The sequence below is a fragment of the Chionomys nivalis genome, chromosome 14, assembly GCF_950005125.1.
Source record: "Chionomys nivalis chromosome 14, mChiNiv1.1, whole genome shotgun sequence".
Taxonomy (NCBI): domain Eukaryota; kingdom Metazoa; phylum Chordata; class Mammalia; order Rodentia; family Cricetidae; genus Chionomys; species Chionomys nivalis.
Window position 1 is genome coordinate 22,945,208 of NC_080099.1, and position 288,358 is coordinate 23,233,565.

Sequence of the window (288,358 nt, forward strand, 5' to 3'; positions counted from 1 at the left end):
AAAAAAAAGCATAATGTACTTCTATGCAACCAAATGACAAAAAATGTACAGAATAACAATGAATCACTCTACAGTCTGTTAACAAGAACGTTAATGTTTTCTCTTCGAAGTCTTCTTGATGCTTGATAACACAGTGACTTTTGCTTCCGTGTCACATGGAAATAGAACACTTGTAGAGTGACATCATAATAAGGACTGAGGTTCTCCCAGTAGGGCCATCACCACTGGTTTCGTACCAGAACTCAACCTCAAGGGACTTGCTAAAGGAATCCAGGCAGATGAACTGCAGTGATTCCCATGGAAAAGTCAAAAGCCTTCCTCCTGGCTTTCTTGGCTACTAGCTATTTCTCATGTAAGGATCTGTCAAAGAACTTCATGGAAAGAGTGGGCATTTAATATAATATTCCAGATGGGGTGAGAAAATAAATAAGTACTCCTGTTTAGATGTAAAAATGTTTGGAAACCTGAGTATTTTCTCATAGATGAAGAATTTAATATCTTAACCAGAATGAATATGAATGGTTGACTCCATTTTTGTTTTTTGTTTGTTTTGTTTTGTTTTAATATTCCAAGAAATCTACCACAGACAGTTTTAGACTGGATTTTCAGCAGTGATCTATGAGGACTGCAATCCGTAGATGAGAGAGATAATTTGGTCTTTTGTGTTGAGTATCAGTGTTTGTTTCACTCTTCTTCCTCTTTCTAGTTCTTTCCTTCTTGACTCCTACGTGTGTGTGTGTGTGTGTGTCTGATGTGCAAGCACAAAGCATTCTAAACAAAGCAGCACCAGCTTTGGAAATAGCTTACTATTGAAGGACTACAGATGTCAAGTCTCTGGATGGCTCAGCATAACTCTGATAAGAGCAGAAGTAGATGGTGTCATTTGCCAATCAATGGTAGAGTATGGGGGCAGGTGAAGGAATGGCCCTTAAGCAGTGCTTGAAAGAAACCACGGTTGTGAAGTAGAATGTAAAATATAAAGGTAAAAGAAGTACTCACAGTCTGGGCAACCATTGACATATTTTCCATAAAAAGAAGCTTCCTATTTAACAGGTAGACGAGAGAGAGAGAGAGAGAGAGAGAGAGAGAGAGAGAGAGAGAGAGAGAGAATCTATTTGATTAGAGACAGAAATAACCAGTGATGATGGTATCTACAGTGTCTATCAACAAACAGCTAGGATGGTATGAAGAATTAATCCTTTCTCTGAAACAAATCTACTCAATCTGTGGGTTCCAGTAGTGTATGGCATTGCTGAGTCCCTGATGATGAAGCTTGGGGTTATGTCCCTCCTGCCTAAGATCAGCACTAAACGTAGGCATAGGTCAAGGTTGAGTTTTCAGACAAAATAATAAGGCTCTTTTAAAAGGTCTATTATTTTATATGTATGGATGTTTTGCCTGTTTATATCTCTGTATCTGGTGCCCAAGAAGGCCAGAAGAGGGTGTCAGATCCCTTGGAACTGGAGATACAGATGCTGGAAATCGAACCCATGTCCTCTGTGAGAGTAGCAAATGCTCTTACCTGCTGAACCATCTCTCCATCCTGAAAGGGTCTTGAACAAAAGGAAACATATGTGGGGATCAGACATGCTTCAGAACTTTGTTAAGGAGACAACTTTCTTAGTCCTATGGTCAGGTCAATATTTATGTGATTTACTTAATGAGCTACACATTTCAACACCTCATTGTTTTACTGGATATTTTAACATTTTCATTACAGATGTTATTAGTGACTCATCATTTAAGGTAAGTTAACCTCTGTATAAGAGTAATTTTCCACCCTTGTATTTTCTTTTATTTTAAACCATATGAAACAGTTAGCATCTGGCCATTTTCTATTTTATTTATTTTTTATTTTTTATTCATTTTACATACCAACCACAGTTCCTCCTCCCTCCCTTCTTTCCATTTCCTTCACCTCCCCCCACTCCATCCCACCCACTCCTCAGAAAGAGTAATATTTCTGCCATGGGGAGTCAACAGTACCTGGTTCATTCAGATAGGGCATGAACAAGTTCCCTACACAAACACACACACACACACACACACACACACACACACACACATCCATCAAGGCTGAGCAAGGCATCCCACCATATGGAATGTGCTTCAAAGAGCCAGCTCATGCACCAAGAACAGATTCTGGTCCTGCTGCCAAGGGTTTCACAAACAGACAAGGCTATAAAACTGTCGCCCACTTGCAGAAGGCCTTTTGGTCCCATGCAGGTTTCCCAACTGTTGTTTTAGACTCCATGAACTCCCACAAGTTTGGATCTCTGTGGATTTCCCCATCATGATCTTGTCTCTCTCCCTTGCTCATATAAGACTTCCTTCCTCTCTTCAACTGAACTCCTGTAGCTCAGTCTGGTGCTTGGATGTGGATCGCTGCATCTGCTTCCATCAGTTACTGGATAAAGGTTCTATGATGACATAGTCCTCCTATATACAAATGATAAAAGGGTCAAGAAAGAAATTAGAGAAACATCACCTTTTACAATAGCCACAGATAATATAAAATATTTAGGGATAACCAAAGAAGTGAACAAATTGTGTGAAAGAATTTTAAGTCTTTAAAGAAAGAAATTGAAGAAGATATCAGAAAATGGAAAGATCTCCCATGCTCTTGGATAGGTATGAACAACATAATAAAAATAGCAACATGTATGCAAATAGGTCCATATCTATCTCCATGCACAAAACTCAAGTTCAAGAGGATCAAAGACCTCAACATAAATCCAGGTACACCAAACCTGACAGAAGAGAAAGTGGGAAGTAGCCTTGAACATATTGGCACAGGAGACCACTTCCTAATACCAGCAGAACAGACACTGAGAGCAACAATCAATAAATGGGACCTCCTGAAACAGAAAAGCTTCTATGAGACAAAAGACACAGTAAATAAGACTAAACGATCACCTACAGAATGGAAAAACATCTTCACCAATCCCACATCTGATAGAGGGATGATCTCAAAAATATATAAAGAACTCAAGAAACTAGACATCAAAATACCAAATAATTCAATTAAAAAATGGGATACAGATCTAAACAGAGAATTCTCAAATGGTTGAAAGTCATTTAAGGAATTTCTCAATACCCTTAGTCATCAGGGGAATGCAAAACAAATGCAAAACACTGAAATAATCATCTTACACCTGTCAGAATGGTCAAGATCAAAACACTGATGACAGCCTATGTTAGAGAGGATGTGGAATAAGGGGAACGTTCCTCCACTGCTGGTGGGAGTGTAAACTTACCCAATCACTATGGAAATCAGTATGGCAGTTTCTCAGAAAACTGGCAATTGGTCTTCCTCAAGACCCAACAGTACCACTCTTGGGCAAATACCCAAAGAATGCTTGATCATACCACAAGGACACTCACTCAGCTACGTTCATAGCAGCATTATTTGTAATAGCCAGAACCTGGAAACAATCTAGATGGTAGATGGAAGTTTCTGTCCTGCCTGGTCCCATAGCCATTCAGCCCCAAATTTACACATAGTGGCTTATATTAATTATAAACTGTTTGACTTATTAGCTGAGGTGCATTATTAAATAGATCTTATAACTTATATAACCTATAATTCTTGTCTATGCTTAATCATGTGGCTTGGTACCTTTTCTCAGCATTTTCATCTTGCTTCCTCTGAGTCTGACTGGTGACTTCATCTCTGTCTTCCTCTTCCCAGAATTCTCCTCATCTGGTGGCCCCACCTATACTTCCTGTCTGGCTACTGGCCAATCAGCATTTTATTAAACCAATATGAGTGAAAATATTACAGTATATAAATGCATTATCCTACAGCACTAGATGTCCCTCGATGGATGATTGGATAAAGAAAATGTGGTCATTTACATAATGTAGTATAGCTCAGCTGTAAAAAACAATGATGACATGAAATTTGCAGGCAAATGGATGGAACTAGAAAAAAAAATCTGACCATTTTCAATCTTCATGATGTCAGTTTCATATGATTCACACACAATATTGTTGTAAAATTTAATTTTAAGGTGTGTTACTGTTGTTTATGCTGTGGAGAATTTCTTTAGCGATGGAAAGAAGTGTTGCTTTTATTTGTGTTGCATTTGTTTAACTCTGTGAAGCTGTGTTATTGTGTCTGTCTAAATTGCCTGATGGTCTAATAAAGAGCTGAATGACCAATAGCAAGGCAGGAAAAAGGACAGGCAGGGATGCCAGGCAGAATAAATAGAAGGAGAAATCTGGAAAAAAAAAAAAGGAGCAAGAGAAGGAAGACTCCAGGGGCCAGTCATCAAGCTACCCAGTCAACCAACCAGTCCACCAGTCACCCAGCCAGCCCACCAGCTACCCAACCACCCCACCAGCCAGCTGTGGAGTAAGAGTAAAAGTAAAATTACAGAAGTGAGACCGTATCACTGTCAAAATCAATCCTGGGGAATGAACACTCTCATACCCTTTTTACCCCTGGCAAAGAAAGTTCAGAATTGTTCCCTCTCTAAAGTCTCATTTACTCTGTCTCTCTCCACCGACTCCCTACGGTTAACCTGCTTCAATCACTGGCACACCACGCTCACCTGTTTTAGAAAACACTTTTCTTGGAACCAAAGTGTGCTCTTTCCTACTTCTCCCTCTGTAGCTGTGGTTCTTTTCCGTTCACTAAAAGTTGTATTTGTACCAGAATCCAAATGGCAGAAAAATCATGAGCTATTTATTTACCACTTAGCTCTGAAGAGAAATTATATGCCAACCTCCACTTTAATCATGAAAATGGAATCTATGCAATATAAACCTAAGTGAAGTGTCTTTCTACTTAAAGCAGTGGCTCCTAGTGTTGCTAAGATGAAGTTCTTCAGGCTTCACCTGCCTTTTCTTCTCCCTAAAAGACACCCTAGATATTTTTTCCCTAAATTCTAGTAGTTAATAGTATTTGGAATCACATACTATTTCAGTTTGTGTTACTAAGTATATAGCTTTATCTGATTTTTAAATTTTGGGGAAATTGCACACATAAGTAATGTATTCAAATCATTCCCCCTCCCCCAAAGATACAAGTAAACATTGTTTACTCAAAAATATATATACTTCTCTATAACATGAACTCAATTGGTCTTAATAAATAAAATCCTGAAGTCAGATATTAGGGGGTGAAAGCTGAAAGGCCAGAGTAGCAGAGCACTCAGCCACTAGAGTTCTTAGCTCTCTGAAAGCTCAGACCAAACAGGCAAGATCCTGTTTCTATGACAATGTAACATCAATTCTAACTGGTCTCTACTGAATCGTCAGACCGAATGGGCGATCCTTTCTCTACCAAACCTCAGACTGAATCCTGAGCTCCTGTCTCCTCCCACCTTATATCCTTCTCTCTGCCCAGATATATCATTTCCCTTCTTCACCTCCCTAGTGCTGGGATTAAAGGTGTGTGCCATCACTACTTGGCTCCATTTCTCTTTTAGACTGATTTAATCTCCTGTAGCCCAGGGTGGCCTTGAACTCACAGAGATCTGTCTGCCTCTGTCTCCCAAGTGCTGGGATTAGAGGTGTGTGCCACCACTGCCTGGCCTCTCTGGCTAACTAGTGTGGCTAGCTCTGCACTCTGTTTTTCAGGGAAGCTTTATTTGTTAAAGCACAAACAAAATGTCACCACACTCCTCTTTAATTAAACATTCTTGTGGAGGCTGAAGAGATGCTCAGTAGTTAAGAGCACTGGCTGCTCTTTTAGAGGACCAGGTTCAGTTCGCAGCACCCATATGATGGCTCACAACCATTCTTAACTCCAGTTTGGGGGGGCTTGACCACACTTTTCTGGCCACCAAGGGTATTATGCTCACAATGCACATATATACATGTAAGCAAAACACTCGTATGCATAGGATAAAAATAAACCTTTAAAAATAATTTTTCTTACGTCCATACCCAACATTAGATAGATGTCACTTTTGCATGTTTGAATATCCCGCTAAAGCATCAATTTTTGGTAGACTCTATCAAACATACCATTCTGTCTTAATCACTGAGAAAGAAGATAGTAATAGTATTTCCCTCAGAGAAGCTGAGTAGTGTCATTATTTTACTTAACATGATAATAGATCTATCATTTCAAAAATTCCTGCCATTCTTTAATGTTTTAGAAAATGTAGCTATAACTTTAAGTTCATTATTGGCAATCACGCTTGAGACAAATGTATAGTTGTTTGCAAAGTTCAAAAGTTGTTACTTTAAAGAAAAATATTTTAAAGAACGTATCACAAAACTTGGGAGTAATCATAAACAAAGTGACTGAAGCTTTGGAAACAGCTCTGTAATGGGAGGTCCCTAGACTTCCAGGGCAATGAAAAGCCTAGTGTTCTGTGCTACATGTGTTGACTGTGTGATCTGGACATCCACTGGAAAGAGATGGACAGTGTGGTAGCACCTGCCTGATCAGTGTGCTGCACAATATTCTGACTTCCCAGCCTCCCTTCTTCCTGTAGATATTCTAATAGTCACAATACCCCAGGGAAGGCTTTCTGCTGCTAAGAAAAACAAAATAATAGATAAACATGAGAATGATTTGACCATCGCAACTCCTTCCCTTTCTAGTCCAGAATCCTAATTCCCAGAAGCCTGAACTATAGCCAGCATCTGGGGGAAGAACAAATACTCTATTCTGTTCCAGACATCACAGCTAAAATATGGTTCCTAAGAAATAAAACAATTGCCACAACAACTATAAGATGCTCAGTCCTTCTTATCATTTTTCCCAAACGCTTCTCTTCCCTTTTATAAAATTTCCAGTATAGTCAAGGGTCTGGGCTTCGAAGCCTCAGTTACACTGTAAAATGTTACCACAAAGGCACTGCTTGCTGAGTTTATCAAAGTATAATTTTGACAGTTGAGATTTAAAAGGGAGACACTTTACCATTGCTCCAATACTTTGTTAGAAGCCATTAACACATCATTGGAGGACATATGTTTAACCTGTGAGTTTTGTTTTAGGTCATTTCGTGTGGTCACTATCAGAAGAAGCTTGTGCAGAAGAAACACATATGCACCATAAGGGTCAGCCCACTATGCGCATCTAATAATGTTACATATCCTAATTCCTGCGTGTACTGCTTCGCCAGGATGTAAGTTAAAATGACACCCAACTCAGAACCCCTTGGAGAGCCTACTGTGTACCTAATACATAACAGCTCACCGGGACTTGCTATTTTGAACAATGTGTGTCAATTACTTTCACTATGATTCTATATACTAAACATTGTTAAGCCACTGGCTGAACTTGAGAGTTGTGGGTGATGCAGGGAAGAGAAGTAGGTCCCTGAGCTCCACCTCCATATTTATAAGAGAAGCTTTTCTGAATACGCTTTGAACATTGGCTTTACTAGGAAAATGGATGCCAAAACTTATCTTAGAAAATGTTTGAAAAAATAATCACCCTTGACAAGATCAGATCAAAGCAGGAAGCCTCAGTATTCAAGGCCAGAAGACTCAAGGTTGAGTCCTGTCCCCGTGTCTCATGATTATTCCAACCTCAGGTTCTAACCTGTGTGTCTAGCACTCATTTGTTTTTATACCACCTACTCCGTGGGCTCCAGTTACTTTCAAATGCATAGAACCTGTTTCTGCTTCTAAAACCTTGGACAAAGTTTCCTCCTCTCCAAGAATATTTCCCCAGACTTTTCCCAGGGCCATTGCTTCTTTATCATTTGTGCGTCAACCTAAATTGATCTCATTTTTAGTGGTAAATCTACCTTCTCAGAGGAGAAGAGTCTTCCCTGAACCTAGGTACACTTCACCTCTGGTGTTTTCCATATTAAATCTTGCCTTTCTTTCATAATGTATGTAGTACCCAATTATTTTAACTTTCTGTTTGTATTTCTAATCTGTTGTCATATATACATTTCATAAAGTAAAAAAATCTATCATTAGGTTTTTATACAGTGACTTATAGATTATGCCACTAATAAGTGCTTGTTTAACAAACTAAGAATATATGAGTGATTATAACAATGGGTATAAAGTTCGCTTCAAAATTTAAAGCACCCTTTCCAGCATTTAAAAACAAAATGTTATCGCTTGATATTTTGCTTCAGTGTCTCAAGACACATTTTTAGAAGTAAAGACTCTAATATGAGAAACATGGGTTGTGATCTCAATGCATGTTTAACAATGTGGTTTAGGATAGCTTAATCACATAATTATCCTCCAAAGATTAGCTATTTTAATTGAAAAGATACCTAAAGAAGGCTTAGGGTGATGGGTCTTAGTAAATAATAGCCTATGTGACTAGCGGTTGCTACCAACTGGAGACACAGCCATCCTGATTTTCCTGGGACTAGGGGTTTTCCTGGGATATGATGCTCTGACAAGGACAGTGATCAAAAATACATCATGGTTGATCCCTTACCCTCAGCTTGTCTTCACAGTCAGGACTGCTATTACTCTTCCCGCCTTAGCTGACTCGTTCAGGCCAGTTAGCATGTTCTACAATTTTCCCCAACAGTACAATGGTGTCTTTGAGACGATCACAAGGCTTCATTTCCTAGGTTTTCAGGATAATCCCATGACATGTATAGGAATTCCTTTGAAGAAACTAACTTCATGACTATTCTTTCCCCAAACTTAGTATTGGACCCCCACTTTCATCCTATGTTCAGGATGAAACATAAGATAAAAGTGTCTAACTCCCTCTCCTGAAGTTTGCTGTCTCAGACCTACTCTGGCCTAGGTTGCTGGCTCAGACCCGTTTTGGTAAAGGTCCCTGTTCTGAGTATGCTCCTGTGGAGGTCCCTATTTTGGGGTTGTTCCTGTAAAGGTCTCTGGCTCTGATCTACTTCCTGGGAGGTCCCAGACTCAAGTGTGCCCAGACCCACAGAGGACCTGGCTCAGGCCTAGTTCCTTGGAGGTCCCACACTCACGGTTGAACCCGTAGGCTTCCTGGCTCAGGTTTACTTTCTCAAAGGTCCCAGATTCTTATCCTGACCACAGAGGACTCTGGTTCTGGCCCACTCACTCAGCATCTGCTCCCCTGTATCTGCTCCTGTGGAGTTCGGGTCTAATCTAGCTCTCCGGCCAAGGTCATTGGCTCAGTCCTGCCTCCACAACTGTTCCTGATCTGGATTTGTCCTGCTCCCATGGAGTTCTCTGCCTCAGGCCTGCTCTGGCCTATGACGCTGGCTCAGTCCTTCTCCTGTGAAGTTCGCTGTGTCGGGCCTCACCTTTTTATCCTATTTTTATATACCCCTTTTTATCTTCAGAGTACATTTATTAATTGTGGAGGCCCATAAATGTGAGCCTATTTCTACCTCTCTGAAGGTCAAAGAGTTTCATTTTGCTCTAAATTGTTCTACCCAGAATAAAAGTAGGAGAGTTGTAACTCACTTCTATTTCTTCAAGGTTATTGTCTATTTCTACCTCAAAGAAAGGTCCCATCTCTGTTTTTGCTATTCTTATAGTTATGAGGATTGAATATGCTAGGCATTATGAGATTTGAACTTTTAAATGTTCTTAAAGCTTTGCGCACACACACATATTTATTAAATATTGAGCCTATTCTTCATCACTCTCTCCACTTCCCTTTTCTGGACCTTTGTCCCCTAGATGTTTCACTTTTATTTCCATGCCATGTATGTTTAGATAAATATGCACATGTTAATATATACATGACTTGATGTGCATATGTAAGACTACAAACAATACCTTAGAAAAAACATATAGTGTTTGTCTGAGATTGACTTCATTTTCTTAATATAAATTGTTCAGTTGCATTTATTCTCCTGCCACAATGCCATTTTTTCTATGCAGTTTATTTGGGTTTCGTGTGATGTTGATAGTAAGTTAATTCAGCTTCATTGTTTTGTACATAGACATCCAGTTGTCCCAAAAACATTGTGGAAAAAAAACAATTCTTTCCCTCATTGAATTGTCCTAGCAGTTTTATTCAAAATTGTTTGACTATAACTATTCCATTTCTGAACTGTCAGTTCTACCAGTGTATATGCCCTTTACCTCAATACTTCACTGCCTTGATTAATATAGTTTCTTTCCTGTGTTTGGAATTGGGAAGAATGGTTCTTTATGTTGCTGTTTTCAGTAATTAGGTTATTTTGCATCCTGTGCTTAGGAAGCAGTAGAGATGTTTTCAGAGAATAATTCACAGATGTCAGTACCATAACTCTAAAAGTAAATACTAGGAAAAATTAAATATCATTACAGTGCGTAGCTTTTATAATTTATTATACATTTATAATTAATAATCCCTGTGAAACACTTGGTTATTTTAATGCAGCCGTGTTGGTACACATGAAAAGGGTTTGAATATCAGTGCTCCAAGGCACTGATTTTCTAGCAAATTTTGATATTTACTAGCAAATATATCCCAAGCTGTTTTTCAAAGAGTTCTTAGCATTTCTTAATACAATAATGAGACTGCAAAGTGTGGTTTTTCTCAAATAAAATGTTCATCTTCGGCCATGCTGGTGGTGCTACCACTTAAGAACCTTTGCGCATGGTGTGCCTTGGTATATATAGTACACCTTTGTTCTCCTGCTCTTCTCTTGCTCTCCCAGGCCAGTTTAAAATCCATTCTATGTCTCCTGCACCATTTCAGAGGAGTTCCTACATAACAATTGTCTGACTCACACTCTCAAAGTTAGCTCCTTTAAACCTTTGGTTTTTCTCTTCTCAGATTTTGTAGGAATTAAAAAACGTAAGCCCAGGTCATATTTGTGATAAAGTGAGAGGACAGAGATACTTTTATCCTCACCACATGTGTGCCTCCCTCCTTGTTCAAGCCCCAGCAATGCTTCTCCTCAACACTGTGCCCAAAGTCTTTGACATTATGTTTTGCTTAAAGATTCATTACTTGTTTGTATTTACTTAATTTTATTTTTAGTGTTTGGGATTGAACCCACCATTTACACATGCTGGCAATAACTCTATCAATGAGTTATACTCAGAGCCCCACATATATCAACATAATTTTTAAAATCTTATTATGTATTTAACATCATGCTTTCTAAAAAACCAATTATGGCATAATATTAACTATCAAAGGAAACTACTATATGATACATATATAGTGACTTTAAAAATATATGAATTGCATAGAAGCAAATATAAAGTATTAAAAGAATACATGATTGTAATCTATTTAAGACTTATTAACATATACAACTTTAACTTAGAATGTATTACATACCAGATACTGTGCTTGCCTCCACTTAGGAATTGGGAATTATCTTCTTTACTATTCAAAACAGTCTTACAAAGTAGACATAAAAAATACCTATTTCTCATTTTACATATAATAAAACAAACTTAATGAGACTTGTGGCTTGTCTGACCTAGAAATAGACCAGCAAATTTTATCCATACAAGAAGCAGGCTTAACTTCCCATTTTGTTTTCTCAAGATTGGAATTTCATATCTGTACAGAAGTCTAGAATTTTACAAAAACAGTTTCTTGGACTGGAGCTGTAGCACAAGGACTTATAAATCCCTAAGTCTTACCCAGAGCACTTGTAACTGTCATTTGTGTGTGAGTATTTAACAAGTATTTAGTGAATTCCAGAGACTGGGGCTAGGTGTAGAGAAAGAAAAGTGGACATCCAACAAGATGTTATTACCCTCAGACTATTGTGTCAAATAGTATGAACACAAACCTACTATTATGAACAAACAATTTCCCAAAGCAGGGCCCTTATAATACTCATAACATTAATATGTGGTAGGATAGGTAGATATGGGGGAATCATTCCCTTTCATATATAAAAACGGACTCCAAAGTTAGTATTCTTGCCCAAGTTTATACTGAGTGTATTTATAAAAGATGGATGTTTTCATCATTTCAAGAGGGTTTTATGTGGGTATTTTTAGCTTTCAAAAGGCTAGGGCACTTTTATATAAAATATGTATGTAAAACCCACAGACAGAAATTTAGTCTAAGATGTAGTAATTGGGTTTCCCTTATAATGATGATTCTGTCAACAAACATTTTCACTGATTTTTCCCATGCTTCTTTGCTTTATTTCTTGACCATTATGTTATTTTTCTCATGATAGGTAATATTGTTGTTTACCATTTACTCAGCATTTTCACACTGAGTCCCCCCCCCACAAATCTTTGTCAGTAAGTTGCCATAACTGTCATAATTTTAAAGATCTGATCATTATAATTCAGAGAAGTGAAAATATTTTCCCAGGATACATCAACTTATCGATTCCCCCTCCTTCTACCTCTTAGGGCACAGGTTTCTATCTTTGCTAAAATCTCTTATAACTATTCACTATGGTTATAAAACAAAGGGATTGGCATGGCAGAAGGGTGTGGTACAAATGTTTAGTGAGAGGAGAAGCAAATCTCTGTAGCTCAGGTCCATGTGTACCTCAGGAACTTACAAATCAAGGCTCCAGTCCCTTATAATTATTATACAATTAGACTAAGAAGAAGAAAGGTTATATTTCATATAAATTGTATATAAATATTTATATTACTTTTCCTTAGAGCTCTGAATTTCACTCTTCGAATCCAATACAGTGGAAAATGCATGAAGCCTACTTCCTGATTATTCTACATTAAGTGAGAGTTTAAGTGAGACATCTGAATCAACCATCATCTTTCCTTCATAAGGCAAAATTCATAATTATTACCTTTAAAAATCAATAAATTTGATCTTATGGAAATCTCCTCTTTGGCTTGAGATATAATTAATGAGACAAGTTGGAATTATGTTTGATTCTAGAAATAAAACGTGAAATTGAAAGTTGTCCCTGACTAAAAAATTTATAGTTTAATGAATTAATTGAACAACTATTCATTTTCCAAGCATATATTTTTCATGTGAATCAGAAATTTGGATAGGTTCTTGGTTGTCAATAATAAAGAAATGCATGCACTTCTGAAGCTCACTCTCCAGGAAGAAACAAGAAAATACATAATTATTTAACAATGCTATGCAATATGAGAAAGAAGAAAGCAACACAGGTTAACCTCCTATTTATACCCAAGTCTTGTTATATGATGAATAGTTCACAGATCATTCATGTCTGACAAAGTCGTTTTGCACCTATGATGAATCACAACAAAGGCTGGATAACTGGTTAATCATATCTGAATACTGGCAAAACAGGCACATTATCTAAGCCACAGAATATTAGATACACCCCTATATTAAGACTAGTAAAATGACTGGTTTCACCAATTATGACTTTTTTCTTAGACTCAGTCATCCTTCTTTATAATTAAGGTTTCTGAGGACATCCAGTTGAAAAATTGTGTCTACATTAGGAGAGTACCTAGTCCAAGGCAAAGCCTCCTTTCTTTAAAACTTCCTCAGAATGAGTTCAACAATACAAATTCCTACAGTAGGTCCTTTCTAATGCCTTCTTATAGGCATGTTCTCCAAGTTGTGCCATCTCCAAGACACAAACTTGTCCAACTGTTACTGTGTTTCTGGTGGCCTTTAGATTAGGCCATTTCAAATGTAGCACTTGATCTCTGTTGGACAAGAAATCTTCTTCTTCTTCTTCTTCTTCTTCTTCTTCTTCTTCTTCTTCTTCTTCTTCTTCTTCTTCTTCTTCTTCTTCTCCTTCTCCTTCTCCTTCTCCTCCTTCTCCTTCTCCTTCTCCTTCTTCTTCTTCTTCCTCTTCCTCTTCCCCTCTTCCTCTTCCCCCTCCTCCTCCTCCTTCTCCTCTTCTTTCTCTTCTTATCTCTTCTCCCCCTTCTTCCTTCCCTTCTTCATAATTCTTTTTTCTTCCTCTTCTCCTCTCTTCCTTCTCCCCTTAACTTTCTACTCTTCTGCAAGGACATCTATAGAGTCACAAAGAAAATAGATTATCCCAAATTTGATGAAAAAGGAATATTTATTTGTCATTTTATTAACTTATAAACTATCTTGCTCTCCAAAACCTACGTGGTCAGTATTGTTAATGCAGTTGGGGCATCAAAGAAAACTGCTTAGTACTGCTAATAAAGACAGCATCCTGGCCAAAGAATATGTGTGACAGTGGAAAACTGAGGTGGGGTGACGGAGCCCAAGTAGCACTGATGTTTAAGCAACATTGCTTTCCACGCAGTGGGGGTCTCCACTTCCCTTTTGTTAATATGATTGACTTATCAACTCACGCTGTCAGATTCTACCTAACTTTGTCACCATGAGCATCTTCTCTGCTGGTCTCTTCATTCTCATCTCCATTGTCATCCATCTTCTGACTACAAAGCTCAGCCTAGTCCTAGAATCTAGAGATTCCTCATTTTCTTTCTTAGTCTTGAAGACTTTGAGACTCAAATTAAAACCTCACATAAATCTATATTAAGTCATTCTTTGTCTACCACAATAATGTTAGAGTAAAATACTGGCTTCATAACAGGCTTTTAAAGTACACGGGATCTTGATTTTATTGAAAAAAATTCATACAATACATTCTAATGTTTTCACCCTCCTTTAGCCCTCCTCCCCCAACTCCTCCCAGATTCTTACCACTTTATCACTCTCCCAATTCCATGCCTTTTCCTCTTTCTCACTCTCTCCCTTAATTGTTCTTTCTCTTTGTCAAGAGATGCTGCTCGCATTTAGAATCACTACTAGCATTTAGTGTCTATAGCCCTGCAATGTCCTGTCCTGACTGAAAAAAAAAAGACCCTCCAAAGTGCCAACCATGTTCCTATGAGAAACAACTAACCCCCTAGATGACAACTGTCAATCATATTCACCACTTCCACTTCTCGTGCCCACATATGTTGCAGATAATCAATGACAGCACACTCTGCTGAGCTGGGGGTGGCTCAAAATCTCCCTCAACAGAGCAACTAGGCATGCTTTGCCATCATACTCCAAGGAAGGGAAACATTTACCATCTAGTTCTTACCCTTTTCTTTTTAAAACTAAGTGGCTATCCTGGGCCTTTGAGACCCTACTGTACTTTTTCATTTCTATACCTTTAGCCATGTGAGTCCTTCCAAGGTATGGGCTCTTAGGGAAGAGCTCTGCTGTTGAGCAGTTGTACTTTATTGGTTACACCTTCACAATTGGCTTTTTCTTTTTAATTGACATTCAAAGGTAATATAGAAAGTAATGCATTTTATTATGCAGCCAGGACGTGCTTTTGTCAATAGCCATATAAGAGCGTTTACTGCCATAGCTTGCCTCCAGTTCAATAAATGAACTACACCATCTAGTGGAAGAACCCAGAGGTAGGTAGTATCTTCAACTCATTTGATGAGAAATGTTTTCATATTATGAGAACCCATTTGTCAACTGTTGGCCTGAATTTTTGGACAAATGGAATTTTATTCAGAAATTTCTTCCCACAATCTATTTTTCCATATAATATATTTTATCATGTTACCATTTCCTCACCTCCTCCTAGATCCTTTCTGTTATGTAGATGATATTCCTGATGACACTCCATTGGACAAAATTGATTTTCCCTTTGCCAGTGCATATCAATTTTTAGACAGCTTCTTGGTTAGAGACAGGACCCCATGCCCTATCTGTAACCCCCTCTCAGGGATGGGACACCATCTGACTTGCCTCTGTGTGTGCTGCCACAGTCTCTATGAGTTCATGTGTACACGGGTACCGTTGTGTTTGGCCAACACTGTTTCCTTGGAGTTACCCCTCAACTCTAGCACTTTCTTTTTTTTCTTTTTTAGATTTTTTATTGATTTTTATTGAGCTCTACATTTTTCTCTGCTCCCCGCCCTGCCTCTTCCCTCCCCTTCAACCCTCCCCCAAGGTCCCCAAGCTCCCAATTTACTCAGGAGATCTTGTCTTTTTCTACTTTCCACGTAGATTAGATCTATGTATGTCTCTCTTAGTGTCCTCATTGTCTAAGTTGTCTGGGATTGTGATTTGTATGCTGGTTTTCTTTGCTTTATGTTTAAAAACCACCTATGAGTGAGTACATGTGATAATTGTCTTTCTGTGTCAGGGTTACCTCATTCAAAATAATGTTTTCTAGCTCCATTTATTTTCCTGCAAAATTCAAGATGTCGTTATTTTTTTCTGCTGTGTAGTACTTCATTGTGTAAATGTACCACATTTTCCTTACCCATTCTTCAGTTGAGGGGCATTTAGGTTGTTTCCTGGTTCTGGCTATAACAAACAAAGCTGCTATGAACAGCTCGTTCCTGGCATTGAGAGATTTTCATTTAACAACTTTATGGCTTTGGGAGCCAATCAGGGTCCTACCTGGCCACAAGCAGAAACTGTTCTTGCTATTTTCAGTCAGAAAGACCCGACACAGCAGGCAAACTTTTGACACCACAACCACAGTTGCTGACAAGCTGTCATGAGCCAATCATAAAATGATGCCTGTATCAGTAAGGGTCTATACTCAATCACTTCAAAGTATCCTTAATCACAGCTGGAATTCCCCTAAGTAGGCTTAAAAGGGGCTGCCTTACCCTCCCCCAGGGTCAAAGCCATTTTGGGTGGACCCCAGCATGTTCGCCTTTTCTCAAGAATAAAGCTGCTTCCTAGAATGGCATATTGACTCTTTTCTGGACATTTGGAGTGATCAAAAGACCCTACAGTTATCAGACTTGGAGTCAAGTGCCTTTTCCTATTGAGCCATCTTGACAGCCCTTGTCATAGTATTTTATCTCAATAATAAGAAAAGTAACTATGACATAATTTGAGTGTCTACTTTTTTTTCTTAAAAACCCCAGCTTCATATAAATCCTGCCAATTTGCTTTCAAGTAATCCAGAAAGATCCGATGGCCCTCCTGCCTATTTTCCCCCCTTGTCCTTTTGTGATTGCTTTAGCATTTTATTTACTTGATTTGCATGCGAGTCTAAATCATTCAGATCTGCCAGAACCTCTCCTACCTTATAATTACTATGTCCAAATGGCAGGACTCATTAAACCATGAAAGCACCATACCAGCCCTACTCTTCGGTGAAAATGGTCTTATCTGGCCTGGTGAACTGGTCCACATGGCTGAGGTCCAGACAAATATCAGAGACTTGTGGAGGAGAGTAAAGGAGGGGCAGGTGTTGCTGGGACCTCAGCCAGTGACAACCAAGTGTAGCTAATGACTCACTTCAGTCAGTCCTTTGGGGAATAACTTTCCTCATGATGACTCAGGTTACGCAACTTTTGTCTCAAGGGGTTTGGGGTACTTAGTTTCTCTGCTTCCACAGTACTCAGACTGAACTCAGCTGCCTTTACGTACTATAGCCTCATAAGTCAAGCTGTGAGAAGCTTTTGCATTTCTTTCTTTCTTTTTCTTTTTTGTTTTGTTTATCAAGACAAGGTTTCTCTGTAGCTTTGAAGCCTGTCCTAGAACTACCTCGTGTAGACCAGGCTGGCCTCGAACTCACAGAGATCTACCTGCCTCTGTCTCCCAAGTGCTGGGATTAAAGATGTGTGCCACCACCGCCCGGATCACTGTTGCATTTCTTATTTAAGTGTTTTCCTACTCAAAAGCACAATTCAAAGGCAGAGTACTCTCTTGACCATCATAGTTTCCTGTACTGGGCCATTATTAAGGTCTCAATCTGCATTCTGTACCATGGGTTTTCCCTTCTTTTTAAAATTAAACTTAAGACCCGAGGGTTTCTATCATTTGAACCTCCTGATCTTTCCTTCTTGCAGCCTTGGTCTTCCCATGGGTTCCAAGTTTGGGATCCCAGGAAGGGTTATTTAACTAATCATACTTTCTTTCTCTTCTGCTGCCTCCCCATGCTCATCATAAGAAATGGCAAAACAAAATTTGAGTGCACCACAGGTCACTCTAGGGACCCAATGAGTTTATTAGGCTGAGATACTCATCATGGGTCAGGGAATATGGGGAGAAGCATGAGTGACCTTCAAGCAATGAAAGTCAGCATCCAGCAGAGATGATCACTCCTCCATGGTTACAGAAAGCCCTTTTTCCCCAGCCTACATACTCTAGCATCTCCAAGCGCCTGTGACCAGGCACAAGAATGGCTGAAAGGAGTGTCTGGACAGCCAGGTGAGGGTTCAGCGTCCTTTCCCACACCCTTCACCATAAAGGACAATTGGTAGTAAAGAAGCCTGCGTGTGATGACTGTTTGCAGGCTGGTCTTACAAGGGTGGCATCTGTTTGGCTAGGAGGAGAAAGTACAGTACAACACCAGACCAGAGGATAGCTTCCACATGCTTTTCTTGTAATCCTTTCTGCCTCTCCATTGACTCTGTGAACAAGAGTTCCTGGGAGCAAGCTATGTCTGCAAAGGCTGATGGACAGATTGGACTTAAGTGATGTGGAGAAGCTGGAATGCTGCAGACCTTGATCCTAGTTACCTCTGGCTATCTTTGTGCTACTAAATAGGTATTTCTTGCTCCCTTCTGTGTTAGGCCTAACATGTGAACGGACAAAGAACCTTTTGGAACATATTAACTTTACAAAACCCTAGCTTTCCACCAATCAAAGGGCTGAAAGTGTCCGATACCATTGAAGACGTACAGCAGAGTCTCTCCTGTTTTGCTTAGCTGGCCAACTTGGTGTACTCATCAATGTATTTGAAAGGTGCCTTGAGTTATGACTTTCCTTTTTCCTGTTACCATAAAAAAAAGTTCACAAAATGAGAGCATTTGTGGCAACCAAAATCTATGTTCTCTGGGCCAACCATAGCCACTCATATTTGGCCCCAGAATTATTCTGAGCTGGTTATTTAAAGAACTTGTTTGGTAGATACCTTTTTATTTGTGCCAAAAGTATTTGGTTTAAGATATATATTTTGCTTTGAAAGAAATTTGACTCAACACTCAGTTTTTGTTTGTTTTCTTTCGGCTCTCTGAAGGTATTTGGTTAATTAGTGAAACTGGATAATATCTCCTCCTTCTTGTCCCCCTCCTCTTCTTCCTTTTTCCAGTTTTCCTGAACTCTTCTCCCTTGTCTAACCTAAGGGATGGGGACATGTTGGGTTGATTATGAGTTTCATTAGTGCGCTAATTTAACTTACAATTTTTTAAAAATAGAAAACTATAGTTAAAAAAGATTCCTCTCAATGAAAAATATTTACTGCCTCCAAATTGGTTTCTTTGTACACTTAATTAAAAGTCCTAGGCTGTATTATTTTTCACCAACAAACATGTAGCCTCCTTTAATTGGAATGTACAATGATCTCTAAAAGAAATGATATAATTACTAATTCATCATAATAGCATTAAAAACAAGTGTAAAGGAGATACTAAAAATAAATTAAAAATTTTAGAGATTAAAACTATATATGAACACAAATATATACACATACACATATGTAAGTTATGAAATAATGTCCAACTCTCATCTTCTCTGACTTTGCTTCTCCATTCTCCATCTTCTAACAGAAAAATTATATACCAAAGAAAAAGACTGTGACCCATTTTATGATGCAAAAAAGTCTCATTTGTAAAGGTCACACTACTTTGGGAAGCTATACTCACACTTAGAGCTGTCATATATCTTTATTATCTCATTGCTATTTATTTTTCAGAACCTGGGAAATGGGGGCAAAGGGAGCTTATTCTTATTTACTGAAGTCCAAATAAATTGAAAAGAAATAAGCAACAGGAGTACACATATTTCTTCACTTACAGGAAGCATGCAGTATGAAAGTTACCATGAACATATATGAAGTTTCGTTTTTCCCACCAGAGCTCCAAATTGGGATACATGGTTGATAAATGGAGCCCTGGGTGTGGAAGAAAAAGCTAGTTTAGGGTGCTAATTCTTAACAAGGGAAGATCTACTAAAGTCTGGTATAAATTAAAAATTACAATATGGTGCAGGGTGTTCCCATATGCCATATTTAATTCTGTAACAGCACAGTTACCGTATCCAACCCCCCCTACCGCCCAGTCCCCGTTTCTTAACAAATTGTCTTAAAATGGTCCTGTGTACACGAACTCTGTCCCTATTGGGTGCTTACAGAAAACTAGGTGCCAATCATGTTAGTTACAGGCCTGTAAGCGCATTGACAAGGGAGCTGTACGTTAAAAATCAATTTCAGTCCAGTTTTGTGACATTGTCACAGCTATCCTCTCTGAAGACAATTTGGCTGTAAAACAAAACAAAACTGATCAAGCTCACTTCTCATAAGTCAAAGGCTTATTTATTAATGAAACACTGATAAGAAAACTTCGACGTTTAAAAGATTATAAACCACATACAAAGGAAATGTTCGAAATGACGCAATAATTTAATAGTACCTTCGCGCCCTTCCACTTTGCCACATCCCTCGAAAACAAGGTCCTATTTTTAGTTAAAAATATTCTGGCGGAAAATATCTTTCGTGAACTTATTAATTTTGCAAACGATAATGATGAGAAGAGCAAAAGCATGACCAGGATCACAGACTACAAGCGCCACAAAAGCGATGTCAAAAGATTCCTGGCATTTCTGGCGGGGAACTTTTACGTCACCGGAAAAAGGGCCGGTTGAAACGCTTCAGGAAATGCCACGTTGAACATGGCTGCCTCGCTGGGACGCAGCCACACTCAATATGGACACAGCGGGGACCCTCCCACGCCCAACCTCCGATGACACTATTTCCGAAGGCTCTTGAGCCGGCGGAAGCGGAAGCGCCGCAGAGGTGGGGGCGGCAGGAAGAGTCTGTCGCGTTTCTCGGTCCCTCTCAACCACAAAAACAGACGGAGGGCCGGCGTAAGTGTGCCGCGGCCTGGGAGGCTGTCGCGAAGGTGGAGGTGCGCGGTTGTGGGCAAGTGGAGGGGTCCGGGGCTCCCACCGCCCAGACCTTCCCTCTCGGGCTCTGGAACTCCTGGGGGCCTAGCGCGACCGAGAAAGGAGTGTCTGAATATGTGGTTCTGGCCTTGCGGGCCTTACTTGTAAGGCATCCAACCTTCTATTCCGCCATACAGAGCCTTCCCTGGGTCTCGGTTTCATCGATGAAGTGGGAGGTTTGCCCGGACTTTGGGCCCCTCCCCCAACACATACCCTGAGCGTCACAAATTCAACGATGTTAGTGTTGAGTCGTTTAGGCCAGTAAATTGAGGAACGCCTGCCCTCATCCTGCAGAAGAAGTAGCTCTAGTATAATGCGGTTTATTCATCTTGGGAAAGATGAGAGACCCTAATTTTTGTCCCATTGTTGCTGGTTACTTGGTGCTTTCTTTCCTTCCTTTCCTTCTTTTCTTTTTTTTTTCTTTCTTTTTGAGCCGATCCCTTCATTGTTTTGAACCTGGAGTTTCTCATCTGTCAGAGCAAATGGCTTAATCTCCTCTCACACCCCCAAGCCCGTCACAAATAGTATAAAAGAAGGTTTCTGTAAAGCTAAGATTTTTCTGGAGGTGGAGAAATTGGAACATGGAGAGCACATACCATGTAGTACAGACTGAGGACTATCTATTCTTGTAATTTTAACGTTTAATTGAGAATTCCATTTTTAGATGTCTGGAAAGACTCCATCCTTCTCATCAGAATTTGTGCTGTTGGAGTTGTACTGGGTTTGGGAGAAGGCTGTTGTAGAACATATATATTGTAGAGTGAGCACCATCCTCCAAGTTTAGCAGCCTTCAGCCCTTGTCAGAGCATCTGTGACTTCCTGCAAAAGACCCTGCAATTGGGCCTACTGTTGTTGGCATTCCTTCATAGAAGGTGGTGGGGGATGGGTCATTGGCCCTCATCTGAGATTCAGGACTCCTTGAACCATCTGGCCTTTTGTATGTAATTCTGCCCCAGTTGCACATGGCCTCTTGGTAGGGAGGCACTAAAGTATTTAGTCTGGAAAGGTTAACTCTGTGGGTACAACTCTGAGGAAGCTGTCATCCATACCGGGTGAAGACTTGACAGTCTCGCTGCTTTTGAGTACACCAGGCTCCTGTAAGTAGCCCCTCAGTCATGCTCTGTAGTAAGCCTAGCTAGTAAACAAACACATTAGTTCCCCAGGGTAAACTTTGGTGGAATTGTACCTTGGTTTGTTATTGGGGCCTCAGAAGGGAGATGGTATGTCTCCCCAGAGACTGAATTCAGACAATACTGTGTATTTAAATGGTTGTGTGCCTGAAGTACACATTTTATCTCTAGACAAAAGGATATAATAGAAAGGGGAAACTAGTTTTCACTAAAGTTAGGTGATACAAAAATTGGTCTTGAGTTGGAATTGAAGGCCTTGATTTCCTTCAGAATGGTATGTTCTGTGTTCTGCCTCAGTGGCAGGCACTATGTCATTCTGGTACTCATTTTCATTATTTGTAAAATAAAGGGTTGAGCTAGAGTCCTTGCTCTTTTCATTAGTATAGGTTTGGCTCCCATTCCCCCTTTAAATCAGAAGTGTGATGGCTGGATGACCCTTTTGAGGCAGAGAGTATATCCTAGATAGTAGATACATAAAATGTCCTGTGAATATTAATTAGCTGATTTGCAAGGTTACTGTGACATAAATTGAAGCCAACAGAAAATAAAGAGGCATTAGAAACCTCACAGGCAGGAAAGACATTGGCATTGTAAAACGATTGGTATGTTTGAAAGAGATCTTTGTTCTGTGTTTATGTTTGTTTTTAGGGCGATGAGCTGTCATTTGCTCTTAGTAAATGGGAATGATTGAAGTGAGAATTATCTCTAAGGATAAACCGCGTGGGAAGGCTTTGCTGCCACCTTTAGTTATCAAACAGTAAATAAATGAGTGAGGGGGGATGGAAGGATGGGGAGATGCTAGGAATCAGGAGAAAGGAGCCTTTTCAAGGGGATTGCCATTGATTAGACACAGATGGAGATGTTGATTCTGAATTGGGGGTTGGTTACTAGATCCTGCATTTTCGGCTAGTTTCATGAGAAGTTAGTTTAGCTCTTCTCTGTGAAGTACCCGTATGAAACGAATGTGTGTTCCAGAGTGCCTGTGTGAGATGAGGAAAGGAGTAATTACTCCCGTGTAATTAGTAGGCCCTGCTAGAGACGCTGACAGGATAGATTGGGCTGTCGGTTGAAAGGGGTTTAAGGACTCCAGGACGTAAGCTGTTTGTAGGCAGAGCTGATTTCAGAAGTATGCACTGTAGTTTTCAGTAAAATCTTTGATGGAAACACACAATCAAACGAACTTAATTCCAGGCAAGAGAATGTTGGAGCATTAAAGCTTGAGACAGGCACAATTTGGGGAGTAACCCAAATGAATCTGTCAGCTATATTATAGTGTCCTTTTAGCTGAGGACATGGCTGAAGATGAAGAGGGACTTTAAAGAAAGTGTATTTTAGAAAGCCCTAGTTTTAAGGGCACTGGCAAAGAACTCAGGCTGAAGAGTGCTTGGGGGTGCCCAGACAAAATTGAAGCTCGCAGTGCTTAAGCTCTGGTAAACAGGCTTCTGTGGCAGGATATTGGACCGTGCAGGTGGCTGAAGCCTAGCTTTGTGAGGAAGGGTATGGTTAGGATTCTCATAGGAGCATCCTGAAGCCCATCTCTAGGCACTGGGGAGTAGCTCTGGAATGTGGAGAGACAGCTGTGGTGGCTAAGGCCTGACAGTCGTCAGGTATGTTATGTAGGCCAGGAGTCAGAGTCTTCTGAGCTCTGACACTTTGTATTTGACCCAAGGCAGGTGGCTTCCCGATTTACCCTCTCTGGCTCTTTGTTCATCTGAAAGAGCCTCTGAAAGTTTATTTGTGATTCCCTTGGCATGGGAGTAGGAGAGAAGCACCACTGTGGTGTTCTCAGACGAGTTTGTAACCCACAAACTGTCAGCGGTGTCACTGTGTGGTCTCTGAGGGCCCTTGCAGCATGTAATATTCAGGGATTCCTTATCATTCCTGTCAGAGTAACATTTCCTACAGGTTCAGTTCAGAGCCAGCCAGAGTCTCCAAAAGCTGTTAACCTTAGAAATAATGCTTGATGTTTTAAAATACCATCTTCACATACTTCCGTTTGCATTGTTGATTGTCGCCTGCCCCTCACTCACATGACTCAGACAGGTCCACCTCATCTCTGCTGCTGCTGGTAACTAGACCCTCTCCTTTTACTTGCTACTCCTTAATCCGTCTTGACATTTCTTCAGGGAAGCAGAGTGCTTAGTGGTATGGGATGCATAAGGTGGGAAGAAAGGGAAATAAAGGCTAGCTGTGGCGGTTTCCTTCCGGTTTTTACTTGCCCTTTAATCCCTCTCGTGACAAAGGAAAAGCATGATAGTCTCCTTCCTAGAGAGATCCCTTCTTACCTGGGAGTTTGCTTCACATGCAGGAGATGCTCAGCATAGCTCAGCTTGGTATTTGATGTAAATGAGATGATGCCCAGTGGAGTTGAACAATTCTGTTGTTTTTTGTCAGTGTGCACTGGGCTAAGGAAATCAGCAGAGTCCTTGAGTGAGGGAGATTTTCTCACACATGTTTCCAGAGGTCTACTTGTGTTGGAGAGGGCTTCCCCTTGTCTGTAGGCCCTCTGCTTGTCAACCTCCTGATGGAAAGATCTGCCCCTTGTCCTAGAGCCATTTCACGTCCCCCCTTCACTGAAGGCTTAGCCTTCCTTACCTGACAGCTATGGTAGAGAGCACATGTTTAATTATAGGCCTAATAGAGCTCTCAATGCCCTGGCAATCCTGGTCATTTGGATTTTTTTTTTTTTTGTCGTTGGTTTTTGGTTTTAGATAAAGATTATAGGCTAAGTAGACTTCATAGGCTTCTTGAACTATCATTTCTATGTGATTTATCTCTGTAGTTTTGAGTTCTAAACAAATTTTGTAAAGTTAATGATGTTAATGCTAATTAATTTAGAATTTGAAGCGTACATGGGACAAATAAATGGGGCACTGAGGGTTACTAAATATGTCTCAGGAAGAGCACTGCAAAATAATAATGCATAGTTAGAGATCCAGTCATAAAAGGAAGGTGCTTTAAGAGTAGTGGCCTCATGGGGGAAAAGGAAGAAGGGCTCAGGAAATGCCAGGAGCGTGTCACCTGAAGGGCTGTCAAAACTCTTAAGTCTGAAGCATGTCTTCAGCACCTGGAGGATTGTTCTGAACATCTGCGCAGCCCCTGGGTAAATTGGGCTCTACAAGTTAAGTGTGTTTTAGAGCTTTTGCATGCTAGAGGTAAGTGTGATGTGTGTTTTTATTGGGCTAAACTCTGATAGTATTTACTGCTGAGATTACTGAATGTTGTAGCAGCAAACTGCTCATAGGAGTGTGAAATGATTACTGGATGCATATGGAATAATGGATTTATTATGAGAAAAGACTTGTTGCCTGGAGGTGAGATTGAAACCCTTTCCTGCCTCCCCCCAAAAGTGATCATTAGACCAATACACAATTGCCGTAGAATTTTTATGTTATGTTCCATAGAGTACAGATGAAAGGAGAAGTTTTCATAAAACACTTAAACTTTAAATTGGATGTTGGAGGCTAATTAATGGTTTCCTAGACTAGGGAGCAGGGGAAATGGGAGGGGGTGGTGTAAGGAAAGATCCATGTTTAGAGAGATGAATGGATGGGAGTCACAGGTGAGATCAGAAAAGACCTGTACTGGATTAGAAGGATCTCACTCTTTAAGAGCCAAGGTTCCTTGGACCATGATTTTCTTTCCTTTTTTAATTTTTAATGAAATCCCATATGCAGGTCAATCTGAAAATCTCAAATGATTGAGGTGAATATGACATAAAAAGTAAGTTCCTTTTTTATGTTCAGATCAGATCTCATTTCCTAGAAGTAACCACCGCTAATATTTTTTCACAACCAGGCGTATGTGTCATTTACTCTTATCTAGAGAAAATCATACCTGAGACTGAGACTTAGTCTACACCTTGTTTTGATTATACTTTTTTTTGTAACCATAGTAGAAATCAGAGGAATGTGTTGAAAAGATAGCCATAGCTGCAGTGTAAAATGGTATGGTAAGCATTTAGTTAACAAATTGCCTTCTGAAAGCCTGAGTAATGGTTGGCTTTTGCTGTAGGCTTTGACAGTGCAGTGCTGTGTCCCTCATAGAAAGCCATGAGCTGCAATAGCATAGATGAGGGTTGATGGAGTTTCAGAAGCCAATTGGAATGCATATAAGAACAATATTGTGGGAAAATAGGTGATAGCTTGTTGAGTAGTTATGGAACATGAAGATACCTGGATGTGTTTACGATGGTCAAGGTTTATAATTTAGGAATTTAGTGACCCATAATAGAGGACAATATGTTATATGTTGTGTTTGCATTTGTAGTAGTGAAACCTTAGGAACGAGCACAGTTGTCAGTGAGAAGCTGGCTTCCAGGGGAACTGGCAAAGAGGACCAAAGAGTGGTCACAGAGAAGAGGATCACAAGGATGAGAAAGAAGCAGGTTCAGGAGTTACTGGAACATGAGGAGTTTCAGTTGGTGAGAAGGGACAATGAGCAGGAAAATGTGGGTGTGATATAATCAGAAACTGGGTTGTATAATTTTTAAATAGTTTCATAGGTTCTGTCACTAGCGGTCTAAAAGCCATAATAAGGTGGATAACATAACTCAGCCACCAAGAAGCCAATGTCGGTGTCACAAACTCACTGTACTCTAGCTTTGTCTCCTCTAGCAACCCACTAGTTGCAGAATGTTTTAGGTCCTTTTCATAAGAACTCACACAGTTACATAAGTAACTGGGTTGTGACTGGGAAGAAGCAACCGATCAGGGAGTATGCTTATGGTTAATGGAACACAAGCAGTGGCAAGCATGCTGATACCAACAAGAACCTTTTTCAGTGAGGAAAGAGGAGGTCAGAGCTCAAAGACAAGCACATGGATGTAAGGATCCATTTAGTTTGCTCCCGCTTATTGCTGAAGCAGAGGCTCCCTGGGAACTACACATATTTCAGCTGTGTCCTATTTTGAGGTGCTCACTTTGATGGTTCTTTACTGGCTTTTCATCATGTTGAGGATGAAGAACTCTGCTAATAGTTCAGCCGCATCTTCCATTTCACCCTCTTTATCCTAACGTCATCATTGGTTTTGGTTTTAGTTCTGTAAAACTGATTCCCTCCAGAGTTTAGCACATCCGGGGAGGGGAGGGAACTCTGAGAATGTAAAGTCCTGAATGAATGTATGTTGTTAACATGGGTGCCGTCTCATGAAGACTCTAGCATCAGACCCAGAGGGAAATGGCAAAACCTTCCCTTTTGGTCCTCGCATGGATGCTGATAGTGTATGCAAAAAATGTCCACCATAGACCCCCCCCCCCCCCAGGATGTATACAGCCTGAAAACCATTCCTCTACAGAGACTTTGTGCCTCTTGAGATTAGTCTACTTGTATACCATAAGCCCCGCCTCCCTGTCTAACTCTGGGTAATACACTGACTGTTTGGGGTGCTGTAGTTTCTTTACCTGAGATCCCAGTCCATCTAACTCTTAGCATTTCATTCTGCCCCAGTGAGGTCCAACTCTCTGGGAGCCATTTGAGGACATGCAGTTGCATGCTACTGGGATCTCCTAAAATACTTTTTTTAAAAACTCTCTTACTCCCTTTTTGCCCTATTTTCAGATCACCCCTTAGGTATCATTTTAATTGCCCTGTCCTTCAAAGAACCAGCAGTGAATGAGGCTGGTGTGTGTTACTTGTGCTACTTTGAAACTGAGTTTGCTTTCTTCACACCACTTATCTTGACTTGAAGGTCTAAGCTCCTTTGCGGGTTCCTTATCTCCTCACTGGCTTCCCCAAGGTCTTTTGTTTACTCTAGACGCTGCTAGGCTTACTGCAGGCACTGAAAGTATGTGAAGGCTTGTCTGAATTGAGGAATACTCAAATCTTATGTCTACAGAGCCCCATTCCTACTGAGGAGATCTATATTTCATAACTATTCTATATCTGGACCACCATCGTTCACATAGTTATTCCCAGACAGTCTGACAATCTGGGTGTTACTCCCACATACCAATAAACAGAACAAAACAAAATATGTTGCTGCTTCTCATTTTCCTTCCCTTTTCCCTTAGTAAGGCTTTATTTTAAAAGCAAAGTGTATATACTTTATAAAAGTGAATTTTCCCTCCAGAATTGTAAGCTTTGTATGGTTTTTAAGGAGAGTGTCTATAGTTTGATTTTACTCTGTTCACACAGAGTATGGTTTCATTCCCTCAATTTGTAGATAGGAGAATGAAGAATTAGAAAGGTTGATTCCTGTCTTGGAAGTAATCCTTTTTGACAGATCACAGCTGAGAGTCTAAGAGTCTGCTGTGGTGGGGTAGCTTCTATGAAGAGCTGGAGATGAGGGGCCAACTTCAGTTCATAGCTGAGAGGTTCACTCCTCTGAGTTCAGACATCCCTTTACAAACTAATTTTGGTTGCATGTTTAGAATCATAAGCTCTCAGCCAGAAGCAGTTTTGCTACCTAGTTTAGTGAAAAAATTGATGCCTGGAGAAACTGAGAGAACCAGCTGGGTAGGAAGCTCCAGAATACAAATGAAAAAAATGGGACTTAATTCTTGGGGTTTTGTTCTTGCTAAATATGTTTATAATCTCAACTGTTCTCCAGGAAAAGGTACTCTGTCTTGAGAATAGGACAAATGAATAATTTCTAAGTGTGAATATGGTGTACTGTGGTAATAACATCAGTATTTTAGGCTTTTGGCCGTTGGCAATTCCAAATGAACATTATTGTAACTCACTTGTAATAGGGACAGTCTGGGGTTTAAGTTTGGTGTGCTGCTTTTAGACTCCTCTTACTCTGTTCTTCTTGCAGGTGTTTTGAACTAAAATCAGAGGCCGGATTTGTTCTTTGGAACTAACAGCAGCACAACAATGGGGCCACGAAAGAAAAGTGTGAAAATGTGTCTGATGGACGATGAGATCCCAGAGGAAACGATAGCAGAGGAAACGAAGGACTACATGAATCAGCTGTCACATGAAGTGCTTTGTCATATTTTTAGGTGAGACTTTATTCAGTTCACTTTTATGTACCTGAAATGTAAAGCTAAGAGCAAACTTGTTTTATAAAGCTTTTGTTTTTCCTTTAGATTTACTTATTTTGCTCTATATGCATTGATGTTTTGCTGACATGTTTGTCTGTGTGCCGTGTGGCATGTATGTCTGTGTACCACGTGTGTGCCTGGTGCCCATGAAGTCCGAAGAGGGTGTTGGATCTCCTAAGTCTGGAGTTGCAGATGATGTGTGCTATTCGGAGGGCATCAAACCTGAGTCTTGTAAAAACAGCAAGTGCTCTTAACTGTTGAGTCATTCATTTCCCAGCCTCCAAACAATTTTAAAATTACTATTTTTTACTTAACTTCGTTGTTATAGCCATTAATTAAAGCAAGAAGAAAAATGTTTTATTTCTTTTCACTCTTTTTCTTTTCAAGTTTTATTTGTAGGCTCCTAAAATGTTGACTCTTGTTGTGACGGTGTAATGATTACTTAACATGTTTCTGAGACAAAAAAATTGTTTCCCTTAAAAGAAACCTTTTCTTTGTTGACTCAAAATGCACTTACATACTTTTATAATATGGTTTTTTATTAACTTATGAAGAATTAGGTCTCATCATGCTATTTTTCAAATAAAATATTATTGGTGTTCACCCATCCCCTGCCTCTCCCCACCCCACTTTCTATGTGCCCTTTCAACTATAGATTTTAATCACATCTACCATAGAAAAACATACATTTCTCTCTAGGAAAAGTTTTATATAAAACAATCCTGATTTATTTTTTTTAAAGTTGGTCAGGGCTTATAAAACTAACACGGGCAAATATTTTTGGATAACAGTAAAAGTGTTGGAAAGCTGGGTGATGGTGGTGCACACCTTTAATCCCAGCACTTGGGAGGCAGAGGCAGGTGGATCTCTGTGAGTTCGAGACCAGCCTGGTCTACAAGTGCTAGTTCCAGGACAGGAACCAAAGGCTACGGAGAAACCCTGTCTTGAAAATCAAAAAAAAAAAAAAAAAAAATGGCATATATATATTAATATATATATATACATACATATATATGATAGAAAACTTGATTTGAAAAGCAAGCAGTATTTTATTGCATACATAATGTGTAGTCTTGTATTTTCTGAAAATTGTTTAAGTTCTAGAGAGCTAGTTAGGCTGTAGCTAGCGATAATGGTTTTTTTTTGGCGAAAATTTAATTTGACTTTAATCTCTTTATTTAAATAGCTTTGAAGAAGGGCCAGTGGTAAGAAAACAATGCAGTAGAAAAATACTGAGCATCCACACATAGACTTTTCTCTAGAATTAGCATGCTTCTTAGGGATTAGAATCAGCGCAGTGATTGTCATTGCTGCTCTTCCCACTTGGCCAGCTGTAGGAACTTTTTAGGCTTAGCTTTTCTGAGGCAGTTCCTCTGCTTTTAAAATGGCATAATAATAGCACCTACCTGCTGAGTGAGGATTCCAGCAGACAATGGACTTTGAGGATAAAGGAACAGTCAAGTGTGTTGAAGATTCATCTAGGAGACTGGTGGCAGCAGGAAGCAGCCCTGCAGCTGGTGTCTCCTTGCCACAGTAGCTGTTAGCTAGAGGACCAGGGACAGGATGACACAGAGGAGAAAAAAGAAACTGGGCAAAGGTTGTGTGGCAAGAAGGAGCAGCCGGCTGCATACCTTGTAATGCAGTTGTAACCCAGTCCCCACTGAGTAAAACATGGCTTCCACTCGACAGTTAGGTGAGTGTGGAGGACTCCGAAGAGACAAAGATGAGGTTTCCTGCTATTTAAAGGTACATGTTGTTACTAGAAACAAGCCAGAAACAGGTTAGTTGTGACTTTCAGGAAGGAGATGAGAAGATTGGGAAGAGAGATGCATCACAGGGAAGACTTGAGCCACACTGCTGTAACCTCGTGCTTCTATGCTTATTGATAGAGAAACAAAGGCGTTTGAGGGAGCAGCAGGGACCGTGCTGTGACACCGACACATGTCGGCTGTGTTCCAATCTCTGCTCTTCCGCTGCCATCTTCCTTCTCTTGTCAGTGTACCTAAAAATGTGCTGAGGTTTTTTGTTTGTTATCTTCTTTGCGTCATTTTTGCTTTTTGGTATGATTATTTTTAAATGTTTTTTGTCCATGAAAACTTATGGGAAGCATAGCAGGTTTTATCAGCTATCACATGGAAAGAGCTCAGCACTCTATTTGGTACTTGAGTTTTTGCTGACTTACCTATATTTACTCAAAAGCCAGAACGGGGCTGGAGAGTTGGTTCAGTCAGTGGTTAAGAGCACTTGTTGCTCTTGCTGGGGGTACAGATTCGATTCCTAGTGTCTACATGATATCTCACAAGCACCCTTAATTCTAGTCTCAAAGGATCCAGTACCCTCTTCTGACCTCCAAGTTCACCAGGGTGCATACTGTTTTCATATATACATGCAGGCAAAACATTTATACGCATAAAATAAAAAATCTAAAAGCGATAAGCTGAATGACCTTACACCTTAAGGTGCTGCTGATGTTCCTAAGACCTCACATCATTTAAAAGGTGGGGGCATGGTAGAGGGACGGGAACTGCATGCATCCTTGATTAATATTTCTTTCCATTACAAAGGTACCTCCCCCTGCAGGATATCATGTGCATGGAATGTCTCTCTCGGAAGCTAAAGGAAGCAGTTACTCTGTATTTGAGAGTTGTCAGAGTGGTGGATCTCTGTGCAGGCCGGTGGTGGGAATATATGCCGAGTGGTAAGTAGACAGATCTTCAAAGTACATTTGTATCCTGTCAGAACCAATAAAAATGGCTCCGCAGAATGTGACACCTTTTTAAAAAGTGTTTGCTTGTTTGTTTATTTTGGTGACCCAATTTATGACAAGAAAATTGAAAACAGGAGGGACTGTATGAAGGGGAGGGAGAAAGTAGGTCTAGCAGGAGAAAGGGGAACAAAAGATGCTGGGGAAATCCATGATAGGCGTGTATGACGCAAAAGAAGCCCTAGTTTGTGTCCTTGTTAAAATAACAATAAAAAGGACTGCCTTTCTTTTAACAGTAGTCTGTTAATTACTGTGCTCTACTGTTGCTTTTTAATTAGTCTTTTAAAATCATACTTTTAAAAAATAATATTCAGAATGTAAGACTTTGAACATGGATTGAAGCTGAGGCAAACTCCTTAGCAGCATCAAAACATCAGCAAAGTCCTTACCAGAAGCACAGAGGTGGAAGGCTGAAGAGCTGCCTTGTTGCGCTCTCCTGAACAGACAGACAGACTACCTCTAGAGTGCTGTAGTGTGCAGCTTGTGGTGCTGTCCTTTCAGGATTCCCGCGGAACTCTCGCCGTTCATACACAGCAGTTAGCAGCATATGCAGTCTTGAAAAGACCATTGCAATGCCAGGCTAGCATTTAGCTTCAAGGAAACAAACACAGTTACCATAGTTACTTAGGAAGCAGTATGAAGGGAAAGTGTTTATCTAATTGTAGACAGTTATGGTTTGTAGTGGGCAAGAAATCAGTCAAGGCAGCATGAGAATAGTGATGTCATGCTGTGTTAGATTTGCTTTACCGGGGCCTGAAAGCAGGATTCTGAAAGATAGCATAGCTCCTGTGTGCGCCAAGCTTAGCATTAACACTGTGGCACTTACCACATTAGGGAAGAATCTGTGTGTGCATGGCCAATTTTCAGACTGCAATAAAACTTTTCATTTCTCCAGCGAATTTAAGAAAATGGAAGCTTGCAGACTGTAGCCTAGGTGAAGAGTCCATTAAGTGTGTGCAATGATCCACTGGCCTATTCTGCAGTTTAAGCCCTGAATCATTTTTTTAAGACCAGGTCTCACTGTGTAGCCTTGGCTATGGAACTCACTATGTAGACGACTGACCTTAAATTCAGAGATTCAGCTATATCTGCCCCAGGTGTTGAGATTAAAAGCACGCGCCACCATACCCAACCAAAGCCCTAAATCTTGATAGACATACCTGATGACTCATACCCATGATCTCTTTGGAGTCACATCCTATCTCAATTAACTTTCCCTATTTATGATGGTTATAGTTTGTGTAAAAAGAAGCCGACATTCATGGTGCTAACATTAGGTTTTGAATTCTGGCATTGCTGATTGGTTCTTCATTTTTTTCATTTGTATATGAGATGCTAATCTACCTTATCTGTTATGTTGTTAGAAATGAGGAACATATAAAATAGTTAATTTTTAATGGTTCAGCCAGTCAGCCCTACAAGAGAATAATGGTCACTTACTGTTCACTTTGTTGTTGAAACCAACTTGCTTGTAGGCCAGGCTGGTTTTAAACTTAATATGGAAGTGGACTGAAGTTGACGTTGAATTTTTGGCCCTTCCTACCTCTACCTCCCGTTGCTGGGGTTATAGGCTGTACGCCTGGCTCACTATTTACCTTTGTGATTCTGTAGTTAGCAACTCTGGACTAGCCCTGTACAGGTATAACAGATAACTTCAGTACTTTGGTTTAGTTGGAAAGTTAATATTTATTATCAGCTAGCAGACTGTTGGCTTTCACACACCTCCCAGGGCCTCAGTAATAGAAAGTATGTCCTGCCTGTCTCCATGTGTATTCAGCCAGTAGCTCCTGCTGTGAAAGTTTGCATCTTGTCAATTCCTGCTACAGAGCACATGTGGCCTCCCAGATACATAGTTTCTTACCATCTCAGCATCTCCCCACATTCAGTTGTTCTTGTTTCCTTAGCCAGGTTCCTGCTGTCTTTGGGGTTTTGTTTGTTTGTTTTGTTTTGTTTTTGAACTGTCAGAAGTAATGGGGAGTAACAGTTAAACACAGAAGAGATCAATTGCCAGGAAATGGTTAGAATAGGATGAACTCAGTTTGGGATGGCATTTAGATGAAACGTTGAATTTCTTAAAGGTGAGGATTGTATCCTATTTTTACTTTTAGTGTTCTGCAGAACTCTGGAGGTTTTCTAGAATAGCAGCTATGGAGGAGGTGAAGAGACTGGGCGGTAATGTGATGAGTAGTCCCTTACCACCCTCCCATCCAGAAGTCCATGTTATCTAGGTTAAATATGTGTTGTTAGGACACAGATGAAAAACCTTAGTTGTAAAGTATGCCAAACATGCAGTGGATACTTGAGCAAGTTGGACGTGTGCCTCCCTTTCCGTGTAGAGACTAGCATACATGTCATCTTCTGTTGTAAAGTTTACTCAGCTGTAGCATTAGCTTCATAGAACTTTCAAAGGACCCTTTTCTGTTTGAATGTTTGTTGGATCTTATAAGTAAACATTGATGGACAAATGATGTCCCTGTTCTAAATGCCTCTGACCTTCTCAGGCTTCACAGATTCCAGTTTCCTCACTCTTTTGAAGAAGATGCCAGATGTTGAACAGCTGTATGGCCTTCACCCTAGATACCTCGAGAGGCGTAGAGTGAGGGGCCATGAGGCTTTCAGCATTCCAGGAGTCCTAGAAGCTTTGCAAGCATGCCCAAACTTGGTGGTAAGTGTACCTGGTGGAACATTTTAACTGGCTGGTTGATGAAACGGTGGCTCAGAGGACTGTGGAACCTGTTCACTCACATGCAGACTGCACGCTTAACAGACTTTGTCTTAAGTTGCATTACATATTCAGTATCTTGTTCAGAAAGAGACACTTTGGATGTGAAATGAAAGCCTTCCTTATGCTTGCCGTGGTGCTATTTTCTAGGGTGTAGAAACATCTCATTTGGAGTTGGTAGAATCCATTTGGACATATATGCCGCATGTTCATATATTGGGGAAATTTCGTAATCGTAATGGAGCATTTCCAATTCCTCCTGAAAATAAACTGAAAATCCCCATAGGAGCCAAAATCCAAACTTTGCATTTAGTCGGTGAGTACCTGCTTTCTGGTTCACTTGTCATGCCTTATAACACCATATAAATGAGTAGTCACTGAAACAGTTATGACATTTTAAAGATTGTGTTATTGATTGGCTGTAGAAAAAGAAGTGCTTGTGAGATTTGTTTGAAAACTCAGATTTTCCATTAGATAAAGATCTCTTTCAAGGGAAAATGTTCGTTTGCTTTTCAAGCAATCTATTGCCATGTTGAAGACAGTTGTGAAGGTTTTATCTTTTTGTGTTTTCCCATTGAACTAGAATCCTGCCCTTACTCTGATTTTAGAGGTGGGATCTTTATACAACTTTTGGGAGGAGGAATTTTATTTAATTTGCTGTGTTAACATGTATGATGTGTGTGCGCCATGGTGCACATGTGGAGATTAAAGCAAAAGTGTATATAGTTAGTTCTCTCTTTCCTTTTTTTTTTTTTTTTTTTGAGACAGGGTTTCTCTAGTTTCAGAGCCTGTCCTAGAATTAGCTGGCCTCAAACTCAGAGAGACCCATCCTGCCTCTGACTCCCGAGTGTTGGGATTAAAGGCATGTACCGCCGCCACTGTCCAGCTTCCCTTTCCACTTTTAAGTGGGCTCCATGGGTGGAATTTGGGTCACCAAGCTTGCATGGCAAGTGCCTTTACTGCAAGACAAGTGCTTTTCAACAATAAGCCATGGACAGTGTTTTACTGTGCTGTGTGGCACTCATTCTAGCTACTGAAACTAAGGAACTACACTTTTAAAATCTATTTAAATTCCTTTTTATTAAACAAAGAGACGACGAGTCAGGATCTTCTGTGTAGCTCAGACTGACCATGAGTTGTCTGTCCATCTTTGTTTTCCCAGCTCCTGAGTATTGGCATTACAGGTGCACCCCACCATGCCCAATTAATTTACTTAAATTTAAACAGGCAGACATAGCTAGTGCCTATTAAACCTCCGTCTAGAACATATGACCCTCAGTAATTGTTAGTTTTTTTCTTTAAGTAAAACAATTACCATGTTCTTCAATGAAATGAACATTCTGCCTCTTACCATTTTTCTCTAAAAAGATGGTGATGGAGTGGTCTTTTCCAGAAATTCTTTTATTTCCATCATTACATTGTACTTTGTCCGTGTGTATGCTCTTTAAAATTACGTCACCGTAATTTCAAAAAGGGCAGATATTTTATCAAATTTAGCTTTTCATCTTTGCCTTAGTCTGCTAAGACACTTTTGAGGGACCCTTATTATACAGCCTGACACTTTATTTATTTACTTATTTTCTTATTTATTTATTTTGAGGCAAAGTGTTACGTAGCTTGGTGGCCTCAAATTCACTAAATAGCTAAGGATAGCTCTGAATTTTTTTATCCTTGTGCCTTTACCTCCCAAGTGCTTGGATTATGAATACACTAAATGCTCAGTTTTATGTGGTGTCAGACAAAGATGAAATCCAGGTAGGTCTTAGTGCATGCTAGGCAAGTACTCTTGTCTATATCCTCAACCAAAATATTTTCAGTTTTATACTTTATTAATATTTTAAGATTTATGTTTTACTTTTAAGTTTATTTTGTATTTTTCTATTAATGTTTATAATAAATATATGCTATATTCCAATAATTACTCTAGATATTGGGGATAGTCTAAGGATATAGAAGTTTCTAAAATAGGTTAGATAGTCATAGAATGACTTGAGGATAATATGGGACAGGACTTAAGTCCATGCGCATGACTATGGAAGGACAGTAAAGATCCTCTTGTCTGTAAGACTGTAGAATAAGTCTGAGCAAGGATTTGGACATTTGGATTTTTAGTTTGTAAAGAGGTTCTACCTCTGTAATATCTGAAATTTATAATGTAACCTTAAGGTAGAAGATTTTTATATCTTCACATTTTCTGTAGTTCCTGCACCAGTTAATTGCAAATATAAGTATTTGCTAAGTTTCACTGAAATGAGTTAGTTATGGCTCATAGCTTTGTACTGACTATATGGTGGTAATGGGAAGAAAATATACATTATCCTTTGTTTATAGGCTACGTTTGGCAAAAAATAGGATTGAGGATCAGATAACTGTCTTTGGATCTTTCTGACCCTCATGGCAGCCAGCAGTACCACCTTCATGGTAGACATTAAGTTTAATTTGTAAAATCTTTGCTTTTTGGTCTGATTTTCTTCCTTGGTTTTATCCCCATTTTATTTCCCGTTTGTTGCCGTATGGTGTGTTTACATAGTAAAACTGAAGTACACTACAGTTTGGAGAAGACGGGTTAAGGAATAATCCATGTAAGTGATAGTAGGGTGTTCTTCAGTTTATCTTCCAAAGAACCAACCAGTTTTAAGTTCTGTGGCTTTGCTTTCTTTAACTATTCTTGTTAGGAGTCTAGAGAATACAGTGGTATTGTGTTAATTTTTTCAGATACTGTCTGTTAAGTGCCATCACCCTCAACCATTAGATTTTTCTCAGAGGCTTTTGGATTGTTAGAGCACATTTCTGAAGCTGCTTCCTTCCGTTTAGGATTTACAAGTTAGCAGTCTTTTTCTTCTTCCACATCTGCTGACATCTCCTTAGTACATCCCCTTCCCCTTTCCAGATTGAGTTCTGTGTGGATATGAGTCACCAGAGGCATAAAATATCCTTAACATTTTGAGGCATTGAAATAAATCGCTGTCAGATTCTGTTCTCAAGGCTCTGCTAGCTTATACTACATATTTACAAATGCTTAAGATCTATTGTAGAAATGACTTCAAGGTGTATTTTGAATGTGTTGTCACCAGCCATAATACAAAATCTTAGCTTTAGCTGAGAGATTTGTCTTTCTTACTGATAGGGCAGTCGTGGCCATTGGCAGCCATACAGTATTTAGATAACTCACCTCCATCATCACAACTGTGCTTTCAGAAATTTACTTTTAACTTTGCAACCTATAAGATATGGCTGTTAGTTGTATGTTTTAAATACAGAAATAGATTTTAAGTCTCCCATTCTTTATAATACAGTTTCCGTCTTTACTACCTGTTAACATAAACCAAATTTGATGGACTTTAGTTATGTTATAGATAAGCTCGAAGGATAGTTTATCAATTGAAAACTGGATTCTTGAACATGCTGTACAGAGAGTGCTGATTGTTTTTGTCGTGTTCTTGTTCTTTTGTGTGTGTGCTCAGGGGTCAATGTTCCTGAAATCCCCTGCATCCCGATGCTAAGGCACCTATACATGAAGTGGGTGAGACTCACTAAGCCACAGCCGTTCAAAGATTTTCTTTGCATCAGCTTGAGAACCTTTGTCATGAGGAACTGCGCAGGTAATGCTATACAGTTACGCTTGAATTAACCATCTGCTTTTCTAAAAATGTCCTGGCAGACTTGACGTCTGACTGAAAGTATGTTATTACTGTCTACATTTCGTGACTTACACATCTTGGGAATGCATCTCTTTTGTTTTGTGGACAGTAGAAACACAATCAACCTTAGTGAAAAACAAAGACTATGACTATCTTGTGTTTTATATAAGCTCAGGTTTCAGTCCATCGAATTCAATAGATTTCGTCTTTTTAGCCTCTGATTTCCTAAGCATTGTGAACAGTTATTCCACCTTAAGCTTTGTTTTTATGATGTTATGCAACTGAACAGAGCCCTTAGTACCCAGTCTGCTGATGGCATTGTTAAAGGGTGTTTACCCTTCCCGTGGCTCCTTTCTGACCGTCTTCCTGGTCACATCCACCTCTTTACTGCCCACGCAAATATGCAGCTTCCCCTGAGGTTGCCTTCAGTTACTCTTTCTTACCCTGAGATGCATGCGTCTTTTCAGCTTATGCATGTTCTTCAGGGTCTGTTTTTCCTGACACCTCTCTCTCTTTCTTTTCTCTTTTTTCCTTTTTATTGGGTATGTATTATTTTGGTACTTTATATATTTGGCCTTTTTGTCCTTTTGGAATTAGTTATGCTGCTTCTCCTTTGGTGGAAGCCTTTCCGAGTATCTAACACACTACTGGACATAGATGCTGAAATGATAGAGCAACTCATTTGAGTGAAGGAACAAATTTTCCTCGAGATTTTTTTCCGATTTATTATTTTGAAATTAAAATTATTGAAACTTAAGTGTATTTTAAAAACATTGACTATCTCAACATGGTTTTTGAAAGATTCTTGTGCTGAATAAGTGTATGGTTAGCAGACTAGCCCTTTGACCTACTAAAGCACAGGACACTGACAGTCACCAATAGTCTGTCTATCTTTTCAACACAGGAGGTTTATAGGAAAGTTTATCTTTGAAATAATTTATTAAATTAAGATTTATTGTTATTTACTTTTTCTAGGACCTACAAATTCCTTGAAATATGTGCCCTTGGTAACCGGTCTGGCATCTGCCCGGAACTTAGAACACTTGGAAATGGTCCGAGTCCCTTTCCTGGGAGGTCTCATCCAACATGTGGTTGAAGACAGCTGGAGATCAGGTATTGGATTCTCTTAGTTACAAAGCAGATTTTAAAATTAGCTTTTATTTATTTTAAGCTTTGTTTAGATGCCATTATCCTCTTAATTTTTAAAAAACAATGTTTATGTAGTTGGTTGTCTTTGCTTTCTTTATGGTGTATTCGAGAATGACTCACATCCGTGAGCACAGGCTAATATCCTTTGCCTTTTTATGCATGTTAAACCTCAGGAGAAACAGAAGAGGGATAAGGCTGGTTTTCTGTTTTGTTACTTGCTACTTGGTAAATAGGTAATCCCTTTTGTTATATTTGAGCTCTTTCTTAGAACAGCTGACCCAGTTTCATTGCCCTTTGAAAAAGAGGTCCTATGACTTGGACATCTTAGGTCTCTAGACGAACTCAGGCTTTAATATTGCTGATGTGTCTGGTATTTTCTATTATAGAGTATAGATGTTCGTCATGCCCGATAACCTTGACATTAGATTCATCTGCCACATGATATCTCTTGATAGAAAAAGTACTTACTCATAACATCCCTTAGATGCAGGGATGCAGAATGCTAATCATTTCGTTGGTAAAGAAAAAATTAACCGAGATGATTAGTAATTAAAACTAGAAACATAGTTAACATAAATTATTAATAAAGCAAGTTGGAAAAGAAAGTAAAATGAAAAATAATAAAATGGAAAATCCTCCAGTAACATCAATAACATATAGATGTGGCTAATACTGCTAAATCATGTTGAAGACTCTTTGTCACCTAATTAAGTCAGTGATGAGTTCCTTGCATTGCATTAAATCTTAGATGGGAACAGGCTCCCTCCAGACCACCATCAGTACTTTCATTTTATTTTAATGAACAAGATAAAAGTCAAGAATCAAGAAGATCACAGTATCTGTTAGATAGAAGGCCTGAAGAGAGTGGCCAGGGATGATCTCAAAGGCATGATTAAGAGTGAAAAGGCAGTCTGTATGCAGAGTAGGAAGAACTCTTGAGTGCAGATCTCTAACAGTTTGCTTGCTTAAGAATGTGTAAGGAATTCTTGAAATTAAGAAACAAAAGCAGGCATCGTAGTTGGAAAAATGGGAAAGGACTAGTAACAAAAGCCTTCACATAGGTAGGAATTTTATCCATATGACTGATAAACATAAAAAGAAATGATAAAATTTGGCAGAACTTGGAAGTACAAATTAAAGTTATAGTGTGCCACACAAGCACTGACCTGACCAATGTGAAAAACAGTAGTGTTGGCCAGGTTGTACACCAGCAAGACAATGCTGAGGATGTAAGTTGATAAAAGTCCTTGGAAATGTTGGTAGACATTATCTGTTAACATTGATCGTTCGTATAAGCTTTAAATCCAACAGAAAAGAATGCATGTTTATTTAGAAATACATGGGAGATTGTTTATAGGAGCATTGTTGCTAACAGTCCCCCAAATGGGACACTCAAACCTCAATAATCCATAGAATAGATAATTAAAATGTGGCATATTCACATACTGTTCTGCACAGTGCAAAGGAACAGACTGAGAGCCACCAACAGCAATGTATAAATCACACGACAGTGTTTAGTCAAAGAGGCCAGACGCAAAAGTGTATATACTTGGTAATTTGTGTTCAAGCAGAATTCATTGATCTATACATTAATGATTTTTGTCTGCTGCTCTTCCCTTTTGGTACGTAGTTATGCCTTTCAAAAAAAAAAAATAAAGGAGAAATGTCTCTGTGGGTAAAGTACTTAGCATACAGACAAGCTGGACCTGACTCAACAGTCAGGCTTACGGCACACAGGCAACATGTATCACCCGCGGTGCTTGGTGATGGAGGCAGGCAGGTGGGTGGCCAGCCAATGTAGCCAGATGGCACATTCTAGTTTCCGTGAGAGATTTGTCTTAACACATATAAGATTTAAAAGGAAATAAACATCTGGCTACCACATGGGCATGTATATCAATACACACACACACACAATAAAGTTTGAAAAATTTAAACATGAAAATGAATTGAAGTAGTACTGTCTTATTCATGATACTCTGAAGGTTCAGGATTTGGCCAGGAAACATCAATCCTTCTGCACTTCCCTCATGAGTTTCCAGCATTTTCTCTGTCTTAAGGCTTGAAGTGTTCCGATGCTCCAAGTGTGTTTCCAGAGTGAGTATCTGTTTGGGGGAAATAACTACTAGGAATAATTCACCTGGTAATTTGGTTGCAAAAACAAAGCATTTCCTTTTAAACAAGTAATTATTTCCTTTGCCAGAAGTTCCGAGGTCAGAGAAATGATTGTTTTTATTCCCTTTGTCTCTACCCAGGAGGTTTTAGAAATCTGCACACTATTGTTTTAGGAGCTTGCAAGAATGCCCTGGAAGTAGACCTTGGTTACCTCATCATCACTGCTGCCCGTAGGTATGTTTTGTCTTCACCTTATGGTTTTTCTTCAATTAGAAGTTTTAGAAAACCTTGGGGTTAATGTAACTATAAATATTTGTGTATAATGACCATGTCTCATTTGGATTTAAAATCTAAATTAAGTAGCAGGTGACTCATCTTCTTCATGTTTTGCTTAAATGAAGAACTGGAGCCATTTGAGCTGCATTCTGGGTAGGTCAGCCCTAGAAGGGTGTATGGTATCACTGCACAGGAAATCAGTACGTGAGTGTAGCATGAATAGAAGTTGGTGGCCCTCTCTGGAAGCATTTTCCATCTGTACTTCGTTTCCTGAATTGTTTTAGCTGATAAACTTTAGAACATGTCTTGAATTGGTTTTTGCAATGTTGGACCTCCATATCTTTTAATGTGTCTTCATATCACTTTATACTACATTCGCTGTTTCCCACCTCTCAGAGGTCTACCTCTACTTACTTTTTTTCCCTTATGTTGAATTTTTCTATCAGCTTATTAAAAGTTTTTACCAGTAGAATGTTAATTATGAATAAAACAAAGGTGCTTAACTTAGTATTTTTACATACCACAGAAGTATATCTTTATTAAAGTGAAGCATTAATGCTAACATAAGAAAAATGTCAGATATTCTTCTTTGATACCAGATATACTCTTATCACACTTTTGTTTTTATTACTCCACATGTGTGTATGCATGTGCACACCACAACATGCATATGAAAGTAAGAGGACAAAACATTGAGTAGGCAATTCCCACCTTCCATTGTGGGTTCTTCAAATTGAACTCAGGTAACCAAGGTTGTCATTGTCAGACCTGCATAGCAAGTGCTTTCCCGTTCACCTGCTCTACACTCTTGCCCTGATCATGCTTAATGTAGTGCTTAGGGAAGAAAGAAAAGGTCCTCTGGGTCATTGTTGCTGATTACATAGCTGTAGGGCACTGCTAATGCAAGGCTGCACTTGAGAAGATAACCTGGGGCCAGGGGTTGTTTGGTTGATTTCTTGGTTTTGTTATTGCTGTTTGGTCTTTAATGGAAAGGGGAAAGTTGTTGATCCCTGTGATAACTTTAGTAAAAGTATAAACTGTTATTGAGCTCTGTTATCAGGAAGAATCTAATTCAGTGTTTTAACAAATTTTTCTGTTTGTAGGTTACATGAAGTTCGCATCCAGCCTTCTTTAACCAAAGATGGTGTCTTTTCTGCCCTAAAGATGGCAGAATTGGAGTTTCCACAGTTTGAAACACTGCACCTGGGATACGTAGATGAGTTCTTGTTGCAGAGTAAGACATGATGTTTCATTCCATGGATTTGCAGAGGGAAACATGCTTGATAGACTGAAATCTGGATATTGTGTGCCTTTATTTTCCTGAGCGTAAGCTGACCTAATGTCTTAAGTGTTTGCATGTCTCGGAGAAGAATTGTTGTATTTAGACTCAGACGTATGAACTTCCTCTGGGTCTGTTAACATGCTGTTAGGAGTGTAGTGATGAACACCATGCCAAGAAGATCAGTATCTAGGTTTGCAGTTGTTTCCTCTTCACTGTCCACGTTTCTTTCCGATTCTGCTTCATTTTTCCACAGAATGTCACTCATAGTTCCATTTGTTGAATTTGATCTGTCACATTTCTTGAAGCTCATATTTTGCATTTCCATAATAAGCCTGCTGGGATTCTGAACTTTGCAGATACTGTAGCACACAGTGGTTAGTATTCATTTTATGATAATTGCTGCTGGCTTGATAATGTTTGGGGTATGCATTTACAATTAGGAACTCATGCCTTGGGGTTGAATTTAAGCCAGTCAAATTCATTATTCAAACTGTTTTCCCATGAGGCATTTGTAAGATAGGGAAGAAAATTTTCACCAATGTGTTTTCATTCTATCAAGAATTAATTTGTTTCTCAGATAATTTATAAAAGTTTTTGAACATCCACTGTCATACTAGATAGTTTTTGTGTTTCCTTTGGCTCTAATTTGCATTACAGAACATAGAAAGTTATAAATACTATTGACTGAGACAAGCATAGGACAGTCCTGTGCAAAAAAAAAAAAAAAAGATTACCTTCCTCGTTCATTTCAGGATATGTCACAGCATGTGCATGTGCTTTTATTTCTTTTTCTTCTTCATCATTGAGGTTATCGTTTGTATAAGTGCAGGATTCTTTAAAAGAATAATAAATCAAAACACACATTTTTAGACAACACTGGAATAATCTGTGTAGCTTGGAAACTCTCAGGTTTTATCAGCATAGCATTAGGAGGCTGAGATGGTTTCATAGAAAATTAACTCTTCCCTTGTCTTGGTCTTTTGGTTATGAAAGAGACTCTGCTATTCTCTTTTTTTGTAGCATCTGTGTTCAGAAGTTCTCATGTCAGAATCTGGTCTTTCTAAAAGCCCATAATGTAGCAACTTCCCTACCTTCACAGTGTCCACCTTTAGCTCTGCTCAAGGGTTGGGCTAAAATCTCCCTTTCCAGGGATAAGCGGGTGTTTCTGTGTCTGTACCAGTTACTCTTCTGTATATTTCTTCCCCCTCACCACACATTCTCAGTAGGATATAAATGCTACTTGGCTACCATTAGTTCATACTTTGAAAGCAGTTTGTTTCAGTTTCTTTCATATTTAGTAGGTTCTTGGTGTTGGCTTTTTTATAATGTACTCCCTTCTAGACTGTTCAACCTGTTCATATATGGACTCTGCTTCTCTAAAGATTGCTAGGGATTCTGTTTTAGGATCGGCTATGCATCCTTAAGAGACTACCTTAAGTGGGATAAACACTAGGGCACTACCTCAGTGGGTGCAGTGTTCACCAGGCTAGCATGAGGACCTGAGTTCAGATCCCCAGAGCCCACATGAAGCTGGATGTACTAACTCACATCTAAGAATCCCATCTCTAATGCCAGCTTTCCTTTGACAATGTAGGAAGGAGGTGGAGACAGGAGATTCCCTGGATGTTCTTAGGACAGCGAGCCTGGCATTACATGGGTGAACAAGAGATCCTATCTTAAGTAATGTGGAAGGCAAGGATCTACAGCAGGGATTGCCCTCTGACCTCCACATGAGAGCACACTGGCACACAAGAGTCACTGCTCACTCGTGTCCTTTGTCTCAGTCTACCTTCTTAGTACACATCTTAAAGCAGGAAGGTGAAGGGCTGGTAAAATTGGAGTCACTTTTCTTTTGTCTGGCAGAACAGATGAATAGAAACATCACCTTTGTCCTCTAGCACTTAAGATTGTCAGGGCCAGATTGGGTGATGAATGTTCTGAAAAGCGGATGCTGTATATTAGGAATAAAGGTTGCTAGGATTCAGTGACCTAAGGATATTTGGAGAAGGATTTTTCATCTCAAAGCTTTATGTGAAGGTGATCATGATGTAAAACTCAGCAATATCGACTTTAAGTTTTAGAACTCTAGAGAGAGATGGAATTGAGAGTTGCCTGTTGTTAGTCATGAGTTTGTATACGATACTTAAGTACTTCCCTACTTTTCTCTTGATTGGCTCTGAGGAGATATTGGAAAAATGATAAATTTTTCTCTAGCCCAGTTTGGGCTAGAGGAAGGAGAATCAGAAGGTCAAGGTCATCCTTTGCTACGTAACAAAATGGACACCATCCTAGGCAATGTGAGACTATCTCAAAAAAAGATAAATTCATTTATAGCAATTTCTAACCCTTGAGGTATTTATTTAGTAAATAGTAGTAGTTTTTACCATTAGCTGACCTGTAAGCTTAAAACAAAGAAAAGGAATGGAAATGAATTTTTGATGACATCATTGGGATTTTAAAATTTTGGGCCAGTAGAAAAACTTAGGAGCAGTAATGGGTTGCCCTCAAGCCTGGTCATAGGACATGCATTTGTCATTTTACAGTGGAGCGTTTATGTGGACAGCACCTAATAAATAGGGTCAGTTCAAGATTTTGCTCATTGTAAGAGAATAAGTAATCTTAAAGTCCAAAGAGCAGCAAAGAGGTTTAAGTTTAGGATGCAAGAAATGCCTGCAATTACCAATACTGGACAATAATAGAAAGCACAAACTATATAGAGAATAAAATTGGCAGAACTTGGGGTAGATTGATTGGTTAACGCATATTCCAAGCAAAAAATGTACATTGCTCTGTTGTTCAAAAACAGTTCCACCAAGAGCAATTGAGTTTTTGTTTGTTTTTAGGGTTGTTGCATTAATTTAAAGGACTATAAGGTTTAAGTATGTGTATCTGTGTATGTTTCTCTTAGATTGCTAGTACTATCTAACACACGGAGGATGATACAACTTAACTAACATCCTTCAGAGAGCTCTTATGTTTAAGTTAACTGTCCTGAAGTGTGAGGACCCGCCATTCGGAGGAGAGAATGATGATATGTAAGAGTTGAAGTATGGTTGCCAGTGGCATGATTAGGATAACCTAACACCCTCAACCTCCATTCCACATTGTGACCTGGCCAGTGGCATGTGTCTGAGTTAGAATCAATTCAGGGTAGACACCTATTCACCTGTATTATGGGTTCTGATCCTAGTTTTCCATGGCCACACTATACTTTAAAAACTCACTCCTTATACCATGAGAGAGTTCCATTTTATGGTTTTGTTTTCCTTTTTAAAAGATAAATTAAAGCATTATAGTTGTACAAACCAATACATCTCTAAGTTAGCCTTTTTCTTCTTTCTAAACAGTTTAATATTACTTGTTTCTTATTATTTATCCTTTGACTTTTAACATAAATTCTGTTGGTATGAGAATGCTACCATATATTCAGAACAGGCTTTAAACCTGAAGTCAGCCTGATGATGGCTGAAACAGAACAGGTTAATCACATGGAATGATAAGATACAGAATTGGCAACACTCCATGGCACTGAGGCTTTAAAATTGATTTCTTTCTAGGCAGAATGGCTAATGCAGATTTGGTGAAGTATGGTTTGGCAGATGTGGTAGAAAATCCTGGTATCATCACTGATATAGGAATGAAGGCAGTCAATGAAGTTTTTTCCTGTATCAAATATCTGGCAATTTATAACTGTCCTCATCTACACAACCCATACAATTGGATCTCAGGTACAGTAAACTTGACAATAACACTGTGTTTTCTGGTAGTGAAATATGTCTTTTTATGTGATATGATTGTATTCCTAATGTAGATTTTATATACATATACTTGATGTGGATTGTTCATACAAGTTTTGAGGACCATTATTCAGTGAGTTGGAAATATGATCAGTATCTTTTTCAATTTTTAAAGCTCTTAGCTTAGAAGTTTGCAGTGCCCCAGTTATAGATTTAAGTACCCTGATCTTTGCGAGCACTTTGCACATGCGATTAAAACTAAGAGTCTCTACCCAGAACCTAGGATATTGTTGTTGATTCCTTTGAATTACCTTTAAAGTGGCACATTATCTGAAAGCAAAAAGTAGGGGCATATTTCTAAAAACCTTACTTACATGACTTGTTAAACACTAACCTGAAATTAAAGCTTTGATCGACCAGAAGTCCTATTCTTTTTAACCTGTCCTGTCTGTCCCATCTCAAATATAGAAGTGATTTTGTGCTTGATATTTTTCCTTATGGCACAAGCTCATTTTCTCCTATGAAAAAAATTAATGCTATTTATTTTAAAAGCCTTTAACTGTATGTATTCACAAAACTTAAGTAGATTACCAGTGAGAGGATAAGATTTTTGTGATACCTACTTTAACCAAACACCCTCGCAAATACATACTGAACCCTTGACCTCTTGCCAAGAATCTGCACCTCCTTGCAGAGCTGCCCTCAGGACTGTTCAGAGCCTTTGAGCCTCTTCTGAGATTGCTTGCCAGAATGTCCATACCTTACCTATCTGTGGCCCAGATGAACCAACATGTTACTGGAATTTAGGAATTTTAGGATATAGCAGGTATAGATCACTTTTAAAAAATAACATTTATTGGGTTTTTGGTTTGTTTTTCTTAAATACAGAAGAGTTTAAAGAAGAAAACAAAAAATGGCTTATAATCCCATCACTCAGAACTCCTGTTAACACTTAAATTAAAGTAATACATGCACTTGATAAATTTCAGACAGTACAGAAAGGTACAAAATGAAAAGTCTCCTCTTCTCAAGGTAACCATCATCAACAGTTTCTTATATATTCTTCTGGACAAATTATTTTGTGCATATTACATCCTATACCTATATAGCATTTAAAGTGAATTTTTATTCAAAGGCTCTTCCTGTGTTTACACTGTCCTGTGCCTTAGTTTGCATACTATGTTCAGGAGAGCGGTCCATTTCAGCAAGCCTGTAGCTCTCCTCATTCTGTCAGAGTAGGTGCATCTGTTCAGCTAAGTGAATGTGCCATGCTTGCTTTCCCCAGTGTCCTGTTGCTGAAAGGATATAGGCTGATAGAGAGTGACATTTCAGTCAGGGCCACCTTAGCTTCATGTTAGTGTTTCCTGGGCCATGTATTTCTCACAGTGAAATTAGCCATGGAGCTTCATAATAGGTAGTCATCAAGTCTTAAAGACTACGAAATAAGGGAAAAATTACTCAAAAAGAGAGGATTGGAAAGACTTTTGTGATCTGTAGCAAAAATTTATGAGTTGCCTGGGGACAAGTGCCGAGTAAACACTTGTATTGTTTTCAACAGATCACTCTAGATGGACACGGCTGGTTGATATCAACCTTGTGCGGTGCCATGCTTTGAAGCTGGATTCTTTCGGTCAGTTTATTGAGTTATTGCCCAGCCTGGAGTTTATTTCCCTGGACCAGATGTTTCGTGAGCCACCCAAGGTGAATCTCAGTTGAGAGAAGTTTTTGGGTTTTTTTGTTTGTTTTGTTGTGTTTCAGTCTGGATACAGGGAAGAAAGCAAAACAACCTGTCATGTTTATTTCTTAATAAATATGCATTTCTGCTGTTATAGTTGTATTTTTAAATTCTATCTTCAGTGAAGGTGTGGCATTTATAGCATTGGATCGCTTCTTATTTTCAGTGTGTGTTAAGGGGTCTTCAGAGAAGGGAAAGTAAAAGTTAGGCTGCTGCTTATTTTGTAAATTTGTAAAGATGTTAGGACACAGTGCTTTCCCAGAGCACTTAGAAATTAGTCCGCAGAAGCTCAAGTCTAAGGATAGGAATTTATTTTGGAAATGTTTTACTTTGCTGCCATCTCCTAATAAGTTATATCTTGAACAATTCAATGTTGTTCCGTTGTACAAAATGTTATTTTTAAACTGCCTCACCAATAGAACAGTATTCATGGTAATCTGTGCTGCTGTGTTTTTTCCTCACTGCTGAAACAGTTCCTTATAGTGGGGAAAACATAGAATCTGCTTTTGGTTCCCAGCTAAGCCGCTTATCAGTCATGTGCTGTCACACATCTTTCCCCAGTGTGCACTGATATTTGCAAATCAGGCTAATGATGCTTTGTCTTGCTTGAAGTGTGGTGAGCTTTGAATGAGATCTTTTCTACATATTTGAAAGCATTTCTTAAGTTGTACTTTTAAATACTCGTCTTTATGTAAAGATGAAACGAAGAGTTGTTAATGAAGTGTTCCAACCCAAATTAATAAGCACATGGTTTGTTTTTGCCTAGGGCTGTGCTCGAGTTGGTCTGAGTGCAGGCACTGGAATTGGGGTTTCCTCAGCACTTGTTAGCAACCAGAATTCCAACAATGATAATGATAATAATGCTCAGAATAATAATGCCAACATCCATGACAACAATCACCATCACCCAGATGATTCGGATGAGGAGAATGACTTTCGTCAAGACCTACAGCCGGGAGAGCAGCAGTTTGCAGCTGATGGTAACTCAGATCTTTCATGAGCTCCAGATGCAAATGAGCTTTGCTTTAGTTTCTTTGTTTCTATCCTGTTGGTTTTTTTCTTACTTGAGCTTGTCACTCGTGGTCCACACACAGAGAATTCAGAGTGGAAGGACTGGTAGATACTAGGACTCAGAGTACGCTGAAAGCATGAGACTTGATTTAACTGAGCTTTAACTCTGAGGATTATAGCAAAGTAGCCTTTAAACTACTTAGGTTAAAAAGGAAATGAGTACCCACTACATGCATGGGCAAGCTACACATGCTTTCAATCTGCAGATCTTTACAGCTGCCCAGCAGACAAAGTGCATGATCTAATTCTAGCCTATGAAATGTCAGCTCTGTAATTGCCTGCCCAGTTCTTTCCTAGCTACTAAACAGCTGCTGTCTGCTAGCCCGTGTACTAATAGGCTCCATCTCCATGCCCTATGCCAGTGAGTACGAATGAGCCGAGGTAGTTTTCTGGTTTCTCAGTTGATCCCTCAAAGCTAGGAAAATAATTCCTCTAGCCATCTTCCTGTCATTCTTTTGTCTACCCCATAGACGTTGTAACTGATAAGAAATGGGGTGTCCTGATCCTGTGTAACTACAGGCATGCTGTGAACATAGATGTCCTGAACAGAGTTACCTATAAACTTTTTTTTTTCTTTGGTCTCAGCAAAATCACCAAAGATTCTCAATCCTGGTGGTTATCTTACTGGACAGATGAACTGTATCTGAGAGTTCTGTCTACTTCTACCTTCTTCTCTTGGTGACTGCATTTGGCATTCCTCCTCAGTTTCTTCCTCTCCCCTGTCCTCCCCTCCCTTCCCCCCTGTCTCTCTGTATTCATTGTCACTTAGAATAATAGCATTAGTGCCAACTATATATTGAGCTCTAGATCTTTTTCTAGCCTTGAACTTCACACGTTTTATAGTAAATGAGGCCATATACGGCTCTAAACTTTTTTATTGCCTCTAAACTCCTAGACATTGCAAGCTTAGAGTCAAATCCATCTCCTGATCTGAACCCCAAGAGATATAGAACCAGCAGGTAGTAAAGATGAAAGAAGGAAGTGTGAAGTTGAATATTGTCGCTTTGACGTGGCCAGAGAGGAGTCATACATGTACAGGTCACAGGCATAAAAATACAGACTGGAGCAGCATAAATCATCTCTGGGAAGTTGTTACAACTGCTATAACATAAAACACTACAAATCCTATAAGCCTAGTTGTGATGGATTGCAATGGAAAATTATGTACCCGCAGCTCAGTACAGGGAAGAAAATACCTTTTGTTGCAAAATCTCATTAGAATACATTCAATACTGGTCTTGTTCTGACTCAAACTAAGATCAGTTAACGAGTTTTGGGAAATAGGATGTTGCTATAGAAATCTTGAATATTGCTTTGAGGAATTTTGCACTTAATTTTGTAAACATCTGATAAAGTTAGCTATTAGTAGTAGTAAGTTGAAGCTGTTTGGTCTTAAGGCTTTCGTGGACCTTATCCTTTGGAATAATGTGAGAATCAAACCACATGTTCTCATTAATTGATAGGCACTTGATATAGTAGACACTGAAAAACATCAGGCATTTAAATGCCATTATGATAGGCACTTGATATAGTAGACACTGAAAAAAATCAGGCATTTAAATGCCATTAAAGAGTTATAAACTGTATGTAGTTTATTAATGGTCCTTGCCATATATCAGCCAAAGGTAGAATTTGAGTTTGTATGCTCAATATAGCCTGGTTAAGACAGCAGGTGCCGCAAGGCTCATTGTTCATAAAATGATCATCATCTTCAATTGTGACCTTTCTCCTGCCTTTGTCTTACATTGATTTATGAAATAATCCTTTCCCATCTGTGATTTACTTCTCTTGGATTAGCTGGGCCCTTCTTTGTCTCTATTGAAGCAGTTACAAGCTACTCTTTTAAGAGTAGGTCTCATAATGACTGGGTGTGCTGTCCTGGCCAGAACTGCCAGTTTTACATGCATTGTGGATTTTTGGGTTTCTTTAGTTTTCACTTTATTTTTATTTAAGCATTAAATGAGATGGAAGACATGGTGCAGGAGGATGGAGAGGTGGGAGCTGAGAGTGGAAGTGACGTGCCAGCTCCCAATCAGGGACTCCTTCCTATGGATGCTGATGAGGAACAAGCAGGTAATCATGACACTCTTCCCACATCCATCATCCAGGAAATTAGAATCGGAGTATAATGGCGAATAGGAAGTACTGAGAACAAGCACTGATGTGTTATCTGCTATTCCCTACTGAGACTTGTTATAAATCATTGATATTCTCCTTGCCTCATACATCTGTATCTTAAGAGTTATTAGTTTTGTTTGTAGCTTCAGCCAACAACTGCTTTTTCATTTCACTGTGTGTCTTGTGTGTGGATGTAGAAAAAGAAAGCACTCAGACTTTGATGGAAAATAACTTGATTAAATACTCTTGTGTTTGTATGAGCTATGTTCAATGGACACAGCAAGCTGTGTGTGTGTGTGTGTGTGTGTGTGTAAAACAATCATTAAGAGGTCATCCATGTGAGAGGTCAGGAGAGAGGAATGTAAATGAAGCAAATACAGTGCTTATTTATGTGAGTCTCAAAGCTAATTTTTCATTTAAATTTAAAAAATATGTTTTTACTCTGATCTCACTTTGGAGGGGAGGAGGAGCAAGGCAGAGGCTGTTCTGGATTAGTGATAGACTAAAAAATCCCAGTCTCTGGCCCTAGTGGCAGGCTAGTGTCAAAGTCTTTTAAGTGGCCTTGATTGGCTCTTCGCTTTCTATGGGAAACAGATTTTCAGAGGTGAGTGGTGTGCTCAGCACAGCGACAGGGAGCAGCCTGAGATTAGAACTGTCTTTCCTGGCTCACCTTGTTCTGAGTGTCTGACGAATGCAATCACTTATCCCGCAGACTTACTGCCAGCTTTGCCAGTCAGTGTGACAGGCAAGGGCAGACAAGGTTCCTTGCAGCTTGTGTTTTGTCAGGATCGTCCGGATTGGAAGAGCTGGAGGTCTGAAGCGGTGCTTTACTTAAGTGCCCATTCTCTACCAAAGTATAGCGAGTGGTCCTTCAGAGAGACTGTACTCACCACTCCATACATTCTGAGGGTTATCTTCTTTGCATTCTTATACTTTTGGGAAATTGTGTAGCTTAGTTTTTAAAATATTGCAACTGTTACTTTGATTATTTTAGGATGAATTCTTGTGCTTTGTGAAATATTGAAATTGGGACAGATGTTTTAATTTGCCTCTAGAAATGTATAATACCAGTTGTCATTCTAGTCAGCTTCATGTTGTCATAATGGCTGTAGCTTGCTGAAATGCTTTCACAGAATCTCACACAGGGACTTGTTTCACTAAAGTAAGTGATAGAAGGCTGCTTGCCAAAAGCATCTTTCTGACCCTAGGTCTCAGAAACAGTACTTTCTGTGAGAGTTTTTCTTGAACAAGTATTCTTAGTCTTTGTTTTTGTTTTTGTTTTTTGCTTTAGGACCTAGTGGTCTACAACGCGTAGTAAAACCACCCCCAATTACAGTTCACGATTCAGAGAGTGATGACGAAGAAGACAGTCTAGAACTCCAAGAAGTCTGGATTCCTAAGAATGGCGCCCGGCGTTATTCGGAACGGGAAGAGAAAAACAGAGATTCGGTCCAGTCTAAGGAGCTGGCAGGTGAGCAGCGCCCAGCTCTGGCTTGGCAGTGGGAGGTGTCCGAGCTGCTTCACACATCTTCATATGTGTCTTTACTGCAGCTCACGGTGCAGCTTGCATGTTAGGATGTGTGCTAGAAAGCAAGGAGGGCAAAAGTCTGATCAGGAGAGGGCACCACTGTGTGGGTGAGTAGCACAGCAGAGACGGCCGTGAGGAATCCTTCAGTACGGCTTTAGGTCGCTGTGCTATCAGGTTGTCAGTGGTCAGCAGAAGGCCTTGGTTTCTGGAAGGATGGGTGGAGAGCTAATGAGGGAGGCACTAGAGATGGGTGCCGAGTTTTGTAGTGGTGAGGTACACAACTAGGAAAGATGGTGCACTTTGTCTCCTGGTCCAGATTTACTCTTGTCTTTTGTCCAGAGTTTGCACTGAAGTCTTTTCTTTCCCTCGGGCCATTCTTCTTTTTCTGTAAGCAGTAAGTGGAAAAGGCAAGACTCCACTTCGGAAGCGGCACGGCCCCCATCAGACGGGCCCGTCGAGGCAGTTCCCCCTGGAGGAGGGCAGCTGCGAGAAAGGCTGTCAGGTCAGCAGCGAGCAGATCAAAGCCGACATGAAGGCAGCGAGGGATATTCCTGAAAAGAAAAAAAGCAAGGATGTTCATCCCAGCTGCAGCAGCACCAGCGCCAGCGCAGTGGGAAACGCCAGCTCACCCGGCACTGCTTCTCAGAGCCCCGACTTTGTAAGGACGGTCACCAGCGGGGGCTCTTCTGAGCCTAGCCCTGCAGAAGGGGATGTGTCCAGGCAGTGTGTCTGCTCCCCTGCTGGGTCAGAGGACTCTGAGGCCATGGAGGAGGGAGACGCAGAGAGTTCTGTCTGCCCCAGATGCTGCTGTCACAGGCCCCAGGAGTCCCAAAGGAGAACTAGCAGGTGTTCTGATGAGGAACGTCCTTCAACCAGCCGAGCCTGTGTTGTGAATGGCCCGGATGGTACGAGATCCGCCTTTTCCTTTAGGACTCTGCCACAAGGGGGGTCTTCAGGCCCAGCAGATGATGAGAGGACTAATGGGAGTGGCTGTGGGGCTACAGGTGAGGACAGGAGGGGGAGCTCCCAGCCTGAGAGTTGTGACGTGCAGTCTAATGAAGACTACCCTCGGAGGCCCCTTACCAGGGCCAGGAGCAGACTGTCCCATGTACCGCTGATATCTGAGTCAGGTATGACAATGCTCCCAGGGTTAGCAACTGCAGGGCAGGGCTAGACAATGGCCCGAGCTTGTGTCATGAGTCTTCGTATAAAAAGCTAATTTATGATAAATAGTACTCTATTTGGGAGTTCTATGGATCATAGAAACTTTTAAATAATTTTTAAGAATGTTTTGGTGGAAGGGGGTATAAAACAGATTCGATCCAGAAAACCCAGAATCATTTCAGCTTTAAGAAAAGAGAAACCATGTGTGTTTGCCCAGAATGAGTCCTGATTCTGATGCCCCCATAGATGCACAGTGTTCCCACCCCACACTCAGGGTACCTTGGAAAGTGCTCAGGGGACGGCAGGAGCGTGAGGTGGCTGGGCTGGTACAGTTCCTTGTGCGCTCCTTGTTTTACTTTTATGGGATTTAGTGATTGCTTTTTGTTTTGTGTGTGTGTTACTGTTTTGTTTTTCCTGAAATTTATTTTGCTCCCAACTAGGTTTGGCACGAAACAAGCAGGTAAGTAATTAGTTTTCCTCAGATTCTTTGGGTGAAAGTACACACACACACACACACACACACACACTTAATTTCATTGCTATTTGTAGTGTATCTGGTTGGCATTGAGTTGAACTGAACATGTTTTTAATCTTAATTCTATTTCTTTTCTAAGGTGATCCCTCTTACCTTTATTAAATTACTAGTATTTATCAGTAGATAGTAATGGATTTTAATTTTCTCTAAGCATCTCGGCCTTAAAACAAGTCCCACAACAGAGGCAGGGTCCTCTTTTTCATCTACTAAAAAAGTGAATTCATGAGGCACTGAGTTCACAAAAGTGAGCTGCTTTTTTTTTTTTTTTGGTTTTTCGAGACAGGGTTTCTCTAGCTTTGGAGCCTGTCCTGGAACTAGCTCTTAATAGACCAGGCTGGCCTCAAACTCACAGATATCCTCCTGCCTCTGCCTCCCGGGTGCTGGGATTAAAAGCATGCACCACCACCGCCTGGCAAAGTGAGCTTTTTTAAGTACAAGACTTAGCTGTGCAGATAGTCGTGGTAACATAAGTTGTGTAAGCTGTATTTGAACATACACTGTATTTTGTAAACTCTAGTTCTCTTACATGGCAGAAATATTCTTCCTGGCTTGAATTCTAGAGGTGTTTTGAATGTAAAAACTTGTGAGAAAGTACAGATAACGTAGGGTGCTATCATTTTGATGTATGCTGCGTGGTAACATTAAGAATGATCACACTGCGCCTGTCACCAGCATTCACCTTCTTTATGGTGCTGCCCTGGGACTGCTGTGAGACCTGAAGTAGGTGAACAGTTTCCTTACCTGTAAAAGGCCTGCCTCCGTGCTTCAGAGAAACGTTCTCATCATTTCATTTTGTTAAACGCCGGTTTATTTCTTCTTTAGTTCTGTCAGAGTTTGGAATAGCTTGGAGTTGACTGACAAAAACAATATCTTTCCACTCTGAGTCCTATTTAAGAACTATTATATATGTCCAGGTATTTGGCTCTCTCTTGGTGAGATTTTACAAGTTGATTTTGGATGACTTGTTTTTTAAACACGAGCCATTCATGTTAACCGCTGTCCTTTGAGGTTCTTAATTTTCGCTTTGAATTCTCCTTATCCTGTTAACTGTTTCATTCTTGTCTATCTCATGCCTGATTTTTTTTCCATAGGTTAAGTAATTTCCTGGAGTAAAAAACAAGAAAAATCTCACTAAACTGTCCACTGTAAGACTCATTGCCCCCCGCCCCCCGTTTTTCAGTCTGAGATAACTTTATCTTTTAGTACATAAATTAATTCCCAATAGTTTTAAAACATCATGTAAGTGTCCATTTACTTTTAATAAGTTTTTCTGGGGAAAATGCTAAAATATTAATTTCAGTGTTATCTAGGTGTCTTGGGAAGAACAAATTCTTTGAGTGGTTTGCAGATTATTTTAAAGCTAACATTTTTTTATGTCTATTAGAGCCATTCTATTTTAACAGTATTAAAGAAATATGCCTAATACAGAAATAAATATGGCTTTTAGGGGATTTTTTTTTTTTTTATCAGTGTGGGATGAGCTGGTTCAGGTAGGAGGGGTGATCATGACTTGGAGCAGTCTTGGAAACATGCCTAATAATTTCAACAACCAAGTTGAATTTTGGAGTTATGATGGAGCTTTCGTATGTAACTGAACTTGCTCTGGGAGGAAATAAAGAAGGATAAAATTTGAGGGTTTGTTTTTCCTTTTATAGAAGTTGCCAAAACAAAGCCATGTCATGCCATGAAGCGGAAGCGAACTGCAGATAAGTCTACCAGTACCAGTGATCCTGTGATTGAGGATGACCATGTACAGGTGAAAAAGAACTAACTGCCCAGCCCAGTTTTCATGCAACAATACTGAAGTTTCTGTCTTTATCTACTTTCTGTATTCTAAAGAGAAAATTTTGTTAGCAGCTTCTAGGTTCTAATGTTGAAAAATTTACCCTTTAAGAAAACAAAGCCCAGGGGAAGATATACTCACTTGTAAATTTTAAACATTTATCATTGTAGGTTCTTGTATTAAAATCTAAAAATCTTGTTGGAGTCACAATGACCAATTGTGGAATCACAGATCTTGTGCTGAAAGACTGCCCCAAGATGATGTTCATCCATGGTATGTATTCGGGGTTATATTGTATAAGAGCATCATGCATCCTAAAGCCAGACCAGCTGGTGCAGGCTGTAACCCCAGCTACACAGACTGAGGCTGGAGGATTCTCCAGTCCCACTGCACATGCCCTCTCTTTTTCATTTATTTTATATACTCCTATATATCTTTCATGACTTTCCTCACATGACTGTCTCAAATCTAGGCTGGTCTCTGTAAGGTTTTAAAGTTTTAAATGTATATTATACCCATTTATAGTGGTTTTGTTAACCTATTTATGTTTTGTTTCCTATTTATATTTTTTTCCTTTTATATTTCTATTTAAAAGAAAAAATATAATCTAGGCTGGGTGTGGTGGCATACACCTTCAATCCAAAACACTTAGGAGGAAAAGGTAGGCAGTACTCAGAGTTTGAGGCTAGCCAAGGCTACACAGTGAGACCCTGTATATAAAAAAAAAACCAAATTCAATATCTGCCTCGTTCCTGCCTTGAGTGATTTACATGTTGTATGTTCATTTTCTTCTATGTGTAAAGTGTATATAATTTTGCTTAAGTCACATGGCCTTTGACCTTTGTTGTAGTTAAATGCAGTGGGGTGTGTACGTGTGTTGTGTGTGTACATTCATATATACATACATGTAGGTACACAGTACAGAGTATGACTACTACAAGATACCTTATACAACTGGGCATGACTCACATTTGTAGTCTTAGTACTTAAGAGGCTGAAACAGTATTGCCGGGAACCCAGTGCCAGCTTGGGCCACAGAGCAAGAATCTGTCTTGAAGGAAACATCTAGCAGATGTTATATTAGTATTTCAGAAAAATTGTTAAAACAGTTTAGTTATATTTTCTGTTTCCTGTGGTACTGGAGATTATAGTGATATTTTATTATGTTTTAATAAATAAAGCTTGCCTAAAGAGCAGAAGGACCAAGCTAAGCCACTAGAGGTCAGGCAGTAGTGGCACACACCTTCAATCCCAGGATTTGGGAGACAGAGACAGATGGGTCTCTGTGAATTCAAGGCCACCCTGGGCTACACAAGATCAATGCAAAATCAAATCCAGGTGGTGGTGGTGCACATCTTTAATCTCAGTACTAGGGAGTCATGCCTTTAATCCCAGTACTAGAGGGAGTATAAAATGGGAGGAGAGAGGCTCTGTCTGCTTAGTCTACAGGCACCCAGCCTTAGTAGAGCTAACACTTCTAGTGGCTTGGCTGCCTTGCTTTTCTGAGTTTTAGGTTGAACCCAATAGCTGACTCTGAGTTTTTATTATTTGTGCTACATATGATAAACAAAGAAATCCCATTAATTCCATTAAAAGGCACCTTCCAAATATATCATCAAAGTAGGAGAATATAAAAAGGACAGATATGACTCTCTCCCCTGATTTCTATAAGATGTCAGACTCTATTCATGCTGCAGAAATTTGAATATTTTTCTATTTCAACCAACAAGGTTTGTGCCATAGAATATCTGATCAAGTCACTACCTTCATTTGGAGTTTCTTCCTGAAACAGAAAGCTCTGAATGCACACAATAGGCTTGCCCTTCCTAACTTGCTCAGCAGTCCACCCTCTGCCTCTGGGCATCTAAAACAACTTCCAGACACTCCTCTTTTCTATATCAACCTCTCAAAGTAATGAAGCGCTTCTTAGAGAGTGCCACTGGTTTTAGTGCTGTGCTTTGCCCCATGATTCTCCTGCATCGTCCTCAGCCTGCTGATGTAGATCATAGGGTCCACGTTCTGCCCTTGAAAGCACGGTGTGTGGTTCAGTGTGTCTGAGACACAGGGTCTTAGAAAAGTAGCTCCACCTCTAGACAGCAGCTAAGTTAATGGCAAATGGGATGCCTACATGAGATTAGATCTAAGCTTTGTCTGGTTTTACAGCAGAGAGCCATCAGGTCTGTATCACCATCTGGTTCACTCTTTTTTTATTTCTAATTCTTCCTTTTTCTATGTAACAGAGGATGCAGTGAGCCTGAAGGCAGAATGCTGGCAGTAGTTAAACATGGAAGTTAGCTATAGGGCAGAGTGCTGTGGAAGATGAAGGTGTTTGTGTTGAAGATCTTGTAGACCTTTATGAAAGTTTAATCAGGCAAATCAGCTTTGTGGTTGTACAGTTGCATCCATTTAATCCTCTCTCCAGATGAACTACATGATTTAAGCAGGGAAGGAGAAGGGACGGCTGTAGTTAGTCTATCAGCGTAGTGACGTTTGTGAGGTGAGGAGCAGACACTTCTCCCTCTGACTTGATGTTTGCTGTGCTGAACAAGAAGTTGTTTTAGGTAATGTTTCCAGTAGATCTTTGCACAGTGCTGGAATCCCTGGCCGAAGACTTGAGAGTTCACATAGTGCTGTGCCTTTTCTCAATATCTGTTTCTGTATTTGTGACAGGAGTTAAAATTAACTGTGTTCATTAAATACAAGGTAATATTTGTGAATTGTTCTAGGTATGACCTTTAACTATGTAGTTATGCCATTCAGTAGTTTTTCAGCATTAAATGTCTCCTGGGCAGGTCAGCTGCTAGGACTTCATTTCTTTAATAGACAGTATTAGAAGGAAGAGGGGCCTTACTGTCTCTCTGACATGAGGATAGCCAGCTTCTGAATTGAGTCACGGTGTCATCTCTTAGCTGTTGTTTGTATTTGACCAGCATAGTACCTGTGTTCACAAACACAGTGCCTGGGCCAGGGTTTCCCAGAGAAGCTTCTAGGACTTTATGCTTTGCACTCTTGTGTGAATTATTTATAGCACTTATTGCTTTATTTTATAGCTACCAGGTGCAGGGTACTGAAACATTTAAAAGTAGAAAATGCACCGATTGTAAACCGATTTGACTATGCACAGTGCAAGAAACTAAATATGGATCAGGTCCTAGATCAAATACTGAAGATGCCGCCAGAGAGGAACCGCATCATCTACCTGCGTCCAATGCAGCAGGTAATGAGCTCTGCTTTTTTATGATAAAGTACATCTTGTACTAATATTTGTTTATGAAATCCGTTTTGTTTAATCTTCAATAATGATTCTTTAAAATCTGTTGAGCTTTTATAAGCAAACCAGATTTCCTTGCCAATATTGCGTGTTAATGCTTTGCTGCTAACTCTTTAGGGACTCCTAGCAGCTACATGGCCTCCTTCGGCAGATTGGAAGTGGCCTGTTGACTAAGAGCATGCACTCAGATCACAGACTTCCTGGTTCAGATTCTCCTTTGCCATGGAACAAGTTCTTTAACATCTGTCTCTTAATTTGTTATGTGTAAAATTAGAACCATACTTAAGTTTTTGTGGTGTTTTAGCTTATATATATGATATACCAGGACAGTTGCTGGTGTACCTTAAGCAGTAGTGTGATAGCTGTAATTTTTATTGGAAGTGTATGTAGGATGATGCTTGTTGCCAGAATGAAATATTAAACAACTCTTGGACTCTTGAGATTTAGGCTTCTAAAATTAGTTAATCAAATTCATAAGTGTATTAATACTCAAAACTGGCTACATGATTAAAACTGGATGATGTTTGTCTTCCTTAAACAAGTTTTCTTTTTTGTGAAGGAGTTAAATTCATGTTTCCCTGAAAGCTCAAGATGCAGAGGGCATCCACGAGAATGCACTGTCAGCACAGAGTCTGTGATGAAAAAAGAAACGCACTGTCCCTCAAACTTAGCGATTCTTCTAAATAGGACAGTTGTGTACACTCTCGGTTCTGTAAAGCAGCCTGGAGCGACACCTGTGAAGGACAGCCTCTGGAGATGTGGACTTGATGTTCATCACCCGAGTCAGCTCTCTGACTTACCGGGTTCTTACACAGTAGTTAGGGGGAAATTGCTGAGTCCGCTGTGCAGAGAATTCGCTAAGTCTTAATCCAAACATGGCAAGCTGTGCTTTGAGACAGAGCTATTATTTGATTTCCAAATCAGCCACGTATTTCAAAACTGAAGCTTTTCAAGGTCTTCAGAAGTCTCAGACGTATTATGAGTCCGAAATCCTTTTTCTGGTGTCTTCCACAGGTGGATACACTAACTTTGGAGCAGAAGCTGTTTAGTGGCCCCTACCCCTATCACATTTGTATCATCCACGAGTTCAGTAATCCTCCCAACGTGCGGAACAAGGTGCGCATTCGCAACTGGATGGACACCATAGCCAATATCAATCAGTAAGTGACTCTGTGGCACTTTTTCATAGTTCTCCCGTTGGTTGCTTTTAGGAGCAAATTCTAATTTATTTTAAATGATTCCAATTGGTCTTTTTAAGTAGACTTGGCATGACATAAATGTGTAAAAAAGCTTCAAAGAAAATTTCAAACTTAAAATCATGCATGTATTTATGTAACATTTTATTCAAACTTAGAGAAAAAATCCTAAGAAACCACATACACGTTATTTCTCCAGACATGGAGGATGCCAAAAATTCAAGTTAACGACAGTCTTGAGACTTTACAGAAAATTGTTTTTAATCTTATAAACAGTGTACTAAGTACCCTTTATATACAAGGTATTTGCCCAGAGACTTTGTGAATGTAGGTTAGACTTGCTCTCTGTGTGGAGTCATTGGTGATGACAGAGAGTTGTCGTTCGACCTGAAGTTGTTGGTAGAATCTAAGCTTGAATGGACCAGACAGTTGCTTTCTCTCCAGCATTCTTTTTCAGTTGGTTATTTACCTGATTTTTTCTCCTATTGCCTCCAGAGAACTCATTAAATACGAATTTTTCCTGGAAGCCACTCGGACTGAAGAAGATTTAAAGAAGTACCCTAAGTACCCCTGGGGGAGAGAAATTTACACTTTAGAGGGTAAGAATTTACCTAGATTGGAATTAAATTTCAAGCTGTGAACTAGATGGGAGGGGCATGCCTTAGGGGAGACATGGAGCACCTTAGAATTAATTCATCAGATTGGGTTTGAATCTCTGCAAGAAGCAGAGGCTGGATAAATAAATATTCGTCTGTCTATGTCTTTACCACCCCTAGAATAACCAGAATCTGTTGACACACAAAAGGTAGATCAAAATTAAGAATTGTAGTGGTTAGAAACGCCTTTGAAGGCAACTGTTTCAGTCTCTATACCCAGCTGTAACTGCTTAGGTCTAGTTTGCTGCTATCACCGTTTCTATGCCAACGGGACTTTGATAGCTGTCTGCTTATTTCAGGTGTTGTGGATGGAGCGCCATATTCCATGATTTCTGACTTCCCTTGGCTGAGGTCACTGCGGGCAGCAGAGCCCAACAGCTTCGCCAGATACGATTTTGAAGATGACGAAGAGAGTAATTATGACCTGATCTAACTTGTGTTCTCTAGCTTGAGTCTGTCTTAGTGTGTTAAATAGTTAATAGCAACAGATGCACAGTGGGTCTGCTGTGTCCACACGATGGGAATCTCGAATACCTTCAGTTTCCTATGCATTTAGTTGTTTTGTTTTATGGTACATTGGATATACGCTAGAAATTTAACTCAGAACCTAATGAAAAATACAGCAGCCTTACAAAACCACTTCGAAGTTTGCTTCTTGAGAAAGATTCTCATGTAGCCCAAGCTTGCCTCCAGTTACCTGTGTAGTGAGTCTGGCCTTGGATGCCTAGTCCAAGTTGCTGGGATTATGTTCAGCACCTGCACCTGACAAGCTCACTGATGTTTACTGAAGAATTTACAAACGCAGTCGTTCAGATTGCTCAGTTACACTAATTAGTCGTCTGCTCATGGAAGCGTTGTGTCCCTGCAGCTTATTGTGATTTAAGTGTGGAAATTTCAGGGGAAGCTTTTAATAATTTTTTTCTAAGTTTTAACATATTTGTATATTTACCTATAGGCAAAACTTTGAAATAAATATGTATAAAGAAGTGAGTTTTTCAGTTGTACTTAGCATAATTTACTCCTTGGTGCATTATTTTTACCTGGGGACTTTGGTCATGTCTGCTGTCTTAGACATCAGCTCTGTTATAACTGAAGTAGCGAGGACTAATGCTATGAGCTGTCCTTGCGTCAGCTACATTGTGGTGCAGGAAATGGACCCTGTGATTCACTCTAAGTCTTTTCTCATCTCTTTGCTGTTCCCCAGGTACCATCTATGCTCCTCGAAGGAAAGGACAGCTGTCTGCAGACATTTGTATGGAGACAATAGGAGAGGAGATCTCAGAGATGCGCCAGATGAAAAGGGGCGTATTTCAGCGAGTGGTGGCGATTTTTATCCACTACTGTGATGTCAATGGAGAGCCAGTTGAAGACGACTACATTTAAAGAGACCTTCCCTGGCTCTTCTGCCTCAGAACTGTCAAGAAGACTACACAGGAACTTCGGGCTTGGAATTGGGAGGCCCTGGCTCAGTTTGTTATATAGGAGATATATAAGGAACATGGAAATTGTATACAAAGATTTATATATAGAAGAAATATACAAAGATACTTCCAAAAGTAACATCTTTATATCCTATGTTTATACATCTTAATTTAAAGAAGTCATTTGAATGAAGGCAGATAATTGACAATTGATTCTGTTCGCTTTTCCTGACTTAGCTCTCCGTGCCATGTGACTGAGCCCATTTTCTCTGCTACTCGCCATTGTCCCTTCTGTCTGTGCCTTTTCTCCTTCAGCAGGGCGTCTGCGTCAGTGCTAGAGTGCTGTGTCCTGTGTGTTTCGTTATTCAAATGCCAAGTAACCCTCAGTCAGAGAAGGCTGTCTCTGTACTATGGTGGGCTTCTGTTTTTCTTAGTGTTTATATTTGGCATATTTCTTTAAATGAAAAGATCCACAAACTTAAAAAGTGGATTTGGAGGGCAAATAGAAAGTTTTCAGAGCATTTCTAGTTATTTATTTCCGCATTCAATTGTGTATATGCTTTATCTTGAACATAAAAATAAACATTTAGTAAAAACTTTATTGTTGCCATGGACTTGAAACCGTATTTTACGGTAGCAGTACTACACAGAGAAGCAGTGTGTAGTTGTGTCTGACTCAGCAGCGGTGTCCACTTTCTGATCCTATTTCAAAGTGTTGCCATGAGCAGCAGCACACAAAAGCTGCGGGCTGCAGAGCTGCGACAGAATGCTGGGGAAATGGGCCACAGGGCTAGTTCAGAGGAACCGCCTTTCTCTCGCGGCTGGAGGCTGCCTCCTACAGCAGTGGTGATGCTGTTCACTCAGGGGCATCGCCAAATGGCTTTGCCATTCGATAAATAAGTGACAGGCTTCAGAAGCCAAAGGCTAAAGTCAAAGGAATTATGGTCTCTAAATGTTCAGGTCTTTCAGAATTTGTTCAGCCCCTTTCTTTTCCCGGGGTTTAATTGAGGCCAAGAAAGGAAAATATCAGTCATCCATGATCAGGACTTGGTGTTTGCTGGATAGGACATGAATTTGGTTTATGATCCCAACTGTATAGATAGACAGGCAAGGGTGCTGCTGAGCTTACCTAACACTGGACTCCAAATGACAGGTGCCGTGCCTTTACTTCAAAACTTTTAAAATTCTTGACACGCAAGGTTTTTAAACATCTTAAATATGATTGGCTAGTTCATCTTTTGGTTGCATTTATTTTTTTTAGCACTTTTTTATTTAAATTTCGCATACTAGCCCAGTTACCCTTTCCTTCCCTTCTCCCACCCCCTCACCTCATCCCATCTCAGCTCCATTCAGTCAGTAGAGGTGGTAAGGCCTCCTTGGAGAGTCAACAAAGTCTGGTGTACCATTCTCCCCACAGATCGAGGTACGTAACTGTCACCCAAATTCAGGGGTCATCGCATTGTTTTTTAACTGTTTAGTTGACTGCTCAGGTTATAACTGCTCAGTAAGAGGCAGGATACAGATGCAGAATAATAACCTATAGTTCTCAGCAAGAACCAACCCCTCTAGTTCCCCCCCACCCCGCCCTAGCAAGGACCTCAGATACACAATGCTTACATTGGCCACAAGAGGTCGCTGCTCTTTAACTTTACTCAGTTGCCAGTCATCACAGACTCCTTGAATACAAATGGGCCCTAAGATCATTAATAAAGTTGCTGAAGGTAGACAACCGAAAACACAAGAGTGGGAGCCACCCACTCTCAGACACTTGGTAAATATGAACAAATAGCTAGGAGTGACTGTCTTATAGCAAGGTCAGCAAGTGTGTGGGCTAGAGAGTTAATAATTTATGTTCAGTGAGCCATAGACCTTCTCTGATGTAAGCCATGAACAGCACACAAAGATGTCATATTATGACAAAACTTTATTTATACACAGAAAATTGAATTCCACATAATATTCACATCACAAAATAGTACTCTTGGATTTCAACCGAGACATACTAAAAAGTAAAAACCATTCTGAAGGTTTGCAGACTACATCATGGCCAGTTTACCAACACCTGATGGACAGCTGAGTTTTCAATCCATTCAGTCATGTCACCAGCTTTGTGGTACAAAGGTCTGCTTTTAAAAGGCCTTAAATAGTTCACAGATGACCTCTGACTGAGCGTCAGTATCAAAAAAACCGTGTGTCTCATGCTGCCAGGCCCAGTATATGGATCTAACACTTTAAACAATAGCTGACACTATGAGTCTTAAGGTGACTTAGTACGTGCAGTCAGAAGTCCTGGATTCAGATTCCGACTTCCTCAGACAACAGCTCTCACCAGGAGACAGTGCTCTGTCGTGGAGGGCCCAGAGCTGGAGCCTCTCTTTTGATCATTTGTAATTTGGTCGTCTGTAAAGTGATAATAGTTACCCACCCCCACCAGGCAGGGGTGAAGGTTCAGCGGGAACGTCCAGTATAATACCAGGTTTATTATAAAAGTCAGGTTTGCTTGGTTTTCTGGTTTGTTTGTGTGTGTGTGTGTGTGTGGTTTTTGTCAGTTTATTTTCATGGTCTTTTTTCCTTAATATTTCCTTAATGTCCCTTAGACCATATCCTAGGATAGTGATCTTTGAGAACTAGACAGGCCTTAGAGAGGAGGCCACACTTGACACTAGCATCTTGAGTTGGTTACCATGCCTCCTAAGCTTGTTCACATCCAATTTAGCAGTATAGATAGATACCTTGGTCAAAAGCAGGTGCTTAGGATTACTGGAAGCGGGTGTTTATCAGTCTGACTCCAAAGAATCCCTCCAAGGGGAAGGAAGTCAGGTGAGCCCCGTTGTGAGGCTGGCTCCTGCCCACAAGACAACGGCTTTGTCTCAGCTGCCACTTCATCCTGAAACCAGTCCAGCTGACCTTGTGGAAGACACTGGATGCACTCGGGTACTGACTCTCCCACTCTGCAAGACTGGCAGCATGAAACACATGTGTATTGGTGTGAAGGGATGTGCAGCGCTGACTGTTGAGAGGCAAATAGCGGATCACATACAGCGTCACCTTAGTCGTAAACAACAGCACACAACCACAAATTACTGAACTACATACGCCAAGTGCTAAGTCCCCACCCCCACACACCTTGGGAATGGAGTGGCACTGAACTGGGGTCAAGAGTATTTATCAATGTTATGGGGCTTTTTTTTTTATAGTGGGAATAGACTACATAAATGCATCATTTATATAAACTATAATTTACGCAGGAGGGAAAAGAATCACTGTGCCAGGACAGGAGGACCTATGTGTTTCCATCCATTTGTCTCATTTCCTTGGGCAAGTCACTTGCTGTGACCAAGTCTTGTCTATAAAAATGAACCAGTAATCACACCACACGCTGTTGTGGGGTTCTGAGAACTTGTGAAAGGGCAGATAAACTGTAAAGTGCCCATAGTGGCGAGCAGATACTAAGAAAATCAGGCTTGCATCCAAATAGTTTAAGTTTAACCAAGAAGTATGGAGAATTCAGATTGCCTTCTGCAGGGGGCCTTGATGAAGGTTTGTAATATTCAGAGTTCAACCATTTGCCTCAGTCTGCTGCTGGCTGCTCCAGTAACCTCAGGCTCCGAGTACTAGAGAGCCTTCCTGCTGCTCATCACTGGACCGGAATACCTCCATCATTTGATTTAATTATGGAAACAATGTCCAGGGAAGAAAACAATAGAGCAAGTGAATGGCAGAGCTCAGACCAGAACAGGCACAGCTCTGGGTCCCAAGGTGATATGGGAGGGACATGGGCCACGTGAACAAAGAGCTTGTCCCCTGCTCTCTCCTAGCACAGCCCAGTACTTCAATGCATCCTCCCATTGAAGGCCACTGGGAGTGTTGAAGATGGTGGACTACGGAATCTGGAGGCCTGGACCACCATTCCACATCCATACTCGTCAGGTCCATCACCAGATGTTTTCTCTGCTGAGGTTCGCTCATTTTTAGTGGGATGTAATTTTGGTACTTGCAGTAAAGGTGTTTATGAGAAAATCCATGAAAAGCACTTAACCAAATGCCCAGTGGAAAGGAGTTTGTTAGTTAGCTTCTCTTGCTGTTGTCTTACTAGTCATTAAGTTCAGAGGAGCTAGAGTAAAGGAGATGCAACCTGGATTAAGTATAACGCTAATAAAAATAGTAAGCAATTTGTTTCCCTTCTATCTTTGTTTCCAAAAACATGGAATGTAATTTGTACTAAGTGGATGAATTTCTATAGCTTGGGATTCAGTTTAAATTCTTTCGTTATTTCCAACTCCCAGAGAGGAGATAGGGAGACTCTACCGGCATGTGTTTGTCTTCCTGGGACATGAAGAAGCAGGGGACATGCTCTGAGTATTGACATCTGGTTAGAATGTAACAGCTTGGTGTTATTTTTATTTATCTCTATGGCTGCTTTCTATTTACAACAAATAAAGCTGATTTTCTATTTTGGGTCTGATAAAGCGTTTCCTTCTAAACTAAATTTCTGTAAGTGAAATGAAGGTATTACGTAATTAACAGTACAGGCAAAGCATGTCTTCAGCAAAACTTGTAACAGTGGCTTTTGGTGACCCATGTCGGGGCGTTCACGCAGATCCAGCCAGCTCAGAGACCGTCTGCATTTCACAGAATAGAGCAAAGCAAGTTCTGCTCAGAGTAGAGCAACAGTATGCCTGAACCCAGATCTTAAGTCAGTCCCTGTGCTGCCTACGTTCAAATCCAATTCTTAGTCTTGGTTTCCTGGGTTGTGTGCAATGAGTCCACTTTTGGCCAAAAGGGGCAAAAAACGTTTTCCTCCTAGGGGCAGCTTTTGAGCACAGCCAATTGCAGGAAAGAGGGAAAGAAAAGCACCTTCCATCTCTCACCTAAGAGAGCCACAATGCCACAGAGAAATAGCTAGACAGCACGGCACCGAGATAACATTTTGTTCTCACTTGAAGACTGTATCAAAGGTAATTTGGTTGCTGCCACTCTCTGGTCTCTCACTGAGTCCCCTCCCTCACCTACCCACAATGCCCCTGCCCTACCCCATTTCCCAGATAGTTGTTTCAGGGCAGAGCAAGCAAGAAGTGGAAATGTTACTGAGAGGCAAAGCTGAAATCTGAAAGTTGGTTTTGTTCGTTTGTTTTTAACCAATACATTGTAGGTTTTATTGTTTTATTTCTTTTACTTTCTAGTTGCTAATGGAGAGAGGGCTGGTGACCTGGACCAGCAGGTTGTTCTTCAGTGACAGCCTTCTAAGAGGGATGGCTAGAAGAGAATCTAGGAAAACCAGGACTGAGAGGATTTGCACAAGCTGTGTCTTATGCCAAGCAAGCTTATTTAAGAAGTAAAGCATCTTTTGTATCCTATTTTTTGAGGGAGAATGGCCAAGGTCGACAGAAAGCTAAATAAGTCAATGTTGATGAGAAAACACGGGCTATCGCAGCTGCAGCTGCCTTAGGACTGATAACCACAGCCCTTCAGAGGGGAAACTGGTTTCCCAGGAACTGAATGAAGCCTTAACTCCTTCGAGGCCCAGGCCTCAGACGGGGCCTTGCCAAGTTGCTCCTGGGCAAGGAAAAGAACTAACATGCCCTTTTTCCTTTCATCGGGATCTCTGAGCCTTGGATCATTCTGGCCCCCAGCAAGATGGGCTGGGGTCTTCAGAACTGGGCATTTCTATGGACTGCAAAGTCAAATGGAGAGAAGCACAGTGAATCCCTTTATCCCTGGCATGGAGACAGACTTCATTAAACATTCAAGCGGTGGCCAGTAACTGAACCACAGCCACCTCTTTGCTATCTCATCTTAACAGCAGGCTTCCAGAAAGAGGACTTTTTAGGAAGAGGACAGGTTTAGGTCTCCATGAAGCCTGGACTGCTGTATGTCTTCTGTGTCTTCCACGCTTAAGCTGTCTGGATTGTCTGGATTCCTGGAAGCCATGGATGAAACTAATGCTGTAATAGCAGCTCTCCAGATAGAATGAATCCAGTCTTGTCTCATGGATTCGCATTTGGTCTATCACCAGGCCATCTTGTCCCTAGTTCCTTTCTTCAGTTTTTTTTTTTTTTTTTTTTTTTTTTAATGAAAAGAAAGGGACTCAGATCTCTATCTAAAGGGTTTTCTGGTTTTCAGTATAGAAAGGTGTCATAAGTATGGTGACTATCCTTAATTTGCCAAGGGCTCTGGAATGTCTTGAGATATGCAACTTTCAATGTTAAACCCAGATGGTTTTACTTCATTGCTTTGTGGGGGGTGACCATCCTTCTCAGAGACAAGGATGCCATTGTGACCTGTCATCACGGGCGAAGAAGGAACGGCACAGGAAATAGAAAGACAAGAAAAACTTGGTATGATGACTAAAACCTGTGGCCCCCACACTTGGAAGATGGAGGTAGGGGGAGCCCGAGTTCAGTTCAGCCTCAGCTACACAGTGAGTTTGAAGCTAGCCTGAGCAATGCCAAACCTGTCTCAAAAAATATAAGGGGAGAAAGAAGTGAGAAGGGGAAAGAGTAGGAGAAAGAAGAGGGAGAAAGAATGAGGGGTTAGAACAGGGAAAGGAGAACTTTTGGTTGAAGCTCTGGATACATCCTGATCTTACAGTGTGCCGCCTAAGGATGCCAGGCCATGCCCACCTTCCCCATTCCCCGAATTTCACCAGCAGTAAATCAAATTGTTCCTTGTCAGCAGAAAAAAAAATATAAGAAAAACTCTTCTGAGTTTCAAATCTTCTTTCTCTCTCAAAGTCATAACTTACCCAAGACAAAGAAGGTGATGACAGCTTTAGCATGGGAGAGAAAATACCTCTTGGGTTCAGAACAAGCATTCTGCAAAATGTTTGTAAGATGGAAGCATAGTAGCTTCAAAGCTAGGGTTCAATGACAGAAAGATGGGTTTGTTCTTTGCTCAAAGTGGAAAGTGGCCTAGGACTAGACTATTGGGTTGTTCAACACAGGACCGTGACCATCCTTAAAAGATAGTCTCCATGGGACCAAGTCACTTTCCTTCCTTAACGTTTTGTTGTTGTTGTTGTTGTTTTGGTTTTTTTTTTTTTTTTTTTTTTTTAGTTTGTCGTAGAGTGTGTGAGTGTGTTGGGGCGAGGGGGGGCTGAATTGCTTGAGTGTATGTCTGTGCACCGTGTGTGTGCAGGAGCCTGTGGCAGTCAGGAGTGGTGTCAGATTTCCTGGAACTGGAGTAACAGATGGTTGTGAGCCACTATGCAGATGCTGGAAGCTAAACTTGGGTCTTCTGCCAGAGTGTCAAGTGTTGTCCTCCTAAACACTGAGCCATCTTTCCAGTCCCCTGCTCCCACCCCTCAGTTTTTGAGTTGTGACTGTCCCTTGTTAGCATCCATAGCCATAAGGGTCCAGGTTCAATGTCATGGAAGGGAAGCAAATAAAGATTCATTCCAGATGAACCCAGTGGGAAAATGACAAGTTTACACACATGTGCATGCATGGGCACGCACGCGCACACAAACACACACACACACACACACAAGCTCTATAGAGGTCCTTTGGTAATGGATCCAAAGGCAAACCGTAAGCAGTCTTTAAAATCTGTCCTGAAGGGGGAACTATTATCTCAAGTAGTATGATATGATAAGAAATAAAGAAGGGAGGGAGGGAGGGAGGGAGGGAGGGAGGGAGGGAGGGAGGGAGGAAGGAAGGAAGGAAGGAAGGAAGGAAGGAAGGAAGGAAGGAAGGAAAAGAAAGCTGTTTGTAGCTGTAAACCAAACTTCCTGACGCCCTTCATGTCAGTACTTCAGTGCTTCTGGACAGACATCTGGACCCAGCAAAGCGGTCCAGAAGACTGCTGGGAAGAAGAGGGAACTGGAGGTGTTCCACTGAGAGAGAAGACTGAGGGGTGGGTGTGTGTGAGGGGAGCAGGTCATTTCCTTCCAATATCTAAGGCTTTCTGACTGGAAGAGGAGACCAAACTGCTCTGCCCTGACAGAAGCTAGAGCACAACAGACTCGTGTGCCAATGAACAACAGAGCTTCCACGTGATTAGAGCGTTCCCACCACAGAAGGGGCTGCATTAGGAGGTAGTGAGCTCCTGTCCCTGGAGAGGTGCGAGCAGAGACTGACCTCATGTCAGTATACAATGAGAGGTGCCCCTCGGGCTCTGGTACAATGCTGGGTCTGATGATGCCTGAAGTCCCCACACAATTCTGAAATCCTTGATGTGCTGGATCTAGGTTCCACTCAACACCACCTTCCATGTATCTTCACTGGGCCCTGGTACCCCATACTTCATGCGTCACTGGTGATGACCAGGGTCAAGAGTGGTCCAGGGTGTCCTGTTCATGCAGACATGAATGGGAATGGCTAGCCCGATGGCAAGCCATGACGTCAATCAAAAGCATGACTCCAGGGACTCTGGGTCATTGTGAATGGGCAGTTTCTCCAGTTCCTGGTGATGTCTACTGTGCAAAACGGTGTACCTAAGGAGGAAGGCGAGAAAGCAGAAGAGTTTCAGCAGGCATCCTTCAAAGGGATAAGAGGCACCCTGTCACCTCTCCACACCCCTTTTTTGAATGTATTTGAGGAATAGAGAGGTGGGGATGGAATGGGATGAATCTACACAGAGAGGGAAAACCAAAGCACCCACCTAGATTGTCTAAGTTAAAGGTGGGGAAATGACATCCTAGGGGAATGGCACCTTAGGGGAATGGCATCCTAGGAAAATGGCATCCTAGGGGAATGGCACCCTAGGGGAATGGCATCCTAGGGGAATGACACCCTAGGGGAATGGCATCCTAGGGGAATGGCACCCTAGGGAAATGGCATCCTAGGGGAAGGAGCCCTAAGTTCCACAGAGAGCAAATGATAGAGCTGGGGCAAAAACCCAGATTCCTTTTTCCAAAGCAGTTCCTGTGCCACTTGTCAGAACAAACCCGCCAACAGTTGCTAACTAGACCTGAATAAGTTTTTACAGTAGCTCTCTGGTGCCCGTGCTAAAATGTTACTCAACTATCTGCTGTGGTTTCTGATGCCATTGATTGAGGAGGGAAGATGCACACAACTCATGTTCTGAGGGACTGTCCTTCAAACCACGCAGCTGCCATCTTGGGGCATTCATCTGTACGCTCCGTTACCCACCCAAGTGATTGGGGAAAGTTTCCAATAGCCTATGCCAGTAAATGATAAATAGAATACAAAAGCTGTAAACAGATGCTTCTAAAAGCCATGAGGTTGGGGATCCCAGTGCTAGGAGTAGGTTACCCCCTTCGGAGTTGTTAGCCACAGAGTCCTAGGAGTCCTAAAACAATAGGCTGTGACCACAGTTGTTCGCCGCCTTCCAGAACTGAACTGACTGTTACTAATTGCTAAAGAGGTTGCATGCTTTCTTTGCCTGCCAGACTTAGAAGGCCCAAACCCCAGATGCCTGCAGGCATACCTGTGAACATCCATACCTCCTCAGATTTAACAAGTATTGAGAGAAAAATCAAACTCTCCATCTCCTAGTTGTATAAACTGACCAAGCAAGCTATTCCTGTGTACCTGACACCTTTGAGGTAAGGGTCAAATTAACATCTGTCAAGCAGCTGGGCACATAGTGGATGGCAGAATCTTCACACATAAACAAAATCAAGCTTAGAAGATGTGACTATCCTAAGGTTGAAGTGGGGTATGGGATAGTTAAGAATAAGAAGTATATGTCGGGGTAGTTAAGAATTCTTGAGGCAGAATGTTTGGGTCCAAACCCTAACTCTGCCTCTCATTTGTTGTGTGAATTGTTCTGAGGTTTCTGGAAAGTTGTACCCATTAAATAAGAAAATTACTATCAAACTCTTGTTAATGACAGGCAGATTCTGAATAATAAGTAACAGCGATAACCTGGTTATAAGATGTCTAAGGGCAGGACTTGAACCAGTTGAACCCAGCACTTAATTCCTGGTTTAGTACAGACTCCCATTCCTGAGGAATTGATGCGTGTGTTGCCTGCTGCTAACTGATCGCAGGGATGAAAGAAACTTTCGAGATGGCACAACAGATGAGATGGCACACCTAGGGAGGGGTCGTCATCCCTCAGAATGCCCAAGGCCTCCAAGCTCTGGTGTGAGATCTAACTGCCAGGCTGACCTGGGAGGCACCAACCCCTGTGAGGGAGTGGTTGCATCTGCTGAGATTCATGACCTGGGAAAAGTCACTGCTGCTTCTCAAGCAGCCTAGAAGTAGCTGTCTGCTTTGTATTAATTTATTCAAACATGACAGGAGCCACATTAGGTTTGGTGATTACCTGAATCTGCAATTTGTTCACTGAGCAATTAGTATCAAACTTGGAGCAGCCTGTATAGAGCAATAATTAATAGCATCACAGTGCCGCTTCTCCCTGCCTAGCTTGACACCACCGGGAAATGCTTAGACTTTAGTACATAGGGCCTCAGGCCTCTTCTGGGCAACAGCCCTTGCAAACTCTCCCTGAAGATGCTTGCAAAATAAGAGCAGCTCCATTTAAATAGATCAAACCCTCAAGCAGATCGGAGCCCTGTTGCTTGGAATCCCAGATACTTCGGGGGCAGGTGGGTTATTTTTTTCCCCAATGCTTATGAACAAATGAGATTTTTGCTGCATGGTGGTGGCACATGCCTTTAATCCCAGCACTTGGGAGGCAGGGGCTGGCAGATCTCTATGAGTTTGAGGCCAACCTGGTCTACAAGAGCTAGTTCCAGGACAGGCTCCAAAACAGAGAAACCCTGTCTCAAAGAAGAAGAAAAAAAAGAGAGAAAAAAGAAAGAAAGAAGATTTTCAAATGCTGGGCATGTATTTACCCAACTACTCATTTTAAAATGCATCCTGTGGACCTACTGTGGCTCGGGCCCTCTGCCAGGCCTGGAGAAGCTGAGGTGGGGAACTGACCTAGCTGTTGCTCATAGAGTTCCCAGTACTCAGTGAGCCCCACAGTCAGGGGGACATCTGCAAACATGTGACGTCCTTGGTGGTGCAGAGGGCATATGAGGAGGACACGAACCCAGTGAGGGCGTCAGGGCAGAGATGAGAACAACAAAAAGTGGAAAAACCCAGTGGAGCAGAGCAGAGGAGGGGCATTCATTGGCCCAAAGTGTGCTGTTGGCAGAGCCCCACGGTGCTAGGGGTCATTGCCCTCGTCCTAAGAGCAATCAGGAGACAGACCGGGGTGTAAGTAGAGAGAGGACCTCATGTTCTGTGGGAAAATTAGGCCGTGGTATAGGCGAGACTGTACTGGGACACCACAGCACGTTGGAAGCAATATTAGCTTTCTGTTGCTACTGTAAGAAATTACGCCAAACACAGAAGCTTGAAATAATATAAAATTCAAGTTCTACAGTTCTAGAGCCTATCAATCCAAAATGAGTCTCACGGGGCTAAAAAGAAGGTGTTGGCAGATCTGCCTTCTTTCAAAAGGACAATTCATTCCTTGCCATTTCTATCTTCCAGGGTTCCTACCCAACATTCCTAGACTTATGATGTCAATTTGTTTTCTACTTTTACTTTTATATGCTCCTTCTCTGACTTGGTCCTCTTGCTCGTTCCTTATAAGAAAACTTGTGACTACTGAGATCATCCAGACAGTCTTGAGAATCCTGCCCACATCAAGACAACACAGAGTTCAACCATATCATAATCAACCTCTTATCGCACGGTATACCATATTTCAAAGGTCCTGGAGAACAGGACCTAACTGAGTGGGCATCATTTCACCCAGCACAGGTGATTTTAAACAATCCCCAGACCAGTCTGTGATTCAAGAGCTGTAGAGCGGCTGTGGTCAGGGGTTTGGAAGAAGTCTCATTCTAGATATGCAGTGAGGAACAAAACTATGGGGTCCTGTTAACACTTCATTGATGAAACAGTGGGGGCACTCTGGACCCAGGAGCAGCCTGAGAAACACATGGAAGCAAGGGCTATCATAGAGCACAGACTTCAGGTAAGGAGGCAGGAACATCCCAAGAGCATCCTTATACAGTGAGGCTGGGAGTACTGATGTGTACGGGCTATAAACTTAGACTCACGCTAGATACTCAAGTCAGCCCATTCATGGACCAGTGATGACATCTGGCCCCATTATTCTGGGCAAAGTTCTCCTCTCTGCTACCACCTTTGATGCTCTTAATTCTCACGTCCTTCTCTTTTCCAGAGACTGGTCTGAGCTTTAGATGTCACCTCCCTACCCAAGGCAGTCATTGCTCTGCTCACTGGTCATCAAGTAAGCATTCCACCCAGCTGCAGTCCAGCTTTGAAGGCTCTCAGTGTTGTTGCTGGATGTTAGCTTCACATCTCAGTCAGTGTTTCTCACCAATTCTTGTCTGCTTTATCTGCCACTGTTGGATGTTTGCTCTAGCCTATGTATGCCTCCGTAGGTTCTTGAGGGATACAGTGCACATCTCATCGTGGCCTAAGAGATAACACACTTCCACTCCCCACCTGACCCTATTAAATGTTCTGTAAGTATTGTAGTTCGTGTATTGACCATGACGCCAGTGCTATTTTAAAAGTCCACATTTCAGAGGTGGGAAGATGGAAACTCAGGGAGGAAAAGATTTGCTAAAGGTCACTGAGTTGCTCAATCAATGATTCACAGAGCCTAGATTTAGACATCCACCTGCTGGAATCCAGAGCACTTTGCAGCAGTAGTGTGCTCCAACCTCATTCTTAACATTAAATCTATGGTTCTTCATACCTCATGAACATGAGAACTCTTACGGTCTATGGAAATACTTACTAAATGCATAGCTTTGCCTGGCATTTGAACTGGTTACAAACGGTAGTGGCAACCCTCCCTGCAGTTCTGCATCTGGAGCATCTGCATCAATTGCTCTGTTGGCAACACTGTGTGGTTCTGGACTGGAGCTGGGTAGAGCAATCTACTCCAAATATCTCTCTCTCAGAAATACTTTGGATGTCGCTATTTCTGGGTTTGGGCTTTTCTCTGAAAAGGTGACTGGAAAATTTTAACATCAAAAACTAACTTATTCCATGTCCACAGGAAATGCCTATGGAAACCTTCTAGAAGAAATTATGGAGAGTGTGTTTTGTAGATTTCTACCCATCATTTACTCCCTGTGCTTTCTGTAAGCAAAGGTGAGGTATTGGGGGTGTAGCTCAGTGGTAGAGTCTTGCCTAGCACACAGAAGGCTCTAGTTTCAACCCCCATTCCTGAAAAACAACAGCAAAAACCAACAGTTACTCAGTGATTTCTGCTATCCAGAAACCTAAACCAAGTTGACAACCACGGTAGTTCTCAAAAAGTTGTAGAATTTTCTTTCCTCCCTCTGCCTTCTCACTCTGGCAATGTGCAGGCTTTGTGCATACCTCTATAGAAATCCTTAACATATAATAACAGAGACTGGAGACTCTTCTCAGGAAGGGAGCTTGAGGTGGTAGTCACTGAACTAACTGCACGAGATGACTGCTGCTGTAACATAAATGTACTTTGAAGAAAGTGAACAGCAAACTAACATTTTAGAAAAAATATTTTGAATAAGTCCCTAGGCCGTTATTTTAGAATATGATAATTTAATTGAATGTAAAATGACAACTTAGAATAAAGTTGTTTTCAAACTAACTTTCTATTAGGTAAATAAAAATACAGTTCCATTGAAAGTACTGGTCAAACTGGGCAGTGGTGGTGAACATCTTTATTCCCAGCACTTGGGAGGCAGAGGCAGGTAGATCTCTGTGAGTTCAAGGCCAGCCTGGTCTACAGAGTGAGTTCCAGGACAGCCAGAGATGCACAGAGAAACCAAACCAAAAGAAGAGAGATGGGGGGGGGGGTAATGGTCGATGGTAATTATCTAGTTTTGATAAATATACCAAGTTTATATGAAATATTAACTTTAGGAGGCAATGGACCAACGTAAGACAGTTCTCTAAGCTATTTCTATTCTCTATGGACGTAATGCTGTTTAAATTTTTTTTTTTAAAAAAATCATTGTTTATAAAACTGGTGAGGGGGAATGTTCTCCCTGGCTTCTGTGTTGTGGTTTTATTCTAACAAGTGAAAACTTCACAAACTTAAATAAATAAATAATAAATCCCTCAACTCTTCCTAGACACGTAACCGAACTGAGGTCCCTGGGCCAAACTCCAAATGCACAAAGCAGAGGTATGGAATGTACTGGAAAGTTCAAGGACCCATCATGGGTGGGAAGGCCTGGCTGCAGTCAGCAGATTGATGGGGGCTCAGAGCATCATCATGGAGGAAAAAAAAACAAAAAACAAAAAACAAAAAACAACAAAAATAAAACAGGAGATCCAACAGTTTCAGACAGGGAGGGAGAGAGAGAGCTCAAACATGTTTTGTTTTGTTGTTTGTTGTTGCTGTTATTGTTGTTTGAACAAGGTTGGCTGATGTGGGAGTCCCCTCTGTGTGCTGTGATTACCATTAATGAATAAAGAAACTGCTTTGGACCTATAGCAAGGCAGAACTTAGGTAGGCAGGAAATGCTAGGCTGAATGCTGGGCAATAAAACAGCAGAGTCAGAGAGAAGCCATGGAGCCGCCACCGGAGACAGATGTGCTGAAACTTTGCTGGTAGGCCATGACCTCGTAGTGATGCACAGATTAATGAAGATGGATTAAATTAATATGTAAGAGTTAGCCAATAAGAAGCTAGAGCTAATGGGCCAAGCAGTGATTTAAATAATACAGATTCTGTGTGGTTATTTTGGTTCTGGGCAGCTGGGAGAACAAGCAGCCTCCTCCTACAGTTGGCCATGAGGAAAAGCCAAGTGCCTAACTGAGTGATAGGGAGGGGATGAACAACTTCTGTTAGTTCCACTCATTAGTTCCAGAAAATAGCTAGGGAGCGTTGAGAAATACTTGAGGCATTCACTTTCCAGAAGGACAGTCTCCCTAAATGATAGGCTGTAGACAAAAACTTTCTGTCTCTAGTAGCACAAGAAATAATAACAATAATAAAAGCTGAAAAATTGGGTTACATGAAATTATGATGCTTCAGCATAGCAAAGGAAACAATTCTAGGAGTCAAGAGACAGACTATAAAATGGAAAAAAATATTACTGGCTACACATTAAGCAAGATGTTACTATAAGGAATCACAACAATTATATAGCAATACCCCCAAATCATCCGGCCAGCAAATGGGCTGGTTTGTCTGTAGGCATCTCTTAAAAGAAGAAGCACATGTGATTGATAAGTATTCAGAAATGTGTTTAAAATCTTTAGCTACCAGGGAAATAGAAACAAAAAGAACTTTGAGATTTCATATCACAATCAGCGCGGTGACTATCAAGTAAGCAAGTGGCAGCACATGCTAGTGAAGATGGGGGAGGGAGAAGCTACCACTCAAAACTGCTGGGAGTGTAAAACTGTGCAGCCACTATGGAATTCATTATAGAGTTTCTTAGAAACAGCAAGAAAAATAGAATTACCATATGGTCCAGCTATCCCATTCCTGGGTATATACACAAAGAAAACACAAGAAATCTAAGTCAGCATATGGTGAAGATACTGGAATAGCCATGTTTACTGCTGCATATTTGCAACAGCTAAGGACTGGAACCTGCTTAGATGTTTAATCAACAGAGGAATAAAATCACACACACATATACACATGTACACACCCTGAAATTTTAGACAGTCAGAAAAATGAAATTTGCAGGAAAACAGAGACAGTTAGAAATCATTATGTTAATCTAAACAAATCAGTATCAAAAAGGCAGATACCACATGTCTTGTATATGGAGAACACAAATTTAAGTTACATATATGTAAAAAAACTAAATTCAATGTAAGAATAGCAAAGTGTCAAAGCATAATTCAATGGAACTGAGACCAAAAGATCAATAAAGAAGAAATAATAAAACCAAAGTTCATGTTCTGAAAAAGTGAATAGAAGGTGATAAACTAACAGCTAGTCTAAGACACAAACAACTACATCAAACATTGAAGAGAGATGCTGGTGACTCCAGACCCCATAGACATTGGAAGGGTAATCAAGTACTCAATGCCCACGAACTTGATAATCTACATTAAAAAGACTATTTGAAATACATAATATACCAAAACTCACGGAGAAGAAATTGACATGGGACGTCAATTTACTAGACTAGGCGTATCTATTCATGAAGTCTCCTAACTAATAATCTGCAACAGTAGTCCAAGCTCAGAAGTGTTGATTCTATTAAAAAGTGGAGGAAGGAAATCATATTATTTATCTACAGTATCCTTTCAAAGACAGAAACAGAAAGACTGTCTCCTAAATGAGTCTTCATGAAACCAGCATGACTTTACAGCTAGAACCAGACACTGCCGAAAGAAAATGCCTTAACCCACTGTGTATTGCTCTAACAAAATATTTGAGAATGGGTTAAACTATAAAATTATGTAATTGTCTTATGGTACAAGGGACTGAAAAGTCCCAATTCCATGCCTCTGGCATTGAGTAAGCCCCTGCCAACCCTAGGCCTCCATCATTACAAGGTAAGGACTGCATAGGAAATAGCTACGTGACAAAGACGGCAGAGGAGGAAGAGCCCTGAAAGCTGAAACCGCTTTATAGCAATCTGTTCTCTTGGGAATTAAGCAGTCCCATGGGATCTGACACATTCTCTAGAAATAATAGTTAACTTTTTCTGAGGATGGTGCCTTACTTAATCCCCCCAATTTAAGCCCCACCTCTCTACCCATCACCTTCCAATACTGTTATATTGAGGACCAAGATCCTAGAACGTGGACTTTTAGGGTACAAACCTTATTGAGACTGTAGCCATCATTCATGAATATATATGCAACAATCCTCAAGAAAGTCTTAACAAATAAAACCAAATAATGTACAAAAAGAACTGTGAATGAATGTATGAAATTTATGCCTTGGCAATGCTGAAGCATGCATGGGCAGCCCGTATATGTTGGTTCTGTTGAACTTGTCCATATTGGGTTTCATAGTAAGTTGATGAACATGACTGACCAGGTTCCCAAATTTATTTATTTATAGTGTGCAAGGGAAATTTAGCTTGAAAATTCAATGAGGCTGGGACATGTATCAGGAGGAGAGTGCTTTGCCTGGAATGAATAAGACCAGAGTCCAACCTTCAGGATGAAAAGAATGGTAAGTAAAGTCGGTATAATCTATCACATCAACAGACCAAATCGGAAAAAAACTAGACAAAGCAAAAATGGATGATCTTGTTAGTAAAGCCACAAAGGGCATTTGACAAAATTCAATAGCCATTCTAAGTAAATGTTTTCAGTAAGCAGGCAATAAAGGGAACCTCCTCAATTTGATGAAGAACACCCACAAACACATGCAACCAGCATTATGCTTAATGGGAGAAACCACAAGTTCCTGCTAAGACCAGAACAGATGCGAGCATCCACTCTGAGTGCTACTTTGCAGCGCCATGCTGGAAGTTTTAGGGAATGCAATACAACCAAAAAGTTATACAGCTAGAAAAAGGATAAAAAAATAACTGACCTTGCAGATGGCAAGATAATGACATGCATGGAAAAATATGAAAAACTCTGACGCTAGCAAGTTATTATGTTAAAATTGCAGAAGTCTCTATGCATTTGCAAGAATATATAGGTGTTTATAGCAGCTTTGTTCAAAATTGTTAAAGCTTTGAGGTAACTGAGCTATCAAAACGGTAATGCATCTGGCAATGGAATATGATTATCCAGAGGTAGAGGAATAAGCTATTTCCATAAAAATATATGAAAATAATTTAAATATAAATTACTAAGTTAAGGAAATCCATCTATGGGTGCTAGATAGTGGGTTTTTCCAGTCAAATGAAATTCTGGAAAAATAAAAAAGTATGGACATAGAAAGATCTGTGTCTTCCAGGTGTAAAGCTGTAAGAACTGAAAGAGCACAGGGATTTTAGTTTGTGATGAAATAATTCTATAAAATGCCACAATGGTAAATATGCATCATTACACACTTGTCCAAACATAGGCTGTACACCACCAAGAGTGAAAACTAACGTCTTCTATGGACCCTTGCAGAAAATGAGAAATCAGTGCAGGCTTGTTTCTAATCAATGGACCACTCTGTTGAGGGATGTTGACAATGGGGGAAGCTGCAACAGCAGATGGCGTATGTGAAATATCTGTATCTTTCAATATTTTATATGAAAAAAAGAAAGTTCCATATAGCCAAAGTATACCTAAAACATCTGAAAACATTACCTTGATTTAGTCATAATGATTTGTTGAGGTACATGAGGGAAGGCCCCATTACAGTCAAGGTGATTAAAAAAAAAAAGAGTTGGGCAAGGGAGGTAATCTAGATAAGAAAACATTTTATATGGGTATAAAAACTTTGGTTATATTAGTGCTCAGCTCCACCACAGTGTATATTTCCCATAAGATTTGCAAAGTCAAGAAACAAAAAACTCCACTGAGAAGTTAACAGGTAGAAAACAAACCTTTCATTCCACATGAACCTTGGCCTTCAGGTCAATAGCCATCAAGGTGCAGAAGGCATCTTGGGCTTAGCAGGCCTCCCCCTGTACACTCTCAGCCTGCTTGAGAGATGCCAGAGGATGAACATGGATTATGTTTTACATGAAGCAATGGATGGACAGATCCGGACAGACTCACACAGCCTTGCAGGACACGCTCAGGGTTTAGACGGGAACAGGTCTACTGCAGAAGAGCAGGGGGAAACTTGACACAGATGAACAGCCACAGATGAGAAAGAGTCAAGCATAAATTGGGAGAAAAAAAGAAAGAAAACAGAAAGGTTAGTAGATGCTTGGTTTAACCTACATAAACATCCAGTTGTTCCCAATGGAGAGTAGAGAGTGGAGCATGATCATTGCACAGCGTGGTTATTCCGTGTAGTGTGTTTAAAGCATTGCTTTATAGACGTTGGCATTGGATTTAAAATATGAAGATGTAGGATAAGTATATTTACTATCCTTTCAATATCTAATCACACCACTTAGAGCTTAGGTGGTAAGATATGTATGCATATTAGCTGCCCAGCCTAAATAATTACAATTTTTAAATATTGGGCACTAAACTGCTATGCTTTCCTAATAAAAACAGTGAAACTTTCTTTTTTTTTTCTACCAGAAATTTGAAAATAGAGAATCACAGAACAAGTGTCTCTGTAGAAGGACATAGAGTCCTTTGGGGATGCGCTCATGTGGGAGACCTATTTTCAGTTTTTTTAAAATTATTTTTTTAGGAAAATTCATACTGATAGTCATAGTGGTTCCACCAGTTTGAAATCCCATGAACAGTGAATATGTTTTCTTCTTTTCTACATCCGTGCCATAATTTACTGTCTTGATGTGGGATTCCCCTCTGTATGCTGTGAATACCATTGGTTAACAAAGAAACTGGCTTAGCCTGATAGGATAGAACAGAGCTATGTGGGGAAAACTAAACTGAATTCTGGGGAAAAGAAGGGAAGAGTCAGAGAGAAGCCCATGGAGCTCCAGCCACAGTCAGACATGCTGAAACTTTGCCAGGAAACCACAGCCATGTGGCGATACACAGATTAATAGAAATGGGTTAAATTAGCATGTAAGAGTTAGCCAATAAGAATCTAGAGCTAATGAGCCAAGCAGTGATTTAATTAATACAGTTTCTGTGTGGTTATTTCGGGAGTCTGGGCAGCTGGGAAACAAACAAGTGGCTTCCTACAACATTGTCTTTTTAATAAAATCTTCTCAAAGTAGTTTTAATTTACATTTCCCTAATGGCTGAGGATGCTGAGCAAAAAACAATTGCTTTAACATTTTTGTTTCCTCTTTTGAGAAATCTCTGATTATTTCCATGACCCATTTTTTTAATTGAATGATTTGTTTTCTTGATGTTTGTTTTTTTTTTGCTTGTTTTGTTTTGCTTTGTTTTGTTCATTTTATATTCTAGACATTGTTCCTCTCTCTAGACGGTAATTTTTTTTCTATTTGCCTCTTCACTTGATTGATGGTGTCCTTTACTGTAAAAAGCTTTTACGTTTTATGAGATCCCATTTGTCAATTGCCAGTTGGAATTCTTGTTTCATTGGAGTTCTATTCAGCAAGTCTTTTCCTGTGTCTATAAATTAACACATATTCCCAACTTCCTAATTTAATCAATCCAGAGTGCTTGATCTTCTGTTGAGGTTCTTGATCTACTCATAGTCAAATCTTGTGCAGGGTGAGAGATAAGGATCTAGTTTCATTTACACAGAGCTATCCAGTTTTCCATCACTATTCGTGAAGATGCTGCTTTTCTTCAATGCATATTTGGTGGCTGTTTGTTAAAAATCAGATGGTTGTAGAAGCCTGGGTTTATATCTAGATATTTGGTTCTGTTTCCATGATCATTATGTCTAATTTTCATGACAATATCATGCTGTTCTGATTGTTACTTGAAGTCAAGGATGGTGATACCTTCAGCAGCGATTTTAATGATCAGGAGTGTTTTGGATATCTGGAGAGCTTTTGAGTTTTTTTTTTAAGTCTCTGGGAAGTTGAGACATTGAATGTTCAAGGTTATTACTGAAAGATGCATGTTGATGAATCAACACATGTCATTTTATTGGTGTTATGACCTTTGTTTTCTTGATTTTCCTTTTTTTAATCACTGACCCAACATCGATATCACTTTCCCACTCAGTTCTTGGTGGGAACATTCCTTTAGCCTGCCTTTATCGTGAAAATTTTTTTTTATCCTTTGCTCATCACTGATAGTTTTGATATATATAAATTCTGTAGTCTTCCAGAACTTGTAGACCGTCAGTCTAAATCTTTCTTTCTTTAAAAGTCTCTCTAGACTTAAAATCTCAGTTGTTATTCTGATGGACCTGATGCTCTGTGTAACTTGGTTTTTATATTTTTACTTTTTGGTATCTTTCATTTGTTCTATACATTTAGTGTTTTGACTATTATATACCATGAGGAGTTTCTTTGTTGATCCTGTCTATGCAGGATAGACATATGCTTGGGGATTTTCTTCTATTATCTTGTTGAAAATATTTCCTGACCTTCCTTGTCTATAGTTATGATTCCCTGGAGGAAATGCATGATTCTCCACATGATCCACAAGCTACAGGACTGGAGTTTCTATGAGGATGAGGGTCACTACATCTGCATATTTTCTCGGAAATTCACCTAATAATTTCTTTTGTAGATGTAACATTAATCAGTCATATGACTGAGAAAATTTGAGAGCAATATGTCTGAAAGTATTAGGGAAAATAATATTTCTTTGTGAAAAGAAAACTCGGAAGATGATAGAATGTTCATAAATACTTTTTTAAACTACACACCAAAATGGGCTTTATTTGCCACTATATGTCAAAGAAATGTTAAGATGAGACTTAAATGCCGGTATAACAAAAGCTCAGATTTTCAAAAATTATACAATTTTTAGTACATGGCTTTTCTATATTCCATGTAAACCTTCCTAAGTTAGCAGTGTAGTTTTCCTGATATCTTCACGTGTTTGAGATTTTGGTGAAAAGATAGTCATGTTAAAAACATCAAGCTGAAGCTTCAGTTTACCAGCCGAAATTGTCATTCATATTTGTATTTTAAAATAATATGCTATAAACTCTTGCATATCCAACATCTTATTTTCTCTATACCGCAAACCCAGATTTTAGTGTTTGAGCAGGAAAGAGTCACAAATCCTAGGCCTTTCCCTGCCCAGACAGCATAGAAAACTTTGAATGACCACAGAAGCAGATGCTAACTGGTCAGTGTTACCTTTTGTGTGCTGAAATATGTTTATTACAGGCAGGTGTAAGGCTATCAATCTGAGACATAACTATGGCGGATCCCAGACAAACATGATGGTAACAGCTGTCTTGGACATTGATGATGTGAAATGGCTAAAGATTGTGTTCAAGGTTTAGAGAGTAGCCAGTTATAGGGAGGAAGTCCTAGACAATCAGTTCATAGTACGTCAAATGTCACACTCTTTTTGGAGGCATTCACAGAAACACAAAAGTGTCTTATTCAAGGGGAGGAGGCGGAAAATTTTTTTTTTCAATAAAAAAAATATTAATACTTTAAATTGGCTTGCCTCAGAAGAGAAGACCACGTTGGCAACTTGGCCACTAGGCTTAGGCTACCTGCATTGGTTTCTTCCTTGACAGGGAGACTATCATCTTCTTTCTCACACTGAGAACTCCATGTCCCCTGGGCAAATGTTGGAGTACAAATCACAGTGCTGGTCCTAAGCAAAATTCATCACCATCTTCAATAGCAGATGCTGGTCGCTTAGCCTAGCACAGTGAAGCCCTAACCACAGAGTATACGTCATCTATTTTGTCCTGTACATCAGATATGCTTCTAAAGATTCATATGGGTAATTTTAATGATAGGCTCAGCGTCCTCATTGATGCAGGAGCTGGCTGTCTCTAGGTAGTAAGGGAAGAAGTTCCATGGTGAAAACTGTAAGTTGATCACATATGTTGCAATGAGAGCAGATCCCGAGATTAAAAGGGAGATTAAGGGCCCGAAAGGCAGCACAGAGCACAGGGAAGGCTAATAAAAGGGCTTGCAGTTGGGGATGGGATAATCAAGCTAATCAGATAAGAGATGGGAATTACAACCCTAGAGGGTTAAAAGTGACACTTTCAATCTCTCCTGCTCCGTGTTCCCCTCACCCTGTTCCTGGTCTCTCTCTTTCCTGCAAGATTAATGAACTGTTGGCACCATGACACTAGTGAGTGCTGGCTCCATTTATAGAAAACCTTTCTTTCTCTAACTAGCATTCCCTCCCAAATGGTATCTTCTCATTTGGATCCAGCTTATTCTCCCGTGTAGCCCCAAGCAGAAGGGTCCGTGCATCCCAGTGACTGTAAGACTAACATATTACAATAAATAAATAAAACATATTACACTGAGTGGGAACTCTTCCTGCTCCTGTGCTCTTTAACACCTTCAAACAGGGCTGATTGTTAACCTCCCTATGATGGTGGGCATCACCTGGAATTCTCTGTAATCAGCTCTTGGTGGACCTAATAACAGCAACCAAGAGTTCAGCGAGGAGTCTCCGAATGCTACAGGAACACCTCTCTTCTCTGGCTAAAGATGACCTTCCAAATCAGTGAGCCTTAGACCTCTTGACAGTAGAAAAGGGAAAAGCCTGTCTCTTCCTCAATGAAGAATTCTGCCATTATATCAACCAATCAGACAGGTAGAAATGAAAACTGGAGAGGTGGCTCAGTGGTTAAGAGCACTGGCTGCTCTTCCAAAGGTCCTGAGTTCAAGTCCCAGCAATCACATGATAGCTCACACCTACCTGTAATGAGATCTGGTGCCCTCTTCTAGCATGTTTAGCAGACAAACATGCAGGCACAACACTGTATTCATAATTAAAAAAAAATCATGAATCAGAATAAAGTGGCGCACGCCTTTAATCCCAGCACTCGGGAGGCAGAGGCAGGCGAATCTCTGTGAGTTCGAGACCAGCCTGGTCTACAAGAGCTAGTTCCAGGACAGACTCCAAAACCACAGAGAAACCCTGTCTCGAAAAACAAAACAAAAAATAAATAAAAAAAAAAAAGAAAACTAAAAAACGCCAAACCAAAGCCAGCCATCTACAGCTCAATGGGGCTCATAGCCTTCTGGGCCATGAAATATCTTCAGTAGCTAGGTAGCATCTGGCCATGGCTCCTGCTTTCTCTAGGACCCCTTACTTGGCTCCTCCTTCTCCTAGCTCATGCCTCCTCAAATGTATGCAAAACCAGGTAAACAAATCACCCACCATCCTTCTAACCACTCCTCCTAGCCTGTCTGTCTTCTTTCCGTATCTGCCCTTAGGTCTCCTGAAGCAGAGGCCACTTTTCTGCCCCCACCTTTCTGCCCCTAGATTCATTTCCCCTGCCCAGCAGAAAGTAGCTAGAGGACACACCCTCTACCATCAATAAAAGGCTGGAATGTTAGGCTGGCCCAAGTCCCTGGCCAAGACAGAGCCACCTAAGCCACCAAGATGGACGACCCGTGAGGGAACCTGCCCCTTTGTGGAAGTGAAAACTGCGTGTTCCACATACGTCAGGAATCTGACCCTTATCTCAGCATGAGCATGCTGAGCACAGAATCCCATTGTCTTAACAACCAAAGGTCCTCTTGAGATATTTCTACTTACGACAGCTCCTTCGTTCCCAGCAGCCCCTCCCCCCCCAAGGGGTCTTCCACCACTCTCTGGGCCAACTTAGATCATCCTATCAAAACCCAAACTCCCTTTTATTAGGACCGCTCTTCCTTCTCTTGGCAACAGCCTGACAGTTAGTACTTCAATACAGCTTTGTTCATTGGCCTCAGCCTGGCTCCAGGGGTCTCACTCATAAACCTTATACCCCCCCACACACACACACTTTTATAATCAAGAGTTTGCTCCAAAGCTATATCAATATCACTTGTTCTTAATTGTTTTGTTTAAGCACCAATCTGAGAGTGCTTCACTCAAACAGTCTTTGGTCCAAATCAAGTCAAAAAACAGTTCACATCTGACTGCAGCAGCTACGCTGTCCAATACTCCCTGGCTTCTCATTGAACACTCCAGGCACCCATTTACTCCTGGTGGTGGCTTGGGACCTGGCAGGTTCTGAAGCCAGTCATCTCTTGGGCAGGAACCATTAGAAAGCGGTTGGCTATTGTTAATGGACCACTCACTGCAGCGTAAACAATGAGCCTCTGAATAATGCTCCTGTTTGTGTGGCCAGGGCTTTTTCCACAGGCTTGGCCATCAGTGTTAGTTAGTTACAAATGCAGTCCCAAGGCCAAATTACTGGAATGCAATTATCCCAGCTTCCTGTGTGTAGAGCCCTGCCAAGGAGGAATACTCATGTTTGTCTACCTCATCAAGCTCCCAGGATTCAACAGCTAACGCTGGAAGAAAACGGGCAATCAATAGATCATCAGTCATTTTGGTGAAGAGGTAGCGCAGCGTAGGAAGGGACTTACTAACACAGAATGCAAAGGTCATGCTGTGAGCCCTGTTCTGCCTCTTTAAGCTTCAGCATCTACCTCTATCACTCTTAAGTGTCAATCTCTTGCTCCTTGGACTGAGATCGTAACGCCAGTAGAGACGGCTTGTGTGAAAGCTCTGAAAATGGTGAGAGTGACATTGATGGTGACAGAATCAATGATAAATGATCTCAGTTGACTAAATGCCATGTCAGAGCACCATACCAAGCACTAGATGTGGGATAGGAACAGCATCATTTAATTCAAATTCCTTCTGAAGAAGAAGAAAAATGTGCTGATGAGCTAGAGGAGGAGAGGAAAGGCTCACAAGGCATAGTAGCACAAGCTTATAATCTTGACAATTGGAAGAAAAGAGCAGGAGGATTGCCATGATATTGAGACCATTTAGAGCTACATACCAAGACCCAGTCACACAGCATAAAGGGCAACCCTGCATTTCATGAATGCTTTCTTATACACCAAGCTCCATGCATCTTAGCATAGGTATTATGATCTACTTGGCACATGAAGGAAACTGAGTATCTAATTTAATTACTCAAGACCACTGGAAGAAGTCACATGGGTTCATACACAGGCATTCTATCCTAGGACAGAGTTTGCCGAACTCTCTAGCGTCTGTAAAGCTTTCCAGCAAGTCTGGGCATCTGTATTCAGTAGCCTTTTGTATGTCTTTGTAAATTTGGTTTAATTTTGTCATTATTACTCTCTGGTTTTGTCTTGCAAACATAATAACCATTTTTAACTCAAGGTTATGACCAAACAGGCTGATTTAGTTTAGCAACTACAAATATGTGTGTATACATTTGTAACATATATATATATATATATAGTATGCATATGCTCTAAAATAATATATGTATGTGTGTATATGTGTGTGCTCTAGAAATATTTCAGTTTTATAGATAAGGAAAGTAAAGATCAAGGACTCAAGTTACTAGCCTAAGATCATTTAGTAAGTGCTGAAATCAAGATTTTAATCTAATTTATCTGCTTTTAGAAAAAAATATCAACCCCTGTAACATATGCTAAAATATAAGAACATCACAGAGAGGAAATTTTGTACTTTCCCCAGTCAATTTCCAAATAAAGTATGCTTTTTATCCCTGGAATTGGCTTGCATAGAAAACAGAAGGCTGGGTTCACAGTCCTAATGATAGATACAATGCCCAACATTGGAGTCAAATAATAAATATACTTCTGTTGGGCAAAATAATTGATTATTTACTTTGAGGCAGGGTTTTACTAAATAGCCCCTGGATGGCCTGGAAATTATTCTGTAGACCAAGTTGGCCTCAAATTCACACAGATCTTCCTACTCTGCCTCCTGAGTACTGAGCTCAAACGTGTGCACCATATGCCCAGCTGAAATAGTTGATGGTTGATTTAGTGTTTGAGTGTGAGCTAAAATAATAATAATATTTCCCTAATATTTCCAAGTTGAGATCATATGTACTTGGTTGCAAATAATGGTATAGTTTCCATAGAGATATCTTGAGGAAAAGAAAATTTTATGCTAAAAATATTTTACATTAAAATATTTTTTTTCTGAAATGAATCATTCTTTTGACAAAAATGGCACCAGGAATGTATAGTATGACTCCTAAATCGATGTCATAAACTGGGAGGCACAGCAACAAGAAAGGTTTTAGAAATTTCATCTCAAATGAATGTTATACAATCTTGTATTAAGGTGGGGATTTTTAAAGTTTTGTTTACTTTGGAGTTTTGTCTTATAAATTAAATTCTCAGAAGCATATTAAAATATTTGTGGAGATATACAGAATTTTAAAGAAAAAGGTAATATATTTTCCATGAGACCCTCAAGGGGTTTCATAATAATTTGACTGTAGGCTATGTTGTAAAATCATTCCTGGGTAGTTTATATCTGCCTAGAAAGGGCAGAGGTGGGGGGTCACAGGGTGTAGTAGTGAGTTCTGGGGTTTCCAGATGTCCTGGTAGCGTGATGCTTTTGTTAATCCCCAGGACACCCACATAGAGTCTCACAGTCTCTCACCAGGTCCTGGCTGATTAAGAAAGCACATTCATCTACACGAAAGATCACCACTGGCTGCAATTACTACTTAGGGGCCTCCATGGGGAAGGCAGACACACAACGCATCAATGGAGAGTCTGAAGCATTGGCATCTAATTTCATGCCCAACACACAGTGGGTGCTAAATAAAAGTTTGTTTACATGGGTATAAGCACAAATATCCCTTACATTCTTGAAGTTATTACATTCTTAGTAACAATACTCCACTCCCATTATCTCTGACCTCACGTGACAAGTCACTTTTACCTCATGCTATTATTGGTAGTGATTGGTTCATGTTGAGATAGCGCAATAATTTGAACACTTCTCTTCAGTACGAATCGTAAGTATAGGTATCTAGGAAGATTATGGCTGATGTCCTCAGAGAACTAGATCATGTGGAAAATATATTAAAGGGCTCAGAATAGCCTGGATTAACTCTTACAGATGAGGCAGTCGGTGAAATAGGCCATGGTGTTGAGTAGGAAGTAACAGGAGAAGGGAGAAGGTACAGCTAGTGGGCTGCAACGGAGCAGAAAGAAGGCCCAGAAGGCCCAGCGAGCCGGGAAAGGAAGTGGGAATTGGTACAGCAGCCTTTATTCTAGTCTGAACTGGGCACTGTGCTGTTGATACAGACCACTCAGCAATGAGTTCTTGGGTATGTATCACTTAAACGCTTTGCTCTAACATCATTGAAAGTGGGAAGTGTTAGAGGGGAATACTACTCTATTTCTGTTGTTCTGTATAAATGGGTGATTTAAAAAGTTTACTCAGCGTGTGCAGATGTAGGTAGAAAAGAGGTAGATGGTAGAGGAAGTTGTCATGGTAGGAGCCATGGGGAGTGAACTCAGAGAGGTGGCTGTGAAACCAGAGAGCCTGGACCAGATAAACTAAGGGAATCTGGAGAATAAATAGAAGATTGGACAGCACAAACGTCAGAAATGACTTCACACCTGAAACATTAAAAAAGCAGTATGGATAGTCGTCATAGCTTAAACTTGTTGGCCACTCCTCTATACTTCAAAATTTATATATATATTGGTTTTTGAAACAAGGTTTCTCTGTAGCTTTGGTGCCTATTCTGGAACTGGCTCTTGTAGACCAGGCTGGCCTCAAACTCACAGAGATCCATCTCCCTCTGCCTTCCATGCCTTCCAAGTACTGGGATTAAAGGCATGTGCCACCACCGCCTGGCCAAAAATTATATTTTAATTAATCTATTATGTTCTAATTAAACTTACTGTGGTTACTACTTTCTCTCTGGATTCCCCCCCTTTCTTTCTTTGTGACTGTATCTTTCCCCCGCCGTTAGCATATCTGTACACATCAAAGCCCACTGAACAAAGCTCATCCATGTATCTATCCAGTGAACTTGAGTGGATGAGTAGACTTGGTAATTTATCATGAAAAACGGAAGAGGAGTGTAACCGCTGTCAAGGCTCACCTGGCTACTAAGTGGCAGAAGACAAGGTGAAGTCAGAATCCATGTGTTCCCATCGTTCATTCTACCACAGGGAAAACATCAGCCTCAATAGCAACACGTGAACAGCGATAAAATGCCAGGGTGGTAGAAAGCAAACAGACTGACTGCTCTCTACCAAGAGGGAAGCCATTAGACAAAGCTGAATTCGAGAATCAGTTTGATCTTTGTGTTTTCCCAGCTTAGCGTTACCAGAGGCTGTGCTCAGCTAAAGGCAGGTGCTGAAAAGGGGTGACGTTGGTAAGATTGCCAGCTCCTGGCTACCGACACTGACTCACACTGCTTAGGCCCACTCTCTCCGGCTGCTTGGGATAGGAGGTTGCAGAAGTGGTGCCTTAGCTGACCCACGCAGGAGCTTTTCACTTGACATTAGGAAACCCTGCCTCCAATTCCCTTTCACGGAGTCTCAGCAACTGATGACTCAGTGCCCTCGGCACACTGGCAAATAAATGCCTGACGGTGATGGAGAGAGATTGCTATAAGGCCTCGGAGAAAGAGTGTGGGTGAAAGGGGGAGGGCCTGTGTTCTGGCCAAGAACTGGATCATTAAGCACTGGCATATGGGCCCTATTTGCTGGAATGAAATGGCATAATCACTGAAAAAATGAACTGAAATTAAATCATTTGATTTTAACCAAGTTTTGAGAAATCACACATCGTATCTGCCTTTTTTTTTTTTTTGAAAGGTCTAGACCAATTTAAATGACTGTCTACCCAAGGTACTAGAATATCCATACATACTAAAAAGTGTCTTCTAATTTGGGAAGGAGTGCTTCTTCAATACTTGATGCAATTCAATCTATCTATAACCTATATTCTTTTTTCCCCACTTTTTAAATTATTTTTTAAAAAAGAAAACAAACTCTTTTTTCATTTTACACATCAATCCCAGCTCCCACTCCCTCTTCTCCTCCCATTCCTTCCACTATTTCCTCTACCCCCCTCCACTCCTCAAAGAAGGTAAGGCACATTGCTTTGGGGAAGGTCCAAGGCCCTCTCTACTATATCCAGACTGAGCAAAGTATCCATCCAAAGAGAATAGGCTCTCAATAGGTCAGTACCAGCAGTAGGGATACATCCTGGTGTCACTGCCAGTGGCCCCACAGTCCGCCCCAGTCACACAGCTGTCACCCACATTCACAGGGACGAGCTTGGACCTACACTGTTCCCTTCCCTGTCCGACTGGAGCTTGAGAGCTCCCATTAGCTCAGAGAAGTTGTCTCAGTGGGTGTCGCTATCATGGTCTGGACCCACTGCTTATATTCTCACTCCTCCCACTCTTCAATTGGGATCTGGGAACTCAGTCCAATGCTCTGATTCAGGTCTCTGCCTCTGTTTCCATCAGTTGCTGGATGAAGGTTCTATGGTGATATTTAAGATAGTCAGTACGTGTTTTTGATCTTAGCCATTCCAACTGGTATAAGATGGTATCTCAGAGTTGTTTTGATTTTCATTTCTCTGATGGCTAAGGATATTGAGCATTTCCTTAAGTGTCTTTTGGCCATTTGAGATTCTTCTGTTGAGAAATCTCTGTTTAGTTCTGTACCCTATTTTTTTTAATTGGGTTATCTGGAATTTTGATGTCTAATTTCTTGAGTTCTTTATATATTTTGGAGAACAGTCCTATGTCTGATGTAGGATTAATGAAGATCTTTTCCTTTTCAGTAGGTTGCCTTTTTGTCTTACTGACTGTGTCCTTTCCTTTACAAAAGCTTCTCAGTTTCAGGAGGTCCCATTTATTTATTGTTGTTCTCAGTGTCTGTGCTACTGGTGTTATATTTAAGAAGTGGTCTCCTGTGCCCATGCATTGAAGGCTACTTCTCACTTTCTCTTCTACCATATAACCTATATTCTTAATATAGGCAAAGCTGCTCCTGTCCTGGTCTTGCCTGTTATTTGTTGGCATTGAGTCACAAACTTAATCATCTTTACTTTTATATTCAATAACCCTTCCCCTCCTTTTTGGTTTTTGAGAGAGTTCTCTGTGTGACAGTTTTGACTATTCTGGAACTCACTCTGTAGACCAGGTTGGGCTCGAACTCAGACATCCTCCTGCTTCTGCCTTCAGAGTACTGGGATTAAATGTGTGTGCCACCACTGCCTGGTCTAATATCCTTATTTTTATCTTATTACATTTTGTTTATTTTGTGTAGATGACAGTGGGAAGGCACCAAGGAGTGCCCGTGGAAGAAAAGGACAACTTGAAGAGTCTGTTCTCTCTTTCCACAGAGTGGGCTCCAGGAATTGAATTCAGGTCATCAGACTAGGTAGCAGACACCTGTACCTACTAACCCACTAAAGCATCTCAGCAGCGCTTCTCTCTCTCTCTCTCTCTCTCTCTCTCTCTCTCTCTCTCTCTCTCTCTCTCTCTCTCTTTCTCTCTCTCTCTCTCCCTGTTTGTGTGTGTGTGTGTGTGTGTGTGTGTGTATTAGTGTCAGAGGACAATGCTCAGGAGTTGTCTTCTGGACACATGGTTTCTTTCTAGCTTGGAATTTGTCAAGCAGGCTAAGCTCACTGGCCAGTGAACCCTAGGAACCTGACTGACTTGGCCATTCCAGCAATGCCACCATGCCTTACTTTTGTAAATTAAATGTAATTTTTTTGTGTGTGTGGTTTTTCGAGACAGGGTTTCTCTGTGCATCTTTGGCTGTCCTGGAACTCGCTCTGTAGTTCAGGCTGGCCTCAAATTCACGGAGATCCTTCTGCCTCTGCCTCCCGAATGAATGCTAGGATTAAAGGCGTGTACCACCACACCCTGCTGAAAGTAATTTTTTAAACATGGGTTCTAGGGCTTGAAATCAAGTCTTCAGCCGAGCAGTGGTGGCACACGCCTTTAATCCCAGCACTCGGGAGGCAGAGGCAGGTGGACCTCTGTGAGTTCGAGACCAGCCTGGTCTACAAGAGCTAGTTCCAGGACAGGCTCCAAAATCACAGAGAAACCCTGTCTCGAAAAACCAAAAAAAAGAAGAAGAAAAAGAAGAAGAAGAAGAAGAAGAAGAAGAAGAAGAAGAAGAAGAAGAAGAAGAAGAAGAAGAAGAAGAAATCAAGTCTTCATACTTAAAAGGCAAACACTCTGCTGACTGAGCCATTTTCCTAGCCTCTGAAAAATGTAGCCTCCTTGGTCCTTTTCCTTATTTATAATGTGGGAGTTAAATGAAGGAATAATGAAAATGAGAATAGGAACTACCAGTGACCTATCTGGCATTGTCCTAATAGTTGTGAACACATCCTTTTATTTAAACGATAAAATCTCACAAACTAACTAGCAATAACAGTTCTCTCTTTATCATTGAAAAAAAATGAAGCACAAAGAAATTGCCTAAAAAAATACAAATTGGGAGGCTGGGATTCAATTCACTTAAACCTTTTGAGAACAAGATCGAGGCAATACCAACATACCATAGATGCTTACTTTTATTCCTTTTCAAAGAGGGAATGATGAGTGCTGTTTCTGAGACATCAACTGGAGAACATCATAGACATTATATCGTTTCAGATCTGTAACGAGACACTGATGCCAGCTGTAATCCATTTTCCATCCACATCCTTTTCTGATTCCACAATCGAATCCTTTGCTATCTCCATGTTTTCCTGAATACTAACTACCCTTGTCCTATTACACACCCAGCATAGAAAATCAACAACAACAACAACAAACCAGCACTTGTGACTTCCACTGTGTTCCAGCTCATGGTTTCTCGACACTAGTTCCATATGATTCTACATGCTGTCTTCAAACTTTAAATGTCTGGAATCCAACATAACTGTAACAGATGTAGGGAGTAGAGGAAGCCCTGAGTGAGTGACTTATTGCATATATGTGCATTGTTCATATGGACACAGTCATGGCTAAGACCAAGGCTTTGAACTATGGGAAAATGGAAAGGCCATTCCCCACAAGAGCCAAGTGGGATAGCAAACTCTTCCTTGGGGATCCAAGTGCAAGTGAGTGACTGATGTATGAAAAACTAGCAACTTCCTCCTGCCTAGTGTTACAGCCCCAGACGGCTTATGGAAACCTGCCAATCCCACCTGCTGTGTGTACCTAACACACTGAGTTTCTCTGTTGCCAAGAGTAGTAGGTGCCACTTTATCAGAGTGAACACACACCTACCTGCTCCCAGGCTTCCTGTTTCTTCTGTCTGTCTGTCTATATGTCTGTCTGTCTGTCTGTATTTTCTTCCTTCTTTTGCTGCCCCTATTCAGAGTACCAGGGCCTATGCTCCATGGGACAAGGTGAACTGCTACAGTTCCGTATATCAGATACTGGCCCTGTCTACTCCCTGAATTCTCATAAGAACATTGGGAGGACATGCTGTCAGAATCTCTATTACTTTTGCTTCAAAGAAGAAACTGGAACTATGAGCATTAAACAATTTGCCTACAAGCCCATATTCAGTATGTAGCCGAGTCTAGAGCTCAACCCAAGTCCAAATAACATTGAAGTTCAGGCTTGTAAAGACTGTCTCTTAATTTGTAGATGATAAAACTTAAGCCAGAATGGGGCAATATGTGTCCAGTTGTGGCAGTAATTTACTTGAGATTCTAGGCTGGAAGCATCGAGAAGCCAACACCATCTGAACAAGTTCAGTCCTTGTCTAAGAAGTTCCTGTGTTCACCATCATTCCACCATCACAACCCACCCATTCTTCATGCCATGTTGTGTCAATAAATACTGTTGTTGGTAAAACATTGTCTGATGTCATCCAGGCCATTGTATAAGGTCAAGTAACTTACATAAGTTCCATCTGATTCATTACTGTTTCCAAGATGTATAAAACGTCAAGATTAAGTTCCTTGAACCCAAAAGAAAAGAAGCCTGTAGCAGACCAGAGAAGCAATGGTATTTTAAACGTTAATCTTTTAGCTACTTACAAAAATATGATAAGCATCTTGATTATACTGTCACAGAAGGTAAAACTCCTTTTATCGGGAGGCTGTAGCTTTTGCAGTGGGTGGTGGATTAACCATGAGAGCCACACTGAAGGTTAGGGCAAAGGAATAGAGATGGATGTCGTTATGCGAATACCACACTGAATGGTCCTGAATTATTTTAGCCAGCAAATTTAGTTCAGTTGCTGAGTAACCTCAGGGCACAAGAACCTTCTCTGGGCACTAGAAACACATCTAATTAGGGGATCCCAGAAATGGAGTCAATAATTACCACACAGGAAAGCATTTAAAGTGTCACAGGAGAAGAATAAAAAAAAGTTAGATATTGGGTAGAAAAGGTTAAAAAAAAAATCTGACATGAGTGTTGGAAAATATGGCTAGGAAAACATGCCTAAGGGAAGGTGCAGCTATAACAGTGGCCTGGCTGCAGAACTTGAAGGAGAGAGTACATAGCCCAGAGCATCTTGTTGGCTTTGGCAGGATAAAGAGGAATAACTGTAAGTGAAATCATACATGTTAGTGTCAGGAAAGCAGTAGGAGACCTCGGCTTATATGCAATCAGGAATGCTCTAAGGGTTCAGGTGAGGTGATGGCAGCACAGCAGTGGATGTCAGGGTCTAATGTCCCAGTCTGGATAAAGGTGATGCCAAGTTGTGGAAGGACAGTGTCAGTCAGGATGTAGGCAAGGAAGCGCTATGAAAAATATCTATTGATTACACACGGGATGGAGTTCACTTATTTCTGAAGACAGGAATTGTTTTCATTGGAAACCTCTTTCTGGTTGGTTATGAATTTTTTTTTCTTAAGAAGGCTCCTATTTGGAAGCAGGCAACTTAAAGTCATGGAAGAGCCACAGTAAGTGTCTGAATTAGCATATAATGTTTACATATAATATTTACATAGCTCTCTGAGTGCACCTTCTGCAACATCCCACACTCCTCGAACTCCAGTGGCCCATGTCATGCTCACTCCAACCCCAGGGAATTGGTATCTGCTGTTCCCTTTGTCCCACGCAATGTGTCCACCCACCCAGGGTCTCTGATCAGAGAACTCTCTTCTCCTCTAAACCTTCTCCAAACAAGCCAGGTAGTAGTGGTACACCATCCCATGTGGACTACGCTTTTTATCTATGTTCTCTCCAGCACACACCGATATCTAAACATGTCTAATTCACATATATATGTTCTTCCTGCTTATTTTCTATTTGACAGAACAGAGAGCTTCTCAACACTCATTGGCAGAACTCTGGAGAACACAGTGTGCTCAAAAAATGTTTCTTTGAACTCTGTAGTGCCGTTGGGAGGATTAAATTACAAAATGGACAGGAACAACCGGGTCAGTTCCTCCTGCAGGATATTTCTAGGGCCTAGAACTTCATCCGAATGTAGCATAGACTCCATATTTGGTACTGGCTTAAATTTTTATCCCAGGAAGTTGTAGGTGGTAGAATATGCAGGGAGAGGTCTTGTAAAGTCTTGTGTTCATCAATGTCTAGGACTGGCAACTGGAAAAAATAGTTTTCCTGGGTTCTATGGGCACTGTTTTAGAAAAACTAAGAATGATGGGAAAATGGATACCACTCCCAGACCCACAAACCCAGTTGTTTAGGCTTTAGCTCCCAAGCAGGGCCCTTCTAGTATGTGGGTTGAAATGAACAGATATGGGAAATTCAGAATTACCAAACTCCTTGAATCCTTTATGCAATGGGACTCTGAAAACTTCCGTATGAAAGGATTCTGACCTGAAAACCTGATTATTGTCCCATTCTCTACATTCTATGTCAGAAGGTCCTGAGAGTTGAGGAGTTGGAACTAGTCACCTCTCACTCTGCCCCAGTTTATGGGAGTCTTTCTGCTGCCATGTACTCAGAAAAGATGGGACTGAGATTTTTTTTTTAAGACATAATCTGTCCTGAAGGGAGGTGGACAGGCTCCAAGGTAGTTTATTACATCAAAAATTTATATTATTATATAAGAAAGGAGGTACGTGCTTAATAATTTCAACCCAGGACATGAGCATATGTCACGCTCGTACTGCTGTGAAAGGCTCCCTGTGGTTCATATCTTTAGTGTCTCTGAACTGTATTCTCACACTATGGCCACGGGTTGACCATGTCAGAGAGATCTGTCCCCATGCTTGAGGCCTTAAGAAAGATGACAGGCAGGAGGGCAGGTAGAGTCAAACTACTTAGGAGCCCTGGACTTTGGGATTTATTTTAAAGAGAACTGATATTGAAGAGAGAACATTTCCAGATCCAGTTGACAGGAGCTCTTAGGGAATGGCCTGTCTCTGAGGGATAAACAGAAGCCCCACAGCACTGGCAGACACGGGTTGACTGGCATTTTATTGCATAATCAAAACTCAGTTATTTCTTTCAGGACTTACAATTTGCTTTAATGCATACTTTATTTAAACATGTACAGATGAAGTCATATAAACATGTGTAACGTGTCAGGATCTTATCAATAAATATAATTAATCAGTTAAAAAAAAAACCTGGGCAAATCCCTGTGTTTTCCAAGAGCATATTCTCGGAAACTGCATCAAAAAGAATCTAACATAAAACCAAGGATGCTTCCCATGGAAACAAGGTTATAGTCAGGGCTCTTGATATCTTAAAAACAGTAGCTTCAAATAAATCACAGGTATAACCAGCAAGCTCATGAAACCAAAGGTAACACCGTCATTGGAACTTGCCCCCTCTAACACTGTAAGAGCTGAGCTTCGGATTCTCTACTACAGTACTTGCTGGACTTGGTACATGAAGGGCCTCAGTGCAACTATAAACTGTAAAAGTAGCCCCATTCATAACTACACTTGGAAAAATGTAAACAAAATTAAAATAATCAGATTAAAAATGGAATTATGCTGTAATCAACAGCTGCTTACACAGACTAGCATGTCAGGAAATGGAAAAGTTTATCCTGGTTCAGTAACTTAGTGATCCTTTTTGTAACATTCTTGTCAGCTGGTCATTCATAGATTGGATTACGTTTAATCTTTCATATGTATATATATAATTTATATGTATTATATAATTTATAAAGTGGGAATTAATTTTATGAATGGGGAATTTTTTTCTTCAGAGATTTTTATATGAAAAACAGATATATGAACTTAGCTCATGAGACTATGAAGTTACATATAAAATTGGAGTCATTCTTACCAAAATTTTCCCATAGTCTTCCTCTCTATTCACCTCTTTGAGAATAAGGAAGTCCCTTTAAATGGAGTGTGTTATATAAATGTGTGTGCTGGGCAGCGTGCAGTGACTGAATGAGGAGGGGTAGATTGGGGCATGTTGGTAGCCAAAGGTTGTTCTTGGGTTTTGTTTCCAACACAGTTCATTCTAAACTGATCTCATTTCTTAGTGAAAAAACATGCTTAGCTCATGAGACCTCAAGAACATCTATAATAATTCAAATTACCCATAATAATAACAAGCATACAGGTTATTGTTTCATGGTTTTTACAGAATGTTTCCATACATATCATTTATCTCCAAATCAACTGTTATGAAGTAAACAAAAGATACTCTGAGGTCCAAATCATCCACCTTCCAGTCCCATATACTCAGAATGTCAGTCATTAACTGTGTGCCACTTTCTCACCTCTATGGTCAGGGAAGGGGTGGGTATACAGCCAGCCAAAATAAGTTGTTTGCATCTCATACATGGTATTAGAAACAAATAAACCTCAAAATGATGCTTGCCTCCAAATGAATGTTGAGCCTAGTGATGGCAGGGAAGCAAGGACCCACAAATACAAAGCAGACTGGTCCAGTTACAAAGTCAACGTGTGAATTAAAGCGTCAACTCTCTTTATGATTGACAAGAAGGGGCCTCCAGTCAGAACTGCTCCATTGGATCAATCTTGACATGAACCATCTCAGCATGCAATATTTCTTACCACAGAACATTTTTTTTTTCTCAGCAGCATTTAGGAGTTCTCTCTCAGGGTCTACCTCCTTTAATAAGGCATGGTTTGTGCTCAAGAAAACTAAGTCTTCACGTAACAGAGAATCTTTTTGGCATTTGAATGTTTTTTGTTTTTTTTTTTTTTTTTTTTTTTTTGGCAATCTTCTCTTCCTCATTCCAAAGTCTCATTCCTGCCAAATTCAGTTCCAGAACTAAAGTAATCACTGACAGGAATAGTAAATGATCCTTCATGAGCAGCTCCGAAGAAGAGTTCAGCAAACAGTCCTGAGATGGAATCAAACCACAGCCAAGGCGAAAGCTAAAGAAAGCATCACTTGGCTCTGGGAAGGGGCACTTTCCTCACTGAGACCTTTGCTCTGGGGTAGTTGGGACAAACTGTGGACTCTGTTGTGAGTAAAAGACACTGGGTTAACTGTAAGTGTATGGTTGACCAAGTCAGAAGTCTAAAAGAGCCAAATCAGGAGGGCGGTTGAAACAAAGTCAAAAGGTAGGCAGGCCATTTGAGGTAGTAGATGACTGGCTATAGCAGCATCCTGTTGTCCTAGAAATTGAAAGAAATCTTCAGGATGCCTCTACTCCAAGCTTCATTTGGCAATGTAGAAAGTTAGTGTTATAGAGGAAAAGACGATAGTTCATGGTCTCTCAGAATTTTAGAAGCAGAGCCGAGGCTGGCATCTGGGTTCTGTGACTTGGAGTCAGGTATCGTTTTCTCATTCCTAACACTTCTGGACTCTGAACTTCTCTGTCTAACAGATAGCAAGGGTAACAAGGTCCCACAGTGTGAACTTCCATCAGTTCTGTCCACTGTAAACAATGAAGCCATACTCAGAAGTTCCAAGTTGTTGCTGTGGGCTTTGCCACAAACTCATAGAAAAGATGCCAGCATCTCTTAATAGACACCCATAATGCCACCAGCCCTACCTAAGACTCTTTACGTGTTCTATTCTAGCTGACATGAAAGGGAATTTCTCAGATGGGTTAGATCTGGTCCTGGTACTGGGGAAAATCATCTTTGACTTCCCTCCAGGGTTCATTCAGAGACCATTGTCCACTGACAGATCTCGATTCTGTGTCTCCAGTGGCAAATGAATGAAGACTGTCCTAAACGGAACATTGACACTGAACACAGAAAAAAAGAAAACAGAGCTCAGTGTGCCTACACCTAAATACGAGGAAGAAAGTGTACAAGTGCCCAGCACAAAGGAAGGCAAAGAAAGGACAGTGGAGAGTTTGAACACAGCTATGATAGATGTGACCAGGCAAGAGATGTGGCCTAGACAGGTACATATTTTGACAGTATCTGTGAGAAGACACCTCAAAGAAGGTTTATTTAGAAACTGAAAAGCAAACACAGTGAATGCTTATGAGACAGACTGGAAACAGCAAGGGGACTAGGCCATGGACTTCAGCGACCATCAAACAAGAGGGCAGATTCCAGGAAGAGAACACGTTGAGAAGTGAAAAACGAACAAGGAAGCCCTTCTCTCCCCTGACTCCCTCACACACCACCTGCTGCAATCCTGGCGGAAAAGTCCAGGGCGCGTTGCTGCATGCTGATGGAAAGGCTTGGAGAACAGAGTGCCAGGAACAGCCACATACACATGGGTAGCAGCTTAGGACTGGCCTCTTTTCGAGCCACAGCTGTCTTCTAGGTCACTGTCCCAGGGGCCTAAGTATCACTGGACTGAGCAGCCACCAAAGGAGAAGTTGCTGTCAGGTGGCACCGACTCTCCCACTGGCCACCACCTTCCACTGCATCCCTGGAGGGGGAGAAGATTACAAAGGCTCAAGCACTGGAATGTGTCAAGGGACTGTGAATAAACTCACCAAGCAGGTGCCCTTCACGGGCCATGCACATGGCTTCTAACTTAGCCTCTAAGCTGAGAATCCCCAGTAGCAAAACAGCCCATAATTATTTCTGAACAGCTTTGCCTGTTTAGAAGGAGTTCATTAATGTTTGACCCAAATTTTACCCTCCCCAAATTTCTTCCCAGAGGGATTATTCTACATTCCAGGCCCACCCAAACTCCCTAATCTCCCCTGATGGGATATCTCAAGTTTTTTCTTCCCCAAGCCAATAGATTATTGTATGTTACATCTTCCATATCATACCACGTAATGAGCACTGTCCTATGAAAAATAAATATTGTGATGATCTCTCTCAAAGTAAGGTACTTGAAAAGAGCCCAGCTCTTCATACACAGCAAACGTGACATAGGCTGTGCCCTTTACTTAAGTGGAGACATTCAATCAGTCTCTTTCCTGGCAATGCTAACGTGTTGTTGATTGATAATGAATTTGTTATCAACATAAAAACTCATATGTTTCCTGTTCTTATCCCTTTAATTTCTTTCTCTTCCCTTATTGCTCTAGCTAGGGCTTCAAGTGCTGTGTTGAAAAGAGGTGGGGACAGCAAAAGCCCTCTCTTGTTCCTGTCTTCAATGAGTTTTTTGCCCATTAGGCTCACATTGGCTATGTGTTTGTCATATACATATTTTATTATGTTGAGGTATATTTTCTCCAGTCTAACACTCTCTAGGACTTTTATCATGGAGACATGTTAGATTTTTGTCAAAGTTCTTTTCTGTGTCTAAGGAGATGATTGAGTGATTTTTGTCTTTAAGTCCATGTATAGGATTGCATTTATTTAATTTATGTATAGTGAATCATAGCTGCATCTTTAGGATGAATCCACCTTGATTATGGTGAAAATCTTTTTGATATATGCCAGCATTTGGTTTGCAAATATTTTTATTGAGAGTTTTTGCATCCATGTTTATCAGGAATATTGGTTTATATATTTTGAAATTATAGCAGTAACTGAAAACATTTGGAAATATTTTCTTTGTTTCTATTTTACTTTTAATTTGAGAGCTATTAGTTGTAGTTCTTTACTGAAAGTCTGGCAGAATTCTGCCTTGAATATGTCAGGATCCGCTCTTTTTAAGGTGAAAGTTTACATTACTGATTGTTAATCTCCTTATTTGTTATGATACTGTTTAAATTGTTGCGGATTTCTTGATTTAACTTCTGTAGTGGGTAAATATAGACATTTATCCATTTCTTTTATGATTTCTAACTTAATGGAATGCAAGCTTCCAAAATATTACCTTATAATGTCCTAAATTTCTTTGGCATCTACTGTAATGTCTATCTCTATTCCTGCTAATTTGGGTCATGTCATCTCTTCTTTCTTTTGGTTAATTGTCAATTTGGCTTATCTTTTCAGAGAACCAGGTCTTAGATTTGTTAGTTCCTCATATTGGTCTGTTTGCTTCTATTATATTAATTTCTGTCCTGTTTTTAATTTTTCTTCCCATTTAGGGTATTTGGGTTTGGTCTATTCTTATTTTTCCAGATTTTTGCATTGCATTAGTTCTCTTTCTGCCTTTATAATGAGGGCATTCGGAGCTTGTATGGCCCTTTTAGGGCTGCTTTTCATGTGTCTCATGTGTTTTGTTGTACTTTGATTTCACTTTTATTTGTTCCCAAGAATTTTTAAATTTCCATCTCATTTTTTTCTTTGTCCCCTTCATCATTCAGTGGTATGTTATTTAATCTCCACAAGTTTATGCAATTTCTAGAGATTTTTTTCTTTGAATTTTAGCTTTATTGCATTGTGGTCATATAGGTTACATAGTGTTACTTCAATTTTTCTATATTTGTTGAGATTTGTTTTGTGTTTCAATTAATTTGTACTTTTCTCTGTTAATTTTTGTCCATTTCCTCTAGAAAAAATGGCTTATAGAAATAACTCATCATTACTGTGTTGTGGTTAATTTTTGCCTTGACAGTAGAATGCTTTTTATGAAATTGAGTGTGTCAGAGTTTGCTGTATATATGTGTAATATTTTAATGTCTTCTTGGTTTATATAGTTTGTCTCTTCTGATTAATTTTGTATTATTAGATTGTAATACATTATTGTGAATTTGAGGCAAAACAGAAAATTTGTCTCAGTCAAACTTCATATTATGGGCTTATTAACCATTTTGCCACTTGAGTGCATGCTATACAAATTTTAGTGTTTCAAACGATTTTGGATATCTACCTACTAAGCCATGTTTCAGATGTTTTCTAAGAGCATAGATGACCTGTAGTGGTCACTACCTAGATATTTCAGTTCTGCCTTTTTGGTTTTCAGTCAAGGGAAAAACACGCAGCAGGGCAGAACGAAATATACTAGCTCACCATGCTACAAACACATAAGGCTCAACGTGCTTAAGCATGGGCTCATCCTATATGGCTTTGCCTGATGAAGCAACTCTTCTGTCCCATGAGAAGATGATCTCATCTTTCATGAGTTACTTTTAGTCATTTGTATAATGAAGTTGATAAAATTTCAGTAAAGCCTATTTTTAAGGCGCAACTTTGCAATTTCTAGGGTTTGGCTTTAGTTTTTCTTGAAGAACTGGGGTACTGTCTAAGCTTCCCTATTTCACCTGGGCTGCAGAAGAGCCATTTGGAGCTAGCCTTCGGTCGATGAGAGTTTGTATACTTTGCTCAGAGACAGTTCAGGCTTTTCAGTAACTCCAGACAGCAACTTGTCCCAAAATGTTTGCTTCTTTTCCGTGAGAGTTTACTCTTATTGTAGCAGAATATGCAATATTTCTTCCCTAAATAGCGAGATAAAAGTGTTTCTGGGATTTCCACTTTCTCTGAACATACTTTGGATTCAGATTTGTTCTTGGTTTTATGTTCTTTCTTCTAAAATTTTCAAATGCCATTAATTCTCTAGATAACTCAACATGTACCCTCACATCATCACACTATCAGATATCTTCATTTATCTCATATGTTGAAGTAGCTATGAAGAGTTAGAGAAAGGTTTGAATAGAACGGAGAAGAGAAAGAAGGAAGGACTGCTAATATGCCATTGCTTAAGTCTTCATAATGGCCAAGCCTCTAACTCCATGGAAGATGTGACAGTCCCCCCTCAGTAAAGGCAGTTCAGGACTTTAGAATAAAAGGGTGATGTGGTGACGTCATTGGCCTGGAATAGCCTCAGCATATATTATTATATCAGTACAATTAACAGTTAATACTTTAGTGTGATTGGCCTGAAAGTTTTGATTCAAGATAAAAGTTTATGAGAGATTCTACTACACTAGAAGAGACCGACCTTCGGTGAAAAAGGCAACATTGAATGTGCATGGCTTTACCATCCCAGGAGCCCCTGCCAGCTCACTGTTCTACCCCAGCAGGCGCAGCAGGAGAGTGCAATAAGAAGAACAATAAACAGAAGACAGGGAGTTCTAGCATGGTGTTAGTCTACAGGAGTGTGTACCCAACTGCACAGTTCTATTCCTGCACCTCATCCCCTCCCCCCATTTGTTAAGTGAGTGGGAGGAGAATAATCCATAAGATCCTTTGTCGTTCTGACATTCTGATTCCGTGAGTAGCAGGGATGGTGGGTGACAGACACAGGCCTTTTGATTGGGTGGCAGTTGTGTGTGGGACTGTTCTGCAAAGCTGTGGGTAATTGCTTCAAATTTGGCTTTTAATATCCTATTGTTAGTATCTGAGACTTTATATTCCACGTAGAAAGAAGAGGTTTTGCTGGGAACACAGAGAGGGCAATTTCTGCATTTGTGTCAAAGAATGGAAAAGCCCTGTTTCTGAGCTGTGAAATAACACTCTAAAGCTGTTAAGTAGAACAGTGTGGGGCAGGGTTCAAAATGTAGTGAGACCATAAATGACTCTCTTCGACCACAGATTTGACTGGAAAAAATACTGACCGAGCTATGCAAAATCCTTGACACAAAACATCATTAAAAATGACATTTTCTCCAACAATCTAGCAGGCATGTTTAAAAATGCAAGGTTTTGCTTTATAACTTTTGTGAAATACTTTTAAATTGATGGCACATTTCTCCTCATTCAATCTCCAGCACAAATCTATGAGGACGGAATGAAGAGAATACCATTCTCTTTGATAGGAAGAGGGAAATGTAATGTAGATACGGATTGATTATTGATTGATTGATGGTGTGGCGGTTGGATGAGACATTCCCTAAAGGCTCACGTGTTTGAATGCTTGCTCTCCAGCTGGTGGCTGTTTGTGGAGGATGATGAGGTGCACAGATGTTGAGGAAGTACATCACTGGACATAGCTTTGAGATTTCAAAAGACTCAACGCCATGTCAAGTTACCTCTCTATACTTCCCCTCTGTGGATCAGGATGTGAGCTGTCAGCCGCTGCTCCAGTGCCAGGCCTGCCTCCTGTTACCATGTTCCCTGCCTTGGTGGTGAGGGAGCCTTATCCCAGTAGAGGACGGTTTGAATAAAATGGTTCCAACAAACTAATATGTTTGAATAACAGTTTTCCAGTTGGTGGCTGTTCAGAGAGGATTAGAAGGTGTGTTCTTGATGGAGAAGTTTGCCACTGGGGGTGGACTTTGAAGTTACAAAAGACACCGGTTTTTTTTAGACCTACATTTAGGGATCAGACAGGAAGATCTGGGGAGGGCGCAGAAGAGAGCTGGTGGAAGGCTAAGGACTGTGCACATCTGCCACCTCAGAAATCAGAAGCAATGGAGCCCACAGGCACCTGCTTGGGCAACGTGAGATGACCCCCCCTCCCCACCAAATAGACACAACACAAGCTAAAGCTAGATATATAAATAAGGGACAGCTAATTAGTGAGTCCTTAAATGGTCTAGAGGGTTCCAGACCAACCAGGCTGCTGCAGTTCTGTGTCCTAATGGGTTTTTCTTTTTTCTTTTTGAGTTTTTGAGACAGTGTTTTTGCCTGTGTAGTCCTGGCTGTCCTGGAACTCACTCTGTAAATCAGGCTGGAAAAGACACGGTTCTTAATTAGCTCTTTCAGCTGCTTTTGGATGAAGAAGTGAACTTTCTTTCAGCTGTTGTTCCAGCACCATGCCTGCTTGCCTGCTGCCTGCTTCCTGCCATGATGGTGAAGGAATCTTTCTGTCTCTTCCTGGATCCAGAAACCCTTCCTTTTATAGCTTGTCTTGGTCATGGTGTTTCTTTACATGAACATAAAATTAACTAAAGCGGTCGTTAACAGTGGCTCCCATGCCATAAATTGAGACTTCTTCCCAGTTCTGCCTCTCAAGCTCCTCCCCAAGATAGAGTTCTCTCTATTGGGAAACACGGGGTCATTTTGGGGAGGAAACAGTTTTGCAGTGAAGTTTGAAATCAACAGTTAATCAACAGACTTATAGTATGCATGCCTTGTAAAAGAGGAGAAGAAGGAGAGTAAAGGAGAAACGCAACGCCAGTTTAGCAATCTTTCCCAGAGGCCTCCAGACTATCTGTATGATGATTGTACATCATGTACCTGCCATAAAGAGAGTCCAAGCTTTCACACAAGTCCTCCCTTAGTAGAGGGCAGGGTTTAGGTGAGAAGAGAAGAACTCTGCACTTAAAAAAATTCTTTGCAGCTGATGTCTATGCACACAGGAGTATGAGGGTCTTTGGACAAGTGAGTACCAACCTTTTCCATTAATACCCGAGAGGAAACACAAGAGTGTCACAGTGACTGAGCTGAAGGTATGAGGTGACCAGCAGTGCTGTCAAGCTGAGCAGAATGGGAGCAATGACGTGAGATACAACATATCCCTCTAGAACAAGATGAAAGAGGGCATTTCATCATTCCTTGACAAGAATGACGGAAAGGTTTGGTGACCAAATCATGCAAAGGGGAAAGCAAAACATTGTAAGGAAATGTACAAAAGCAATAATAATGAAAACCCACCTAATTTCCCATTGTCTCCCTCTATGTGACCCTCCCCCACAAAGGGTCCCTTTCTATTTTCCTGGCTTCTTTGTATATGCCAGCTATATGATCAAATCTAAAAATTCGGAGCTTGGATTTACAAATAAGAAAGAACATGGAGCACCTGAATTTCAGGGTCTGGGTTACCTCACTCGGTAACCCAGTTTCATCCATTTACATTCAAATTTCGTCATTTCATTTCTCTTTACAGCTGAACAGAATTTCATTGTGCATATTGTGCCACATTTAGGTTGTTTCCATTTCCTATCTATTGCGAATAGAGAGCCAATGGACATGGCGCAGCAAGTATCTACAGGATGACATTGGTTCCTTTGGGCGTACAGCAAGGAGTGGTATTTCCAGGTGATACGGGAGATCCACAAGAAGCTTTTTGAGAATTCTCCATAATGATTTCCATAGTGGCTGTGCCAGTGTGTGAACCCACAAAGCAGTAAACAAGGGCTCTCTCCTTTCTCTGTAGGCTCATCAGCATTTGTTGTAAATTGATGTTTTAAAAAGTTTGGTCTTACTAAAGGGGTAATAGGAACAATGGGGAACTTCAGCTGGAGAGTTTGGGGTAAGCAAAGTATTAGGAGAGTGGGAAGAAGCAGAAATAAATAGCATTAAATATTTTTGAAAAAAGTATAGAGAAACATTCTTTTATAAACTTACATATATAGTATGTGTGTGTGTGCACATGTGTGTGCATGCACACGTGTGTGTTTGCTTGAGTGAATGGGATGATAATGCTCCTCTCAAGAGTCACACACCATCTCACAAAAACATGCCTAGTGCCAGGCATGGGAACATGGTGTCTGGTTGGGACAGAGCGATACACCTGCAGGGCAGATGCCTTCCAATCTTAGACCAGAGCTCTCTCTACTGCAGCTACAGTAGATTTTGGGTTGCTTTTAGAAAGGACTCTAGAGATCTGTTTGTATGGCTCTGAATACCTACCCCTGTGGTCTCTGAACAAAATATATTCCAAGGGGCTCTGTAGTACTCCACCAAGCATAGACCTATATCAGAGCTCTGACATGACAAGCATGAGACCATGTCAAGCATGGTTGGTTTTGACTTCAGTCTATGTCTTTCCCTTCTCAATGTGAAAAGGTAGCTGAAGAAAATCCAGTTGTCTCGCAAGATTTTTTTTTTCCATTGTCCACCAAGATTTATAGATAGCAAAGGAATTAGAAATCTGAGTCTTTGGGCAGGTCAGATATGCCTGTTCGTGTTGGTTTTGTTTTGTTTTGCTGAACCATTTCAAATAGAAAATCTAAATGTATCAAGAAGAGCATACCCTTTAAAGAGATTTGTAGTAAAAAGATCCCTTATTTGCTGTCTTTATTATTGTATTAGATAAATTGTGGATGCCTCACAGAATCATCAAGGAGCTATATCACACTGACCTTCTTCTTCTTTCTTTTTTTTTTTTTTGGCAAAGGAATGTGGCCTACTAACTAGGCCCAGATAGAACTGGAGAGCCTCATCAAGCCAGCATCTCGAAGTGTTTTCTGTCAACCAAGGGACTCCCTAAACCCCTATACAGTGTTCATGAGAAGCAATACAGGTGGGTGAAGATGTAAAAGGAGCACAAAGAACACTTAGGATCCTGGGATAAGCTGAGCTTCCATGAGAAAAGAGAAGAATAGGGAAGAGAGACCACAGGAAAAAGCAATTGATTATTGCTCAGAGATCAGGGACTGGGATCAGGGAAGTATAGAGAGCTAACTGTAGTATAAAGGGGCGCTTGTTGGTTCCCAGATGCTCAGTCCCAAAATAGTTTTCTTTATTCATTAACCAATAAAAGCAACACATAGACAAAAGGTCCTCCCACACCAGCTAATATTGGAACGGTCCCTAGAGGAGAGATGAATGTTATGCCAGGGAAGAAATTGAGACAACATTCAAGGTAACCCGAGGGGTCCAGTGGCAGGAACATTCATTGCTTATCTAGAGAAAGCCCATCCATCTTGACCATCACCACATGAAGAACATGACTGCAGAGGGGGAAATGAGCAAGAAAACGAGACTGGGTCAGGTCCAGGTGGATATACTCTTCACCATCAGCTCACTGCCAGTCATGTTACACTGTTTAAGCTTATTCTAGCACAACCCAATCCAATTGGCATTTGCAGCTTAAATCTCACTTGTCTGAGTGACCATTCCATCCTCACAGATGATAGTATGTGAAACGGAGCTCTTTTCAGGCTATTATACAGTGGTCCAAAAGAAAAACTAGAAACAGAAAACACATGGTTTACTGTGTTATCAAGGGAAAATATCCTAAAATCACTTAAACATGTGACGAGCTAGTTCAAGCATTTTGGAAAGTTGTGGAAACACTAGACTGACTACAGGGGCTGCCCATGATAGTATGAATAATTTGTGTGCAGTTCTGTGTCGTAGGAAGAAAGTGGGGGGTCTGAGACCCTCTCACGCAATCTCCCATACTTCCTCCGAAACTCTGACCAATGACCAGGTGACGTTCCAATGACTTAACCCTCGACTGACGTTGCTAAGTGGTGATCCAATTGACTCCTCCTGTTTCGTGGGAGCCCTCTAAGCAAGGCCAACCATCCCACTCGGTGCTGAAACATATATTCCTAAGACCCCAAACCACAGAGAACAAACCAGCTGCTCGCTTTCCCCAGAGCAGTCCTTTAAATATACTTTTAAAAACTTGTGATCTGAATCATTTGCTCTGCACACAGCATCCTGTTCATCCCACCGTTCTTCATGCACAAAGAAAAATCATGGTAGCTGCCCTCTTTTGAGCACACCCAGTTTGCCAGTTTCCTACATATGAGGAAGCTTCTACCGATTCAATGGACCAGAGACCTACACCATTCTACTGTGGGTTAAACACCCATTTACACAAGAATATAGTTTTTCAGTGGGTTTCATGGTGTGCTTTGGAGGCAATTCCTTCCTGAACAGCTGCGCTGACTAAATCGAGAGGGCTGCGTCCGTGCCAAGTACATGCTGTAAGGGAACAAGTGCATAGAGCCTCCCTGGTAGAAAGCTTATCTGCAAGGTGGCTGCCAACACCTAACCATGGAAATTTAGGCGTCTTCCCAGCACAAATATCAGCTGCCTTCTGCAGGGCTTCTTTTTCTTTGTCTTGAGACTGCATGCATTGAGAAATGTCAATAAATACAGGTGTTACCTCTAGAGACTATTCAAGAAATCTCCAATTGTCTCCTGGCAAGGACAAGCAGTTTCTCTGTTGTGAATTCCAGATGACTAGTTTAATAAAGAACTTTCCATTGCAGGACATGTAGCACTTTTAGGGCCGTGCAGTTCTTTCTGTAGGGGGCTTCCTTGAGTACTGTGAGAAGTTTAGCATCATTGCTAGCCTCTGCTCATGAACAGTCAGTAGCAACCCCAGCTCTAACAACAAACATATTGTCAATCCCCTAGTAGGTAGAATTATAGCACCGAGACGTGAAGGTTTAAATGCATATTATCTCAGTATCTAGAAAACTGGATCTAGGCCTGATCTTAGGGTATCATCTAATTCCAGCTCCTCATTTTACTGGTATGAAGTAAGGATAACTGATGGGTGACCCATAAAGGATAAAAAGGCCTCTTGACATCTCTAGTACACAAATGGTTTTTCACCCTACTGCATGTGAGACCACTTAAACTCTTTGGCTTTTTGGCCCCCACAGGTCAGTTGGGCTAGTTTCTTGCCCATGTGGCTCCCATTCTCAGGTAGTGCTTAAAAGTTCCCAGGTATCTCTCATATGCACTCAGAATTCAAAGCCATGGCACCATACCACACGGTGCCCATTTTTGACCTTGAATACTTCACGTGGATACATCAAGATGCCCAAGATGATGATAGCCATGAGTTTGCCCTGCACACAAGTACCATGGTGATGCGGTTGTTTTTGAGTCATTTATGTTCCTGTAAGCAAGCAACCCCAGTAAAACTCATTGGTTCACCATGTGGACCTTTGGTGGGATCTGTTCTTTGGTTGCCATGGATTTGCTATCTAGGGTGGGTAGATGTGCATATTGTCTTTCTCTAGGAAAAGTTGTCATACAACAGCTATGTGAGATTCTGTCTCAAATGGGGTACATTTTTAGGATATTAATTATTAATTATTCTATATAAAGTTGACAATGGATAAATGAATAAAAATCAGAACAAAAATTAATGAAATAGAAACAAATAAAAACAATACAAAGGATCTAGGAGCTGCCACTTTGAGAAGAAACACAAGATGGAAGACTCTTGGCTCTGTTAAGGAAAAGAAAAAGATGACCCAAATAAATAGGATCAGGATGATAAGAAAACATTACAAGATATTGTAAGGGACTACTTTAAAAATTATGCTCTATTACTTTAAAAATCTAAAGGAAAAGGGCAAATTTCTAGATTCATATAAACCACCAAAGTTCAGCGTGGGGAAAAAGAGCAATATTGATGGAATGGCCATACCAGATTTCCGGTTATACTGTGGAGCAAAGGTAATGAAACAGCATGGTGCTACACAGAAACAGACACGGAGCAATGGACAAAATAGAAAATACAAATATAAGCGCCCTTAATTACAACCCAAAAATATCCACTGCAGAAAAGACAGAGTTTTCACCAAACAGCCAAGAAAACTGGATGGCCACATGTAGAAGGATAAAATTAGACCCACATCTATTGCCTTTCCTGTAAGTCATCTCCATATGGATCAAAGACCTCAGGGTGGAGCCTGAAACCCTGAAATCGCTAAGAGAAATCCTAGGCAGCACCTTGCACAATGCAGATGCAGGAAGGGACTTTCTGACTTGGGCTCTACTCCGGGAGGAAGGCCAACAACTGACAAGTGAGACCCCATGAAATACTTCTGGACAGCAAAGGAAGCAAGGAAGCAAGCAGTCATGTGAAGAGAACCCCACAGGGAAGGATAACGCATTTGCTTGTCTGTATCTGATAGAGGATTAGTATCTAGAATATGGAAAGAACACAAAGAGCCAAAGACACAAATTGCCAACTAAACATGGCTATGAAGCTGAATTGTGAGTTTTCCGAAGAAAAAAATAAAAATGGCTAAAATGTTTAGAAGGGAAAAATGAGGAAATTACTATAATTTCAAAAACAACAAAAAAAGAATAATCTTAAAAGTCTTCAACATCCTTAGGAATCATGGAAATGCAAATTAAAATCACTCCGATATTTTTATCTTCAATCAGAATGGTTAAGGTAAAAAAACAATGGAGGACAAATTCTGGTGACAAAGTTGAGGAGGAAAAACCTTCATGCACAGTTGATGGCTTTGCAAGCTGGTTCAGAAGCTGTAGAAATCAGTGTGAAGACATCTCAAACACAGAGAAATAGATCGGCCAAATGATGTAACGGTACCAGGCCTTGGCATACGCACAAAGGATGGGGCGTCCTACCCTACAGATACTTGGAAGCCATGTTCATTTTTGCTCTACTCATAAGAGTCAGGGGGTAGAAACAACCTACACACCAATCAACTGATGAATGGATAACTAGAATGTGATATGTATGCATAATGGGAATATTCCTCAGCTGGAAAAATTGAAAGCACACAATTTTCAGGTAAATGGTAGAGACTAGAAAATGTTATGCTGAGTGAGATCACCTAGATCCAGAAAGACAAGCACCACATATTCTCTATCATTCGTGGTTCCTTGTTCTGAATCTCTCTCTGGATGTGAGAATATAGCCTGGAGAAGTAAAGAAATAAAGAAAGTAGAAAGGGACCATGGGTGGGGGCATAGAGAGATCTTTAGAGAGGGGGTAGTAGGACACAGCAGCTCTAAATGGGGAAATGAGAAAATTCAGGACAGACTTGAAAGGGCAGGAAAGAGGAAAAGTAATACAAAGGACGCAGGTGGGGGAGAAATAAAGAATCCCAAAGATGGTTGAAAATGTCAAAGGGACACATTTTATTTTGGTGGTTTGAATGATAATGTCTCCCAAAGGCTTAAGTGTCTGAATACTTGGGTCTTAATTTCTGGAATTGTTTGGGAAGAATTAGGAGGTGTGGCCTTGTTGGAGGAGGTTTATCACTGGACTAGACTTTCAAAATTGCTTACAGTTTCTCCAACTTCTTAGGAACTGAGAATTGGGTAATTGTTCTAGATTTGAGTATCTGAACTTGGGGATCTAAGAGATCTAAGCCAGATGGGACAGAAGATTTTGAGGTTTGACAGGATATTGTAAGGGAATACTTTAAAATCCCTTTCCCAATGTGTTCTCTCTATGCCTTCACTATGAAATCATGGATTCTACCCCCTGAAATCATAAGCTAAATTCATAGTTTTCTTTTATAAGTTGCCTTGGTCATGGTGCTTTATTACAGCAATAAAAAATAATTAATGCATCGCTGTTTATTTAAGTATATATCTCAAGATATTTACACATGTGTGCATGCACACACACACATATATATTATACACACATAATTTTAGGTCCCTTGGGGTGATAATGCTACCCCTGAGAGCCATAGACTAGCTAACAAAGTACCTCAGCACCAGATATAAAAATTTCCTCTCAAGTTGTTGATCAAGAGCGTCCAAAAAGACTTGCAAATCTAGCCATTACCATTGCTCTTGGTTGCCTTCCAGAGCTTGAAGGTAAGATACGGTAGAGGAAGACACCACACACTTCAGGCAAAGGGTGTGAAGGCATACAGCTGGAGCTGATCTAGAAGACTCCTCCCTGACAGCTACTCTCACAGTATCTGAAGGTGTTATGGAAGCTGCCATGAGAGAAAAGGAATGAGCAGCCTCACCGAGGTGTAAAGCCTATGAACCACAATAGCTATCATGGTAAGATATTCTCAGGGGCACAATCCTGACACTTAATATCTTAAAGTTAAACAACAGCCATGTAGCTGGACTTATGGCCTGCTAGGCAGAAAGGAATTCATGCCTACTACTGTAAACCTAGCCGACACTCATGACTGGTGTGGTCATGTACGCTAGAGAAGATTTGCTGCCATTTTCTGAAACCAGCAAAATTCCCAACTGCATTCTAAATGCCCATCTTTATATTCATAGATAACTGTAGCTCCCATTTCTCCTCAAAGAAGCCACTTTTTGCAGCAGCTGAAGACCATCACTGGAAGCCATAACTGGTCAAAATGAAAACGAGCAGCAGAGGAATGGCCAATTCCAGTTGATACATCTACAACTCCTACTCCAAAGGTTTGGAAAATATCACAGAATGGGGCACAGAAAGATAGTAAGAGTCAGGGGACCAGAATATCCGCTGTGAGATTGTGTCTTGGGTATAGGACAGGGAAGCTGTACCCATGAAATCTGAAGTGCGTAATGACAATACTAGTTCATGTTTCAACATATAGGGTAGAAATTTCACAAGACTCTGCCCCACAATAAAGAGCTATAGGTAATTTGTGGCTGCTAAGAGAGGGAAAATCAGTCTTCTCCAGAGACAAACCCCTGATAGGTTAGCCAACTCAAGTGGTCAAACCTAAACTACATATAAGCAGTACTAAATAGACTAGCAGGTAGTATTCATGTGCATTTGTGTGATTTAACAACAATAATTAAAAAGAAGAGGTCACAAATTTGAGAGAGAGTTATGAGGGAGACATGAAGAGTTTGAAAGCGGGAAGGAAAGAAAGAAAATTATGGAAATTTCCATTGGAAATTCATGTACTCATACATGAAATTCTCAAAAATATAAACTTTATGATAATAATTAATTTTTTTCTATATAAAGGCACACAATGAGCAACAACAATAAACTACCAGATAACAAAGGTAGATGGAAGGAAAAGGCCATGTTTCAGTACCTTTAGTAGCATTTTTCCCTGCCCTCTGAACAAGTAACCCAATATATTCCTTTTGTATTGAGCTATAAATTACACCAACCCTGAAGAAGATTAAAGGAGATGAGCAAGGGCATCCACATCCATCCTCAATTTAACACAGATCAAATTTGCTTTGGGTAAATTCAATGAGTAAATGTTGACTTCAGTTCTAACCTCCAAAGGTAAGACCATAAAAATGTCATTTAAATGTCAAACAACCTTCCAACATTAGTAAAAATCTCTCAGGATCCCAAAGAAACCAAATCTAAATTATTTGCTCATATGGTGGAGTAGTAAAATCTTCTAATTCACATTGTGAAATTTTATTTTTCAAAAAAAAGGAATGCCAGGAATTCTGTAGAGTTGAAGTCAAATGATGGTAAGTAGATAAATGGTGAAAAAAAATAATGATTTTTTAGTAGTCACTTGTATGTATGTGTGTGTGTGTGTGTGTGTGTGTGAAAAAATTTTTCTAACACACAATCCATCTACACCATGGAATAATCTATTTATTCAGTAAACATACAGAGAAATGTCTAAATCCTGGGGAAACCTTAGGAAATTAAAGAGACAATTATCTTTCCTCCAGTATTGACTAGTCTAGTGGGGGAAGGACAATCAACTAGCAGAAAACACAATGCATGTTCTGATAATTGGTTGTAAGGGAAACAAAAAGAAGCAAAAATCTCTAAGGAATCATTTTTTTCTACTTTGTGTAGGGGGAAGATGGAGTCCTTATACTCTTTGCCCCTATATTTTTACTTTTTTTCTGGCCTCACGTTTTCCTCTTCTGATACCCTACAAACCCCATACTTAAAAACATAAAAGATTGGTATGCATTATACACAACTGCTTTATTGAAGATTGAGCTCTGGCTGGTATCATGAGTTGTTAAGGCTGAGAGAAAGGTATATTGTGTCTCCTTCAAGAGAAAATATTTGACTGTCTCTAAAATACGTTAAATTACATTATCTAATAGAGCTTTACTACTCATACATTTTTGCATTGTTCAATGCAGAAGTTACTCATGTGGCTGAACTGGAGCCATTATCACTAGCAAAGTAGATTTTTGTTTTCTTTCATTTTATGTTTACTAAAATGTTAATAGTCACACGTGACACATATTTACACCAATACAATATTTTAGAGGTAGCTAGACAATGGAAACCTGTCTATCAGGAGTGTTGGAGCCAGGATGGAGGAAGTAAAGAATCAAGATAGATAGCAATTCTATGGAAAAGATTCCCCACCTTTCTAGGAACTGAGAACTAAGTAAGTATCCTAGGTTTGAGTACCTGAAGTTGGAATCCAAGAAAGATATCTAAGCTTGATGGGACACGTGACTCATCTCTAAATCTAAACTGTAGATAGTTCTGCTATTATGTCTAACTCTGTCTATCCCACGTAGACGTGCATTATATTAGCAAAATATAATTGCTGAGGAAACTCAGATCAAATCAATGTGACTTGTCTACCACCTGTCACCTAATTATTGTAGTCACAAAGCAAAGGTATGTGGTCATATCATGTCTCTCAAAAGTAGAGGTGCTGGCTTGAATCATGACTACACGAAAGCAAATTTTCAAAAATAGTTTTCTAGTACATTTTTGTTAGTTAAAGTACAATTAATATTTACCCTTACACAGACTTTATCAGATTGCAAGAACTGAAATGTATATCCCAACTGGAAGCCCTGAAATACAAGCAATGCCATCAAGCACTGAGCATCCTAATCAATACAAATTACTTAGAAATGGTGGATCTTACAGTTCATGAGGCAGAAAATTAGTCTTGGTAAAAATATCGTATTATTGATCTGGTTTTGATTTGCTGAGTAGGGCCCAAGAATCTGATTTATTAAGTAATTAGATGATTCTAATGCAAGTGAACTGATGATCCTACTTTAATTGGGTCTTCTTTTTAAAATATGTAACTCTGATCTCCAATACAGAAGTTCTTCCTGAGTCACAGAAAGCACCTTTGAGTTATGAGAAGCTGAGTCCATAGTAGAGATAGGGAAGGCCCAAGGGATGTGGCTGGAAGCAGGGAAACACGGAACTGAGGATTCTGTTTGTCTCATTTCAACTTAAGATTTTGAAAAAATGTCTATATGGAGTTATCCAGCAAGCACACTTTATCTTCTTGTCTATATCTCAGAGGGAGCTATGGCTAAAAATAAAAGAATATAGTAGGTGGCATTTATTTGACAATAAAAGTCTTGGGTGGGGCAATCACATGTGTATGGAGGAAAACTTCCTGAGAACTGGTGAGGCCAGGGAGAAAAGGATGAGTGCGTGGAGAAACAAATGACAAATTGGGAAGTAAACTGGGGAATTAGAGTGCTTAGGAAAATGAATGGGGAAGTATTTGAAAAAGGAAGCTGAAATGATGATAAGAGGTCAAGTAATAATATTGTTTTCAAAACTTGAGACTTCTATTATTTTGTTAACTAAGGTCAAAAACCAAGCAGAATAAGGGAAGCTGCATTTGAAAAATATAGAATGAAGGATTAGTATCCAAAACATGACTAATGCCCAGACATCAATAAAGAGAACACATATACTTGAATGGCAGGACAAGGAGAAATCAGTCTTGAATTGACCAGGATACAGTCCCTGCTGGCTAGCTTTAACAGTGATAGAAGGGACTGAGAAGGTTGCCAGGAGAGAAATGAATGTTTAGCCATCAGGGAATGGGGCTACTTGACAAGGATTAGGAGGTGTGGAGGAAGTCTGTCACTGGAGGTGGGCTTTGGAGTTTCAGAAACCTGAGCCAGGCTTAGTGGCTTTCTCTCTTCCTGCTGCCTGTGAATTCATATACAGAACTTTTAGCCACCTCTCCTGGACCATGTCTGCTTGCATGTCACCATATTTCCTGCCATGCTGATAATGGACTAAACCTCTGAACTTTAAGTTAGCCCCAATTAAATGTTTTCTTTTCATAAGAGTTGCCATGGTCATGGTGTCTCTTCACAGTAATAGAACACAGACTAAGACGTGGTATACATATGTAAAATTTTCAAAGATTAAATAAAAGTAATATAAAAAGAAAAGCACATAGAATTTGTCATAGAAAGGACCAGACTTAGAGGGGTATATGGTTCACATAAATATAAATAAAAGTAATTAAGAACCAAAGAACTTTACATCCTACAATAAAGATACCTTTTCAACCATGTTCATTGCTACTCTATTCAAAATAGCCAGAAATTAGAAATAGCCTAGATGTCCATCAATGGAAGAATGGATAAAGGAAATGTGGTACATTTGCATAATGGAATATTACTCAGCTGTTAAAAATGAAATTATGCATTTCATAAGTAAATAGATGGAGCTAGAAAAAAATTAACCCTAGTAAGGTAACCCAGACCCTGACAGAGAAATATGGCATGTATTCTCTTATATGTGGATGTTAGCTTTTAAGTCTTTGGTAAGCAGGATATAATCCACATATCCACAGAGGTTAGGTATAGAGTAAGGGAGGAGAGAAATGGGTCTCACAAGGAATAGGAAATAGAATAGATCACTATGAATGGAAGAGGTGGGGAGGGACAGAAGGATCTAATGAGGGGGGAGAAGAGTGCGTAAGGGAGAGACAAATAAAACTAAGGACCACTAGAGGGATTAAATGGAAACCCAATTCAGTGGAAACTTCTTAAAATATACACATATATGAAAGAAATAAAAATGGAATAACCAAATATCAGAGGAGACAAAGTCCTAACTAGACATCTCTTATCGCCAAAACCTACAGTTCCATGAGTGGGTTACATCTAATTAAATTGTTGACCGGAGACTCCATGGACACCCTCAAAACCCTAGGTTATTGCCAAAGCTATTGGTTACTCTCTACAAAGTGATGCCAAAGAAAACACCTACGTAACTTAATGAATGTGGAGAAGTTGAGCTGGTGCTTGCCTAGAGCCTTCACTCCTCCTGAACAGTATTGCTGGTACTAGAAGGCTCTCTGCACATTATCTGGGGAGAAAGGTAAACAACCCAACTACAAACCTTTCCATCTACATTGGTGACTTGCCTACAAGATAAACTGGTGTGACGAAGACACAAACTTGTGGGACTAACCAAGCAATATCTGATTGGATTTAAGGCCCACTCCATGAGGTGGAACTCACACCTGACACTTCTCAGATGGTCAAGAACCCGAGACTAGATAGACCAGAGTCCTGGGAAAAACCAAACACTATTGTTCTGCTGAAGGAACATGGCAGTAAAATATCTCTCCATAACATTCTGCTATGCTCCTAGATCAGGGTCTTGCTCCACCATCATCAGAGAAGCTTCTTCCTGGGGCATACGGGAACAAACACAGACCAACAATGGAATAAAGTACAGAGAGTAGGAGACCTTGGAATGTTCATTCCTAGTGGGACATCTCCATCAAATCCCTCACCTCGGAGTTCAGGGAACCCTGCAGAAGCAGAGGTGGAAAGACTCTAAGAGTCAGTGGGGATCGAAGACACTGAGGAAACAAGGTCTTCCGTGCACAACAGGATTGACACACATGTGAACTCACAGAGGCTGTGGTAACATGCACAGGTCCTACACATGTCTAAGCCAGGTGGAGTCCCATGCTGAGAGGGGGAGCAGACCCAAGACCCCATCCCTAACCCAGAAACTATCTCCAATTTATAACTGCTCACAAATGAAAACTTAGCATTTCCTGATGGAGTCTTCACTGGGCAGAAAAACAACTCTTAGGGACAGATTCCATGCCGAGCACAACACAAAGGGAACTCAACACCATTTTTGGAGACTCCTCATCTCTTGGGGTTTTGTCTAGGTATGATTTTGATTTTCTTTCTTTTTTTTCCCCCTTTAGGTCTTTTTTATATATATGATGGTTTCCATGTTGTGTTTTTATGAGATATCTGTATGTGTTCCTTATGCTTTTATCTTTGGGTCTTTTCCTCCCAGCTGTTTGTTTCATTTTATTTCAGTTTGTTTGTTTTTATTTTATCTTATTTATTGTTATTATTATTATTTTTAAGATACCTTTTTGTAGCCTTGAGAGATAGTGAGAGTGAGAAAGTGAATGTGTGTGTGTGTGTGTGTAAGAGAGAGAGAGAGAGAGAGAGGATTTGTCTGGTGGGGAGTAGGGACGATCTGGGAGGAGTTAGGAGAAGGGAAATCATAGTCAGAATATATTGTATTAAAAACAATCTCTTTTCAATTTTACCAAAGGGAAAGTGGTGTTAAGTGATGTCATCATTATAGGAGGATCAGCCCTAAAGACAGCACTCAGTTTAACAAACAGCAGCCCTCTCGAAGAGGCACTAGACTGTTGCTCTTTTCTGAAATGCTTCTTTGGAAAAGCACCATTAGCCAAATTCGGTCAGATCATAGCCATAGATTTTCCTGGGTGAGGGTGACCTGGCTGTCCTTGCATTCAAATATATTCTGTTTTAACATGGTTGCTATTTGTGGACATCAGGATTTTCAATTTCCCTTTTATTAACAAATATGTGATTAGATTATTTCAAACAAGAGCCATGTAATGATCCATCAAGAAAATTCAAGCCCTTCTGAGTACTGCAAGAGCTAGAGGATGGCTGTTTTCCTGCTAATGGCAGCTATCCTCTAATCTCTGGGTTAGGATACTCCTTAAGAGTGTTTACTCCATGCTCAGCCGCAAACAGGACATCTATACCATACCTCCTCTCCAGTGGTTCAGGCTCCATTGTGGAGAAGGGCCAGAAAGGCTGTATGAGAGAGCATCCTCTGGACACAGTAAGATTGCTGCTCTCATAAACTCACAAGGTTGTGGTTGCTTGCACAAGATCAATATAGTCAGTGTTCAGCTTCTAGATGGAAAGGGTTCACTAGTGCCCACCTCTTGCAGAGGAGCCATCAACAGTCGATGGATTCCGAGAGAAATGGAATGTCAATTTTCTTTAAGGGCGTGGTTCCCAGTAGGTGGAACACACTCCAGTAGATGGTCCTGCACACATGAGTATATGAGCAGCACAAATTGTATCAGCGAATTGTTAAGGCAAATAAAGAGGACCCAGACTGGAAGGGCATGAGGGTTAAAAGAGGTTATTGAAGGAGGTACAAAGAAGAATGGGGGGAAGACAGTGCATGGCTTGCATGAGTGAGATGATTAAAGAATTAATAAGAATAATATATAGCATCTTTTTGAATTTTAAAATATATTTAACTCAAACTTTTACTTAAATAATCATAGGTAGCTGATGGATATCAAGTCACTCAGTGAGAACTTCATTTATTCCTCTCGTCTTGCATGAGTAAAGAGTGACTCAGAGAATCTATCTATATAGTTTCTAAGCGAGGAAATCAAGACTAAAATTCAGACCTTGTGATTGCTAAAAGCAATGCTGTCAATATGGTGTTCAGTGGCATTTCTGTGCATCCATGTGCACACTTAAAAGGAAAATTAACTGTTTTAAAATGCGTTGTACATTTTTAAAAGTACTAATTTTTTAAAAGGTTCAATATGATAACTCATCTGGGAAAGACAAATTAAATGGATGTTTTTAATTAACAAAATGATAATGTTTGTTATTGGTGAGTGAGATAAATACTCTTTTTACAACCATTTATAAAAATGATAATCATTAATACAGTGTTGTAGGAGATCCATTTTGCAGCAAACATGTTATTAACATCCATATTAATAAAACATTTCAGCTTTGTTGTTATCTAAAATTCCAGCGTATACATAAAGAAATATGTTCGGGGCATTAGAATCATAAAGTTTTCTGAAATCCTAGAAACACCTACAGATCTAGTAGTAGAAAATGAATAAAACAGATACAGAAAAAAATGAATGAGTTCTGTTTCCACATTTTCCAGTGATGTTCAAATACATTGTTGTTAAAAAAATAAAATTCAAGATCCAGAAAACAGGAAAGTGCGTGTGCAATAGTGCCATTTATATAAGACAATGGGGAAAAGTGATGACTTCATATAGTTTTAAGAATGTGTGTAAAGATACTGAAAAAAAAGTTATCTGGAGATGGGGTGGCCACTACAAGTTGAATTCTTTTTTGTTATTTTGGCCTTATATTTGTTGGATTTGTCTCAAGTCACTGACATTCTACATGTGAGATCCTTAAGGCAATGTTGATTATTGAACATTACATTTAAGTTAAAACACTTGGTCTGAAGAACTAAATTTTTGTATGCAGTCATCAACAGCTTAATTTCCTAGGTGCCTTAGACATTGGGTCCTTGGTATGGAGCCGTGAATCAACTAGGTATATTCCTGCACCTGAAAGACTTTCCCTACAGTTTAGAAATAGATGTGTTTTCTCTGCAGACCATCTGACTTCCTTTTCTTTTGGAGGGCATAAGAGGTTCTAGACAGGGTTTTGCTGTGTAGCTTTAGCTGTCTTAAAACTTGCTCTGTAGACCGGGCTAACCTCGAACTCATGGAGATTCGCCTGCCTCTGCCTCCCAGGTGCTGGGTTTAAAGGTGTGAGCCACCACCATCTGGCCCACTCTGACTTTTATACGTTTCTCTTCCCCACAACTCTAATCCACCTCCTGCTCCTCCTGCCTCCATTAAGAAGTGTACAGAGGACTGTACAGAGGATACAGTCACAGCCATCCAAACCCATCTCTTTGTTTTATAGCCATCCACAGGTGACCAAAGGATCTGGGCAAAACAGTACATCGTCAGCAAAACAGACCCAGAAGTGTCCAGATCTCATCTATGACAGCACCTGAGCTAGAAAGCCGCCAACTTCAGAAATGACCGACTTGCCGGGCGTGGTGGCGCACGCCTTTAATCCCAGCACTTGGGAGGCAGAGGCAGGCGGATCTCTGTGAGTTCGAGACCAGCCTGGTCTACAAGAGCTAGTTCCAGGACAGGCTCCAAAACCACAGAGAAACCCTGTCTCGAAAAACCAAAAAAAAAAAAAAAAAGAAATGACCGACTTAGGAAATGTGTTGCTGAAAGCATACATTGATGGAAGTTGCTGACAGCCTGCACCTGGGCAACTGCTAGCTTAAATAGCTGAAGCTCCTAGCACCCACACACAAGTTCTACACACACTCTGTAGTTGGATTTTTTTTTTTTCGAGACAGGGTTTCTCTGTAGCTTTGGTGCCTGTCCTGGAACTAGCTCTTGTAGACCAGGCTGGCCTAGAACTCCCAGAGATCCACCTGCCTCTGCCTCCCGAGTGCTGGGATTAAAGGCGTGCGCCACCACCGCCTGGCTGTAGTTGGATTTTTTTTTTTCCAGTGGCGCTCCCTCCATAGTAATGAGGAGAATGCCAGGCTGTCAGAGTTTCCTTCGAGGCCCTTCCACCAGCTGCAACTTCAACATTGTGTGAGGCTTGCCCACACTGGTGGCCATAGACAGAACTCGTGCTTCTGGGCCTCCTCTGAGAACCACTGTTCATATTTCATAGCAATTTAAGTCTGCTCCTTGTCTCTTAAGCTTGCAAATGGGAATCCCTCCATTTCATAGTCTCAGCTGCTAGAACTTCATACTGTCATCATCAAAAAAGACACATGCTTAACCCCAGGTAGAAAATAGTCTTCAAAGTTCCTGATGTGTCTTAGAGCAAAGAACAGCGTATTAAAGATTCTACACCTGTAACTTCTCAGTTGAGAACAATTCAAGCTCGCACCTAAAGGCTCTCTGTGTGTGGAACAATGCACCATGGCATTAAACTCCTGTATCACCTCCACCAGCCTGTGTGACCTAGGTAAATACGGTAGACAGGCACATTTAACTCCAATGTCATCCCCACCTCCACCAGCTGGTGTGGCCTTCATAAGCCCCTATTTTTCTCTTTCTTTCCAATTCTGCTCTATCTTCCTTATCTCAGCTTCTTACAAATTGCTGTTCTGGGAAGTCTTCCCTGAGTTACAAATCAGTGTCCTTCCTGCTCATATCACTAACGTCAATCCCCCATACTCTGCTGTCTAACTTGTTACACAGCATTATGTAAACATATTCCTCAAATTATCTTAGCTTTATCATCTCATTTATGTTGCCAGCCAATACACAATTACTACCAGTTTAACAAATACTAAAACAATTGCTAATGCTAGGAACATACTACATGTAAAGCTGTATAAACACATTCTCTCCGATTGCCACAAAACCCTATTAGAAAGTTAGTAGTGTTATTGATGTGTTTGTTGTTGATGAAAGTAAATGCAAGAAAGATGGCAGAGATGGTTAGTAGGGCATCAGGGGAGTTAACAATCAAGCCCTTGCTGCTTTAAGGACCATGCTTTTAGCTGCTACCCTGTGAATAGGAGCTTACAACACCAGCTCTGCGTACTTAGTGAACTTAGGCTCCGTATTAGAACTCTCGGGGCTGGAGAGATGGCTCAGAGGTTAAGAGCACTGATTGCTCTTCCAGAGGTCCTGAATTCAATTCCCATCAACCACATGGTGGCTCACAACCATCTGTAATGAAATCTGGTGCCCTCTTCTGACCTGTGGGCACACAGGCAGACAGAACACTGTAAAAATAAATAAATCTTAGAACTGTCATACACGTTAAGCTCCCTCAAAGCCTGGGATCTATATACAGTGGTCATAATACCAATTTTTAATGTACAGTTAAGGTTTGGAGCTGTTAGTGATCTCGCCAAGGTCAAAGAACTAGGACTATGAATGCAAGTGAATCTCCCTACAGAGCCCAAGTCCTAACCGACTAACTGGTTTCACGATGAGATGGTAGAATGGACTTGAATCTTTGAAAACACTATACATGTTTTCAAGAATAACTACCTAGAACAAAACTGGATCCTAACCCCTTCTGAGCAATGCAAACCAACCAAACTGATCTACCACCCCGCCTCCCTCCAGCACTCACCTTAGCACATGTGTGGATCCATTAATGGTTGTGGTTGAACAGGGGACAGTCTGGCCCAGAATGGAGGGTCTTCTGTAGCGTTCATCATCACAGCAGAGAATGATGAGGAAGGCACGTCTGAAAGACTTATTCAAGAAGGCATAGAGAAAGGGGTTCAACCCTGAATTGATGTAGCCAAGCCAGAGGAAGGCAGTCCACACCTGCTCGGGGACAGTGTAGTCTATGAATGGGTCCACAACATTGGTGACAAAGAAGGGGGCCCAGCAGAAACAGAAGCAGCCCATGATGACGCATAAAGTCTTGGCTGCCTTGGTCTCTGTCCGCATACGATGTGTGCTGTGCTGGTCGGCTGGCTGGGGCCTGCTTTCCGGGGTGGCTCCTGCTCGTTGCAACATCTGGATCTGCTGGGCATGCTCCTTAGCAGTGACATAGATACGGTAATAGGCCAGCACCATGAGGAGAAACGGGGTGTAGAAGGCTACAACGGAGCAGGTGATGGCGTAGGGCTTGTTGACCATGAAGACACAGCATGTCGAGTTAGAGTTGTGGTTGAGTTTCCTTTTCTCTATCTGAGAGTGAGGGGTGGGGAGAAAAAATGAGGGTGGGAAGGCGAGTGAGGAGCAAACAATGAAAAAATGGCAAAAGTGAAAAAACGTGGGAAAAATGGAAAGAGAAGAGAAGAATAGGAAGAAGATAAAGAAGAGCGCAAGAGAGAAAGATGGGGAAAGAGAAAAGAAAAAAATAAAATTTATTTTTAAAATTTTATTTTTCTTACAATTCTATAGCACGTAAGACTTTGACGGTAGAAAAAAACATAGCCCAGAGTTCAATGAGCTTGTCTGTGTGAGGTCTCAGGAAGAAAAGGAAGATATAACCAGTAATCTGATTCTCAATTCCATCTACACATTTTCTTCCTTGTCTGACTGTCAATAACATATGAATATCTCTTAACAGGATGTCTTAGATCACTACCATCAAATATGTTTATGATATGTGCAGATTTTGACCCCTCATATAGATCAGTTGCTCAATTTCTTCATTTTAGCTACCACATTTTTAAATAATAACTTTGTTAATATTTAAAACTTCACCCTGTATCATTGTAAACCCAGATCTTTGAAGGATACTGAGCCCTTTCCTAGATTTGTTTCTTTGCTTTCTAGATATACTGATGAACTTTTTACCATTTAGAAAGTATAGTACTGGAAACATTAACATAGAGAAATGAGCAAAAGAAGCATGGGACTTGGGAGAAAGGAAAGGTAGATATTTCACAATCACAAAAGATAAAGCACAGTAGTTGCCCGATTGTTTATAGTTTTACCTCTCATGGCTTTTGTTAACACAGGTCAATCAGTTCAAACAATGGATAAATAAACAATCCCTAATTTTTAAATTGTATGTTATCCTGAGTAACATTAAGAAATTCTACGTACTCTATTCTCTTCTGTCTCACACAAGAAGTGAGTCATCCCTCTCTCCAGCATGTCTACATTATATATGCCACATAATCATTAACTACTTGGTCATATTCTCAATCATCAGAATGACTGTTGAGATACTTGCCTTCAGGTAGCCTTATTTTCTATCACAATGGCCCAAAGCACAAGATTCATGCAATTTGATAGCAGCATGTAGTTGTAATGGTTCTACTTTATTATACTCATTGTTATTGATCTCTTTCAGTGCCTAAATTATAAGATGAATTTTCTCATACATGTGTATAGAGAAAATACTATATGTATGTGTAATATATATGTAGTGGTCCCAGGAATCCTCAGGGGTCTTGGAAAGTAACACCTAGTAGATCATGGGATATTCATTCTTGTCTCCTATCTTCTACTGAATCCGCTCCACTCAAAATTTATTTCCAGTCCTTCCATCCAGGCTGCCATGGTCAAAGTTGTCAAAGACCTCCACAAATATAAGTCTTATTTTAAGCCAGCTAATGTATTGATGCATTAATGTATTGATGCATCTGAACCTCAAAGCCTCCCTTACGATATATATTTTATTGAAGTAAAGCTCAGCGTACAAAATCATAAATGTGTATGGTGAATGAATTAATACATATGTAGCCATACTTGTACAAATCAAAGTATAGAATATTAGTGGCATCTCTAATTCCTCCCAAATGCCCCTCTCAGTTATAACCATATAGTTTGTTATTATAGTCATGTAGTTCCCAATGGACTGTATCAATGAACATTTCTACCACTAGGCTAGGAGCACACTAGTTACTCCACATCCTAGGTATCACTTGTCACAATAGTCTATACATGGATGTTCCTCATTGTGGGCTTGTTTAAAACTTTTTAAAAGTAATATCCATTTCTCTCTTACTCCCTCTTCCCTCCTCTTTGTCTGTCTGTCTGTCTGTCTGTCTCTCTCTCTCTCTCTCTCTCTCTCTCTCTCTCTCTCTCTCTCTCTCTCGTGTGAATGTGTGTGTGTTAGTTCTTTGAGAATTTTAAACAGTGTGCTTTGATAATATTCACCCTTCCTGATGAGTGTTTTAGTTCCTCCTCTAAGACTGGATTATAACACTGAGCTACTTCACAGCTTCTCAGGCCATAATCTTGCAATTGTGTATTTAAACTCAATTCATGTTAGTCTTCTTAGGCTCAGTGTACCCTGTCCTCTGTACTCTGTTTCATGTTTATCCCACCTCACCTGAGGAACTAGATTTTTTAATCAAATACAGTAACATAGAATAATGTCTAAATTAATCAGGGCTGCTCACATTGGGAATATGGTTTTACCAGACTCCTAGATGTCAATTACCACTTTTTCATTTGTCTTGGGAAGTCATTATTCAGGAAATTTCTCCTTAATAAAGGTCTATATAGGTCTTTTTTGTTTCAATAGTTTGATATTTTGAACATGTTCATTATCAAATCTATATATTACAGATTCTTGGTTTATTTATTTTATTGTTTTCTTACTAGTATTAGGTGATGGAAATTTTAATTTTAAGAATCTTTAGCTTCAGTTAGTGCCTTTGTGGCCTGTTAAGAAATCTTTATCCCTCATGATAAAAATATTCTCATATCTACCACTTGAAGACATTTTCTCATATATTGGTACACATTTGATGTATGAATTTTTACATTGTGAATTCTTCAGTTCATTTGGTATATACTTTTCCTATAAGTCTTTTTTGTTGTGGTTTCTATTGCTATAAAAACCACCATAATCGAAAGGAACTTGAAAGGAAAGCATTTATTTTATCTTAAAACTCTCAGATCACACTCTATCCCCGAGGAAAGTTAAGGCAGGAACTCAAGGTGGGAGCCTAGAACCTGAAACTGAAGCAGAAGTCATGGAAGAGTGCTGCTTACTGACTTGCTCCCCATGGCTTGCTTAGCTGCTTCCTTATTTATGCAGGCCAGGACCCCCAGCTCAGGAGTGGCACTGACCACAGTGATCTGGTTCCTCTTACATCAAGCATTAATCAAGGCAGTACCCCCATAGACTTGCCTAAAAGCCAATCAATATTATGGAGGCATTTTCCCAGTTAGGATTCCCTCTTCGCAGATATGTCGAGTTTTTGTCACACTGACAAAAACAAGCAGCACAGGTATGGAGTAGGAGAAAGATTTTTGTTACTAGACAATCCAAATTTAATAAAATTTTAAAAATTAAAATGGAATGGTAGGAAAATCTTGAGAGCAATAGAGAAAATCCTGACACACAGCCATGTGCAAATATATCTTCCTATTTAAGTTTTTTTTATTTTATCAGCATAAGACATCTTTATCTGAATTAATACTATGTGTGTTAAATATGCTTCATCACATGTAGTAGTAAAGCTATACGAGCTTTTTAAAAACTCAGTACTTCTTCTCCCCTTCCTTCTACCCCCTGTCCCCATGCTCCCAGTTTTGTCAGGCGATCTTGTCTGTTTCCAATTTCCAGGTGGGTCTGTATATGTTTTTCTTTGGATCCACCTTATTGCTTAGCTTCTCTAGTATCATGAACTATAGGCTCAATGTCCTTTGTTTATAGCTAGTAGAAGGGGAAGAAGAGGGGAGAAGGGGAGTCAGGAGGAGAACTTGAGGGAATGGGATAGTCGAGATGGAGGAAGGACAGATACGAGAGCAAGAAAAGAGATAACTTGATTGAAAGAACCATTATGGGGTTAGGAAGAAACCTGGCTCTAGAAAAATTCCCAGGAATTAACAAGGATGACCCCAGCTAAAACCCGAAGCAATAGAGGAGAGGGTGTCTGAACTGACTTTACCCTGTAGTCAGACTGATGATTATCTTAAATATTACCACAGAACCTTTGTCCAACAACAGATGGAAACAGAGACAGAGACCCACATCGGAGCACTGGACTGAGCTCCCAAGGTCCAGTTGAAGAGTGGAAGGAATGAGAATATGAACAAAGAGGTCAAGACCATGAGGGTTCATCCACTGAAACAGTTTACCTGAGCTAATGGGAGCTCACCAACTCCAGCTGGACTGGGAAGGAACAATCATAGGACCAAACTAGACCCTCTGAATATGATTGACAGTTGTATGGCTGGGGCAGACTGCGGGGCCACTGACAGTTGCACTGGGATTTATCTCTACTGCATGTACTGGCTTTTTGGATCCTATTCTCTTTGAATGGATATCTTGTTCAGCCTGGATGTAGAAGGGAGGGCCTTGGACCTTCCACAAAGCAAAATGCCTTACCCTCTCTTAGGATTAGATGGAGGTGGGGTGGGAGGGTGTGTGGAGGGAATGGGAGGAGAGCAGGGAGGGAGAATTTGGATTGGTTTTTTTTTTTTTTAATAATAAAAAAATCAGTACTCACAAGGTACTGTGATTTTTCCATTTTATAAATTTTTTAACCTTTTTACTGTATTCTGCACAATGGGCTGCTCTTTAAACAGCATGTATTTGCAATTTTTCTAGATTCAGTATAACCGCATTTATCTTTTAGCAAATTTTCTTCACAGAATTTAGTCATTTGACATTTACTATAATCACAGGTTGAGTCTATCCATCTTAAGACACTGTCACTATTCTATTTCTGTGAAGAGACGTCATGACCTCAGCAACTCTTATAAAAGAAAACATCTAATTCAGGTCTTGCTCACAGTTTCAGAGATTTAGTTCATTATCATTATAGTGGGGAGCATGGTGGTAGACAGGACAGGCATGGTGCTGGAGAAGCTATACCCTGATCCACTGGCAGAAAGAGGCTGGGCTTGGTATGGGCTCTGGAAACTTCAAAGCCCCCTCCCAGTAACACACTTCCTCCAACAAGGACACACCTCCTAATCCTTCTAGCCCTTTCAAATAGTACCACTCCCTGGTGACTAAGCATTCAAATATATGATTCTGGGGGAGAATTCTTATTCAAACCTCTTCCTTGGGTTTTGGCCTCTTTCCTCCATTTTCTTTTACTTATATGTTCTCATCTTTTCCATGAAGACCATGCCCATCTATGAAATATAATTACCACATTATGCTTTTTGATGATACAAACATCTTAAACACTGAATCTTCATTTTCTCATCTCGTTCTTTCCTGGTATGTTGATTTTTAAGCATCTTAATTCTATATGTATTAAAAACAATCCAGGAAGAATTAATTGTAGTATCTCAGTAGTCAATATTAATTTTGGTTTTGTTGTTGTTGCTTTCCTGCTCATATACTCATCATTCAGAGTGTTCTGTATTTTTCCTGCTGTCTGATATTTTTATCTGGGATTTTTTTTTAACTGTAGAGAATGGGACTTAAAAAATTATTCTTTAAATAATATTTAGGATAAAAATTTTGCAGAATTTTTTCCTTGTGTAAAAACATCTTTAATTAAAACATTCATTAAAAATGTGATGATTTCTTTACCATTTTATCAGTTATTGAAAGTTTCTAGTTATATGCAGCATGTTTCGACCACATTTACCTATTCATGATCCATGTTCTTCCTACATCTACCCCCTTCTCTATCCACTCCTCTTCCCATTCAAAGAAGCCTTCCAGACCAATTTGTGCAGTATAAAATATTCTTGGATGTATAGTCTTCCACCGGAGCATGATCAGCTTGCCAGGAGGTACACCCCCAAGAGACTCTGATCCTTCCTTTCCCAGCATCTAACAGTGACCAATGCCTTCAATGCTAGGGATGGGATTGTCTGTCCAACTTCTCACTCCAAGCTGGGATTTGTTCTGGATTAGGCTTGCACCGGATTTTTACTGCGTAGTTTAAGTTGGCTTCGACCATAAATTCTCCTGCATCTGCTTGTTAAAAGCTATGGCTATAGGCATGAACTACAATTCCCAATACTGGTTTTTGAATATAATACATTTTACTCATCCTTATAGTCATAGCTAGGGCAGTTGTTGTCATATCCAGAAACAGCATTCTCCAGTCTTACCTTGATGTGTTTTTAAATTGATTTTCTAGAATTTTCCCTCTTTTTTATGCTTCCTTCTTACTTGTACCTTCCAACCCTCCATTAGTGGCTTTTGCAGTTCTTAGACATCTACTTGTATGGGTTTAAACAGCATCTAGCTCTGAGAATGCTACAAACGTGCTGTTTGTTTCTCGTAGAGAATTCCCATAAATATCATGATTTGATAATAAGCTGGATTGCTTTACTGTTGCACTAAAATATCACTATTTTTTAACAGGTATTTAACACTTATGTTGTACTTTCTGTATCCCATAGAACCTATCCTACAGTATTTCCAATCTGGAATTTCCAGCTGAAATCAATAGCCATTCTCTCCATTTTTCCAGTTGTTCTGACCAAAATCTTGGCTGTATTAACTAAAGGTTTTCTTTACCATTTCTCTTGCAACCATACGGACGATCCTGCTTATATTAAAAACCTACCTATATTCTCAATCACAATCTCCATCGCTCCCACTGAAAGTACCGCACCATTATCTCTTACCCATGACATTACTTTAGCAGACTTTTTAACAGAAAAAAATGAAGATTCTTTCAAAATATTGTAAATCATATTAATAACATGCTCAGACCCTACAGCAATCCATATCTCTCAAAGTTGAATCTGTTGCCTTTAATGTCCTGCAGAACAACACATTATTTTCCTATTTATTGTATTTTATCATCGCTTAAACTCCTCTCCTGCTTTCTTACCTCCACATTAACTTTGTATCGGTCTATGACAGGGTCATCTTGCCTCTGGACCTTTGTATCAACTGTTTTATGCCCACAGCATGCTTCTCAAAGATACCTACAAGTATAATTCCCCCATCTCCTTAAAGTTTTTATTCAAATGTCACCTTCTCAATAGAGCCTACTCGATCTCCCTATTTAGACTTTCAATCTGCTATCAACCCACCTTATAAAGATTTAATATTTGAAAATTGTGTGTGTGGGTGTGTGCACCCACATGTGGGTGTGTGCACGTGTGAACAGGTTGCCAGGGAGGCCAGGGGTGTTGCATTCCCTGGAACTGGAGTTACAAGCAGTTGGGAGTGGTGTGTGTGGCTGCCGTCCACATTCTTACTTCGGAGCCATCTCTTCAGCCCCAAACTGAAGTAAAATATAGTCATTATTGCCTAACACGCTAGATATTTGCTTATGTTCACTGTATCACTTGCTGCTTGCATCTCCCTGGTTGGACATAAAGTTACAAGGATTTGAACCATCACCAGCTCTGCTCAGTGATGCAACCCCATCACCTAGAAAAGCGGGTGCCCAATCAACACAGAGTGGGAGAACATCCAAACTCTCCAATAGTCTCAGGTGATTGCCACCCTACTTGTTACCCTCACCACTCAGCAGGACTAAGTCTCTCCTCAGGGTTTTCCCAGTTCCCTACAGCCCTATCACTATTTTCTGCAGGTTGGCTGTTATGATTCTTCTGAATCCTCCAATTTCAAAGTTGAAAAAAACCCTACCATTGTTCAAAGGAAAACCAAACAAACAAATGAAACATTATCTGGCCCAAGACCACCTCTCCAACTTCTGTTGGAGACCCAAGAATGTCCTTAATGAGCCTCACTGGAGTGATTAATGTGGGGCTTGATACACAGTAAGTACAAAACATTTGTTGACCATTATTATAACTGGTATTTGAATAATAGCATTTGGAAGCTGGTATTTCATTTTCCCTCCAAGTGAAAAAACAAACAACAAAACAAAACCTAACATTCTGAAAGAAAAGGTGTGGGGTTGAAGAAATTTCCCACAGGCTCTCCAGGATGGAGTCCCTACCTCTCTACTCCCTGCCTCTAGTTCGTTTTCAGGGGTTCCAGCACTTGTTCTGAAATGTAAGTCCTGCCATGGGATTTGATTGAATGCCGTTTCCTATTCAAAGAGGAAGCTAAAATCATTCTGTGTAGAAAGGAAGGGGCATTCTCCCTTTTCTGGTCCTTCTGGGCCAGCACCCATTCTTAGTCTCTTCCTTCTATTCTCTTCCCCACATCCTTGGAGGACAGACTTTAAGTGACTGCATGTCATTTTCCATAGCCATGCCAATGGGCCCAGATTGTCAGTTTTAATCATCATTATAATTCTTGTATGATTTAAAAGATGATTTTAAAGTGAGATGGTTAATATAATGTGTCAACTTAACTAAGCCACGGGGTACTCAGAAGTTTGGTAAAGCCCTATTCTGAGTATGATAATATTTTTAGTTGAGATGAAACTCTGAACTGATAGACTGTATACACCAGTTTTCTCTTCTAATTTAACACTGAAGCTAACCTATTAAAGGCTTGAACAGAAGAGGAAAGCGGATTGCTCTATCACTGTCTTAATTATAGGCTATCAGTTTTTTTTTATCTTTGGCCCTGGACTGAAATATTGGCTCTCCCGAGTCTCTAGTGTGCTGAGACTTGTCAACTTCCACAACCATGTGGATCAGTTATAATTTGTCTATTTAGCTGTCTCTGTTACTTTTTTTTTAATAAAAGTATATAAGTAGATAGATGGACAGATACACGACAAGGAAAAGATATATAGATGATAGATAGATGATAGAGATAGATGATAGATAATATATACATACATATATGCATATATATATATATATATATATACACATACAAAAATCCTATTGGTTCTATTTCTCTGGAAAACCAATACCCAGGGTTTGGGCAATGCATGGCATATGTAACACAAGTGCCCTTAACACTCATATTAGACACCATTTTCACTCAGTACAAGCTTCCTCCTTAATACAATCCTTAGGAAGTTGGACATTAACAGAGCTGGGTTCACTGGTTAGCTCTCTGACTTCTGGCCCAGGACTCGTTTCATTCCCTGGCAAACCACATTTACCTGGCATGTCTTTCCCCAGGCAGTACAAACCTTAAAGACTCTGAACATGAAATAGGATGAATGTTTCTCAGGACACAGGATATATCCCAAGTTCCAGGAACTGCTTATTAAATGGTGAGTCCCTGTTCACCTACAGGAAAGCTATGTGGCATGAGAAATGCAACTTAATCCGCTCATCATTAAAGTGGATAGATTTAAACTTTTCCAAAAAGGGATTCTCTGGGGGTTACATGTAAAGTGCTTATTGTACTTTTCAATATCCAGTAATGTTAAAAAAAATGATTTGAAACACTTGCTAAAGCAGCCTTTACATTATTGTCATAAATACAAGAAGCTACTGTGAGTTTTGCAGAAAGAGATGAACTCCAACTCTGAACACAACAACAAAAAAAGTGGGGACTTATAGCCAAGGAGTTGGTTGATGAGGATCAGTGGACAGAAAATTAAGAAGAGGAAAGGAGAGGAGCAAGTGGGATTCGAGCTGAGTCAACTTAGCAGGATTCTTGCAGAAAACAAGCCAGGGCAATCAGACACAACCTGGGGAAGGTGAAGGAGAATGTGCCCAATTCTTTACTGAGGGTAGGGATGCCAGTTAAACCAGCTTATCAGCATGCCTGCTGACACTGAGCAATGCACAATTGGGCAATGTGTTGCTCAGAATTAGCTGTTAACCTGACCGAATTTGGAATCACCAGCAAGAAAGCCCTCTGGGCATATCTGTGGAGGGTTATCTTTAGTACTTTAACTGATGTGGGGAGATCCATCCTAGCTGTGGGCAGGAGTTCTGGAATGTGGAAGCCAGCAGAGATGATTGAGTGGTAGTGTGCGTTCATTGCTCTCCTTTGACTATGGGCATTGTGGGATTTGCTGCTTCAAGTTCCTACTGCCTTAGCTTCTCTGCCATGATGGTATCTTAAACTGTGAGCTAAAATAAGCTATTTCTCCCTTAAGTTGCTTCTTTTGAGGTATTTTATTCACAGATGATATGATACTCTACATAAGTGACCCCAAAAACTCTACCAAGGAACTCCCACAGCTGATAAATACCTTTAGTCAAGTGGTTGGATACAAGATTAACTTAAAAAATGTCAGTAGTCTTCCTAGATAAAATGAGAAAAGGACTAAGAAGGAAATCAGAAAATAACACCCTTTACAAAAACCTCAAATAATATATCTTGGTATAACTCTAACCAAGATATATTTTAACTTTCATCAAGCAAGTGAAAGATCTATATACCTTTGAAGGTATTTTATCATAGCACAGCAAAGAAATTAAGATAGACATGGAAATCCAAACTTTGGTGCCTAGGGGTTCCTGTGATCTAAATACATTGTGCTAGCCGGGCGGTGGTGGCGCACGCCTTTAATCCCAGCACTTGGGAGGCAGAGGCAGGTGGATCTCTGTGAGTTCGAGACCAGCCTGGTCTACAAGAGCTAGTTCCAGGACAGGCTCCAAAACCACAGAGAAACCCTGTCTCGAAAAACCAAAAAAAATAAATAAATAAATAAATAAATAAATAAATAAATAAATAAATAAATACCTTGTGCTCATGCATGAAATTTCCAGAGAATAAATAAACTTTAAAAACACATGGTCCAGTGGGAAGATAATTCAGAGGACCCTGACTAACATTTGGCCAAGGTGAGACTCTGTCAGTAGACATTTAGAAACATGACTCAGACCACTGTTGGAATGTTTATTACAATAGCTACCCAGCTTAAGATTGTTTATCTAGCATGCCCAGTAAAGTTGACGGACTGATAATCCCATGGCTTCTGTGTAGATACTCACCACATCAGCTATGCCGATGCTGTTCCAGCCTTGCATTATGGGGAGAAAAGATATAAGCATGGGAATGGCCCAGCAGCCTCCCAACATCAATGCAATGCGGACAGGGGTCATCTTGCTTCTGTAAACCAAGGGTTGGCAGCAGATGGCATAATACCTGGAGAGACAGTGAAGGGCGGGTCATGGGTAAGGAAAAATGAGGGGGAGAGGGGAAAGATAATAATAGATGGAGACAAGGAAGAAAGGAGCAAAGAAGGATGGAAAGAAGGGGAGTATTGAGAAAAGGAGGATTGGAAGGAGAGGAGAGTGAAATAGGAAAGAGAAGAGAAAATTGAGAATAAATGGAGGAGCAGGTGGTAAAGGAGTAGAAAGAAAGGGAGGGGTAGGAGGGGAACAAAAGAAAGATAAAAGGCAATTAAACAATGAAAATAATAACACCTGACATATACTTCTGTTAATATATAAATATGCTTTAGATGAAGGTCATTGCCTTGAGTTGGCTCTACATCCCTCTTCATCTCCCAATGTCTTAATCAGCTTGACTTCATGAAGGTCTACTCTACCTCAGACACAGATCCACTTTCTGAGAACTGAAAACCTCCTCAAGCCTTCCAGGCCCCTGTACACAGGTACCTTTAGCCTCTGTGACTATGATTTGACCTATCTTACCCTTGCTCTCTTTCTCTTGATGGCTGTGCTGAGATGTACCTGTATGTTCCCTAAATTGGTGTCCAGGATTACCCTTCCCCCCTTCCCCTGCAACAGATTTAGCTGAAAAGGTCAGTGCAGACCCCAAGGGTCTCCTGAATCACAGCTTGCTGGGAAGCCACCTGGAGTGTACATTTTCACCAGTGAGTCAATGCTACCTTCAGGTAAGTATCCCTTACTTCCCCCTTAGAGGTGCATGCACTTCCAGGTTTCCCTGTTAGCATGAGACCAAGTGATGGGCTCAAGACAAGGAGATACAAGTAGAATTCACATGAGTTCTTTCTGACAGTGACCATTTCATTGTTATTCTAAAGCTAGGAATATAAAGTTGCAAACACGTCACTGTTAATTATTGCCTACTTGTTGAAACTGCCCTCCCTCTATTTATCAGGTCTGACCCTTTCTTGGACTCACTGCTCACTCTCTTTGTGTTTTCATTGTGCCTAAGGTTTTAGATTTCTTCTGCTTTCACAAATGGCATCCTCTCTAACTCCCAAACTTGCAATCCTGCATGTATGTCATTCCAGCCTGTTCAAAGGTTCTGTGCCTTGATTAGCATTGTTCTAAAATAGTATGGGTTGCCGCTACAAAGAAACAAATGGAAGTTTCAAATTCCCTTTAAAATGTAACTGTGAGGGTGATGCTATAGAGCCAGCACACAGTTTTCAGAACCCTCGTACAATTCACAGACACAGTCAGTCCTGGAAAACGGATACCTGAAATACAGCTGTTGGGACAGTTCCATCCTCAGGGGCTACGGTGGGATGCAGGGATGTCCCCTGCACAGACAGCTATGGACACGCGCTCTTGCATAGACTTGGATTGTTGAGAAAGGTGGTAAAAATTCTTCTTCTCTCTCTTTAAAATATTAGCAATAGTAAAGAGGGGGAAATGATTTTATTTTGCTTAATTTAAAACTATGTTAGTGAAATTCTGAGTGCTAGGTTAGTATATACAGATAAAAAACGTGTGGTCACGCCTAGATTTATATTGACTTAAATTTTGTCTCTATCCTACAATAGGCATTATGTAATTTTTAGAAACTGGTAGCACAAAGCAAAGCTTATGAAATATGAGATTCTTAGCTAAAACTCACAACACTGACATAAATACTGAAGATTCTTCCTAGCAGAACCCTCAAAAAACCACCTGATATATTTTGAATATCTTTCCTCATAGCATAAAATCTTTTCTTTCAAGTAAAGAATTAAGAAAAGTTAAAAAAGAAGGAAACTTCCCTATCGTTACTTCCTCTACAATATGCCTAATAGTACCACTAGTAAGAGGTTGCTCATCAAACTGGCAAGTGTTCTGAGATCATTTATAAAGCGCATTGGATGCATTAATCATAACAGTTATCATTGATTTCCTTACCAAAGGCCATATTTATATAATATTTTACAGCACTCATAACTAGTGTGTGTGTGTCTGTATCTGTGTCTGTGTAGGTACACCTGTGTTCATGTGTCTGTGGAGGCTAGAGGTGAATCTTGGTTGCCATTCATTTGTTCCTTTGGAAAAGGGTCTTTTGTTGGTGTGGAGCTCACCAAGCATTCTCAGCTGACTGCCTAGCAAGCCCTAGAGGTCTGCTTGTATCTCCCTCCCCGACCCTGAGATTACAAGCATGTGCCACCACACCCAGCCTTTTCGTGTGGACTCTGGGGATTGAACTCGAGTCCTTGTGCTTGTACAGTGTGCACTTACACCAACTACGATACCTTTCCAGCCCCGTATGGATTTTTAAAATGAGGACATACACCAATGTATCCAATGAAGAAATAAAAAGGGTGTGTGTGCTTGCATGTGTGTGTGTGTGTGAGTGTGCGTGTGTGTGTCAGGATCTTGGTCAACACTCTGCATTGGGAAGAGTTGCTGGCACTGGGCATAGACAGACCACTGAAAAGCCAGCTGGACCACCACTGCTATCATTTCACTCCGATATCTCTTCAGAATCCCCAAGAGATTTCTTTTTAATTCCTTTAATACCCACCTTATAAATAAATGAAAAATAAAAATATTCAGGATTTGAAAGATGTTTTATGTCCTGGTTAGTTTATTGTCAACTTAACCCAAACTAGAGTCATCTGGGAAGAACTTCAATTGAGAAAAATGCCTCCATTAGATCGCTTGTAAGCACATCTGTGTGCACTTTTGGGATTGATGCTTGATCTGGGAAGAGGAGGCTGGGAGCCTACTACGGGTGATGCCACCCTTAGGCTGGTGGTCCTAGGTGATGTTAGAAAACAGACTAATCAAGTCACAAGGTGCAAGCCAGGATACCCTTGTGGCTTCTGCTTCAGTTCCTGCATCCAGGTGTCTGTCTGTAGTTCCTGCCTTGGTTTCCCTCAGTGGATTCTGACCTGAAATATTTAAGTCAAATACCCTTTCTTCCCTGCACTGCTTTTGGTCATGGGATTTATCACAGCAACAGAGAGAAAACGAAGAAACTCAGAAATGCAAAATGTTTAAATTCTACTAAAGAGGGGTATGTATCCAAGTCTCCTTGAATTACTAGGACCTGAAGAGTTTGTAGGTTCTACCAGAGTATGTTATAAAACTAAGAGTATCCTGAAGCTAATAAATTTTTCTCTAAAAATGATTTTCTGTTTCTTCTGATATTAACCCTCTGGCCCAATTAAAATGTTTTATGTTTAAAGGCTTTTCCTGCATGGCTGTCACATGGTCATTAGAAAAGCATTGTTATAACCTGTTGAAGTCACAGTTTAGCAAAAAAAAAAAAAAAAAATTCTCAGTTGCTTTCAGCCAGGAGTGACTTTGCTTACCAGGTGACTTTTGGCAATCTAGAGACAAGTTTCTGTAGTCACAACCTTGAAAGCAGATCCTACTGGAATCCTGCTGGTTGAGGTATGCCACCAACAATGTGCAGGGCAGCCTCCAACAGTAACTAAGCATCTGATCTACAATGTCAGTGTGCTGCTATTGAAAACCTCTGGTTAAAGTGATGTCATTTTCATCAGTAGTAGGGGCTCCATAGCCCTGATATGTTCCATATGTGTCGTTATAAGAGTGGGGTGCCATAAATGAACACAACACCCTGTTGTCTATTGCTGTCCACCATGTCTATCATAGCTCACTATGGCCAGGCTTAAGCCCACTGAAGCGCAGGCCCCTGTGCATCCTCAAAGCACAACCTAGGACAAAGGTAAGAAAGTCTACTTTACTGGATTGTGAGCTTCATGAGGACAGAAATGGTTCAGAAGCAGCTTTGTAACCTCCCAGGGTAGAAAAACAGTTAATCATCCTACCTGGATGTAAAGCCTATGAACCACAATGGTCAACGTGGAAAGATATTCTAAGAAGTGCAATAGGTAACCAACCTCCATCTAATTGTACTCAGGGACCCCTCAAACAAGAGAGAATTCATGTCTGGAACTGTAACAATAACCGACTAGTTGAGATCATGGGGCATAGAAAAAACCTAGTATTGCCTCTTTCTCACAGCAGTATAGTCTCTAACTGCATTCTAAATACTTAGCCTCTACACAGGCAAGTGTAGCTTCACCCTTCATTAAAGAAGCTCCTTTTTTCAGTAGATAGAGACCAGCACGGAAAACCACAACTGTTCAAAATGGAGGGAACAGTTGACCGTGGGTGTCGTCCCCAGCAGATAAATCTACCCACAGCTCCTGCATCTAAGGCTCAGGGAACAGCGAAAGAGACAACAGAAAGATGGTAAGAGCCAGGGGATCAGGACATCTGTTTCGAGATAATCTCTTCTTAAAAATTAAAAAGACACAAAATTGAAGGGGGCAGGAAAAGAAGGAGAGAGTGGATCCGGGAGAGTTTGGGGAAAATAAATTAATATTACAAAAATATGCCGTATGTAATTCTTAAAGAATTGACAAAATATACTACTTTTAAAAATAGTTTTTGGATGCTAACCTATAAGAGGTCACAAAACTTGGAACTGTTCATCCAGATCAATTCTGAAGCATGTTCTTCTAAGAGAGAATTACAGCAAAGGGAAGGGCTGTTGATTCTCAGGCTGAATGGATGTTATTTACCAAACAGAATTGCGGTTCATCTTGGGAGCAGATTAATATACAAAGTTTGCTCTTTAGCCTTTCATAGGACATTTTCTATTTAACCAAAAATACTTTAATAAAGTGATTTAATAAATGTTCTAAATGACAAATTAGGTTCCAGATGGGCAGGATTAACTTGAATGTAGCAAAGGTATTCATGAAGTTCTTATGCAAAATACTTCCAAGTTTGCTCATAAAACTCCACTAAAATCCCCTTTGGTAGACAACCTGCAGCTTCTCCAACCACAACCACATGCAAATGTAGGATCTAATTGCTTTTCAGTGTCTCTAGAGACACAGTCTACTTAGTCTTAGCTGACAGCAGTATATTTTAAGCTCCATGCTAATCCCCTTCACCACTCCTGCAACTGGGGAGAACTCTTCCACCTTGTTCCTTGCACTCCAACCACACGAAAGGGAGAAGGTACTCAGAACAAGCAGGGATCCTGAGCTTTCAGAATTAGCAGAGACCTTAGCAGCCAGCTTCATGTCTCCTCACAGAGGGGCACTGACTTCCACTACCTTAACCTCTTACTTTCTCTGGTCTCCGAGCTGCTGACCTCTAAGACAGTTTCCTTACGGGTAAAGTGGGATAACCACGCTACACCATCCGCTCACTGTGAGAAGTGATGAAATAACATGTTGAAAACATAAGAAGTTCCCAGCACGTACACATACATAAACGCGTGTGTATGTGTGAATTTTAAATGGATTCAGTTACATTTTGGAACCTGGGCTCTAAGCTATTTGCCAGACCATATGAAAACACCTGGGTCAGCATCTCCTCCTGTAGTGAAGCCTAAGACAAACACTAAACAAGTTGTTCCCTACAGGTAAATGGTGTGAATGATGGAATTTATCGCATATAATATCTTGTCAGTAACACTATATACATATATATATATATACACTCTCTCTATATATATGTATGTATATATATATATATATATATATATATATATATATATATATATGCTTACAAGTTTATGCTTACAAGTTCAGGGGACAATGTTCTATACTCATATCCAATCACAACAGGATAAACAGAAATATCATCTCTATATCTATCTATCTATCTATCTATCTATCTATCTATCTATCTATATCTATATCTATATCTATATATATCTATATCTATATCTAAATACTTTTATACTGTCTGGAGTTAATTGCTGAGTAGTAGCCTTTCCTCCATGTAATGGTCCAGATCTCTGAATGTGTCCTTTTCTTCAGATCAGAGATTGGCTCCCCATTTCTGCATCATTTTCGCCATTGCTATTTTCACATAGTGTTTCCTTAACTGCATTGCCATTGCTACTCTCTCCTCTGATACCTCATTTATCTGCAACACATGCTACGCACTAATTGAAGTGCATTATGTAGCAAGAACTGGGTCCTGTTTTGTCTCCAATGTCTGTAATTGCAAGGCAATACTTTGCATCCTTTGATGTACTAAGTAGAAAGAGTATTAAGATGTGATAGAAATTTTTACTTTGAGCCTACTAGGTTTGAGAGAAACAGAAAGATGCCTAAGGTACTGTTTTTAACTCACATTTGTTCAAGCTGGGATGCATCTAGGCAATCTAACACTCCAGGCCACAGTCTTACCCATTTTTTCTCATTCCAATTTCTTCAGAAGAAAAGAAATAACACAAAAAGTAGCAACAATAAAAAACCCAAGGCACATCTCAAAGCATGCTATGTTCATCCAAGCATGTGTAGAAAAGATGCTCTATATACCTGTAGCAAGAATATAGAGTTGATGAGACAGATCTGGTTCTTTTGGCATTCACAATTAGGGAGAGACTGACAAAAAAACAGACCAAGATGAGCTGCCACGCTTATATGTGATGGTTCCTGCGAATGCTAAGGATATACGAGGAAAATCAAAGGCTAAGATGTACATCTAGCCCACAGTTAATGAGGAGTCAGGGTTTGGCTTCAACCTAACCTCCTGAAGGACATTGCATGCCATGGAGGATGGCACAGCACAACAGATTTTGGAATTTACCCATATTGCTCTTCCACTATCAGTAATTTTACGCTAATATCCCATTTTCTACCACTATGTTCCCTCGCTGCACTAAAAGCCCTGTGAGTCAGCCTTTCTGCCATTTGGCACCTAATCCCAATGTCCAGAAGTGCTCCCATCATCCATAGCACTCCAGAAATATGTGATGAAATGGATACAAAAATTAAAGTTCATAACCACCACCAGGAGATCCAAATGTGAAGGTTAGGTATAATGTGTAGACTTGGAAAAAGAATTTTTTTTTGAGTGCAGGGGTGGGGTTGCTATTTGGCTTACACTTTCACAGCACTGTTCTTTGTAGAAAGAAGTTTGGACAGGAGATCAAACAGGGCAGAAACCTGGAGGTAGAAACTGATACAGAGGCCATGGAGGGGAGCTGCTTACTGGTTTGCTTTCCATGGGCATGCTCAGTTTGCTTTTTTATAGAACCCAGGACCACCAGTCCAGGGATGGGACTACCCACAATGAGCTGGGCTCTCCCACATAAATCACTAGTTAAGAAAATGCAAAAAGAAGAAACTCTTATTCTCTATCCTTGCAAAAATCCCTCTGCTATATTGGGAAAACAAATAGAACTGTGTGACACGCGTTCCCAATGACTGACACATTTGATTTATACATTGCACAATTTAGTTATGCTCCAGGGACATCATTAAGTGACATAGACAACTTATCTCTTGCACGCGATTAAATATGCAGCCCTGGAGTCAGGAGAACATGTTTTTACAAGGAAATAAATGTGTTTCAAAGAAAACCTGGGACTCGAGAACTGGGAGGGTTTTGCAGACAGAACGTGTCAAGTTTCTGGATGGCAGAAGGAGGTCACGATAAAGAGCAAGGAGCCATCCTTACAGGCAATGACCTCTTCAATAAAGTAAAGTAGACTTTTCGATGTAATTGCATTTAAGGCCAAATACAGGATAATTTTCAAACATGTTAAAAACAAAACAAAAAACAGAGGTAGAACAGCAAAGTCTAAGAAAGTGTGGCTTAAGAACCAGAGGAAGAATGAAGACGTCGTCAATACAGAGGGAACCAGCGGATGACACTTTCCCACTGATTGCCACTACCCCAAAAGCTCCCATTAAGCCTTCAGCTATCCTGAAAGAAGTTGGAATCTGATCCCACACAGTGTCCCAGTTCTGGGGGAACACTACCAAGCTTTGCTACTACATGCTTTTAGTGAAGATGGAGGGTCATAGAGCTTCAGCTTTGCCCAGGAAAAACCATGTGTCATCCCCACGCCATGGTGAGCAGGTGTTGGGGAATGTGTGGTTCCAACATTTAGACACAGCACATAGAGCTCTTTTCCTGTGGATTTCTGTGATTTAGACTTATGTTGTCAATGCTTCCGCCCCCCAGGAAGAACCTGCCTTGAGAATAAATTCAACAAGAGTTCGGAGCTGAGAGATGGAATAAGAACAACAAGGAACAGGCATAAGTAGAGACAAAGGTCTAGAAAATAGGAAAATGCAGATGGGCACCAAGAAGGGAGTAGAGTAGGAGAAAGGAAGACAGGATGAAGCAGCTCAAATCCTTGTAGAAAGCCATGTCTAGTGCCAGATTTTTCAGTTAACTGGTCCATCACTTTAGTTTCTGCCAGAAATGGTGTTTACTAATGGGTTGTCCAATAAGCAAATTGGGAAGAAAAAATTCCAACATTGACTGGCATCTTTACAGACAAAGCCTTCAAAAACTACTAAAAAACAAAAACTACTAAAGCTACAAAAGCAAATACACTTATTGCACATGACATCACTTTACAGATAGCTGTGTTCACAGTGGTTACATCAACGTGGTAGGCAGGCTGTGTGGGACCATCTCTATGTCATGCTTCTGTATTGAAGGCATTTTTTTTTTTTTACAAAGCTCAGGTATTACTGTGCTTTTGATTTAGTATTAAGAAAAGGATACGGCAGGATGGAGCCACTGGCAAACCCATGAGGGGCTAAGCAAGATGAGAGTGAAGAAAATCTGCTCACGGATGTTCAATCGATCTCTCCCCTGCTCCCCTCCTTCAATTTTTTAACGTATGTTCAGGTATATCATATTTGCATTTATTTTATGAGTGGAATTGTGACAAGCATTTAAGTCTGAAACTTGATTTTCCTCAAATAACAGTTACACCTCTCAGCACATACGATCTGCCAGGAGTTTCAATGGCTTCATTGTATTTCACTTTCAAAAGTAGCATATTTTTATAGCTACTTGATTGTTTTTCATTCACCATAGAACCTCAGACAATATAGTGTTTGACCTTCCATGATTCCTACTATACTGAATATAGCATTTATAGTTTTGAAATTATTTTAAGTTTTCAGTAATATGTCATTTGTCAAAGTACCAAAGAAGTACAAGAATTTTAGGCATGGAAATGGGTCTTTTAATATTCTAGGAGTTGTACATTTTTACTGGACCCAGGAGTCAACAATCTAGGCAACAATTAATAATAAAAGTGAGATGTCTTTCTCTAACAGTGCTACCCTTTCCTAGAACACTCACAGCAGCTGGAGGTGGGAGAGCTATGTGTCTTGTCAGGGCTCACCCAGACGAAAAGAACATCCACCCCACCCCTTCTGTCTATCTCTGTCTCGGCCCAGCTCAAGTGCAAGACCAGGAGAGACAGTGCAAAAAGCAGAAGCTATATGATAAATAAAACCATGCCGTTAATGGCAAGGAAGGCGTTGTCTGTAACGTTCGGGAAGGGTCCTCTGGCTCAGTGAGGGCATCACCTGGGATAGGATCATGCTGGAGATAAAGAAAAGCAAAATGAGACAAACGTTGTCTAGTTCCATCTTCCTTGCGTGTTCAAGTTTCTGATGTCTACTAGGGGAAGAAAATGAAAATTTGCCACATACCCAAATAAATATTTATATGCATCTACGGTTTAATTGCCAAAATTGCCGTTAAATGCAAATTCCACAGATTCAAACATCCTCTTGGCCTTGTTCATAATGCACAGCTTCCTCCCACATGGGAGAAAAAAAAGGACTTTGTGGGAGAAATTACAGAACTGCATTTAATAAAAAATGCAATGAGTTCTACAAAGAACATGTCTGAGGAGAATAGAGATGACTTCTGCAGCAGGGGTATATTGCTAAGCTAAACCTGAAAGTCACACAGAGGGCAAAGGAGCTTTCCAGGGACAGAGAGGAGCCAATGCCTGGAAAGCAACAGGAGAAAGAAAAGATCAAGGTAGTCAGAGCCAAGAAACAGGGCTAGGGAAGAGTCTGAAGGGAAACTTGCTACAGAGACCGGAAATAGTTAAAACTGTATATAGTTATCAATCATTGCCACTCTCAGACTTCATCGGAAAAGTTTCTTTGTGCAGTGGATGGTGATTAACACACAAAATTATTGGTCTATGCCGGGCGATGGTGGCGCACGCCTTTAATCCCAGCACTTAGGAGGCAGAGGCAGGCGGATCTCTGTGAGTTCGAGACCATCCTGGTCTACAGAGCTAGTTCCAGGACAGGCTCCAAAGCCACAGAGAAACCCTGTCTCGAAAAAACAAAAAAAAAAAAATTATTGGTCTGTGTGCAGAGACTGTCAGTGGGGTGCTCAGCCACATATGAAACATCTAGATTGCTCTCTCTCTCTCTCTCTCTCTCTCTCTCTCTCTCTCTCTCTCTCTCTCTCTCACACACACACACACACACACACACACACACACACACACACAGAAACACAGGGGTTCAGAAAACACTCAAGTAAAGAGGAAGCAGAGAGTTCAAAAGAACCAGAGATTAGAGAAAACTGGAGAAAAGTGGTGTCTTTGGAACATGACAGGACCCCTGTATTGCTGAACTCACATTAGCTTTGTCTGCCTGCATAGGATATGCACAACACCAAGCCAATTCCAGCACTGAGGGAGAAGAAGATGAGCTTTCACACTTACCTGAGGAGCTATGGACAGTTGATGCCTTCTCAGGTAGGGGAGCCAGTTTGCTCTAAGGGCATGGCCCCCAGTAGATCGACTGTGCTCCAGTGCTTGGCCCCACACTTAGAGGTAACTGAGCAGCACAATTGGAGGCGATAGGCTATTTTAAAGAGGGGCGTTAAGTTTCGGAGGTAGGGTAGAACTAGGAGGAGTTTGGGGGAAGAGTTGGGTGAATAAAATCAAAATGCATTATATGAAATTCTTGAAGATTTGATAAAAATATTTCTCACAGAGGGATAGTAAGATGCAGGTGCAATAAGGGGGAAATAGAAAAAATCAGGGGAAATTTTAATCGTAGAGAGGGGAGGGATAAATAATGCAAAAATATTTGAAAAAGCTACAGGGAAGTATCATTTTATGCTTACTTAAAATCACATGTAATACAGGGTAAGTTCATTTAAGTGAATAATTTGTAGTAATAATGTTCTCCCCAAGAGCTATAGATAGCTAACATACCCAAGTGCTGGGCACGGGAAACTTCCCTTCAATCTGTTGGTCAAGGTAGACAAGAAGCTACCAAACCAACACAGGTTATGGCCATTGCCCTTGATTTCCTCCAAAAACTTGAAGGTAAAACCCTGTTGCTGAAAACACTGTACACTTCAAACACAGGGATCAACATGGATATGACACAGATGTTTCCTAAGCATCTGTAAAGGCAGAACAGCACTCCTACGCAACTGTAAAGTCACCACAAAGGCCAAAGGCTCAAGAGTGACACATCTCAGGGGTAAACAATAGCCATCTAATTGGACCTACAGCCCACTCAATGAGAGAGAATCTATGCTGGTATTGTAAACCCATTCAATTACGCATGACTGGTCGAGTATTGGACTCTAAAAGAAACCTACTACCGCTATCTTCCTAAAGCCTGAAAAATCTCTAACCACATTCTAAATACCTACCCTTATATCCACAGATAAATGGAGATATCCCTTCATCAGAGAAGCTTCATTTTGTAGCAGATGGGGACAATTAATAAATCAACAATTGATTAAGATGTAACAGGTCACTGGGATGCAACCCCAGTTGGTATATGTAAAATGTAACCTCTACACTTAAGGCTTGGGAAACATTGTAGAAGAAGGGGTGGAGAGACTGTAAGAGCCGGACAACCAGGACATCTGCCGCAAGATAGTGTTTTCTATATAGGACAAGGCAGCTACTACACCCGTGAAATCTCAATCTCATTGGCTGAAGAAGACCTGCATAATGATAGCATCAATTGGCAGGCCAACACAGATGGAGACATCTCAGGGCTCCACCCTCAGAAGAAGAGTTGCAGGCAGGCAGTGAGTGACACTAATGGAATCAGCGGGGGGGGGGGAGGGTTGGGTGGAAGCAGGACATGGGAGGGTGTAGGGAGACAGTGGGGTAGAAACACCATAAATCCAATACTTATGTATAAACTAAATAAATTAAATTGAATTCAAAATAAATTGAATTAAACATTAAGATTCCCCACATCAAGAAATGTGGTCATATCTCAAAGCGAGTAACGGTTGAAAAGTCCCAGACAAGCAGTAATGCTCAGAGTTGCCGTCTGGAAGGCTGGCATTTGTTTGATCTTGTGAGAGTAGATGATAAACCAACGCGAGGAAAACGACCAGAGGATGCCCTGGTGTTGTAAGGGAAGTCAAACCTTGCTAAGACAGATGATGATTAGCTCGGTAGCACCTTCCACTCATCACAGTACTGAGTCACAGTGGACAATGCGCTCCCTCAGGCAGCCTAGCTCATTTCTTTCTCCCTGCAGTCAGTCCTGCAACATCAGTTCTTTAGCCTCCTTTTTTTTTTTTTTTTTTTTTTTTTACAAAGAAAACTGAGACTCAGAAAGGCTTATTAACTTACTGCCAATCTCAGAGGCAAAATCTGACAGAGCCAAAATTTAAAGTTAAATCCCTCAAATTTGAAAACAGATGGCTTTTAATGTTCAATTCTTAACTGCTTCCCTACAATGTGAGCCTTCATGAAGAAATGTTCATGAGGGAGTATAAGCTTAAATCTGTAAATCTGAAGCCAAACCCCATGGGAGACCTTCGACTCTTGTCTTGGGGCTGTCTGCTCTACAGCAGAAAGATGAATTTTCTCCCTTTTTTATTCCCTGCATGGCTCATTTTCTTCTCCTGGCTTTTGCCAAAATCTCACTGAATATTTTAGACATATAACATTATCTAACTTTTGCGGACTATTTTTCTAAGTTCTTGATTAAAGAAACGCATCTTTCCCAAGCCAGGGAAATCGGTCCCAGGGCAGCTGGAGAGAAAGAGAGATGCTGTCCCCAACAATCTAAGCTCATGAAACTTTTGCCTCACATTTTCTTCTGTTCTCACCCCTACGCCACATACATTCTCAGAGTTGTCTGACTTTTAAAGAATATTCTTTCATTTGTTAGTCCATGAGAATGAACAGAAAGTGGAGAATGGAAAGGGCTGATAACCATACCTTCCCAACAAATGGGGCAAAGGTTGGAATTATTAGGCAACCTAAAGTATAAATAAACAAACAAACAAACAAAAAACAGAACAAAACATGAAACAATAAAGCCCACAGTTAACAGATATGATACGATAGATATCATGTTCATAGATATGAACAGATAGATATGATAAGCTGAATTTCTAAAACAATAATTACTAGAAATTTTATTATCAACTTTCACTTTCTAGGGAAAAAAATCCCCATGATTACAGGCACTTTCCTAGACTTTAGTTATCATGTGGCATATTTTAGGAGACAGTCATGCTCAAACACGGTGACATCACTCTGAATTGGCCCATACCCTCCTGGGCAGAGACACTTAAATCTTACTACCTATCTCCCTTAGCATTTCATTCCTTGCAATAATATAAAGCTAGAAGTAAATGTAGATAAGGATACCTATCCACAAGCAATTGCCAGACCGTGCAACCTTTGGATCTTCAACATCCCTAAGAGTGCCTGACTGGGAAGAGTCCTTCATGAGGAAGAAGTCCTCCACGAGGAAGAAGTCCTCCACGAGGAAGAAGTCCTCCACGAGGACTACCCTGGTGCAGGAATCACCGACCTTCCACCTCTGACTCTGGAACTAATTTCGTGAGATGGGTTAGGAAGGAAAGACACTGGCTAGTATCTGCTAGGTCACTGGTGTCAACTGGCTTCCATTCTGCGTATTGTTCTGCTCTTACCTATCCAGTGAAATGCAGCATAGGTGAAAAATCGATGCTGTGGTGAGCAGGACATCCAGAGAGGTCCGGACCAGGCAAAACATCTCCCCATAAATCCAGACGTCTTGGACCAGCTCAATGGCACCAAAAGGCATTACCAGCACCGACACCAGCAGATCGGCAAAGGCAAGAGACACAATGAAATAATTGGTTTTTATTTTCCTGTGAGTGAAAAAGTATGAGCAAGGTGGCAGGGGAAGGATTTGGAGAAGAAAGTGGGAAGAAAGAGCAAGAGAAGAGTTGGGGGAAATGGAAGGAAGGAAAGAAGGGAGGCAGACAAGGAAAGAAAAGGCACACATTAAACATAATTCCCAAGACTCAGTTTTCCCTTCTGTACCACGGCCAAAAAGACACCCTGTGGTTCAGCCTCTTCTGACTTCTCCAGACCCATTTCGAGCCCAAAGACCCCTTTCCCTCTCTTTTCTGGCTTGACCAGAGGCCACCAGTGTATTGAGAAGGGTTCTGAGGCTCCACACAATCGCTCTCTTCCCCACCTGCACTTCTAGTCACTGCCCACCCTGGCTCTGGCCCTGGCTGAAGTTCTCCCACAGAGCCCTCTCAAGATGCTGCTCTTACAGACAGTGTCAAGTGTACTACTTGCAGCTACTATGGTGCCTTCTTGTGTACCCTCTACGTGTGTGACCCCAGCCAAATCTCTGCATTGCCCTTTCTCCCCCTCTTCACTTGTTCAGGAGCAGGTCCTGCTTAGAAGGGAGCTACCTTTAGCTCATCTCTTCCTTCACGGCTCAACATTCCTTATACCAGACCACACACTAGAAATATTTTGTGGATTTTAGCAAATATCAGTGCCCAGGGTTCAACGTAGGATCAATTAGACAGAAAGTCTTGTGGGTAACGTCCTCCTCCACTGAAGATTGCTACATAAGATACAGGATGACTATTTGACTTTTAACAGTGAATTACTTTTTTGAACATAAATATTTCCACAATATTGCATAGGACATACCAATATCATACAAGTAGCATTTTGAAAAATATCTCAGGTGATTATAAATGTAACCACAGTTCACACTGATAATGGAGAAAATGTGATAGATACAATGTTTATTCCCTAGATTAATCATTAGTTATTTACTCTGCCTGAATCATTGGTAGCAGAAGGGTGTATATTGACCACAGCTATTTAAACAAATGCAACACAGCATAGATAAACAGACAGGATGGATTTAGCTCAGGGTGCACTTGTGGTTATGTTAGTGTCGGGGTTGTAGGATTATGTATGATCCCTTTTCTGTCTTTCAAAACCTGTTCTCATGAACGTGACAAGTTAAAATGGAAATTATTCAGAGCCGGTTTTCCAGGGCGATCCCTCTGACACCGTGTTTCCACAGAGGTTCCCTTGTAGTGCTCACCTGAGCTGCCTGTCCCTGCATACAGCCACCATCACCAGCAGGTTGCCCAGGATGGCCATCAGGATAACCACCGAGAGGAATGTTAGCAGCACGACCTTCTCCACGGACCCAAAACCTTCGTTGGAACTGTAGGGCATGTGAAAACAAAACACAAAGATGTAAGGGAGCCTCAATGACACCAGAAAGGAATTCATTTGCTTCCGTTCAATCTCCAGGAAGTTCACTTCACCATCAATCAGCAGTAGTAACAGCTAAACTTGCCAGAGTCTCGTTGGGCTTTCCTGGATGCCTGGAGAATATGAGCGGAGGTCTGAGGAGGGGAATCTCTAGCCTTGACTGCATGGTGCTATTTTGTTTCGTTCTTCCCTTCAGAGATTCACCTTGTATAATACTCAGGTATGTACTTGGTCGATTGGTTTTGCACACCTGTCTCATCTACAGTGCAAGCACCATAACACAAGGACCCCAGTTGTTTTACTCACTGATGTGTGTTCAATGCATCATCCTCACTTATCAGATGGAGGAGATGATGGTTGATCAATGAATGATAGGAACTGAAACCAAGAGCTGCATGAATGCAAGGGCTACTCTTTCTAAGTTACAGTGTGGCTTAAGTAAAAGCTGTGGTTTATAGGTGGGCTGTCTGGGAAGGGATAGCCATGCTCAAAAGTTGTTCTTGTGGAATTCACAAATGACCTCGGGTTCTGGGAAGCATATGGGACAAGAAGCTCAGTGACATCTTCTAATTCATGACTGTGTTTCTTTGCTCTCACCTTATGTCATGTTGATACCTCAAATTCATATTCTTGCCAATTTCAGCACCTGATTAGACCCTACAAATTCTCTCCTACAAGCATAAGCTCAGAATTTTGTTTTATTAACTTGAAGTGAGTGCTTCTTCTCAAGGAAAGCAAAATATTTTCTGGTTTCTTGGAAACTGTAAGAAACAATCATGTTCCTAATGTCACACAAAGCTCTTTTTAAGAAGTTTGAACCAAACAGTGGTGGCACACACCTTTAATCCCAGCACTCAGGAGCAAGAGGCAGGTGGATCTCAGTGACTTCAAGGCCAGCCTGGTCTACAGAATGAATTCCAGGACAGTCAAGTCTCCAGAGAGAAACACTTTCTCAAAAAACAAAACAAACAAAAAAGTTTGAAAATGGTTTTAAACTTCTGGACATGAACTGTCCATGTCAGCACAGAAAACTGAAGGAAGAAAGTCGAAGTTGTTGGGATAGTTGAGTGTCTGGTTTGTAAGAGGACATTTTTCACTTCAACACAACACACAGAACACAAGATCCCAAGAACCAAGAATCTCCTGTCTATACCGCACTTCTTTGACCAAAAAATTAAAATGAGCATTGACCTCTAATATCCAGAGTTGGCTCAGTTCTAAATTTCACAACTTCTTCCTGTCAGCAAGTCCAGAAGAAAGCATGCCAATGGGGATAAGAAATGATCCTTAGCCAGTGGGAGACTGTGGAAAACCCTTCACTATGTCTTTCCTTACATTGACTGAAATGCTTAGGGCTGGAGTTCACACAGAAAGGATTGTTTACCTAAATCACCCTTCTGTACTTAAGCTCCAGTCTTCAAACACTGGAGAGGGAAGATCTAATCCAATAAAAACACAGTGATTTGCTCACCAAAACCTAATTTTAACTTAAGCCATATTGATTGAGATAAAGAGCCTAATAAAGAAGGTGATAATGGTTTGTTTTCGGTGTGCTCTTTTGAGGCTCTAACTCAAAGACTCAGAGAACCTCTGAATCATCTTCCTCCTCATGGCTTTGTATTTTATGCTCATCCTTTTCTATAATTAAAAAAACTTAGTTTATGTGTATGAGTAATTTGCCTGCATGTGTATATATGCATCACATGTGGGCCCACAGAGGTCAAAAGAGAGTGTCAAATCCCCTGGAACTGAAGTTACCAATGATTTATGAGCTATTGTGTAGGTACTGGGAATCAAACCTGGGTCCTCTGGAAGAGCAACTGTGCTCTGATCCACTGTGCCATCTCTCCAGTGTTAATACCCATTCTTTATAAAATGTGCTTTCAGCATTTGGCTGTTTTTTGTCATTCTTGTCTGATCAACCCTAAGGCCATGTCCAGTAGCCAACACACATTTCTCATCTTCAAGGTGTTGACTACCTGAAATAACTTTTAAGATTATTTTGTAAGTCGATGTACCTTAAAGACATCACACCAGGTGAAATGCACCAAAAGAATGAAAGGACAAATACATGATTCTGCCTACATTAGAATCATAAAATAGATATATTCACAAGGAAAGAGAGTGGAATAATGACTCCCTAAGTTTTGGGGTACAGGGGAGTGGGAAATTATTTCTTAATAGGTGCAGAATGATCCTTCGGAGTACAGGGGAAGTTCTGGAAACAGTATTGATGATAATAGTTCCACACCATTATGCACATACTTATTACTGAAGTATGCAATTATAATCATTATGAAGTACATTACCAGTAAAAAGGTCTATTTGTGATTTATTATAATAAAAAACATATGGATGAGTATGCATCAGGATGTTAGTGCACAAGACTTCTGTGCTAGTGGACAGCTGGGCTGAGTAATTTAGGTCCCTTTCTTCCCTACAAGGGCTAATACTAATATACCCTTAGCAGGTAGATTCCTTCCTCATCAGAACCTTCCCCATCAGAACCACTTTCCTTGAGTTGATTTTCTCCTTTTACGAAAAGAAAACAAACATGTTCAGAGTGTCTGTAACTAGCACCTCTGGCTGCAAAGAATCTGTATTTAAAGAATGTGGGTCAGAGGTTCAATGCCATGGTTCATCTGTTACACGCCAATTCGCAGTTGGAAGATGTTAGCCATTAAATTGTGAGTGATAAGCACAACGTATCCACAGAGAGAACTTTTATAATTAGGCAAAAGTAAGTATAAATGCCAGTTGCAACAATTAAAATAAATCAGAAGCCACTTTTTCAAAACCTACGTTAGATCCCTGGGTGGCCTCTGACACCCTCCAAGAATATTGTCAAGAACAATTAGACAGTTCTCACCACAGAGCTGCCATCTACACTAAATGGGTTCTTTGACAGCTCTTCCTGTGAGAGATTTTCTTACATTTTTTTTTCAGAGATCTTTTGACCCATTAATAAAGAGATTCTACAAAATTGTAGGCTGTGTTTAACATTTTCTCTGTTCTTAGTCAAAGAAAAAGGAAAGACTAAACCTGGGTATTCTATGTAAGTTAGTTTATATAAAGCCAATGTCAAAGGACAGCGTTGATAACAAATAATTGTTATAAATTTCAGAAGCCTATACACACAATAGGATAAGGTGCATATTATGCTACAAATGTGCTCCATTCTATCCAGGCTTTATTAATAATAAGCTATGTGACTTTAAAACATTCACTTATTTTCTCTGAGCCTCAGTTTCTTTATGGATTAACTTTATGGAAGTTAGAGCAGATGTCTCAACACCCATCAAATACACACTGAGAGGCAACTATATGCCGAGTGCTGTGCTGGACACAGAAAAAGCCCACTGTGGTGGAAGCAGAGAAGGTAGACAGACACAGCCAAAGAACAAATGCAGGTGTGGTCAGAGCTTCAAAGTAGTTCTCTCGCTTTCATCTTGGTGATTCACTGAGTATCCTTTTCAGTTATAGATTCCGGTGTTGAGTATCTCAGGTGAAGCATGGGATTCTAGCTTGTTCGGCCTCTGTGTCACTGGGGTTCTTCCTGAACCACATCTTTTATTTTGTGCAGGGAGGATGCGGTATATGTGGTTGTGCACGCACACAGAAGCCGGAGGCTGACCTCAGATGTCTTCCTCAGTCACCGCTCCACCTTGTGCGTTGAAACAGGTTCTTTCACTACACCTGGAGCTTATCAATTTGGCTATACTAGTGTTCTACAAAGTCCAGGTGTCCTCTTGTGTCTGCTTCACCCATGTTGGGATTTCAGGGACAACACTACTCTGCCTTACATTCAACTGCAGATGTTGTAGAATGGATTCAGATCTTTATAATTCATCTCTCCAGTCTTCTAATTCATTAGACCTCAATTATAAAATTCTAAAGGCATAAGCATGAAGGTGTGATACAGAGCAATTAAACAAGAGGGAAATGTTAGGTAGTCCAGGAACACAGCAGATGATATTCCGGTGACCTTTGGAGAGGGCGCAAACATCGAGGAAATAGAGTAAAACTCAAGAGGAAATGCCTTGGGACAGGAACTCCTTTCTGTGTTCTCTCTTGGGGAGGAAAGCACCTGAAATGAGTTCACAAAAGTAATGAGAAGTAGCCTCTGAGGGCTGTTCCTCCCTGGTGAGATGCTGATGTTGGCAGAATGAGAACTATGAGGAGGCAGGAGAGGTGGCCCTCCCCACAGAAGAGCACACCAACTGTTTGTCCAGTGCCAAAATGGTCAGCCCAAAAAGCATAATACAAACAACATTATATGAACTGAGAAGATTATGCTTAGGAATATATGTATATATGTATATGTATATATGTTTGCACACAATAACAATGAAAGAAGAGGCCATGAATTTGAAAGAGAATGGGAGGGTATATAGGAAGTTTTGGAGCAAGGAAAGGGAAGGAAGAAATGCTGTAACTATATTATAATCTCAATCATAAAAATGTTTAAAAATTTATAGGTGCAAAGAAGACAGTGCTTACCACAAAAGGGGCAACATTCGTATATATGTTATTTAATATCCAATACTCAAAAAGTAATCACATGGGTAGTGGTATGAAGCAAAAGTGAATCCATATGTCTAATTTGCATACATAGATACATGATATAGTTTTATTCAATGGAAAAATAAGATGTGAAATACCTTTAAGAGCTTCGAGTATACATCTTAAATAGACAGTCAGGTACCTATATCTACAACTGAGAAGGGTTATTCAGGCAGGAAATACACATGGTATTTGCCTTGGGGAAGAAAGTAAACATCCAAGAAGCGGGTCAGAGTCTTGACTTCAACATACTGAAGAGAAGGTAGCAGCTGAAAATACTGACAAAGTCCAAAACAACTTCAGAGCACCAGATAAATGTGGCATCATAGAAGAATGAACAAAAGAAAGTTTCTTGAGAGGATCCTGTGTTAGTGTGGGTACCACACTTTTTCTTGTATGAGTGCACTGAGATTGTAGGTGGGGATGGGTACAGAAAGAGCTGCATAGCAGCATTTGAGTGGCCCAGGATCCTCTGTGAATTCACACTGTGTCTTTTCAGAGATGTTTCCCCTGTATATGGGAATACTAACACAAGGAATGGTAGGCCTTTCCTCTGACAAAGATCTTGGTCCAATGATGAAGTTCTCTTTTCAACATAGTTTTATTGTGATGGTCAATTTGTAAGTATATAAAAGAATTACTCAGTTATCTCATCTGAGCCCGTCTCAATTATACCCCAGTGATATTGTGCTCTAGTTTTCTCTATTTCTTTCCATAAATTCTATTGAAAAGTTTTTTCTTTTAAACACACACACACACGGCAGCATTGTTTTCAGAGTTTAAGTGTATCAGCCTGCAGAGATCCAGGACTCTGTTAGAATATTTTATTGCTTTACTTTACCCATCTTTTCATCTAGTATTAGACAAAACTGTCTCATCTCTGACCCTTGTCCCCACTGCCCCACCTTTCTATTTACTTTTCCCTCCATCAACCCAATAACAGTCACATCTTACTCCACTGCTTCCCTATCCACCAATAACCACGGTAACAAATACACAAGCACACACCATACTATCAGTATTCCTGTGACTGTGTGTTTTCTGACCATTGTTGTATGCTCATAGTGGGCCTATACTTCAATAGTGGTGGCTTTTTCAGAGAGTGTTCTCTTTTCAGGAGACTTCTGGGTACTGAACCTTGTGCCCCAAGACATATTCTAACAGAAAAAAAGGACAAATCAATCCCCTAAAACTTAGTCTCTCTTTGACATTGAAAACTAAAAGAATTAGGATGAGTTGGCAAAATGACTCCATGGGTAGGCACTTTCTGCCAAGCCTGAAAATCTGAGTAATATCTCAGACCCTTAGGATCCTCATGTGAAAGAAGTGAAGTCCACACGTGGTCTACTGACTTCCATATCTGTAGCCTGGCAAGCACATGCACCTCTCTCAACAACACAAAATAAATGAATACAAGATTTTTTAAGTTGAAAGAGGAAGAATAAGGGTGATTTTTATAAAAGACCCAATCAGTGATTTAACCCTATATATCCAAGTCTCACGGCAAAAACTTAAGAAACGTGAGAATTTTAGGCAACATAACTTCTCCTAAAATTATTAATCATATAGTAATATCCTCCATTTAGAATGAATTAGATGAACTCTCACAGAAAGAATTCAAAAGACTGATTATAAGTGTATTTAAAGAAATCACAAAGGAAATACACTCCTAAATACATTCTTAGAAAACAAAAACTGAGTCAAATGAGAAAGTCAATACAGAGATAAAAACATAGAAATACTGGGGACAAAATCTGAAATACTAGAAAAGAAACTTTCAATAAACCAAATACAGAGCTAACTCCATAGAAAGTTTCACTAATACAGTGGAGGAAATAATATCAGGGTTTATAGACAAAGTGATAGGATTGGAACATTCAAAAAATGACAAAGACAAATTGATAAGGTATCGATAGAATGGTCAAGACCTACGAACAACTAAAAGACTCAATTCATGAATATTGGGCATAGAAAGCTAAAATTTAATTTTTAAATCATAAAATTATTTTTAACAAGATCATAGTGAAATTTTCAAATCTAGAAAAGAATATGAGAATACAAGGACAAGATATTTAGAACACCAAATGAACAAAACATCATGTCAGTTTATAATAAAAAAATAAATCTACAGAGCAAAGAGAACATACTAAAAGCTGTAAGTGAGAAACAAATCATATATAAAGGCAGGCCCATCAGAATAACAGCTGAATCTTCAAACTTTAGAAGTGAGGCAGGCTTGTCATATTACATTTCAAGTTTTGGGATAACAACTGTCAACAAAGACAACAATAGTCAACAAAATTGTCAGCATTGTCCACAATAAAAACACACTAAAGAACTAATTAAATCAGCTTTACAGAAAACGACTCCTTCAGACAAAGAAAGATAAATATATACATAAGGCAACTGATACCAATAAACCACATAAAGAGTCTGGCTTTGGTAGAAAGATACATTTCCTGGAGGCAATAAATATCAAGACCCCAATTTTAAATCAAAGCTGCTAGGCTGTGTTTTATGGCTGAGAAACTAAGATCATTAATATTGGGAATTAGTATTGAAAGGTGTGCATTAGTTCCTGTCATTTTGTGGTCTTTGATGTTTTCCAGTTTCTCACTTGTTTAATCTCAAATAAATAACTTAATGATGTACCTTAGGGCCTTGAAAAACAAAACAAAGCAATAAAAATAAAGCAAGCCAAATCTTCAATCAGCACATAGAAGGAAATAATGGGTAGAGAGGACTTAATGAAATATAAAACAATATAGAGAAATCAAGAGTCAGTTATTTAAAAGACAAATAGTAAAAACAAACCTAGCGAGACAAATATAAGATCACTCTTGGTACACACTCACTGTCCCATAGCTCCTTTACTCTGGTTTCTCCAGACTTATTCTTAATTTTTTAGGAGCCTTCCTCCCAACCCATATCTATTCCCTGGGGATTCCTCCTCTTGATGCTGTGCTAGGTTATACTTAGCTCTTTCTCATTGGCCATCTCGGTCTTTCCTCTTAGCCTACCTACTCCTTTATGTCACCAGCAAAAACACCCATGATCCCACACAGCCACAAATTCTAAGAATTCATTAAGAAACCACAGATGTCAGCATTGATCACTATTCCCAGCAAAACTATCACTCACATTTGGTAGAGAAAGAAAAACAGTAATAATAAAATCAAATTAAAGCAATTTCTATCAATCAAGTCAGCTCTATAGAAAGCACTAAAAGGAAAGCTTCAGTATGAAGAGGCTAACTACACCCAAGAAGTCACAAATAAATAATCCCAGAACAATAAATCAAAAGGGAGAAACTTCTATACCAATACAACAAAATAGCAGGAATCAATAATTACTGATCACCAACAAGGAAGAGAAGACCCAAATTAATAAATTATAGATGAAAAGAGGCATTGTATCATACTAATGACTTTCATAAGATCTTTAGAACATATTTTAAAGACATATATTCTACTAAATTGAAAAATCTAAAAGAAATGTATGAATGCCTGATGTATATAACGTGTCAGAAGATTTGGAAAGATATCACATGCTCATGGATTGTTATGATCAATATTGGGGAAATATCCATCTTATTCAAAACAATCTACAGATTCAGTGCAATCTCTATCAAAATTCAAACACAATTCCTCACAGAAAATTTAAAAATAATCTTAAATTTCATATAGAAACTCTAAAGATCTAAAATAGCTCAAACCAACCCTGAACAACAACAGCAAAAACCTGTGGGCAGTATCACCATTTCAAGTTACTTTGCATGGTACTAGCATTAACTCTCTCTCTCTCTCTCTCTCTCTCTCTCTCTCTCTCACACACACACACACACACACACACACACACACATACACACACACAAACACATAAACACACACAAACACACATACACACATTGATCAACGGAATTTTGCCACCTGACTTTTGATAAAGAGTGCAAAAATATACATTGGGGGAGACAGAAAATGATGCTGATAAGACCAGATAGCTATGTGTGGAAGATTGAAACACAATCCTTATCTCAAATCCTGTATAAAACTCAACTCAACATCAAATGGATCAGGGAACATAAGACCTAATTTCCTGAATCTGATAGAGAATAGAGTAGGAAACCAATCTGAACTCACTAGCAAAAGAAAGACTTTCTGAACAGGACCTTGAAGTTATAGACATTAAAAACAACAATTAATAAATGAGATCTTAGTAAACTAAAATGTTTCTGTACAGAAAGGCACCTTCACTTGAGTGAAGAGCCAACCCATATAATGGGAAAAGTCTTTACTAGATACACATTTTACAGAAGGTTAGTACTTAGAATATACACATAACTCAAAATATATATCATCAAAGAAACAAAACAAATAAAAAAATTTAAGTAGGGAATGGACCTAAACAGAATTCTCAGAAGATCAAATTTAAACATCTGAAAAACAGTTTTTAAATATTCAACAATTTTACTCACCAGAGAAATGCAAATCAAAACTACCTTGAAATTTCATCTTAGCCAAGTCAGACTGGCTAAGGTTTTGAACCCAGAAAACAAAACAAACATGACAATACATACTTGCATGAACACAGAGGGAAAAGGGAACACTTCTTCACTGATGGTGGCACTGCAAACTGGCACTTCCACTACAGAAATCAGTGTGGAGATACCTAAAATATCTAAAAAAAGCTACATCACTCTTGAGTATATACCCAAAGGATTTTCTATCTTAAAATGGAGATACCTGCTCATCCACGTTCATTGCCACTCTATTCATAATAGCTAGAAAATGAAAACAGCTTTAATGTCAATTAACTGATGAAATGTATAATAAAAATATGCCATATTTGTACAACAAAATATTATTCCGATATTAAGAAAAATAAAATTATGAAATCGGCAAGTAAATCATTCTGAACGAAGTAACCCAGAACCAGAAAGACAAACGTTGCATATTTTCTCTCATTTGGGATGGTTAGCTTTGAACTTTCAGATGTGAATTTTATTTAGAATACACATGGAGGCTAGTAAATTATTAAGGAGCCATGGGGAAGGGGCTTTTAAGGCAGAGGAGACAGAATGGAATGAAATAAAGGGCTAAAGGAGTTAAATAGGAAGGATTACATTGGTTTTGGTGAGGGAAGGGCATGATAGAGGTGGGAGAACAAGAAGGGATAAATAATACAAGACCTTACAAAAAAGACAAATAGAAAGTTAGAACTATAGGAGCTTCCATAAACACACACACACACACACACACACACAGAGTGTTACCCTGTAACAGAGCAACAATGTCCCTTCTAGACATCAGAGGCTAACAAAAATGTTTGGTGTCAGGACTAGGATACTCATTGTGGAGTTGTTAGTAATAAGGTCTCAAAGACCCTCAGTCAGTATAGGGCAATGCTAATGTTCTTGGTTACTGTCTTAGGGTTTCTATTGCTGTAAAGAGAGACACCATGACCATGGAAACTCTTATAAAGGAAAACATTTATTGGGGCTGGCTTACAGTCCAGATGTTTCGTCATCACGATGGGAAACATGATAGCATGCAGACAGACATGGTGCTGACATAGGAGTCGAGAGTTCTATATCTGGATCTGCAGACAGCAGGAAGAGACAATGAGGCACTAGGCCTGGTTTGAGCTTCTGAAACCTCAAAGCCCACTCCCAGTGACACACTTCCTCCAACAACACCACACCACCTCCAACAAGGCCACAATACCAATAATGGCAGTCCCTGTGAAACTATGGGGCCGTTTTCATTAAAACTATCACAGTTACCTTCTAGAATGTGATGGAAAGACCCTACTGATGAAGACACTATATACTTGAATCATAGAACATGGAAAAATCAAGCTGGGATTGACCTGGACTTTCATCCCTACTGGCTATCTTTGATAGAGCTGGAAATAATATGTATACTACTGAAAAAGAAAAGTAATAATCAATCTTTACCAGCTGTGAAACCAACAAGCTACAATAATGACTGGTCCAGCAAGATATGCTCTCTGGTACAATAGTAGCATGACCATCAAGGAAGTAACTCATGACTTTCTTATTAGATCTGAGTCCTACTTCCCAATATGAAAACAATACCTAGCACCATTATCTAGCCAAGCACCTGTAGGTAGACAGGTCATAGGTGCTAGCAGATAACCTATTACTATTATTTTGCTATATAGACATAATATTAAACCAAACCCCAATGCCTCATCATTATACCCATGGATTAATACATTTCTTATCAACATCAGAAAAGATTTTATTTGCAGTATATAGCTCATAGAGACCCACAAATGGCCAGAGTGAAGAAAATAAGAGACTAAAGAATGTCTAGCCCTAGATGAAACATATGAACCATTCCCCCACCTTCCAAGGCTTAGCAATAATTGTGGAAGATAGGTGTTCTGGAAAGTTTAATGTCAACTTGACACAAGCTTTAGTCATCTGAGAGAAAATAACCTCAATTAGGAAAATGCCTCCAGAAGATCAGACTGTAGGCAAACCTGTAGGGCGTTTTCTTAATTAGAGATTGATGTGGGAGGGCCAAGCCTCTTGTAAGTGGTGCCATCCCCAGGCTGGTGGTCCTGGTTCTATAAGAAAGCAGTTTGAGCAAGCCATGATGAGCAAAGCTACTCATCAGCACTCCCCCATGACTTCCGCATCAGCTCTTGCCTTCAGGTTCCTGCTCAGTAGGTTGCCTTTTTGTCTTAATGACAGTGTCCTTTGCTTTACAGAAGCTTCTCGGTTTTAGGAGGTCCCATTTATTCAATGTTGCCCTTATTGTCTGTGCTACAGGAGTTATACGTAAGAAGAAGTGGTCTCCTGTGCCCATATGTTGTAGACTATTTCCCACTTTCTCTTCTATCAGGTTCAGTGTGTTCAGATTGATATTGAGATCTTTAATTCATTTGGACTTGAGTTTCGTACATGGTGATAGATATGGATCTAGACATTGTTGATGTATTTAATGCCTGTATATATCGTATATAGTCATTGTGCTTATTGTATATAATTTTCTTATATTAGTTATAGCCTTCTTTTTATTTTAGACAAAAAGGGGAAATGTAGTAGCATTTCAATTATATTTTAATAAATAAAGACTGCCTGAAGATCTGAGAGTAAAGGAGTCCCACTGGTTCTCCTTACAGACCAGATTATGGTAGTGTACACCTTTAATTTCAGTAGCCACAATGACATTCACCTTTAATCCCAGTAGCCACACTTGTTACCATAGAAACTGGGTGGTGCGTGCCTTTAATCCCAGCCCTAGAAAGTAGTATAAGATGGGGAAAGATAGCTCTCAAACACACAATCTCATTCTGAGATTCCTGCAGGCAGGATCCCATTTCAGACTGAAATGGAGGTAAGAGCCAGTGGCTGGCTGTTTTGCTTTTCAGATCTTCAGGTTGAACCTCAGTTTCTGAACCTGAGATTTTATTAACCGTGCTTCACTTAATTATACTTCAGGGAAGGTTTTTTTTTTTAAATTGTTGTTGTTGTTGTTGTTATTGTACTGGCTTATTCATCTTCACAGTTATGCCATCTGACATTGCTATACTGCCACATGGTCCAGAGACAGTATTCTACATCTGTTAAATGGTGGAGCCGGGATTTAAGCCCATGTATTCTGGTTGCAAGTTCGGTGTTCTTCCATTAACTCGGAAGCATGCTAATTTGAAACTGAGTAAATTTTCTTTAGAGAAAAGACATGCTGAAGTTTAACTTTTTGTCTAAGAGCTTAAGAAAAATAGGCTGACGGTGACAGCTTAATATTCTTAATAGCCAGAAAAAAAAAAACATGCTGGCTATATGAAATGGTATAAACAAAGAGTAAGTCCTATGGGATAGAAATTATATATAATGGAATTTCTTTATAGTATTAAAATAGCTCACACCAATTTCGAAGAGAAGTAAGTAGTTGGTACACGTGTGCTGATGGTTAGGTAATTTGGAACTGAAACCGCACGGACTGACATTCTCCTGGGACCTCCTAATAGCACATTTGAAACCACAGATCCTACATAGCAGGCATGAGAAAAGCTTCAAAGTTCAAAGAGGTTTGTCTATACAGTGCACTACAGCATGTGAAAAGCTTCAAAGTTCAAAGAGGTTTCGTTTATACAGAGCATTACAGAGTTAAGTTACAAAAGAGAGTACAAAGGACATCAAAATCAAAGACACCGTTCTCTGTGCCATGTGTGAGTTTTGTAAACCAAATCCAGAACCAATCTGACAAAGTACCAACTATGTTAGGGAAGAGCCTCTCCACTTCAGCGCGTCAATTACTGTGGGTCCATTCTTTTGGGACATGACATGATTAATGATAGTGTTTATAAATTAGACCATAAAAGAGGTTCCATCATTTTTAGAAATTTCATTCTAACGGAATAGAAAGGGAGCAGATAGAGACGTGTTCATGTTTATTTGTGGATTCCATATAGCATCTTGGACTTACTTTGCCAATATCTCTTTACCCACAACTGTTTGGGAAAATGCCTACTGAGTATAGAAATATCTTCCTCTGTGCTAAAATGTACAATAATATCTTCTCAGTGTTTGGATGGTGATTTCTTTGAAAGGATTACCTAGATTGAAAGAATGTCAGTGTAGGAGGGTGGGGGAAGAATGGGAACTGTATGTGGCCTCTCCGTTGTGGTCAATCATTCACCTCATGAAGGGCTCAAGTGAGAGCAGATTCTCACAGTCTGCTAATGACCTGCCCCAAGTCCATTTAAATGAGAGGGAAACAAAACAAAATAAACCCCTGTTTAATGTTACTCTGCTGCTGGGATAGCCAAACAACGGTCGGTGGCCAAGGTCATCCCACTGCATTTTTGTAAATATGGTTTTCACTGGAACACAAACATCTTCCTTCATGGGCTTCTGCATTTTAATGGTGACTTTCACGCCACATAGACAGAGCCCAGGGATTATTGTGAAAGCTTTATGGCCAGCTAACAACCTACTCCATGGCCTTTTATGAAAAAAAGTTTGATGGCCCTCAATCTTTAGGAACCAGAGACAAAAGTGATTTAAAGACATTGAGATGCCAGCTGTGGTGGTACATGGGTATAATCTAAGAAGTTGGGAGGCTGAGACATGAACTTTGAGGCCAGCCTAGGCTACGGAGGGAGTTCTAGGCTAGCCAGGGCTATATAAGAAAGACCAAGACTAAAAATATTAAAATATAAATAAAAATTTCAAAGAACATAGTGTAGAAACAGTAAAACCAAGGGAGCCACTAAAAAGACCTTGTTTAATTTGGGCTTTCATTTACCTGGGTTTCCTCCATCAGTGAAAATAATGCCTTCCTATTGGTTGAGCCATTGACAAAGCACCACACCTCTGTCTTCCTTCTTTATTCTTTACTATTTTCTCAGTCTCTCACTTCTCCCGGATTTCCAACCAATCCCCAAGAGGGGTCTTTTGTCTTTGTCTAGACATTCCTAAGCATCCATCCTCCTACCCATTTGGGGGGGGGCAGTTCATCAGGCAGCTTAAATCTATGTGGCCTCAATTCAACTCTTGCTTTTCTTATCTCAGCCTGCTTTCCATCCTACTACAGGGCAAACCCACTGTTCCAGTTGATCAGGCAGCAATCTGAAATCATTTTTTTTTATGTCTCCTTCTCTACTATTCACATCTGTCAGCAAATCCTCCCAGCTCTGCCTTCTGGATGTCACCTTATATCCGGCTCTTCATCAGCTCCTGTTCTGGTTCCTGTTCAGTGGCATCCAGCCGTATAGCTGCATGACTTTTCCCCCTACCCCCCCCCCCCCAAATAAAACGTGTGACCCGGCTTCCACTGCTTTCCACACACACTGCAGTCATCTGTAAGGCTGGATAAACTTTGCAAATATCTTGCCTGTAATGTACCACTCTACTTACTGTCCTCGACATGCCTCGTCACTCCCTGGATAGCAGCACCCAAAGCCTTAATCGTGACCTAAATTGTGATCTTAGAGAGCTAGATTCCTATTTCCTCTACTGATCCAGATAGAGGGGCTCCCAGGCTTCCTTAGAGTTCCCAGGATGAGCCAAGCACACTCTCACCCCCAGCTTTCTCATCAGATGCTGCCCACCCCCTACATCTTTCTGTCTACCTGGACCTCTCTGTCTAGGATCTGATGAGCTCCCTTCTTGCTTCATTCCAGTTGAGAAACCTACATACTGATTTCCACACAGACTAGACAAGTTTATATTCCCACCAGCAGTATGTAAAACTTCCCCTTTCCACAATGTCATCAGTATTTGCTGCGTTTGTTTTCTTGGTGATTGCCACTCTGACTGGTGTAATTCACATTTCCCTGATGGCTAACAACATCGAGCACTTTTAAAAATATTTATCTGCATTTATATTCTTCTTTCAGGAATATCTATTTGATTCTCCAGTCCACTTAGTAATTGAAAGCTATTTTGATGTTTATTTTTTGCAATTCTTCATTCAAATTAGGCATATTTACAAAGACAACTGCATACAATACAAAATTCCAGATTGACAACCACAACACAAGGGTCATGCATCACTTTTAAAATAGGAATTTCCTGAAATGAAGAAAATATTATGCCATTAGGCATAGTGGCTACAGCAGCGTTAGTTCCTTTGACAATGAGATGCCTGTGTTTTGGCTACTGATAATATATACTTTTTTGATGAAAAACCAACTGATTTTTTTATTATAGCAAGAAAAAAGAAAATGAACATTTTATGAATGAAATTTTTGTATTCTTCTGTGATAATTCATTTGAAAACTTGAGTAAATCCTATTCTTGAAGTTATGTAAGCAATTTTTACAGTTCTTTACATGTTGTAGATACAGATCCTCTACCCGATCTATAGCTGATAAAGACTTGTTTTTTCATAGATTCTTTATGCTTATTTTTATGCTACGCAGAAGCTTTTTAATCTCTTCTAATTTTGCCAATTCTTTGGACAACTTCTTGTGATGCTGAAGTCTTTTGCACAAAGTCCTTACCTATGCCCAGATTGCAAAGTGTTTTCCTTCGGTTCCTTCAAGGTTTCAGGTCTAATATTAAGGTCTTTAATTCATTTTGAATTAGCTTAGTGCTGAATGAGAGATACCATCTACTTGGATTCTTTTACATGGAAAGATCCCAGTTTCCCAGCACCATTTGTTTAAAGGGATTTTCTCCAGTGCACCCTTGACAAACTTTTCTTACTGTTGTGACAAAATATTTGACCAAAACAACTTAAGTAAGAGTTTGCTTTGGATTACAGTTTGAGGTTACATTCACAATGATGGCAGTGCCATGACGACAGGATGAGGGAGCTGGTCACACTGTATCCCAGTCAGGAGTCAGAGAGAAATGGATGCTGGTACTCAGTACCGTTTCTCCTTCTATTCAAAATCTCAGCCCATGGGGCAGTGTCACCCACATTCAGGGTGGGTTTTCCCTCCACGATTTAACCTTTCTGTAAACATTCTTACAGACACATCTAGAGTTGCGTTTCCATGATGACTATAAATCCAGTCATGTTGACAGTGAAGATTAGTCATCACAACACTTTTGTCCAAACTATGTGGCAACAGCTGTGTGAGTTTATTTATGGATCCTCCTTTCTACTCTGTTGAACCTACATTTCTATTTTTGTTTAGATAAAATGCTATCTTTGCTAGTACAGACTTACAATTTGAGATCTATCATTGTTGTGTCTTTCTTCCTGTCTAAGTTTCCAAGTCTATCTAGGGTTCCAGGATTGCTTTTTTCCAGTGCTTTGAGGAATGCTGTTGTAGTCTTTTGGAGATTATATTGCATCTATAGACTCTTTTGGTAATGTTGACATTTTCACATTAATTTTGCCAACCCATGACCATGAGAGATCTTTTTGTCTTCTGGAATCTTGCTCAATTTCACTGTGCAAGTCTTCCATGTCCTTGGTTAGACTTCTTCATTAGTGTTGTTGGTTGAAGCAATTGTGAATGGAATATTTTTTTCTGATTTTTTTCTTAATACATTCGTTATTAGTATATAGAAAAACGACTGACTTTTGTATGTTGATTTTGTATGATATTATGCTGAAAGTGTTTATCAAAGCTTTGAGTTTTTAAGTGGAATCTTTAGAATTGTTTAAATATAGGTTCATAAAATTTTTAAATAATAATTTGATTTATTTCCTGGTTTTCCTTTCTCTCTCTCTCTCTCTCTCTCTCTCTCTCTCTCTCTCTCTCTCTTTCTCTCTCTCTCTCTCCTTGTCTCTCTTTGAGAAAATTGGGGAAGCAGTGGTGCATGCCTTTAATCCCAGAACTCAGGAGGCAGAGGCAGGCAGATCTCTGTGAGTTAAAGGCTAGCCTGGTCTACAGAACAAATTCTAGGGTAGGTTCCAAAGCTACACAGAGAAGCCCTGTTTCAAAAAGAAGAAGAAGAAGAAGAAGAAGAAGAAGAAGAAGAGGAAGAGGAAGAGGAAGAGGAAGAGGAAGAGGAAGAGGAAGAGGAAGAGGAAGAGGAAGAGGAAGAAGAAGAAGAAGAAGAAGAAGAAGAAGAAGAAGAAGAAGAAGAAGAAGAAGAAGAAGAAGAAGAAGAAAGAGAGAGAGAGGGTCGGTGGGGGGGGAGGGAAAAAGGGAAGGGTAGAGAAGATGGAGATCTTGTTTTGCTGAAGATTATAGAGAAAACACTTTCAGGTTTTCTCCAGTTGCTTTAGTATTGGCAATAAGCTTATCATGTACAATGTTTACTATGTTATGATATCTTCCTTCTATGACTAGCTTCTTCAGAACTTTTATAATGAAGGTATGCTAAGCCTTTTCAAATGCTTTTCTATATCCATTAAGATGGTTATACAATTTCTGTCTTTATATCTTTACATATATTGTAATAGGTTTATTCATTTGCGTATGTTCAATTAGCCTTGTACCAATGGCAGGAAATCAACTTGGTGAGTTTACATAAATTTTTTCACATGTTCTTGAATTTGGCTTACAAATATTTTATTAAAAAATTTTGCAACAGTGTTCATCAGGCAAATCTGTCCATAGCTTTGGGTTTTAACTGTGTTTTTATTTAGTTTGAGTATTAAGGTAATTCTGACATTGTAGAATGAGTTTGGTAGGTTCCACCCCCCCCATTTCTACTTTTTAGAAGAGTTTAAGAAATGCTCATGTGACTATTTTCCTGAAGATTTGATAGAATTCATCAGTCAGTCCTCACAATCCTGGACTTTTCTTTGTGGAGAAATTTTTATTACTGCTTAAATCTTGTTGCTTGCTATTATATCTTGATTTAATTTTGGTAGGTAATGCATGTCTAGAAATTTTCTTTTCTTTTTTAATGTAAGTTTTTCAAAGAATTCCCTAACAAATCTCTGGATTTCATTGTAGTTTGTTGTAACATTCCCCATTTTCATCACTTATTTTAATAATTTGAGCCCTTTAATTTTCCCTTCGTTATATAGATGACCATCGTGTTTATTTTTCAAATGAATAACCATTTTTATGATTGATTTTTTGTTTTATCATTTTAGTGTCTATTTCACTGACCTCTGCCCTGACCTTTACTGTATCTTGCTCTCTGCCATTTAGGTTTGACTGGCCTGTTCTTCTTCTCTAAGCCCCCTGGGATGCATACTTGTTTAGTTTAGATATGCCTGATTTTTTTTACTCAAAGTATTAATAACTATATAATTTTCTGTTAGAACTGTCTTGGCTCCATAAAATTTGATAAGTTATATTGTTATTTTCTTTGGAGTCTATTTTAAAATGACTTTCCTGCTTTCTCAATGACTTACTATTTGTTTTGTTTTTTAAAAACGTGCATTGCTACATATCCAAGTATTTGTGGAGTCTCTGTGTTTTCTCCTACTGTTAGTTTCTAGTTTTCCTACACAATGATCTAATATAAAGTGGTATTTTGATTTTGTCATGTATGTGAAGGTTTGGTTTGTAGTCTGTAATAGGATAGATTTTACAAAATGTTTCATGGGTTGGAAAGAGGAATGTGTATGCTGCCTATATTAGATCAAGTATTCTGTAGATGCTTATTTAATCCAGTTCATCTGTGATTTAGTCTAACACTGAAGTTTATTTGTTGATTTGTAACAAGACAGTTGGGTTAACTATTCCTGAGTTAGGTGCATTAGGGCCACCAATTATCTCTTCGAGGTATAGCTTTTGGTTGTTGACATCATACACACTGGGGAGATACCTAATTTTTGTATTTCACCCTGGTACTTTTATGAAAATATTGACCAAATATAGAAGTTTTATCTTGAAATTTTTTGTATTTATTACGTATAATAATATCATATCATCTAAATAGGGAAAATTTTGACTTATTTTTTTACTTGTATCCCTCTAGTTTCCTTCTCTTATGGATTGAGCTACTACTTCAAACACTATGTTACAAATAAGTGGGGATATTGAGCGCCCATCTGTTTCCTGAATTTAATGGCGTTTCTTCACCTTTATCTCCATTTTGGATGATGTGCGCTGTGGGTTTGTCACATGGAGATTTTATCATGTTGAGGTATATTCCTCTAGCCCTACTCTCAGTAGAATATTTATCCTGAATGCATGTTCGATTTTGCCAAAGGTTTTTCCTGCATCTATTGAGATAATCATATGATTTTTGTCATTAAGTTCATTTTGTGGTTTATTACTTTTATTGACTTATGTATGTTGAGTGATCCATACAGCAGAGTTGTAAAGTCTATTCGGGTATGATGGATGATGTCTTTGATGTATATCTGGTTTCTGTTTACAAGTATTTTATTGAGCATTTTTGCATCTATGTTCATCAGAAATATTGAGCAGTAGTTTTCTGCTGTGTCTTTATCTAGTTTTGGTATCAGACTGGTACTGGCTTCATAGAAGGACTTTCTAATGGTTTTATTAGTTTAAGAATTATCAGAAGGCCGGGCGGTGGTGGCGCACGCCTTTAATCCCAGCACTTGGGAGGCAGAGGCAGGCGGATCTCTGTGAGTTCGAGACCAGCCTGGTCTACAAGAGCTAGTTCCAGGACAGGCTCCAAAACCACAGAGAAACCCTGTCTCGAAAAACCAAAAAAAAGAATTATCAGAAGTAGAACTTCTTTGAAAGACAGTAAGTATTCTGCTGTGAATCTAGTTAGGCTTGTTTGGTTTTTGTTTGTTGTTGTTGTTTTATTTTTTAAGTTGGCAGACATTTATTATTGTTTAAATTTCCTGACTTATTATGCTCCAAGTTGCTACGTTGTTCTCTTCTTGGTTTAATTTTGGTGGTTTGGATTAACTTGGAAAATTGTCTGTTTCTTTCAGATTTTATAAATTAATGAAGCAAAGGTTTATAAAGCACTTCTTTGTGACATTCTTTCTTTTTTGTCTCTTGTAAAATTTGCCTGCTCACATCTGATTCCATTCATTTGGGTTGCCTCATTCTTTCTGCTCTGATCTTTGTTATTCATTACCATCTACTTGATTCATGTTTGATTTGTTCTTGTTTCTTCAAATTCTTTTTTTTTTATGTTTTTTTTTGTTTTTTTGTTTTTGTTTGTTTGTTTTTTTGAGACAGGGTTTCTCTGTGGCTTTGGAGCCTGTCCTGGAACTAGCTCTTGTAGACCAGGCTGGTCTCGAACTCACAGAGATCCGCCTGCCTCTGCCTCCCAAGTGCTGGGATTAAAGGCGTGCGCCACCACCGCCCGGCGTTTCTTCAAATTCTTAAGTTGCATCATTATGTATTTGCAATTTCTAACTTTTTCAATGAAGACACTTGTAGCTATAAATTTCCCTTTGGGACTGCTTTTTATAGGTCCCGGAGGTGTTTTTGTGTTGTGTTCCCATTTTTATTTCATTCCAAGACTTAAAATTTTTCTTTCTCAATTTCTTCTTCAATACACTGATCATTCAGTAATTGTATTGTTTAATTTCTGTGAGTTTGTGTATTTACTATAGAATTCTTTGTCATTGATTTTAAGTTTTCTTATACTGTGGTCAGATAGGCTACAAAGAGGTACTACAGCTTTTCTTAGTTTGTTAATATTTGTTTTGTATTTCAATATATAATCTATTCTAGAGTCTCTACATGGGCCACTAAGTAGAATGCATATTAATATTAAATGATATTATTAAAATGACCATCCCACCCAAAACAATTGATAGATTCAGTAAAATCTCAATTACAATTTATATGGCATATCTTCAAAGAAATAGGAAAATTCCTAGGTAAAACCCTAGATAGCAAAACAATTCTGAGCAAAAAGAACAATATTGCAAGGATTGCAATAGCAGATTGCAAACTATATTACATATCTATAGTAATAAAACCAGCAATGACACTGCCACAAAAACAGTCATTCAGATCAATGGAGCAAAACAGAAGATCTAAACATGAATGTACACCCATCTTGTAATTGACTTCAAACATGGATCTTAAAAGAATCAAGCTGGAATCAACCCAGAAGCCCCTTCTCAGAGGACTAGCTTTCATAGTATTTGACGTTTCTGCATGAGAGAAACTTCAAGGGAGAAAAGCGATCACTAGCCTACCCAGTTGTAAAGCCTAAGAATCACAACAATTACCAGCAATCCAAGACATCCCCACTGGTGTGATAATAATGGCATGTGTATCTTGGAAGTAACCAACAGCTGTCATTTTCATCTGTGCACAAATAAGTTAACTTGATCATGGACTTAGTTCACTTAAGTATGATAAAGAGATGTTTTAAGTAATCATGAAAATGGAGGTTAGTGATTGATTTGAAAGGACTTAAGGCCCACTACAGGAGGGAAATCATGCCTGGTACTGTAAAACTACCCATGTAAATACTGGCCGTGCTGATAAGGACATAGACCAACACATTTTTTTTTTTTTTTTTGATTTTTCGAGACAGGGTTTCTCCGTAGCTTTTTTGGTTCCCGTCCTGGAACTAGCTCTTGTAGACCAGGCTGGCCTCGAACTGACAGAGATCTGCCTGCCTCCGCCTCCCGAGTGCTGGGATTAAAGGCGTGTGCCACCACCGCCCGACTTAGACCAACACATTCTAAATATCTATCCTTCTACCCACTCCTAAGTGTGACTGTCACTCCTCATCCAAGGAGCTTCTTTCAGCAGCAGAGAGACCATCACTAAAACCCAGGGTTGATGGAAATAAGCAGAAGAAATGAGCACACAGTATCCATCCCCAAATGATACGTGTGTATAAAGCAATCGCTCAGAGAATGTCATGGACAAGAAGGCGGGAAGTTTGTAAGGACAAGCAGAACGGGGCATCTGCAGCAGAACTGTGTCTTCTAAATAGGATGTGGAACAACACTCACGAATGTGTAACAATGTGATTATCTCAACAAGACAGCACAATGGCAAAACGAGCCAAAATGCCAGTGTGAATGGGGAACTAGGGTAGGGCTTCACTCCTAGACAAATAACCGCATGCAATTCATGACTGCCAGGAGAGGGGAGACATCAGATTTCTCCAGGAATATATCTCCTAACACGTTATCTAATCCTAAATAGCCAACCCTAAGGACATATGCAGACAAGCAAGCATTTATATTGGCATATGTGTGTTTAATTAACAACAGTGAAGAAGAAGGCATGAATTAAAAGGATGGAGGGTCACAGGAGATGGGAATGATGTAAATACTGTATATCATACAGCCGGGCGGTGGTGCACGCCTTTAATCCCAGCACTCGGGAGGCAGAGGCAGGCGGATCTCTGGGAGTTCGAGGCCAGCCTGGTCTACAAGAGCTAGTTCCAGGACAGGAACCAAAAAGCTACGGAGAAACCCTGTCTCGAAAATCAAAAAAAAAAAAAAAAGTATATCATACATAAAATTTTCAAAAACGTATTTTAAAGCCCTACAAAGGTGATCTACAGTTTTGCATATCTGTTTCCTTTGTTCTATTGTCCTTTAATAAAAAGACTCAAGACATTTAAAAATGACTGTGGCACAAAACAATGACAGGAGATCCCCCCCCCCCTTTTTGAGATAGAATCTCACTGTGCAACCCCTAGCTGATCTGGAACTCACTGTAGACCAGGCTAGCCTCAAAGATGACAAGAGAAGTTTTTTGTTTTGTTTATTTGCTTTTTGTTGTTCTGTTTTTGTGCAGATGGGTGCTCTGTTTGCATGCATGCCTGTATATTATATGGGTGCCTTGAATTAAGAAAGCAAGAAGAGGGCATTGGATCACCTGGGACTGGAATTAAAGACCATTGACAGCTGCCATGCAGGTGCTGAGAATTGAACCCAGGTCCTCTGGAAGAGCAGCTCGTCTCTTAACCACTGAGCTACCTCTCTAGCCCGACAGGACAACTTATAATATGAGTTGCTGTAGCTTAAGGAACATGTATCTTTGGGAATGGGTATGTCTATGCACTGCTTGTTCCAGTGGAGATAAAGGAGAGCCTCGCTCTCTTGTGAAACCCAGCCACTCTTACATTTGTGGCACACTCACAAGTTGTCGCTTTCCCTTTCTTTAATCCATCAAACTAGAAGGTTAATATATTGTCCTTGCCAAATAGGTCAAACATAAAGTCATTAATCTCTCCAGGTAGCTGGCGTGTAAGCTCTGCTGCAAAGCAGAAAACAAACAAACTCACTGACTCAAAAAAAGATTTGGCCAAGGAATGTCAGGTTAGTCACAGGCATGTTTGGTCATGTGTTCATCTGATCATCTCTTGTCCACTCAGGCATGTGTGCATGCACCCAAAAAAGTATTTGGAAATGTAGACTCATGGGCACTAAGAAAAGAAAACAGATACAGGTCTTCCCACACAGAACTCAGAAGCCGCTAAGGCAGACAAAAACTTGTAACTGTATCTATGGAAAAGGGGATGCTGGGAGGGAAGCATTGGCCCTAGCGGGAGCTGCACTGTAAAAAACCAGACAATGTTTTTCCAAGAAGTGATCATTGAAGTGAGACTGGAGGGAGAAGAGGAGTTACTGAAAAGCAGTAAGCAGGAGCGACACTGCTGGTGCAGCAGTGACAACCACTTTTTTCTTGGCTGTTTTTTGAGTTCTTTTTATATTCTTAAATATTCTATACATATTCTTTTCATATTGATATTAATTTCCTGTCATATGGGAGAATGGAGCCAATAAATGGAGCTATGACTTCTGCAAAAGCCAGCTCTCAGGATCTTTCAGCTGCAGCCACTAGAACCATTCCCCTGCCATCAGGGTCTCGTGCTCAGAGGAGCTTCAGGCTGCTCAGAGCAGAGGAAAACAAGTTGTTTACAGGAAATTCGGAATCTGGTGGTCCGCAGCCCTCAACAGACAGCAGTGCAATGAGTTACTGAGTCAGTCAGTTGGGTTTCGAGGTCTGACCTTGGTAAGTTCAGAGACTCCCGTTATGTGTATCCCCATCTGAATCACGGTTTTTAGTGGATGTAGTATAATCTCCAGGGGGCTGTTTGTGATGACTAATGGAGACATTTGGGCATGGTTATGATTTAGAGAACACAGCAGGTCCTAATGGGGAGGGCAGGTGACATACTGCGATACACCGGAGAATTGCTCATGCAGAAAATACAGCCCATAGTCTCTATGAGGCTAACATGCATTCCCAGGCATTTATGTAAATACAGTAATCTAGAATTCAGTTTCTTCTACTTGTAAACATGAAGAATTTTCCACGGTTCCTTATTTATATTAGCTAGATGGAAAGACGACTATGAGTTCATTCCAATCAAGCATTTGTTACGTGTTGCCTGCAGCCAATCAAGATATTGGAGCTGTTAGTCCAGCCCACACTCTTTAGGCTGTGAGAAATTGTCACATCCACTGGCCCTCAACACGTAACACACATACGCCAGGGCCTTTATTGTTTCTACTTTAGACAAACCTAGGCATTTATAGTCCATGTATAATTTTATTATAAATTACTCAAACTTTTTAAATATTCTAGTTCATGAACGATGTTGAGATTTTTTTATTTGTGCATAAATAAATTTTTTTCACTGAAAGACTTATTTCACTTTGGTATCATAAAGAGATATTTAAAATATTGCTTGATAAAAGAGGAAGTTAGTAGTTGATCTGAAATGAGAAGTACGAAAATAAAAAAGTGTGAATTTTAAAATCCTGGTACGTTTTATTTCTTGAAGAGTGGGTGTATTGTTTTACAGCCTTGGTTGTAAGCTGCAAATGAAGACCGGGGGATACAAAGTGTTGTAAAGACTGGAAATGGAGGCAAATGCTGCTCACTGATTCACTGCCAGCCAAATTAGGATGATCTGTGCTAGCTTCGAGATTTCCTCCCAGTCTTCAAGATCTTTGACAGCTGTGATAAACCTCTTCCGTAAAAGGTTGTATTTCATTATCATCTGCTTGCTACTTGCAAGCTGCTTTGTGCAATCCTTGGATGTTTGCATGGGTGATTGTTTCCGTTACTAGAATATCCTATGGGGTAGAAAGGCTTCCCTGTGTGAGTTGTTGCTGAGATAGAATACTGTGTGAGAGCTTGACAGTAAGTGCTCAGCTGCAGTCTGCAGTACGCCCTGCTATATAATTTAGTCAGAGCATCCCGTCGGGGTGCTGTGGGTTCTTTCCAATCCCTCCTTAGCTTCCATATGTTCATGAGGATGAAGTAAGGAAAAGTTACTTTGATCATTGAAAGCTACTATGTGTTAGGGATAATGCTGTTAATACCGTCAGAATTCTTACTGTCACAACAAGCCTGGAGAGACAGGCGCTAGTACTATATCTGACTTACAGTAGAAGAAGCAGGATTAGAGTCGAACTACCATGCCAAAGCCACAGAACAGGAAAGGAAAGTTCAGGACACAGGTTCTCCTAAGAGGCTGAGTTCTTTATTTTTATGATGTCCTAACATGTTCTAACCTAATATTCACTATTAGTTAAAAGAGATAGATTTATATAGGAAAAAAAATCCGTCATATTAAGTGAAAGTATGTATATTATCATCACATAAGACACACATGTGCTTGAATCCCTCCCTCCATTGCCCCCCCCGTGTGTGTGTGTGTGTGTGTGTGTGAGAGAGAGAGAGAGAGAGAGAGAGAGAGAGAGAGAGAGTTTGTGTGTATCTAATAACCAATAACAATAGATACCAAGCCTGGAATCAGGTGTTGGATGGTGGTCAAGGTGAAGTTTATCCCTGAAATGCTTGCATTATTTTCATAGATGATTTGCAGTTACATCTAAAGTAGGTCACATCATCCGGTTTGGAAAATAAGTTTTCTCCTTTCTGTTTACATCCTCCTCCCACTTGCTCAACAGAGGTAACGGCGCCCCACACATGGAAGCTATCTTATTCCTGTGCTTTTTTATTTGAGTACATTAAGCAAGTTCATTAAGTATTCCAGAATGATGCAATATTTTTATATTGAATTCTATTCTATATTTTTATATTGAATTTTATTCTATATTTTTAGTATTTTTAATTTTATGTAAGCAAAATGCTACACATTGTGTTGGAACAATATTCAAAATATATTCATTTTTAACTTCGATAGTATATATGTATAATATATCAATATTCATATGTTTCTCACTTAACTGTGAGAGTTTTCTCTATGACAATGATTTTTTTATTCTCCTGTTCATGAGCATACAGATAGATTCTAGTGTTTTGCAATTACAGAAACATCTCCATGATCATATCACATTGGATCCATGTGTGAATTTTCTTATGTTTCTCTGCCTAGCTTATTTCCTCTTTGTATTTGCCTTTATTTAGTCGTAACAAGATCCTCTCCAATGTCATGTCACACTTTGTGGTTTGCAGAAGTGTTGTAGATGTATCAGCCAGGGATGGGTACCTGTGTGGGTGGTTCTGGACAGAGTCACTAACTGCGGTTTTCTTAGATGGTCACTTTCTGCTGCAAAAAGGAGCTTCTTAGACTGGGCAGGGGCAAGAGCTGTACTTATCGTTAGATATAAGGATGGGTACTTAGAAAGTAGCTGGGAATTATGCTCGCTTAGAAAAGCGATAGTAGTATGCTGAGACACAGTCCAAGAATGGAGTCATATGAGGAGATTTCTGAGTGCTTGAGATAAAACCCAAAGAAAGCAAGATGAGAGCCTTGTAACCCTGAGTCAGTTTCTTCAACAACACGGAACTTTTCTTGGATTATGCTTTCATGCCCCTTGTAGGTACAGCAGATAGGAGAGAGTTCACTTCAGGTTAGCCACTACAACTGGCTATTGTTATTTATTTATATGCCTCTACGGAAAACCATGTTTTCGCAGCAGGTGGATTGTCCACCCTGTGCTGCTTGCCCTTGTGAGTGGACACTTTAATTATAGGACACCTCTTCACCCTCAGAGTATAAATTGTCTGATGCTTGCTCGGAAGAAAGCTGGCTTTTGCAGGAGTCATTAGCTCCCTTCATTTATTGGCTCCATTCTCCCATCTGACAGGAAATTAATATCAATATGAAAAGAATATATATAGAATATATTAGGAATATAAAAAGAACTCAAAAAACAGCCAAGAAAAAAGTGAACCAATTTAAAAAAAAAATAGGCTATGGATCTAAACAGAGAGTTCTCAAAAGAATAAATGAAATGGCTAATAAATTTTTCAAAGAGTGTTTAAAATAAAACCATTAAAAGTTGGGGAATGTAAATCAAAACCACTTTGAGATTTTACCTTAACCCCAATCAGAATGGGATTAAGAACAAGACAGCAGTTGTTAATAGGTGCTGGCCAAGAGTCGGGAAAGGGAAATCCTCATTCTCTGTTGGTAGGATTGCAAAAACAAATCTATGCTATGGCCCAGCTATGCTGCTCCTTGGCATAAGCTGGAAGGACTCAGCATCCTATTCTACAGGTGCTTACTCAGCCATTTTCGCTCTTGCTCTATTCCCAGTAGCTGGGAAATGGAAACCGTCTAAATGTCATTCAGCTGACAAATGGGTGATGGATGATGAAAATGCAGGACATATACACTATGAATGCTATTCAGCTGTAAAAAACAAAGAAATGTACAGGTAATGGATGGAACTAGAAACTATTCTAATGAATGATACAATTCAGACCCCGAAGACAAACAATACGTACTTTCTCTTAGCTGTAGATCCTAGCTCTGAACTTTTAGATGTGAGAGTGTAGTCTGGTGTAACAGTAGATTCCAGGAAATTAAAAAGAGACCATGGTGGGGACAGGGGTATTCTAGAGAGAAGGACAGTCAAACACAGCTGATATAAATGGGGAAGTGGGGAAGACAGACAGGTTTACTTGCATACTTTGAGAGGGAAAGCAACAGAGCACAAGTAAAGATGTATAAATAACACTAAAGGTGTTTTTAAAGACCACAGAGGATCAAATTATTTTATGTTTATTTACCAGTGTGTGATTGTGTGTGTGGATTGTGTGTGTGATTGTGTGTGTGTGTGTGTGTAGTAATATATAAACAGGTGTCAGCCATGGGAAATACCCTTTCAAGCTGTTGATCAGGGGGAGTTCAAGAGACCCACTCCCAATATAGGCTGTTAACATGGCCCTGGGCTGCCTACCAGAAAATGACGATAAGATCCTATGGCTGAAGACAATACACTTTTTGAATAGAGTATTTGAATAAATTGAGCAGGAACCAATCTGGAAGGTTGTTACCTGAGTATATCTCACAGTACCAGAAAGAGCTATGCAGACTGCCAAGAGAGAAAAGCAGTCAATAACACTACCTGGTATAAGGCACACAAACCAGAATGGTGAGATATTCTCAAAGGTGCAATAGGTGGTACTTACAGCCTGGCAGTAACCAACAGGTGTCTAATAAGGCTGGCTCGATAGGCGGGAATTCATGCCTGAGGTGTTATTAAAATACAATGCATCATTTCCCCTTCCCTTCCAGTTCTCAAAAGTCTATATACTCTTCTTTGTTCTCCTTCATATCCATGGCTTCATTTTCATTGTTTTTAATATACATACATACATACATACCTACATACATACATACATACATAGTTTTTGCATATAAATGTTTGTTCCTAGATACAACCTGCTCAGTCTGTATAGTGTTACCTGTGTTTATGTTCTTAGGGCTGACCATTGGGTATTGAATAACCAATTGATGGGCTCTTCCCTGCCTAAAGGAGGATTTTCAAACCATCCATAGCTATCAGTTGCTGCCAACTTGATTTGACAACTAGGGAAATACATTTAGTATTTGTACATCCTCATCCTTTCTTTAAATTAAACCTAAGGGACACAGCCAGCCTTCTCTCCTTTCTAGCTCTCCACTTCATTCTAATGTTACAAGTGATATTCTGAGCTGGGTTTTACACAGAATATGTAGCTTGCGGGAAATTGCTTTTCCTTAGAGTTCTCAGCTAAATGGTGACCTTGTTTTACTTCAGTTATTATCTGTTTATCTATCTATCTATCTATCTATCTATCTATCATCTAATCTAAGACTTGGAAAGGGAAGAGGTATTATTTTGAAGTAGGAAGGGATAAGGCAGAACTGGAAATGAGAGGTAACAGGGGTTGTGAAAAAGAATAAAATATAATGATAAATGCATATAAAATGACATAATGGCACCCACTATTGTATATTCTTAAAGTGAATTAAATTTTTTTTTGTTTTGTTTTTCGAGACAGGGTTTCTCTGTAGCTTTGGAGCCTGTCCTGGAACTCCCTTTGTAGACCAGGCTGGCCTCGAACTCACAGAGATCTGCCTGCCTCTGCCTCCCGAGTGCTGGGATTAAAGGCGTGCGCCACCACCGCCCGGCATGAATTAAAATTTTTAAAACTTATTTTGCATAATATAAAAATTGTCATATGCTTAATTCTTCAATATGAGAGTTTTTTAAGCTTTCGAGTTGCCGAAAACTGAGCCCAAGCTACAAGCAAACTACATGCCCAAGGGAAGTGTGTTCATTTCTTATATTTAAATTATAAATTTCAGAAATTTGGTGACCTAAGATAGCACCCATTGCTTAGTCCAGGTGTGTGCTGAAGCCTGGGCATGGTAAGCAGGTTCTCTGCTCAGGAATGAACTCAAATTTCAGACAAAACTCCTTGCTAACTGCATGTGGAGTTTCAGTTCTTGTGTAGTTCGCATTATCATTATTTCCTGCAGCTGTAACATGAAGTCCCTCTTTCTTTTTTATCTTTTATAAACTGTTTTTATTATTGAAATTATAATTATATCATTTCCCTTCTTTTTCCTCACACCTGCTCCCCCAATATCCATGACCATTCTCTCTCTCAAATTTGGCTCATCTTTTTCATATAATAGTTACAACATTTCTCCCTTCCCTTTCCTTCCTCCAAACCTTCCCACATATCCCTCCCCACTCTCCTTCAAATCTCACCTCTTTTTTCACTTATTATTCTTGTATGCATATATATTTATATATGCACATATTTTTAAATGTGACCTGCTCATTCCAGTATAATGTTACCCATCTATTTGTTTCCAGAGGTGAGAGTTTCAAATTTCATACAATGTGTTTGGATCCTATCTACCTTCCCAACTCTTTCCAAATCCACCCTTCTTCCGTAATCACAAGACTTTGTGTTCTTAGAAAAACAAACAAACTTCACGACCAGTTTGTGCTACATGAAATATTCCTAGGCTATACTCTTAGAAAAGACTAAACCCATTCTTTCGCTGCAGCTAAACTGTAGTTCTCATCCTGCCTACGGGTAAGAGAGTTTGCCCCATTCCAAGTCCTGCCCCTGTGCTCAGTTCATTTCTTGATCCCCTCTGTAACCCAATGTTTGCCTAGAGAGTGTGACCCTGATTTTATTTCCTCAAGCTGAACACTCTCATTCCTGGCTACAGAGTTTTACACTAGACAATTCTGATTGCTCTTCTTTATTTTTCTGTTACTTCTCTGCTACCCACGTCTTTCTTAGTTCACACAAGCCACTAGATCATGCTTTATATTCACACATACCTATTGCTGCTCTGCAGGAGGACAAGGAACGTCCCTGCCTTATTTATTGCTGTGTTCCAGAGGTCACAACAATGCCTGGAGCCAGAGTTGGCACCTAATATTTGTCAACTAAATGTTATGTAATTCTATTTGTTCTAGAATTCTAGGCTCCTAAGACAATATTTAATGAATATTTATGAGCTATACTTGGCAGATTTTTATTTTTGCTTTTGAGAATAAATGAATGAAATGAATGAATCCTGAAACCACTCTATCTTTAGTTTCATAGAGTATAAAATGTAGAAGGTATGTCAAAATCAAGCTACAAGGAGCTTACATTTAGGAGAGAGAAAAGTGGTGTTACAGCCTGGTCTCTAGACACAAATAATTAAATCCCACCAATGTATTTGGGGCTGGGGACAGCAGCGAGATCTATCGTGGGCTGCATCTCTAAAAAGCCAATGAATACTGTGAGAGCTACCAGATGAGGTAATGAATGTCCCTACTTTCATCACCCTGCAGTCCCTGCTATTCCCTGTCCTCTTAAGTCTACTCTGATGGCTGCAGAAACTCATAGACATGTTCATTTCTTGTATAAGGTGGACACTGGCAGCCCAGCATTGCAGAAACATTCTGATGCCTCTGCTGCTAGGGAACGCATGCACTGTGGAACTCAGCTATGCCGCCATTGCTGGCTACTGTGTCACATTTGACTGCTCCTGTGGGAACTTATGTCGCTGCCTTGGTACTTGGCAGCTAGCTTTGTATCAGGGTGAAAAGTAGGAAGACTTGAGGTGCTACCAGTGCCAGCAGTAGATTACTATAACTGACCATGAGTAAATAAACCAAAGTTATTATCCCGTAGCATTGAATAAGGGCCTTGGAGATTCTTAACTGCACAGCTCATCAGAAGTAGAAGAAATATGAGATAGTTTGTGCCCATCACCTTCCCTTGAGGCTGGAAAAACTGACACATGAGGGACGGTGTTTAAGGTCACAGAGTAAGCTAATAGTACATCTGGGATTTAATATATACTCGAGCATCCAATACCAGAGTGAATTGGTGCAAATCAGAGATTTTTTTGAAATCCTGAGGTTTGGAGGAAGCTGGGGTGATGGGCTCTGCCTAAGCTGAACCCATCTTTCTCATACATTTTCTTCCATCAGAACCCGAAGAGGTGGGAGGCCTGCTCCTCCCACATGAGGACACATCTGCACCTCTATTCTCCTTCACTAATTTGTACCTGTGTCTTTCTTTCCTGTCACTATATAACTAATTATTGTTTATTCTTCAAGGTAGGGTGACTGGGGATCCAAGCTAAGACTGACAACACTGTTCCTTTAAAGAAGCCTTAAAAGAAGTGTGATGACCTGCAACAAAGGGAGATTTAGCCTGTGTCTTTTTATTTTTTTCCATTCTTGGAACTTACATCTTCCCACCTGAAATCCTGGGGAAGTTCAGTTCAGAAGGATCAGTCAGCAACCCAGACTCAACCTCTCAACCCATATCAAGGCTGCATTCTAAAGGTTCCTCGGCACAGTTCCTCCCCTCCCATGCTTCCTTTCAGGAACTTGCTGGCCTCAGTCAGGGGATGATCAGCTTCATCTTAACTTTATTAGTAAGATTTTGGGCACACCTATGAGGGTTTATTTTTTTTATCCAGATCTTTTGAGGCAGGAAGATTCTCCTTTAAGCTGGGCCACACCAAGAAGGAGGAGGAGTGAAGAGGAGGAGGAAGAGGAGGAGGAGGAAGAAGAGAGGAAGAGGAGGAGGAGGAGGAAGAGTAGGAGGAGGAGAAGGAGAAGGAGAAGGAGAAGGAGAAGGAGAAGGAGAAGGAGAAGGAGAAGAAGAAGAAGAAGAAGAAGAAGAAGAAGAAGAAGAAGAAGAAGAAGAAGAAGAAGAAGAAGAAGAAGAAGTTGCTCTCTTCATCTGTTTGCTTTCATTCACACTGGCAAGACAATCTCTTCACTGACATTAGAGCCTACTTCTTTAGGATTCCAGAATATACTGAAGACCAGCTGATACATCCAGACTCTAACCACTGTTCAACTGATCAAAGAAAGCAGGCTAAATAAGCCAGTGAGCAGCACTCCTCGCAGACTCTGCACCAGCTTCTGCCTCTAGGTTCTTGCTTTGTTTGAGTTCCTGCCACGACCTCTTTCAACAAGGGGCTATGATGTAGAAGTGCAAGCAAAATAACCCCTTCCCCCCGGCTTGCTTTTGCTCATGTAGTTTTATCACAGCAATGGTAACCCTGAGTAAGACACACAGTCAGGGACAAAGCTGACCTAAATCCTGATCTTGAAAGTTTCCATGAAGTATGACAGCTACAACGGTAGCTTTTTGCAATCATTGCAAGGCAATTCCAAAATGGCTATGTGAGCTTTCATTTCCCATGTTTCATAAATGGACTAAAGCCATAAGAGAACAAGCTTTCTCATATATTTATTTTCTACTGCTTTTAAAAACCAATTGCGTATGATAGAAAAAAATTGAAAGCAAATACATAAAAGATAGAGATCTTCAGAAATCCTACCTGGCATAACAGAACGATATTCTGCTTTTCTTTAATACAAATAATTTAAAGATAGGAAAACAGATGTGACCACGCAGGGGGATCAGACAGCATTTGCAACTTCAAATGTATTTTGAGCTACCTTGATAGAGAAGGCTCTCCCTGAAGGAAGCTGGGAAGCTCTGGACTCTTTGGAAAGGTTAAAGAGCCATGGATGCTAGGCACCTAACTGCAAAACAGTGGAACAGCACTAAGCATCAACTCATAGGATATTCCAGTCCCATGGACGCCAGTGGCAGAGGTGACAGAGCTCACACTGTGGTGTCTGAGGAAGGCGCTAGGGCACTAAAGCTGATATTTACCTTTGTTTCTCCAAACCCCAGACCCACCAATAACTAGTCTGCTAGGAAACAGGTTTCTCAAGGCATGTGCACCACCATAGCTTTTTCTTCCAAGTGTATGTCTCTCAGGGGTGGATCTGACATATGGACTCCAGGACACAGGATGCTCTCCATCCACAGGGAGTGAAAGCACCCCAGACATGGAAATGGGATTGACAAATCCCTCAATGCAATGATATAGTGCTTTTAACAGGAGACTTCAACTATTTTTGTAGCTTTAATGTATTCGGCAGTTATTATCTCATTGATCTGACAAGATTTATAGTCCCTTGGCTGTGTAGTTAAGACTGGTATAGATGGGTCATGTGGTAGTTCTGGTTTTACTTTTTGACAATCCTCCAAATAGATTTCCACAGTGACTGCACAAGTTTACATTCCCGCAGAAGTGACTCACATGCATAAGAATGAAGATATGCCCATCTCTCTCACCTGCACCCCAAAAAATAAATAAAAGTTTTATACGGACCAAAAACCTGAATATAAAAAATGAAACGCTGGAACACGAAGTAGGATCAGAACCCCGTGCCATTGTCCTTGGCCTCTCATCAGCTCTCATTGTCCACCATGTTCAGAGAGTCCGGTTTTATCCCATGCTTTTCAGTCACAGTCCAGCTGGCCTTGGTGAGCTCCCAATAGATTGGCCCCACTGTCTCAGTGGGTGGGTGCACCCCTCGTGGTCCTGACTTCGTTGTTCATGTTCTCCCTCCTTCTGCTCCTCATTAGGACCTTGGGAGCTCAGTCTGGTGCTCCAGTGTGGGTCTCTGTCTCTATCTCCTTCCATCGCTAGATGAAGGTTCTATGGTGATATGCAAGATAGTCATCAGTATGGCTATAGGATAGGTTCATTTCACTTCATGTTCTGGCTTTGTGGGAGCCTAGATAGTTTGGATGTTCACCTTCCTAGACCTGGATGGAGGGGGGAGGACCTTGGACTTTCCACAGGGCAGGGAACCCTGACTACTCTTGGGACTGGAGAGGGAGGAGAAGAGGAGTGGGGGGAGGGGGAGAGGGGCAGGAGGAGGGGGAGGGAAATGGGAGACGGGGAGGAAGCGGAAAATTTTTTTTTCAATAAAAAAATAAAAGATGATCTACTTAGGAAAAAAAAATGAAACGCTGAAGCTTCTCAAAGAAAACCAAGGGGGAAACCTTCAAAACACATGAGAGTTTTCTGGAAAGAACTCCAATAGCATGGGAAATAATAACCAGAACTGACCAATAGGATCACATGAAATTAAAAGACTGCTGAACAAAAAAGAAGAAAGAAAGAAAGAAAGAAAGAAAGAAAGAAAGAAAGAAAGAAAGAAAGGAAAGAGACTCAAACAATGGGAGGAAATCTCTGGAAGTTATAATTCAGACAAGGAGTTAATATCTAGAATGTAAAATAAACTGAAAAAATTGAGTTGGCTTCTTAAAACATGGCTGAATTTTTATTAGTTCACAATAGTTCCCACTGTAGACTGCCCAGGGTCCACAGTATTTACCATATTTACCCATATTTACCAACCCAGAACCATTTCCGCACTCATCCCATTGTCCTTGTCTCCAGCCCAAGGTTGCTCAACCTCACTAAAAGTAACTCAGCATTTCTAACAGGTAAGACAGAAAATATGCTTTTTTTTACTAGTACAAAGGCTGTTTCACAGAAAAACTGACAGCAGGCCATTGGATGACAAGAGTACCAGAAGCTTCTTTCAGTATCATAACTAAAAACATTACTAGATAATGTCAAATATTCCCTGATAGTAAAACGTGGAGTCTCCAATTGAGAAACACTGCTATAAAGGAAATCTTTGACACTATGAAAGGACCAAACCTATGAATAATAGTTATATATGAAGAAGAAAAAACAGATCAAAGGATGATGGTCAATAGGTCATAAATAAATGAGAAAGAAAAAATTGTCACAATAAAAACAGACTTAAGGAATTTATGTACTCAAAACCAGCTCTACAGAGAAACATGTATTTTGATCTGAAGAGACTATTAAACACACTCAAGAGGTTACGGGGAATATATAGTAACAAAACAGTTAACTAAAGAGGTCTAAGAAAATAATACAACCACAAAAAAAATAGCAGGAACTAATAAATATTATTCAATAAGAACTCTCAATATTAATAGTCTCCATTTACATAACAAAAAGACAGACTAACAGAATGGAATAATAAAATCTTAGAGTAAAGGGATGGAAAATGGTACTATGGTACTCCAAGAAAATGGAGCAAAGACACAGCCGGCACAGCTAGTCTGATACCATGCAAAAGTGATTACAAACCAAAAGTAGTCAGAAGAGATAGAGACATTCCATATTCATTAAATGAAAAATTCTCTGAATGGATGCTATAATTCTAAACATTTATGCAGCAAAAACAAGGCATCTAGTTTCATAAAAATAAACATTATATCTAAAAATCACAAAATGTCCCTAACATAGCAATAGTGGGTGACTTCAATACCATGTTCTCACTAATAGACTGCTCATACAGACAAAATCTCAACAGTAAAATCTGGGTGCTAAATGATATCACAATGTCATTTTAAAAAGAAAAGGATCTAACAGGCAACGACAGCCCAAACACTAAAGAGCAGCCCATGGGATTTTCTCTAAAGCTAATCACCTATTAGGACACAAAGCAAGTCTCAACAAATTTAGGACAAAAAGAAAAAAAAACGGATGTTGACAGCAATGCTGATGACAGGAAGTACACAGACTCACAGAACAAACTCGAGAAAAACTCAATGAACAACTGAATAAAAAATGGATTCAAAGAAAAATCAAGACGAAAAATTTAAAATTCTTAGAATTGACTGAAAATGAATACATGACATATTAAAATTATGGAACACAATTGAAGCAGTCCTAAGAGGGATGTTTATAACACCAAGTGCCTACACTAAAACTGGAGAGACCTCATTTTGGTAACTTAAAGCTACTCCTGAAGGCCTTGGAAACATTAGAACAAACTTTACCTTAAAGAGATTAATTAATGTCAGTATATTGCTTGATTTCTTAACTAGAAGAAGTGAAGGAAAAAGAGGGAGCGCAGATAGGGAAGGAAGTCAGTGTCACGGTCTTGACTCCTTTGCTAATAATATTGTTCCTCCCTCTCTCGAGCTGCTCTTAGGTAGCTCAGCCCAGTGCTTCGCTGTAGATCTCTGTTCCTGCTTCCATCTGTTGCTGGTCAAAGGTTCTATGATGACAATTAAAGTAGTCATCAATCTGATTACAGGGGAAGGCCAATTTAAACGTCCTCTCCACCGATGGTGATACATATAGAAACAGCTGACCAGAGCTAGTGGGAGCTCACTGACTCCGGACTGATAGTGGGGAAACCTGCATAGGACCAAACTAGGCCCTCTGAATGTGGGGGACAGTTGTGAGGCTGGGGCAGTCTGTGGGGCCACCGACAGTTGTGCTTGAGCTGGTGTCTAGGAGCACTTTCTTTTTGGAGTCAGACCTTGCTCTCAGCCTAGATACAGGGGGAGGTCTTGGTCTTGCCTCTAAGTGAAGTTTCAAACTTTGTTGACACCCCATGGGAAGTTTTACCCTTTCTGAGGAGTGGATGGTGGGGTGAGGTAGGGGGACGCAGGAGGAGGGAAGGAAATGGGAACGGGAATAGCTATGTAAAATGAGAAAAGATTATATTAAAAAATTAAAAAATTCTTAATAAAAAAGTCAGAATCTTCTTAGGTGCAGATAATTTATTAAAAGACTCTTAAAGAACCCACCAAAGCTCCCACATCCTACATCTCATAAATGCATTCAACAAAGTCACAGGATATAAAATAAACACACAAAAAACAACAGCCTTCCTATAAACCAATGACAAACAGAAAATGAAAGAAATCAGGGAAGCGATCTCACTCACCATGGCCTCATGACATATTGTGGAGTAACTCTAAGCAAAAAAAAAGTGAAAGGCTTACACAGCGAAAACTTTTAGACACTGAAGAAAAGCGCTGAAGAGAACACCGGATGGAAAGACCTTCCACGCTCACAGATTAGCAGGATTAATATGTGAAAATGAATTGCTTGTCTACCACAAGCAATCTACAGATTCAACAAAATTCCCACTCAATTCTTCACAGAAATGAAAAGAAATGGTAACACAAAGGACCCAGGATAGCCAAAATAATTTTAAATAAATAAATAAATAACCTCCTGGAGATGTCACTATCTCCAATTTCACGTTATACTACAGAGGTAGAACAAGAACACTACTACTGGCATCCAAAGACACACGGATCAGTGAGAAAGAGCTGAGGGCTGAGATACAGATCCATGCACCTGCTGCCATCTGACATTTTTATGAAGAGGTTAAATAACACACGCTGGAGAAAAGACAGCAGCTTCAACAAACAGTGTATATAAGGCCACTTTAGAAGCAACAGTGAAAGTCGGCTTTACATCCACATCCCTGAATTAATATTGGCTGAGCACTACCACAGGAAGAAGCTGGGTAAAGAAAGACAGTGTTTATCTTTAAGCATCATAAAACCTTGCAGGCAAACCTGACCATAAAAATCTCATAAGTACTAAAATGAGAAACCAACAAAATATGTAAGCCGTATGTTGAAGTATAGACAGTTAATTCAGGCTTTTCCCTAGAAAATGACATCTAATCTAGGACTCGGTAAAGATGATGCAATGGCATGTGAAGAGATGGGGAAGGTTGCTCTCAGTTGCAAGAAAATAGAATTTATGAGAAAATGAAGGAGCACACAAGACCTGGAATATATGTAGAAAATGGTGCGATATAGTTAATCAAAACACACATTCTGTGATGGAGTAATATGTCATGGAGGATTCAATTCAAGCCTTTTGTGTTCTAGTTCTGGGCTGCAGACGTAGAATAACAATGTGTAATCATCTATTGACTGGTTTATTGAATGGTAAGGGTGGGGTGCTCCTGGCCTTAAAAAGATCAAAGACTGAAGGAAGCAGGCGGGGATTCCTATCATAGACTCAAATGACTCCAAGAGAGGAGGCTGTTACGCTGCAGGCGATTCTGCTCGCTATACACAGAGGAATTACATGGAGGAATCTCAGGTTCCCAGAAAAGCAGGAGACAAAGGCTGGCATCTATCGTGTTCTCCTCCAGTTCAGCTCCCCACGGTCATCACTGGGTACAGACACTGGGACTCTGCTTGCAAATCAAAAATCTATGTATTGAAAATTCAAGCAACACATATCCTCCAAGCTAGCCAGTTGTTGCAGACAGCTCACGAGGAAGGAAAAAGGATTTGTCCCGACGCTTGAAAACCGAGGTGTGGACTCATCGAGGAAAAGTCACCTTAGTTTGCATTTGCACTCACTATCGTGATTTTTGACTACCTGATAATCCACTTAGGTGTTGCTCTTAGGGATCTTTCTGTATGATTCTGGTCTAAACAACAGTGACAGAATTCAACATCCTACAAATTATAGAATCTAAATACAGATTATGAGGTGCATGAGGATGCAAAGGGAAGACACAGGGTTAAGGATCAACCTTAATAAGACAGTCTTCAAACAAGAGAGGACTCGCTTTCCTTGTGAGCATGTAAGCAGACACTTCCTAAATACATGATTAAGTTCCTGGGGCGGCCGGGGGTAGGGGGGGTAACCACACATTCTTCCAGACTGCTCAATCAAACGCTGATTTGGAAACTTTCACTTGTCAATCAATTCCTCACTGGGACAAAAACAAAATTTTTACCAAAATTGTTCACCTACTTAAGCTTAGACATACACTATGTTTTGCATATGGAAGGCCAAATAGATCTTTTTTTCCACTTTTTTTCCCGTGGTCTTTCCTCCGTCTTTCTTCTGTTTATTTTTTTAAATAGAAAATAAAGAACAGGACTCTATGGCTATTGAGAAGCACACATAGCAATTCCATCCCTGTTGCTAAGCAACAAGGGCCATGTACCAGCACAATGAATGGATTCTGGGCAGCTATATTATACAAGCAGCTATCAAGAGTCGTCTTCATAACCACAGGGGTGAATACTCTTGGACACAGATGAGGAAAGGAAAACGTACACTTATTTCAAATCTTTCTGGTACTCAACGTTTTTCCAAAATGTTTTCTAAATTCTCCTTGATGAAAAGTTGACACAAACTGTCATAACAATAATCATCTCAAGAGATGAAAATAGGCGAGAAGGCCCTCAATTTCTCTGGTTGAGCCCGTATTTCACAGCCTGGGTGCTTCATAGCCTCCTTCCTGGTCCCAGAGGGCAGGCTTTCTTCCTACTCCCCTACTGTGCTGTCCACCCAGGCTATTAATTCCAGGAGAATTTTGTCTCCTATCGCGATCAGTACTTGCTCTCTTCAGTTGCTAGGAAGAAAAAAATACAATGTTCTTGACTGTGCTATGTCTGTATTACTTTATTTTATTACAAAATAATATATGGCCACTAAATTAAAGTAGTGCAATACAGACAGATGTATGAACAGCTTCCATGATCTCTCTTATCTGTGGCAGGCAGTGTAAATACCTATGCACATAAGATTTCAGATTATTTTATGTATATACCCAAGCATACCCTTTCCTTATATTACCCATAAATATATTTGTTGCTTGCTTTATATATTTAATAATAGTCAATGCAATTTAATGACTCCTATATCATGTCATAATTATCTATTACTATAAAACTTGGAAGAATGGACAACAGGTAAGTCATCTATGGCAAGACAGCTCTACTAATCTTACTACGTCTTCCTTCGAATCCAACCATAGCTAGCTAGCACTATTTGTTTCCCAGTCCAAATAGTTCATTTTCTTTTTATTTCTACTAAAACTACCTTTGTTTGAGTCTTTTGCCTGGCTTTTAGCTTTAACAACTCTAGTAGACTATAGTTTTAAATGTTACAAACCCAAATTCAAAGGGGTTTTAAAAAATTAATTTCTGGCTACATCAATAAAATTTCCAGTAGAAATGGATACATCAATTATAGGGTCAGATAAGTCCAGTGGTATCCAGCATCTTTCTCTCCATCTAACAATAATCCTAACCTGTCCCTACCATTAGCCTGTGGGCTCCAGGTCTTCCTTGAACCCATTTCTTCTCCATCTGGGCTTGGCATATGGACCTTATCAATTAGCTTTCTTTCCCTCTGGCCAGTACCAGCAAGAGGCATGTGAGCAAGTGCATAGCAAGAGCATTTCTCCAACTCTCTTCCATGGGTCTCAGGTGGACAGTAGTAGCCATATCCCTGTACTAAAGTTCATAAACTCTGTGGATTTCCACAAGCTGAAAATAACTCTCACAGTATAAGAGACTGGCACTTAGGGTCCTCGAGATGCTAACAGTTCACAGCTACTGCTGGTCCAAAGTGCTACTTCATCCTCCACTGCTCGCTAGAGACCTCTAGCCCTCTGCATTCTCCTTCACTTTCCTTGGGGATGTGCACAGCCGCAGCCCCCTCCGAAGCTGTCCTGGGGGATGTGGACAGCCGCAGCCCCCTCCGAAGCTGCTTGGTTGACGAGAACCCCTGCACACCAGCAATGAACCTGAGCTTTTTAACCAGCTGCATCGTCATTCAAGGAATAGATGAGCATCTTTGAAGTTCAAGATTAGGAGATCTTGTTGATTCGATATGAAATTCAAGTCACTATTACTTCCGCATTACTAATCGCATAAAAAAAAGTCTCTCCTGACTAAGGAAGCAAATTGTGTCTAAATGCTCTGCAACTGTCAAGTTAATATTAAAACCTAAAGCTAGAACACTAGCCTCAATTCAGACTTTCACTGTAGACCAAATGTTAAAACAGATAGTATAATGCAGTCTGCAGTGAGACCCAAGGAAAGAGTCACCAGGATCTCACACAGCCCCATCCCCAACCAGAAACAAGACAATTACAAGGGAGGGAGTCCCCACACTTCTTTGTGTGATTTATCTGGTCCAGCCATGATTGTGAAGCTGTAGGAGAATTTTTTTTTTTTTAAAAAAAAAAGGCCAACAGCAAGAAATGAGTTATAATTTGACAGAATCACAAAAAGAAAACAGAAAAACATGAGCCATATCAGGTCCAAAAAAGGAATTTGGAAAATATAGCCTGATTAGTCTGCAGTGAAGTAACTGATAATATTTAAAAGGATACAGAAGACAAAAAGAATTTAGTATTTCATGCTAACAATACCTACTAGAAACAGCCAGTGTGGAAGGACAGGCAACAGATAAAATGAATTTAATAAGCTAAGTATGCCAGGAGGTGGTCTCTGTCCTGTGGGCTAATGGCCATTTGGGGCAAGTTAAGGTCTTGTACCCAGCTCAGAGACAGCTCAGCAGGTACAGACAGTGGGGGACTATTGGGGATTTTTCAGAGGTCAAACTCTGCTGGCAAGATGGCTGGAAGTTACTCATCAAGTGATTGTGCAGTTGGTAGACGCTGTGTCAGATACTCTGAAGTGTGGCGAGGGTCGGAGCAATAGACACAGCTCAGAGGGTATAAAAACGCTTTCTGTGCCTGCTTGACAATGTGCATTCTGTCCTTGGGCTCCGCAGTATTGTCCCCTGACCTCCACAGCTATTAAAGCATGCATGCTCCCACTCCCACATACACATCATATACACGATAACAATAAAGAAAATATTTTGTTAAAGATGATGAAGACACAATAGGACCCCCCAAAAAGAATTAAAAAGGAAAAGTAGATTGGCAGCGTTCACAGTAATGGTGGAATCTGGGTGAGGCTTTAGAAGGCCAGAGGTGGTCTTCTTGGCAGTTTTCTGGCTCTGGGACCTAGGTTCTGCCACTGCACTCTGTTGGGGCCCGTATGGGTCCAACACAGATAATTATTTTCCCTAACTGGGACTGGTACGGAGTCGCGAGGAATAATCAGACACAACTTACACGGTCATCAAGGAAGGGCATCTCAGGGTCTTTTCTCCTGACGATCTCCTGAAGATCTCTTTCGTTTATTATCCAAATAGCTTATATATCATCACATAAATTGAGCGGGGGAAAACACATTAGGCTGTCTCCTAGGCAACCAGGTGAATGGGCTTTAGTCACATCCGCATTCTACCTGTATGCTAGCTGTCACTTAGGCCTGAATTAGCATCTCTATAAGATATCCTCCAAATTACAAAGAAAGAAGCACCAAACATCCTGACTTTTGTTAGGCAGAGACAGCTTGTCTGCAGAGCTATGAGACCATCTCAGATGGGGCCTATGGCTTTGTCGCCTGGCTGCCACACCATACAGAAATATGGGCCTACAGCACTCCAATATGGTTTTTCTTAGCCACTTGCAATGATTGGACATTTAAATGAGGTTAGTCTGAAATTTTGAAAACTAAGTAACCAAAACTGTTAACGGCCTCAATAAATATACTGATATATGATATCACATGCATAAATAATATTCTGGATGTATTGAGTTATAAATTTTAAATCATTAAAATTAATTTCAACTGTCTTTTACTTATCTTTCAGTATAGTTACTAGACCACTTGTAATCACATTTGTGGTTTGCATCTGTGTGGTCTGACGATACTTCTACTGAGCAGAGCTATTCCACACAGGCCTGTTTGCTCTCTCTGGGCTCTGGTGATATTACGGCATCCAGGAAAACCTGACCTAACCCTCCATCTTTCTCTTCTCACACACAGCCTGGCTTTTGACTAACAGGATGAAAACTGCATCAAGACTCAACAGCTGCCGTGTCCACACAATTCACACCCACGCAGGCAAATACACTCACTTAGAAAAATGGTCACCACCGCCTCTTCACACGAATATCCACTTACCATATATGCGCACAGCCGTATCTGCATGTGTCAGAAGAATAGCTATAAATAGAGGAGTAATTCTCAGAATGTCTTCTTACAGCGGAATTTACATTTCTGATGTCAACTCCAATAACCATGCGTTTAAATCAGGAATAGTAATTAGTGTTTGTTAATAAGTTCTTTGAAAGTCAAACAAATATTTAAACTTTGTGGTTGCCATATAATAACAAAAAATCAGTCAGCTGGGGGGGGGGATGACTGTGGCGTAAGCTTCCCACCCACAGTCGAGATTTCTGCCTGAACACAATTGAAGGACGGAAGCAAAAGGTCCATGAGTTTGCTTTGGGATGAAGCCCTCTCTTGCCACCTAAGGAGTGATACAACTGTATTCCAGTCGCTCAGCTCTTGTCTTCGGACATCTGCTCTTTTGAAGTCATAAGCTCGCCCGGTCCTCCCAGCACCAGTCCCACGGGACGCTACCACCCTAGCTCACCCTGCCAGCACCTGCTTTCTGTGTCACAAGGCTGCTTTGGGCTTTTACTTCAGTCGATAAAACCTCAATTGTTCGGAAGGATGCAATGCAGGTCCTACTTAAGAGAGAAAAGGACTTCCTTCAAACCTGAACTTCAAAGAAGTTGAAAAGCACATTAATGGTTTAAGCTAGTAATGGAAGGTTGTGGGGCCTGGTATTGGATCCACACTTTAGACCAGTGGATCTCAAACTTCCTAATGCTGTGACCTTTAATACAGTTCCTTATGTTGTAGTAACCTCCAACTGTAAAATTATTTTCATTGAGGTTTCATAAGTGTGATCTTGCTACTTATATCAATCCTAATGTGTTTTCCAAATGTCTTAGGCACCCCCTGTGATCCCTTGCAGCCCACAAGTTGAGAATCACTGTTTTAGACTATGGAGTATTTGTGTTCCCTCTTAACTTGGTAAAACAATTTTCCTTAGATGAATTGGGTTTGCCCCTATTTTTAGTCCACATGATCCGAATTGAATTCATTCTTCCCATTTCATCTCCAACGGTGATTGTCTTGGCTGGCTACCACCTTTCATATGCCTGGATATTCCAAAGGGACATGTCATACGAATTGCGTGAGTTTAGAGGTGAGTGGATGCGTGCAAATCTCTTTCCATGAGTTTAATTCTGGGGCTTATTAGAAATATTGGAAAGGTGTGTGTTTTCTCTGTAATAGAAAGTAGTTAGGATAGAAGCTGAGAACTTCAAGGTGTTATTACATGGGCAACCCAGCCCTACAAGCACGGCAGCGTAAAAAAGGAAAGATTAATTCCAATGCCCTTGTTTAGATCCCATGAAGTGAGCTAGTGAACTCCTGCGTTGTTTAACCTCCACAGAACTCAGTTCTCTTAGGAGAATCCTAACTAACAGAACTCTAAACACTTAGGGACCCCATGTGTAGATAGCCTATACTTCCTATGCCTTGGAGAGCAGTGTCTTACAGAGCCTCCCCGATGATGTGTGTTCACTCTGAAACTCCCCACTTCCTTGTCCATAGGGCATGATTATCCTCATTAGAACTTCCTTGGAGGTCTGGTCCATCTATAATAAGGAAATTCAAAGGTCAATTGAATACTTCATGCTCAATTGTTGGCAACTTTCACCATCAAGTCATCCTTGCAGCGTCCTTGGAGTATAGCCCAACTCCAGGCTCTTAGCTTCTGTGTGGGTCCTAAGACCTAGATACCAACTTGCATTCCAGCTTCAACTAACATCCAAATGTATGCTAGATTTTATACTGCCTGTTATAACGCTTTCTCCCAGCCTACCGGCTTCAGGAATCATTCCTCCCAATCTATACGAACTATGAGAAGTTTGAGGTTCTCAGGAAGTCCTTTATAAAAAAACTAGAAAATAAGCCTATAATTTAAAACTTTCACCATGCAAATTGCCCTTTAACATAGTGGATATTATTATTTACTGACCTGGCAAACAGTAACTGCATATTATAATGGTATTTATTATGCTGTAGCCTTTCTCCTAACCAACCAGGTCCTAAGAGATAAATTAAACTGCAGATCCCAGCAACTTCTTACCAAGCTGCAGGTAGGCTTTGCATAGATCCCTACTTAGAATAAGTACTGTCAACTAGGATATCTCCCTAACTAGAGTGCACATCTCAAGATATCTCCGTCATCACGCTGACACTGATGACACCCTATGTTCATTTATTGACACATGCATAGTAAGAAAACACTGGACCGAGAATCAGAATGTCTGTATTCTAATCGTGGTTTTGTGTGGCTTTTCAAAACAAACAGAATACAGGAGTAAAAGAAAGGAACACTTGTTCTATTTCACGGAATGTTGTAGAATTAGAAAGCAATACATTCGCAAGAACATTGTAAACTTTGAGCTACTAAAGGCATAAACTATTAACATAGGAGTTTATTACTCACCAAACTGTTAGTTTATGCTTCTTTTAAGCCAAAGTCTGAAGTTTTGTACGCTGTTAGAGAATACTTATAGTTTTAACTATCCCTAAAAATGTGTTTGCAAAGCACAATAGCATGTTTGCCAGTAAGTTGGGGCTAGGAGATAAATAAGTTCAAGAAGAAGAAAAATGGGGGTCACAAATGTGACAGAAAGTGTTGGGCAGAGAAGGAAATTAAGTCAGCAAACCATGGGGAGATGGGCAAGTGGGATACAAAGTGGCAGAAACACAATGCAGGATGCAGAAGAGAAAGACAGCGGGGAACAAGAAAGAGCCACGGAGCAAGAGGCATCAGTCATTCCTAAGCTTTTTCTTGTTCCCTGTTGTCTTTCTCCTCTCCATCCTGCATTGGGTTTTTGCCATCTTGTATTCCACTTGCCCCAGCTTACTGAAGGTTGTGCAAGAACACAAACAGTGCCTAGTCTGTGGGAAGAAACAGAAACAGCTGCAGGACAAACAGAACCTAGGGCGTTTTCCATTGTTGTTGTTTTGAGCGGGGTGTGTAGCCCTGGCTGGCCTGGAACTCACTATGCAGACCAGGCTGGTTTCCTAGAGATCTGCCTGCCTCGGCTTTCTGAGTTCTGGGGATTAAGGTGTGTACCACCACACCTAAACTAAGCCTAGGATGTTTAAGAACATCACAGAAAAAGAGCAGAAGGGTAAGGGAATCAGGGATCTTAATCTACAAAATAAAGCCTGGCAGTAAGACATTGCATAACTTGACACAATCTCATTATTGTTGCGTTGCTTCACTAAGATGTCGATTAATCTGGATTTAGTTGATTATTAAATCTAATTCAACCAATTATCTGGGAATACTAAAACAATTTAAAAACAAACAAATAAACTGAGATTCTCAAGTCTGAGCAGGGTAGCTACTTTGAATGATAATGCAGTTGGAATTTTAATACATGGAGGGGATTGGCCTCTTAAGAGTATTGCTGTGCTAACATTCTAGATCCCTGACTGAGCACAGGCATCTCTGAAGACACCAAAAGAAGACAGAAGGAATAGCAACTAATGAACTTCAGTGAAAGAAAAAAGAAATAAAAGGAAGACATAACTGTTCCTAAGTATTATAGAGGAAAGGGTTTATTGTAGATAAAAGGGAGACTATATAAAGGGGCAAAGACCGAGACATCGGAGAATCCAGAGTGTATGTGGCCAGACTGAGCCAGGCTATGTGAGGAGAGATGGGGACAGGGAGCAAGAGAGGAGCCACCAGCCAAGAAGGGTGGCCTAGGCCAAGAGACTAGTCAAGAGACCAAAAAGGCCAAAAAGGACCATGTAACCAAAATGTCTGGAATACATAGGGAAGAGCAGCTAGGGGAAAGGGAAGACTAGACCCTAGGCTTGAGAGTTCTGGGTAGGGAGTGGGGTATGCCGGTCAGGAGGACCCTATGACAGGTAGGGATGCTGGAAGAAACCAGCACCCAGCATCAGATTTGATGTGTTAGTTGGCACCTCAGTTAGTCATTTGTGCCAGGTTTAAGACCTCACAGAACTTCTGATCAAAACTGAGGGAGAGTTTCTTGAGTATGAATCAGTCAAAGAGAAACAAGCTATTTAAGGAGCTAGTCGCCTCATGAGATCTTGAGTCACAGAGGACACTGCCTCTCCTACCGGAGATGTGTCAGATTCAAAGGAAACTCCATTTCCCCAAATTTCAAGAAGCATTGGGGCTTATAACTACCTGCGGTGCCTGTTAGCATACTAAACTGGACGCGGGCCTCCGGGCTTTCTCAGCATCACTAGTAACTCTTACACACTTCAATATCCACACCAGTTCTCACCTCCTTCCTTACCCTGACCTCCTTCCAGCTCGTGGGCTTCTTTCCCACAAGTACTCGTTTTCCTTATAATCCCGCTAAATTTTGCTACAGTCACTTCCTTTGTCTTCTCCGTTTCCCTCTGCTCACCCTCTCTATGGTTAGTCCTTCTCTCTATGGTTAGTCCCTCTCTCTCTCTCTCTCTCTCTCTCTCTCTCTCTCTCTCTCTCTCTCTCTCTCTCTCTCTCTCTCTCTCTCTCTCTGTCTCTCTGCGGTGCGCTTGCTGCTCATGACTGGATCCAGTAAACTGGTATTCAGTTGCTAATTTCTCTCTCTGCTCTGAACTCTTCCAGACGCCTCTGGCTGTTCTCTCTTTCACAGCTGCAATAAGAATCTTCCCTCTAACCACACCACATTGTATCCGTGTTGTCAGTCCATATGCCATAGGCATTCTTTCTCAAGGTACGCTCTTTGCATCTAGCCCAGGGAAGCCGAACACTGCCTGTGCAGGTCTTACTTAGTACAATGTCGAGAACAAGGAAAGTTTTAGCAACTCACGGTCATGATACTGGAGAACAAGGCATAATATGATAAATAGTTATAGTAGTAGTAACAACTGTTGAAGCAAAATGAGTAATGGTGGTTTCAGGGCTTGGTGGTATAACTCCAGTATTCATAAATACAATAGTAGCTGTGCTGTAGCACAGTATTTAGAGGTTCGAGCTCTGTATGCAGACCTAGTAATTTTACATGGCTCCATAACATGCAAATAAGTGAGAGTATCTCTCTTTATAAAGCTGTTATGGAATAAACAAAAAAACACTTATAGCCCAAATAATGATCTATCATGTACTCCAGTTCTGTTAGCAAAGGGGGAAGCAGGAGTCAGGTGACAGCCCCAGCAAAGGAATCAGTCCCACAAGTGGCTAAAAACAAAGGGCACAGTTAACTTATCCCTAGAGATCCCATTTCACAGAAGAGAAATTCCAGTTTCAACCAGAGAACTCATGTGCTGTTCATCTTTCCATCTCGTCAGTTTCAGAATCTATGATTGCACTTGAGATTCAGTGGTGTGTGTGTTTGTGTGTGTGTGTGTGTACATGTGCATGTGAGCATGTGTGCGTGCGTATGTGTGTGTGTGTGCCCATGGTGGTGGTAGTCTTGTCATTAATAGTCCTGAGGCACAAACTTTTCTTTTTATGGGGCTTTTGATAATACAATATTGCCCAAAGTGTTGAGAAGTGAAATAAAAGCCTTTCAAACCTAGCTAAGTTCCTCCAACATTCTAACATGCCAGGCAGTGTGCATGCTACTGGACACATGATGTACACACGTTAAATGAATAATTACAAACAACTTTGACAATTACAACTGATAGCGGGAGCTTTCACAGAGCTCTGAGGAGTCAGCTGGTGACAAATGAGTTCATATTGAGTATGAGTAGGAGGTCAGCCCTAGAAGGAAGATGGTCAGTCATGGGAAACGTTAAAGGGCCTGTGGGTAGGAAGGAATATAGTCAGCATAGTCAAAATTTCTTTCAGAAGCAAGATGATGAAGCATAACGACAAAGTAGGTTGGAAGAGTAGGAAGCCCATGGCAGAGTTAAAGTTATGTAGTCTTGGGGAAAAAACACAGCTAAATTAAGCTGTCTAAAAAGGTTACTACTTTTCCCTCCACAGAGTAAAATCTCATCAGTTCATCATAATTGGATAGAAGCATGTCAAAATTAATCAAATATGAATTACAGGTTTTTAAAAAATATGACTATGTGCTTGGGATTTTTTTTTGACTAGATGAAGTATTTTCAATAACTTTTAACTTCCCTACTTTACTTAGTTAGCATCATCAGTGCCCCTGCAACAGTTAAAGTAAGAGTCTTTTTCTTAAATGCTTCTGTGTTTTCATGAGATAATATAATCACATTTCCCCCTCCCTCCAAATCCTTCCAGTTATCCGCCCTCTCACATTACTCTCTTTCAAATTCATGGCCATTTTTTTTTCAATTTGTGTGTGTGTGTGTGTTTGGGGATTATTGCAAAAGAGGGGATAGGAAGATGTACGAGCACAAGAAATAGAAAGTTTACTATGAGATTGTGTCTCCTAGAAATATCAGAGCCTACACTCTTGAAGTCTTACCAATATTTCAGCCTAAGCAGGACCTGAATAAGAATGACAACAATAGAAATGTTGATGTGTAGGGGAGTGGCCTGCAAGGCTTCAGCCCTAGACAAAAAGCTACAGGCAATTAAGGAACACTGAGAGGGGAAGACATGATCTTCCCCAGGAAGGGGAATACAGATTGGTTATCCAATACCAAATGATCTGCCCTAGAAACATGCAAATAAATAGAGCTTCTTTAAAGTTTTTCTTTTTTCTAAAGAGGATTAACCTTTGTGGTTTTTTTCTACTTTTACTCATACCTATGTGCTTAGGATAAGAAGCCATTTCTATGGCTTCAGGCTAACTATCCAACCTATAAAACCTTTCAGTTAAGGAGAACTGACTAGCTGCTGTTCTTCTTTCTCAAACTAAGTGATGGAATCCACCTGCAATAGCAACACAGAAAGAAATATATCTTGTGCCAAAAAGTGGCTGAAGCGGAAAGACTGCTACCACTCTGAGGCTAGCCTGTGCTGCAGTGGTAAGTCCTATCTCAAAAGCAAGCAAACAGACGAAAACACAAGATAAAATGAAATAAAAATAGGAAGGCAATATGCTTAAGGTTATAAACAGTAATCAGCCACACTTCTCCTGATTCTCAAGATCCCTGGAGTGACTTTATTGTTTTGTAAAACTTCTGTCAATACTGCAATGATAAATTTTAGTTCAGTCTCAGAGCAAACTATCAAAACATTCCCTTTGGGAAAGGAATGCTCTCTACTAAGTATTAAGTTGGCTTGAGCTCTTAGCTACCATAGCTTGTCTAAAACTCACAGGAACTCACTGCATTATTTATTTTCCAAATATTTGGGCATTTTTACATGACAGTCTTCACAGGTCACGAAAAAATTATTTACTCTGCAAAGAACTAAATCACCATCAAAGAGTATAGAAAGTGGAAGGATTTCCATAATTCTGATATCACCTATAGACTTGCTGTAGGTGGTTTGCTCCCATAAGTGTTCATCAAAGGCTAGCAGCTATCAGAAGGGTCAGGATCCTAATGTTTATATACTCCCCAATTATACAAAACATCCAGAGGCTTTGCAAGTTAGAGCAAGAGCAAGCCCTGAAACCTCAGGAAGGAAATGGCTCCGTGAAAGGACCGTCTCCTTGCTCTCAGAACCTAAGGAGCCTCCTTCGTCTTCCAGGAGTCAGAACAATCATTGGTCCTTTTAGGAATCAATTCCTATCCTATTCAGTTCATTATAAAGCAAATCTCTTAAGGTAGTGTCCACTCACCAGGAATCTCCCTAAATCTGCCCCAAACGTCAACTACCCTGGGCAGGGACAACTAGCTCCCTAGTTCTCCAGCAATCCAAACAGACTGTATCAGCTCTTTGTGCTGACATAAACTCTGCTTGCTCCTCCCCCCCCTTGTGTTCTTCCCTCTCCCAGGTCACTGGGGGGAGGGAAAAGAAGTTGCCTTGGCAGTTTGGTCCTCAATAAACCTTTCTTTCTACCCATGGAGTGATCTGGTTAGGTAGTTTCACTGTACCCTCACTTAGAGCTATGTAAGAGGACCCCCAAGTTGTCCTCTGACCTCCACGTGTGGCCTTGTAACTGCACACACAACACACACACACACAAATAAATAAATAAATACATGCAACAAAAAATCACTATAACTTTATACATCTCTTTACACACATTTCCTGGAAGTTATTATAAAAATGAGCAATCGTGGCACTTGAGACAAAGAGACTGGAAAATGTGAGTCTCGCTTCTCACAGCGAGAGTTGAGGATGCTTACAATAAGTATGCACCTTTATCTATTATGCTAGCACTGAGCAATCAGAGATGAGTAGTTGTATAAAAGTTTTCACCAGCACTGAAGTAGATAAAGCCATTGTAAGCTGAGGAGCAAGAGAGTGAGCAGATGAGAGAGGGAAAGGTTATTCCTTCAGTTCTTTAGAAATGCAAACAGAATGTGGCTCAAACGCTGGCTGATAAAATGGTAATCACTTACCAGGTATTTATTCAGAAACCTGTTCTGATTCCTTACTTGAAAAAAAAATGTCTTAAATTGAACAAATCCCATTTGCTAAAGGACAATAAATTAAATATCAACGTGAAAGCATATGTCATAATATAGATCTGTAACTTTAGAGATAATTCTAACTACTTTTTTCCCAAATTAAGTGCTCAAATAAACAGACCATGGGACCAGACCAGCAGATCACAGACCCTCCGGCCACTGACATGCTGTGGGGTGCCTTAGGTAACAGAACAGTTCAATTTCGTTCAAGTAAGAAGGAAGCACAGCCACTCAGGAAAATTGTCTCTCCTTCCCCCCACCGAGGGTTTTAATCACTTTGTAAAACCCCATAACCAAACCAAATCTGCTAAACCTTTGGTTTTGGAATCAAGACTAAACCATCACATGGTAGACCTTCCCTGAAACATAACGTCTAAAGAGCCAACTGTAAACCTGGAGTGAGGTCAATCTCTGGAACCCATGTGCTGGAACTGACTCCTACAAGTTGTCCTCTAACTTTCAGAAATGTGACTTTGGTGAAAATGAAGATCCCTTTTGGACTCAGCTGATTCATGTATAGTACTGCAATTCCTATTAATAAAGACCGTCCAGTATTTTCAGAAGTGAGATTATTCAAGTCACCTGCTTCACAGCATGACTACATCATGGCAAGCTGTTCTTATCAAATGCTCAAAGCATCGAGGATAGACCGTTTTATATTTTACTGTTATTCTCTGGGACCCTTTTTTCAGATTTAGTTGTGGTTATATAACATTTTAATCTAAATTTATACACACATTAGGAAATAGTTTGTCTTTGAACAGTTGGAGAGAGATAATTTGAAATAAGCAGTGGTTTGGGCAACAAAGACTTGTATTTTAGTCTTGGGTAAATCACTATATATACATACGTGCGTGTGTGTGTGTGTGTGTGTGTGTGTGTGTGTGTAAACTGAGATATCAGAAAGAGTCCCTCACTCTTCTGAAACCCTCTTTATTTCTTTGGTGTTCTTTTGTGGAACTGCAAAGAGCTATTAGACATAAGTAGAACCCTAATAATTCAAATAATTCTGAGCATCAATTATGTGCTTCACAGATATGGACGTGTTTGTGTGTGTGTGTAGGTTTGTGTGTTTGTACATGTGTGTGCATGCATATGTGTGTAAAGGTTAAATCTTTATTTTAACTATAACACATCACAGATTGGTAATGTGGACAGTATGAAACGACTAAATAAGTTTAGTTAGCATTTCTTTTCATTATTTTTTCATATTTTATTATCATATAATAAATATGCATCTATGCCTATTATGTACAAAGGTATAATAGCCTTGAAGATTGACACTTTTTGAGACACAGTGCAACACTTTAAGTTTTATGTTTCTTGAATCTCACATCACATTCTTACAAAGAAGACAAAAAAAAAATATGACCTAATCTGTCTGTAATACAGATGACCCTTTAATACAGACTACACTGTAATCCTATTAAGTACCAAGGTGAGTTTTACTGGGTGGAAGGTGAGGATAATTTAGATACTGTACATTTTTTGACAAAATTAGGCATTACCTCTACCTCCCCAAGCCATTGATTTATGTAAGGCCATAAGAAACTATCTATATGCATGCTACTAGAATAGGAGATTTCAATTAAAGATTGACAAGAGCTAGCAGGACTCCAGAAGAATCCACAAAGGGACAACAGGACATCAAGAGACTAGATCCAAATATGAGTGAGTACATCCCACGTTCCTCTTTTTGGGTCTGGCTCACCTCATTCAGGATAGTGTTTTCTATTTCCATCCATTTGCCTGCAAAATTCAGGAAGTCATTGTTTTTTACTGCTGAGTAGTACTCTAATATGTATATATTTCATACTTTCTTCATCCATTCTTCCATTGAAGGGCATCTAGGTTGTTTCCAGGTTCTGGCTATTACAAACAATGCTGTTATGAACATAGTTGAGCATATACTTTTGTTGTATGATAGGGCATTTCTTGGGTATATTCCCAAGAGTGGTATTGCTGGGTCCAGGGGTAGGTGGATCCCGAATTTCCTGAGAAACCGCCACACTGTTTCCCTAAGTGGTTGCACAAGTTTGCGTTACCACCAGCAATGGATGAGTGTACCCCTTTCTCCACAACCTCTCCAGCAAAGGCTATCATTGGTGTTTTTTATTTTAGCTCACTCATATTTGGTTTCTAGCCATGAATAGGGGACGTTGAGCCTATTATGCGTGATCCTAGAGAAGCTAATTAAGAAGGTGAACCCAAAGAAAAAACATTTAGGCAATGAAAGGAGACAGAGACAAAGACCCACATCGGAGCACCGGACTGAAATCTCAAGGTCCAAATCAAGAGCAGGAGACAGAGCACAAGCAAGGAACTCAGGACCGCGAGGGGTGCACCCACACACTGAGACAATGGGGATGTTCTATCGGGAACTCACCAAGGCCAGCTGGCCTGGGTCTGAAAAAGCATGGGATAAAACCGGACTTGCTGAACATAATGGACAATGAGGACTACTGAGATCTCAAGAACAATGGCAATGGGTTTTTGATCCTACTGCACGTACTGGCTTTGTGGGAGCCTAGGCAGTTTGGATGCTCACCTTACTAGACCTGGATGGAGGTGGGTGGTCCTTGGACTTCCCACAGGGCAGGGAACCCGGATTACTCTTAGGGATGATGAGGGAGGGGGACTTGATGGGGGAGGGGGAGGGAAATGGGAGGTGGTGGCGGGGAGAAGGCAGAAATCTTTAATAAATAAATAATAATAATAAAAAAAAGAGACTAGATCCAGCTCTGCAGGTGGCATGAAAGGCAGGCAGGAGGATGACTTGAGTGGTGATTTGAAGGAATGTGGATTTTTTTGTCTACAACACAAGTCCCATGCCTAGGCCTCGGGAAACATCACAGGAGAGGAGGTGAAAATATTTTAAGAGGAAGAAGACCGGGATGTCTGCTGTGAGACACTGTCTTTTACATGTGACAGGAAAACTGCACCCGTGAAATCTTCCAACAACATGGTTGCCTATCAAGACCTGGATAATGACACCAGTTGACATGCCAACATGGATGGAGAAAATCTCACAAGGTCCCACTCCTAGATGCAGAGCCATAGACAATCAATAACTGTTGAGAGAGGTAAAATGGGTCTTCCCAAGGCATAAGCCCCCACTTGGTTACTTGGGTACCTAGTGGTCAGCCTTAAAAATATATACATATAAATATATAAATATATATATATACATATGAAGAATACTATATGAACTCAGTAGGATATATTTATTTATTCATTTATTTATTTATATACATATATATCAATGACAATTAAAGAAAAGAAGTCATAAAGTTGAGATGGAGTTGAAGACATGGGGGGGAGGCTAGAGGAAGGAGAAGGAAGGGAGGAAGTGAAAATACAGTACACATATAGAAAATATAAAATAAGTTTTTGTTCTGTCTGCGTCAAGGTACAGTCTTATAGGCAGAAGGCAGCTGGCCATTCATCGGCGACAGTCAAAGCTTGCCTTGGTGAGACACAAAGCACAGGAGGCTACAAGAACTCAGCTGGCAAATCAGACAAAATTCAAGATACTTCCAAGTGCCACCTGTTAGGAAAAATCCAGTTCCCTACCACAAGTCACAAAATAAGTGGGGCCAGAGACTTTCTATGGTCAAACAGTCAGCTTTAGATGGTGATGTCACTATCATCCCAGTCAACCTCAAACCCTGCAGCTACACAGTCTAGAAGGAACTCAGGTCACATGATGAGGAGCTCTGCATGTTCTTTGCCCATCTTTCATGCCCTTATCGCAACCAGAGAGAGCTGGAATATCGAAAACTGTATTTGTCAAAACTTCCTTGTCTGTTGGTTTGTGGTTCTGCTTTCTAAACAAGAAGTTTAAAAATGGGAGACGAGACGGTTTAAAAAAAAATAAAGATTTCCCCCCTGTATCAGAAAATGTCTTCTGCAGAAAAAGAAAATGCTTTCAGAAGCAAGAACTACAGCAGCAACACTTCTAGACCCATGGCATTGGGTGACAGCACCTGCAGGAGACCCATGGCGCTGGGTGGTAGCACCTGCAGGAGACCCATGGCGCTGGGTGACAGCACCTGCAGGAGACCCATGGCGCTGGGTGGTAGCACCTGCAGGAGACCCATGGCGCTGGGTGACAGCACCTGCAGGAGACCCATGGCGCTGGGTGGTAGCACCTGCAGGAGACCCATGGCATTGGGTGACAGCACCTGCAGGAGACCCATGGCGCTGGGTGGTAGCACCTGCAGGAGACCCATGGCGCTGTAGAGACAATAAAGTTTTCCAGTTCCTGGCTCACATCATCGTCTTCCTACTTTTCCAGACAGCCTTGTGATCAAGTTCCTGAATGAAAGCTCCAGTCTTAAAATATATATACCAGTTTCCATTATATTGATAACATATAAATGAGAGATGGCCATATTGAATATGGTATAAGACCAGGAGACAAAAGTACATGGGATTTCATTCTAGGTTCTCTAATTCCTGGACAAGAGTGTACCCAGGTTCTTGTATACCTCACAATAAAGTAGAAGGGGTGCTGGATAGTGCACCAAAGCCCAGTGCTTTCTTTCCTAATAAGTCAGTAATTATTGCAATATTGAAGATTTTCTGTCCTCTTTGGAAGCCTTAGTTTCCATACCAGATAATAAATGTAATCAGAGGCAAATATTCAAAAATGTCAACAAATTATTAGTAAGGTCATTCAGTTAAGTAGAAAGTGAATTTAAGCAATCAAGAAATTATCAGTCCCAGGAGTTACAAACACCCACTTTTCATGATCTCTATGGTGAGCCTGGACAAAACTCACACCATTTATTCCAAGTAGTCCATGTCCAAGATGCAAGAAACGTGAAGGTTCTTTAACTTTGACAAAAGCTGCAAACTGAAGGCTTAGAGACTAAATAAGCCTATTCAGGGCCATGTATCCATTCGCGGGGAAAGGCAAGACCCAAACCCACATGTGGATTGTTTCCATAAAACACGTGACCCCAGCTGCTGCAGTGATGTACTGGGTGAGGAGCAGAAGCGCTGTGGAACTCTGGAAAGTCCTCTGTCTACGGAGGAGGAGGTATGTTAGTTGAGATCCACAGTCAGGAAATGCACACACACCCCTTGCTGCCCTGCTGGTAATCTGTGATGTATGCGTTGCTTCAGGTTCCCTGGGCCCCTATTAAGCACAGAGATATTCAATACAGAGTGAGTTTCAACTCAAATTCACTGTGTCCCTCATCTAATCAAAAGAATTAATGGAAAACTCACCACTTTGTCAGCCGGGCTGTAAAGCTGAGTATTGTCCCCATTTACAGCAATATAAAAATAACTCCTTTGAAACCATACCCACTCAGTTTCTCCTTATATGCTAATGAATGTCACAATTTCAGAGCCTGAGGAGAGATTTCTTGTACAACATTTTCCTGCCTTAACATTGCACCTGTTCCCAGCTCCAATTGCCAGGTTACAAACATGAATTAACCCTAGTTCCAAATTGATTCCATTCCATATTGCTAAGTTCCTGGGGAGGACAATTTACATCTGTGAATTGCTTCAAGACTTTGAAACAGCATTAAAAATTCTAACTTCATCACCAGATGTTTGTCAAACTTAAGATATGTATTGTCACCACTACTAATAATCAGACCCCAAACCAACCTTTCTATTGACACAATTGTTACCCTTTCTTCATTTATAAAACTGTATAATTTCAATACATTTTGTAGTCACACTGATACCTAATACAATGTCTTGAAGTAACGAACTGTAACTAAGCACACCGCGACATTACGGCAACTGGTTGGTTAATAAACCCAAACCCAACCACTTACCTTTGTTATGGTTTTTAATTAATGTCATATGTTGTATGAAGCAAGGCACTGTTTTTGTGTCGAGACTGTTTGGAATACTCAACTTTTGGCCTATGTTTCTCTGTTTAAATCAGCCTACGACGATGCAGGTGTGCTATGATGAATGCAAATGAAGCCAAAGAGACCAAAAGGAGTTGGGAGAAAAAAAATGAATGCAGGCGAGAGTCCCAACACCTACGCACCCTTGCTTTTTACCAACTGTAGGCTTGGCTCTCAGTGTTTTAGAACCCAAGCAAAAGGAGATTGCCACCATTTATGATTCTTCACTGCATAAGATGCTTTGTTGCTTGCTAATAAGAAACATTAATAAGAAAACACAGAAGCATTTTGAAGAGAAGAAACAGAATCCCAGATGAGGATGCTCTTATTGAAGACGGAAGAAGCTCCGGAGACTGCAGGGGCAGCAAAGAGAGAAGTTTAGAGATCTCAGCAGGTAAAGAGGTAAATTCAGGATGGCAAGAAGCTACCAATACAAGAAAGCTAAATAGAAAAGAAAACTGCTTTTACTCAACGCCTGGGGTCATTGCTTCAAGACACGCCAAAGCTTTCTTCTATTTACACAATGCTTCCCTGAACCCTGTGCTTTCTAGAACTAAGCATTCAGAGAATAAAGTCATGGAAAGCAGACACCTTTGACCTGTAATAAGCAATAGGAAGAAAAGAACGGAGACCTGGTTTGCTTTCAGGGGTCACACCTGAGTCAATGATAGGTGATCAGTGGAAACGTATGCAGTTATACAAACATTGAGTTCGAGCTGTCTCTGAAGTGAAACAGCAACCCTTTAGAGACACATTGAATGTCTTCCCAGGCTTGCAGAGAAGGGAGAACCAATGAGTTACCACTTCCTAACTCTAAGGAGAGCTAGGAAGAACAGCTGCTGTAAATTAGATATACTGCTTTCTTTTTCTCCAGCCCTCCCCTGGAAAGAAGACAGCTGTCTACCCTAAAGCCCCCAAAAGAGACACAGGGGCCAAAACTCCTTGAATTCTGTGTCAAATTGTTTAGAAAAAGCTGTCATCTGACTGTGAAACTTGCGAGACACTAGTTATCAAAGGAAGAAAGGGTCAGAACTCGCTCTCCAGTCCTGACTCACTGCGGTGCTTCATCGTGACTCAGGCCACCCTACAATCCTGCTCTTGTTGGAGAGCCTTCAGGATATCTCCTGCTCTTCAGGATTTCGAAAGCATCTGCACTGCAATTTATGCCTCCACAAACAAGATCTAGTGTTTATCTTCTTCTTCTTCTTATAACGCACAAAGAACGTGTCTCACTGCTTATCTCACTATAGGGCTTCTTCCACATTCCTCGGGTCTTTGCCCATTTTTAAACATGGCCTCCTAACATTTTGGCCTTAACTTTTTAACCTTCATGATACGTGGTCCCAAATTACCTCTGATTATGTTTACCAGGGTTAGTACCCGATGCTGCTAGCCAAGAACTCTGGCAGATAGATAATAGCAAAGACCAAGCCATAGAAGCAAATTCAGTTTGATGAAGATAAATGAACAAAAGGGGAAATGGTCAATATGGTTTGACAAACTGTAAGACTTTATATTTAGTTCTAAATTCAACCAATGAGTTCTCTCTCCCTTCATGTTTTGTGAGAGTTGATTAGAGTTCCTCAATCTTAACCATCCATGAACGTGAGAATTATTTCTGAAGTTTCTCTCAAGATGTTTGCAGTGTCACCCCACTCTGATTCTTTGGGGTGTTCATTATTGATTATTCATTCACTTTTCCAAACTATATTTCCATATTTACCCAGGCAGAAATATAACCGCAGATCTCTCTTTAGCTTACACACACACACACATACACACACACACACACGCACATGCATACACACCATAAACTCCTTGACAAAACCATTATAGGATGAAAGAAGACAATAGTTCATGACCCTGATCATAAATAACCTTTGTTTGTTAATTACAATACATTGTAAAGTAGATAATAATGATGTATATGATAATAATAATATGTAGCCCCTAGGATTGTTTAAGTATTAGATGGAGTGACACAAATCAACATTCTAACTCACAATGATCTCACAATCCAACAATACAAACATTCAACACCCAATTTTATGCAAGTTAATGTTGTTGAAAGATTGAGTCCTAGGAGACTTCAATACACATACCACTGTGAAGTGTGTTGTGTCTGTGTGTGTGTGAGAGAGAGACAGAGAGACAGAGAGAGAGAGAAATCAGTGAGGGCATACATATCCACTAATATGTATATCTAATCTCAATGTCTGTTATAGCTGCAAGACCATCGGTTGTTAAGCTACTTCCCATCTGAGCACAGACGTTCTTTTTCTTCTATTTTTCTCTCCCCCTCACTGGTTTTCCTCTGTCAGAACAAGTAAAAGAATTCCTGTCTTGGGCCAGAACCTAGAGTTTTCAGCACTCACCTCATTATGTATTTGCTTTCCATGTGAAGACAACAATTGAAAAGGGGTAAAATTTCCTCTATCTGGTTACATCTAGAACATTCTAGAATATCATCATTTATACTGAACCATTGTGATTATTTATGTTACTTTATTAACAATAATTTTCTTTACATAAAATCACTTTTAAATTTAAATATATTTATATGAAAGAAAATTCATTTTACTCTCTGTAATAATAAAAATCACCTAATTTCATTGTAAATTACTAATGACGTATGTATCACAATTTGGCAAGTGTGAGCCAAAATGTCCTTTTTTTTATGGACATTCAGAGGCTGTACTGAGCAGGAAATGAATAGAAAGTCCATGACATTTGCCTGTTACTAATATTGCGGGCAGAGGGGGAGTGTGTAAGGACGAACATATGTTGATCGGATCCGGTTAGAAAACGGACTGAGAGAACAGTCCACAGACAACATTCTGGGGTGTGAGATCATTTTGAATCCCACACCATTGTTCCACAATAGCCCAGGAGAACAGCTAATGTTCGCTTAATAGAATCATATTTTGCCATCCACAGCTAACACTGCTACAAATAAATGTCTAAAAGCTAGCAACGTAAGAGATCACGGTGTCTCAATTATCACCCCCAGTGGTGTGTTTTAACCAACTGACACCGTTTGATCCAAAGTTAAGAACTTAAAGCTGTTTTTTAATGTTTCACCATCAGTACTGCCTACTCTGAATTTTGGTTAACAACTGAAAACCAAGGTCCTCTGTATCCTACCATGTTTTCCCTGCATAAGTAACCTCACAAGCTTTGAGAGGGAAGTAAAACACACGCCAGTAGGTTTAAAAATCCATGTGGAGTCTTAGAATGACACCAAACTACTTACTATTGGGTAAATAACAAAGTCCACCATATTTTCTACTGAGAGCATAAATACAGTGCTGCTAAATCATTCCTTTTTATAACTAGGTGGACTGGAACACAAGGCTATTTGAAATACGTATTCTACACTGATAACTGGCTGATCAACGGCTCTTTGGTCAATACTCAGCAGGTGCCAGGGATGCTGTGCTCTATTGCGAGACACCCTTTCTGCCCTTCAGGGATCCCCTCATGAAATGACAGGGCAACTTTGGCAGAGAGTGCACTCAAGTCAGAGAAAGCCAGAGGTCTTGTCAAGTCAGCTGTCAGAGTTTCTGCCACAGCAAACCAGAAGGCAGACCCCTGATTGACACCTGGAACATACTTCCCCATTGGTCTCATATGACAGAGAAAAAGTAATGGTTCCTGGGATTTCACAAGGGATGTGACCTTAGGATGCCTTCCAACTCTCAAGATTATCCCTGTGGGTAATCTTCACCCTTGAGTACTGTAACAGCAGACCGCGTAAGCGGCCTTAAGTGCAACTTTCTTCGCACTGTTTGGTAATGCCAAATAAATCATAATACACCTCTAGGAAGAACATCCTATCCCCCAAGGCTTACAGAAAATTACAAGGACAACACCAGCAAAACCATTTAGGTTAACATAACTCCACACAGAACACTACAACTGGTATCAGATAACCACCATCTGATGCTCTGGGCTGAAAATGGAAGTGGGCCAACCAAGTCATGCAAGACAAAGCTACTTGAATTAACATCTAAAGTTTAGCTACAGATAGACCATCTTTAGCGCATTCCTTCCACTCAAATGCATCATTTTTCTTATTGCAAAAATGATTATGTACCTGTAAGTGGTGTCTACTGATTCAAACATTAACAGCTGGGTTTTCATCATTTAAGCATATAGTAACAAAGCACTAATAATCAAACAGTATACCGTACTCAAAATTTATACACTAAACAGCTGAGAATATCCATTTTGGTTTTGCAATTCCACCACCACAACAAATTTGCAGAGGCTGCCTAGCACACAATCCCACAATCAGCACACAATGTAGCATACCTCACATTTGCATCAAGTTTGTCCATTACAGGAAATGGGCATGAGTGTGCTGGATGTCAGTGCCCACAGGATCCTGCAAGGAAAATAAGATATTAGGCAGGAAGGCAACATGGAAAAATAAAGGTCTTCATTACAGGAAGAAAATGCCAAGCAAGTATTGCTTTCTATTGATTGGGATTTTCATTTTGTAGGATGATTTAATAACCAGTACTATATCAAAGAGCAACTAGCACACTGGGGGGGGGGGAGCATGAGGCACTTTTTCTGAATGCTACAGAAAGATTCTGTTCCACTGATCTCCTGGGATGAAAGGATACAGGTTACTTCTCTTCACTCTGTGCTAATCCACTTACTTGTTTTTCTTTGTTATTCCCAGAAGCATAGCTTATTTCTATGATCTGCCTTAATACACTAACGAGTGAAAATAGGTAACTACGCTGCTATAATTAAAATAGTATGTGGTCTAAAATGGTCAGGTATTTTTTACCTAAGAGGTCTTTCAGGTTTGTTACTTTTTATAAACAACAAAAGTTGGGTATTTGATAATCCAGTAAATACTTGTTTTCTAGCCAGAAACAGAAAATGTGTGCATGCATAGGCAAATATACTTTCTAGGGAGTCCAGGAACCAGACTCCTTATGTCTGTCATCTGTCTATCATCTGTGTGTGTTAGTGCAGGCTCACATCATGCATGTGCTCATGCATGTAGAGGCCAGGGTTCGACGGTATGCAGCCTCCTCTATCACTTTGAACCTTGGGTTTTGAGATTCTGTCCCTGAACCCGAAGCTCACCAGTTTGGCTAGACTGGCTAGCAAGGAAACATTAGGGATCCCTATCTCCGCCCTGCCCCAGCAATAGGCTCACAGACCAAGACTGGCTTTTACATGGGTGCCAGCAAATGTTTTAGTGACTGAGCATCTCCCTAACTCCAGTCTAGGAATCTTGAGTCTAGATATTCAGGACTCCAAGGCTCACTTGTGGTTTCTAGGCTAAGTAATCCTAGCGTCCAGGTAAAAAAGTTAAATCTCTGATTACTGGGAGATCCTTGGATGGAGGCTTTCAGAAGCCCCTACACAACTCTCGCTTAACCAAGTTAGCTTTGTTAACCTCCTATGCAAAAGAACCTTCAAGGTTCGCCTCCTTTTTGTTCCACCACACATTCAACTAGAGGATGCAAGGGGCAGAGTCCAGCTGCCTCTTCAGGTTATCCCGGGCAAGCGCCCTTTCCTTCCAGGCATCATCATCATTCACGTCTCAGAGCACGGGAGAGATCGTAAGAGAGCATCGCTGGGTTAGCTTCCAGCTCTGGTAGTCTGTAATTCCATCTGTGGCTTTTCTAATTGAATCTCACCAAAAAAAAAAAAAAAAAAAAAAAAACCCTCCAGGTTTGTTTATCTGCATAAGAGAACCATGAAATTCAACCTAAGCCTTTAGATGCCTTGGCTAGCATCAGGAAGAAAATGGTCAACCGTGAGAGGAGGGGAGGACATAGGACAGGCCTTCTGCTTTTAGTATTTAGTATTTATTAGAATTTCTAAGTCTAACACAGACCTGGAATTTTTAGGGTTGTGACAAGTGAAGGGAAGGCCCAATCTGCAGGATCCTAGGGCCTCAAACCCACAAATACACACACAGTCTGAACCAACATACCTCTGCCCTCCACTGCCTTCCATTTGGAAGTCAAGCCCAGTAATATTTTATTTGAAATATACAAGTGCAAAGCCCTTACTATTGAGTAGCAGGGTCCCTCCTTTTTGTAAAACCATTCCTGAAGTGATCATATCTGTTCAGGTGGCGTGTGTGTGTGTGTGTGTGTGTGTGTGTGTGTGTAAGGTTCACTATAGGCACCCGAAGTTGATCTCCATTGTGGGCTACTCCCAGATCCTCATGGCCCACCTGACATCTCATGCAGGACGATTAAAAAGCATTTTCAGTTGAACTCAACACTCCACCATTAAACTCAGTTACTCACAAGGAATTTCTTTTCCTCCATCCAATAGCCAAACCGTCCATTCTGACCACTTGAAAACATCATCTTCATTCCCCTTTTCCCATCCCCCCTTGCTCAAAACCAGTAGCATATGACCTGAAGTCTCCGCCTCTCTCCCTAGACTACGACACTCTTGATTTGGTTTCCTTATTGACAGTCACTGTCACTTCCTCTCCCCTCTAGCATGTCAGTAATTTAAAAATATAAGTCATGAGTTGGACGGTGGTAGCACAAGCCTTTAATCCCAGTACTTGGGCAGTAGAGGCAGGCAGCTCTCTATGAGTTCAAGGCCAGCCTGGTCTACAGAGTGAGTGCCAGCATAGGCTACAAAGCTACAGAGAGAAAGCCCTGTCTCTTAAAAAAAAATGTAAGTCTCACCATTTCTTGTATGCATATGTTATAGTAGTGTGGTGATTTAAACGACCGCTATAGACTCATATGTTTGACTACTTGGTTCCCACTTAGTGGAACTATTTGGGAAGGGTTAAGAGATGCCACCTTGTTAGAAAGTGTGTGTTACTGGGGGTGGGCTTTGAGTTTTCAAAAGCCCAAAACCAGGCCCCATCTATCTTATTTCTCTCTGCCTGAAATGTATTGATCAAATGTGAGCTCTCAGCTACTGCTCCAGTGCCAAGCCTGCCTAGCAGCTACCATTGATGTTCATGGACTAACCCTCTGAAACTGTAAGCAAAATCCCCAATTAAACCCTTTTCGGTATAAGTTGACTTGGTTGTGGTGTTTCCTCACAGCAGTAGAACAGAAACTAAGCTAAGTAGCTTCCAATCACTCACAGCGAAATCTAAACTGGTCGTCATAGCTAATCAGACCATACACACATACGATCTGGCTTGAGCTTCCCTGCAAACTCAGCTCATCCATGAGCATGTCTTATTGCCCGCAGCTGTGCCATTTCTCTTGAACATCAAAAGTAGACACACACCCCTCAAGAACTCTGCTTTGGTTTCCTCTTTGTGGATTCAACAAAAATTATTCTCTCACTTCAAATGGCACTTCCCCAGGAAGTCTTTTTTTCAACATATAAAATCTCAGACCTCATTTCCGGAAAATTCCTGTCCTCTACATTGTATTGGTTACTTTCTGGTACATGCATTTCTTCTAGTCAACTGCCTTCTGATTTGCGTTCTGTTTCCGTCACTTCAGTGCAAATTTCCATAAGTCGTTATCTTAACCACTCTAAAATCCTCAAAGCCTAGAAAGGTTCCCAGCACATTGCAGTCTCTCTGCAGACATGTCAATCAAACTAAGTAATTCATTCATTTTGCAAATGAGGAAATTGAGTTTTGGCAGTCTGCAACTTTCTCACTGTGGCAGGGGGCGGGATTTCACAGGAACATCCTCAAGTATAGCATTATAAGTAAAATGTAGCAAAAGTCAGGGTGGAGAGATGCTTAGCAGTTAAGGGCACAGGCTGCTCTTCCAGAGTCCTGGGTTCTGTTCCCATGGCAACTCACAATTATCTCTAATAATAGTCTCAGGGGATCTAGTGCCCTCTTCTGGCTTCCACAGGCATAGTCACCCACAAGGTGCATAAACATGTATGTAGGCAAGCAGTCATACACATAAAATAAAAACAATTTCTTTAGTAGGTGAGTCCATTTCATTTTAATTAGCTGTGATTAACTATGTAGTTATGAATGCCAGACACTGTTTCTTTTTCCTCCCATCTTTGAATCTTTATCTCCAGCTCAAAGATAAGGAGACTGAGGGTCAGAGATTTTAATTCACTTTCTAAGCTACACAGCTAACGCATGGCAAACCTGGGAACAGAACACAAAGCCATAAATTCCAGAACTCAGGGTTTATCTTGCATAGCCCTGATGATGAGACTATATGGGTATGGTTTCTCTGACATCCCTAGGGGATGTAATCTCACAAAAAAAACTTCCTGTTTCTCTAGTTCTTTGAATCTTTCTGGATCCTCTTCCTCAATGAACTCTGAATCTTGGGTGCAGGAGTTTTGTTGTAGATATATTTATTTGAACTGGCCACCCTAACACACTGTTAGCACTGTTTTGTTTTTGTTTGTTTTTTTTTTTTTGTAAAGGTATCCACCTGATTAGAGAACTTTCCTTCATGACAGATGAGGTCTACACTTATCTGTGTAATAAATATTTAGATATTTAATGAATAAATTAAATTAATAAATACTTAGATATAAATATTTAGAGAAATATTTAGAGTGTAGTTAGGGATTATGCTGGTTTAGTAAAGTGGTGGTTGTAGGTTCTTCTCCAAGAGCCATGACTTCACTAGACCCCAAATAGTTGAGTAGGTTTCCAGTACCAGGATTGATTTTCTCCTTGGTGAGCAAGTCTCAGCTCCATTTAGACAGCTGTTGGTTACCACCAAAGCATGAGTACCACTAGTGCACCCCTAGAGTTACTGTGCCCTGTTGGTCACTGTTGTGGTTCATAGGCATCACGGCTGGGTAGGACTATTGGTTACTTCCTCCCTTTGGAAACCCACATGGCACCTTCTGGTACCATGAAAGCTGGTCCTCAGGGATGAGGTTTTCAGTTCGGCTATAGCTCAGATCCTCTGGGTCCTATATCCAAAGGGCATGGTATCTTCAGCAATAAGGACTTAACTTTTACTTCTGTGGGCCAGCCAAGCACAATAGCTATAACCTGCAATATTTTCTGAGTCTCTTGGACAACCCTCATTAACAATTCAAATGGGGGGGTGTCTTGTGCTTCATTGGGGTTTGTTTGATTGATTGGGTTTGTTTGGTTTTGTTTTTGGTCAGTCTATGGCTCTTGTAGGGAATGTTGCTAACCCAGATGGGAAATTCTCATTTAAACTGTATATATACACAAATAGACTTACATGTATTAGAAGTACTAGGACTTTTGGTAGATAGTTCATATATGAATCTGTATGGCTTTTTCTACACACCCTTACTGTTATTTTACCCTCCTGACCCCTTCTTCCCTATTTACCTCACTGCTCCCTCTCTAATCCTGTCTCACATTTTTACCAATTCCCCCCTTCAGATACCTGACACCCTACTATTTCCCTAGCTATTGCTCCTTAGCCCCACCCCCACAATGGTGTTGTTTTAATTTTTCTGGTTTCAAAGTTTACTGCTTTAAGTCAGTTTGAGTTAGGTTCTGCCACAACACAAAGAATCTGAGATGCAGATTAGAAGAGAAATCCAGGTAGCAAAAAAATGATTGAAAGTTAAATAAAATTGAGTTTACATTTGAAAAATGTTATAATGCAAGGTGGAAACCACTTATGTTCATAACAATGTTCAGTGTTGCATTTTGCTCATTGAAAATTAAAAGTATGGCCGTTATGCTAACAAGTGAGACAGTAACTATTCTGTTAAGGGGGAAGGACACCAAGGCAAATCAAGGATGGGTGATTAGCACCTATTCTCGTTTGACTAATCAATTACACGCCATAGTATTTTGTGCTGTTTGCTGGGAAAATTTAGTCAGAGCTATGAGCACACTAGTATCTCTTATTCAGAGAATTTCACTGTGTGTGTGTGTGTGTGTGTGTGTGTGTGGTGGGTGTGTGATGAGTGTTTTTACTCACTACCCTTAGAATTCTGGCTTAATATACTTCAGAACTTTAATTACTACTTAACTAACTAACAACACAAACAGCCCCGAGTGTATGATATAGTCATACGAGTTGCATCACTTCTATAGAGCTGTGTCACTTTGAGATTTAACCTCACTTTTCCCTTCTACCCCCAAGCTAGCGGTTTGTTAATGACAGTTATGTTATATACTATTGCTTAGTCTACGAGAAATGGAGATGTGCTCCCCATGTGAATCTCTTTCAGATAAACACCTGGTGATTGTCTCTACCAGAAAATGAGCCTGGTACATTGGTGGGAGGTAGGTGGGGGATGAAGAGAAAGCCTAACAAGTCTTTCTGTCATGTGAGGGACAGTGAGTGTCTCAGTATTTTCTCAGGAACCACAACAAGCTGAGCCACTGGAATTACTCAAACACTGTATGTGTCATAAAAGAAAACGACAGGAGGATGCAACTCAGACTCTTTGGGGTTTATTTTCTTTGATGGACATGTCCACACACAATGCTGTTCCTCAAAGAGTAAGAGGGGAGGGGGAAGAAGAATTCATCTTCCTAGCACTCCACACTGTTGATCTGAGGCCTCAGTTTTCTGGCTTTTAAGTTTTTAAATGACTGAAGGTATGAAAACTCACAAGGTAAGTGCACCTCAGAATGGTCTGAAATACTGCTAGGCAACTGTCGTTAAAGGTTAACAGAAAGTGTGTGGTTGCATCTCTATTATAAGAAATACGCACACTGGACTCACCTGCAATGACCCCCACCTATTGGAATGGAAGATCGATGTAGTTTGGTATGATGCCAACACCTGCCCACCTGCAGCTAAGTCATAACCTCAGCTTGATTGGCTGTGTCTTGTTTGCTTTCCCTGGGTTTGGTTACATGGATGAATATCCATGCATAACTGTGCTTAGATGGACCGCATTTCTTTATAGAATATGGCTACATGGGTTACATTTCTGCATCAAAGGTCATACTCGATATCTTTGTTTTGGATAAGTGTCAGGAATAAGTAAAACATTATGTATCTTAATAGCTAAATCAAGGCTATGAGCCTGGCATGCTACGAGCACTGGACAAAGGGGTTATGGGCTGTGTGTTCTCAGCCCTACCCTGCTGCTACTGACTCACTGTTCCTCTTAATAAAATCTATCAAGGGCTCAGTTTCCCCGGATGTGGAGTGGAAAGTCACAGATTATTGGGTAAGGTGAGTGCAAAAAAAAAAAAAAATCAGAGAATTACAGACTTCAAACATGAAAGGAAACATACATACTATATCAAACATAGCCTACCCATCTCGTAGATAGAACTAAAAAATAAGAGTATGTATTTATAAGAGTTAACGTTATAAAGTTGGGAGTGGTGGTGCATGCCTTTAATCCCAGCACTAGGGAGGCAGAGGCAAGCAGATCTCTGTGAGTTCGAGGCCAGCCTGATCTATAAGAGCTAGTTGCAGGACAGGCTCCAAAGCTACGGAGAAACCCTGTCTTGAAATCCCCTCCTCCCAAAAAACGAGTTCTTCACTCAAATGTATGTTGCTGACCTCCTCACCTCAATGGTCTAACATGCCCCCAACCTTAAGCCATAAGGTACATGGTGCTACCAGCACCACCCTAACAACCTCAAAACAGCCATAAATTCTGTGTTGGCTGTAATGTCCACTAGCCCCAACTCTTTTAAAGTAAAAAATGTGGTATAAAATAAGAATCATCTAAAGATACAATTGTGAAATTGTCACTAAACAAGAAAAATTGTTCTCCTTAGCGATTTACTTGGACTTCTTTCTGAGAAAACACTTGGAATTTGTAGGATATTGTTTTCACAATCTTTCTAACCTCCACCGATTGATATATTCATTTGTAAATACCCTCTTTCCAAATTCATATTATTTGTTTTGTTTAAGTGTTTATGTTTCAGTGTGCAGATGCAACTGTTTACAACACAAATGGAAAAGAAGTACCTGTGTTTCACAAGTTGGATCTACGAGAATCGGTAGCTAAAATGCTACTTGAGCTAAGTCATCTAGGATACTTAGTCCTAAGTTACAACCACACTTCCTTAAGTTTATAAATCCATATTAGTATGCTGGTTTGTGTGTGTGTGTGTGTGTGTGTGTGTGCATGTGTGTGTGTGTCTGAATGAATGTAAAACACTCTTTAATCTTATTTTCAAAAATAACTAAGGAAAACATTCATGGGTAAATAAACTATTACTCAGTGGAAAGTTTAGCAGCATTGCTAAAAGCTGTTATTTTAAGCAGTGGCAACCACAGAAGAGGCACACTCAGTCTGTGTTGCAGGGAAAGCAATGGGGCATAGGAAAAATGAAGAAGGAGCAGGAACTTCATGTATAACTGAAGGGAACAGACCTAGAATGTTTGTAGAAAATGGGCTTTTTACAAGGTGGGGATTCCCAACCATCAAAGAACATAGTAAGTACAGGAGGCTTACCAGAGACAAACTTGGTCCAATTAAGGATGGATCGTTGCCTTTCAGGATGGAAAGGAGCTTAAGAGAGACTTAAAATAGATTTTGTGACCACTTGATCAATGTCTCCTTTTGACCAGAGTCTATGAAGAGAGATGGTGGCAAGATCACCAAGCACCTGTTGAATGAGCACCATGATTTGTCATTGGGGAAGGAATTAGCCCCATATTTGGGGCCCCAGAGCAGGGATGGATAGAACTCCAGAGCAGTTTGAAGCTTGCCATTATAAAGATCATTCAAATCGTGAGAGCTTTCCACTTATTGACCTGTGTGCCTTGGCAAGAGGCCACACAAATGGAGGCTCCAAAAGAGGCCAGAAAACCATCAGTCACATCTGAGGGGAGGAAGCAAGACTGAGACAATTTTGAATTTCCAAGGATATCCAAGCACAATGAGAACAGAACAAAGTAAGAGGCTGTTTATGGTAGTGCTGTAGTTTTCGTGCATGAGAATCACCAGCGGGCATTTTAAAGCAAAATGCCCCCTCTGGTTTCCTGAAGACGAGGAGTAGAGGATGACAGTAGAGAATCCGTGTTTATAATAAGCTCACGGATACTGTTGATGCTGCTGCTCCAGAGACTCACTTTCAGGACCAAGGTGGTGCCCTGGCTAAACATGGTACTCATACCCCTTGAGAACCAACATGATGACAGGGAACAGTTGGCTCTGGCACTAAACGCTATCACACTGTATGGCAGAAATGGGCTCTGTTTTCATTTTCCAATTCACAAAACTTTTATGTCATAATTACGTGCTTGTGTGTGTGCATTTGAGAGAGAGAGAGAGAGAGAGAGAGAGAGAGAGAGAGAAGAACATGGGTATATAGAGGCTGAATACAGGTGCCCTCAGAGTCCAGAAGAGAGTGTTTGATGCCCTGGAGCTGGAGTTGTAAGCCACCTGATGTGCCTGAGTGCTGGCAATCAAACTTGGATCCTCTAGAAGAGCAGCAAACTCTTAACCACAAAGCCATCTCTGGAGTTCCTCATTTTCTATTCTAATCACTGTTGTTTATGTTGATGAGAAGGACTCGGATATGTGCTAATTTATCTTTGAAATCTCCCTGCTGTTTCGGGGGGGGGGTGAAAAAATAGGCCGAGAGTTTGCAACAAAGTACACATCGGAGGGTTTGAACGGAGGAATGGGAATGGATAAATGGTGTAATTAAATTATAGCCTCAAAAATAAGTTTAAAAAGGATCCTCCTGCTATTCACTAATCATTGTTATAATAAAGAAGAACAAGCTTCCAGTTTTTAGCAAGAAGCGCACCATTGTTTTAGTTAGGTGCCCTGGAAGCACATCTTGTTGTATAGACTAAATGCAGATAGTTAATCTGGCAAGTGAAGGTATGAGTGCAGGTAAAGGAGTGATGATATTTAAAAAGGAAGGGAAGGAGGAAGGGAGGGAGAGAAGAGTAAGGAAAGGAAGGGAAGAAAAGGAAAAGGAGGGAGGGGAAGGAAGGGAGGGGAGGGAGGGAGGGAAGGAAAGGGGAGGGAAGAGAAGGAAAGGGGAAGGGAAGACAAATGAGAGGCAGCCCATGAGAAATGCGTTATTCAGACACTGAAACAAAACCCTTAAAGGAAACTCTTGGAAACGAGGACATCATATGCCTCAGACTTGCTTCGAAGAGTAGGCGGTAACTGGGACATCAGTTCTCCCACACCTGTAGTTTGTTGGTTAGAGCTGATCACAGAGGACCACAGGGTTTCCCAGATGCCAACTATGATGTCTATGCACAAAGGGAATCTAGCAGATTGAGGATAGATCTCCACAAACCATGCAGGTGTGTCAGGAAGTCAGGACAATCTACAGGAAAACAGTGAAGGCATCATCAGGAATACAGGGGGATCGTAGGCAGGACCTGTCCCTGCTAGTTAGCTAAGCTCAGCCACACTGTGTGTGCAGTGCACGGGTTTTATGGTGTCTTCTATTTCTTGCAAGTGCTATTGACTTCCACTTATGGCTTTGATTCTTTAAGAATAAATTTATTTAAGGAAAATTAATTAACCTAACGGAAAATGCTGTGCAGATCATGCTCCAGATGGTATGAGTGTTGGCAGGATTCACAGAGGGGCAGAATGCAGATGACTGGAATCTGGGGCACATGGGCATGGTTGTGTAAAGCAGGGGGGCAACATATTGTACCCTTCTATAAAGGGTCACTTAGCAGGTATGTTAGGTTTTTCAGAGCACAGAGCCACACCCCTAACTATCAAACTCTGCAGGTTGTGTGAAAGCAGCCACAGACAAACTAGAAATAAAATTGTATGGCAACATTCCAGCAAATCAACATGGAAATTTGAATTTCATAAAATTTCCACCTGATAATATTCCTAGCAATTTGAAATGTAAAGCGGTTCTTAGCTTGCAGTCCACACAAAGAAAGGGCCAGAGAGTTTGCTAACCCCTAATTCAAAGAACTGAAATCTGTTCCAGTCCTCTCAAACGCCAGAATGACCTTGACAAATTACTTAACTCTCCCTACACTGATGGTGATGCTGTCATCCATATAATGGGGCATGGGTAATACTAACCTCACAAGACCAATATAGAAATGCACACCTATACATGAGGTTTCCAGTGAGTTCTGTGATGTCAGTCTGTTTTTCTTGAAAGATGCATGCCTGTCGTTGGAGAATATTTCCTACCGTGAGCCTCCAAAATGGAAACTCACCAGATGACTTATGCCTCCTGTCCTGGGCTGTGATCACAGAAACTGTCCCTCTTACCCACAAAGAAACGGAGCGTGAGAATGCTTAATGTGTCTTTTCAGCATTGATTTCAGAGACCTTAAACTGGGAGCAACTGAAGCCAAAGTTTTCTTTACACCTAAATTAAAGCTTTAAAGTTGGTGTCTCTCAGGTATGAACGAACCTAAAAGTCTCTCCCAAAATTACATATCCAGAAAACCTGAGAATCTCTGTTTATCAAATACTCTGGTGGTTGTTCTGCTGCAGATGATTCGTGGGGTGATTCAGGAAAGGATACAAGGATAGGGAGCATCCATCCAGTGAACATCGCTTCTGAAATCCTCCTCAATAGTGTTCCTTTATTTGTGTTTGCAGCCCAATGACCAAGAGTCTTGCATTCCAGGATTTGCTGAGCATACCAAGAACAAGGGCTTTGCAGCATATGTATCTCTTCTGCCCCTGTCCTTCCATTGCTGCTGAGCATCCCAGATTAGAGAATAGTTTATGCAGAATTCTATATTCCAAATATAACATGCAAATTATCATATCCAATTAGATTTGCCAATGCAATCTCAATGAACAAAGGTTATTTACAAATTATTACCTGGAAATGCTCGAGAAGAATCCAAACCCTTTCCAGATAAAATGTCACCAATAAATTTGTCACCTCTAAAATGCTCCTGTCTACACTCTCCTCCCAAAAGCATCTCCTCCCTGACTTAAAAAAAAAAATAGGGAAAGTGAAACTGTACCAACAGATTTTTACAGAAGTCCATTTAACACAGCAAAGAATTGTTTTAAGTGGGCCTAGGACCAAATCCTTCTAAGCATCATCCCCTTTTGTCTTCACACAACACTATGAGGCAGAACTACAATTATCCTCATTTCAAAGATTTGTAAGCTGAGACATATAAAACAGGCGCTGTCCAAAGTTACACTAGAAAGTAGCTCGAAAGCCCAGGTCTTTCACTGCTGAACCATCCCATAAAGGATGCCATCTTAAGGAGCCCCAAGCTCAACTTTCCCAGCTTAACTTTGCTTAGTATGTATGAAACTCCTCAAAGATTCCATGACCCCTCAGCATCTACCAGTACCTAAAGAGAAAACATTTTCAATGTGGCCCAAGCAAGGTTCTCCGCATCCTACACATTGAGTTCCTTGTTGTGTTCATGTAAGCCACTGATGTCTGGATGTCAGGGGTCCCTAGGAGAGTCAGCCTATCTGTCTTGCAGAACTACTATTTCAAGTCAAAAACCACCAGCAAAGGGTTCTCGGAATTAGCTAAAGTAGTAGTTTTCCAACCTGCCTTTTTCATAGTGAATTTAAAATGTTGAGAAGAAATGAGTCTATGAGTTCTATGAAAGTTCCCTGGGTAAGCTGTGCAGTGCAGACGGAGTAAGGGACACTACTTCTTTGGAAGGTGAGCTGCTTATTAAGGTTCAAACCAGTGGAAAGTGTGGGTGCTTGTGAACTAGTTGACCTTGCTGGCCTTAAGCTCATCTTTTTCTCTTCCTCCTCCGAGGAGATCCAGCGACTTAGCAGATGGGAAAGTGTGTTGCAGAGTTAGATAACCCAAGTTCAATCCCAACCCTATAGACTCTCTTGCATGTGACCTTGGGTAAGCCATGCTACTTGTCTTGAATTCAATTCCAGAATATAAATATAGGGGAGGAGGATAGCAACTTTATAAATAAAAAATGAACTGATGGGTGATGGAATTATGATAAAGCAACTCTAACAAAATAGGAATTCCAAAAGCTACCTGACTTACAGATGTGCCTTACATAATTCCTTCAGCTTTTCACTTCACCACGAATTCTCAAGATAAAATATTGGGAAATAAACACAAAATTAGCACCCCGGTAGTTAAAAAAGTTGAACAGTGTAAGAGTTATCAGCAAAATTCACAGCACGTGTAGGGTGTGCCATCGCCTTAATTATTTACTATATGGAGGGATGGCTGGGACAAGCCAGTAACGCCTGCCCACGCCTGAGATCTGTGAGTTGGAGGTGTGGCATACATGAACAGAAAGAGAGGATGGGCCAAATGGCACAGAAAACAGAGGACAGAAATGTGCCAGAAAAACCAGGAGCTTCACACAGATGGAGGGATCAGTACTCTATGCAGGGACAGGTGAGTGGGGGGGGGGATGGGCCCGTGGGGGGATGGGCTTGTGGGGGATGAGCCTGTGGGGAAACTCTGGAGTGAAAGGAGGGTGATGAGCTTGTGGGGGATTGGCTTATGGGGAAACACAGGGAATGGGGGATGAGCTTTGGGGGGATATTTTGTGGGGAAACACGGGGAATGGGGAATGGGGAATGGAAGAAAGAAAATGGTAGCTCTGGAAATAAACCTGGCTTCCAGTTCTGTCTTCATCACGCTAGTTGTTTGAGAACAGGCAACATTTACTGGATTTTTCAAAAGATCTCTTGTCACTGGAAAAATCTACCAAAACCACTAGCCTGAGTCCTTGACAGCTCCACTTAGTTTTGACCTTGTGTTCACAGATGAGTGACTCAGTGAGAGTCATTTCTGGAGAATTCTAACTGATTGACACAGACTTGAAAGAGTGTCACATTAAGGAAGGCAACAAAGAACAGGTCATGAGCTCCCAGAGCTGAGCTCTCCGGTAATGACCTTTTACCTTTCTGTCCTGGAGCCTATTTCTTCAAATCCTTAAGAAAGGCTCCAGTTTCCTGCCAAGAAATTATAACTTTTATTTAAGTAAACCATTATTAAATTTTGTAATGCAGAACCAAGAAGTACAGCTAACCTCTGGACACAAGAATTCTTAAAATATCTTGGCCCTGCTTTCCACATCTGTAATTCATGGAAACAGTACTTCCCTAAAGAGTTGATAGAAAAATCCAAAAATGCCAGGTATATAAGACTCAACTTAAACTTTGATAACACACAATAAATATCAAGTTCTTTCTGGGTGCCGGGGAGATGGCTCAGCAGTTAAAAGCATCTACTGTTCTTGCAGGGGACCCAGGTTTCGTTCCCAGCAGTCACATAGTTGCTTACAACCTTCTGTAACTCCAGTGTTAAGGGATCCAGTGCCCTCCTCTGGTTTGCCAGGCATCAGACACGCACCTGGTGCACACATGCCTTGCTCATGCAAGCAAACACCCGTGCAAGTAAAATAAAAATAAGTAAAATTATTTTTGTTGTTGCTGTTTTGGAGACAGTATTTCATGATGTAGTGCTGGCTGTCCTAGAACTCACTATGTAGACCAGGCTGGCCTCGAACTCACAGAAATGCCTCTGCACCTGAGTAAAGATGTGTGCCACTACACCTGGCAAATAAATCATTTTTTTTTAAGAAAAGATCTTTTTGTATGAGTTCTTAAAGGTCCATAGCTTGGATGTGATCAGGTCAAAACAAACAAACAAAAAAAGATGTCAGCACTGAGGAGGAATGGACGAGTTGAATGAGTTTAAATTCTGATTTTTTTAAGGAAACTTTCTGATTGGTATTTAAATTTTTCTTCAGGTATACATCAATGTGCTGATTTCCATTGAGTTTCTTCATTATTCTAATGTAGCTCTGAAAGGGAAGGAAACGCAACACAACTGTCCAAGAAACAAAAGCTAGAGAGAGGAATAGCAAAGCTCCTTAGTCTTACAGAGGCTTCCCACGATGTACTTGGCATCATACAATGTAGTAAGGGACTTGGGGTCTGGATTATCCTGTCAATAATGGGGTATCTTATCATCTAAATTAAGGTAGAGGTGGGTGTAGACAGGGCCAGGCAAAGATCTGAGGCAGATGTTTAATGAGAGATGTGAGTTCATCTCTTATTGGTTTTGGATTTTGCTCCAATCGATTCCTTCTCATTAATACAATGCTTAGTTATTTTTAAAATGTCATCTTCCCAACAAAAAGCTGTATTTGGACTTCGATTTAATTATCTATGTCTTAACCCCAGGTCTACAGCAATGTAGACACCCATTAGAAGTGAAAATCCTTGGACCCTAACCCAGAAACATCAGAAACTGTGGAAAGACAGTCCATTGATATGGGCTCTAACAAGCCCGGTGGGATTAGTCTGTTGCTCATCAAAGACTGAAGGCCAGGCTTTCAACCAAACCACAGGTGTGTGGGTCAGAGCCGATGGATCTGTGGGTTCAACAGGCAGTCTTAAGAAAGTAAGCCTCCTTAGGCAAGCTTGGATTCTAAAGCTTATCAGTAATTGGAATCATCATTACTCAGACACAATTACAACCAGTCCTATCGATTACACAGTTGAAGAGCCATTTACATCTTATTTCTACCTCTGCCTCAATAGGAAAAAGTGAATAGCATGCAGAATGGAGTGCTCAAAGAGCAGGCCATGAAGACCAAGGAGAGAGTTGATGGAAACACAGGAACTTTGACTTTGATGGCAGAGACTGACCGTAAGGTAGTTAATAGCAACAGAATTGTCTTGTTCACTGTTTGGTGCCTTTCACCTCCTTCCGTTTCCCTTCACACTCCCTCTTCTGTAACCCCACCCGGCTACCGCTCTCACTAGACACAGACCTTTGAGCTAACTCTGGATGAAAGAAGGTAGTTGGTTTTCTTCTTTCTTTCTTTTTTCAATGAAGAATTACATATGGCTACTGAACACTATTTACAACCTGGAGTCTTTAGCATCCTTCCTAGAGGCAGACTTGGTCCTACAAACAGGCTAAGATATATTTAAGCTCCTCCTATGTAGCCTGTAAACCAGATCTCATTCATACAAGGCATTGCAAGTGTGAAGGTCCGAACAATGAACTGCAGCAAGACAGCACACCAGCCAACGCCAGCTCCAACATCCAATGAGAACTGGACATGTTATCTTACCTCTGTAAGCTCGAGTTGCTGTATTTCTAAACTGAGGACAATAGAAGTCTCTCTCCTAGGATTCATAATGAAGATTAAACGCAACCATCCACCTAAAGCATTTAGAACTGTGCCTGGCACATATCAAGGGCTGGGTTAATGTGAGTTATTAAGACTATTAATGCCTCTGAAATGTTTCTCAGGCTTCAGCACACTGTGAGTTCTTTGCAGGCATCAATGTTAGGCAGTGAAAATCCAGAAGGGATAAAGGAGAGGGCATGAGGATAGCAGACTTGAGACAGGGTGGGAAGGCTGTTCGCAGTAGCAAGTGTTTGGCTGTAGAGTGGTGCTGTGGAAGACTCCCAGGCTGGAGTGTGAATTATAGTGGTGATTCTCAACTGGAGTGTGGGAAGACAAAGTCTTCCCACAGTTAGCAATGCTTGGGTTTGTATTTGGTTGTTGTAACACTGGGGTGCTATTAATGGATACTAGGGATGTTGTTGAATACCCTATAATGCATAGGACAAGAATCATTTGTCCCAAATGCCACTGCCATTGAGGCCTGAGAAAACCTGAATTCTAATGTAACATGACATTATCTTAATAAGGTAGACGTAGACTCTGGCGCCTCATGAAGATGAAAGCCAAGTGGCCTTTAAAACCCTTCTGCTGCTAATGGTGTTGGCAGTTAGTCCTCAGCCTCAAACTGAAGGCAACATCTCACTTTTCCTCTGTACCCACATCTTCTCCCAAAAATCAAACAATATTTTTTTTCAAACAAAGGTTACACGTTTTTATAGGTTCACCTGAGACACTAGGAAGATTCATTCTTGCTGACACATTGGCAATCGGAGTGTTTCAGTGTCGAGAGAACCCTTCGAAATGAGCTAGGGGCAAGATTCTCCTTGAAATCGTTTGTTTCCACTTTTACAAGTAAAGAAACTAAGACGGAGGGAGACAGAAACCTGAGCTAAGTCACACCATGTGACACTCCTCAAGAATTAATAGAAGGTTTTAGTTGGACATACATGATCACGAGAATCGCATCTTCCCAGCATTTGTTCTTTTGCCTTGAATTTTCCTCATAATCAGAGTCTGTCTCTCTTCCCATCTTTGGAAAGTCCCTAAGCACTGGTTTCACCTGATGGAGGTGGCCGCGGTGAGAGTACAAAGGGGGAAACTGGGCCCGAAAACAGACAAACTGCCGGTGGACTAAGATTGCCAGTTCCTGGTGAAGGGAGAGGAGAAAGGAAAGGTGACCTCAGTACCCCGTTTAGACAACTTGGGGGATGCTGCCTCAGCACCATGGGAAATCAAGGGTACCTACTGGGATGCTGTGCTTCTTGTAAAAACTGCAGGTGTTGCCTTCAGTCTGTGACTACGGGGAAGGAAACGTGAGGATGAGCGGGATCGGGGTGATGGTGGTGAGCTTGTTGGCCCAAGAAATCACATTAAAAGTAAAACCCAGAAAACTTGGGGGAACCAGGCACATTATTGTTCTGGGGTTCTGGGACCCCTACCTGCTCAGAACAGAGGGACTAAAGGTTCAGGGTAACTTCCCTGTGGTTTAGAACTCCTAAAGTTTAGACACCAACCGTGACTCTACCACATAAAAATAATTCTAACAAAGATATTCTCCGCAAGAGGAAATGATGCAAACCCAACAAGAGATTAGAACAAGGATGGATGCATGAGGAAAATAAGCGAAACATCTAAAAGTTACTTGGGAATGTTGGAACATCTGGTTAGTTTCTGTAATTTTTTTTTTCTGTACAAAGGTATTTCCTAGATGGGACCTGCTTCTCGGAACTCTGGGGTCTTGTCTTTTTCTCTGACTTTTTCCTTGTTTCGCAGGCACCAACCGCATCCATCACCAATGTTGTTTTCCTTCCCTACCTGTGCTCACAAGGAACAGTAAGCAACCTCTCCTCCATTGGTCACTGCTGATGAAATCTCCCAGGAGCAGACAAACATCTATCAGCAACCACAAGCCATGGCCACCAACAGCTAGACGGAAAACCGGAAGAATCCATCCCAACAATATGAAGACCAAAAGGGCAAACATTCACCAGTGTGCCCCTCACCAGAACACACTTTCAATTCATGTCAAATCTCTTCCTTAAGAAGCATTTTGTGTTGTTTTCATGGGCCAGGTGGAAAGTCGCCCAGATTTTCTCTTAATATTGAACTCTAAGAAGCCAAGCACTTGCCATGACTTCTTCACCTTTGCCAATTACCATTCCCCTGAATTGAACAGTCAATTCTTTCAAGAGCAGCCAACAGTGTGCCAGGGGCAAGGTGCAAGCCTGGACAGGAAGCATGTTCAATTGAGACTGGATTCTACAAAAGGCAATAGCAGAATGGCCCCTAGTACCGTCAGTGACTGAGACATCCCCATGCAGCACGGAATAGCCACACACTCATGCTACTACACACGCTGCTGCTTATACACACAAGAGCAGGTATCTCATTACACACAGAGGGAACACTCAGTCACACACTCACAATCATCTACAGTCTACCGAAGCATCATACATCAAATTACACACCAATAAAGATAGACACACAACATAAGCTTCTTCCTCTCTTTCTCCCCTCCCTCCTCCCTCTTTCTCTCTCTCTCCCTTTTCTTTTCTCTCTTTCTCTCTCTTCTTCCCCTCTCCTCTTTACATACAACCTCATATAGTCAGTGAACACACCCGCAGTTTCACAAGTACTTACCTACCAAGTGCGGGAGGGCAGCTGTTCAACCTTCAGTGGTCCCAAGCTGCAGACAGGTCCTACCCAGACAGACAGTCCACCCACCCACACCAACACACAGCCCATCCCTGCGACAAAGGCTGGTGGGTGTCAGAAGTACAGAACCCAGAAGCCCCCCCCTCCACCGAACCCCGGCATTCCGCCCCGCCCCCTCTCAGCATCCCCACCTGCACACGTGGGCTCCTGGGGTTCTGATCTCCTGGCGCACTCCCAGAAACACGCGGCTGCGGAAGGCTAAGGAGAGAGGCGCCCTGGCAGATCGTTGCGGCTACCTTTAGCGCAGAGCCCAGCTTCTGCCGCTGCCGCGCTGCGCTGCGCTCCCCGCCACTGCCTGCGCCCTCGCCGCCGCCCCCTAGATGCGGGCTTCAGCCCCCGCGCTGGGGAGCGGGCGGGAGCCTGGCACCAGTTGCAGGCTGGAGACCCCAGCCTGGGCTCACCTGGGCATGCAGAGCATCCTCCTCCTCCTAGCTGAGCTGGGCTCCGTGCGTTCCACAGCCCCCAGCCTGGGCGTTCCTGCCGTCCTGCTCGCTGCCGCCCCCACAGGGCACGCAGAGTGCCACCTGTGCAGAGGGGCACCCTGAGGAGTGGGTGCAGAGGCTGCACAGATCTCACACCTCTGGTCTGACCAGAGTGTGCCTCCCTGACCAGAACCGTACCCATTCGCTGGGGACAGAGAGCGAGCGAGCCCTGGCCTCACCGCAGACTCCTGGGTGACCTTGGGCAAATCTGTTCACCTTTTTTAAGTGCCCACTTCCTCTATTCAGAGACAATAAACTCGAGAATGCGTCTGAGGTGCCTGTGCCAGGGGCAATCCTTCCTTGGTGCAACCTACTTCCTTCTTCTTATGCCTGACTCAGCCTGGCCCAGAGCAAGGCTTGTCTGGGAGCGGCATTCCGGAGAATTCGGGGCGCTTTGGAAACAGGATGGCAAGTTCTCCAGAGCTAATGCTTTCGTTTGTCTCAGGGCTCCCTAAAGGATCAGCCTCACCTTGTTAGTCCACTCTTTGCCTCTCTGTCTGAAGTTTGCAGGGTTTCCCAGCTCTAACCACCTGTCACCTTGACCATGTGACTAGATTGGAGCCAGCTTCAGGGCTCTCTCACAGAAAGGAGGGAGCAGCCCGACAGTAGTGTGAAGGGTTTCCAAAGGTCTAGGCCTGGGTACCACTCAGGTATCTGAAGTATCTGTGAGGGACTATGGCAGAGCAAAATCCGTCTGACCAAAGCCCCCAATGACAAGGATGAAACGGGGCGATACTTTAAATGAGAAGACGTTGCTAGGAGAGTTGTGAGAAGGCAGGGTGTTTGTCGCCTGGATCAGAGAAAGACCGCAAGACCATGGGGTGAAGAACTCACCCTCAAGTACCACCGAGGCTTCCTGGAAAGCCTGCCAGACAGAGAATTAACTTCTGTGAGCAAAGAAATCTTCCAAGACAGTCTTAAAAATCATTAACCTGCAATTGGGCGGGAACCAACTGAAGTGAGCCAGGAGTTTGCCCTGGATGGTTTGTATTTGGTGCTGAGGATTGAACCCAAGGCCTCGCACATCCTAGGCTAGTCCCCTGCTGTCTTGTCCTGGTATTTGATTGTCTCCATAGTTTGGAGACAGGACCCAGGCTGCAACCGGAGTTCCTCCTGTTTTAGCCGCCATAGTGCTGGGATTACAGGCACCACCCCTCTGCTTATGCTTGGCTGAAAAGTTTAAATTGATCAACCTTTTTCACCAAAAAGTTCTGTTTGTCTTCCTCCTGGCCTAGATCCCTTCCCCTCAGGACAGTAAGGTCCCTTGTAGCTGGCTTTGAAGATACAATGATTCAAAAAAGGCAGACAGAACTTGAATGAATGTTGAAGTCAAGACTGATCCTCGTCCCAAATCTAGAAAAAATAGCAACCCTGCAGAAACCTCGATATTAACACAGTGAGAGCTGGGTCATATTATAATCCAGCCAACTGTGAGGTGACACATGTCCTAAGCCATTAAGTAATTTGTTGCTGTGATGGATAATTTTTACAACGTTTGTCCCTTTAGAGTCACACCCACGTCTTTCCTGGTGATTAACAGGATTCTCGTGGCGCAGACAGTCAGCTGCTTTGCTACACCCCAACCCTGTTGTGCTTCAATCAGACTTCTCCACGCCGACGTCACATACCCTATCCCTTTTCCCTCTAGAATGTCTATGAAAGGATGAAGCTTGGGAAGAAATAGACGCAGGTGCAGAGGTATCTCAAGCATGACAAGTGGTTCCAATGCCACGATGCTGTAGGTCTGCAATAGGGGCTAGATGAGGAGACAGAGACACACAAAGGCTGTGGGCTGTCGACAGCCAGAAAACAACCTCCCAGGACCAGTCTTCTCCGAAAAAAAAGTGAGCAGAATTGAGAAAGAAGGAATGAGACCTCATCAAGCCAAGACAACTTGCTTGTAATAACTACTCTTGCCAGCACTTGGGTTAATCTAGTAGTGTTCAGGGGCTGAGAAGCCCGAAGTAGAGAACTGAGACAATAAAGGGTAGCTGTGCAGTTATTATAGGCAAGATAAGAACATTCTAAATCCTTCTGGTGTTGTTTTTATTCTCTAGTAGCCTGATATTGTTTGGATTAAATATTTATGTTTGAAGGGACAGTTAACTGATTCCTGTTTTACTACCAATAAAAATCAAATAAATGACTAGTTAGTCTGGGGATAGCAGTCTGGGGAGGAGCATGAAGACCGGTACTGTGAGCATGACCCAGTAAACAAAACCCTCGCCAAACTAAAGGTTAATGGTTTTTATTTATATCTGATAAACTTGTTTTGATATGGAATTCTGTTAGTTTCTACAAATCCAACTTCAAAATTGTGTAAACAATAAAAGCACATTCAACGCACAGCAAACTGAACTGTGACATGTACAAGTATATTTGGGATACACCTGAAGTAATAAATTTAATGGGACAGTGCAGCTGGGGATGATAAGCATAAGAGCAGTTAGTCCCTCTCAAAACCCCACAAGGTTTGTCTTACATAAAGGAGATGAGGGTGAGGAGGGAAGAAAAGAAAAGTGGGCATGTAGGAAATGGCTTTTGACCCCAGAGGATCTCTGGGATAGTAGAAGTTGCATAAAGAAAAGAAATAAAGTTCGAAAACAGTGTTCAAACAAGGCTTTAGGCAGTGGCCAGGACTGTGCAAGGCCAGGTAATGAAACCGGGTTCAGGCTTGGATGCGGCACTGTCTTTGGCATGCAGGAATGGATCATGCTTTTCAAATCCTTGGCCAGACACCAGCAACCTCATCAGTAGGGAGTGGCAGCAGGTATCTGCTTTCAAGCAATGTTGCTGGCAGTAGAGATGGTCAGAGATAGATGCACCCATGAGTATAACAGCCATATTTGGGTTGTTCATAATATGAATACTTTGAGATTTCCTACTAGTAATAATGAAGCATTATAATAGGGGAGTTAGTGGATTACTTGAACTGCAATCTTACGTTTAAAGGCAACCTAGTAAACCAGAGGTTGGTAAATATCCATTTTCTACAATTTCCTCTGTGTGTGTGTGTGTGTTTGATTTATGCATGCAGAGACAAGAGAGTCTATGGCATGTCCTGCTCAATATTCTTCACCCTGTTCTACTAAGACAGGTCCTAAACCTGGACCTTGGTCAGTGGCCAGGAAGTCCCAGAGAACCTCTTATCTCCATGTACAACGACACTGGGGTTGCAAGCCCATGCATAGCTATGGTCTGTTATTTGCACCAGGCCTGGGTTCTGAACTCAAGTCCTCACAGTAGTGCAACTAGCCTCTTACTCCATGAGCACTCTCCCAGTCCCAACATTTTTCTTAGACGTGTGTGCAGACTTAGTTGATATGACTCCAAGAAGATTGGATCCCTCTTCTCAAATTACTCATAGCCATCTAGAAGAGACAGGAACTGGGCAGAGAATCTCAATATGCTGTGTGAAAATTCATGATGGAAACATGAACGACAAGCAGAACTCATTGCTAGTGTTACCGTCATTTTATTATTACTTAACAAACATCCACTGAGCATCTACTATTTGCTGGTTGCTATGCTAACCGCTTCATAAACCTTCTTAAGTGTCTCCTAACAACTCTGAGAAACACCATTAGAGCTTCACAGAGTTAAAACAACAGTCACACAAGGATGAAGGAACCTGATATTGAGATGATGCGGGCAGAAAGCGGTTTCCAAATTAGACCCAAGAGCAGAATTCAGGTTGTCTTTCTGCAAGCAAGCATGGAATAAAAGTCTTAACAGTAACAATTATGTCAAACAGCATTCATGACTCATGGCCTTCAGTGCACTGGACACTCCACAGCTTGAGACTCTCAAACAGAGTCAGGACAGACATTTAATTTAGTATTTGAAAAAGAGGGGGATAGGCTGAGCCATCACAGAAAAAGAGAATCCCATCCAGATGCCAGCTTCACATTTGAAACTGTCTGGCACTGCAGGTACTAAAGCGCAAACTGGGTACCATCTGCTAGGAATATTGAAGGAACCCCTGTTCTTGGGGCAAGGTTCAGCATCACCTCATGCTCTCCTTGGACTTGTCTGATGCTGAAATCTGAAAAGTGGAGTGTCGCTTAACTCTTCTTTAGCTAGCACTTAAATATCAATGTTCTCCTTCTTCTATTTCACTCTCTCCTGCTCCTCTCTGCTTCATTAGAGGCTCGTAGTTGATTTTCTTCTCACAGTTTGGGGGGCCCACCACCCAGCTCCCAAACATCCACAAGGAGTCCTATTCTCACTTATGAATGCCTGGCTTAGCCTGGTTTATTTCTAGTCAGCTTGTCTTAAATTATCCTGTCTACTTTTTGTCTCTGGGCTTTTATCATTCTCTATTCTATATCTTTCTTTCCCCCTGACTCAGTGGCTCTCCTCCTTCTTCTCTCTTCTTCTCTTATTTATTCTCTCCGCCTGCCAGTCCCTTTTTCTCCCTCCTGCCTGACTATTGGCCATTTAACTCTTTATTCGTCCAATCAGATGTTGTAGATAGACAGAGCAACACCATAGTTTTACAGAGTTAAACAAATGAAACATAAAAGAATGCAGCATATCTCTGCATACCATTAAACAAATAGTCCACAGCACAAACGGATGTAACACATTTTAAGTTACTATTGCACAACAGATGCTTGCTTTCATTATCATGTGTGTGCTGACAAGTTGTACATTTGCAGCATGGCCCAGGTTCATTGTTGAGCCCTAGAACTATCTTTAGATATAAGATATCCAGAGTTGTTGCTGCTTGCAGGAGTACCTGGTCTCATTCAGCCTACATGATCAGAAATAAAGTCTCTAGGGGAAAGAAAATATAGAGTTGTTCCAGATTAAAACCTAAAAAACTTAAAGAACACTTTGATCATGTAGTAGAGGTTTGAAAAGTGCAGTGCTTAAATTTTAGAGGCACAAGCGGGCTTGTGCTTGATTATCTGCAAGGGAAATGTAAACATCTAGGCTTTCCAGGAACAATATTTATGATAACATAACCATCTAAATGTCATTTTCCAATTTCAAACTTTCCCATCTAACATACAGATATTTGAAAAGATATACCTGGACTGACAGGACAGAATGCATAATTAGTGTTATAAAAAACAATAATGCATCTGGTAAACTAAATGGAGAGTGAAGGCAGGAAGATGTATGAATGGAAGAAGAAACTTCAATGTCCCCATCGCACAGAATAAAAGTCAAGAGATATTGAACCCTTTCTTAATGGAAGAGCAAATACCAGATGAGCTGAGCTGCTTAGAGTTGCCAAGGCGACTGGAGAGAGGAGGAATGCACTGGAGGTCTGTCAATGGTAAATAAAATGGCTACATAAACTCATTAGGTACAAAACAAAAGATAATTTCTTCAAGAGCCACGATGAATAACGATCTCCAGACAATTTCGCCATTTTCTGTGCAGTAAAAATATCTCTGCAATATCTAGACAATTCATGTTTTAGGGAAGGTAATCCATTACCAGCCTTCAACATGACCTTAGTAGACTAAATCCATCAGTATATTCTACCTTGTTTGTCCTAATCTTTGAGTTAGCAAAGGATTAATCTAGCATGAGCCAAAGACACACAAAGCCTCAGATCAGGATTTGGGGAAGTAATTAATAGTCTTGCTTTTCTGTAAGAGATCCTAGAAAGAATGCCTCTCTCCCTCACTGGACAGTGAGGTATAAGATGTTATTTTATGAAATTTTATGAAATACTACAGATATCTTTTCTGTTTTAGAGAGGTTCACTATTGGAACAAAATAACACATAAAGAAAAAACCCACAGAATTTCTAAAAAGTGGAATTGAAGTCTTGATGATGTTTATGTGGCTTGAACAATTCCTGATGCTATAGATTGGCAGGTCTCAATCTGTGGATCACAACCCCCTTGGGAGTCGCATATCAGCTGTCCTGCACATCAGATATTTATATTGCAATTGATAACAGTAGCAAAATTACAGTTATGAAGTAGCAACAAAATAATTTTGTGGTTGGGGTCACTACAGCATGAGGAACTGTGTTAAAGGGCCACAGCATTAGGAAGGTTGGGAACCACTGCTCTAGATAATCCTTTAGCTCTTACGTAAGCACTGCATCTGTCTGTCTGTCACTCATTCTTTATCTTTGCTGATGAATAACTGTCTTAGGGTTTCTATCACTGTGAAGAGACACCATGACTATGGCAACTCTTACAAAGAAAACATTTAATTGGGTGGCTCGCTTACAGTTCAGAGGTTCAGTCCATTATCAACATGGTAGGGAGTGTGGCTGGCTACATCTTCATCAGAAGGCAATAGGATATGGACTGACTAACTGGGCAATATCTTGAGTATATATAAGACCTCAAGCGTGCCTCCACAGTGACACACTTCCTCCAACAAGACCACACCTCCTAATGGTGTCACTCCTTACGATATTATGGGGGCCAATTACATTCAAACTGCCACAGTAACCAAATCTCACTTTTATTCAGTGATAGAGGACTCCATCCCTAGCATCTCAGCTCTTAGCTGAGTTTTAACCAATGAAATGGAAATAGATGTGCTCTTTGGAAGATTTAGGGGAAGATTCCTTAAAGTCCCCGTTGTGGCTCTAACTTGCAAGATGCATTTTGCTCCTGCTTCTTTCCACTGTGGAGAGTGAACACACTCCCAGCTGTCTCTTGAAAATCTAAGTCACAAAGGACAAAGGGAAATTGCAGGGTCTGGACTCCTCTGAGTCATTATATACTCCAAGCCTGCATGAAGACACTGCTGTTCGTCAAGGAGAATCCCTAAGCTTAGGAGAAAAAAGTTGTAATACATTTGTGTTGTAGAGTCTCTAGCGCCCTCACAAATGGGAAAGTGATGTTCTATGGAATATGGAAATCCTGCACAGTTTTCTAGCTAAGTGCAATTTTAAATTATGGATGGGGACATTGGAAAGTATTATGTACATGAGCATGAATATATGCATATATCCAAATGCCTCTCAAGGAGGATCTAAATAATACAGGGAAATAGTTGCAAAATATTATTAAAAGAAAGAAGTGGAATGCCCAACAGCACACTTAATAGAAATGCCTTCAGTAGCAGATTAAAATTGTATGAGTTATATCCGAGAACACTGGCATGAGTTTTCTCTACATCACAAGTCAGATAACTATACTTTATTTTAAATGATTATTATACATGTTTTAATTTTAAAAAGAAGCTGAACATCGATAATTTTAGAGACTGGTAACAGCTCTTGATATCAACTGTGTTAAGGGGCAAATCAGAATGGAGGATGTGACCATTGCCACTCTCAGAGTCATGGCCCTGTAATTGCATCCCAAAGCAAACTAGGCTGGCTACATAATCCTCTTAAAGCTCATCATAGCAGGTGTGGACTAGAAAGAAAACCACAGAAGCAGAGAGCATTCTAAACAGATAGACTGCTCTGGGAACATGGCTACTCACCTCCGCATAGGGCATCTCCACCTCAGGCCTCCCTCTGACTTCTTCCATTTTCTACTCTAGGAGGGTCCCTGAATAGTGGAGCAGAAGAAACAGGGAAACCTGTTAAGGCCACAAGGCAGGCAGCATATGCTTGGGGATCATGGCTTTCTGCAAATAAACTGATAACAATGCTGTCTTTGTATGCAGTTTACGACTTTCAGTATCTTCTTTATCAAGAAAGCTGCCTAGGTCATAAAGTACCTTCAGGAGAGAAGATGGAAAAGGTACAAAGTCAATAAAATGTCTCTTAACATAGGTACCAGGAAATACAATAAATACAAGGATAGGAATATAAAAGGGAAGGTGAATTAGCCAATTAGATTTTAAAGGCAAAACTGTGAGAGAAATAAAACAGCAAAATTGAGCAAAAGGTAAACATGTGTGTGGCAAGTAAATGGGAAATCTAATGGCTCTTCGCTCAGCTTTAGTTTGTAGTATTAAAAAATGAGATAGCCTTTAAGATCATTGATTTAAAAACTTTGGGACAATAAACAGTGTTTTGTTTGTTGTTTGTGCTTTAAAACAGAAATACTCTAAGACTAATGATAGCAACCACTTGCCGCCCCAGCCTCCAATTCGTTACCCCTCAGGCATTCCTAGACTTTGTTGTCCTAAGTCCTCAAAGTGAAAGTTTGAACTCTTCCCTACTGTGTGAGCCCTGCAGCTCACACTGGGTGTTCTGCAGCAAGTCCTCAAAGTGAAAGTTTGAACTCTTCCCTACTGTGTGAGCCCTGCAGCTCACACTGGGTGTTCTGCAGCTATTCCTCAATGGAGCCTCTGTGGCCCTTGGAAAGAGGCCCCCCAGCTGGTGGCAGTGTTTGGGGTCTTGCTGGAGCTTTCCTGGAGAAAGTGCTTCACTGGGGACAGGTTTGGATTGTTTGTAGCCTCTTCCTCCTTTCGGTTCACACTCCCTTCTTCAAGTTCACACCCCTCTTTCCAGTTCACATTCCCTCCTTCCAGTTCACACCCCTCCTTCCAGTTCACATTCCCTCCTTCCAGTTCACACCCCTCCTTCCAGTTCACACTCCCTCCTTCCAGTTCACACTCCTCCCTGCTTCCACTGTAAAGCTGAGATGTGATCTCCCAGCTCTGGGACATGTAGTTCTCTAGCATGTGAGCCACCCTTCTTTAAATTGCCTTCGCTCATGGTATTTTATCCCAGCAACTGAAATGTAACTAACTCACTTCCTTTTCTTCTAGCCTCTCTCCCCATCTTTAATAATGACCATTAAATAAGCTGCACCTGAAACTAATCATTTGTCACTTTGGGAACAATACTTGTGATGTTTCTGGCAGTTGGTAATTTTTTTCTTTTTTTTAAAAAGTTGAATTGGAGATTTAATTCTTTGGAGTTATTTTCTTTAAAACAGCCAAAACCATAAGAACAAAGAAAACCTTTCCTTTCACCTCTTTCATTTATGTGTAAATAATCATGGACTCTTCTCAAGTAGAATACATTTCCTTGGCACCACCCTTTTTTACTTTCTTCTTTCTTGTAAGTGCATAATAATTGAAGAGGAAAAAGTTTCATTATTTTCATATATGTATATAAGGAAATGTCGTATTTGCTTCTCTGTTGGCCATACTTCCCCCTCCACTGCTTCTACTGTCCACTTCTTATTCCTTATAGTCTTCCATTCCTGATGTTCCTTCTGAGTCAGGTTTACTTAATATCATGATCACTCAGAATCTCTAGTTCTGTCTACTTTTTTTGGCAATTGGAATAATTTTGTTTTTGTTTTGCAAGGTAGAAAATTAGATATAGATACAAATACAGTACAGATACAGATATAGATATTGTTGTGTCCAGTCCGTGGGGGCCCCAAGAGACCACCGGGAAGACTGACTCACTGAAATGCAAAAGCAAGGTTTATTATCATGCACGTAATTCCAAGCCAACAGGGACCCTATCAGCAGCGAGAGGAGATACCTCCACCCTTCTAGAGAAAATTGATTAAAGGCAAAAACCAGGAAAGTTACATTAGCAGGGTTTAGGGTAATAGGTTCAATCCAATTAGCTTGTATCTAGGGACTTTTTACAAATTTTTATTCTTGAACCTCACCTGTTGCTTGTCAAGTTTTCTTATCGGCTGACCTTCGGGTGGGGACATTCTACAATTGTCTGTACTTTCTAGATGGCTACCCTGTTACTTTTGCCCCTAGCCATTTCTAAGAACTGGAATGTTTTATGGGAAATAGCTTACCCAAGACACAAGATGGAGGCAGAGGACAAAATGGAGGAATTTTGGTTCTTCAGATATATATAATCAAAATCATGTATATATGCATTTAGGGTTCAACATTTGGGATTGGACAGTCTATAGAGGGAGGGTTCATCCCCGGAGTAAACTGATTCTTGGTCTCACAGCAACCCTTACTTACCCGTAACTCTTCATCTAGGGATGAGGTCATGTGAGAAATCCCTCACACATAGTAACATGTCGACTTGTGTTGCTATTTTTCAAGTCTTGTTTATGAAGCCAGAGTCTTGAGATTTCATGGATGCAGAAGATACTATCTTAGGAAAGACACCCTGGTCCTCCGGCACTTACAATCTTTCTACCCCTTCTTCTGCAATGTCCCCTTAAATCTACGTACAGGAGCTATGCTTTATCAATTGAAACTGTGACTCCTGTGGTCAGTTTTTCTCTGCCTTTTAAACTACTGTGGATTTCTGTAATGGTTTTTATCTGCTACAAAAAGAAGTTTCTTCAATGAGGAGCATCTTGGTTACTTTTCTATTGATGTGACAAAGCACCATGATCAAGGACATTTCTTAAAAAAAAGCATTTAACTGGAAAGTTTTCTTACAGTTCAGAAGGTGAGTCCATGACCATCATTGTGGGAGCATGGTCGCCAGTAGGCATGGTAACAGTAGGCATGATAGCAGGCAGGTATGGTGCCAGAGCAGTAGCTGAGAGCTGTTTCATACAACAACCACAGACGGGGAAAGAAAACTGACAATGGCACAGACTTTTAAAACTTCAAGGTTTACCCCCAGTGACATGCCTCTTCCAACAAGACCATACTTCCTAATCCTTCCTAATTAGTTCTAGCAACGGCATAGGGAGCATTCAAACACATGAGCTTAAAAGGACATTCTCATTCAAACCACTACAAAGGGTGAGGCTTACACTTACCTGTGAGTATAGGGATAAGCATTTAGGATGTAGTTAAAATTATACTGGCTTAGGAAAGTGGCAATAATGGGACCACAGGTAGCTGGCTAAGTTTACAGTAGAGGCATGACTTCCTTCCTGTTAACCAAGCGTTGAATCCAATTAGATAGCTGCTGGTTATTCCCAAGACATAAATGTCACTGTTACATCTTTGGAAATTATCCTACCATGATGGTCATGGTCATTGATGGGGTTCATAGCTTTTGCAACTGGCTAGGACTATTGATTGACTGATTTCTTGTCTGGCAGCTTTCGTATCATCTTTAATTACTGTGAGAGTTAGCCTCAGGGAGGACACTTCCAGGTCCCATTCCAGCTCCTCTCCTCCTAGGCATCTGTCTGAAATGTGGGTGTCTTCAGCAATAAGGACTTGGAGGCAACCAAGGACAGTAACAATCACATACATTATTTTGGGAGTCTCATTGGCTCCCTTGACAAACAACTCAGAGAAAGATTTTCCAAGTCTAGCCCCGGGGTTTTTGTCAGATAGACTATGCCTCTCTGGAGGAGCACGTCACCACTGAAATTACCTGGTGCGAGTGAGAAGGAAGCATAAAACACGCAACAAACCCACTTAGGAGTTTATTAGAGTGATGTTAAGTTGGGAGCATCACCCAGCTTCTGGTATCCATCCCAGCCCCCTGGCCTGGGAGTTTTGTTGGTCTGGACTCCAAATCCCAACATGCCAGGTCCTGACCCCTCCCTAGGTGAGGGTCAGGACCACTCCCACAGGGTATTTAAGTGGGCACCCAAAGAAGGAACATGTGGTCCCAGGTTTTGCATGTGCTCCCTGGTTTTCTGTCTCCCCTGTCATGCTCTCAGCAACCAGAGAGTGCTGCATTTAATAAAACATGGGCATTTTAATTTGGTTTGATTTGACCTGATAGGATTTCTTTGCACTGACAGAGGATTTTTCCTAACAATGTGTACAGTCTTGGTGAAGTTGGTGTGCAGAAAGAGAGAGCTGAAGATGACTCATGCAGCTTTTAAAGCTGCCTAGGACATGCGCTTTGTCGTCATATGCAGATGACAACTCACGCATGCACTCAAGGGCTTACACAGCTGTGTCATATGTAGGTGATGCAAACATGCCGCACGTGGGTCAGGGAGGGTCTTTCAAGATCCCCAGGGTGGTTATGTATTTTTGCCTGAGGGCTTGTCCGCACATGCGTGGCCCTGGAACCTGGAAATGTCAGCCATGCTGGTTGGCTAAAATCGTATCAACCACAGGTGGCATAGCTTCATTCAACTATGTATGTATGTGTATACATATATTATGCTTCATGTTCTCTGTTACTAGTAGGTAGCTAGACTGGTTTTGTTTTGCTATTGTGAATAGTAAGTACTACAATAACCATAAGTAGTTCTGGTCTCACTATTTATGTCCCTTTACATCCTTTAAGTGTATATCCAAAATGGTGTAATTGGATCATGCAGTAGCTCTACTTCTGCATGTTTGAGGAACCTCCACGTTGATGTCCATAGCAGATACCCTAATTTACATTCCTATCCACAGGGTATAAAGTCCCCCTCATAAATATTTCATTACTGTTTGTTTTTCTTTATGGCAGCCATTTGGACTAGGTTTCTTGGAATCTTGATACAGTTTTGAATTGCATTTTTCCTGATGGCTAAAGAAGTTGACACTTTTTCGTGTATCCTATTATCTATTTGTATTTATTCGTTTACTTATTCATTCATCCATCTATTCATTCATCTATTTATTAACTGGACTCTTTGTTCTTTAGTGTTCACTTTTTAAAATGTTTTCTGTATCCCTGTTGAATAAATAGCTGGAAGGGATTTTCTCCCATTCTGTAGGATGTCTCTTAACTTTGTCAGTTGTTTCCCTACCTGGGTATTTACTTTTTTTAATGAACATATTCTCTAAACTTTTTAAGTGTTCTAAATATAGGGATAGTCTGTTAATTTATCTAGTTTCTAAGCACCTGGGACAGCTGTGACACACAGGTAATATACCTAGTTAGTGTCCTAAGAACAGGTGACTTAGCGCATGAACTCAAGCCCATTAAAGGCATCACCCCATACTGACCAACATCTCTTCCTTAAGGATCCAGTTTACAGCAGATCCTTTAAAAAATATCTACCAATGGTACCAGCAGATTGAGGCAATATGTGTTTTCATATTATTTAATAAATTTAATTATACATGTCCAAAATTCACATCGAAACAAAATCAAATTGAAACTATAGCCCCAATTCTTTCATCGACTTCAATCAGTGAATGCATGCCTGTGAGCTAGCAAATGGGAGGAAAGAGCTTCCATTCCCCTCTTTGGTCCAGTTTTTATATAACTTCTTCTAAAGTGAGCACTTCAAGGTGCTGAGTGTGATTTGAGAGTCCCAGGTGACGTGCTTTCCAGATAACACACCCTCAACGCAAACCAACAATAACATGAGTGTTCAGTCTCAGAAACAAGAACTTACCTAGTTAGAAATCTAGTTCAGTTGGATTTATTCTGCAGTAGCATAATAGTTTACAATGGTTTCCTTTACAAGGGGATCTGCTAACTCCACTATCTTTGCACATATGTAGTTTTGCCTTTCACAGAAATTTTGAGGTCATGTCCAAGATGCAATTTTACTTTAAATATTTTTGGGGACCGGGAAGAGTGATTTGCTGCATGTATTGACATGGCAGGAATGAAGCACCAGGCAGAATGGAAAGTCCTCTTCTATTTCACATATTTCCACTTTTCTCTGACTTTGTAGTTAAGAAATTAGATTTTGTTGTAATTTTAGAGGCCCTTGTTCTATGGAAAGTTTTATGTCTAGTTTTATTTCAATGTTGAGATGGGGGGAGGGAGGGAGAGAGAGAGAAAACCAGGGAGACATATACATAGCATCTATATCTTGGGAAATATTTGTGGATTGCAGTTTTCAGAAAGTGAAGCTACCCAGAACATCTACCTATGCAACACTCAATAGATGCAGATCCTCTACAGACTTCATCCCTAAAATGGCAGAACTGTAGTATCTCTCCCAGAAAATGTGGGAAAGCATACATTCTATGGACTTGTTAGAAGTGCAACTCAGCAGTAATGTGCTTTCTTCTTATGTACAAATACCTGTGATTTACTTTGACACCTTAAAAATGTAAATGGCATAAATTGTGAGAGAGTGGGACTCCTTTTCTTGCATTAATTCTTCAAAGTAGAGCATGATGTCTAATACTTATGTCACATTTTTTTATTTCTTATTTTTATTCCTTGTAACTACATGTGGCTACTTGCCATCATTTTAAACAAGCATAACACCAGAATAACCAGTTCAATTTGAAGCATCCCTTTTTCTTTAACAACAACAAAAAAATCTAAACGTAATGCCTCACACTCTCTAAAGTGATGCATTTGGAGCCAGGGTTAAAGATCTAGCCAGCAATAAACACAAGGCCTAGAGGGATGATTACGTGGTTAGAAGTGCATATATATAGTTCTTGTAGAGGAATTTACTTGTGTTCCCAATACCCTCATTGGGCAGCTCCTAGACTCCTATGACTTCCACCTCCATGGCCCTCTTCTGGCCTCCAAAGGCACTGCACTCATATGCATATACCCACACATAGACATACACATAAACATATATTAAACATAATAATAATAATAATGAGTCTTTTTAAAAAGAACTGGATATAAAGAATAATTTTCAGTGTTGCTACAGTGAGAATGTCTAAGAAACATTAAACCTAGACTCTTTCTAGGAAACCATCATTGAGCTTTGTCCTCAAAGGAGTTCCAGGAAAACTATTTACTTCCAAAGAATAGTTCTTGTTACCATTTTTCTCCCCTATGAGCCTGTGAGAAAACTAAAGAAACTACATTACGGTTATATACTTTTAGGGATTCTATCACCATGATAAAATACCATGACCAAAACAACTTGGGGAGAAAAGTGTTTATTTCAGCTTACAACTTTAGGGTCACACTCCATCACTAAAAGAAGTCAAGACAAGAATTCAAGGGCAATAACCTGGATGCAGGAACTGAGGCAGAGGCCATGGAAGGGTGCTGTTAATAATTTGTTCCTTTTGGCTTACTCAGCCTGTTTTCTTACAGCACCCTTGGATCAGTGGCACTGTTCAAGATGAGGTGGGCTCTCCTACATCAATCATTAATCAAAATAATGCCCAACAGGCTTGCCCATGGGCCAATCTAGGGGAGGCATTTTCTCAGTTGAGGTTCCTTCTTTCAAAATATCTCTAACTTGTGTCAAGTTGACAAGAGCCTAGCTGATGGCTACACCTAATTAAAATAAAAATGATTGATAATGACTATCATCTTATTTACAGGAATCAAAACGACACCAGAAATGAATTATGAAGATAAAGAAGCAAATCCTGATAGTGGTGGTGGTGATATAAAGATAAACATAGACAGAGAGGGGCAGAGACAGAGAGAGAGAGGGAGTGAAACCTAGACCTTGGGAATGGAATCACATTCTGGTCTCTTTGTTCTGGCTTTTGACAAACATGAAGGAGAGAGGGAGAGCGCAGAGCCTCAGTCTTCCACTGGACTCACATCCTGGCCACACCATTTGTCCTGAAGCCTGACCTCTGCGAGCCCCACTCACCAAGTGGGAGCAGAAGACTCCGGATCCTGCTGCCAGGTCCAAGGGAGATGATGTACTCTATCTACAAGGCTCAGGGCCAGGCACCTAGTCATTAGAATTATTTACTTTTAAACTCTCTATATATAGACTCAGCTTTGCAAAATAAAAGCTTTTTAACTTGGCAGACTATTAGGTGTTTCCATACATTTTTGCTCTATATTACACATTTAATTACTTTGGGTAGCTAGGGAATCAGTAAAAATACCAACAAGTAAGGCAATTATAAAAATAAAGCTACCCTGTGTTAAACATAAACATAGATGGGAAGACGCATTCTGGCTTCCTAGAGAGAATGCTTAATGTAGTGCTGTGACCCCAATGACCACAGAATCGTCTGGGGATGGGAAGTCAACAGAAGAAAAATAGGTTTTAATTTCACTTATGGACATGTAACTATTTAACCTGGACTTCCTTCCTTACTCACCAGACTGTTGGCAGGATCAAGAAAAACAACCTTAGACCTCTCAACTGCTAACGGTGCACTAATGGGCCGGTGTCTTTCTGCTTCTCACATGTTAGAATTCTGTCTGTAGCAAGTTGGGTCCCGATAGTCATATTAGTTGATCTGTGACAAAATTAGAATAATTAACATTCAACTGACCTTTTCAAACAAACCTGATGGAAGATCTTGTTATACTTCCTTAGGATCAAGAGGAAATGATGTCAGTAAGAGTGATAAAGAGATGATTTGGGGACTTATAGGAAAAAAAAAAACTATTGAGAACCTGCCAGATGGAGGCATAGGCGTGGGTAAGAAGGAAAGGAGAGTGTTTGAATGTTCCTGGAATATATCCCCATCCCATTATTGAGACACTTAGGTAGGATTTGGCTTATTTTGAAGTGGTTGTTGGTTGTATGGCTTTGCTCTTTTTCTGTTATTTTTTGTTTGTTTGTTTGTTTGTTTGTTTTGAGACAGGATTTCTCTGTGTTACAGCCCTGCTGTTCTGAAACTCTCTTTGTAGACCAGGAGGCCTCGAATTCAGAGATCCACCTGCCTCTGCCTCCCAAGTACTGTTATTAAAGATGTACACCTCCCCACTGGGCATATATATTAAAGGTGTACACTGCCCCACTGGGCATATATTTTGTTCTTTTCGTGGAAATGCCATTCCTAAACCAGTCAGTCAGACTGTGGTACCATTGGGGTACGTATTGGTCGCAGATGCCAAAGTCCAGGGCCAGCTCCTACCAACACAGCTCTTTCATTGTCCACTGTACCCAGTGCATTAACACCCTGAAAAATCTTTGCATGAGAACACCCCAAATGTGGCCCAAAGATGTCTATGTGATCCTCTTGCTTGGGAAAACTGCGTCACAGAGGCACTGGAATCCTTTTCTTCCATTGTTCTCAGTCCTTTAGCTAGAGCAGCATCCCTCCACAGTTGGACATAAACAATGGTGAAACTTCACATATGTTTTGTCTGGACATTTTTTTTTCACTTTTCTGAGGCTTAATTTGTCTCTTGTGTTTGTTTCCACTTTTCTTTGTGATTTTTAATTCAAATAGGAACATAATTAAGCAAGTAACTCAAACAAGAAGATAATTGCCTCTTCTCCAACTAACCCCAGATTCATTTCAAGTACCGGATAGGTAATACAGCTATTGCTCTCCTAAAAACTTGCTGGACCTCTCTCTCTTCCTGCCCTCTAACCTTCCTTTTGTTTAAAACTGATTTTTATTGAGCTCTACATTTTTTTCTGCTTCCCTCCCTGCCTTTTCCCTCCCCTTAAACCTTCCCCCAAGGTCCCCATGCTCCCAATTTACTCAGGAGATCTTGTCTTTCTACTACCCATGTAGATTAGATCTATGTATGTCTCTCTTAGGATCCTCATCGTTGTCTAGGTTCTCAGCACGAGCCGCTGATGTGAGCCTCTCCTCCATGGCCAGGTCTCTGGTGTGCCTGCTTCTCCGTAGTGCAGCACATGCATCTGATGGAATACAAGTCCCCAGCGAGCCCTGTGGGGTGGAAACATTGATGCCTCTCAACTGAGCCTCTTCTCGGGGGTCCTCCTCTTCTGCTACAGCCCAGAGGGGCCGGAAAACCAGCCCTCTCTAGGTTCCCATGGGAACAGAAATAAATGCAGCAACAATTAGGGGAGATAAAGACACTAAAAATATCATTTTCACAAAGCAAAAATGTCACCATTTCAAACATTCCCATTATACCTGCTGTCCTTTCTTGCTTTTAGGAAGATGTAAAAAATGGTGTATGAAATAATGGTCCTGCTTTAATTATGAAGTTTACTCATAGATCCTAAACTACAATTTGTGTGTGGGGGGAGAGGAAGGGACAGAAAAAGAGGGAGAGAGAGAGAGAGAGAGAGAGAGAGAGAGAGAGAGAGAGAGAGAGAGAAGAAAGGAGAGTATAAAACCTGCCCAGGTATAAACTATTATCTTTTCCAATTTTTTAATTTATTCCTTTGGTTAGACTTTTTAAATATATCCTTTCTATTTTTTAAAATAAAATATGATATAATTTCCCCCTTCCTTTTCCTCCCTCCTGTTCATTGCATGTATACTCCCATCCCCTCTCTAACTCATGGTCTCTTCTTCATTGATTGTTAATTGTTTCATGTATATATAAATACATAAATATGTAACTATAACCTGTGGGTTCTCGTTAGTATTGTTTGTATGTGATTTCAGTGCTGATCACTTGGAATTGGACAACCAATTAGGAGCCTGATCCCTGCTGATGATTACCCCTCCCTCGGCAGTCCTTAAATGCCTATAGCTATTTGTGTAGGGGTGAGGCCTCATGAGATTGTCCCCCTTTCACGTTAATTTGTCTACTTATATTGTCATTGCTCAGGTCCTGTTTAGGCAGCTTTATTGTTGAGGTATCATAGGTTCAGCCTCCCTGTCACTTCTAGGAAACACGATTTTCCCTTTGAATTTTCTCCCTCCCCATTTCTCAATTAAACGCCTCTGCCCCTCCCAATCAGTTTTTACTAAGTACCAAGAGCAAAATGTAAGCACTTTGCTATAGTCTTTCAAACTTTGGTGTACATGGTCTAGAAGGGAAAACAGAAAACTGAAAAGCAAGCAAAACTAAACGCAGTCATATGAAGAGCACAGGTGACCTGCCGGAAGTCATCAAGGTTTCTCTCAGGAAGAAGCATCTGGGGTAAGAGCTAGAAACAAAGCAGAAACTGAAGTGTCAGGAGCCAGGGGACTCTCAAGCAGAGAGTAGGTGTTAGAGAAATGGGAAGGAGGCTCACCGCACTGCAAAAAGCTGACCAGGACCTATGTGATGTAGAAAAGTTCAGCTAATACTCAGATTGCAATGAGAATTCCCTTATGTGTGTGTAATCCAATTTGTATTTCGAAGACCATGAAGCACCGTGCTTTGAGAGTGCAGATGAAGATGAAATGAATGTGAAAATCAAGTGTGAGGCTTTGAAAGAGTCAAGTAAGAGATGCTGATGGTTTAGACAGTCACAACGTAGCAGAAAGAAATATGGAGGCATGGGGACGCTTGGGAATGGGCTGAAACATACATGTCCAAACAACTTGTGCCAGGTATCTGCTTAAATCTCTTCTTGGTATCATCCCAAGGACTGTAGAATCGGCAACTTCCTGCACGCTGCCCTCATGTTCTTCTGTACCCATCTCATCAGTGTCTCAACCACCCTGGTCCTCCCTGTCCCTGAAATGCAGAAGCTGTGCTCTCAGCTCTTCTTTCCCTTGGTCTGAAATAACTTCTGCCAGGATTTTAAACACCTTTAGAGTTCTACCCTTCAACTCTTTGATGTTTTGCTTATATGTATCATTGACCAAGTTCTTCCAAGCTTCATGCTTTCTGCACAACCCTGAAAGTCCTTTCTGCCTTTGTGTTCTAAGTAAGTATCACCAGCAAATATGGTTTGTCAGCTTCCATTGTCTGATTCTCAATACAAGGATGAACAAACACACAAATTTCTCAGTGTGGGGAAAAGCTAATACGTAGAGAAGGAATTTACTTTTATAAATGAGGGTAGATCAGAAATAATAAAAGCTGGTTCTGGGATTTCACCTATACCAATTTGGTAGGTGTTTGTAATGATCTCAGAAAAGTTAAAGGAGAAAAAGTATTACTCAAGAATAAAAGTAAAACAGCCCCACTTTATTCTACGATAAAGTCAGTATCCAGGAAGACCTGAAACTAGATACCTTTCACTAAGGTGGGAAATACTCATGTTGAGGAAATTGGGAATGACCTCAGTTGATCAGATAAAGCGATGGGTGTTCTTTGTTCTCTTCCTTCCTCTGCCTTCTGTCAAGTGCTCTTTTCAGACATACATCCAGAACCTTCCTCATTCTGATCCAATCTTCTTCTTCAGTGAGCCCTGAATCCTTTTCCTTGTGGCCGACCAAATTCTCTTGCATTTGCTTGTAGCTATTGCTATGAACTACGGTCTGAGTCCTCCACAAAGTTACTATCAAAGAACAAAGTCCTTCTACCAGTTTCTCTCAACCTGCACTTCCAAAGTACCCACACACTTTCAATGACAGGAGCCATTCACTTGGCAGATAAATCTGGAATAAACACCTCACTCTCCATTACCAGTCTGAGTCTTTCCCTCCCTTGGTAGTCCTGCCTCACTCCTCTTGTAATTAAACAAGGAATTAAAGTTCCAGGAACTTGAGATAGCGAGTGGCTTTCCGTTGTACCTAGAAGGCTGCTAGAAAGACTTTGATGAATAAAATAAACACTAACATCTCGTTGCAGAGCCTAGAACTAATAAGAATGCATCCTTAATTGCTTCCTTTACACCCCATCCTTATGCCAAGCACTTTGCTTTGTGCTGAAGCATTGAGAGAGAATTCTTTTAATTTCTGCTTAAATATGATGACTGTTAGTGAGAAGGATGACTGGGAAAATGCATGTGGAACAACTGGGGAATCTTTAATATCTAGTCAAGCAGGTGCGCCCTCAACCAAAACTACCACTAGATGGTCCTCGGAACCAGGGAGAAGCCTTCTCCTCTAAAAGACTTTCTCTGCTGATTCACAGAGTCTAATAATTGTACAATGTATTCAGCCAGCATCTAAGGGGATTGAACTTGATTTTTTAAAAAAAAATATTCAAAAATCAAATTTCATAAACTAGGATTATTATTAGGTTGACGATTCTGGATCCTGGTGTTGGTGGCGCTCTCCCAGCCAGAGGTATACAGTGGTGAGACTGAGAAGAAAAGCCTGGAAAGGGCTTACCAATAACCTTCCTTTCTCTTTTAAATCCCTTTTTCTTAGGGTAGTTTAGGATGCAGTGACAGGAAAGCGATTTGCCTCAGGTCATGTAGAAATGCTTTCTCCAAGCTCGAATGGCAACAAGGTTTCCAGCTCCACTGCTGTCTAGGTGCATTGCCTTCCTCACAGAAGCTGCAGCCATAATCTTACCTTTGGGACATCCCTGCCTAATGCCACAGAGAGAAAAGAACTTTCAGCTATGAAGAAGACAAAGGGCTAACAGAACCTCAGTTACTTCTCAACTTCTCATTGATCTTTGGTTCTTTGGTGAGGTCCAGAGTTGACCTAAATCAAGCGCCAGTCTGCAGAATCAGGAACAAGGTAAGCGTGAGAAAATAATCACAACAAGAAGTGGAAGACCCACTCCACATTGTGCTTCTTTCCATCAAGGGTTGTGTTTTTAAACAAACAAATAAATTCTCAGCACATCTCCAGCATTGCTAATATACAGAGATTCTAAACCTCACACTTAGATTAATCCAAAAAACTATGAGAACTAGACAAAATTAAGAGCTTAAAAATTAAACTTTCCAAAATGTGTGCCTCAAATACATGTGTCTAGGGCATTCATCTTTTTCCAGCTCATTTCTCTTTGCTGATTCAACTTTGTAGTTCTATAATTGCCGCAAAAGTCTTATTCTGAAAATGTACACATTCCATCCTCAGGAGGAAAGATAATCAATAATCAATAAAGAAGTCATCATACAAATAAAGGTATTACTATAGGTGATGGTGGCAGGTGAATGATTTATACATGTCTATCTTCTCCAGAAGGCAGGAATTGGTTCATTACAGCTCACGTTCTTCTCTACACTGGAGTTCAGTTCTCATTACCAGAATTCTAAGATAGAGATTCATTGTTTCTGTGTGAGGTTGAAGCTCTAAGGATGGGTAAACCTTGAAGCAATTCCACCTCCCACTTGTTGAGTCATTCAGTGCTTCTGATGATCCCAGCTGAAGCTCAGAACTTGTAAAACCATGGCAAGTTTCTCATGACTCTCTGACCCATATACACCACACCTGGAGCACAATAAAATGCTTGGCGCTGGCTTGTGCCATGAGTCCGCAGGAAGCAGGCTGGGATACAAAGCAACATATACCTCAAAATCCAGGTTTCTTAAAACCCTCTTCTATTATTTTCTTCATTATTTTTAGGTTACTTACTGATAACACATACCCTTTTATAGTTAACCTATGTGAGACCATCCAGACCTTACATAAAAGCCCTTACCACCAATTCCATTGCAATTTCAATTCGTTTACAGAATTTACAAATGTAAGCTATAACCTGGCAAGACATTTAGCCAATATATTGTCACAGACTCTTTAATGTTACCTCTCATCTCTTCAGAGGTTGGTGTTTTGAGGTGTAAAGATGGGGGGGGGGGACCCAAATCATTGTTAGTATCTATAGAGGACTGAAAAGGAAATGAAAATGAATGTTATAAGAAAATATAGTTTTACCTAACCATAAATGAACTATGTTCATAACCCTTTCTCATAAACACTAACAAAATTCACAATTCAGTCTGCATGCAGACTTTGTAATAACACTGCTTTCTTTATCGGCATAACCCATGTTCATGGAAACAACCTCACAATGTGATAATTGGAAGTTTGTTATCAATATTAAGGTTTCCCCAAGTGCTGGCAGCAAATTACTCCATGAATTTCTTGGACTAGCCTGGCTTCTTCTTCTGCTCCATTCATTTTACCCTGAACCCTTAAGCAGGAGATGAAGAGGAGAGGAGAGGAAAGGAGAGGAGAGGAGAGGAGAGGAGAGGAGAGGAGAGGAGAGGAGAGGGCAAGTCATCCTTTGTTCTCTGTTCCTCAGATCCATATATATATATGGATGGAGAGAGAGAGAGAGCCATGTCAAAGGAAAAAGACTCCAGCTGACCATAACCTTTTAGAGCATTTACGGACTCCAGACCATACATTGGACATGGTCCACTAAGATTTTGTTTAATTCTCCATATAAGCCTATGATGTTGAACATCAGAGTGTCAATTTTACAAATGGGGAACCAGTGCCTGCAAATCTTAAGAAACCTGAACACAGCCACACAGAGGAGTCGTGGCAAGGCTGGGATCCAGCCCAACTTGAACAGCTCCGAAGCCAACAATTATAGGAATTCGCACTGGGCTCTGATGTGGAGCCAAGCTTGAGAACCAAAGGCTAAAGGCTCCCAGCTTTTCTTCACTTCCAATCAGCCAGCAGATCAGTCACACAGAAGTTTTTCAGTCTGTCTGATCTCAGCTGATGCATGATATCCACTGCCCACAGTGTTTGCAATTTCTCTTCTTGACTATCTGGATATTGTTGAGCTTTTTTTATTTCTCTAAAAAAATTGTGAGAAAACAATTAGCATCTAAAAATACCCCCAGTGAGCTACGCAGTGTAGTTCCCAAATTGACTTTGCTTAGAACGGAGTGCCCAGCGATCGCTGCAACAAAAGCAGGGGCTGCCCAGCACTGGAACTGCAAGCTCAATGCTGTGATCCATAACCAGCCCAAGTTTGCTGGGAAGCTGGGAATATTGGCAAGACTCCTCCATGTCTGGACCATACTATTCCCATTTGTGAACGAGTCTATGGTCTGAAATAGCATTTTTAAGCTTTATCCTTCAGAGTGGTTTACAGGGCTACCTCGAGAACAGGTGAAGAACAAAGGTGATGTATGATCATCTCAAGTTCCCCTGTCTTCAAAGAAAACAGAAGAGCCCTATTTCCTGGACAGTGGAATTCCCGCTACACTGTTATTGAGAAAAATAACAACTATCATCAGTTCCATCTCCTCTGCAGTCTCCTTTCATAAATATCTTCCATTTTTTCCTACAAAACTGTCTTCATTCCCATTTATCACGGCCCTTGCAGAGGTATCAGAAAAGACACCCTCGGGGAATGGCTCCATGATCCAAGCCAGTGCGGAATCTCTGGGAATATAAGCTTAAAACATAGAGGCCAAGAACGGAAGAACTTGGAGCAGATTCATCCCCCAGAAGACACCAGAAAAGACCAGTGTCAAAAATTAAATTGTCATACATATTTGAAACTTTAACCAACTCCCATGTGACCATGCAGGTGCTTCTACACGTATGACGAGAGAGTGTCCCAGTAACGTTATCAATTGTTATAAACACTGCAGGACAGAACTACCTTGACTATATTTCCCTTACCCAGGATCATAATACACTAGCAGAGTTCACTGTCCTGGAGGTCACCTTGGTAGTCACATGACTAGCTAGGTGCTAGGGCTTGCCGATGCCCACCATCACAAGAGAATAATACCAACAAACTGAGAAAAGATTAACTCAAAGTACGGTTTCTACTGAACAAGCATGACCTTCACACCATTGTGAAACTGAATCCTAAATCTAGACTGTCTGGTTCTGGAGCTAGGGCCTTTAAGGAGATAATTAAGATCAAATAAGTTATATAGGGAGAGAAACAAGGGCAAAGGGACCGCAGTCCTTATGGGAAGACCCTGAAAGTGATGGACGCAGAAGACAAATCCCTTGAGAAATCAAGGAGGTGGGAGCCATCTTCAATTCAAAAGAAAGACATCCCCAAAATTCAACCCTCCCAGTACTTGATCTTGGACATTCAATGTGAGAAAATGAACTCTTGCTATCTGCAATGTTATGGACACTCGGCCAAGACTAGCACCGCTGGGCAGCATAATCTTGGGCCCTTGAGGTCCAGCCCTGCCTTTTCTAAAGCTCAGATTTTCTTTCTCTGCTTTCGATCAGTCAGTCACTCCAGATCTTGCCAATAGATTGATGTATGTTACAGAGTAAAATTCTGCTGTTTAAAACCAAATCACATGGAATAGCACAACTTACAGGTAAAATACGCCAAAATGTGGCTAACTGGTCTCTAAAGCTTATAGCATGACAGTCCTTCATGGTTTTAATATTAACTTAATTCTAGAACTGGACACTTTCCTTCCATTGCAGACATTTAAATTCAGCTGGGAAGGCAGAAGACCACAGCATCTGTCATTTAACCCAAGAATTTTGAAGTAGCTGAAAATCTAGGGTAGTAAAATTTTCATTCTTCATAGTTGTAAGAATGTAAGAGCCTTGGGCTGTGCCTGGGGAAGCTGGTGAGAGAGTTGGTGCCAAGGAGCAGCTTATCACTGCTATTTACTAGTGCTCTGTGGTTTACGAATTGTGCCACCTCTCAGAACCTCGGCATCCCTATCTGTAATAGGAGTAAACAAAATCATTTGCGAAGATATTAAGCTGTGTTTATTTGTGTCTGTGTTTGTCTGCTGCTTACCTCTGTGTACATATGCATTAACACACATGTATGTGCATACACACCCTGACACACATGCCCAGAGAAAGAGAGATCCAGAAAGAGAGAGTTTCAAAACCAGCCAAACCTTTGTGTTTCCTCAGAGAAACCTTAGAGGCCCAAGGGAGACACCTTCAGCGCAGAACCTTCTCTGGGCCTTGATTGCCCACACTCTGAGATCCTGGGATAATTTGTGCTGAAATGGGAAATATTAGAAAAATGAGAGTCATCAATATGGATAAGAGGACATGGGCCTGTGATTTCCATAAATAGTGGGGACCTCAGCTTTGATTCCCAGAGTCATCTCATAGTAGGCATCAGGACCCGAGTGAGATCCGTCTGAGGGAAACATCACCTCTTAGCAAAGAGTCTCCCTTTAAACTTAGCGTTTCAGATACCTTGCTTTCCGGTTAAGGAGCCATGCAAATGCAGACAAGACATTTATTAGTGCTAGCCATGGAAGATTACAACCAGAGGGTTTCTTCTATGACTCTAGAGAAAGAGAAACCCCGAGGATAATGGGTTTTCTGTTCACCTATCAAGACAGAGGCTCATAGACTTCCCTTGTTTCATGAAAACAACCGTCTGACACACTCAAGTGTATGAAATGAGATTTCTATGGATCAAGCTGAGAGTAATTCCTGTCTCTTAAATTTTTCAAGTATCAAATGCTTAAACCCAATCTTTCCCTGTCAGTAGGAAGTGTTAAAGCTTCCTTTCCGTATGAGTGGAAAGTGTTCATAAGCCAGGGAAGTGGGGGTGGCCATCACACTTGCCACAGAGTGCACGCTGGTTTCATCAGTGTCTCCCAGAGTAGGGACAGTGTATTCCTGGGGAAGAGGCTGGTCCAGGAAAGCTTTGTCTACACCATGAATTTGCATCCTTCCTACAGCACAGCCTTGTAAAAGCCCTGCATCCCTTAGGGGAATTTCACTGTCTTCATCCTTATCTGCTCCTCCTGTTTCTTCTTCCCCATTGTCCTCATCTGGGCCCTCATGTTGCTACCATCCCAGCAGCTACTTATTTTGTTGACGATACTACTTTCCTAAACACATGTTTATTACCGCATTTCACCACACACAGCTCTTTAAAGGAATTCCTTTTATTATTTATTAATAGAAAACCAGGATTTAGAGAGAGAGACACTTCCCTGAGAAGTTGAGTAGTAGCAGATTTCATCAATGTAGCAAATCACTGGATTTCATAAAGGCACCAATAATTGTGTATGTAAACATGTTCTGTGGAAAATAAATTTAATTCAGAACTAGACATATTATTTGAAATGTAATGAAAGTCCCGAGAGCAGCTTTAAAACACACAGAAACAAAAAAGCCCGAACAACTAAATTCTAAAAAGGATTGTTGTTGAAATGCTAGTAAGAAACAAACTCTGACTCCTTCTGGTTAACACATAAGCATTCCCAGAGTTAACTATGAACCTTATTTTTATGGCATCTGATGGACCTAATCCATTCACTTGCTCTCAGTAGTGGTGAAATCAAATCCAATTCTCTTACAAGTGCAGGTCACAGACTTTCTAGTCTGTTTTCCTTCTATTTATACGTCTTTTATTGATTTGTTCTTTGACAATTTCAGGCATGCTTACAGTGTATTCTGACTTTTTTTTTTTTTTTTTTTTTTTTGAGAGAGAGAGAGAGAGTCATTAAGCCTAGCCGGTTGTAGCAGCTAGTTTTATGTCAACTTGACACAAGCTATAGTCATTAGAGCGGAGGAAGCCTCAATTGAGTAAAGGTCTCCATAAGATCAGGCTATAGGCAATCCTGTAGGCCATTTTCTTAATTAGTGTTGATAGAGGAGGGCTCAGCCCATTACAGGTGAACTCGGGGTCCTCATTTCAGCTGGGGAGCCTGCATGGGACCAAACCAGGCCCTCTGCATGTGGGACAACAGTTGTGTAACTTGGTCTGTTTGAGGGGCCCCTGGCAGAGGGACCAGGATCTATCCCTGGTGCATGAGCTGGGGTTTTTTTGGAGTCTATTCCCTATTGCCTTGCTCAGCCTTGATGCAAGGGGAGGGGCTTGGTCTTGCCCAGCTTTGTTGACTCCCTATGGGAGGACTTACTCTTTCTGAGGAGTGGATGGGGATGGGTTAGGGAGAAGATGGTAGGGGAGTGGGAGGAGGGGAGGTAGGGAAACTGTGGTTGGTATGTAAAATGAATAAAAAACTTAAAATTAAAAAGAAAGGAAGGAAGGAGGGAAGGAAGGGAGGAAAGAGGGAGGGAGGGAGGGAGGGAGGGAGGGAGGGAGGGAGGGAGGGAGGAAGCTGAACAAACCAGGAAGAGCAAGCCAGTAGGCAGCACTCCTCCATGGCCTCTGCATCAGTTTCTACCTCCAGGTCCCTGCCCTGCTTTCAGTTCCTATCCTGATCTCCTTTATGGAGAACTGTGAAGTTAAAGTCGAAGCTGAATAAGCCCTTTCCTCCCCAAGTCTCTTTGGTCATGGCATTTCATCACAGTAATAGTAAGCTTAGCTAAGACTCCAGACTGACTCATGTGACCATGGCTTTGGAATTATCCATTGGAGCCCGGTGGGCATCTTAGCCTGTTCATCTCAGCCTGTTCTTTACTCCATCTCTTATTTATCTGCTAGCTGCAGTGACTCCAGCTAAAAATAACCCAGAAACCTAAAAAGTTGCTAATGCCCAATAGAATTTTGAGAAAAATATCTTTAAAACAATCTCGATTATATACCTAGTTTTCTCTGCATTTCCTACAACCACTCCTTGTTGTGTGTGAGGAATCTTGGTCATGTTGAGAGCTTAGCTAAAACCACCCCACACGAAGACCCACTAGACACCATGATTATATCTTTGATCACAAGATTCCCAATGTTTTCCTTAAGAGGAGCGGGCTCATCTGCTATGGAAGGGAAAGGAAGTAGTCAAGAAGATGATTTCAAGCAGAGAAACCGTACGCGTGACTTTGTCTTTTAAAAATAAGCATTGGCAGCTTCTGGAAGAGACATAAAAGTGACCGTGTATGATGGTGTGTACAAAAATATCACCATGAAAATGATTTTTGTACAGAAACCAAAAATTTATTAAAAATAAAATTCTTTTTCTCTTTTTTCTTTTTATATGCTTACATTTTATTTTATTTATCTGTTTATTTTGGTTTTGTTGTTTTTACAACCCAACTGCAGTTTCCCCTCCCTCCTTTTCTCCCAACCCCTTCCCGTACCACAATCCCATCCACTCCTCCTCTTCTGTTTCTCTTCGGAAAAGGGCAGACCTCCCGTGAATATCAGTCAGTCATAGTATATGAAGCTGCAGTGTGACTAGAAGAGGCAACCCAGTAGGAAGAAAGGGTCCCAAAAGGAGGTAACAGAGTCAGAGACAGCCCCTGCTCCCTTTGTGAGGAGCCCTACAAGAACACCAAGCTACACACCTGTAACATACATGCAGAGGGTCTAGGCCAGTTCCATGCAAGCTTGCTGGTTGTTGGTTCAGTCTCTATGAGCCCCTATGAGCCTAGCTTAGTTGGTTCTGTGTGTTGGGTTTCCTTGTAATGTCCTTGACCCCTCTGGCTCCTACAGTCCTTCCTCTCCCTCTTCCTTGGGGTTCCCCGAGCTCTGCCTAATATTTGGCTGTGGGTCTGCATTTGTTTCCATCAGTTGCTGGGTGAAGCCTCTCTGATGACAGTTGGGCTAGGCAATGATCATGTTCGTCTCTCTTGTTTTCCAGTCTTGCCTTTGTTCCTTTTATGGTTGTTTCAATAAAATGACTGATTTTTTTTTTTAAAAAAAAAAAAGCAATTAGAAGGCAGAAATGGTGCCTAACCCAATGATCCATGCAAGATGTAATAAAGAACCCAATCGAATGCCCAGTGAGATGAAGTGGACTAGACAAACTGGGTGGCATGAAAACAATGCACCTTAACTGCCATTATGATGAGTAAGAGAAGGAGCAGGGCCAAGAACCCATTTGAAGTACATAGCTTTTTAATAACAACAGCTGTAATATAAAGAAAGAGACCTCAGGAAGGAGGAATATCTCATAGAGTGAGGAATCCCATTCGGAACGCTGAGGTTGGCGTGCATGATGGCTAGCTTCTATTTCAAAAGAAAAGTGGGGGAGGAAAAGATGTCCATCGCAGAAACCATGGCTTACGGTGGAACTACTATGGCACAGAGGAGAATTACATGAGAGATTTTTTCAGACTATGAAGGAACACAGAGGACTTTCATGGGTCCAGTTGTCAGAGTCGTAGACCTATTCTCTTCTCACTTGTTCCCTATGTTCAGCAAGGATTTGGATGGTGGAATCCATTGGTGGAATCCACAGGCACACCCAGGACTTCTGCTACCTAATGTGATCTCCTTACAAACAACTTAAAGCTGCCAGGGACAAAGGCTTCCCTTCCTACAAGGAAGGATAAGTCAGCCTCCTCTTCGCCTTCCAGATGGCACCACACACACAGGATAGAAATGTTCAGGAAGTGCTTTCTTCTTTGAACTAAAAGAAACACCTTCCTCCCTTGGAGCCACTCCCATTTTCTCATCCTCCACAAACGGAAGCTGCTAACTTTGGCAAATTCTCCGTGACCAGTGCCTTGCACTGTTTGTGCTCTTGGCAGATACTCTGCAGTAGACAGATAAGGATAGAGCTTAGGGACGTTTATGTTTCTACTGGTTTCCTTAGCAATGTCCCAGCAGGCTGCCAACTCCCCTACAAACCTGCTTCTGAGTCAGCCTGTTTTCTGGCTGGCATCTAGACTCTGCCAAAACATCGCTGTTGAAATGATAACTTTTTTTTCACAGCACTTCACAGTTTATAAAATGTTTCCCAGACTTTACTTACTTTTATCTTCACAGCAGAAATTCACAGAGAATTTATTATCAATATCCACGCTACACAAGTAAAGAAACTGAGGCTTGCTAAAGCTTCCAGACTTGCCTTGCATGGCCAGCAATTAAGTAAACAAACAGAAATGAGCTTGGAGACATGAGATGGCAGTGTTTCCTTCTCTTGGGCAGTAGTGGACACTGAAGCATAGTATAGCATCTCTGAGTTGACTGAGGACCTCAGACAGGATGAGGATGATCTAGGAGGCAGGACTTTTCTACAGATTAAGACAGGTTCAAGATGTTAGTTCATCCACTGACTTGTTCCAGGAATTTTTAAAGGGTAAAAATACAATAACTTTGTAGTTCTCACTATATAATAAATGTACTATGGGTTCATACCCCTCTACTTAGCCATGCATAGCTTGACTTGGTATTAAAATGCTAAGGCGAGGGTTGCCTGATATAGTACTATGCTCAGTAGGTCACTGAAACAGTGGTAAAACTTCTTTTGATAATTGTAATAGATTAATATCAAATTGGCATCTCAAGGGTAGCATATGATTATTGGTGCAAAGTCCTGTGTTTGTATACATAGGAGGGACTAGACCAACAATAAGGGCTCTTTCTCAATGAGCACTATAGCACTGATGGATGACCAAGTTTCAAAGTGTGAAAGAATGGATTTATCCACTGAACCTCAGAGACACTGGGAAATAAAATTAGTATTTATACTGGAATGGTTTTTCATGGCTCATTAAAAAAATTTCCTAATCTCTTGATGAAAGCTCTAAATTTCTGAATTATGAAGGTGAGATACACACTCAGTATAATATCCATTATCCTTTTATTTCTGACAAAATCAAAATCATTAAGATATTTGATCTGAAGAGTCCTTAAAAGGCCATCGGGGGAAATTAGACAATTGAGTTAAATAAGCTGTCCATCTGTCTACAAAGAAATATTTTGATTCTTCCATTTAACCCATTAACAAAAGTCATGTCCCCCTTTGAATAAAGTCTATACAAGGAGCATATTAACCTACAAAGATGCTGGTCATAAAAATATAACATATACATACTTGATGTACATACTTACATACTTGATAGTTAGCGAGAAGAAACAGTCATGATTTTATCATTAGAATATACTCCTTGTAGCGGCGGGGGGGGGGTGGCACACATCTTTAATCCCAGCACTCAGGTGGATCTCTCTGGGTTCAAGGCCTACAGAGCAAGTTCCAGGACAGGCTCCAAAAGCTACACAGAGAAACCCTGTCTTGAAAGAAAAAGAAAAGAAAAGAAAAGAAAAGAAGAAAAGAAAAGAAAATATTCCTTGTATAGAAGCTGCAGCAAAAACATCATGGCTCAATTCACAGGCAGTAGTCTCATGCATCTTACATTAATGTGTCTCCTAACTATGTCAAGAAGCCAGGTTGAGTAGTTGCCTTTTACATATTCCAGTTTGATTTGTGTAAACACACTTCATGATGTTGGCACAATGATGAACTAAGTGAAGGTGCATTTCTCAGAATGTATCCCCTAAATTAAGCAACACCTGACTGTATTTTCCTTTATGTTGACTTATATTTTCCCTTATAATAGCTTTCAAGATAAAGTCGTGGGTTTTGATGTTTGATAACCTGTATTTAAATGCTGGCTTTGCCAACTGCTCTTTAACAACTTGGGAGAAAGTACTCTCAATGCTTTGAAATGGTGGCATAACAGACTAACTAATGACGAATAAAATTAATGCTACCTCTCACAGCTGCCTCAAAGGTTCACTGAAGTAGTGAACAATGTTCTTATAATACAATGCTTGCTATAGTTACCACTTAATTAACTATAGCTACTATTAATACATACTCCACACCTTCACCTTCTCTGATTTGGTCCTAAAGACTTATGTGAGGTAGACCAAAAAGTAGACCAATGCCAACACTACGTATTTGAGAAGTGTTTCCATTGACACTCATGTCTTCTTTTAAGACAATGTATATTTTCAAATTTAATTTTTATGAGAATTTCTTGCATTAATGCTGTATTTATACCACTTCTGTCCATCCAACTCCTCTTGTGACCCGTCCATCCCCTCTCAACAAATTCATGACCTCTTCTTTAAGAATATTATATCCTGTTGAGTCCATTCAGTGCTGCTCATGTGTATGTGTGTTTAGGACTAACCACAGAATTAGACAACTCATCAGGGGGTTCATCCCTGAAGAAAGCATATTCCCCCATTCTAAGTAGCTTAAATTAATTGCCTGTAGTTCATTATCTAGGGAGAGAGCCTCATGAGATTTTTCTCCATTCACACTGGAAAGTCAACTTGTGGGGATTTATCATATTTACATTGAAATGTCATGGGTGTTCTTCCCTGTCATATATAGAAGACAGAAGCTCCAAGCAAATGTTCCGGTCCTTGGGCTCTTCTAACATCTGCTCCCTCTTCCGAGATACTCACTGAGCAGCTGTACTGCAGATGTGTCATATTGCATCTACCCCACAGTCAGTTCTTCTTTTCATTTTGGCCAGCTGTGGATTTCTGTAATGGTTCCTATCGGCTGCTAAAAGAAGCTTCTTTGAGGAGCAATCTGTGTGTGCAAGGATAAGTGTTAAAATGACATTAGAAATTCTTCTGGTTTGTAAAAGTAGCAGTGGTACGTTCCCCTCCAGGCCCCAGGTCCTCTCCCACCATTGGTAATTGGCTGGCTTACATTACCAGGCATGAATTCCTTCCGATTGAGTCAGCCTTCAGTCCAGCTGGACTTCCGCTGATTACTCCCTAGAAGTGTGCCTCTGTTGTATCCTAATGGGTATCGTCCCATGCTGATTATTGTGGTTCATAGGTTTTACAGCTACATAGGGCTGTTGACTGCTTTTCCTCCTTGGCAGTATGAATAGCACTTTAGATACTATAAGAGCTAGTCCTCAGAGAAGGTAGCTTCTAGATCAAATACGAAAAAAAAAAGAAATCAACTTACCTTTATTTGTAGATGATATTATATTTTATATATAAAAGAACTTGTTATCTAAAAAGCCATACCAGAAAACTTCTAGAAATGATCAAAACTTTCAGTAAAGTGGTGGGATACAAGCCAGCTTACAAAAATCAGTAGCTTTCCTACATACCAGTGATAAACACACTGACAAAAACATCCTGAAAACATTCCTATCACAATAGCCTCCAAACTTTCAAGTACCAAATTATAGCTTAATTATCTATTTATCTCTCCCAAACTAAAAAAAACAGCAAACTTCATAAACTACTATTAAAAGGAGAAAATTGACCTTCATCCTAATGGTGATTGTAGCACAAACAGATGCAAGCACACACACACACACCTGAACACACACACGCAAACACACGTGAACACACATACACACAAACACACGTGAACACACACACACAAACACACGTGAACACACACACACACAAACACACGTGCGCTTGTGCATGTGCAGTGTGGAGAGTACCATGGTTAATTTTCGTCTTCCAGAATATGAATTTTTATCAAAAGAAGCAAATTCAATCAAGTAAGTTAATTCCACACTAGATGTCAGCTAACAAATAGAACACACGCAGTTAGAGGAGCACAATAAAAGGAAAACATTCTAGCTAATAATTTTATTTCAAGTTTGTTCATAACAAAATTATAGCAACAGTTAATTTGACAGAATCTAAAACCTAGTCCTTATTTTTGTAAGGTTTGAGAAAAAGCACAGGGCAGCGTGATAACCTGAAGAGGTCTACAGAGCTGCTACATAAAATGTCTGAGCACTTCGGGCAAGGGTTGGAGACAAAACTAAAAACTCATCTGGGCACTCGGGACACAACAACGAAAGGTCACAGCATTGGAACAGAGAGAAGAGTAGAACCCAGAACTATGATTATATTTATTAAAATGTTGTTTAGAAACAGCTTTAAAAATAAGAAAAAGAAAGGGAAATATTCAGTGGAGGAGAAAAGTGGGCAAAAAATGCCTATAAAATCCAAGATTTAATAAACAAAGCTCTCTAAGTGGCCAGGAGAAACATTTCTAAAAAACTAAAGAAAGCCCTGATTAAAGAAGGGACAATGGTGACAGTGTTATACCAAGCAGAAAACCCAGTATCAGTAAAGATCTGGAAATTAGTTTTTAAAGAACCAGATGGAACTTTGATAATTAAAGGTACAATAATAGAAATAAAATTTTTACTAGAGGAATTCATCAGTAAATTTGAACTGGCAAAGAAAACGTTGTCCTGGGCCAAGAGACATTGCTCAGCTGATAAGAGCACTTGGTGCTCTCTCACAGGGCCAGAATTCAGTTCCCAGCACCCACACAGGGCAGATCAGAACTACCTATAATTCTATCTAATACCCTCTTCGGAGCCATGTGAGCACCTGCGCACACTTAGCAACACACAGATAAAAAAAAAATCTCAATGGAAAGATAGCTTTATAGAGGTCATAGAATCCAAAAAGCAGACAGAAAAAGCAACAAATAGAGAAGCAGAGCCTCAGAAAAACCTAGGATAGGATTATGCACCAGCATTCCCCCAGGATAAGGGTATAAATGTAGAGTCCTCTAATCTATCACTATACAAATGTCAAAAGCCAAAAAAAGAAGGGAATTTTGAGTTACGAGAGAAAATGGCTTATCACTTGAATAGCAACGCAAATAAGGTGTTTTCTCATGAGAGCAAAAATTATGAGAAGACAATGGAATGATAGCCTGTTCAAAGAAAAGAAAAAGAGCTGCCAGTCAAGAATCCCATGACCAGAGAAATGATATTTGTAATATCAAAGCAAGATAAAAAAAATCCAGATTCCTATACACTGAGTAAAACTGTTATTTCCCTACCATTTTATAAGCATCAAACATTCTTGAGACTCGGGGCATGCAGTCTCTGAATGTAATGTGATTAAAAATAAAAGAGTATCAATAAAGCTGACTATGTGTCTGAGACAATATGAACATATTCCTTCTCCTTTCCTATTTTTATTGATTTAAGAAGCAGCTGCATTGAACAACATTGCAGTTTATATTATTAGGCCTATTAAACAGAGAAAGAGGCACAAAGGAACTAGATGGGATTAAGTTGTATCCAAACAGGAAACAACTCTACATGCTAAGTTGAACTCAGAAGAACAGAAGACCCGCAGAAATGATGAAGGGGAAGGTTACCATGACAACGCCTGTGGCTATGCACATGCCGCCATTCTTCTGCCAGCGTATTCAAAAGGTATTAATCTATATAACCAAATAACTACAAAAGTGTTTTACTGAGAATGCCACATCCATAGACATAAAACCTGCAAAAATAATATCCTAAGACAAAGGTTAGCTAGAAGTAACATTTCTACATTATACTTGAATTAAATTGTTTTTACATACAAAGTTGTTTTTAATCGCTATACTATATGTAAGAGCTAATGCTACTTAAAATATTCCTTTAATCCAAAAGAAGCCAGTGAAGAAAGAGTCGTAGAAAATAAAGACATGAGAACAAGAAGACAGAAGAAAAACTGACAGATATATTCCAACCACATTGATGTGAAATTAATATAGACTTTATCAGAATGAATGAACAAGCCCCAGGATGTGCTGTCTGCAGCAGACATACTTCAGACTTTAAGCCAACAGTTCTCAACCTTCCTAATGCTGTCACCCTGTAATACAGCTCCTCATGCTACGGTGACTCACAGCCATAAAATTGTTTTCATAGCTACTTCATAACTGTAACTGTTACAAATCATAATGCAAGTATCTAATATGCAGGATATCTGATTGAGAATCACTGCTTTAGACTAAATTTGCTTTCATTCTACCTTTTGCAAAGAGTATGCTCTCAGCATCTCTTCAACTTTTTTTTATTAGAAAGTAATGTTTAAATGAGCAGAGGCAGGATGATCTCTGAGAGTTCAAGGCCAGCCTTGTCTACATAGTGAGTTCAGGACCGATGGGACTATGCAGAAAGACCCGGTCTCAAAAACAAGAAAAAGAGAAAAAAAGTGATGTCTGAGCAATTAGACGAGAGAAGAAAGCAAAAACATCTCTGAAGGCGTAAGTCACAAACAATCCCACACCAGTTTGGAATTAGAAATAAATTGTTTTTTTCTGTGCTAAACCTATGCCCTCAAATTTGCTAAATTTTGCATTAGTTTTAATTGTTTTTATATGGCCTCCTTAGGCTTTATATACAAAGTCACACTGTGACTAAAGGCAACTGATGCCTCCCTATCATCATCAGTTGCCTTTAGCACAGAAAAAAAACACAATTTATTTCTATACATTTGTCATTAACAACCAAAAAATGAAATTTAGAGAGTTCAATTTTCAACAGCATAAAAAGGAATACTAAAAAAAATTAAGAAAATACATAAACTTCTGGCCTTGAAAATTGTAAGCATTATCAAAACAAAATCTAAATGAATTATAAACACTTGATGCTTATAAATCAAAATACTCAATTTTTATTTGCATGACTTTTAATCCTAAAAGTATTTTTGAATCATATCTTAGTATGTAAAATCATTTCTAACATAGATAGTTTATGTAGATTTGCAATGCTGTTTAATATTCCTCTTACTGTAACATTGTTATTAATTCCTTGAGAATTTAATACTTACATACAATGTGTTTTGGTCACATTTACCATCTACTCCTTCCTACTAACTCCTGGTTCCCCCCTCACCCTTAATCCCCTGCCATCTCGATGTCTTTGTTATCTCTTTGTTTTCAGTCTCTGAGTCCAATCTGTGTTGCCCATACACTCGGGTCTGGTGCCACCCACTGGAGTATGGTTTCCTTTCCAGAGGATGCACTCTTTAAAAAAACCCAAATCCCTCTCCCTTAGCAACCAATCTCAGCTAGGGATGTGGACTCCTAGGCTCCTCATCATTCCATGCTAGAATGTTTACCGAGGTCTTGTGCAGCAATCACCGTTTCTGTGAGTTTGAGTCATGAGCTTTGCCATGGCAGAAGACCTTGTCACCCCAGTTCGTCCTACCTCTGCCTCTTTCACCTGTCTGTCCCCTCTTCCTGACCATTTCCTGAGCCTTGGTGGCAAGCAAAAACACTCAATATTCAAGATAGCAATACTCACCAAGCTGATTTACAGATTCGGTAGACTCCTTGTGTGAACCTCACCTAATTTCTCTATGTAGTTTTCCAGTTACTTCTAAAATTAATGCATAATTTTGATGGGTGCAGAAAATTCAAAACAATATTGAAAAAGATGAAGTATGTAGAAAGACTAACAGACCCTCAGTTAAATACTATAAAACAATGGTGCCTAAGATCAATAGAGTAAAACTGATAGGATTAGAATAAACTTGTTTCTGTGGCCAAATGATGTTAAATACGAACACAAAGATCACCTTATGTAAGAAAAAAACAGCATTTTCAACAAGAGGTACTGGGACAACCCGCTAGAGAAATGCAAAGAAATGAAGTTGGATTCTGACTTTATATCACATAAACATTAGCTCAAAATGGATCAAACCTAAATTTAAAAGCTAAAACTATAAAATGGAGAGAAACAGTGAATCCTTATGAGCTTCAATTGGAAAATGGATTTCTAAAAGATTTAGTTTTCTCATTTTTAAACATGTGTCTATGTGTTTGTATATGTCTGTGTATATATACACATACCTACATATCCATGTACATGCTTGTGAGTATAGGTGACCAAGAAGGCTAGGGTAATCACATTTCTCTGGAGCTGGAGTTACAGGCAATTGTGAGCCATCCAACACATATTCAGGTTCTCTGCAAGAATAATGACTAAGATTAAGGGACAGAGCACGCACAAGAAAAGCATGTGATACACAAATATGGGAGGAGTGGGTGCTATGTAACTGGCCTATAACGGGTCGTCATTCATGAACACAGGACTTTTGTGCTTTGAACCCAATACCAGCTATTTAGCCTACAACCAATCACAGGAATGCCCTTCTTTTTCTTATAAACTGTCTCTATTTCTATCACCATCCTTATGTTCCTAGTCCAATTCCTTATTCCAGAAACTGTACCTGGAAATCTCAGTGGGAGCCCTCTGGACTCTCACCCATGCCTATAACAGTGAGAAAAGTAAGTCGGAATAGATAAGAAGTATGGGGTTTCCTTGTGAGGTGACATAATTGCTCTAAAATTGATAATAATGATGATGACTATATGTATTATGGATGTACTGAAAACCAGCTGGATTCACTTTCTGTGACTTTCACAAATGAATACCACAAACAGACTAGGTGGTTTGGTATCTTAAATAATAGGGATCTTGGAAGGATCCCCAAGGCCAAGGCCAAGCTGGTAAGAGTTGGCTTTCCCTCCCAACTTTCATTTTTAAAATAGTAATAAACTGGTGTGCATGGCAAGGCATGAGGGGGAAACAAGATTGGTATAATATAGCAGAGCCACAGCCTATCATAACAAGACACGGGGAAGAGAGTACTTTAAATTAATTACTAAGGATAAAACAATCAAATCAAAATGCTTAGAAATACTAAGTTAATCTAACAAGAGGTAGACAAAGTGTTTTAAAGTGACTGTCACCAGAGAGATTGGGGATAAGAAAAAGGCGTTTCCAGTTAGGAACTCCCTCACTTTGCTTTTTAAGTCACGTGAATGTCTTGCATCCGTAGGCTTGTTTGTTGTTGCTTTGAAAGGATCCCCACAGGTGACACTTACCTCTGCATTTATTGTTGAGTTGGGGGAATTATTCAAATGCAGTAAGTTATGAGGGAAGAAAAGAAACCCACCTGTTGGGGAAATTCAAGTAAAATACTTTCAGATGGCGAAGGGCCTAGTTAAAAGAAGAGTCAACTAGAAGGGGCATTTAAAGAAACCCAATGGTTACTATAATGTCTTGTCCATTAAATGTTTCTCTTGAGTGCGGCAGAGTTGTCTTGGCTACTAGTCACGTGGCGCTAACTTCAGCCCTCGGCTATAGTGAATCACTGATGCCCAGAGCCTTACACTGTAAATCCTAAAGATGAAACAGCCACTCAGTCAGATTCTTTCGCAGCAAAAAGATTTGAGAAGAATGACCAGCTAAGCTTGTGTGAAGAACCAACTTAGAGGTCAGTAAGGGTCTGTGGTAACAGGAACTGAGAGAGGTTTGCCTGGTGTCGATGGGGTGGAAATACTGGAAAGAGGAAGAATAGAGACCACGGAAATGTGGCGGATGGTATTCACTGACTGCAAACGACACAACAATGGAGAAGCTGAAGGGGGAAATGACAAATTATAGGGAGGTGGTAGAGGAGATGTTAGGGGACAGTGGAGGGAAGGAAGGGTTCAGCGCTGATAAACTCAAATAACCACAGGCTGCAGGTGAGTAAAGAATGGACTGGAAAGACAAGAGAACCCGGAACTTCTGTTCTGGAAAGACTATGGTCCACTTAGAAGGAGCTGCTCTTCCATACCTCCAGCAATCAGTGCCACATGGTGCCAGTGTTCTCATACCTGCTGGCTTCCCAAAAGGACCCAGATCTGTACTGGGATGTGTGGGTATGAACTTAACACATATAACACATACACCTTAAAGTCATAATCAAATCTATTGTATACACATCACCCCTCAAAAAAATAATGTCTGGTTTCAAGGTAATAGCTATTAATTTCCATCTCATATTCCTGTAAATCAAATTACATCCAATGACAAACAAATCATATTACGCATCATCATAAACTTACGTTTTCTGACCTTCAGTAGTGTAGTATATTCTGCTCATTTCAATTACCAGATTCTACAAGAACTAAATAGATTACTATGTGGCAGTACCACACATGAAGACGCACTTTGTTATAAAGTTGTCTTTGAGAGATTTTCACTGAAATCAATGTCATGTCACATACACAAGAATACATATTATAGCTCAGTACATAGTGGATACACTTGGCGGTGCATTCTACATATATCCATGTGGCTGTCAGTCAATGAGAGCTCAAGAATGGACGGTAAGGAGGATCTTAATCAAGGCGTGTAGCTTAGGCAGCTGCTAAATCTCTTTCTGTCCCTTATTTTGTGCACTTACAAACAATCTGGACTTATCATAGTTGGCCAAGGCTGGGTGAGTGGTAATCTAGATCTCCCTATGGGTAACAAAGGAAGCATGTTAATCTGTACTGTCTCTGTGGCTTTAAGGACTCCCTGGAAACAGTTACACTTCAGATGTTTCAGATAGGGACCACAGTGCGGGGTCATCTACTGGTCTGGAACAGTGTAAACGACATTCCTGAAACCCAGAAGGACCAACCAAAGATGGGATTAATGGAAGTTAGTAGAAACTGGGATTAAAGCCAGATGATGGTCTCCAGGAATTTGAAAAGGGACAGAAACGAATCTTATGCAGAAGTTTCGTTATAGAATATACCCACAACTCTTCATGCAGTCAGCAGTCTCATTTTCAGGATGTGAGTTTTGAGCTTAATGGATCTTATGGTAGAGTTTCACACAGCACACAGAGCTGTCTCGAATATGACTTTATTATTATTTGTTTGCTATAGTTCCTTTGTAGGGTACAAAGTAGTGGTAGTGACTCAAGGTTCAAAAGAAAAAGGGTCAAATACCAGTTGAGAGAAGGTTTTGGAGGCTACATTAATTGGAGGGACAAACTAAAGGATTTTAATAAAGAATATTAACCATCTACGTTAACTATGGCATGTAGCAAATATCTCACTGCCTCTGTGTAATCACACAGTGAGCAACACAAAGCTGTGACCCATAGATTCATTTTCAGTTCATTCCAATGTGAGAATTTATACACCTGGTAGAGTCTTTGGAATCTGCTTTTAATTAATGATGTATGTCCCCAGGAAGAAAGGGAATCTAAGTACTGCATGGCACTGCTTCTGAACCTTTGCACACTGATGGTTTCTCTGAGACAACATCAGCCAAGGCAAGGACAAGGAGACTTCACTGGGAAAGTGACATCTCCTCAAAACGCAACCACAAACTTCTAGACAGACACCACCGGTGAAGCCAAGGGTATGAGCTCTACTTTGTGTGCCCTGAAAACAATAGTTGATGCAGGCAGGAGAGGTCTGGGAGTGGGTGTGGGGAGAGAAGGGAGCTGCATTTTTGCTAGTGGAAATATTCTCTGAGTGAGGCACAGATATCCACAAATACTAAATGATTGGTCCCCCAAAAGCACAGGAAAGTTCTTTTAAGCTTTGGTAAGAAATGGAACGCAGTAACTTTGATTCTAATTTTCTAATTATTTCTGGATGGCAGCACAAAAAAAAAGTCCTAGCTAGCTTAGATGAAATCTCCTTTGTGAGTTTGCCTCCTTGACAATTCTTAAGCTTTTCACCCCAGAATCACAAAGTACAAAGAAAGCTAGCATTAAATGAACACATGCCAAGCTGCTATGTACTGGGCATTTTGTTTGTTTTGAGTTCAAAATTATTCATGATTTCCTTGCCCACCTCTTTTCCTATTACATTGCCCTCTCTGTCAATCTTTATCCCCATAAGCCAGAAACATTTAAAAGCTATCAATGGCCAGACAGTTGCACAATGAGTGTTTTGAGTTCTTATCATTGTTATTGTTCCAAGTTGAGAGTTTCATGACGGCCTCCTGACGCTCACGTTGGGATTACATCTAACACATGAAACAATTCATGGTCACAGAAATTCTAGTAAATATCTTAGAGGAAACAGAAATCCAAGTAGAAAGGGTCCTGGACAAGAAGCACCAGCTTTTTGCTTCCAGAGTATTTACAAGTGAACCTACTAGCAAGAATCTAGGAACATGAGGGCTGCATCTCAGCCTGCTAAAGAATTCTAAAGGCCTTTCTCTTTGCATCTATTTTTAATGATCACTGCTGAGTACCACATGGCAAATAAGGATCTTAATAGTCTCCCAGATGAAGGGATCTATGTGCTCTCCTAAGCAGCCCAAGACCGAGGGAGGGTACTTGGCACCCTAAGACACAATGTAAAGATTGATGATGGTTATTTATGAAGATGAGAAAATGCTTTTTTAAAAATACTTCACTGAAACTTAACTGTAGCATTCCTAGAGCATAGTATGGTATTACTGTGCGTGTTCATATTGAGCAAGGTCAAAAGTGAGGCTCTCATCACCTCCCATATTCCTCAAAACGGACCGCAAAGGAAGAGAATAGAACAGTGGCTACCAGAAATTAGAGTGGGTGGAATAGAGGGAGGAATATAGAAGAGAGGCACAGAAATACAGCTAGATGAGATTAAGTTCTATTGTTATGTAATAGAATAATTAGCATTTAAAGATCTTTACTTAGAATATACTGTCAAAATGTGGTGTGACAGAAACTGGTACTGGCCTACTTCTCATCTATTGTTCCTTTGTCTTTAAGCAAGAGAGAGATTCAGCTCGGCTGAGGGCATCACTAAACACTGATTTAATGTGATTTTCTGGAGTCACCTTAAAATAAGGGTGTCCAAGTAACTAACTTCCAAGTAAGAAAGCCTTCATGGTTATTCAGTCAGCTCCTTTCCTTTTTTCTCTTTATGCCTTCTCTTCCTGTCAGGAATGTAGACATGGTAACGGGTTAGAATGACTATCTTGAACCTTGAAGATAAGGTCACATGTTCTTGATGCTAATACCTGTGTCTAGGACCTAAGTGACACCACAGAACAGCTGTAACAACTGCAGGAAGTCAACCGTCAGAATGTCTGCACTTGAGAGAAAAGCCTTCCACGCTGTTACACCTTCCTTCAGATTTCTGTTGTGCATGCCTAAACTCCATCTCTAATTGTTTATCCTCTGTAAGAAAAGATAAATAAAAGCAGGACAAAAGTGTTTTATCAAGGTATGAAATAAAGAACATAGCATGTAAAATCTATGACTATCGGGACAGACCAGGTACATTATGGGGGTTGGGGGGACAGGGTCTAGGAGGGGACTGTGGGTTATCTATGATTCCTGAGTTGACAGGGAAGATTTCTTACTATAGGAAGCTGGAAAAATCCAGTAAATTACAACCGTACTTCCAAATACTTTGTGCTCAAGGTAATTATTAAACAGCCTTATTTATCAATACGATTTTCTAGATCTGGGGATAAAACGATTGCCCCTTGTCAAGAGGTCGTAGGTAGTTTCTGAATCTACGTCATAAGAAGTGACTTGACACCGAAAGACAAGCTCCTGCAAGAAGCAGGGAGGGAATTGAAATGGTTTTCAAAGAGCTTGGCTCTGCCCTCCTAATTATTCTTAATCCACTAAAGAGCTGGAAACATCTTACACATGCTAATTAATTAAGCCCCCCTACCAGTCCGTTGATGAGTCCAGGAAGTGGCCCCAGTGTTCCATGTTGGAACCGTAAAAGAGCAGCACAGTGGGCTGAAATGCATGCCCCTCTAGCTAGGTGAAGAGAAAACTCCAGAAAGGTCAGCAAGGCAACAAGATGTACAAAGGGAGCTCTAAGGACAGAGGAGAGTTGAAGATGCCAAGAACACGGTCTGCAAGAAGTCTGAAACCATACTAGTTATCCTAAGTGCCATTTCCATCTCTCCCTCACAGTGGAGAGATGCCGGCCATTGCGCCTTCCTCTCGAAACTCCTTATCTGCCAGGCTTCTTCCAAGTTTGACCTGTGTGGTTTTTCGTTATCTCTTAACACATCCACTTGACAGAGATGATCACCTCATGCTTTGCATTCTGGTCTCATGCCTCCCACATTACAATCGGCCGCATCATATGAACTAGCCTAAGCGATTTTGACTGCGAATAAAAGACAGCTCAGTTGATGTGGTTTGAAGGGGATTTGTTGTGTCTGGTTCACTTATCTGAAGAGTTTAAAGACAGTTCCACTTCGGGCATTGTTTTAGAGTACTGTCTCTATAGTTATTTGGCTGCTGTCCTCATTTGTTTTCTCTTTTCTATGGCAGATTTATATCATAATATCCAAGTGTCACTGTATCCATGGGGTGTGTGGGAGAAGCTGCAGTACAGCACAGCACCAAGAGAGTCAGTGTGTCTTCACCCGGAAGTCTGTTAACAAGAGTTCCCGGAAACTGTCTTCAAAGACTGGTTGGTTAGAACTAACTTGAGTGGAGACGTTGGAATGCCACAGCCCAGAGGTTAATTATGACTCATCTTGGTCTAGCTTTAGCCACCTCAACAGCCATTCCTTCCACCTCTGTGTCTGAACTAACATCCTGTGACTAATAGATTAAAAAAAAAAAAAAAAAAAAAAAAAAAAAAAAAAAACCTTTGGAATCTACCATCTTAGCAGGCCACTAGCTTCCCCCAGCCCCAAAGCTAAGAATGCCATCAGACAGCATCAGAACTGCGTCTCTGATGTACCCACTGATGTATTTTAAATTTGCCGTAATTTCTTGGTTCTGTAAAACTTGAAAACTCCCTGAAACTACTTCCACACTGGAACACAGAATTCGGTGTAAACTAGATCTACATTTCTAGACCATGACCTCTCAAAATTGATAAACTATCTCTTATATCCCATGGAGATAATAGTTGTGTGTGTGCACGCATGCCTGTTTCATTAAAAGTTAAATGTCCTGAGCTTCATAGTGAAAGGAAACTAGGTTAAAACCTCTGTCCTGTAGAATGATGCTGACTTCAAACACAGTGTCATGCAGTGAGAAGTTTATCCGTGGGTGCACGCGCGCGCGCGCGTGTGTGTGTGTGTGTGTGTGTGTATATATATATATATATATATGCATACACAGACACAAGAAAATTAACCTCTTTTTTATTTAAAGAACACATAACTAGGAATTTTCGGCAGAAACATTTTCTTTTTGAATGTCAGTGATATGCATTTTTTGATTTTGGTATCACTAAAGTGTATGCTCTACATCAGAAGTTTAATTTGCCAGCTAAAACTCTATTCCTATCAAGACTGAACAGAACAGCTACTTTCTAATACTTTTAGAGCAGTGGCAAAGGACAATGGAAAACATTCATTTGGTGCTGAAACTCCCACTTGAAAATGACACTCAGAGGTTTCATGCACAGCTTAAAGTGCTGAGAAATCCATCGCCTAACCTCGTCCATAAGATAAGAAGTGAAGTCCTGCTGTAGGAAAACCCAGATGGAATGAGTGTGAAGTTTCATCAGCAGAGAATAACCTGCTTCAAATGCCATGTGCTGACTGCCATAATCTGGCAGGCACATCCCTGGATTAGAGACAGGAGGCAGGATTTGACACTCTTGGGTATTTTTCAATCAAGCCAACCTCTCTAAGCGAGAATGGGATTAGTCACACCAACACCACATGCTGGCACTCACCTACTTACACATGGGGTAGGCTATAGTCTCATTTGACAGATGCTGAAAAGCATCTTACCACTTAAAGGGTAGTACCTGTTCAACTGCACTGGGGCCAAATTGAAAAGCAAGCCCTGTAAACTGATTCTGAATCATCATACAGACTTTGAAGTTGGTGTCCCCACATCTAAAAATAATTTCCTCACCTACCTCATTTGACCAACGATCTTAACTAACATAGGTGGACACTCACTGTTTGTAGGCACTGATCAACCATAAAGTAACTCCCAGGTTTAAAATGTGAAAAGCGGGGCAGGAAAAGCACACTTTATCTGGAGAAAGCATCCACTCTCCTACAAGGCTCTCCTGGACGCACACTATAAAAACATCCTGAATATCAGTCTGTGTACTGACAAAAGGATCTAATTGTGTTCATAGACGAACCAAGAAACTCACAAATTTATCTCATGTGAAAACCCATGGATGAATAGGAAACAAAGACAAACTGCAACGAGGCTGGAGAGAGACTCAAAGGTTTTGTATATAGACTGCTCCTGCAGGGGATCTGGGTACAGTAGCCAGCACCCACATCAGGTGGCTCAGTTCCAGAAGATCTAATACCTTCTGACTTCCACAGGTACCTGCACTACATGAATGCAGTCACAGGCCGATACACACATACATATAATTTTTATTCTAAAAATTAAAATAACAAAATAAGCTGTAAAGATAATAAAGCAGAAATTTGTTACTTTAAGTATTTTTTATTTTTAAGATTATAATGTAATTTTATCATTTCCCCCTTCCCTTTCCTCCCTCCAAACCCTCCCATGTTCCCCCTCCTTGATCTCTTTCAAACACATAGTATATTTTTCATTAATTGTTTAATATATATACATATATTACATATTTACATTCTCTGTATGTTACTTGTGTAAATACATGCTTTCTGGGCTGACCCTTCGTTACTAAATAACCAATTGGCATGCTCCTCCCTTCCTTGGTGGCCTGAAGTTCTTAGTCTAGGCTAAGACCTTAAAACCTTACCTCTTACCACACTAGCCTGTTTACTGATGTCATCTTTTGGGGTAGTCTTTTTAGGCAGCCATACTTGTGAGACCCCATGGATATAGCTTCTGATATTTCTAGGAGCCTCAAACTCATTTTTTAAGTATCAAAAAATATGCTAAGTAAACCAGATTTATAACATATATTTACCAAAGAACTAAATAATTATAAATATCATGCCTGGATGTTTAATTATATATTTTTATTGTGGTCTACTAAACTTTTAAGTATTATATATGTAATATTCTTCCTTTTATATATGTGGGAATAAAGAAGATTTGGGTTTTTATTGGGTTTTTTTAATCTATGCTTTATGGTATTGCCCACTTTTCTGCATCATGTATATATTATTTTAGACTAAGAGATGAAGCAATAAAATTTTGTTTTTTAGAGAAATCACCCTCCCAAACCCAAGGCAGAAGAGCAGCAGATGACGTTGCCATCTGCAGATGTAATAAACTCATGAATGTTCTGCCCATTAGACGTGGCTGTCTTTGTATATGATTGAGTAAATTCACATGTAACCCAAAGGCATAGTGGTTTGTGGGAATCAAACAATAACTACAACAAAAACTGTTCTAACTGAAAACTTCTGGTTAAGAATGGTCAGTGCGACTCTAATTCAGCCCATTAAGAAGGATTTAACTTTAGTCAATCTTATTAAAGTAAAGAAGAATTTTACCCAGGCAGAAGATGCTCATTTATCAAAATGTTCCAGCGTGGTGCTCAAAACGCCAGATTCTTTTCATTTTGATCCTACATGGTTCTAGATACCGTCTGTCTGAGTTATCCCTTTTGTCAAGAAACAATACCCCATGCCAATGGCATGTGCCACTTTTATTGACTGATGATGTTCTCACTGAACGTGATGAGGTCAACATTCTGGTCTCTAAAGCCAGTGTGTGTCGGGGGGGAGGGGAGATTTAATCAGTGTCATTTAATTTGCCAGACTGATTCCAAGGAAGTTCCAATTAACCCCATGATGTAGAAGGTATGGAAATGGCTCCTTTTCTCCTTGTTATGGCTTCCACTTCATCTCCACCTGCAGTTCCTCAGTCCAAACAGATGTGCTAGCTAACATCTGTGAAATTTCATGCTTGACTTTCCTTAGTCTATGTTCAGTGGAGCCTGTGTCCAGTATCTTCCCTAAAACGCTGGTCTTAGCACTGGAGGAAGAACTGCAGGAGCAGGCCTCCTCCACAGTGCGGCCATGCTTTTCCCTCTGTTTCAGTGATAAATCCCTTCACGTATGAACATCCTCGGCACATCTTGCACTCTACACTTTGTTCCTTCCTGTAGCTATTGTTTCTGAAAATGAGGAATGCAAATTGCAAAAAATCACTGCAACTTTACTTTTTTAATTCTCTTTTCACAAAACTGAGTACTTACTGAGTGCAGAAGAGAAGTTTTTGTCTGAATTTCTCATGGGTGTGCTTTGTGGTACATGTTCCATGCACATTTAACTTTTTGTGTGAATTCTTTTTTTATGTATACCTAAACAACAGATACAACCCAGGTAACCTAATGTTTTTATTGCGTTTTTCCATACCCAATAATGAAAATATTGAACAATTCAAAACAAAATTTTATATAAACTAAAAATAAAGTGATCTCAAATAAAATCAGACTTGAATCCTGAATGCCAAACTCGTCACTGAAAAGATGAAACTCTCACCAGCTTCCTATCCAGGTCTAATTTAATGAATCTATTTAAGAAACATCCTTAAATGTCACTTGGAAAATTGAATCTGTGACTAAGACTTCTCGCTGAAGCATACACCGATATCAGAAATGAGACCTGTACTTCTTCTCAGCATTTGTCCAGATGCCAAATCCTCAGGCTATCTATGAGGACAGCTGAGCTTGGTGCAGCTTTCTCCCCCAAGAAATGTACAAAAAAAAAAAAATGTGGCAGCAAAAAGCACCAAGACCCTGAGAATACTTACTCAAAAATGTCTTGTTAAGAAAACTTTTTTAAATGAATAAAAAAATAAGCCTGAAATGCAGATACCTCCACACTGAGTGGCAAAAGAAATCCGGGCCTCACAGCACTTCTGATGAAATTTCAGTCTGCTCTTCATACCTGGCACATGGAAGCGTATTTTTTTCTCATTTTCATTACTTCTTTGAAAATTTTATACAGTGTATTTTGAACATACTCACTCCTTCCTTCCCTGCCCACCCAGCTTTGTGTCAGCTAATGTGTGTGTGTGTGTGTGTGTGTGTGTGTGTGTGTGTATTATTCAGGTGCTCATATGCTCTCAAATGTATGGCCTCCTACTGGAGCATAGTAGATCTACCAGAGACCATAACCTTAAGCTTTTCGACTCTCCTTCTCCCAGCAGCACTTATTGCTGTCCAGTAACTTATCAGGTAGGGCGGAACTTCATGCTCACCTCCCTCCGTGCTGGGCTAGCATCTGGCTTGAACTTATGCATATCTCATGCATGCTTTCACAATCCCCATGAATTCACATCTATAACTGCCCTGTGATGTCCAGAAAATACTGTTTTAGGACCATCCACTATCTTTTATTCTTCCAATGTTTCTGACCACTCTTCCTGAAAGATCTATGAGCCTCAGCAAAAGGGGTATGGTATAGATGTTCCATTTAGGGATGAGCCTTCCATAGTCTCTTATTCCCTACACCTTGACTAGCTGTGGATCTCTGTTAGTCACCATCTACTTCAAAAAGACATTTCTCTGCTGGGAGCTGAGAGGTACACTAATCTATAGATAGAACTATTAGTCATTAGGAGTCAGTTTCATACTATGACCATTTAGCAAAATAAAAGTTAGTAGTGGTTATCTCCTAGGCCTATGATCTTTCTAGCACAGGCTCCTGACTCCTATAATGGTGCTGAGTATGAGTTTCAACTTGTAGAGTGGGCCTGAAATCCAATAAGGAAGTAGTTGGTTACGCCCAGATCATTCATGCCACTATTGGCCAGTAAGCATGTCTTGCCAGACCAGTCATTATTGTACCTCACAATGTTTGCAACTCCAAGAGACTGATGATTTCTTTGCTCCTCTGGTGACATGATAACACCATTCAGCACTAGAAAACTAACCACTAGTGATAAGCTTCTAGGTTAATTTTGTTTTTTGCCCATGTTCTGACTCAAGTATGTGGGTTTTTTCAGCAGGAGAAACTTACCATCAAGTTCTGGGGGATAGCCAAATACATTGACAATCATCTGAAAAGTTTGGGTTTCTACAGGACCTCACTGGCTAACAACTCCAAAAAAGATGACCTATCCCTGGCATTGGGCTTTTCATAAGACTAATAAGTAAGTGTGAAATTAAAATTCACATTTGTATTTCCGCAAATAATGATAGAATTTCATAGCTGTGAAAATACCATAAGCAATTTGAACTTGGATCTGGAGAACAAGAAACACACCACTACAAACATTCACAAAGAGGAACATTGTGGGACAATAAGGAGTTAGTTCTCCACAGTGGGCTAAAGGTTTTTAGCTATTTGGTACAGTCTATGAAGGCTAGATCTCAAGGGGGACTGAGAGAATGTCAGGCACTACAGCAGATGTCAGTATATAGGGACTTTCCATTGTCCCATAAAGAGTTCAAGTAGGTCTATTAAACTTGACTCCAATAGGATAAAACAAACCAAATATAGACGAGGTTAGGGCCTCAGATATTAGGATATTAGAATTCACTGGCAGCTCTGAATATAATAGACACTGTAATAAGCCTAGAAAAAACTAAGGCACAGATGCACTGAACACTTGAAAAATCCTGGCCAGTGTACACGAACAATGGCCATTCACACAGTTCCCTTTCATGCCACAAAGTATTTTCACTGAATTCCTGCTATGATAAAAGGCTAGCACTGAACAGATCAGACACAGCTGGGAGCAGATCCCAGGAGGAGGGAAGGCTCTACTAACAACATCTACTGCATGAGAGAGACTTACAACGTGCCAGGGTTTGCACTGGGCCTAACGTTCATAGTCCTTCATTGCCAACATTAACCACTACTACACCATAAAGTATTTACTGAGAACATATTATGCTTTCTATATGTGTTTGTCCTGGATGTATTTTTGCTTTATGTTACTCCCCAAAATATCTGTGTGTGATTTAAATTCATATTATTAGATTACAGGCTGTGAATTGATGTGGGATTCTCCCTCTGTATGCTATAAATATTTTTTCTTACCATTGGTTATTAAGCTGTTTCGGCCAATGGCTTAGTAGAGAAAAGCCAGGCAGGAAATCCAAACAGAGATATAGAGAGAAAGTAGGTGGAATCAAGGAGTCGCCTTGTGGCTGCCTAAGGAGAAAGATGCCAGGTGCCATCCAGAATCTCACTGATAGGCCACAGCCTTGTGGTAATTTGTGGATTAATAGAAATGGGTTAATTTAAGATACAAGAGTTAGCTAGAAATATGCATAAACTATTGGCCAAACAGTGTTGTAATTCATATAGTTTCTGTGTGATTATTCGTGTCCAGGCAGCTGGGAAACAAACGACCAGTCTCCCATTACAGTGAATAACTTAGTCTATCCACAATTCAGTAACTTGCTCCTAGCAGCTGTCAGAGCTAGGAATGCTATCCTTGTTTCTCAAGTCTAAAACCTTAATCACTGCCTCATGATCTCATTTAACTCATAGGAGTAGCTCTTGCTACATGCAATTTACAGCTGATATAGTAGACTCATAGTGGTTCCTTGGCATGCAGCTCCTTCTAGCCTCTTTATCTTATTGTCGTAGAAAGTCTGGCCCTGGGGTGAACTATTAAGCAAGTGGCCACAGCACAATAGAGATGTGATTCCACAACATGAGTGTCAAAAAGTAAGTTATTGTTTGGGAGTTCCTTATGTATTGTCCCATGGCTCTCCATCTTCCCCCTGGCTACTTCTTTCTTTTGCTGATGGAGAGTTACATCTAGAATACTGCTTTTTTTTTTTTTTTTACTTCTAACGTCTGATGTTGTCTTTTCATTGCTGGACACTGAATAGCAAAAGAAGTAAATCTGGATGCAGAGAGATGTTTCAGGCACTCAGAGGTTTCTGGGAATTAGATGCAGCAAATGAACCTCTCAATCCAGGTAGTAACCGAACAGTCCCTATGTCTGCTCCTCCATTGCTGTCTCGAGTCATTGCATCTACCCAGAGAAAGTCCTTGGCTGGTACAAGTCCTCACAGCAGCTATTAGAGTTGCTCACTCTAAGTCACAGTAAGCTACTGGCCTGCTGTGTAGAAGAGTTAAGATTTAACCAGGGAAATGAAAAGGGTAGATTGTAGTGAGCCATCACCAACCCATGACACCCGCAACTGGACTTTATGTGAAGGAAGGCAAGAAGGAAGGGGTGCAGGAGTCAAAGGGCAAAGAGTTACTGCCATCTTCAGAATGAATAAATGCTGGACTGCTCACTGAGGCTACTATGTCAGCTCACTTTGTCATTTCTCAATGTACCCAGTGTCAGACAAAGGACAAACCCTATGGGCTGTTCAAGATCTTGCAGTAGAAATAATGGCAACACCATTTTACAGGGACTCTAGGGCATGGCACGGATGAAACATTTATGGTCTCATTTCATTCTACACAGGGTGCTACCTAATGATGGTATAGGAGGTGACCCATTGACAAGAACCATAGTCATTCTATCTAGGTAGCCTACTCCTATATGGGTAGCCACTTGGGTTTACCTGTTTATCCTTTCTTTCTCTTTTGTTTGTGTTAGTTTAATTTTTTTGCAGAATTGTGTATTCTCTTTCAGCATGTGCCCTATATACAAAGAACCTGAGCTTCAGAGAAATTGCCTACTTCTTCTCTGCCATGGTCTTAGCCAGCTGAAGACTCCACCCCAGAAGTCATTTTGGCTGTTAGCTATAGTTTGAAGTTCAACACCCATGCAACAGTGGGTCATTGTAGCATCTAGACTCAGGACTTGGTGAGCCTGAGTTAACATATGTGAAAATTTTCCTGAACCTCGCAGTAGAAGGAAGGACATTCCCTTAGTGCATGTACCACCGGTGCCTGAATGTGGAGGTTTTCAGAGAGAATTCAGTAAGTTTTCTTGATTGCTTCTAGGAAAGGAGGATCTGAAACACGTACTGGTAGAAATGTCAGATAAAACAAAAGATCCCAACTGAATTCTTTCTCCACACAATTAAAATATTTTACTGCAGGCATGCCCTCCAGGCTATTTAGTTGTGTGACCCATATTGTTTGACTCTTATTACTATTATTAGCTAAGTCATAGGGAGTTGTTGAACTATGACCCCTTGTCTTATAAAGAGAAGCTGTCCTTGGACCTGAGAGGCTAAAAGGTTCCTGTGCTAATATCTATTGCAAATAATAATGTTGATTTACAGGTTTCATAGGATTTAAGAACATGGACAACTCCCTTGGTTGTTTGTAGAAATAATTCTTTTCAAAAGTTTTCTCAATCCCAAATAAACTGCTCCTAGAGGATTATAAACTTGAAATCCTCAACAAAATCAGAGTAGGGTGGACAGTTCCTTGAACCTTTTATTTAACTTAGCAAATATAAAATATCAGTGTTCTTTTACCTTTCATTGTTTTGATTAATTTATAATATTCTCTTACCGGTTTCATTTTTCCTTCACATAAAACATTTTAACTACTTGTATTTAAAAATATAAATAAGAGGCTGGAAAGAAGGCTCATTGGTTAAGAGCACTGACTACTCTGAGAGAGAACCTGTATTCAGTTCCCAACACCCACATGGTGGGCTCACAGCTGCCAGGTATTCCAGTCTGAGGGCATCCTTTGCAGTCTTCTGGCCTCCACAGGCCCTGCATTCATATGGTGCAGATGTATATGCAGGCAAAACATCTATTCGCATGAATTTTTTAAAAAATAAATCTTTTAAAAGAAAATTATAAATGTAATGAGTTCCTCCACAATTAATATAGACAATAGGCTGCTGTGTGTATTATTTTAACTATCAATGTATTATATCCTCAGCGCCATATGTGTGTGTGTGTGTTCTGTTTAACCATTCCTCCATCTTTCTCATCACCCTCCCACCCACATGAATTCCCCTCCTCTCTCTACCTGTCCTTTTCACAGATCCAGGACTTTTGGTTTAATTTTGTGATCCATTTAGTTTAATTAGGACCATCGGTGCGACCATTGGATTGGGGTTATGCACTGAAGTCTGATAGGACCAGAAGTGGATATCAAACTGAATTTAATGGCGCCCTCTTTCCCTGTCTATCCATAGGCAACAGTTCAGTAGTGAGGAGTGGAGCTCCCTGGACAGCCTCCTTCATTCATGGCTAGCAGTCAAAAAAGTCACTTGTGTGGGTCCAGTGAAATCATATGCAGTTATTAAAAATGTATGATTACTATGGTGACATATTGCCCAGCAAATGCCATTTCACAGCCCTTCTCTCCTTCGGACTCTTACATTCTTTCTGTTCTCTCTTGCACGCTATTTCCCGAGCCTAGGAGACCATGGCATACATGTCTTATTTAGGGCTGAACACTCAATCATCACTTATTCTCAGGACCTTTTGCAGCCATGAGTCTGTATCCATCGCAGTTCTCTGGAAAGAGAAACTTCTCTGACGAAGGCCAGGAGTGGTAATTGTCTATTAATATAAGCAATCATGCTTAGTGGGTCATTGGATGCTCTATCAGTTTAGCTAAACAACCACATTAAGTTCCTACCTAGGATCTATAAGCTCCCCTACATGGACTGTTGAATGATTTTACACTACAAGTGTGTATTCCCTCCCATGAAGCAGGCCTTCCATCTAAGGGGAAAACAGTTGTTTACCCTACCAACTGTCCTCTGTCATGCCACTATTGCATAACTTGCTTGGCAGGCTGCTATTGCAGTTCAAGTGTTCACAGCTGGGTAAGACCAAGACTTGTTCACTGGGACAGTCAGCATAGGCATTTGACACTGTGAAAACTTCTTGGCAGGGAGGAGCCTTACAGCTTGATTCCAGTTTTATTTTTCTATATCACGTGTCTTAAGTTATGGCTTCCATAACTGTGATAAAACAGCATGGCCAAAAGCAATTAGAGGGAGAAGAGTCAGCCTTGAGTGAGGGTGCATTTTAACGTGGGCGTGTCCATGTCAAGGACACCCACAGCCTCTGACCCATAGGACAACTGACAAGGCTGTTATCCATATAACTCAAGCTCCATAGGAGTGGCAAGGCTTTTCTTGGGTGTCCAAGTTTGAGTGTTTATGAACAGCTGATCACTTGTCCAAAGACTATCAACTGCGGCTTCCTCCTCCCAGATGTTTAGAGCCTGAACCCACTGTACTGCAGAGACCTCATACTGGGACTAGCTGGCTCTTCCCACTGTGCCCGGACTAATAAACCCTCTGAGGTTTCAGATTGTGGTGGTAGCACTAGAGAACCCCACCTGATCCCAGATCCACTGCGCATGTGTCTAGGTGTCTGTTCTTTCTTCATTCAATCTCGCCATCACTAGGCAGGGTTTTGGGACCAAGCTGCATGGGATATAGCAAGCAACTTGGGGAAGAAAGAATTTATTTCAGTTTACAACTCCAAGGTCACACTCCGTCACTGAAGGATGGCCAAGCAGGAGCGCAAAGCAGGAACCTGAAGGCAGAAACTGAAGCAGAAGCAATGGAGACGTGCTACTTACTGACTTGGTCTCTGTGGCCGGCTCAGTCCACATTCTTGTACCGTCCAGGACCACCTGCCCAGGGGTAGCAGGGGCCCAGCTGGACCCTCCTACATCAATCATTAAAAAAAAAAAAATCCCAATAGACTTGGCTACAGGACAGTTTCATGGACACATTTTTTTTTTTTTTTTATATATATATTTCGAGACAGGGTTTCTCTGTAGCTTTTGGTTCCTGTCCTGGAACTAGCTCTTGTAGACCAGGCTGGCCTCGAACTCACAGAGATCCACTTGCCTCTGCCTCCCAAGTGCTGGGATTAAAGGCGTGCGCCACCACTGCCCGGCTTCATGGGCGTATTTTATCAAGCAAGATCTCCTCTTCTCAAATGTGTCTAGATTGGTGCCAAGCTGACAAAAATAGGACATTATGCAGCCACGATACGTGATGTCTCAACAATAGGTGCTCATCACCTAATTCCAGCGGACATCCAAGGGCAAAGGCAAGCACTTGCATTGTTTGGGAGGACTCTAGTGGCTCTCTTGACCAATAAGAACTCATGAGGATCTATCACATAGCTTTCACTGTAGGTTTTCTTTCTTTCTTTCTTTCTTTCTTTCTTTCTTTCTTTCTTTCTTTCTTTCTTTCTTTCTTTCTTTCTTTCTTTTTTGGTTTTTAGAGACAGGGTTTCTCTGTAGCTTTGGTGCCCGTCCCGGAACTAGCTCTTGTAGACCAGGCTGGCCTCGAACTCCCAGAGATCCGCCTGCCTCTGCCTCCCGAGTGCTGGGATTAAAGGCGTGCGCCACCACCGCCCGTCTGTAGGTTTTCTTTTTCACCATAACTTCAAGAGAAATTTTTTCCAACCATGAAAAATATGTCCTTTCCAAATTCGTTGTGTTACAATATAGTCGGTTGCAAATGTTCTTTCTATACTACCTTAATTTTCATTAACCCTCCTCCCTGCCACATTGCTTCCCCTTTGCCACCACCTCTCCTTATGACACATAGAACTTCCCACATCCATTGTCACCGTCATTCCCCCCTCTTCCTTCACTTTACTACCCCCCTTCCTGAAGACACCACATATAGCCTATGTCTAGATTTATGGTTCCCATGAGAATTCTTAAGTTGAATGTACAAAATTAGAGATTTAAAGCTAGGATGCACACATGAGAGAGAATGCGTAATTTTTTTTTTTTTAGATCTCAGTTACTTCATTCAGTACATCTTGTCTAGTTTTGTCAGTGTACCTGTAAATTTCCTAATTTCATTTTTGCTTTAAATTTTTCATACATGAGTAGTGTAGTTATATCATGTCATCCCCTTCTATCCTCCAAATCCTTCTGTGCTCCCAAACTCCTTCTCAAATTCATTACATCTTTTTTCTATAATTATTG

At 40.5% G+C, this 288,358-nt stretch overlaps 2 protein-coding genes across 8 annotated transcripts; one reads left to right on the plus strand and one right to left on the minus strand.

The window, feature by feature from the left end:
- The first annotated feature begins 20,493 nt into the window (after window positions 1–20,493).
- On the plus strand, window positions 20,494–63,529 carry Fbxo38 (F-box protein 38). Of its 5 annotated transcripts, none has more exons than XM_057788734.1 (22): window positions 20,494–20,581; window positions 28,547–28,733; window positions 31,340–31,473; window positions 34,041–34,204; window positions 34,412–34,577; window positions 37,726–37,863; window positions 38,878–39,015; window positions 41,307–41,400; window positions 42,546–42,676; window positions 46,282–46,452; window positions 48,020–48,162; window positions 48,963–49,176; window positions 51,221–51,340; window positions 52,677–52,856; window positions 53,309–54,043; window positions 56,268–56,368; window positions 56,566–56,668; window positions 59,446–59,612; window positions 60,681–60,826; window positions 61,358–61,461; window positions 61,818–61,931; window positions 62,723–63,529. In XM_057788734.1, exons 2-22 carry the CDS (start codon window positions 28,606–28,608, stop codon window positions 62,899–62,901), a joined length of 3,570 nt encoding a protein of 1,189 aa, XP_057644717.1. In that variant the 5' UTR covers window positions 20,494–20,581; window positions 28,547–28,605; the 3' UTR covers window positions 62,902–63,529. The 5 variants fall into 5 exon arrangements, with proteins under 5 accessions (XP_057644717.1, XP_057644716.1, XP_057644718.1 ...); XM_057788733.1 differs by having other exon boundaries at window positions 20,500–20,622; XM_057788735.1 differs by having other exon boundaries at window positions 20,500–20,622; window positions 53,309–53,917.
- Window positions 63,530–70,952: 7,423 nt separating this feature from the next.
- On the minus strand, window positions 70,953–232,536 carry Htr4 (5-hydroxytryptamine receptor 4). 3 transcript variants are annotated; one of them, XM_057788821.1, is made up of 7 exons: window positions 232,406–232,536; window positions 213,664–213,736; window positions 151,875–152,000; window positions 150,463–150,663; window positions 136,573–136,726; window positions 125,528–126,096; window positions 70,953–71,373 (listed from the first exon to the last, which is right to left on the minus strand). In XM_057788821.1, exons 2-7 carry the CDS (start codon window positions 213,687–213,689, stop codon window positions 71,286–71,288), a joined length of 1,164 nt encoding a protein of 387 aa, XP_057644804.1. In that variant the 5' UTR covers window positions 213,690–213,736; window positions 232,406–232,536; the 3' UTR covers window positions 70,953–71,285. The 3 variants fall into 3 exon arrangements, with proteins under 3 accessions (XP_057644804.1, XP_057644801.1, XP_057644802.1); XM_057788818.1 differs by lacking the exon at window positions 70,953–71,373 and adding an exon at window positions 100,380–101,918; XM_057788819.1 differs by lacking the exons at window positions 70,953–71,373; window positions 232,406–232,536 and adding exons at window positions 100,380–101,918; window positions 231,930–231,989.
- Between the last annotated feature and the right edge of the window lie 55,822 nt (window positions 232,537–288,358).

Excerpts from the sequence above, each read along its gene's own strand:
- Fbxo38 (XM_057788734.1), top strand. The coding sequence starts at position 28,606 with ATGGGGCCACGAAAGAAAAGTGTGAAAATGTGTCTGATGGACGATGAG. Across the intron at positions 34,578-37,725 it reads CCAAACTTTGCATTTAGTCG|GGGTCAATGTTCCTGAAATC; the intron begins GTGAGTACCTGC and ends GTGTGTGCTCAG. Across the intron at positions 54,044-56,267 it reads ACCGCTGATATCTGAGTCAG|AAGTTGCCAAAACAAAGCCA; the intron begins GTATGACAATGC and ends TTCCTTTTATAG.
- Htr4 (XM_057788818.1), bottom strand. The coding sequence starts at position 213,689 with ATGGACAAACTTGATGCAAATGTGAG. Across the intron at positions 152,001-213,663 it reads AAACTTGATGCAAATGTGAG|TTCCAACGAAGGTTTTGGGT; the intron begins GTATGCTACATT and ends CATGCCCTACAG. Across the intron at positions 136,727-150,462 it reads TGCTGCATTTCACTGGATAG|GTATTATGCCATCTGCTGCC; the intron begins GTAAGAGCAGAA and ends CTGTCTCTCCAG.